The sequence below is a fragment of the Saimiri boliviensis genome, chromosome 2, assembly GCF_048565385.1.
Source record: "Saimiri boliviensis isolate mSaiBol1 chromosome 2, mSaiBol1.pri, whole genome shotgun sequence".
Classification (NCBI taxonomy): Eukaryota; Metazoa; Chordata; class Mammalia; order Primates; family Cebidae; genus Saimiri; species Saimiri boliviensis.
The window spans coordinates 63,138,078-63,381,464 of record NC_133450.1 but is presented as its reverse complement, the minus strand read 5'-3'; the positions used below and the strand labels follow the sequence as shown (position 1 = coordinate 63,381,464).

The window sequence follows — 243,387 nt, the reverse complement described above, 5'->3', positions numbered from 1 at the left end:
ACTGAGGCCCTCAGTCCAGCAGCCCTTAAGGAACCGAATCCTTCCAACAACCGTGTGAGTTTGGAAGCAGGTCATTCCCCAGCTGAGCATTTAGATGAGACCCCAGCCCTTGCCAGCAACTTGATTGCAGTCCTGTGAGACAGCCTGAAGCAGTGGCAAATGTCGACATTTGCCACGCCTCCTAACTTAACAGAGACTGTGAGAAATAAATGTGCGTTAAGGCTGGGTGCCATGGTTCACACCTGTAATCCCAGCACTTTTGGAGTCCAAGAGGATCACTCGAGATCAGGAGTTCAAGACCAGCCTGGCCAACATGGCGAAACCCCATCTCTACTTAGACAATACAAACATTAGCTGGGTGTGGTGGCACGTGCCTGTAGTTCTAGATACTTGGGAGGCTGAGGCAGGAGAATCTCTTGGACTCAGGAGGTGGAGGTTGCAGTGAGCCAAGATCACACCACTGCACTTCAGCCTAGGTAACAGAGTGAGATTCTGTCTCAAAAAAAAAAAAGTGTGAAGCTATGCTAGTTGGGGTTGATTTGTTACATAGCAATAGATAATGAATACACCGCCCTATCTCTAGGCTTTGAGTCAAATGAGGTAATCCATTTCCTATGTACTCAATCCAATTAGAGTTAGGGTTTTCTGTCACTTAACACCAAAGAGCATCTTGTTATGGCATATTTCATCCCACTAGCATCTAAACTGCTCAAGGACAGGACTTCATGACCTCCCAGTGCCTCAGTCGTGTCTGTAACTTTGTAGATTGTATGAATTAAGAACATTCTTGGCCCTGATTTTAGCTCCTCTTCTGACATCACAATCTGGCAACAATCAGAATCAGAGTGAAACGAAACTCAGAAATGGAGAAGCCTTTGTTCTTGGTTACAAGTCACTTTTATTTAGCAAAGCAAGAGTTTATTACTGTTTACAGAGCCCTCTACTTGATACTGGAGGGAAGTGAGAAAATGCTAAAAGGAAGATGTATTCCCTGCTCCCAAGGAGCTCGCACCCATGCTAAGGACAATTGAAGTATGAGAACCCTACAGGGTCTAGCAATGTGTAACACGTGCAGGTTAATAGGGCATTTCAGTCGGGAGCAGACAGGCTTCTCGGGCAGATCCTGGAGTCAGATGAGCAAATGCAGCTGGTTGTCTGGGCAGGGAGAGAAGTTCCCTGGGAAAGAACTTGGAAACCTCCAGTTTCTGTCCCCAGCGATGGGTGAGGCCAGCCAAGGAGAAATGGGATGCCAGGACACCAGGCAAGGAGCTTCCCCAGTAACACAGTTTGGGGCTGCTTAGAAAGCTTTTTGTCTCCTCAACAGCTTAGTACCCTCTCTCTCTGAGTTTGCTCACCCCTTACAGATAAGATGGGTCCATGAGATTACCCCTCCTGAGAATCGGGAATTGGGACTGTGACATGCTGGTTAGTTTCTATGTAGCTGTGATGGAGACATGTATTCTTGGGGGTTGCAGGATGGTCTCCCAGCAGAGGAGGGAAAGAGGACTGGGACCTGCAGAGGGGGGACAATGAGGCAGAATCTCAGACAGCCATGCTGAAGGCGGTCTGTATGGTCCCATGGGAGACACCCCCAGCATGGGCCACCTCCCTTCCAGACCTGGGGGAATCCTTGACCATCCATGTCGATCACGAGGCACACCTACACTTGTGTCAGATTCACCTTCCTGCCACACACAGTCTCAGAACAGGCAGAGGTAAGAGATCTGGGCAGATGCCAGATCAGCCCCCACTTTCTCAGAAGTGCTTCCTTAGCCAATACAATGTTTAGAAATTGGGGCCCGGCACAGTGGCGTGATGGCTCATGTCTGTAATCCCAGCACTTTGGGAGGCAGGGGTGGGTGGATCACCTGAGGTCAGGAAGTCGAGACCACCTGGCCAACATAATGTAACCCCGTCTCTACTAAAAATACAAAAATTAGCTGGGGATGGTGGCAGGTGCCTGTAATTCCAGCTACTCAGGAGGCTGAGGTAAGAGAATCACTTGAACCTGGGAGGCAGAGTTTGCAGTGAGCTGAGGTGGTGCCACTGTACTCCAGCCTGAGCAACAGAGTGAAACTCCATCTCAAAAAAAAAAAGTTTAGAAATCAGAAACTTTCCTATTAAAAAAATCCAGATTATCAGCATGTTTAAAATCGTAGGCCCTCATTCCTGTTGGACAGCTGTTGCTGAGAACAGAGAAGAGGCTGTCCCTTTTGCCAGAGCCTAGTTTCCAGCTGATCCCAACCCTACCCCGTTGGTGCAATTTTGTTCCCATCTGGCCTTGAAGACACGAATTGATTTTGCAATAACAGAGCTTGTCTCTGTCTGTCTCTCTTTTAAAGATGTCTCCAAATCTTTGAAATGGAGGGAATGGCCATGTGGAACCTCGTTGGGAGCTAGAAGAAGATGGAACCCCAGCACGGTGAGCTGCTTTCTGATAATCTACGTTTGCAAAACAAAATATCCCCAACAGCAACCATTGTATTGGTCAGAAATTCAGAGCACAAGGACTTGGGAACAAAAAGAGTACCCAGGAAGAGAGAGGAGGGCAAGCTTGGCCAAGGCGCACCATGGGCCACAGCCAAAAGGGGCTGTCCAGATTCCTGGAATCCTGCCGGTTTCCTCTGTGGTCAGCTGTCAGCCACAGGGTCACAGCGGGGCCCTTTCTGGTGTCCACCTGAGGAACTTTGGCTTCTCAGAGCAGGTGAGCCGTGGGGCTAGGCTCATGGAAGCCAGGCTTTGAGAGACTTGTCCTGTGTTTCTCAGCAATGGCCCAACAAGCTGAAAGAAACCTTTCAGATCAGCCTGGGAAGGGCTGAGGGACTGTTCTAGGTACAGTAGTTACATAAGACCGCTTCCCTGGGGCCCAGGGAGGCCTGGGAGTGACCCGCAGACTTGTTTTAGAAACAACTAAGGAATCGTAATGGGGTCCTGGAGGCAGGGGCCTTCTTGTCCATCTCATTTGTACTCACTGTGTTTAGAGATGAGCCTTTGGGGGAAGACTTGTTCAAGGCCACCCAGCCAGAAGGTGCTGGGGTTGGAGTTGAACATGGGTCTGTCCTCAAAGCCCAAGTTTTCAAACAGGGCTTTGAAACCCTTGGAAACGTGTTACAGCCCTGTTGAGGGAGACGGTGGAGAAGATGACTCACTCCCATCCAGGGAGGAAACAGCTTAGCCTTTCTGGAAGAGAGGAAAAATCAGTGGGGGGTGGTTATGACCTAACTAGGGGAACCTGTAGGAATCTGGGCAGAGGGGGAGGGGTGTGAGATGGAGCAGTCAGGGTGGCCTCCTGGAGGCTGTACTTTTTCCCCCCTTTAAAAAAACTTAACAGCTTTGTTGAGGTATAATTCATATACTGCACAATTCACCCACTTACAGCATACAGTTCAATGGTTTTTACCATAGCCGGAGTTGTGCAACCATCACTACAATCAAGTTTAGAACATTTTGATCACTCCAAAAAGAAACCCTGTAACTCCTAGCAGTCATTCCTCATTTTCTTCTCTTCCCCCAGCCTCTGACAACCACCAGTGTACTTTCTGTCTCTGGACTTGCCTATACTGGACATTTCGTATAAGTGGAATGTGCCTTGTGACTAGCTTCTTTCACTGAGCATAATGTTTTTGAGGTTTGTGAACAGTGTAGCATGTGTCAGTATTTCATTCCTTTTCATGGCCTAATAATATTCCACTGTATGGATATACCACATTGTGTTTATCCGTTTGTCAACTGACCACATTAGATTGTTTCCACCTTTTGGCTATTATGAACAATACTACTATGAACACTCATGTGTAAGTTTTTGAGTGAACATTGAACATATTTTCATTTCTCTTGGCTACATAACTAGGAATGCAGTTACTGGGTCATATGCTTAATTTGATGCTTAACTTTTTGAGGAACTGCCAGACTCTTTCCCCAAGTGGCTGCACCATTTTACATTCCATGGGGAAGGCTGAACTTTTCATGTATGCTTAGATGTGGATTCTTTTTCTAACTCCTGGCAGGCTGAATTGGTGGAAATCCAGGAAGGATGGGGAGGAGGGTGTGAGGAGAGAGCAGCAGGGAAGAGAGGTCTGGGGATCATTTCACCAGAGCCCTGGGCTCAGTCCTGGTTTGATCCCCACTCGCTGTGTGGCCTTGAGCAAATCACCTCCACTCCATAGCCCTCAGTTTCCTTGTCTCTAAAATGAAGGTATTGGACCTAGACGATTTTGCCCCTGGAGGACACCTGTGATGGATAAAGACTGGACTCAGGAGGTATTTTTGAGCACCCAGGCACTTCGAAGAGAAGCTTCCTGGCCCCACCTGCGGTTGCCTTTGCGTAAGCTGCCCTGCATTCTCCAGCTGCAGTAGTGGCACAGGTGAATTAGATGCCAGGCTTGATGGATGAACAGTCCGCCTTGTTGAGGAGTGAGCTCCTTGTTACAGGAAGCATCCAAGAGGGGGCGGCGTGGACATCTGTCAGGAATGTGGAGGAGGCGCCCTGGCTCTGGTCTGAGGCTGCCTTTGAACGATTTCGAGGCTCCCTGGGACAAGGCCTTTGCTCCGTGAGGGACGAACTCTGAACTTCCTGTCAGCTCTTGGCCTCCCCACCTGCCGGCCCGAGATCGGCGTCTTCCTTCCCCCGCGTCCCCACGCCAAGTGGAAGACTTTTCTCTAAGTTTCCCTCTCCGAAGGCCGGCTGGCCGCCCGCGCTCCAGCCCCAGCCCGCGGAGGCGGCACCCTGAGGTCGGGCGCCCGCGCGGCGCCTCGGCCCCGGCAACCCCCGCCCCCAGGCCCGGCCCCGGGGGCGCGGCCGTCCGGGCTTCCGTGTGCCCCAGGGGGCTCCGGGCCGCGAGCCTCTGCCGAATGGCTTTTGACAAAAAACCCTTGACCACCAAGGCCAGCCTCTTCCTGAAAGCCCCGCTCGCTCCGATACAGGAAGTAGGAGGGAGCGAGCGCCCCAGAGCGCGGCGGCCGCGGCCCGGGCCCTTCCCGAGGGCCAGCGCCAGGGACATGCGGGCGCCCGGGACTCCGCGTTCCGCGCCGCCGGGCGCCTGAGCCCCTCGGTTCTCCGTCCCGGATCTGCCGGCGGCATGATGCGACGCGCCGGGGCGCCCGCGCGCGGGGACCCCACGGGGTAAGTCCGGGCGGCTGCCCCCTCCTCCCTCTCGGTCCCCACGGCCCCGTCCTGGCTGTCCCATTAACTCCATTTCTTGTCCCCGAGAGTCCTCCGGGCGCGGGACCTCGGGGGTGTCGGACTGAGACGGGATCCCCACCCCGAGGCCAGACCCCGGTTCTGCGGGCCAGGGGGCGGCCCTGGTGACTCCGCTGGACCCGACGACTTGACTAAACTTCTGAGGCCAGGCGTTTCCCTGGGAACCCAGTGCACCCTTAAGCTGCTGGCGGGCGGGTTGCGAGGGAGTGCGCCTCTACCTGTCAGAGCTGGGGCTGTCCGCGTGGACGCGGCCCCCTCTCCGGCTCCTGCCCCGCCTGAACTTTGCAAACTAAACGCGCGGTCCCGACCCCGCCAGCCTGCTGCACCAGCCGCTCCGCGAGTCCCAGCGCGCGCCCTCAGGCTCTGGGGCCCCGCCGGACGTGGGATCCGAGACCCGGACCCCTGCAGCTTTGGGTGCCCGCGGCCCAACAGCTGACCGGCCCTCCTGGACCGAGTGTCCACTGGGACCTTTTCTCCCGCCCCTCTGTCTTGGCCGTAGACGGCGACCTTCGGACCGGCCCTGGCCAAGCTTGGTGCTTGGGTAGGATCCAGGGCGCACCGGCTGCGCGCGGGCTGTGGGATCCCGGGGGAGAAGGCACAGCGTGGAATGCGTGACGCCGAACGGTTTTGAAACTGACTTGGAGAGGAGTCCCTGGCAGCTAAGTCCCCGCTCCGCCTCCGCCGCCTGGTCGCCCCCGGCCCCATCCCGCTAGCTCGGGCATTGCTCGGGACTGGGCTCTGGGAGACGGTCTTCCCGCCCCCGCTGAGCTCAGAGGGCGCCCTGGGAAGCTTCAGGTGTTGTGGAGACGCCAGGTCAGAGGCAGATTCCCAGGGAAAGCCTATCAGAACCTTTCTGAGTGCCCAGGAGCGCATCTGGGGAGGCCATTCCCAGCTATTTGGTTTAAAAGTCCCGGGCCTACTTCCCTGACAGACGCCCTGCCGCTCCCTGGCCTGGGGTGTGATCTCATCTCCCAGGCCATCAGTTCTCTGCTCTGTGAAACGGGAGAGTTGAGCCGATCTTGTGCGGTCCTGAGCCAGCGGGCCGCTGGAGGTGACTGACTCCCACTCAGCTGGGAGGGGCTGGGAGGGGGCCTTAAGCTCATCTACTTCTGAACATCTCCGTTCTTCTCCTTCCCTCCTGCCAGCCGGAAAATTCTGCATGCTGGTTTCTTTCTCTTGAAAGCAAACTCTGCAAAGACAAATGCCGTGCGGTGGGAGGAACTAAGAATTCCTTGGGGAAGAGCCCCCCATCCCCACGCCCACTTGCAAGTATCTGCCACACCCAAGACTGCAGGGTGGAGCCGGAGAGGAGTTTCTCAGGGAGGAAGGGGAGGTGAGGGGCCGGGGCCCTGACCTTGCCAACTTCTCATTTTCCCCAGGGATGACCACTAGGCTGGCCACTTCCTCTTGCCTTTCTTGGTTCATTACTAGGTCAGTTATTTAAACTCTCTGTATCTCAGCTCACTTACCAATAAAATGATGATAAATAACAGTAACTACCCTTTAGAGTTGCTTTGAGGACTAAATGCATAGTAAGAGTTGAACACATTGACCTGCACAGTAAACCCTTAATCATAATTGTCACCATTATTATCATTTGTTGGGTATGATTTCTCCATTTGTCAACTTCGTAACCTTAGATAAGTGACCCAGCCCCTGCCTCCCCTGTAAACTGGGGGTACTAGCCATACATACCGCATAGAAAATTGTTTGGTGGATTGGCTGAGTTCAAAGCTAAGCAGTGGCCCCCAAGCAGCTTAGGGGAAATGCATCAGTTCAGGCCTGCTTAGAACTGTGCTCGGTACATTCTAGAGCTATATGAATATTGGATTGTTGCTAAAAACATGGCTTTGTTTTAGAGGACCTTTTGGGTTGGAAGGGCTCCAAAGGGTAGAGGATTTGCTGATGGATTGGAGGGAGTGAGGAGTGGAGGGAGACTTTGGTGGCGCTCTGTCTGCTCAGGGGTCAGTGCTTCAGGGACAGATGCCCAGCTGTATGGAGTCTGGGGAGAATGGGTTCTCAGAGTCCACTCAGGCCAGTAGCTTTCAGGGGGTGGGGAGAGACCTAGCGGGCACCCCCATGCGACCCCACCATGGCGAGTAGACCAGTTACCTTTTCACAGCTTTGCTCTGTTAAAGGTCTGTTTAAAATTTCATTTGAAAAAGGATTCCACTCTTGGAAAAATGTGGCCGTTACTGAGCTAATCGATCCCCTAATTTAACAAAGAGGAACCAGGGACCCAGAAAGGGGACTGCCTTCCCCAATATTGTGGGAGGTGAAGGTGGAACTCACGTCTCCTGAGTGTTGGGTCTGATCTAATACAAGGGTCCTGCTGGAGTCCTGGAGAGGAGCCCTTTAACCATTCCAGGGTGAGATAGGGGGCCTTTCTGGGTGGGGCCCACCCAGAGCAGGGCCAGTGATGGATTCAGGGTGTGAGCTCGAAGCTCCAGCTCTGCCCCTTGACCTGGGCTTCCTGGATTCAAGGAGCCGATGTTCCCTGGAGGTCCTGGCTGGCACTTAGCTAGGGGACCCAGCCCTTTACAGATCCTAACAGAGGCCCTGGTGCACAGGCAGCAAAGGATCACCTCACTAGCTCAAGCCTACACTCCTGGGCCCCCCAAGAGGCCCCAGTACATCCTCTGAGAAGCAGCTGGGAGTGCAAGGGGCTGGGGGCGCAGGGTCCTCTTAGGATGAAGGAGTCGCAGCACTTTTCCCCCGGGGCCTTTCTCATGTCCCCTGCCCCCTTGGTGCCTCTCTGTCCTAGTCCTGGGTCCCTGATCCATGATTTTCACTGAAGCAGCAAGTGTAAAAAGCTTAATATGCCACAGGGCACCCACATTTTAATCCAGTAGATCCAGAAATTAAAACTGGAAACCAGGAATTCATCTCAGCTGGAAGCAGAGAGAGGCATGATATTTGAAGGAGGACACCCAGACCCCTCACCATCCCCTTAGGCCTCCCTGGAGCTCCATTTTGAAGACAGGAGTCTGAGGTGGTCTGGGTACCTCCCAGCCCCTGGCCAGAGCAGAGACAGGGGAAGAACGGGTGACAGATGGCCACAAACTCTGCCTCTGTAGACTGCCCCTGCCCCCCGGAAGATTCCACATGTCATGGCAAGACGTGGCAAGCTGTGTCATCTAGGTGGTGATGAGTCAGCACAATTGGGTGGGCAGCAAGGAAGAAGGGAGGCCGCTCAGAGGAGGGGGGTGCCTGAGCAAAGGCTTGGGAGGTGAGAAAGTGTGGCGGAGGGGCTCGTGGGGCGGGGAGTGCACCCTTCTAAACCCAGAAGTACGTGACACACATTGCTTTACTATTGACTGTTATCAGATAACTGGTTCAGAAAATGGAAGACGAATTTCAGCTGGGGAGAGATTGACAGGAGGGGCAAAAGTACAAGGAGGGCTGCCCACAGAACCCCGTCCTTGGGGCCTGGGTCATCTAGGGGGCTGGGGGGAAATCTGTGTGTTCAGAAACAGCCTTACCATGGGGGAAATGACCCCCAAGAGCCCTTAACTTCCTGTTGACCCCCAGCGATCTGACCCCATTAGGGAGCAACCTTTAGAAAGGAGTTGGGGGCCATGAGTTATCTTGTTCCTGGGTAGTTGGTTGGTGCTGCTCCGATGGCCAACTCCAGAATGTCCTGTTGACACAACTATTGCCCTGACCCAGCGTTTATTCTGAGAACTAGGAAGTTGAACTTCTCCTGACCCCTGAAAGTGTCTGAAACATGGATATTTTCCACCAAGATTGGAGCTAAAGATGAAAATCACAACTTTAATGACTTTTCCAAACTATGGATCTCCCCAATGAGTCCTTCCGATGGTTTAGTTCTTGCTAATCGAGCTAGAGGGACCCTCAGGCTGGGCAGGGACAGTGATGTGTCCCCCACAGCCCCCTAATTGCCCTCAGGTGACATACTGTCCTATTGAAAAGGTCCTTCGAGAAAGCGCTGTCCTCCGTACCTCAGCCCAGCCCTGCTCGAAGCCATGCGCAGCTTCACTTTTTCTGTACTCCCCAACGTACAGAACTTGTCTGTGGTCTCGTGCCTTTGCCCATGAGGTTCCTTCTGCCCTTTTTATAGGGCTTGCCTCCTCCATGAAGCCTTCCATCTGTGCCAGCTCACAGGGATTCCTCCTTTTTGAATGTTCATAGCATGTTTTCACATGAACTGCTTGTTTGCCTAGCCATTTGAAAGATGCCAAAACCTCTTTAATATCATGTCTTCCTACTTCAATTACAAACTGCTGAAGAAAGGGGTCAGATTTTTTTAGTTCCATATCCCTGTGTCCTGCACACACTTGGCACTCAATAAGTGCTTAAGGCCAATGATACATGGATTGAAGGTCTACACAGTCTTTTCTGTTGTGTCCCTGGAGCCCCTGAATTTCTGGAGGTGTTTACAAGGTGGCCCAGAACACAGGGTGGGGCTTAGTAGGGGGAGGCCCAGGGCTTGGGGGCGAGGAGCCCACCTCCATTCTGCAGTAGCTGGTGACCCCCACCACAGGCTGCACACCCCTCTCTAAGTTTGGAAAGAGGAGGCCACCCAGGCAATTGAGTAGGGGCCCTGCTTGGCCCCGCCCCTAATTTTATCCTTCCCAGCTGTGCTCCTGATACTTGTCAGGGAGAAAGGGCGGCGGGAGGATAGGCCAGCTCTGGATCATGAACAGATACTGTGTCTCCGGCTGGGAGACTGAGAATAGCTGGGCGTACAGACTTGGGGGAGCCCTGGGGCGTCAGTGGGACCCAAATGCAGGTCTCTGGACCACTAAGAAAGTAGGAAATTAAGGGTGATGTGTGTGTGTGTGTGTATGTGTCTCTGTGTGTGTGTGTGTCTGTGTGTGTGTGTGCGCGTCAGCCAAGGCTGCCAATGTGTCTTTTCCCAGGCAGAAGTGTCCTTTGCTGATTTGGAAGCGGCACAGGGGCTTGCATGTTGAAGGTCATCATCAGAGAGTTTGGGGTCTGTCTCCTCTAGCATTTTAGGATTTTTTTCTAGGAAGCCACTCCCTTCTCACTGGACCTCATGTTCCCGTCTGAGATAAGAGCTCCATGTTCTCATGATCCCCACTCTCTCTGGCAGTCAGAGGCTCCCCGAGTTACCAGCTAGCAGGCAGCAGAAGCTGCCGTCCTAGAGTAATATCAGTGTTCCGGGGATCCAAGTGCCCACTGGAGCTGAAGCAGCCCATGGAACAGTCTCGAACATGCAGGCACTTTCACAAGAAACAAAGACTCACCGAGGAGACTTCTGGGTCATTATCCTGACCAAGCACCTGGAAGGAAATGGTTTTTATTTTTCTTTTTGTTACTGCTGTGGTTTTATTTCGAAAAGAACTAGTCTTGCAAAAAGTACATTTGGTTTGCGGCAGGGCCCATGGCTTCTTGCTAAGTGGACGGTGAGCTGGGCTGGTTTCTCAGGTGAGGAGCCCTGGCTGGCGGGAGTAGCCTCTGGAGGGAGGCTGGGCTGGTGGGGTGGAGCTGTGGGAGCTGTGGAGGTGCTGAGGAGATCGCAGGCAGTTGGGGCTTGGGGGTCTGGTGTTGAGAAGTCGTCTGTGAAGCCTGCCCCTGTCGGCGTTGGGGTCTGAGGGGCAGCCCTACCAAGGGAGGATGAGGCAGGTGCCCAGGCTGAGGGAGGGAGCTCTCTGCCAGGCCTCGGGTCCCTGCCCAGGGCTGCCTAGAGATCGCCAGCCTGTCCCTGTGCAGGTGGGGGCAGCAGCGACTCCCCCGCACAGTGCGGTACCATGAAGCCAGCCCCTCCCTCCTGCCAACACGGCCTTGGTGGAGAGGAGAGGAGTGAGGGGTACAGGGGAGGCCTGCCCTCAGCCTGGCGTCCGCAGGGCAGTGGCAGGGCCTTACTTTCTGTGTGTCGTCAGCCTTTATAGAAGAGTCTGGAAGCCACTGTGTCCTCCCCTCTCACTCTCCTGCCAGCACGGTGTCTGTGCGGCCTTGGCACGTCTCCTCTCCGTGGGGATAGGGGCTGAAGGGGCTGCCCCCAAAGCAGAAACAGGGCTGATGGTCAGAAGCTTTGAACGTGACCGCAGAACCCCCCGCCCCAACTTGACCTCAGTAATACCCAGGGGATGCCCCCACCTCAACAGGCACACGTTTGATGGAATGAACGAGCCTGCAGTGAAATGTCGGTTCCCTTCTTAGCAGAAACGGCCTTGGCCGTGGTTGTGGTCAGGCCTGTTATCTGTGTGTGAAGTGGCGGCACACATTCAGGCCACGTCCTGTGGGGTAATGGTGCCTGCACCCACCCTCTGGGACGGAGAGAGCCGCAGAGCCTGGCTCGACACACAGGCCTGGAGCCATGGGGAAGAGAAGATTCCAGTAGAGGGAGATGGGAGTGGGGCCTTTGAGCCCATCCTCGAGGGGCCGCCCTAGGGGGGTTCTTTGAGAGGATACTCCCCCATGACGGTCATTTTCCACTGACTCTGGGATCTTTATCAAAGCCGAGAACTTTTTATTCCCGTTAAGAGATGCCAAACACCATCTTACCTCCCAACTGACGTTCAACATGTGATGTCAGGGACTGATGGGAGAGCTGGAGAGGGGGTGGACAGAGGGCACCCCAACGGTAGCAGAGAAGCCTGCCCCTCCTCCAAGGTTTCCCAGAGCTAAATTGCTCTATGGGTCAAGATGTAAAGTGTGCGTCTTCACCCACCTCCATGGACCGAAGAAATAAAGGGCTTTGCATCTGAAATTCACAATCTCATGATCTCTGGCTAAGGGAACAAGCTGTCAAGAAAGAAGTCACCAGGGACCTTTTTCCCTAACCTCTGTGTTCCCAGCCTTTTTAATCTCAGTCAATGTCAGAGATTGATAATGTAAATTTCCCTAGGGATGTTGCAGTTCAAAGCAAGGACTTATCTCTCTACGCATGGCACTGATGACAGCATTTATTATCCTTGCTTTTCTCTGTTCTTGACATTTTTGACAGGGCATCCATCTAAAATATATTCAGGGATTCTTCTCACAAGGGATGTCTTCCTCATTTATCTTCACCCATCCTCCTAATCATCATCCATTCACTTATCCATTCTGTTCACCATCCATCCATCCATCTATTCATCCACTTATCCACCCATCCACCTCTCCACCCACCTACACTTCCGTCCACTCACCCACCCTTCCACCCACCCTTTCTTCCATCCACCCACCCACCAATCTACCCTTCATCCATCCACTTACCCACCCATTGACCTCCCCACCCACCCATCCATCCATCCATCCATCCATCCATCTATCTATCCATTTACTCACCCACTAACCCACCCTTCATCCACCCATCCATCCATCCAACTATCCACCTATTGACCTATCCACCCACCTACACTTCCATTCATCCACCCACCTACCCATCAACCCACCCTTCATTTATCCATCTATCCATCCACTTATCCACTCATTGGCCTATCCACCCACCCACCCTTCCATCCATCCATTCATCTATCCATCCATCCATCCATGCACCCATCCACCCACCCACCCTTCATCCATCCATTCATCTACTTATCCACCTATTGACCTATCCACCCACCCACCCTTCCATCCATCCATTCATCCATCCATCCATCCACCCATCCACCCACTCACCCACCCACCCTTCATCCATCCATTCATCTACTTATCCATCTATTGACCTGTCCACCCACCCACCCTTCTATTCATCCATTTATCTATCCATTCATCCACCCACTCACCCACCCTTTCGTCCTTCATCCATCAATCTATCCATTCACCAAACACTTGAACACCTAGGAGTTTCCAGTTTATCATAGTAAGGAAAATGATGTGATTTGGATGTTTATCTCTTCCAAATTTCATGTTGAAATGTGACCCCCAGTGTTGGAGGTAAGGCCTAGTGGGAGGTGTTAGGGTCCTGGGGCCAGATCCATCATGAATGACTTGGTGCCATCCTCACAGTTATGAGTGAGTTCTCAGTTCACAGGAGATCTGGTTGTTTAAAAGAGCCTCGCACCTCCCCAATCTTTCGCTCTTACTGCCTCTCTCACTATGTGACACACCTGCTACCCCTTCCCCTTCCACCATGATTGGAGGCTTCCTGCGGCCTCACCAGGAGTAGATGCTGGCACCATGCTTCTCATACAGCCTGCAGAACCATGAGCCAAAATAAACATCTTTTCTTTATGAATTACCCAGCCTCAGGTATTCCTTTATAGTGAGGCAAAATGGACTAACACAGAAAATAAGAGAAATATGTGCATATTTAAAGCACAGGGCACTACGTAAAAAGCTGCTGACATTCTGTTATAGTTTGGCTGTGGAGGCTGAGTAGGGGACTGGAGGTGAGTAGGGAGGACTCCCTGACAGAGGTGGCATTTGAATTGGATCTTGAAGGATGTGTTCGGTTTTAACCACTGAACTCAAGCACACGCAGAGAAGTGTATTGCAGATGGGAGAAGTGTACTGAGTGGGAAGGGACAAGTGGTGTGTGGGAGCCCTAAGAATCTGATGTGGAGGCAAGGAGAAGATTCTGTGCGTGGTGGGCCTGGAAAGGTGGTTGGGGCCCCCTTGGCTACAAGTGGACAAGTTTGACTTTTACTATGGTGGTGAGGACCACAGTTCTGTTCTTCCTCTTAGTAGCGGGGTAACCCAGGCAAGACACTGAAAGCGAACCTGCCAGAGCACCTTCTTCCTCCTGCTCTGTTAGGCAGAGTTGGCCCCTACTGCCTGCTGTTGTTGCCAGGGTTACCTGAGATGAGGATGTTCCTGTCTTTTTGGGTTGTGAGATGGGTGGGGAGGCTCTTACGTGTTTGTATGTGGTGTGAGTGTGTGTGTGTGTGTGTTGTGTGTGCTATTGATTTTCCAAAAAATACAGACTTAAAAGTTCACACACAGACACACCAAAAATAGGGACGTTTAAAGCATCAAACATTTTTTTTCTCTGAATCTGCACTTGGTCCAAGTACATGTTAACTTACGTTCTTTATTCGCTGAGTGTCATTGCTGATACACGTTCCTACGTGCTGTGTTGTGGACCTAGGTTGCCTACGTGCTGTCTTCGATGGTCTCATCATATTATGATCATCTTAATGGTCAGGGTTATTTCATGTGCCTATCTTAACTTCTTTCCAAGTCCCCTCGTTTTAAATGAAGCTCCTGAAAACTTCTGTGGGTTTAGGGTTTAGGGACCATTTTCTTGATTTCTGTCACCCTCCTGGAGCCTTTGAGTCTGGGAGTAAAGCAAAACTGCTTACTGGCCCCTGAATGTTTGCTGGGTGTAAGTTTTAGCTGAACATTTCCCAGATTTCTTGTAGCTAGTTGTGGCCACATGACTAAGTTCAGGTGAGTGAGATATAAGTGGGGAGTATAACTTGCTTGAAGGAGCCCTTAAAGTGAAAGCTTATGTCCTTCTCATCTTTCCTCTCTCCAGTTGCCTGAAATGCAGATGTGATGGCTGGAGTTGAAGCAGCCATCTTGGACTCTGAGGCGAACTTAAGCATAGAAGCTATGCAGGGCAGAAAAACAATATGTTATAGTAAGGGTCCCAAACATGTCAGACCGTCATCTCAGCTCCAGACTACTTTCCAGTTTTTTATGAGAGGAATAAATGCTATCTTGTTTATTTATTTATTTAATTTATTTTGAGATGTAGTTTTGCTCTCGTCTCCCAGGCTGGAGTGCAATGGCATGATCTCGGCTCACTGCAATCTCTGCCTCCTGGGTTCAAGCAATTCTCTTGTTCCAGCCTTCTGAGTAGCTAGGATTATAGGCGCCTGCCACCACACCCAGCTAATTTTTGTATTTTTAGTAGAGATGGGGCTTCACCATGTTGCCCAGGCTGGTCTTAAACCCCTGACCTCAGGTGATCTGCCCATCTCTGCCTCCCAAAGTGCTGGGATTACAGGTATGGGCCACTACTCCCAGCCATACTATCTTATTTTAATTTATTATTTTAGATTTTCTGTCACTTACAAGTTTAGTTCTAATGAACACAAAAGAGCTTTCTGTCTCTGTCATGTAGCACCAGAAAATATGCCTGAAATAGTCAGCTGCTTTGCAGGGCTACCTGCAATCCCATTTCCTAGTGGAGGCAAGAGAGGGAAATGGGGAGAGAGGAGAGGTAGCTGTGCTCTCGCTAAGGCTCTTGTTGCAAGGACTAGATTGCAAACATGTTTTTTTTTCATATTGAGTGTCTATGAGTTTTAGATGTCACCAGAAGCTTCAGACTGTTTATTCTGGTTTCTGTTTCTGACTCCAAATCCTTATGCTTCGACAGGGCTAGGTTTGGTGGTGAAGGCAGCCATGTGTCTTCCTTCAGCCTGAGTTCTGTGCTTTAGGTTGAGAACTCTGCTAGGTTAACGCCCCCCATGCCACTGTTGTCCAGCTACTCCTGGGAATTGGTGTCCCCACCACACCAGCACAAGAAAGGCCTGGAGACCAGGTGCGGTGGCTCATGCCTGTAATCCCAGTGCTTTGGGAGGCTGAGGTGGGAGGATTTCTTGAGGCCAGGAGTTCAAGACCAGACTGGGTAACATAGCAAGACCTCATCTCTACAAAAAAAAATTTTTTTTTTTTTTGAGACGGAGTTTCGCTCTTGTTACCCAGGCTGGAGTGCAATGGCGCGATCTCGGCTCACCGCAACCTCCGCCTCCTGGGTTCAGGCAATTCTCCTGCCTCAGCCTCCCGAGTAGCTGGGACTACAGGCACACACCACCATGCCCAGCTAATTTTTTTTTGTATTTTTAGTAGAGACGGGGTTTCACCATGTTGACCAGAATGGTCTCGATCTCTTGACCTCATGATCCACCCGCCTCGGCCTCCCAAAGTGCTGGGATTACAGGCGTGAGCCACCGCGCCCGGCCACAAAAATTTTTTAAATGAGCTGAGCATGGTGGTGTGCACTTGTAGTCACAGCTACTTGGGAGGCTGAGGCGGCGGGATCACTCGAGCCCTGGAGTTCAAGGTGATGGTGAGCTATGATCACGCCACTGCAGTTCAGCCTAGGTGACAGAGTAAGATCCTGTCTGTATCTAAAAAATGAAACCAAAAGGCCTGGGGCCCAGTCTCAACAATGCTCCATCCTTGAGATGGTGTCATTCATTCATTCACCGTCTCTTTGTTGAGATGGTCTCAGGTCTCATTGGCCATACCTTGGCACTTGACAGCTGAGTGTCAAGCTGGGTTTGTGCTGGCCACTGGGGGTCTTCAGTGGTCACTTCACGTCTTTGCTCAGTCTCGGGAAAGGTTTGTCCTGAAATGGCTGGGACTTGAACTCTGTTTTCCAGGGACGGTACAGGCCTGTTCTGAGCCTCTAAGAGCCTGCCCGGAGCTGCTCAGCAACAGCCAAAGAGCACTCCCGGGACATGAGAGGCCCCAGGAATGGCCTGGGATTTAGCTGGGTGGGCCGTCTGGAGAAGCTGTGCCAGATCCTATTGAGGTGGCCTGAAGGACAGTGAGGGTCTTGTTTCCGCCAGGCAAGGCCCCCCCAGCTCTAGCTCTGCAGCCCGCCTCAGCCTCCCAAAGTGCTGGGATCACAGGCATGAGCTACCTGCCTAGCCGGAGCGCCCTTTGCTAATTTATGCAGAGGCCCCCTGCAGGCTACTAAGGACCCACCCATAGAAGAGCCGGCAGCACACTGGGCACTCGCTCCTGATGCCTGTGGCAGCTCATTCTGTGTGTGGCCCCACTAGACTGTAAGCTCCCAGTAGCAGGGACAGGGACTCCTCCTGGCGGGGTGTGAGGGTGGCATCACCGGGTCAGCACCATGCAGGGCACAGAATGTTCCACCACGAACACTGGTGTGACGGAGAGTTGCAGGGGAAGGAAGGAGTATCTAGCGCAGGGCTTGGGAAGTGTTTGCTGAATGACTCTATGGGGGGTTCATGCCAAAGAGACAGGTAAAGAGGAATTGCCCAGGACAGAGGGCCTCTGGGAGAGGGAACGGGGCCCACTGGGAGGCCTGCCGGGGGTGGAGGGGGCTGCGAGCTGTGAACATCTGAGAAACAGGGTGGGCAGTCAAGGGAGAGGATCCAGCCACAAGAACAGGGAGGGGGGCAGCCACAGTGTGGGGCAGTTGCCAATGCCTCCAGATTCCCTTCAGCCATAGCCTCTCAGGCAGTGCCATGCCCCGGAGCCCCGCTCTGGTCTGCACGGCACTGCACCAGCCAGGATGTGATCACCTGTCTTTGTCCCAGGGACTTTCAGTCTTGTGAAGACGCAGGAGTGATATGCAGGGCTGTGGCCACAGGGTACAGGACGATCCAGTGGAGAGCGGGGGCCTCTCCGGCTGGCTGAGGGGCATCCTACTCAGACTGGGGTGGCGTCTGGGGGACCTTTTCTTGGGGTGTGAGAGCCTCACAAAGCCATGTCTGGGAGTTCTCAGGTAAACTCATGGTGGGAGTGGAGGGGCTGTTGCAGGCTCCACGTGCCTGTCATTGACAGTCTACTGGACGGACAGGAGAGGGGACCAGACAGCACAGGCTCTTGGGTCATATCCTGAGGGCAATGGAGACTATAGGCAGGAATTTTCCCCCATTTAAAAACCAGAGCTATTGGCCGGGCTCGGTGGCTCACGCCTGTAATCCCAGCACTTTGAGAGGCCGAGGCAGGTGGATCACTTGAGCTCAGGAGTTCGAGACAGCCTGGGCAACATGGTGAAACCCTGTCTCTACGAAAATTTTTTTAAAAATTAGCCAGGCCCTGGTGTGATTCTGTCTTGTGTGGCTGTTCTTTTGAGCAGTGGTTGCTTATCTCCGTCCACCTTCCCTCCCACCTAAGTGCGGCCGCCACCCAGTAGAAGATAAGATGGACATGGACATGCGCCCCCTGAGGCCCCAGAACTATCTTTTCGGTTGTGAACTAAAGACCGACAAGATTATCAGTTTAAGGTGGACAATGATGAAAACCAGCACCAGTGATCTTTAAGAACCATCAGTTTAGGAGCTGGTGCAAAGGATGAGTTGCACATTGTGAAGCAGAGGCAATGAATTACGAAGGCAGTCCAATGAAAGTAAAGTAACACTGGCAACTTTGAAAATGTCTGTACAGCCAGCGGTGTTCCTTGGGGGCTTTGAAATAACACCACCAGTGGTCTTATGATTGAAGTGTGGTTCAAGGCCCATTCATATCACAGCACTTAGTAGCTGTGGAGGAAGACGCCGAGTCAGAAGATGAAGAGGAGGAGGATGTGAAACTCTTAAGTATGTCTGGAAAGCGGTCTGCCCTTGGAGGTGGTAGCAGGGTTCCACAGAAAAAAGGACAACTTGCTCCTTCTGCTGATGATGAAGATCATGATGATGATGATTTTGGTGGTGAGGAAACTGAAGAAAAAGCACCAGTGAAGAAATGTATATGCGATACTCCAGCCAAAAATGCACAAAAGTCAAATCAGAATGGAAGACTCTAAACTAACATCAACACCAAGATCAAAAGGACAAGAATCCTTCAGAAAACAGGGGAAAACTCCGAAAACACCAAAAGGACCTAGTTCTGTAGAAGACATGAAAGCACAAAGGCAAGCAAGTATAGAAAAAGGTGGTTCTCTTCCCAAAGTGAAAGCCAAGTTCATCAGTTATGTGAAGAATTGCTTCCGGATGACTCACCAGGAAGCTGTTCAAGATTTCTGGCAGTGGAGGAAGTCTCCTTAAGAAAATAGTTCAAACAATTTTTTTTTTTTTTTTTGAGACAGAGTTCCACTGTTTTTACCCAGGCTGGAGTGCAATGGCGCGATCTCGGCTCACCGCAACCTCCGCCTCCTGGGTTCAGGCAATTCTCCTGCCTCAGCCTCCTGAGTAGCTGGGATTACAGGCACTCGCCACCATGCCCAGCTAATTTTTTTGTATTTTCAGTAGAGACGGGGTTTCACCATGTTGACCAGAATGGTCTCGATCTCTTGACCTCGTGATCCACCCGCCTCGACCTCCCAAAGTGCTGGGATTACAGGCTTGAGCCACCGCGCCCGGCCCAAACAATTTTTTTTAAATGTTCCGTCTTATTCCATTTCTGTAACAGTTGATATCTGGCTGTCCTTTTTTTAATGCAGAGTGAGAATTTTCCCTACCGTGTTTGATAAAGGTTGTCCAGGTTCCATTGCCAAGAATGGGTTGTCCAAAGTGCCTGTAGTTTTTAAAGATGGAACTCCACCCTTTGCTTGGTTTTAAGTATGTATGGAATGTTATGATAGGACATAGTAGGGGTGGTCAGACATGGAAATGGTGGGGAGACAAAAATATACATGTGAAATAAAACTCAGTATTTTAATAAAAAAAAAAATTAGCCGGGTGTGGTGGCGCAAGCGTGTAGTACCTGCTACTTGGGAGGCTGAGGCAGGAGGATCACTTGAGCCTGGGAGGCAGAGGTTGCAGTGAGTCAAGATGGCACCACTGCACTCCAGCCTGGGCAACAGAATGAGACCCTGTCTCAAAAAAATAAACAAACAGATTAATAAATAAACATGGAGCCATGTCTCCGAGTGCTGGGGCTACCGTAACAAAGTGCTACTGTAACAAACTAGGTGGCTTAAAACAATGGAAACTGATTTTCTCAGAGCCTTGGAGGCCAGAAGTCTAAAGTCAAGGCATGGCCATTCTCCCTCCAAAGGCCTTCGGGAAGGATCCTTCAAGCTTCCGGTGGCCCAGGCAATCCCTCGGGTCCCTTGGGTCATGCCTGTACCTCTCCACTCTCGGCCTCCATTGTAACCTGACTGTGTTCTCTCTGTGTCTGTCTGTATTTCTCCCTTTCTTTTCTTTTCTTTTCTTCTTCTTCTTTTTTTTTTTTTTTTTTGAGATGGAGTCTCACTCAGTCACCCAGGCTAGAGTCCAGTGGCGTGATCTCAGCTCACTGCAACCTCCTCCTCCTCCTGGGTTCAAGCAATCCTCCTGCCTCAGTCCCCTGAGTAGCTGGGACTACAGGTGCCCGCCACCATACCCAGCTAATTTTTGTATTTTTAGTTGAGACAGGGTTTCACCTTGTTGATTAGGCTGGTCTCGAACTCCTTACCTCAGGTGATCCACGCTCTTCGTCCTCCCAAAGTGCTGGGATTACAGGCATAAGCCACCGCGCCTAGCCCTCTCTTCCCTTCTTATAAGGACATCAGCCATTTCGGATTCAGGGCCCAGCTTACTCCAGTAGGACCTCATCTTAACATTACATCTGCAACAAACCTGTTTCCAAATAAAGTCACTTTCTGAGGTGCTATAGGACTGTATCTTTTGGGGGGATATGATGGAAGCTGTAACAAACTATAATTTACACGGAATGAAATTCACCCTCTTCAGTGTGCATTTCTGCACGTTTGGACAAACAGCCATGCAACTGCCACTGCAATCAAGACAGAGAATTCCGTCACCCTCCAACAGCCCTCGTACCCTTTTGTAGTCAGTGCCTCTTGTGCCCCAGACCCTGGCAGTCATCTGTTTCTGCTCCATCCCTGAGTTCTGCCATCTCGAGAATGTCCTCTGAATGAAGTCACAGCATGTCACCTCGTGCCTCCATTCAGCCGCCTGCATGTGTGGTCTGCTTGTGTTGTCGTGTGACTTGGGAGTCCGTTCCTCTTTGTCGCTGAGAATATTTCATCATGTGGATCTACCAGTGTGTTTATCCCTTCCCTGCTGAAGCCTATTTGGGTTGTTTCCAGTTTGGGGCGATGACAAATACAGGCACTAACAAATGTTTGCATAGAGATTCTTTCGTAGTGGGGCCGCGCGGGCAGGCTTGCGTGTGGGCTGCTGTGTGAGGAAGGATGTGGGGCAGCTCAGGGAGGGGCGGGGGAAAGGGGAGAGTGGGGGGATCCAGGGCAGGGCTGGTGCCTGGACTAGGGCCTCAGCGTCAGGGAGGGGAGAGGTGGCTCGAGGACAGGAGGGCTCACTGAAGTGTGTTGGGAGGCTGAGTGGCTGGAGCCTGGCGGGAGATGGGTGTGCGTTGTTGGGAACGAGAAGGCCGCTTTTCTTCCCTCCCACCGCCTCCCACCCAGGGCTGAGTGTAGCTATCTGGACATGTGGAGGTCAAGCAGTAGAACAGTACCGTGTGGTGGTCAGGGCTGTGAGCCCTGGAGCAAACCTCTGGGATTCACGTTCCACTCCCTGCCTCAGTTTCCTTATCTGTAAAATGACAACTCCTAATTCAGACTTGCTGTGTATTGTTACATGAGTGGATGTATGTAAGGACCTGAAACAGAGTCAGGAGCATAGTAGGTGCTGTTTCCATGGTCTTCTGAAGGGTCCTGATTCCACACTGTCTTGTCCACTCTGCTCACAGTTGGCAGTAGTGCCTCCTGTGGCTCCGTGGGGGTGTGGATGGCATTCTCATCTGGGAAGTGGGGGCAGGTCCCCTGACCCAGGTCTGCCCTGGCTGACTGTGGGACTTCTCGGATGATTGCTTGGTCCATTCACACAGTGTGGAAGTGCAGATCGTACTGTGCCAGGCGGCATGTGAGCAGTGTGTGGCACAGCAGCCCGCACACAGTAGGCACTTCGCAGAAGACACAAAGACATGATGGAGGGAGGCCTCGGTGACTGGTTCATGGGACACACTCCAGTTTGGGGTCTGGCAGATGCTCCCCATGGTACTGCCACACATAGCCCCTTTTCCTCCCAAATCTGTCCTCTGTCACTGATGGAAGCTGATGAAGGTGGTGGCCTGTCAGCCTCTGAGCTACATGGCCCATGGCTGGCACTGGCCTGGGCTCCAAGGGAAGAGGCATCGTGGGTCCCAGTTCAAATGCCACAGCAGCCCTCAGAATCCAGGCCAGCTGATAGAGACCCAACCCCCACCCCAGGTAGGGTTCATGTCCAGGTTGGTTATGATTGATACCAGCCTAACAAAGGGATGCTTACAGTCAATTCTCATTGTTCACAGATTCTGTATTTGCAAATCAGCCTACTTGCTACAATGCATTCATGAGCCCCAGATCAACCCTTTTGAAGCCCTTTGAGGACATAGGCGCAGAGCAATGAAATATTCAAGTTGTCCAACGGGCACATTCCCAGCTGAAGTTGAACAGGGTGATGCTCTGTTTTCTTTCAGCTCCCATGCTGCAAACAAGTGTCCTTGTTGAGGTCTATTTTGTGTAATGTTTTCGTGCTTTTTTAAGTGGTTTCACTTTTTAGGCCCCAAAGCATAGTGTTCAACAGCTGTCTTGTGTCCCTAAGTGTAAGGAGGCTGTGCTGTGTCTTACAGAGAAAATACATGTGTTCAATCAGCTTTACTCAGGCGTGAGTTAGTCCTGTTGCTATGAGTTCAATGTCAATGAATCAAGATTATATATTCAATATAGTGTCCTTCAACAGAGACACACATTAAAACAAGGTTATGTATTGAATGGCTGATGAAAATGTTGTAACCAGAGGCTTGCAGGAACCTAGCCTTCTATTTCCCCTAGGAGCAATGATTCAGTATTTGCTAACTCAATGTTCATGGTGACTTTATAGAACAAAACCACCATGAATAATGAAAATCAACTGTATCTACCTCATGTGGATAAATCTGCCCCTAATCTCTCCCCTGCACTGTGCACACTTCTACTATCAGCCGCTCATGCCTCTGGGTTAAGAAGTGCCCAGTTTTAGCTATGGTCTTTCTTGAAAATGCACAAGTCCTTGGGATATGCACTGTCCCTCCAGTCTTGGAGCCTTGGTCCCTTCTCATCTCCAGTGACATTCAAGTGTTGGAAAAGACAGTTTCCAAGGAAGGTAGTGGTCAATGCTAATATTTTATTTCCTGTGATTCTAACAGAAAGACTCTTGTAGGGAGTAGTATCAATCAAGGCAAATAAAAAGCAGGGATTTTTGAGTTTCACAGAGTTGACACTAATAATCACAGCGATTATGTCTTGAGCATTTACTCAGGGTCAAGATTTTTATCAGTTAATGGTCATAGCCCCCTGAGGCTGGAACTACAATGCCCAATTTACAGGTGAGGAAACTGAGGCACAGCAAGTGACTTGATCAAAGCTCTTAGTAATAGCAGAGCTGTGGCCACTTGCCAGTTGGTTCAGCCCCCTGAATCTGGGTTTCTCTGAGTCCATAATCTCTGCCCCAGCTCCTGAACTCCCTGCAGCTCTGTGCTTTAGCTGAGGTTCTCGGTCCCTTATTGCCTTTTCGACATCCAAGTGTGCCTGGAAGGGATACTGCTGGAACCACCACAGCCTTCCAAGCCCCACTGAGGGGATGACCTCCCCATCCTCTACCCAAGTTGGTCCTATGCAGACAACCCAGGTGAAGAACGTGGGAGGTGCAGAACGGTACACCTGGCCTCACCCACCGGTCTCTCTCTTGTCATCTGCTGGCAAAGTCCCACCCTGTAGTTGCTGTCCTCGGAGTCTTTGGGGGTCACTGTAACCTGGGCGGGATGGGGGTGCCTGTCGTGCCTCGGGACTCCCCCTTGTAGCATCTTACCTCCTCATTGCCTCCCTGTTGTCCCCAAAGTTAATTCACCAGTGTCTTCATCAGCTTGGGCTACAAACAGTGGGAATCGGGTGCGGTGCAAACCGTGGGAACTTATTTCTTGGGGTTCTGGAGGCTGGGAAGTCCAAGATGAAAGCAGCAGCAGATTCTGTGTGTGGCAAGGCCCAGACACCAAACCGCGTCATGTGTGTGTCCCCCCAAAATGTATATGGTGAAATCGTGTCCTCTCAGGAGACACCAACACTCTGTCTATGACAGCCAGTGTCCTCAGCTTCCTCTAACCTCCCACTCTTGAAAACTCACCCACAGTGACTTCATGCCTTCGCTCAAGGCACTTTACATGCTTTCTAATCCGATGGGGGCAGGTGGACATATATGTTAACAGGGAACAAAACCCTGGTGGTGCAATTTCCAGCCAGGGGTGCCAAGTCCATTTGGCTTTGCAAGGGCGCCTGGGCCTGGCAGACGGCCCCTGTCAAGAAGCGTCAGGACTGCAGTCGGCCTGGGGTAGGCACATGACACGTTTATTCCCCAGCAGAGGAAATGTGGTCACAGCAACTATTAGGTGGGTTGCAGGGTGACTCAGTGTCACCAGGGGGTGGAAGGAATGTGATGCTGATGTAGTTTCCTGCAAGGGGCGGGTCGGGGCTGCTCTCCTTGGCTGCACCCTCACGACACTGACAGTGCCCCTGGGAGGGCAGCTGTGGAGAACCAGCAGTGTGTTCTGACCTCCCCGCAGTGCAGAAATGCTAGTGCACTCTGCCAAAGCACATTTCCTGCCCTCCTAGTTATTTTAAACCCCTCCCCCTAGTAAGCCCTTGACGTAAGTGGAGGCAAGCCTCCCTTCTGTTATCTTTTTTTTTTTTTTGAAACTGAGTCTCACTCTGTCACCCAGGCTGTAGAGTATAGTGGCGCGATCTCGGCTCACTGCAATCTCCGCCTCCCAGATTCAAGTGATTCTCCTGCCTCAGCCTCCTGAGTAGCTGGGACTACAGGCGCATGCCACCATGCCTGGCTGATTTTTAGTAGAGATAGGGTTTCATCATGTTGGCCAGGCTGTTCTTGAACTCTTGCCCTCAAGTGATCCACCCGCCTTGGCCTCCCAAAGTGCTGGGATTACAGGCATGACTCTCTTCTTTTATCTTACTGCTAAGAGAATCTAGGCTCACTGAGGGAGAGAGACTTGCTTAAGGTCATACAGCAAGCGAACGGCAACAGGCCAGAATAGACCCCAGCTGCCTTTCCAGCATACAGTGGTTTCCGCACCACCCAGAGCTGCCCGGGATGAGTACTGTCCACAGCCACTGTTAACTGACCCACTGTTAAGCGCCAGAGGCCTTAGTTCTTCTGGTCTTCACAACTAATCCTATCGGGTCGTCTCATTTTAGACACTGGCCAGCCTCAGAGCGGAAGGCAGGCAGGGCACCCAGGCTCCTTGTCCTCCCTTCTGGGGGAGGTTGTGTCTACCATGGTGTAACTCTTCCCCACTCCCTCTCCCTCCTCAGCCTCAGCAGGGGAGGGGGAGGCTGCAATCTCCTCCTCATGTCCACCACTCAGCTCCAGATGTTGAGGAACCGCTGAGTAAGCAGCAGGCAGGACAGAGGCAGGGGTCACAGGGCCACGGTGGGATGTGTGGGCAGCCACGTGTTGCAGGTGCTCCCAGAGGAGGGGTGGTCTCCCCAGAGCTGTCTGAGCCTCCAGCCCTCTTGCTCATTTTCCCAGCCTGGTCCATTCCTGGGTGGGAGAAGGCAGCAGAAGGAAGGTGGGCATGGGAGCTGAGAGGCTCTTGAAGGCCAGGGAGCTTTGGAGGGGACGAGACCCAGGAGGCTCATCTCAGGCAAAGACCAGGCCCGGGAAGTGGCCTTGAAATGTACCAGCCTCCCGTGGCAGCTCCCTGGAGGAGGGGCTGGTAAACACTGCAAGAGATAGCATAGGACTGATTTGTGTTCCCGAAGAACTTTCCAAACAGGGTGGTGGCTAAAGGTAATAATACTTGAATGCGTCTAGTTCTTCTCTTTATTTCCTTTTTCCTTCTGTTTGAAGACAAATCCCACAAATAATACATGAATTCACGTATACACTGAAAAGATGTAAACTTTAGAAAAGTCTAGATCTGCGTTGTCCAGTGTGATAGCCCCTAGCCACATATAGCTATTTTACAGTTTAAATTCATTAAAATGCAGCAGTAGCCTAACTATTATGGAAAACAGTGTACGGATTCCTTAAAGAACTAAAAGCAGATCTACCACTTGATCCAGCAATCCCACTACTGGGTATGCACCCAGAGGGAAAGAAGTCGTATGAAAAAGATATTATAGCAACACAATTCACAATTGCAAAAGTATGGAGTCAGCCCACATGTCCATCAGTCAACAAGTGGATAAAGAAATTGTGGTCTATATGTACGATGGAATACTACTCAGCTCTAAAAAGGAGTGAATTAATAGCATTCGCAGCAACCTGGATGGGATTGGAGACTATGATTCTAAGTGAAGTAACATCGTATGTTCTCACTCCTAAGTGGGAGCTAAGCTATGAGGATGCAAAGGCATAAGAATAATACACTGGACTTTGATGACTTGGGGGAAAGGGTGAGAGGGGGTCAGGGGAAAAGACTACAAATTGGGTACAGTGTATACTGCTCAGCTGATGGGTGCACCAGAATCTCAGAAATCACCACTAAAGAACTTAGGTAACCAAATGCTACCTGTTCCCCAAAAAACCTATGGAAATCAACAAATGCTTTTTTAAATGTGGCAATAGCCTCATTTCAAGGGCTTAATAACCACATATGGCTTGTGGTGACCATACTGGATGGTACAGGCAAAGAAAATTTCCAGCAATGACAAAATTTTGTTGGACAGCACTGGCTAGACCAGAAACTAGGAAACACTACCAGCCAAAATATCGTGTTTGGAATCAGTTTGGTTCCTTTGGGCTTGTTTTCTATATGTTTACGTATGTGTGTGGCTATCCATAGAGATAGACTTCTTGAGTTTATAAAATCTCTCCACATAATGATTGTATCTGATCTGCCTAGCAGCTGGGTGCCCTGCCTGCCTTCCGCTCTGAGGCTGGCCAGTGTCTATGGGTAAGAGAATAATGTTCCCCATCATATCCTTTGAGTCATATGTCTTTTTTTTTTTTTTTTTTTTTTTTTTTACAGCTAAGGAAACATAGGCTCATAGAGTGGCTGAGTAACTGAGGCTGGATGTGGTGGCTCACACCTGTAATCCTAGCACTTTGGAAGGTTGAGGTGGGAGGATTACTTGAGGTCAGGAGTTCGAAAACAGCCTGGCCTTTATGGTGAAACCCCATCTCTACTAAAAATACAAAAATTGGCTGGATATGGTGGCAGATGCCTGTAATCCCAGCTGCTTGGGAGGCTGAGGCAGGAGAATCACTTGAACTGGGAGGCAGAAGTTGCAGTGAGCTGAGATTATGCCACTACACTCCAGCCTGGGCAACAGAGTGAAACTCCATCTCAAAAAAAAAAAAAAAAAAGTAAACGGACAAGTGAGGAGAGGTTGCAATGGGTTTGTTCCTTCGGGACAGAGAGATTCTTCCCCTGGGTTTGTCCAGAGCAGCCAAAGGGCAGCCAGGCAGCACGGCTCTTCCCAAATTCCTACACCTTCCACCATCTTGTATGTGAAAGAGAGGCTCTAACAAGCACATTGATCTGGGAAGGCTCATGCACCGGTGTCTATTCTCCCATTTTTATTGTTTCCCCTAAAGTCTTCACCTGTTATTTTCTGATTGTCATCATAATACACATTTACTGTAAAAATGTGGAGTGTCCAGAAAGTGCAAAGAAGGAGAAAGAAATCACTTTATCTCAGGATTAACCGCCACAGTTGGGCCAGTTTCCACTCCCACCTACAGAACAGGAGAGCTCCGGGACTGCCGCATCCTCCCCAGGCCTTGGAAGTGTCAGCCTCTGTTGTGACACCCATGGAGACGGGCCCTTGCTGTCCAGTTTATGATATCCTGATCCTCTTGCTGTTGAGAATCTTTTCATATGCTTGTGGCCATGTGGAAATCCTCCGTAAGAAGCGCCAGGTCAAGCCTCTTGCCCATTTCCCTATTTATTATCTTTTCCCTGTTGGTGTGGGCAGTGTGGTTATGAGCCCTTTGTTGGTTGTGTGTGTAAAAATATCTTCTCTCACTCAGGGCTTGTGCTTTCATTCTTGTTTTGTTTTTCTTTTTTCTTTGTTTTGAGACAGGGTCTTGCTCTGTTGCCCAGGCTGGAGTGCAGTGGCATGATCTTGGCTCACTGCAGCCTCTGCCTCCCGGGTGAGCTTTCGTTCTCCTTATGATGTCTTGATGAGCAGGAAGTCTTTGTTTTACTGCATTCAGTTTCATCAGTCCTTTCTTTTAAGATTGGCAGATGTGTGTGTGTGTGTGCAGGCATGTGCATGCTGTTTCAGAAGTCTCTCTATCATCAGATTATGAAGACATTCTTTACTTTCTTCTACAAGCTTTTTTGTTTTACCTTCCACCTTTAGGTTAGGACACAGTCTACCTGGAACTGATTTTTTTGTTTGTTTTTTGAGATGGAGTCTCGCTTTGTTGCCCAGGCTGGAGTGCAGTGGTGCAATCTCGGCTCACTGCAACCTCTGCCTCCCGGGTTCAAGCAATTCTCCTGCCTTCAGCCTCCTGAGTAGCTGGGATTACAAGTGTGCCCCACCACACCTGTCTAATGTTTTTTTTTTTTTTTTTTTTTTTTTTGTATTTTTAGTAGAGATGAGGTTTCACTATGTTGGTCAGGCCAGAACTGATTTTTCAGTTGTGAAGAAGGGATCAGGCATCATTGTTCCCTCAGATGGATACCCAGTTGTTCAACACCCTCAGTGTGCTACTATTTCGGCCGTGCATTAATCAAGTGACTGTATATGTGCAGCTCTATTTCTGGACTTTTCTGTTACAGTGATCTGTGTGTCTGTCCCTGTACTAATACACTATTTTAATCACTTCAGCTTTATCATAAGTCTTGATACCCTGCAGAACAACTTCTACCCCCTCTTCAAGTGTGGCCTGGATCTTCTCAGCCCCTTTCATCTCTCTCTGCCTTTTCCTTTCTTTTCTCTCTCTCTCTTTTTTTTTTGGAGATGGAGTCTGACTCTTGTCACCCAGGTTGGCATGCAGTGGCATGATCTCAGCTCACTGCAACCTCCATCTCCCAGGTTTAAGTGATTCTTTTTCTCAGCCTACCGAGTAGCTGGGATTACAGGCACACGCCACCATGCCCAGCCAATTTTTGTATTTTCAGTAGACACAGGGTTTTGCCATGTTGGCCAGGTCGGTCTCGAACTCCTAACCTCAGGTGATCTGCCCGCCTCGGCCTCCCACAGTGCCAGGATTAACAGGTGTGAGCCACCATGCCCAGCCTCTCTCTGCTTTTTTATAGAACACCTTTGGTATTACCATTGGGATCGCACTGATTCTGCACACCTGTTTGTGTAGAATTGATGCCTTCCCAATATTGTCTTCCACTCCATGGACAAAATCTGTCCTTCTGTCCCTCCTTCTCCTATTGTGTGTCTATGATGTTTAATGTTTATATCATAAGCAGGTATCAGTAGAAATTTGGCAGTGATTAGAAACATAGACTATTGACTCAAGAAACTGCCAGGGTTCATATCCCCACTCTGCCACTGGCTAATTCTGTAGCCTTAGTGAGTTACCTTCTTTATGTCTTGGTTTCTTCCTCTCTAAAATGGGAATGACAACCAGCGTAATCTTATAGCATTCTTTTAAAGAATTAACTTGGTTAATACATGTTAACCAGCCACAGCAATGCATGGTGCACAGTAAATAGGAAACCCTGGAAACGTAATTTATTTCTGTATAGGTAATATGCTTATAGAATTTAAAACAAAAATATATAAAGAAAAAGATGTACAGGGAAGACATCTTCCCGCCTTGGTCCCTTCATGTCCCTGTTTCTACCCCTTCCTGACTGTTAGTGTCCTGTATCTTCTTCCAGAGTTTCTTTATGCAAATACAAATAATTATTTTTTTTCCAGCAAGGGAGCACAGTATACATACTGTTCTATGTGTATGTAAGTGGGTAATATTTCCTTAACCATTTAGTGGTTGGGTTGTTTCATATGGTACTGATATCTCCTGTTACTTCCTACATTGCTTTTGTCCTTCAACCACACACCCACCCTAGGAATCTTTCCACATCAGTACACAGAAAGTACTCTTGTGATTCTTCTTACAGTTGTGGAGTATTCTATTAATTTCCCTGGTCCCTTATGGATGGATGCACATTTAGATTGTTTCCAGTCTTTTCTCCATGACAGACAACGCTCCCCTGAATCCAGTGAGTACTTTCGTCTATGTGTCCTTTTGCATGTGTGCAGCCATACATATGAGTTCCCACAATTGCTAGGTCAAGGGGCCCATGTGTTTGCAATTGTGATAGAAGTTACTGAACAGCCCTCAATGAAGACTGCACTAATTTGTGCTTCCACTAGCTATAAGTAAGTGCCTTAAGGGACTATTTTTGATGGCTATATATTATTCCAGTATTTATATGAGGTTGAACATCTCAAATTGCTTTCTTTCTAGGTCAAAAACAGTTGGATGTTGCCAGTTTCATATGGTACTAATATTCCTTAACCACTCCACTGTTGAACACTCTTTCTTGAGCCCTTATTCTGTGTTGGGCTTGGGCACACAGTGGTAGATAGGCCAGACACTGGAACAAAAGCTTGAGTCTAGGGGGAGACCAGCACGTTACAGGCAGTATCGTTTGACTGCTTCCGGTTTTCCACAACGGCAAGTCACGTGACAGTGAACATCTTTGTCCATTAAGCTTCATTTGCATTTTAAAAGTATCTCTTTGAGATCTAGAAGTGAAATGGCCCACACGGTGCAGTCTTAGCTAGAAAAAGAGCACAGAGTTCTCTAAATATGCCTGTACCCGTGTACCCAGCTCAGTACCACATATGAATACTCTTAAGGGAAACTTTATTTTTCAAAGTTTCAAGTTGTGTTAATTATTTTTTGAGTAGGTGATAGAGTCACATGGTTCAAATTCCAAGGGTACAAAAGGGTGTACACCCTGTCCCCCGGCCTCCCAGGCCATCTCCGGGGGCGCCACCTGATCACTTTCAGGTCTGTCCTTGCAGAGATGGCCTCAGCTTGTCCTAATATACGTGACAGGTGTGCTCAGGGCCTGCCTGTTGCCCTTGGTGACCTGGTTCTTGTGTATTTGCTGCCTCCAGCTTCATTCCCAGCCAGGTCATTGGCCCCTAAATCCTGTCTTCTCCAGTAACTATCTCCATGTTCAGTGAAGTTTCTGGGGATCTTGGGGTAGGGGGACGTCAGCTGCACTTTCATATGGCTATTATTGTAATTGTTATTACGTTATGCCCAGAATAGGGTCTGAGTCGATAGCAGGTGCTGAATAAATAACTTATTGGGAGAATGGATGGTTGTCGCTAACATCGCTGAATCTTTGCAGTACTCCAGGCACTGTCCTGAACTCTTTGTAGCAAACCCATAAGGTATTAATGCTTATATTTCCTATTTTAAATATAAGCAAATTGAGGCAAACAGAGGCTGAGTCACTTGTGAAGGCCACCAAGCTGGGATTCTAACCCCGGCTGCCTGGTTCTCAAGTCCATGCTTCCACTAGACCGCATAGCCCTGGTTGATGACTGAAGGCTGAATTGCATGCAGCACCAGGGACAGGATTGGTGCCGTCATCTGGGTCCTGGTGGGAGTGGACACACCTGCTCAGAACAGGTGGCGGGGTCAGCAGGACAGGCGGGCTGAGTCAGCTTAGGCCTTTCCCTATCTGGATGACCCAGACAGGGAAAGTGGCTAGGACCTTCGAGCCAGAGAAGATTCCAGAGGGAGGGAGGGTGGAGGAACTGGAAGTTCAGGTTCCTAGGAGGCTGCAGGTGTCCAGGGTTCGCAAAAGCAGAGCCCAAGAAGACAGAGCAGCTGGGAGGAGAGGCTCAGCAGAGCAAAGCCATGAGCCATCAACCACAGTGGCTGAGAAGGGGCCCCGAGTGGGCCTGGTGTGGCGGGAGCCACCATCAGAAGGGCCTCACGCTGAAGCTGGCTGCCTCCGCTGGCTCCACCAGGGCTCCACACGTTGGGGTCAGTGTAGGCAGGTGGAGCCCAGTGGAGACAGCAGGGCACCTGGCTGGAGTCAGGAAGGCAAGGCTGGTCGCGGGAGAGTGCTGGACACATACTGAGTGACAGAAAGCCTGCAGCGCACACAGATGTGGAAAGCTTGAAGGCCTTTGACCCGTCAGACCCCTTGATATGGGCTGTGACGTGTGAGCTGAGGCAATCTGGCCTGCTCTCAGCACTTCCAAGGTCCTGAAGACCTGCCTAAACTGACTTTCCCTGTTAGAGGCTGTGGGCAGGGGCCCACAGAACCCGTCCCCTGTTCCTGGGGCTGACCCACCGAGGGGCCTTAGGCTGCACTCTATTCCCCGCCTCCTAATGGAAGGTCTTTTGGTTTCCTGAGGGAGGAGAAACCCAGGGAACTTTCTCACAGGATTTTCCAGATACTGTTCTTGGAGCCACAAGCATCTATGGAAACCTGCCAGGGCCCTGTACGGTGATTTAGCCCCTGGAAGTAGGCTGAAGGCGTGTGTTGAGTGTTTGTGCTTTGTGCATGTCTGAGAGATCCTGGTTCTGAAACTGCTCCTTCTCTTCCATCCCCACGGGACCTCCATGGTCAGCCTGGAACTGTGTTTTTGTTTCTGTGTGCACCAAAGCCTGGGCCAGAGGTGGAATGAGGAAGCAGCTGTGGCTTAGCTTCACACACATCTAGGAAGAAGGATCTGGCAGACCCGAAGCCATGGAGAAGCTGGCCTGGCCACCTGCCTTCTCCTAGGCTGTCCACTGGGGTTGAGTTACAGAGTTGTGGAATTCATGATGCTGGAAGGAACCTTAGTCCTTGGTCTGATCCGTGCTCAAGAAATACATAGCACAGCTGCTGCTGCTCCCAGGCAGAGCCCATCACCAGTAGATCCCTGCATTCTCTCAGCTGAGCCCTCAGCATAACAGTCTAGGCAGCTGTTGTCAGTCAACTGGGGTTCACGTTGGGAGTTCAACCTACTTGGCATCCCAGATCTGGATCAACCTACTATTTGTATTGAAGAGGCTGCTGAACCTGGAGAAGGAAAGTGAATTGCCCAAAGTCACATAGTAAATAACAGAACCAGACGATGCCATTTCCTTTATATCACACCCATTCTTCTGATGGTTTTACAGCATTGCCATGTTACCAACCATCTCATAAACCCTTGTTATCTCCACTCATCTCCACAATGGGATTCCACCCTCCAAATTCAAATTAATTTCCCAAAAGCATTGTGGAGCTACAGAAAAACTGATGTTAGATCATGTTAATACAAGTAGAGTATCTAGACTGAGAGAGGTGATGGTCACACTCCTTTCTGTGCTGCTCAGGGCATACCTGAGTATTGTTTCTATTTGGGGACTCCACATTTCAGAGGTACAAAGAAAGAAGGATACTCGTTATACTCAAAAGGGTAAAAGCAGTATGATAAGGAGACACAGAACCACTCCATATTTTATGGTCATTAGATTTTTGACAAGGCTGCCAAAACAATTCAATGGAGAAAGAATCATCTTTCAACAAATTGTGCTGGAACAATGTGGGATATCCAGACGCAAAAAGTCAGACCCTACCTCACACCATGTATAAAAACTAACTCAAAATGGGGCAAAGATCTAAATCTAAGAGTTGAAATGATAGAACTTTTAGAAGAAAACAGAGATAAATTTTCATGATCTGAGACTAGGTCATGGTCTCTTGGGTATCACCAAAACCACAAACAACAAAAGAAAAACTAGACAAATTGGACTTCTTAGGTTAAATCCTTGGTGTTTCAAAGGACACTGTCAATAAAGTGGAAATGCAATCCATAGAATGGCAGGAAATATTTGCAAATCATATATCTGATAAGGGACTTATATCAAGAATATATTAAAAATTTACAACTCAGTAATAGAAGACCCAATTCAAAAATAGGTAAAGGATCTGAATAAACATTTCTCCAGAGAAGATATACAAATGGCCAATAATGGGCCAGGCATGGTAGCTCATGCCTGTAATCCCAATACTTTGGAAAGCTGAGGCAGGAGGATTGCTTGAGTCTAGGAGTTCGAGACCAGCCTGGGCAACATAGACCCTGTCTATACAAAAAATAAAAAATTAGCCAGGTGTGGTGACACACCTGTGGTCCCAGCTACTTGGGAGGCTGAGGTCGGTGTAGGTGGGAGGATCACTTGAGCCTAGAGATCAAGGTTGCAGTGAGCCATGATCACACCACTATACTTCAGCCTAGGTGACAGAGCGAGACCCCATCTCAAAAAAAAAAAAAAAAGCTAAAAATGAACAGACGCTCAACATCAGTAGCCACCATAGAATTGCAAATCAAAACACAATGAGACACATAGGTTGACCGTAGTCAAAAAGACAGTAACAAGTGTTGGAAAAGTGATGGAGAAATTAGAACCCTCATATGCTACTGATGGGAATGTAAAATGGCATCGCCACTTTGGAAGACAATCTGGTAGCTCCTCAAAATACTAAACACAGAATTACCGTATAATCCAGCAGTTCCACACCCAGATATATACCCAAGGGAACTGCAAACATACGTTCCATACAAAAATTTGCACATGAATATTAGCAGCATTAGTTGTGGTGTCCCCAAATTGGAAACTACTCACATGTTAGTCAGCCGAAGAATGGATAAGTCAAATGTGGTGTTTCCATAAAGTGGAATGTTACTTGGCAATAAAAAGAAATGAAACATTGATGTAGAAGTATCGATAAATTTCACTAGCTGCTGGTACATGGATGAACCTTGAAAACGTGATGCTAAGTGAAAGCCAGACACAAAAGGCCACATAGTGTATGATTCCATTTATAGGAAATGTCCAGAATAAGCAAGTCTACAAAGACTGAAAGATTAGTGGTTGCCTCAGGCTAGAGGGAAGGGGGCAGGGGTGAGGAGGAGTGACTGCTCATAAGGAAGGGATTTCATTGTGGAGTGATGAATGTGTACTAAAATTGATTGTGGTGGTGGTCGCACAACTCTGTGACTATGTTAAAAACCACTGAATTGGTTACTTTAAATGCTGTTAGAAAACAAAGCAGTCTATCTGGAAATTCTTGGAGACACCCAACTTAGTGTGAACCACAGCTGACAAACCTTCCCTCTAGGGTGGTAGATGCACAAGCCATCTTCCCGTAGTTTAGAGGCTTTACGGTGGAAAGGGGGAGTTGTCCTCATGGCCCAGTAACATGCAGAAAAAGCAGTAAGAGGAAACATTTCAGGGGAACAGATGAAATCTCAAATAGAATTTGAGAATTACTTCTCAGAATGGGTTGCCCGGTGAGGTAGCTAGCTCATGTGATTAAAGGTCTTCAAACAGATACAGCTGCAGCTTGCTAGGGATGGTAGAGAGGGAACTGAAGTGGTAGGAGTAGGCTCTCAGAAGCCTATTGTTAACTATCCAGAAATCTTGCTAGCTAGGTGTAAACCTTTGGAGAGCCTGACCTCAGCAATGATGGGAGTGTTTACACCCTGGAAACCGGCAATTGCTACACATCATCTGCTTTTGCTTTTTTTTTTTTTTTAAATCTTGGCTCACTGCAACCTTCTGGGTTCAAGTGATTTTCCTGCCTCAGCCTCTCAAGTAGCTGGGATTACAGGCGCCCACCACCATGCCTGTCTAATTTCTAAAATTTTAGTAGAGACGGGGTTTCACTATATTGGCCAGGCTGGAAGGATTTTGCTTTTTATTTACTTATTCATTGTCCTAGACAGGTGTTTTATTGGAACACCTCTGATTTATACTCCAATGGGTATCTCTGTGTGCTCACCTGCCTTCAGATATTCCCAGATCCACCTCCCAGCCCAATGGGAATTCCTTCCCTGCTGTGTTCCATGTCTAAATCAGTCCTAGCGTCCTCCATAAACTGTTCCTGAACCACCTCCCCTCCCCCTCCACCCCGTCTCATTTGGTAATTACCACTTGCTAAGAGTCAGCTGTGGGCTGCGTTCTTTAGTTACACTGTCCCATTCAGTTCTCATCCTTGAGGTGGATGGCAGAGTCTCCCTGCTTTACACAAGAGGCTCAAAGAGGTGAGGAGCTCACGAGGATCACAGGCCCTGCCCAGCCTGAAGCCCGTATCTGTTTATTACACCATGGAATGAGGAGTGAGGAGTTCTCCCAGCCCCAATTGCCTGAAGCCCACATTGTGTTCTTCCCTCTTACATCTCTCCCAGAACCGGGAAATTCAGGGTAAGGTGTCCTCTGGCATCAGCTGTTCTTTGGCCCCAGTGACTTTCTCTGGTTTCTGCTCTGGTGGCTTTGTGACAGCTGTGAGAGAGTGGGGTGGGGGGTCCCAAAAAGTCCCCTGGAGCTGATTCTTCGGATGCCCAATTGAATCTATTCCTGAGGCTAGACTCATCTTGATGACCTTCCAACATGGGGCTCTCAGGCTTCTGAACTAACTTTAAAATGACAAGAAAAAAGCAGCTGATGGTCATGGGGACGTGGCACTGGCAGAAGGAACAGGCCTAAGTGCCTTGGGCTCTGCTCCACTCCGCATTTCCTGGACTTGGGGCATGCTCTGGGACCCCGGGGTAAGTATGTGTGTATGCATGTGAGCTTTTTCTTTTGTTTTTGAATTAAATATCTCAGTGAAGTCTAGAGAAAAACTTTGCAATGCCCTAAGCACCCATAATTCAGCTTTGTTAATTCCTATCACTTTGCCATGTTTGTTTCAGATCTTTTGATTTGGTTTGATAAATAAATCGTTGCAGAACTAGTTGGAACCTCCTTTGTACCCCTCCCTGATCCTATCTTTTTCCTCAGCCCCAGGACAGCCATCTTCCTGAATTTGGTGTGTGCGTGTATCCACAAACAGGATATAAAACTGTGGTGCGTGTTTTAATGTACTTTATATAAATGTTTGCACTCCTTCTGTAATTTGCTTATTTCACTCAACATTAAGGTTGATTTTTTGGTTTGTTTTTCTTTGATTGCTTTTAAAACTTTTTCTTTTAACTTTTTGTTTTGACTTGATTTCAGACTTCCAGAAAAGTTACAGGAATAGTACAGTGAATTCCTGTTTGTAGACTCCTTTCACCAGATTCACCAATTGTTAACACTTGGTCACATTTTCTTGTGCGTTCTCTTTCTTTCACCCTCTCTAATTTTTTTCTTTTTTCTTTTTTTTTTTTTTTTTTGAGATGGGGTCTCACTCTGTCACCCAGGCTGGAGTGCAGTGGCATGATCACTGCTCGCTGCAGCCTTGATCTCTCTGGGCTCAGGTGGTCCTCCCACCTCAGCCTCCCGAGTAGCTGGGGCAACAAGCCCGCACCACCAAGCCTGGCTTCTAATTCTTTTCTAGATGATTTGAGAGTAAGTTGCAGACATTTTATCTCTTTACCCCACATACTTAAGTGGATATTTCTCAAAGACAAGGACCAAAATCAGGAAATTAACATTCATGCGATAAACAGAATTTTGAGATTTAACCATCTGTGTAGCCTTGATTCTGGCCCCCTCCCCTCCCTCCCCTTCTTCTTTTGAGACGTATTCTCACTCTGTCGCCCAAGCCAGAGTGCAGCGGCACACTCTCAGCTCACTGCAACCTCTGCTTCCCCAGTTCAAGCGATTCTCCTGCCTCAGCCTCCCAAGTAGCTGGGACTACAGGCCCACACCACCACACCTGGGTTCTAGTTTTTTTCTAAATGATTCGAAAGTAAGTTGCAGACATTTTATCTCTTTACTCCATATACCTCAGTGGGTATTTCTCAAAGACAAGAACCAAAATCAGGAAATTAACATTCATGCAATAAACAGAATTTTGAGATTTAACCATCTGTGTAGGATTGATTCCAGCCCTTTTCTCTTTCTATTTTTCTCTTTCTTTCTCTTTTCTTTGTTTCGTTTTGTTTTGTTTTTTGAGACATAGTCCCACTCTGTCGCCCAGGCTGGAGTGCAGTGGCACAATCTTGGCTCATTGCAACCTCCGCCTCCCAGGTTCAATCAATTCTTCTGCCTCAGCCTCCCGAGTAGGTTGGACTACAGGCACCCACCACCACACCCGGCTAAGTTTTGTATTTGTAGTAGACAAGTTTCACCAGGTTGGCCAGGCTGGTCTCAAACTCCTGACCTCAAATGATCCACCCATCTTGGCCTCCCAAAGTGCTGGGATTTCAGGCATGAGCCACCGCACCCGGCCCCTGGCCATTTCTTTTATTAATAACTAATAGATGTACATATTTTGGGGGTACATGTGATCTTCTGACATGTAATATAATGTGTTACAATCAAATCAAGAGAATTGAGATATCCGTCACCTTAAATATTTATCTTTTCTTTATGCTGGGAACATTTAAATTATTCTTGTTGTTTTGCAGTATACAATAGATTAATGTTGACTGTAGCCACTCCACTGATTTATTGAGTTTCCTGCCTTTTAACAGCTATGTGATTATCTGGGATGGACTAAGTCACGCGTTATTTATCCATTCTCTTATGGTGGCCACTGGCTTTCTCCACTTTCTCTTTGTTGTAAATGCAGCAGCAGCGGCTGTCTGTAAACACGGGTGTCCAGGGAGTGGGGCTGCTGGAATCTGGCCTCCGGCATTTCTTCTCTTTTAAATGTTGACAGATCATCATAGTTGGCACAACTGTTTTTATTTTCGGGGGAGCTTTGCTCCTCCCCAGCCTCAGACCATCCCTCCTGAGGAGCAAGTGAGGAGCAGTTGGGGTGAGCAGGGCCTGCTTTGGGGAATGAGATAGATGTGCCTGGTGGACTAGGTTGGCAGGGTCCCCAAAGCAGTGAGTGCCCCTGGGAGAGAGGGCATGACCCTATGTGTGGTTGCTACATCCAGAAAAATGTGACATATTAGAGGTGTTGTTATGGGCCAGGTATTATCAGCTCCATTGTACAGATAAGAAAACTGTTGACCAGGTGAGGAGATTCAAGTCTGTCATCCCAGCACTTTGGGAGGCTGAGGAGGGCAGATTACGCGGTCAAGAGACCGAGACCATCCTGGCCAACATGGTGAAACCCTGTCTCTACTAAAAATACAAAAATTAGCTGGGCATGGTGGCACGCGCCTGTAATCCCAGCTACTCAGGAGGCTGAGGCAGGAGAATTGCTTGAACCTGGGAGGTAGAGGTTGCAGTGATCCGAGATGGCACCACTGCACTCCAGCCTGGTGACAGAGCAAGACTCTGTCTCAAAAGAAAAAAAACTGTTCGTTTAAGATGATTTTTATTCATTTTATTATTATTACTATCGAGACAGGGTCCTGCTCTGTCACCCAGGCTGGAGTGCATTAGTGTAAACACAGCTTACTGCAACCTTGACCTCCTGCCTCAGCCTTCTGTGTAGCTGGGACCACAGGTACACACGTAGGTGCCCAGCTGATTATTTAAATTTTTTGTAGAGATAGTGTCTCACCACTTTGCCCAGGCTGGTTTCAAACTCCTCAACTGTACTAGTCCTCCCACCTCAGCCTCCCAAAGTGCTGGGATTATAGGCATGAGTCATGGTGCCTGGCCTATTTAAGATGCTTTTTTTTTTCTTTTTTGAGAGAGTCTCACTCTGTTGCCCAGGGTAGAGTGTAGTGGTGAGCTCTCAGCTCACTGCGGCCTCTGCCTCCCTGGTTCAAGTGATTCTCCTGCCTCATCCTTCCAAGTAGCTGGGATTACAGGCATGTGCTGCCATGCCCAGCCAATTTTTGTATTTTTAGTAGAGACGGGGTTTCACCATATTGGCCAGGCTGGTTTCAAACTCCCGACCTCAGGTGATCTGCCTGCCTCAGCTTTCCAAAGTGCTGGGATTACAGGCGTGAGCCACCGTGCCTGGCCTATTTCAGATGATTTTAAATCATGTTAGTGATGCATGATTATACAAATTTGAAACAAACCACCTTATTTCTCTAAAATAACTCGATATCTTACATAGGCTTCTGGAAATGATTTCTATGTCACTGTGTGTGTTTGTATGTATTCCCAAGTGGAATAATGAACATTATTGAACACCCTTTCTTTACCATGTACTGCAAGGATATGTAAACATGCATTTTTTTTTTTTTAACTTTCAAGAGCTGGAAGAATAGAGTGGTTTAGAAGCATAGACTCTGGAGCCAGATTGCCAGGGTTTGAATCCCAGTTCTGCCACGTATTGGCTGTGTGACCTTGGGGGAATTATTTAACCTCTCTGTGCCTCTGTGTCTTCATCTTTACATGACACCACTAGGTGTAGCATAGGTATATTTGGTTCCTAGGGTTGCAGTAGCAAGTTACCACTAACTTTGTAGCTTAAAGCAGCAGACATTTATTTTCTAATGGTTCTGAAGGCCAGAAATCCAAAACCAAGGTGTCAGCTGGGCAGGTTGCATCTGGAGGGTCTAAGGGAGAATCTGCCCCATACCTCTCTCCCGGCTCCTGCTGGTTGCCGTCCACCTCTGGCACTCCTTGGCTTGGGACATCATAACTCCAGTCTCTGCCTCTGCCTTTACACGGACCTCATCTGTTTCTCCCTGTGTCTTTCCTTCTTATAGGGATACTTCTCGTTGGATTTAGGACCCACTTTAAATTTAGGTTGATCTCATCTCAGTAGCCCTAAATTATATCTGCAAAGATCCTTTTTTTCCAAATAAGGTCACATGTACAAGAACTGGGGTTAGGATTTGGACATACCTTCTGGGGAGACACAAATCAACCTCCGAGGCTGAATCAGGCGGGTGTGAGGATGACTGAATTAACCGGCTCTGGGGGCCCACAGTGGGCACCGTGCGGTGTGGACTATGAATTCACGACACAGGCAGGTTGCTGTCCTGGCTGGCATCCCCAGGGCCCCTGCACTTCCTCTGTGTACTCATGATGCTTTGTCCTGCAGGACCAGGTCAGCCTGTCGCATTTATCACCAGAGCCACACTGGCTTCTACTGGCCCGAGAGCCCTCTAAGGCCAGGACCAGGCCTCTCCATTCCTGTAGACCCCTTTTGCCTGGCTGAAGCTGGAAGGTCACCCTGCCTTGAGTCAGGATGGTAGGTGGGGTAGGGATGGCCTTTTCCGGTCCTCCCCTTTTGTCACATACTCTCCCCAGCTCCCGGTGTGTTCTGGCCAAGTCTATATAAGAAGTGAGGCTGCGCTGAAACTCTCCGAGCTGCTTCCCTAGGGCTGACATAAGCTGGCACCCAGTGGAGCTGGGAGACTTCTGTGTCTTCCCCCCACTCCTAACAGGCAGCCTCCAGCCAGGGCCCCACACCCCAAGCTGCCATCCTCACCACTCTGTCCCCACACTTGGTCAGCCCCTTGGGCCAGCTCTTCACCCTGAAGCCGAGCTTCCCCCTTGTACCCCGCAGGCTGAATAGGCCCGAATGCAGGCACAGGCACTGTGCCCAGGAGCTGTGCATACCCCAGGCCAATTCCCACCCTCCTTTAGGGAGCTGATGAGAAAATCCTTGTAGAAGCTGAGAGGCTGTCCTGCAGCCGAGGGGCTGGGGTTTTCTGGGGTGTCTGCTGGCACATCAGGCAGGATGGTCTGGGTGGATGTCCGGTGGCAGCCGTAGGACCAGAAGCTTGTGGCCCTGCTGCTCTGAGCTCATTGCTCTATTCCCTATGAGTGGGAGAAAACCTGTCGTGGAGGAATTTCTGTGTCTGGTGGAGCTGCTCCAAAGCTTCCAAGGCTCTAACAGCAAGCGCCTTTCATTATCCAAGGTCCCGGTTCTGCCTTTACAGGGTCCTTGGCAGAGTTGGAGTTCAGCTGGTGAGAGGGAGGGTGTGGGTGTCGGAGAGGCTGGCTCTGCCAACAGATGGCTGATCGGATGCCGGGTGGGCTTAGCGACAGTTCCTGGCTGCTGGAGCTCCTGTGGCCAGGCCAGTTGATGAGAGTCATCACAGCTCTAAAACAAAGCCTGCGTGTTACCTGCTCTGGCACTTTCATCTTTGCCATCCTGCCCCAAGTGCCATGCTTGGCACAGACATTTTGCAATCGGAAATGGACACCCAGGAACTCGAAGGACCCATGGCAGCTGCCTGGCTCTGCCACCCTTTTTTGGCCTGGACAGAGAAGATGCCATGTTACTTTGTTCCTTAAGGGCCCTGTTGCTCCAGGGACACAGTTCAAGGTCCAGACTTCCCTAACTCCAGCTGTTCCCTCTCTAACTTCTAGACATTGCTCGAAGCCAAGGGGCTGCAGCCTTTGACCTCTTTCTTACAGATTCTTCTCCATCCTAAGATCCTTGCATCTGCCTATGAGCAGGTCTCTGGGAGGCCTGAGCAGGCATCCGGGAGGGCCATGGTTCCAGCCACATGGACCACCCAGAGTGAACGGAGAGCATTGTGAGGGTTGGGCGGTGGGTAGAAAGCAGAGGCTTAGGGGCCTGTGTCCTCTCTGGTGCTCGAGTCTGAGCCCCCAGGCTGCCCTTTCAGCACTCAGCGATCCTGGGCCTTAGTGTCTTTTCACAGGGTGGGAAGGGATCCTCCCAGTGGTTTGTTTCTGTGTCCGTGCCAAGCCACGCCACGTGGTTCCTAGGCACTTGAAATTGTGGGTTACCCTGGGGCCAGATGTTGGGCGCAAGACAAGCAACACACAGATGTGGGCTGCAGTCATGTCAGTCAAATGTGCTGAGTCCTAAAATCACTTTAGTGATTTCAGTCCTAAAAGGCTTTAAAGTGAGAGAACTGTAGTAGTAAGAGGAAGAGAAGCATTTATGACTAGGGGGTTGGAAGGATGGAAAAGTTGTACCACTTACTGAATGGTGTGTCAGGCACCATGCTAAGTAGTTGACAACTCATGATATTTTCCCAGTAACCCTCTTAAATAAAGACAGCTGTGATGTTTTTACTTCTTTTTATTTTTGTTTATTTATTTAGTTATTTATTTTTTGGAGACAGGGTCTTGTTTTGTTGCCCAGGCTGGAGTGCAGTGAGGCGATCTCGGCTCACTGCAGCTTCCACCTCCAGGCTCCAGCAATCTTCCTACCTTAGCCTCCTGAGTAGCTGGGACTACCTGCTCACACCACCATGCCTGGCTAATTTTTAAAAAAGTTTTGTAGAGATGAGGTCTCCCTGTATTTCCCAGGACTGACTTCAAGTTCCTGGGCTCAAATAACCTTCCCTGCCTTAGCCTTAATCCCAAAATGTTTGGATTGCAGGCATGAGCCACAGCGCCCAGCGAATTATGTTTTTACGATAGTTAAACCAAAGCCCAGAGAGGTAAAGTATTAATAACTGGCCAGAGGTCGCACAGCCTGCATTCAAACCCAAGGTGCAGCAGGCAGGCCTCATCTGAAGGGGCTGTAGGGATGGGAAGAACTGTTTTCCCAACAGTCCACCATTAAAAATATAAAGCATGCAGAAGACTTGAAAGAACTTTGCAGTAAACACCCACACACCCACCAGTAACCCTCAATGTTTTTCTCTATTTGTTTTGTTACATATCTCTACCCAACCGTGAATGCACCTGACTTTTTAATGTATTTCATAAAAAGTTGCAGACCACCCCTGAAGGCCAGCATGAATAACTAGAGTTAACCAGAGTTCAGTATTTAGTTATGATTATCTTTTATTGTTTTGGTGTAAACTTTGCATGTGACAAAAGTAAATGCACACATCTAAGTGTACTGTTTGAACTTCGTGTAAGTGGGTTCGTGCCATGTGTACTTCTCTGCATTTGGCTTCTTTGACTCAGCATAAGGCTTCTGAGATTCATTCGTGTGGTTGTACGTATGGGTAATTCCTTTTTATTGCTGACTACTGGCCTGTTGTGTGGACATGCCACCATTTGTTTATCTATTCTGCCACTGATGGACACTGGAACCAGGTGGTATTGAGCTATTAGGAGGAGAGCTGCTGTGATCATTTGTGTGCAAGTCCTTCTGGATGTAGTATACTTTCATTTATCTTGCGTATACATGTAGGAGCAGAATTACTGGGGCATAGGATAGGTATGTGTTTAGGTTTATTAAAAAGTGCCGTATCTTTGTCTAAAGTGGTTGTACCAATGGACGTTCTCCCCAAAAGTGCACTGGCATTCTGATCACTTCCCATCCTCACCACTACGCGATGTTGTCAGTCATTTTAATTTTAGCCATTCTAGTGGTTGTGCCGTGGTATCGCATTGTGGTTTTAATTTGCATTTCACCTAATGACTAATGACTTTGAGCACTTTTTCACCTGCTGGCTGTCCGTTTGTATGTCTTCTTCTTTGAAGTATCTGTTCAAATCTCTTGCCCATTTTAAACATTGATTTGCTTGCTCTCTGTTGGATATATGTTTTGTAATTTTTTCCCCCAGCCTGATGGGCAGAAGTCATAAATTGTGATGTGGTCTAACTTAATCTGTTTTTTCTTTTACGATCATTGCTTTCTGTGTCTGGGCTAATACGTTTGCCTACCAGGTGGAAATAGTCTTGGGAGAAGAAATAGACCCTGAAGGAGGAGGTGCAAGTAGACAGAGCAGCATGGGCACCAGCTCCGGGTGGAGAAATTCGGGTTCTGTTGGGTGATGAAGGGCAGCCCTTTGTAGGGGGTGTCTGGGGTTGAGGGGCAGAGGCCCAGAAAGGGAATGCCTTCAACATTAGGGGACTGACTGAATTCTTTAGCCAGTGGAATCCATTGAAAGTTTTAGAGCAGGAAGGGATGTGATCACAAGACAGTGAGATGTACAGGCCTCGTGATGCTGGAGCCCTGGGCAGTTTTCACTCGGTCACCCTGAGGGCAGCAGCCTCGAGCCTCAAGGTGCAGGTGGGACTGCCGGGCTGGGAACCAGGTTTATTTCTGGGAATTCTTGCAGCCCGTCCTGGGCCCTGAGACCACCCAGGTTGCCCCAGATCTTCATGGGCCCATTGACTCTTGCGAAGGAAGCCCGAGCGCTGGTCTAGGCGTGTAGCTAGCTGGCAGCCCAGCCTCTCCTCCCAGCCCTGGGGAATGCTTGTACATGTGGATTTAAGGCCACCTCTCCCCGTGGCTCCAGATGCTCATGGGGCCCTCCCCCATCCCCTCTGCCCTCACCTCCGCCCACTCTCACCCTTCTCTCTCTCTCTCCTTGCGCTTGTTCAGGGAGCAGGAACTGGAGGCTTGGGAGTCTGCTTTTCCTTCTGCCTGGAAATCTCTTGCCCAGATACCTACATCCAGGCGTTTCGTCCGCAGTCACTTTTTCCAGGCGTCTTCCCAGGCTGTGCAGTTTGGAACTGTCCCCATCCCCGGACCCTTTCCTCTTCCTCTGTGATGGTATTACCATCCGACATCCTCTAGGCACACATTTGCCTTGTTTATTGCCCGGCTCCTACCCTAGAATGTCAATACCATGAAAGGCTTATTTTTTTTTTACTCTTGTTCACTGCTCTAACCTGTGCCTGGAACAGCATCTGACATTGGCAGGCCCACAGAAACGGCACAGCCCAACTGAGTGAGAGGCCCACTCCCTCATTACTCCCAGAACCTTTGTGTTTGATGGCAGCTTTGGTTCTGCAGGTGAAAAAAAATGAGGATGAGCCCAGGGCACACCTAGGGCCACCAGCAAATGGGGGAATCTTCCCTCTCCCAGTCCCCATGGTACAGATGAGGAAACAGACCTTGAGAGGGAAAGGACTTGGCCAAGTGCTAAGCCGTATTCGCGGCAGAGAAGAAATGGAAGTCGATTGCCCTCACTCCCTGTTATTAAAAGTCCTAACTGGCCTGGGGGAGGCTGGGGGCCAAGCAGCGATGTTTAAGGATGATTATAATATCTTTTGGTGCCAGAAGATATATCTCTGTGTCTCCCAAGTGGGGTTGGAGGAACTGCAGCCCAAGTGTTTTCTTTTCTGGGAAATTCAGACCTCCATCATTTTAACTTTTCCCAAACGAGATACTGGGACCACACTCAGGGCCTGGGAAGTGGTTACATCGGTATCAGCCAGGCCACCCTGGCCTTGAGCTCCAATTGAGACTGTTCAGCCCCAGCTCCACAGCCATGGACTTCCACAGAGCCATCCGACTCTGGTCCCACCAGCCCCAGGATTGCTGCCATTTCCCAGGACACTCATGTTTTCCTGGTGACCTGGCTCCTTCTGCTGTGTAGGCTGCAGGCTGTGGACCGGGAGGGGAAATCCATAGGCAGCCGGGAGCACACATAATATTTGTGAGAGTCAGGGCTCCCCAGAGAATGTGGCAGGGAACTTTATCCCAGGGTGCAGACAACTTAACACTGACCTTCACACCCCCTTCTTCATGACAGGCAGTCCCAGTCAGTTCTCTCAGAAACCCACTGCTCCAAACACATAGCACTGCTGGCCTGACCCCTCTGCCACCCTGGGACCCCCGGTACCCCTCAGCCCTGCCCTCGGGCGGTTCCACTTTCCTGTGCCTTTTTACAGGGCTTACCTAGGCCTCGTCCACCTGCCCCAAGAGGCTCCTTATAGCACATGCCCTGGATGCTTCAGGAACCAACACCAGCCTTGATCCCTGGCATCCCTGGGCAACATCACAGAGACACAGGGCAAGATGGAAGGCACCACCCACAGCTTCATAGCTTCCTGAGTACCCTCCTCTGTCTGATGAAGGTTTTCACCCCTGCGGATACCATAAGAAACTTGATGCCTTAGTAGGAGGCAGGAAGACCTTACAGCCCACATGACTGAGGATGTGAGGCTCCGAGATGTTGTTCCTCCTTTTCAGGAATCAAAGCCAGCCTGTGTGTGTTGGGACGGGGAAGGCAAATGTGAGGGTCTTGGGGAGGGTCTGGGATCTCTTAAACCAGACAGAACTATGAACAGTAGGCAGTGCCGTTTCCCAGGGAACTCCTCAGCTTGATGCTGCTGTTTCCTGGGTCTGCGATCCTCCTCCCCACACCGTGCTGTGTTGACACATCCTCATCCTGGGGCTCAGACACTGTTGACTGGGAATGGGTAAGAAGGGACTTTTTAGAACTGTCCTATGCCAGCACCATCGAGTGGAAATCTAATGCAAGCCACATACGTCGTTTTAAATGTTGTAGCAGCCATAATAAAACAGGTAAAGTAATTTTAATAGTGTTTTATTTAACCTGACACATTTAAAACATTATCTTGCCGGGCGCGATGGCTCATGCCTATAATCCCAGCACTTTGGGAGGCTGAGGGAGATGGGTCACTTAAGGTCAGGAGTTTGAGATCATTCTGGCCAGCATGGTGAAACCCCATCTCTACTGAAAAAATATAAAAATTAGCCGAGTGTGGTGGTGCACACCTGTAATCCCAGCTACTTGGGAGGCTGAAGCAGGAGAATCGCTTGAGCCCAGAAGTCTTTGGAATGAAATCCTACGTATATTTTGTGCTTACAGCACGTATCAATTCAGACAAACCACTTCTAATAGCTCAATAACCACTTCTGGCTAGTGGCTACGGCAGTGCAGATCTTTCTGTCTTGACCTGGGTGGTAGTTACTCAGGTGTAGACATATGTAAAAACGTGGCTAGCTGTAGACTCAAGATGTGTGCATTTCACTGTGTGTGTTACTCTTTAAAAGTTTTTAAAAATCTTCTTCAAGGCTCTGCTCGAATGCCACCCATTTTCCTGAACCCACCCCGGGATGCAGCTAGCTGCTGCTTTTGCGCTATGCTTGTCATATTTCTACTTGTACTGTGGTTGTGTCTCGCCTGTTTTCCTATAAGCACCCTAAGATAAAGACCACATTTTGTTAATTTTTTTTTTAAATTACCCAAAGGGGCACTGACTACCTAATGCCGAATAAGTCAGCATGGCTGAATGGAATCCCTAGGTGTGGTTAACCCTCTCCGGGCCGGCTGCAAGATGGCTGATCATTTGATTCTGTTTTCCAGTCCCATTCCAGTTGTTGGCAAAGGAGAGGAAGAGGAAGAGGAGGATGGCATGGGGCTTTGTCTGCCGGCCACCCTGAAGAACTGCCTTCCTCACCGCCGGGGCATCAGCATCCTGGAGAAGCTCATCAAAACATGCCCGGTGTGGCTGCAGCTGAGTCTGGGCCAGGCAGAGGTGGCCAGGATCCTGTACCGGGAGGCGGCCGGGGTGAGTCGGAGAGCCTCCCCCTTGGTAGCACACCCACCGTGAGAGACTTAGGCATGCTCCACACCTACCCTGACTCCCACGTGGAAGCAGCTACCATGCAGACAGCTACCTGTGTGTTTCCCTTTCCTACATGTGTCAGTTTTTTGGCCACCATATTTTTCCAGAACACAGGCATGGGAGGCTACTGGGAGGCCTGTTTTCTGCACTGGGGAGCAGGTGTTCATGGCTGGAGAGGAGGGAGTGGGTGGCTTACAGGTTCTCTGGGCATTTGGGCATCTGAGAGGCAGGACTGATGCCGTCAGGAGGACCATGCTGGCCTGCTCTGACTTCGAGAGCTCGGCCAGGGTCTAGAGAGTGTCAAGCAGAGCCAGGGTAAAAATGGCTTTGTGCTCCCTGTTTTACATATGCAAATAAGGGCTGCATGATGGAGTCAAAAGATGATTTGGAGGTCAGGCTCTGTGAGTGGACATGTGGCTTAAATTTTCTAAGCCTAACTTTTGTTGCTTTGAAATAGAGGCATTCACACTGCCTCCGAGGCTCTTGTTCCTATTGCATGGGAAGATAGATGATGGATGGATGGATGGACAGATGGACGGGTGGACAGATGGACGGACGTCAGACAGATGGACAGATAGATGGATGGACATATGAACAGACAGACAGCAGATAAGCGGGTGATAGATGATGAAATATGAGTCAGAGCTCATCATATGTTCCTTTCACCACCCCCACACATTTTCTCCTATACACTGCTTCCTTTTAAAAACAACTTGAATTTATTTAATTGCCAAAGTGATACACATATGTGTTCATTATTTAGCAAAAAGCCAAGCTGGACAGAAGTGTAAAAAGTAAAGGTCTTTTCCACCTACTCTAACCACACTCAATCCCCAGAAGTTTTTTCTTTTTTTAATTGAGATGAAATTCACACAATATAAAATCACACAATATAAAAGGTCACAGTTCAGTGGCATATAGTACAGACACAGTGTGGTACAACCACCACCTCTATCTAGTTCCAAAGCATCTCATCGCTCAAAACAAAGCCCCACACTCCTTAAGCAGTCCCTCCCCCTGCTCCCCTCCTGCAGCCCTGTAACCCACCAATCTGCCTCCCAAGTCACGTTGCATGCGGTGCGTCTGTCTGCACATTTTCCGTGTAGACTCACGCCTCTATTGTGGCAAGCGTTCACTGAGTACTTGCTTTGCTCCAGGAAGTCTTGTAGCTTCTTCATGTGAATCTGCCCATGTAACCTCATAGCAGCCCTAGGAGGTAGGCATTGCCACTCTGCCCATTTTACAGATGAGGTAACCGTGATACAAACAAGTTGAGTGCCGTCCCCCAGGGGACATAGTGAATAAATGGCAAAGTGGGAATCCATCTGGACCCAGGCAGTCTGGGCACCCTGGGCTATGTTGAGCACAGAGATTTATTTGGCTCAGCGGGACTCGTGTCCTCCAGCCACCGTGCGCTTTCGATGGTCTCTGCCCTGCTGTGGTTGCAGGGCTTGTCTGCCTCCCGGGAAGAATCCAGATGTATAAGTACAGGGCTCAGATGGCGAGTGGACTCGTTCACCTCGGACTGGGTAAAATGCATCAAGTCTCCAGTTGTACCCGAAAGTTGGAGTTACTAGAACTTATGGGGCCTTCTGCAAAGTCCCAAACTCCTTTTGCTACACAGGCCTCTGTCACAGGGAGTGGGGACTGTGGTGGCTGAAAGCACAGCAGTGTCCCGCCAAGGCCAGGAGGACTGCTGGGCTGGAAAGGCCTGGGTAGAAAATTAAACCAGGGTCTCCTGCCAATGACTGTTCAGCCGGCACCCCATCCAGTCCCCAACTCCCCTGGTGGGTTCTCAGGAATGAGCTTACCACTGTTGCTGGGAGGAGGCAGCTCAAGACCAGCCCAAGGGGCAAGTTTCTGATGCTGAGGGATGGCCATGTTCCGGATTTTTTGGTCATCAAGAGGGGCGTGTCCAGATGGGGATTGGCCAGACAGTGGGGGATGGTCCCAGGAGAAGGTGCTGGCTCTCCAGAGCAAGCTGGGCAGGACATCGTCATGATTCCTATGTCAAAAGATTCAGTCCTCTCTTCAGAAGTTAGCCTGGGCACGGTGGCTCATGCCTGTAATCTCGGCACTTTGGGAGGCCACAGTTGGAGGATCCCTTGAGCCCAGGAGTTCAAGACCAGCCTGGGCCACATGGCGAGTTGCCATCTCTACAAAATATACAACAATTAGTCAAGCATGGTGGCACACACCTGTAATCCCAGCTACTCAGGAGACTGAGTTAGGAGAATCACTTGAACTGGGGAGGCGGAGGTTGCAGTGAGCCCAGATCACGTCACTGCACTCTAGCCCAATTGATAGAGTGAGAATCTGTCAAAAAAAAAAAAAAAATTTAAATAAGCACAATTAAAAATAACTGTAGTGGTTCTGTTTGGAGAATGCTGAGTTATTCCAGGCTTTGGAGATATCATTTTGTAGTCATCCTGTGAGGCCAATTCTGCCATCATACCCATTTCACAGATAATGAAACTGAGGCTAAGAGAAATGCTTTAGTTTGGATTTCCCCAGAATCAAATCCCTGAGACAAGAATTTGAGCGCAAGTGGCTTACTTGGGAAGCAACCCCAGGAATCACCAGTAGGGGAACCAAGCCAGGGGAAGGGACTGTAAAAGGTACATTGTCATGCGAGTTACCCCTAGGGGAAACTGGAGCTGAATCCTGCTGGAGAATTCTGGGAGCCAGTGTGGAACACACATTTTGGGGTTATCCCACCCAAGGGGCGAGGGAGCTGTGTATTATTCACCGACTCCTGATAGTCGTGGGTCAAACAAAGGCTGTGGGGTGTGAGGATGCATTTTCCAGCCCCTTCTCTCTTCCTTTTTTTGTCTTTCCTTCTTTTCTTCCTTTCCTTTCTTTTCTTTCTTTCTTTCTTGACAGAGTCTTGCTCTGTTGCCCAGGCTGGAGTGCAATGACAGAATCTCAGCTCACTGCAACCTTCACCTCCTGGGTTCCAGCAATTCTCCTGTCTTAGCCTCCTGAGTAGCTGGGACTACAAGTATGCACCACCACACCTGACTAATTTTTGTGTTTTTAGTAGAGACAGGGTTTCACCATGTGGACAAGGCTGGTCTCGAACTCCTGACCTCAGGTGATCTGTCCGCCTTGGCCTCTCAAAGTGCTGGCATTACAGGTGTGAGCCACCACACCCAGCCCCTTCTCTCTTCCTTAACTGTAAGATCTGACTCTTGCCAGAAATCCTTGGGTGAAAACATGCAGAGCTGGCCTGTGGAAGCAGGGCTGGAGTCCGCTAAAAAGATCAGGCCCCATGGGGATGCGTGGGTCACCAGCTGCACCTAGCTCTAGAGTCAGGTGACTTTCCCAAAGGTCACACAGCTAGTGAGGTACAGGGCTGAGGTTTGAACCCAGGCCTGGCGAGGCTCAAGCCCATCCCTCTAGAAGTGAGTAGCAGGAGAGACATAAAAGTAATTTTCTGAGGTCAACCAGTGCTGGATGGGGTTGGATATCAGCCATGTTTATAATGATGGGTAAGATGTAATCTTACCACTGTCCTCTCCGAGGGTCTGGTGGGGGCTCCATGCACAAATGTGAACCTAAAGGCACCGGGAGGGGAAAGCTAAGTGCTCTGTGAAAGGCAGGGCAGTGAGTTACCTGGAACAGGAAGAAAGCACATCCAGGTGGGGTGATCTGGGCAGACTTCCTGGAGGAGGTAGACACCAAGCTGAGCCTTGCAGGATGGATGGGCAAGATGGGATGGGGGAGCTGACAGTCTGCTGGGAAGTAGTGGATAATGGAACAGCACAGGCCAAGGCCCAGAGGTGGACGTGAGCCTGGCTGGAGCCCTTGGGGTTGAAAGAGAGTGGCGGGATTAGAGCCCACTGGGACCCTGGCAAGCAGGACCACCTTGCATTCATCTACCTGGGACGCCATTGCCTGATTCAGGTCTGGGAGCACAGAGTGAGCCTCGCTCTGATTGTTCACTGGAACAAATGAATCTGCTACTTCCAAACTGACCGAGCCAGGCTAGGTTGCTCAGGGCCTGTGGCAAGAGGCAAAGGCCACGGAGCTTAGTTCATTTTCTAGGTGAGCACAAGTTAAAGCAAGGCCTTAGGCCTTAATCCCAGCCTCAGTGGTGCAAGAGGCCTGGACACGCCTTCAGCCCTGGCAGGGGAGGCACCAATCAGCTGAGGCCCAGAGAACTCTTCTACCATCCAGGTGCTGAGTATGGAGAATGTTGAGACCGTAGGTGACTGCACTAAAGGAGTCAGCCATTCCCTTCCCACTGCCGCCCACTTGCCACCCGGTTCTGAGGCCACAGCAGCTGGGTCAGCCCTGAGAACAAGAGTGGAGGAGCCGTGCCCTCCGTTGCCCTCCCTGCTCTCTGCCTTTATACCCCACTTCTTCCTGTGCACCTCTATATTTTCGAGCGTAAGGAAAGTCCTGAGTGCACGTGCTGGGATGAAGATTGCCAGCTTTTACCCAGAGTTGCCGTATGCATGATCTTACTTGATCCCCAGCGATTTCTATCAGGTAGGCGTTAGTGTTCCCATTTTTAGATGAGGCAACAGAGGCACAGAGAAGTCAACTCACTTGCCTGAGGGCACACAGCTGGCAGGAGCAGAGTCTATCTGGTGTGATCTTCAGCGGGCAAGGCCCTTTGCTGCACAATAGCGCTCCCACAGAACTGGTATCCATGTAATGATGTCATTGTTTCTAAAGATACAGATACCATAGGTGGTCTCCAGGCTGTGGGAACTGAAAAGGTCCTCAGAAACCACCTGGGTCTAGCCCTTCTGGCACCAATGAGAGACCGTACTTCATTGTATCTGGTGGTGGTGCTCAGGAGGCTGGAGATACAGGCCCTTTGTTCTAAATATCTATATGACCTTGACCATATCCCACCCCTTCTCCACTACACACCTCCCTCCCTGCAGCCTGCTTCTCTGATAAGGTTTTGGGAACATGCTAGCCCATTTTTTGATCTGTGTGTGTCCAGAAGCAAGGCAACCAAACTTCTGTTTTAGAATAGTTTTAGATTTACAGCAAAGTTGCAAAGATGGCGCAGGGAGTGCCCCTATCCTCCACACCAGTTTCCTCATTGTTAACATCTAGCTCTAGGGTAGTACCTTCGCCACCATTAAGAAACTGATCTTGATACATTGCCATTAACTAAAGTCCATACTTTACTTTATTCAGATTTTCTGTTTTTTGTTTTGTTTTTGAGACAGGCCTTGCTCTATCAGCCAAGCTGGAGTGCAGTGGCACGATCACAGCTTACTGAAGCCTACCTCTCAGGCTCAAGCGATTCTCCTTCCTCAGCTTCCTGAGTAGCTGGGATTACAGGCACACACTACCATGCCCGGCTCATTTATTTTTTTAGTTTTTGTAGAGATGAGGTCTCCCTGGGTTGCCCAAGCTGGTCTTGAACTCCTGGGCTCAGGCACTCCTCCCATACTGCTGGGGTTCCAGATATGAGCCACCTGCCTGGCCAGCTTTTACCTAATGTCTCTTCTCTGCTCTGGGGTCCCATCCCACATTACATTTAGTTATCATATCCCCTTAGGCTTCTCTTGGCTGTGACATTTGCTCAGACTTCGTTTTTGATGACCTTGGCAGTTTTGAGGAACAGTGGTCAGGTCTTTTATAGAATGTTCCTTGACCAGGACCTGTCTGATGGTTAGACTGGGGTTAGGGGTTTGGGGGGAAAGACCACAGTGGTAAAATATTCTAATCACATCATATCAAGGCAACAGACTATCAGAATGACTTACCATTGGTGATGTTGACCTTGATCATCTGCTTGTATTGTGTTCGTAGAGTTTCTACACCTCAAGGTGACTCTTTCCCCACTCCCTCTCTAGACTGTCCTTTTTGGAAGGCAGTCAGTGTGCTCAGCCCACCTTTAAGGAATGGGGAATTAAGCTCCACCTCCTTGATTTGGTATCTAATATATTACTTGGAATTTGTCTTCACAAGAGATTTGCCTTTTCTCTTCCACCTATGTATTAAGCCATTTACTTATATCAATGTCGAACAGAGTACTTTTATACTTTGGACTATAATCCAATACTACTTTAATTATTTTGTTGCTCAAATTGTTCCAACTTTGGGCACTGGGAGTCTTTCAGTTGGTACCTGTATGCCTTTGACACACCGTCATCACTGTGCATGTGGGTGTTTGTTTTTTGGAACACTGTGTCATTTCCTGGCAATACAAGGTATTCCATGCTCATCTTGTATATTTCCTGCCCCAGTCGTAGAATCAGCCATTTCTCGAAGAAGCCCTGGTTTCTCCTATAGAGAATGATATTAGAAACCAAGATCTGGGCACCATGGGTGTTCGTTGCTACTGAAGTGTCAGTTGCTTCTAGGCCAAGGTGGTTTTTAATGAAGGAAACCTTCATTTTAAGGTTGCTTTTGGTGGTGAGGGAGGTGAAAGTTTGGCTCAAAAGTTGCAATAAACTGAGTTGTGATATGGACCAGCCACCTAGGTGGTTCAAGGCACCCTCCCTGGGTGTGAGCCCAAGGAGTACCAATTCCATTCAGTATTAGTTTCATAAAAACCTTCAGTGGCCCAGGCACAGTGGCTCATGCCTGTAATCCCAGCACTTTGAGAGGCTGAGGTAGGTGGATCACCTGAGGTCAGGAGTTCAAGACCAGCCTGGCCAACATGGCAAAACCCCATCTTTGCTAAAAATACAAAAAATTACCTGGGTGTGGAGGTGGGTCCCTATAATACCAGCTACGTGGGAGGCTGAGGCAAGAGAATTGCTTGAATCCAGGAGGCGGAGTTTGCAGTGAGCTGAGATTGCACCACTGCACTCCAGCCTGGGCAACAAGAGCAAAACTCCATCTCAGAAAAGAAACTTTCAGTGAAGCCCTTCTCTTGTGAGACCAGTGTAAAAGGCATAATCATCAGTTATTGCAGGATTACTTTGGCTAAGCACCATCTCTCATTTTTCCAACAACCCTGCAAAACAAGGGTATGATCTCTATTCTATAAGTGAGGAAACTCAGTTCTGTGATGATAAGATGCCTGCCTGAGTCATATGGCTACCAAATTACGGAACTTGACTTAAACCCAAAACTGACTGTCTCTAAAAGCTTTAAAAAAAAGTAGTGTCTCGACCTCACCCCCAGAAATGCTTCGCTCTTTGTTTTGGAGTGAGCCTCAGCCATCCACATGATTTTATTTTATTTTTTATTTATTTATTTATTTTTGAGACAGAATCTTGCTCTGTTGCCAGGCCGGAGTGCAGTGGTGCGATCTCAGTTCACTGCAACCTCTGCCTCCCTGGCTCAAGTGATTTTCCTGCCTCAGCCTCTCGAGTAGCTGGGATTACAGGCATGTGCCACCATGCCTGACTAATTTTTGTCTTTTTAGTAGCGGCGGGGTTTCACCATGTTGGCCAGGATGGTCTCAATCTCCTGACCTTGTGGTCTGCCTACTTCAGCCTCCCAAAGTGCTGGGATTACAGGCGTGAGCCACTGCACCCGGCCTCATCAGCATGTTTTAAAAGCTCCCTGGGTAATTCTGCTGTGCAGCCAGAGTTGCTAGATGGGCCTCAGTTTCTCCGTATGTAAAATAAAGGTATTGGGCAATATGTCCCTTAATTCCATTTCCAGTACTCAGTGGTTCTAAGGATTTGTGGCTTGACTTTCTTATAGCTTTGTATACGCACGCGCACGTGCGTGCGCACGCACACAGACACACACACACACACACACACACACACACACACACACACATGCATATCTCTAGGTGTGTCAGAGTCAGAACTGAGGATATGAGGACCTTTGTCTAGGATGGGCCCCAGCCACTGACTGCCAACCTCTGCAGGCACAACCCCTGTGGATGTGGCCTCTCAGAAGAGTCAGCTACTTCTATTTCTGCCCTAATGAGCATGATTGGAAATTTTCCCCAAGCAACTGGAAAATAATCCTAAAATAACTAAAGTGGAAAAGCAGATAGCTCTGAATTGTCCAGGCCAAAAAATGAATGGTAAAAACAAAACCACTTATGGTGCACTTAGCTTTGGATTTTTATGTATTTATTCGGAGAGGAAGTGGGGAGTGTGGTGGCTGCATAATTCTCTCCCTAAGCATATTCTGTCCCAGCTGTTAGTGAAATAAGTTGGTCTTTCCAAAACTCACCCTGGCTGAAGGTAGACAGGAAGAGGGTCTGAAGACTGGCGAGACCGTTTCCTGGTTTGCGTCAATTTACCATGAAACTCACCGTCTTGCAAGCCTCTTGGGGGCTGGGAAAGACCCCCAGGGCACTGATGCTAGAGGAGTATCTTCTGGAAGCAAGGTGTCCTGGAATTGTTCTGCCTACCTCCCTCACTATAGACTGGAAACAGCCAACTCAGAAAGAGGAAGTGGCTTGCTCAGGGACACAGAGCAAACCAGTGTCAGAACTAGGAAGGACACAGGTGTCTGACCCACAGCCCAGTGCTCCTACCACTGCCCACTGTTGTTTGGGCAGGGGGGTTCCATGGGGGAATACTAACTCTTCAAAGAAAATTGGACTCTCACAATGGCATGAGCCCAGTGGTTTGTACAACTGATGGAAGAGGACATTTCTGCTGAGAGTCCCTAATGCAGTAAGTACAGTGAGGGATGAAGAATGGAGGAAGCGCACACACACACACACACACACACATACACGCACACACACACACACACACACACACACACACACACACACAGCTGACTCAGCAAGGCATAGACCAGGCTTGTTCCCAGGGAGGAGAGAAGTAGAGTAAGGACACCGGGCCTAGGAAGCTTTGTTGGTGGCTAATCAGAGAAGGCTTTCAGGAGCAGTGGCAGATGGAAGGTCCAACCGTGGGCATCAGTGTGAACTGCTCCATTGTAGGAACCACACACAGCCCCCGCCATGAGTGTCCTGGAAGTGGACAGAGGTAGCCCTGGCACCGGCGCTTGCCTCCCCGTGTTCCCTCACTGCTCTCCACCTGGCTCATCCTCTCACCGAGGCTGAGCCCTGAAATCTGGAGCTGCTCATCAGGATGCCTTTCCTTGTCTCAGGATGCCCCATGTCCTGCCCTGTTGCCCTTCTGATTCATGGAGACATCTATGAACACGGACATCAGGAATGCTAGGGGCTTTGAGACATTCATCTTCAGGGCCAGGAGGCAGGTAGAGGGGGTCTGGGGAAGGAAGTGTTATCAGAAAGAGGTCCCAAGCCAGACCCTAAGAAAAGGGTTCTTGGACCTCAGGCAAGAATCAGGGGCAAGTCCGCAGAGTAAAGTGAAAGCAAGTGTATTCGGAAAAGTAGGGATAAAGAACAGCTACTCCACAGGGCAGCGGCATGGGCTGTTCCAATGAATACACTTACAGTTATTTCTTGATCATATACTAAACAAGGAGTTTTCTGGGAAAAAGGCAGGCAATTTCTGGAACTAAGGGTCCCCCACTTTTGAGACTATATAGGGTCACTTCTGGATGTGCCATGGCGTTTGTAAACTGTCATGGCGCTGGTGGGAGTGGCTTTTAGCCTGCTACCACATTATAATTATCACATAATGAGCAGTGAGGATGACCAGAGGTCACCTGCATTGCCATGGGTGGGTCTGGGCCGGCTTCTTTACCACGACCTGTTTTATCAGCGGGGTCTTTGTGACCTGTATCTTGTGCTGACCTGTCTCATCCTGTGACTGAGAATGCCTAACCTCCTGGGAATGCAGGCCAGCAGGTCTCAGCTGCCCCAGCCACTATTCAAGATGCAGTTGCTCTGGAGCTGTAAGGAAGTCAGGACGGGCCGCCTCTGATGGAAGTACTGCATACTGACTTCGTGCTGTATAGCAGGCACTCTGATACCACCTGTGCAGCCTTTTCAATGATCCTTTGAGGCACGGGGGTGGTAGTGAATGCTTTCAACTTCAAGTAACAGCAAGCCCGACTATGGTAGCCTCAGCCATAAGGATGCTATTGTTTATCTAGCGAGAAGTCTCGAGGTTGGGCTCCAGGGCTAGTTCAGCAGCTCTGTGATGCCTTCAGTTCCCACACTACTCCGCCTGGCTCCTCTCCACTCTTCTATTCCTCCATCTTCAAGGTGTTGACTTTTGGTCCTCAGTTTCTCACCTCATGGTTGCAAAATGGCAGCTGCAGCTCCAGACACCTCACCCATTCAAAGGCAGGAGGTCACAGGCAAATGGCTTTCTCCTCCTAGGCTCTGAATTATTGTTAGGGAACACATGTTGTTCTAAATGCTTCATTGGCCACCCCGATGTGATGAAAGCCAGGAAAGGGGGTTAATGGCCAAGGAGAGCAGTATGGTCATGATCGGCTCTGACCAAATATAATGCCTCTCCTGAGTCACGACACATTGCCACCAGGGCCAGAATCAGGGTCTGTTAGCAAGGAAAGGGAGAGGGGACTGGTTCTTGGGGAGCTAACTCAGTAACTATCACAGGCAGGAACTACTATGATCCCATTTCACAGAAAAAGAAGGTGCCCAGAGAGCTCACATAGCTTCAAGTGGCCAACTAAGGACTGAAGTTCATTTGGGAAGTTCAGCTCCAGAGCATATGGGTGGAAGGGTCCAAGAAAGGGTCCAAGGCCCAACACTCTAGACCTGCCCCTTTAATACCTATCCCCTTTCCTGTCTCCTTACCAACTTGCACCTCACAATATTTTCTCATCTGCACAGAGGTTGTGATATTCTGAGCCTCAGGGAAGGAGCTGTTGCAGGTATCTAAAATCCCTAGCCTTGTGCCTGGCATGGAGTACATGCTTATTTAACACCAGTGGTTTGGTTGGGCTAGAGGTTATGTATTGTAGTGGTCACAACATGGCCTGAAGTCGCATGGTTTGCATTCTTTTTCTGGCTCTGACATTAACAAGTGATGTGACCTCAGGAGGTCATTTTACTTCTCTGGGTCTTAGTTTCTTTGGCTGTAGAGTGAGGGGCTGGACCACATCACTGGCTTTGAAACTTTCCCACTGAGCTATGTGTATTCAGCAGTGCTTCATGGAAGAGAGTAGGGGGATACCCAAAGGTGGAGGCCTCATGTCCATATACCCCCTGGTATATATGTAACAAACCAACCCAACATCAGTGGTTTACCACAGTCACTATTTTATTTGCTTACAATTCTGTGGGTCAGCCATTTGGGCTGGGTTCAGCTGAGTGGTTCTTCTGCTGGTCTTTTCTGGGATCAGTCATGTGGCTGCAATCATCTGGCAGCTTGACTAGAGGTGGATGGTCTATGATAGCCTCACTGGTGTCTTGTGGTAGGTGCTGGCTGTTGGCTGAGCCACACACCTCCAGCAGGCTAGCTCAGGCTTCTTTACATGACAGCACAGTCCAAAGGTGACTTCAAGCTGCATGCCTTCACAGTCCAAAGGCATGACTTCAAGCTGCATGCCTCTTGAAGCCCAAGCTCGGAACTTCACAGTGTCTCTTCTTTTTTTTTTTTTGGTCAGTGCCACTCCCAAGGTCACCCTGTTTTCACCAGGAGGTGAAAATAGACTCCATCTCTCGATAGGGGAAGCAGCAAAGACTTTGTGGCTCTTTTTAATCTACTACGGAGGTGAAGGCTCTTTGAGTCCTTTTTCCTGTCTCTTTGGTCCAGCTGCAAGCATAATAATAATCCTATTAGTAGTTGTCATTTATTTGTCTAATGACATTATGCACTTAATATCATAGCATGTGATTCGGACCAGCAAATGAGAGCAATCTCTAATAATATTATAAATAATAATTAGGGTTATAAGTTATTAAGTACATTCTCTGTGCCAGCCATTTTATGTACATGATCAGCGATTCTCACAGTGACCCTGAATTATTGTCCTCATGTTCAGATGAGGAAATTGAGACCCCAAGAAGTAAAAGTAACTTGCCTACAGCTGGTGAGGGACAGAGGTAGTATTTATGGTTCACTGTCTCTAAACAGCTGGCTGCAGGGGGCAGAAAGGGGGAAGTAAGGTGGGCTTTGAGACTTTTCATATGAAACCCCCAAGGTGTTGGAGAAGGGGCTCTGGGTGGTCCCTCAGCTCTACACCCTGCCTTGTACTCACCTGCAACAGCCATCATGGACAACATCCCCTTGGAGTTTGACCTAAGGACACCTGATCAGGGAGTAGGCAGGTGGGTGACGTGGATATAAACAGCTCATGAAGATGGTCTGCTGCGTGATACTGACTTGGGCCAAACTCTGCCAGGTTTAAGCTGAGATAATTCATAATCTAAACTGTTCTTCAGGCGTCATGGTGGCACAGTGATGCCGTTATTGAGATGCTGTCTGTGAATACCTTCTAGAAGGGTCTCCATGACTAGCTCAGCAGCTAAACTTCCCCAGAGGGGAATAGAACAGACCCTCTTATTCCAGTTGGCCAAGGTAGACCACTGACCCGGGCTCTGCCCATAGCAGGTACCTGTCAGTGTCATCCTCATCCATGGTCACCTGGGCAGGAAGCATCAGAGGACTCCTGGAGCTAGGTCAAACTCAGAGTCCCTCCCTGCCCTACTGTCTGTTGTGAACTCAGAGCCTCCAGCCTGCTTTTCAGTCAGAAGGCAAGAGCCACATGAGAGCCCTGTGGCCATGCTGAAAGCGTGGGTGATGGGTTCAGAACTGGGGAGCTGCAGAGTCCAACCTCGGGGGCTTTCCATTCCTGTCGATACCCTGTCCCCAGCGAGTAGATAACACAGCACAACAGTGAGAGGGGAGAGATGCTGCACCATGTGGTGGGGATGCCTGGCCCTAGTCCTGCTCTGGCAGTTGCCATCTATGTGGCTCTGGGGGAGGACTGAGTGATACCACATGTAAGGCGCCTGGCCCAGTGTGCACACGCTAGCCACCATTTTAACTTCTGGCTCCGTACTGTGGACTTGAACTGCTCTCTCTTTAGTTTATCATCTTGTATTTGCCTCCTGTTGCCCTGGATCTGTAAGTTTCATCTCTTCTGGGGTCAGGTAATCCCTTCTGATTCTTTTTCACAATAAACACACATGGTGGACAGACCCCCAGGTCTAGGTGAAGCCTGAGACTGGGAGACAGAAGGGTAAAACCAGCTGCAGGGGGGGCGAGTGGAGCATGGTCCTCAGTGAGCGTCCTGTTGGGTGCCTTCCTCTGCAACTTTTCCATGCGTCTTCCAACCAGAGAGGCAGGGCCTTGGTTTCGTTTTTTCTTTCTGCTGGGTGGTGGCAGGTGTTGCCACTCCCATTTACGGATAAGAACCCAGAGGTTCAGGGAAACCGTACAATCACCCAGAGTCCCAGGGCTGATACCTGGCCGCTCATGGCCATCTGGGAGCCCAGGAAGAAATACAGTTTGTGGGCCTGCCCCCAGCTGGAGGAGCTGCCTCTGAGGGCTCCTGCCTTTTTTTCTTTCTCTTTTGGAATGTGAGAATGGAGAACAGGGTCCATGTCTGAACAAGGTGAGAAAACCTGGAAATAGCTATGGGCTGGGTGTGAAAGGGCCGATTCGGTGCGGAGCACCAGCGAAGGTCAGCCTCGTTGAAGCCAGCAACCAGAATTTGTCATGCCAGTCACCCTAGGGACAGATCAGTGGGGACTGGGGAGGAGGGGTCAAAAAAGCAAGGGGAGAAAGTAACTGTCAATAGAGTGAAAAATATGTGTCGTACTGTGACCCTGGGCTGTGGAAATCTGCACCCTCCAACAAGAAGTCCACCCTTGTTATAGGCAAAGGTCTTCTGTTTTATTTTCTTCTGTTTCATTCTGGAAAAAGAAATGTTGGGTGGCATTCACACTAATGAATCATGACCTGCGGTTTGAAAAACACCGGCCTTCCTTCCTGTGCCATTCCTGACACCTAAAGATGGGGCAGCCCTGCCATGTGCCTGTGCTTCTAACCAGTGACCTGGGTATGTGTCCCTAACAGGTGCACCACAAAGAGCACTTTTCCAGTGTGGACAGAAATCTGCAATTTGGTTGCAATTTAAGAGGCTCCAGCCTCAGCTCCTGCCCTGGCTTGGAGTCAGGGGTCAGAATTTGCCTTCCCAGGAGTACCACTGGCTTCTGCTCTGCCTTTGTTTCCATGTTCTGCTCAGCAGGGAGGCCCTGTGGGCACCCCAGAGTTCCCTTGCTGTAGATACGCACACACACACACACACACACACACACTCACTCACACACTGTCAACCTTAAATAATGACATTCAGGCCGGGCGCCGTGGTTCATGCCTGTAATCCCGACACTTTGGGAGGCCAAGGTGGGCGGGTCACTTGAGATCAGGAGTTAGAGACCAGCCTGGCCAATGTGGTGAATGGCCAACATGGTGAAGCCCCATCTCCACAAAAATACAACAATTAGCCAGGTGTGGTAGTGCATGCCTGTAATCCCAGCTACTCAGAATGCCGAGGCAGGAGAATCACTTGAACCCTGGAGGCAGAGGTTGCAGTGAACTGAGATCATGCTACTGCACTTCAGCCTCAGCGACAAAGTGAGACTCTTGTCTCAAAAAAAAAAAGAAAGAAAAGAAGAATGACATTCAGAAAATGTGATTAGGTATGGTGTTTATGCTAGCACAAAGCTGGAGGGTAGCCACCCAGGAGACACCGACTGTAAATGAACAAGGCCAGCGTTCAAGGTGAAGTTACAGTGTTACTTACACAGGCAGAGACAGAGAGTTTTAGGAGGATGACATTTTCCGTATGAGACCACTGCGTGCCCCAGTGATTTGATGGGTTACAGATTGCTACAACCTGGGAAAATTACTTACTACTCCAGTTAAATTAAGTTTAGCCTAACGCTGCCTCCTTACATATTTTAAGTTCTGCCTAAATGTTTCTCTAGGTGTAGTGAACTGTAACCTAACTGGAGGCGTAAACGGACTGTAAACTACGCTTGGAGCAATCACTGAGTCTTGGCCAGTCAGAGGTGGCCAACTGGTCAAATGGTGTTCAAATAAGGCAAATGTCGAGCTGTCACCAATCCAGCTGTTTCTGTATCTCACTTCCATTTTTGTGTCCATTACTTTCCTTCTTCTGTCTGTAAATCTTCCACTACATGGCTATGCTGGAGTCTCTCTGAACCTAATCTGGTTCAGGAGTTGCCTGATTTATGAATTAGTCTTTGCCCAGTTAAATTCTGTTAAATTTAATTGGTCTAAGGTTTTTCTTTTAATCCTCTGTAAGAAGGGGAGTGTTCTGAGGGAGTTTTATCTCTGCTGCTGTTTGGTCTTAAATATTGACAGGAAATCGGCTGCAGAAGTTCCAGTTGCCTGCAGCATGACTCGGGCAGCGTAGCCACATTCCTCCCAAGGCTCTGAATAATGTGAAGTCCCAACAGCTTTAAGTCCCAATTATTTTAAGTGTGAATGATTTAATTTCACAACACTCACCCACACTCACACACACACACACACGCACCCACTTACAGTGTTCTGATACCAGCTGGGTGTCCAACAATTTGGACACTACCCAGAGTCAGTGCAGACCCCGTGGGCTGCTCCTCCTTCAGATGCCAGCCACGAGTGGGCTTCCCAGGCTACCTGCACTCCTGTCCAATTTGGCTTCAAATTCAGGAGTTCCCGTGATCCTCATTCAAGTTTGATAATCCGATAGGACAACACAAAGACTCACAAAGTGTTGTACTTCCAATTACAGTTTTGTATAAAGGCTGCAACGCAGGACCCACCAAATGGAAAAGGCACATAGGATGAGGTCTGGGCGGCGCAGCTGCAGGGTCCTCATCACTTCTCCTCCTGTTAGCAAGGGGAGTCCACACAGGTCTGCAGCAGCCTCAATACTCTACTCCTCAGAAGAAAGAATTCAACCAAGGAGGCGTAAGGCAGAGTAAGAGACTGAGGCAAGTTTTTGAGCAGGAGTGAAAGTTTATTAAAACTTTCTAGCAGGAACAAAAGGAAGGAAAGTATACTTGGAAGAGGGCCAGGTGGGCGGCTTGAGAGCAAGTGCACGGTTTGACCTTTGCCTTAGGGTTTTCAGTGTTGGCATGCTTCCAGGGTCTTGCGTCCCTCTGCCCTGAGTCTTGGAGTGGGTTTCTTCCCTTGGGGTGGGCTGTCCGCATGCGCAGTGGTCTCCCAGCCCCTGGGAGGGGCCACATGCACAGTATTTTTGTTTTTGCTTTTGTTTTTTTTGAGATGGAGTTTCACTCTTGTTACCCAGGCTGGAGTGCAATGGCTCGATCTCGGCTCACCGCAACCTCCGCCTCCTGGGTTCAGGCAATTCTCCTGCCTCAGCCTCCTGAGTAGCTGGGATTACAGGCACGTGCCACCATGCCCAGCTAATTTTTGTATTTTTAGTAGAGACAGGGTTTCCCCATGTTGACCAGGATGGTCTCGAACTCTTGACCTCGTGATCCACCCGCCTCAGTCTCCCAAAGTGCTGGGATTACAGGCGTGAGCCACCACGCCCGGCCCACAGTGTTTTTACTGGAGTTGTGCGCATGCTCAATGGAGGCATTCTTCCCTTACCGGTCCAGGGTTTCTAGAATAAGGTCCTATACCAGTTACACTCTGCCCTTTTGCCTCTTAGTGCTCATGCTTGAGCCCATTGGCGCAGCTTGTGAGATGTTATCTAGAAGATGCTGATCACAGGTTTTCAGGTTTTTTCTATTGGGAGACCGTTTCCCTGGCGTGCCAGCTGCAACTAATTATTATTTTAGAGAGACATTTAATAACCACCTGCCCATCATCTGACGGTGGCCTGACATTCCTGGTAGGGGGAGGGGGACTCTCCTGCACTGCTCCTGTCTGACTACCTACTATAACATTTCCCCCTCAAGAGTCCAAGACCCCAGTTCCTTGGGGAAAATGGATGGTGAGTCTTCTGTAACTGCTTCCTGCAGTTAGAGAGAGGGACAGTGGGTGTGGTTCTGTGGGTCTTGACCTCTGCTAGCTGTCAGGACACGTGGCTTTGTGGGTTGGTGAAAGTGGTATCCAGCCAAGTCCAAGGGAGATGGGCAGGATTTTGCCTCTGTCTTGTCCTACTGATGGGAAGTCTATGGGTCTCCTGTGGAAGGATTACTTGTGTGTGTGTGTGTGTGTGTGTGTGTGTGTGTGTGTGAGTGAGAGAGAGAGAGAGAGAGAGAGAGAGAGAGAGAGAGAGAGGGGGGCTTGTTCTGTTGCCCAGGCTGGAGTGCAGTGGTGCAATCTTGGCTCACTGCAACCTCTGCCTCCCAGATTCAAGCTATTCTCCTGCCTCAGCCTCCTAAGTAGTTGGGATTCCAGGTGTGTACCACTATACCTGACTAATTTGTATATTTTTAATAGAAACAGGGTTTCACCCTGTTGGCCAGGCTGGTCTTGAACTCCTGACCTCAGGTGACCCACCCACCTCGACCTCCCAAAGTGCTGGGATTACAGGCATGAGCCACTGTGCCCTGCCAGAAGAGTGACCCTTGAATATTGAGGAGACAGCATCTCTCACTGAGGACCACCTGGAGATGAATCGGGTTACTAGATTTAGAAGAATGTCAAAACAAAATAAGGGGATGAGGGCAGCTCCAAAAAATTCCAAGGCTGGTAACACATCGAGGTAGCTAACACTCCTAGAAGCTGGGTGCATCTTCCTCCCAGCACATCTGTGTTCACCAGCCAGAACGTCTAGAGGTTTCATTGCAGAGGCGTGATTGATTAAATCTTTGGCCATGTGATTGTACCTGTCCCCCTTCTGGAGGTCACAGGTGGGGCCGAAGGTTCCAACCCTCTAGGCAGGTATTTAGTCTTGCTGTGGCCAGCCCCTCCCTTAAATCTAAGGTTCCACCAGGAGTTCCTGTTTAATAGCAGAAGCTCAGGTAAGGTCAAAAGGGGTTTATTATGAATAATAAAAGACACTCTAATCTCTCAGGAAATTCCAAGGGTTTTCGAAGCTCTGTGCCAGGATTGGGTAAAAAGACTGGCTATGTGTTTCTGTCTTACTATACCACACTTGCCCACACACACACTAAGATTCCCTCACACACTGCCCGTTCCCATGGGCCTACTGTGCAAGGAGTAGGCCCATGGGACCTTCAACCTCCAGAGGCAAAGCAACAGCATTTATTTGATAGACACCATGTCCTGGGGTCAGTTCAACTTCAGGTGAATGCACTAGTTCAGTGATGCTGCAGCTCCAGGTAGGGTGAGGATTTGGCAGGAGCTGAGGCTTGTCTCTGAGCCTCTGAGCGGAGCGCCAGGGCTGGCAGAGGCACCTAGAGGTAAGCTGATGTCCACCGGGACCACCTTCCATGCAGACAACACCCCCACCCCTGCCTGCCTCGCCTTTCCACCCCCAGTGAAACAGTGTCATTTGTCTGGGGTAATACCTGAGTTCGTTGTCTCACACCAAGGAAATAAAGGAGATGGACACACAAGGAATGAGGCTAAGAGCAGAGGCTTAATAGGCAAAAGAAAGAGGAAAGCTCGCTCCTGCAGAGAGAGGGGGTCCTGAACTGGTCTTCCAGTCCATGGTGAAGTGCAGGAGGTTTTATAGGTGAGCTTGAGGAGGTGGTATCTGATGTACATATGGCACCAGAGATTGGCTGGATAGGTGTGTCATTTGCATACACTCGAAAAAGCTGGCTGCCCACCCTAATCTTTTATTATGCAGATAGTGCTCTACCTGTCTGGGGCCATGTTGCCTGTTTTTCTACTGTAAGCATGGTGGCAGGATGGAAGTTGGAGCCTCTGTGTTGAACATACCTGGCTTCCAGGTAGCCCTTTTCCACTGGCACAGCTGCCAGCATTCACCCCTGCAGCTTCCAGCTTGCTTGTCTATGTTTGTAGCTTGATTTTTCAGGCTGCTCTTTACTAGAAACTCAATGATTTGGGGGCTGCTTTTTGTTAAAAGGGAAGCTCTGCAGAGGACTCTCTTACCCTCACTATCGGCCTGAAGAATTTCTTTTTAGCTCCTGTATCACCAGGAGTACCCCTTCCACCTCCCCCTGTTGCTCCTAGATCTAATTCTCTCTCCACCCTACTCTGCTGGAGGAGAGGGGCTGCTAAAAACTCATTTCTAACCTGAGTTCAGTGACTAATGATTCATCGTGCTGTATCGTGCTGCTGCTCTGGAAGAACCACACACTCTCACAGGGACCAGGATCTTAAGCCGCAGGGCCACGCTCTCTAAGCCAAATGGAGGCAAAATTGAGTGCTCAGGATCTAGGCCAGCAGGTGTCTGCCTTATTTAACCCAGCCCCTATTCCAGATGGGGTCACTCTGGTTCAAACACCTTTGACACAGATGTCCCAGTGTCCCTGCTCTCCAGCCTTTCTTCAGCAGCCTTGGCCAGACACCTAGTTTTCCAAACTTTCCCAGCAGCTTGGGGCTGGAGTGGGAGAGGCTTAAACTCCCGGGGTGGTCCTGAGCTTTCGGTCTCGGCTCCAACACTTACAGCCCTGTGATCATGAGCATTACTTGCCTCTCTGCCTCAGGTTCCTCATCTATAAAATGGGGATAACTATAGTGTCTCCCCCATAGGTTTAATAGGAGAATTAAGGAGATCGTAGAATCTAATGCACTGGTGTTTGGGTTTGGGGTAGACAAGGGAGGCTATTAGGAATAGCAACGTGGTTATAATATTTTGTTAACAATTATATATAACAACTCTAGAATAACTGATTGTGATGACACAGCAATATAGTAATATTAGTAATCAGTATAATGGCTGCAGAATTTGGGGTATCTTCTATGTTTGGGTCCTTGTCCTCGTGTTACCAGAAAGGGCTCCCAATCCAGACCCCAAGAGAAGGTTCTTGGATCTGACACAAGAAAGAATTTGGGGCAAGCCCTCAGAATAAAGTGAAAGCAAGTTTATTAGGGAAGTAAAGAAACAAAAGACTGGGTGCTGTATCCTGGTATACTCTCTCATATTCACACTCGACTGAGTATGCTTATGGTTATTTCTTGATTATTTGCTAAACAAGGGGTGGATTGTTCATGAGTGTTCCAGGAAAGGGGCCGGCAGCTCCCGGAACTAAGGGTTCCTCCCTTTTTAGGTGTAGGGTAACTTCCTGACGTTGCCATGGCATCTATAAACTGTCATGGCGCGGGTGGGAATGTCTTTTAGTATGCTGATGCATTATAATTAGCACATAATGAGCAGTGAGGACGATCAGCGGTCACTTTGGTCACCATCTTGATTTTGGTGGGTTTTGACCGGCTTCTTTACCACATCCTGCCTTATCAGCAGGGACTTTGTGACCTGTATCTTGTGCCGACCTCCTGTCTCATCCTGTGACTTAGAATGCCTGACCTCCTGGGAATGCAGGCCAGCAGGTCTCAGCCTCATTTTCCCCAGCCCCTATTCGAGATGAGGTCACTCTGGTTCATACATCTGTGACACAGATGTCCCAGTGTCCCTGCTCCCCAGCCTTTCTTCAGCAGCCTTGGCCAGACACCTAGTTTTCCAGACTCTAGCCCAGAAGTTTGGGGCTTGAGTGGGAGAGGCTTACGCTCCAGAGGTGGGATCAAGACAGGAGCCGGGAGGCGAAGACACTGACCAAGTCCTGCCCCTATCGAGAGATGCCCCCTCCCCCTTCCTGGGGAAGCTGTGCCACAGGAGGCTGGGGAGATTCCAGAAGGTGTCACCTGGACAGGAAGGATGAGCTTCCTGGGACCTGCCGAGACTCAAACGACATTTTAAAACAGCAGAGTTTGTAAAAAGCAGCAAAATCTCACTCCCCATGCTTGCCCTCAGGACCGTCACTGGAGCAGAACCATTGCTCAAAGCACGAGAAGTAGAAGTGAGTGTCCATGAACATGCTGGCTCTGGGTGAGACCTCAGCCAGTGTTTGGTTTCTTAGAGCACAGCTGCGTCCTCAGGGCCTAGAGGCGTGGTTTTATCAGAAGAGAGTAAACCCACAGCAGAAGCAAGTCTTCCTGCGCAGGATTTGGGGTCTGCTGCAGAGGCCTGGTAGCATGGAGGTCCCAACCATTGACACCAGTGTCCAGAGGCTGACTCTAGTTCTTCCCTTACAGCCGTGAGACCTTGGCCAGCATCACCTTCCAGAGTGTGTCCTGTGGGCCAAGCCCTTATGGGTATTAACTCAGTCAGTCGTCTGACCAGCTTGAGAAGGGGGCGTCCTGTTACACACAGAGAGTACCTCAGTTCCTTCATCTGTAAAATGGGGATAATAATAAAACTCACGTCATGGGGTGATGGAGAGGATGGAGCAAGTTACGATATATGGAGTGTCATAACAGCTCCTGTCACAGAGAGAGCTCTGTATTAAGTATGAGCTATTTTTATTTTTTCAGGGGGAAAAAAGGTGTGAATTGACTAATATCTGTGATTGTTTCCAACAGCCTCCCCCAGAGCGTATGCTGGGATGAGAGTTGAAATTCAGCCTGACTCCCGTGCATTAGAGCTTTCTCCAATGTGGACTCAGGACCACCCACATCATAGCCAGCCGATTGCAGCCCCCCTTAGAGAACCAGCATCTTGAGGCAGTGGGATAGGAATTTTAAGACCTTACCCCTGCCATGGACTCTGTGTCTCCAGTACCCTTAAAGAAACATTGATGTAATTGAACTCCTCAGTGGGCAGATGAGAATCTGAGGGTGCAGAAGCCTCAGTGTGGACATGCTCCAGGTGATACAAGGCTCTTGGGGCAGAATCCCCAGTCCCCCTGGGGTGTTCTTGACCTCCCTAGCCTGCCTCCTCATTCTAGGAACCTTCCAGATGACTTTGATCTCATTGCTGTCCTCCTCACCTTCACCCAAACCTTTGATTCACAGAGCTCTGTCCCCTTCTTTGGTTTCAGATGTTTCTGGTCCGCCGGGACAGCAGCTCAAAACACCTGGTACTCTGTGTCCACTTTCCTTCCCTGAACGAGAGCTCGGCCGAGGTGCTTGAATACACCATTAAGGAAGAAAAGTCGAGTAAGTACCCATCTTCTCAGTTTTCACTTTGACCACACGGCAGCAGCAGCAGCAGAGAGGCTGCACCTTCTAACCACAGGCTCCCCTCCATGCACTGATGGTGTTTAAAATTAGAAGGAGGAAAAGCTTTCAGCCGCTGAAGTTACTTGCCGGACTTGTTTTGAACTCGGTTTGTCAGTCCAATGTCAGTGTGAATTTCCGCTCACTCTCTTCGCAGCTAGTTGGCTTTGTGTTCTCATGGCCATGGTGAGGTTTCCTCTTGATAGCTCAGCGCAGGGACACTGGAGAAAGAGAAGAAAAGGAGATGACATGTCTGCACCCTTGGGTCCTAGTGTCAGCTCAGCACACACTCAATCAAGGATCCCAGACAAGTCACTGAATCTTTCTGAGCCTCAGTTTTGTGTCAAATGAACATAACAATCACAGAGCTTTTGTGAGGGTCAAATGGACAAACACTTTGGAAAACACAAATCTGGGCCAGACTTGATGGCTGGTGCCTGTAATCCCAACAGTTTGGAAGGCAGAGGCAGGAGGATCCCTTGAGCCCAGGAATTGGAGACTGGCCTGGGCAATGTAGAAAGACCCCATCTCTACAAAAAGTAAAATAAATAAGCCAGGCATGGTGGCATGCACCTGTGGTCCCAGCTACTTGGGAGGCTGAGGTGGGAGGATGGCTTCAGCCAGGGAGGGCAAGGCTGCAGTGAGCTATGATTGTGCCACTGCCCTCCATCCCGAGTGACAGAGGGAGATCTGTCTCAAAAAAAAAAAAACCAAAGAAGGACAAAAATCCTGTGTACACAGTGCTGCTGGAAGTAGGCACGGGCCTCCACGGGAAAATGTCTAGGGCGGGTTTGTTCTGATAATTCAGTGTCACCGGCTTTGGGGCCCTGTGGACTGCTGGGCTCCCATCTATGCCAGCTTCCTCCTCCTCGCATAGTGTAACCGCTCAGTGGGCGCTTCTTCCCCTCTGCCCAGATAGGCCTAATTTATCAAGACAGGAATTGCAACAGAGAAAGAGTTTGATGCACACAGAACCAACTAAACAGGAGACAGAGTTTTATTATTACTCACATCAGCCGCTCTGAGAATTTGGAGGCTAGAGTTTTTTTTAAGACAGTTTGGCAGGTAGCAGGGATATGGAGAGGGAATGCTGATTGTTTGGGTCAGGGATGGAATCGCAGGAAGTTGAATCTGTCTTCTTGCACTGAGTCAGTTCCTGGGTGGGGGCCACAAGACCAGATGAGCCAGTTTACTGGTTTGGGTGGCTGGCACGAGGTGATCCGTAAAAAAGAAAGCAGACCTCAGACACCAATCTCAGGTTTTATAATAGTAACATTAGCTACAGGAGCAATTAGGGACATTGGTGACCTTGTGGACTCTGGCTACATGACTCCTGAGCCATAATTTCTAATCTTTTCTCTTTTTTTGAGACAGTTTCACTCTTGTTGCCCAGGCTGGCATGCAATGGTGTAATCTCAGCTCACTGCAACCTCTGCCTCCCGGGTTCAAGTGAGTCTCCTGCCTCAACTTCCCAAGTAACCGGGACTACAGGTATGCACCACTATGCCCGGCCAAGTTTTTGTATTTAGTAGAGATGGGGTTTCACCATGTTGGTCAGGCTAGTCTCTCAAACTCCTGACCTCAGGTGGTCCACCTTCCTCAGCGTCCCAAAGTGCTGTGATTACAGATGTGAGCCACCACACCCGGCCCATAATTCCTAATCTTGTGGCTAATTTGTTAGTTTTATAAAGGTGGTCTGGTCCCCAGGCAAGGAGGTTTGTTTTGGGGACAGGCCATTACTATCTTTGTTTCAAAGTTAAACAGTAATCTGAATTTCTCCCAAAGTTAGTTCTGTAAGGTTTATGACCGAGTTAAATGAGGAAACAGAGACCGGAATAAGAAAAGTAAAAGCCAATTTATTCAGCTCCCGGTTGAGGTTCTGTGGTCAGGGAAAGGGGCCGGAGAAGTCGCGCGGGACTTCCCAGGGCGTGTGGGGTTTTATAGGGAGTGGAGACGATTGATTGGTTATTAGGGAAACAAAGCAAAGGCAATTTCGTTGGCTACAGGGAAACGGGATGTGGATGAAGCCGGCGGCTATAGGTAGGAGGGCGGGACTTCCGGTAGGCGGGCTGGTTGGGGACCTCCGGTAGGCGGGATTTCCGGAGTGCGGGCTACCCAGGGGAGTGGGGCATAATCCTATTGGGCAGGTTTTGGTGGGGCGTCTTTTAAATTTTGGCGGGGTTTTTCAATGGCGGGCTTGGTTCCCAGTGCGGAGTAGTAACGTAGTTTTCAGGCACAGAGAGGGATGGGCATGGCTGAGCTCCCGGCAAGGCAACCGGCCTTACAAGTTCGGCCTATGCCTAGGAGTGAACAAGGGCAGTTTGGAGGTTAAAAGCAAGATGGAATTGATTGGGTCAGATCTCTTTCATTCTCATAATTTCTTCTTCATAATTTTTGCAAAGGTGGTTTCAATGGCTGTGTGTATACATGCCAGGCATCCAGCTCCAGAAAGCCTGTTAGAAGAGTCTGTAGGATATTCCAGGCACTGGCTTACATTTTTTGTAAATGGATCCAGGGTGTTGAGGGAAGCTTTTTACCCCAGGTAGCAGCAGAGTGACAACAGTTAAGAAGACTCATTAAATATTCTCAAGTGTTTGTTTCTCAAGAAACATGTGTGTCTGACACTGGGAAGATGCAAAGATGAAGACAGAGTTCCTGGCCTCAAGGGCCTCCAAGTCTGGTTGGAAGGAGGGGACATGCTGGCGTGGGAGGCAGACATCACTTGCTGTGCAGTGTAGCAGGTGTTACTGCAAAGGGACCTCTGGCTGGGGGCACAGAGGATGCAGGTCACTGTGGGGAGGGTTTAGAAGTGTGTCTAAGAGGAGGAAGCACCCAGGCTGAGTCCTGAAGGTGAGTATAATAGTTCGGTTGAAGGTTAATCTTCTATCCCTTAAAGTGGACTAGGAAGGGAATCCAGAAGCAGGTTGCTTTTCCTGCTGTAAGGAGGTCTTTCTGCAGAGACCCAGAGCCCCGCAGAATGGATAAAACACAACTCATGCATTCATGTGTGTTCAGCAGAGACTTATGGAGTGCCCCCTCTGTGCCAGGCACTGTTTACTGCCTCTCAGAGCTCACTTCAGGTGGAGGGAGGGGATGATAAGTAACCATCCAGGGTGACTGGCAATGGAAAGGCATGCTACAGGGAACATGTGAGCATAGATAATTAGCTGCTGCAAGAACCAGCATAATGGCTTAAACCCAGAAGCTGGTTTCCCACTCACAGGCAAGAATCCTGGCCAGTGGGGAAGGAACAGGGACCCCAGTGGAAGAAGAGGCTCTGCCACCTTCAGCGTGCAGCCTCCAGTTTCCTGGGACTGACTCCAAGCCAGTAGGCTGGAAGGAGGAAAGAGCATAGAGAAGGCTTGTGGTCGGGTCTTCCTGCCAAGGCCTGGGAGTGGGTGTGTCACCTGTGCCCACATTCCATTGGCTAGAACTTGGCTACATGATCACACCTAACTGCAAGGGAAACTGGGTCCAACCATGTGCCCAGGAAAAGGAATGGCACCTGGGCTTTGAACTGCTAGAAGCCTGATCCATGGGTAGTAAGGATAGGGAGTATGGGGTTGGGGCAAAGATTGTTCATTTATACAGCAAATTTGAATGACCCCTCTGTCCTGTGAAGTCCAGCAGGGAAGAAAGTGTGGGGTTCTCAAGGAGGAGAATGACCGTTTTCCCAGAACATGTATACAGCACCATCTGATGACAGCAGAAGAGGTAGGGCTGTTTGGGGCATCCACTGCTCTCCAAGAACCCAGGTCCCTTCCCATTTGGCCAGGGCCAGGCCTTCTTAGCAGGTGCCTCTGGGGCCACATAGTCCCTGGGTGTGTTAATGGTCTCCAGGGAGATAGGACCATCACCTATTTATTAGCAGATGACAGAGGGCAGGAGGGTACAGACCTGTCTCTTAGTAAGACCAGCCAGGCTTTCAGGGACTCAGCTGCCACCTGCCAGTTACCTATAACTTTCAGAAACCCAAGAGCCAACTGTGCTCTTGAATTTCCACACCAACATTGGAAAAGTGGCTGACAGTGGAGGTTATGATGAGCTGAGCACGTTACCCATTAGGAGGCTGAGCAGGGAGTGCTGTTTACACGCAGCGTGGCCAGGAAGGCTTCTTGGAGGAAAGGCACATCAGGCCGGACCAGCAGCCTGTCTGGAAGTTCTGCTGTCGTCCTTTGCACCGCCCTCCTTCCCCACCTCCCCGCCCAGCCCCAGGGTCACCACTCCACTATCTCTCCAACCCAGCGACACCCCTGGAAACCAGGACATCGTATCTGGTTTCATGTCTTATTTCCCATGAGACACCAATGAAAAACCAGAGCTAGATGTTAGTTAAAGCAGTAAAAACAGGATTTGCTCAGAACTATCGCGATAACAACAAAGAGACCTGGGTGTAGAACTGGACTTAACTTCGAATACAGCATGGGCAAGTGGGGGTTAGAGCCAAGAAGCAGGGTCAGGGGCAGTGGATGGAAAATCTCTAAGGGAAAACATTAAGAGTAGGGAGGATTCTGACTGAACTGACCCAACAGGATTCTTGCTGAAGGCAGGCGGGGGGATCAGACAGCACCCCAGGGGATGGTGGAGGACTGGGAAACTGATCAGATAGCGATCGTGATCAGATATCAAAGATCAAAGGGGGGGTTCTAAACCAACAAAGCAGGATTCTTGCTAAAACTGGATTTTAGGAGGTACAGATGGGCGTCGGAGAAGTTTCAAGAGCCTGACTAAACTTTGGTCAAGCAAAGAATTTTTTTAAGCCTAAGGGACAAATCGGGGCACTCAGAGACAGAGACAGCCAGTCTACTTCTATGGGTTCTTTCTTCTTCCCAGGGCCATGCAACCAAATCTCACTTTCCATTTTTAAACTTTTAAAAATTCAGTGCTCAATTTGCTGAAAATATGATGAAAACCAAAAATCTTTCATGTAACTTTCCATCATCGTTCTTGTACATTTACTATAAATACACAGGTGTCATCCGTAAGTTTGTGTGTGTGATTTTGCGGTTTCTTTTCTTTCCTTTTCTTTTTTGAGATGGACTCTTGCTCTGTCACCTGGGTTGGAGTGCAGTGGTGTGATTGGTGTGATGGATGTGATCTTGGCTCACTGCAACCTCCACCTCCTGGGTTCAAGCAATTCTCCAGCCTCAGCCTCCTGAGTAGCTGGGACTATAGGTGTGCACACTGCATCCAGCTAAATTTTGTTTTTTAGTAGAAACCAGGTTTCACCATGTTGGCCAGGCTGGCCTCAAACCCCTGAGCTCCATTCATCTGCCCGCCTCAGCCTTCCAAGGTGTTGGGATCACAGGGATGAGCCACCACACCTGGCCTGCTGTTTCCTTGTATTATTCCATTGCTCCCCAAACCTCACTCCCCTGAGGTCAGCCACTAGGGTGCACCCAGGCAACATTTAGAAAGCAGCAGGTACCTTCTTTTTTTGCCGAGTGGATCTGCCGCTCCTGCCTCTTTGCTCTCTTCCTGTTCGATGCCCTCCTCCTTGACATAGCACTTGAGACAGACCATGGAAGCCACACAGCCTTTTGAATCCCAGCTCTATTTTCTCCTGACTGTGTGACCTTGTATAAGTTACATTACCTCTTCAGGCCTCAGTTTCCTTGCGTGTAAGATGGGGATAATGATGGTGCCCCCATCACAGGGCACTAGGAGGGGTTCATGTGTCTACACTGCTTAGGATTTTTAGATACTGTGGCCACGGTGACTGCGGGGAGGGTAATCTGAGGGGGAAGTGGGCAAGGGAAAAGCCCAGGCCTGAAACTGGGGCCTTTTGTTGGGGCTTCCCACACAAAGCTGAGGCAAGGGAAGGAGACACGGGGATGCCCCACAGGGGTAGCCAGCTTCATCTCTGACCCTGCTCTGTTTGAAGAAGAAACACTCACTCTGACCACTTCTGTTTCCATGTGCCTGGATCATCCTCTGGTTTCTTGTTAAGTGTTTCCTTGAAACTCCCTGAAGCAGTCAGATTGGACTAGTCTTGCTGTGGTAACACACAACCCTACCCAGTGCCTTGTGCACACACATGTGTGTACACAAAGTAAAATGAGTGTGCGGTTGGTCCCCCATACCTGTGGTCTCCGTATTCATGGATTTAACCAAACATAGATCAAAAATATTCAAAGAAAAAAACAATAAAAAAATAACACAACAATGCAAAATAATATAAATTAAAAATAGTGTAACAACTGCTTATATAGCATTTACATTGTATTAGGTGTTATAAATAACCTAGAGATGATTTAAAGCAGAGCTCCCAACCTTTTTGGCACCAGGTTCATCTATGTCCCTGCAAAGAACATGATCTCATTCCTTTTTATGGCTGTATAGTATTCCATGATGTATTTGCACCACATTTTTCCCTGGATGGCATGAGGGATGGTTTCTGGATGAAACAGTTCCACCTCAGATCATCAGGCATTAGATTCTCATAAGGAGCCTGCAGCCTAGATCCCGCACATGCGCAGTTCACAGAAGGGTTCCTGCTGCTACGAGAGTCAAATGCTGCCACTGATCTGACAGGAGGCAGAGATCCGGTGGTGAAGCTCACCCTCCCACTGCTCGCCCTGCTGTGCGCCCCAGTTCCTAACAGGCCATGGTCCAGTTCCCTGGTCTGGGAGTTGGGGACCCCTGATTTAAAGTATACAGGAGGACATATCTACGTTATAGGCAGATACTATGCCATTTCATATCCTCAGATTTTGATTTCTGAGGGGGAGTCTTAAAACCAACCCCCCACAGATACCAAGGGACAATTGTATTTCTCACTCCCTCTGAGGCTCTTTGCAACTTCTTGTGTGTACTGCAGTGCAGGCTGAAGGAGCAGCACCCATCTGGGGCATTTAGGCAGGAAGCAAAGGCTGAATTCCGTGAGGGTTCTCAAAGCTTCCGCTCAGAGAAGGCAGGTGTCACTTCTCTTCACATCTCATTGGCTGAAACCGGTCACATGGTCAGGCCAGCCTCCAATAGGATGGGAGGTCTAATCCTCCTGCAAGCATGTGACCCACAAGGCCAGGTAGCCACTATTTTGAACAAGCCTAACCCTCTCCTGCATCCCCAGTTCTCCTCTCTGCTGCATGAAGGTGACAAGAAGACTTTGAGATGTCTGAGTCTCCACTTGGCCTCACTGGGACCCCTCAGAGGCCCAATGTATGTGGAGAGAGAGGGGACCACCAGAAGAGGCATGGGGGCAGGGGATGTGTGGGATGAAGGGCCAAGCCCCAGGATGGAAGGAGGCCTGCTGAGCTGCAGCCTGCCCCTTAATGGCTGAAACGAGCCACCTAGCCCAGGAAGAGACCAGCTACTTTTTCATTCATGAGCTTTGAAGATGGTGACAATGACAGATTCAAGTGACGGCATTTTTCTGCTGGCTGCTTTAAAAAGGCCAGTTGGCCGCATCTCTAGAAGAGAAACCGTGACACAGTGACAGATGCTCATACAGGAAGTGAGCTGCCCAGCACTCACAATCTGAGCCATTTACCCCGTGTTTCCCAGGTAGCCCTGCTTCATTCCCTGCCTGTTCCCCTGGCTGGCTGGCCGGCTTGCTTGCTTGCTTGCTTGATTGACTGATTGAAACAGAGTCTTGTTCTGTTGCCCAGGCTACAGTGCAATGGCACAATCATAGCTCACTGCAGCTGCAGCCCTCTGGGCTCAAGCAATCCTCCCACCTTAGTCTTTCAAATAGCTGGGACAACAAGGGTGCCACTGTGTCTGGGTAATTTTTTTTATTTTTTGTAGAGATGGGATATCTCTTTGTTGTTCAGGCTGATCTCAAACTGGCCTCCTGAAGTGCTGGATTTACATTTTGATTTAAATCCAGGTCAAATCTCTTTCTAGGATAATGGGTCAGCTGGTGAAAGGGTCAAACCTAAGAACAGAACTCAAAGGCATTCTGGGTGATGCTAACATCCATGCACACAGATCTCCACGGCCCAGGAGGACTCATCTAGAATGTCTCCTTTCCTGAGTTTCAAAGGTCCCTACGGTCCAGTGGTGATAACCAGCAATGCCAATTAGCACGAGGGTTCACTGCGTTTGGCTGTGAGATGGCCTCCCTTCCCAGGGACAAATGTGTCAACTTCAACTACTTAGCCTAAGATCACATGCCTTAGAGTGGAAGATTTGTTCAGCAATCCTGCCCAAGCTAGTCCATGTTTTTTTTAAAAAAAAAAAAAAAAAAACAACAACATAAAAAAAAAACCATGGTCTCACTCTGTTACTCAGGCTCTGGAGTGCAGCAGTGTGATCACCGCTTACTACAGCCTTGATCTCCTGGGCTCAAGTGATCCTCCCGCCTTAGCCTCTTGAGTAGTTGGGCCTACAGGTACATACCGCTGCGCCTGGCTAATTTTTGTATTTTTTGTTTTTGAATTTTCAGCAGCAGGGTAATACTGATTGCATCATGGTGAGTCTTGTACTCTTGTTAATGCAAACCTCTTCTGAGAGCATGAGGTTTAGAAAGGCTGGCAGTTCTGGGTTTTAATTCTGTCTCTGTCGCCTTGTGACATTGGACTTGTTACTTAATTTCTCTGCTTCACTTTCCCCATCTGCAACATGGGAACATCTACAACACAGCTATTGGGAGGATTGATGAGCAAATCAATCAATGTGTATATATAGCAGCTTGGGAACATGTTGCCTGGCACATGGGACGCACTCCACAACTTTGTCTCCTGGATGAAATGGGGACATTTATGGAAAAAAGTCTGCGTGTAGTAAGTACACCATAAATACTAGCAGTTATAATTAGCTGTGGAATTTGAGCAGCATGCAGTTCATACCACAAAACCCATCATTTCCTGCAACACTTTGCTCTTGGAGAACTCCTGTAAGATGTTGATTCGTTCTTCTTATCTCACATTGGTTATTACTCATAGCGGTTTTGGCTAAAATAGCCACAGTTTCTTTCTTTCTGTTTTCAGCATTCCCCTTTTCAGCCTCCAACGCTGGAGTTGGGCCAGGAAAAAAATACATCATGAGATAATTTAACTCCAAGAACTTTATTGTAAAACTTTGGTGGTGAATTTCTTAAAAAAAAAAAAAAAAAAAGATCTTGAATCATAGTGGTGCGTTCTTAGCTTCTCTTTCTTTTCACTTAGACATTTTATTATGAGCTTTCTCTGTGTTATTGAACATGTCAAAGACTTTGCAACCAATTAAATACATGTTGAATGGCTTTTGAAGGAAGACAGTATGACAGGCTCGAAGACATAGTTCTTGGCATTGAACCAGTGGTAGAGATGGACTCATGCATACTTATAAGAAATACAGGCCAGACTGTCCTAAATGTTAGAATGCAGGCGTGTACTCTGGGTCATCAAAACCAGTGACGCTCAGGAAAATCCACCCAGGCCTCCTTTGGGCCTTGGAAGATGGAAAATACTTGTGACAAAGAGAAATTAGGGAACAGAGGTGTTAAGCTGAGACCACAACCTGCATCAGGGCTCAGATGCGGGAAAGAGAATCAGTAAAGGGCGGAACTCTTTTGGGGGACAGGTGATTGGAAGTAGAGTCAAAGTTGAGGCTAGAGGGTGGGATTCGGCCAGGTCATGAAAGACCTTGACAACCACCCACGGTGTTGGAGATTTGGCTTATAGTGTTGTCGGAAGTCCTGCAAAGGTTTTCAGCAGGAAGTAGCCCTCTGATATTGGTGCTTCAGAGTAGAGCTTGACTGTATGGGAGCTGAACAGGACAGTAACTGCCAGGACAGAGGAAGAGGAGGGAGGAGTTTGAGACACCCGTCTCAGGTAATGGCCTTCATGGCCACCTATGAACTGGGACTGGGGAGCTAAGATAAGGGGCAGGCCCGGGAGCAGCCATTACCCACTAGAAGGGAAGCCCTCTCAGTGGGTCGGGGCCTGTGAGGGTCTGTGGTGCCTCAGGGCCTCTCCAGGAAACGGGAACATAGAAACAGTGGAGGGGTTTGTTTTACATTGAAAGAATTGGACACAAGAAGAAGTTTTGACAGAGATAGAGAAAGATCTAGAACACATGGCCTCAGAGGCAAGAGAAAAGGGAGAGATGAGGGGAATGGGTTAGTACTGTGGGCGGCAGCCACAGCCTGTGCACGCGTGGACTGCCACCTTCAGCCTTGCAGCCGCAGAAAACACATCTAAGCTGGGAAAATAGGCCCATGCAACTGCTGTGAGGGGCCAGGAACCTCTGCGCAGACACCGCTCTTTCGGAAGTGACGACAGGAGGGGTCAGGGCCCAGGCCACCGTGCCTTCTGGGTTTCTGTCACAGGAGAGCACCGGGTGTGGGTAATCTAGACTCAGCATGTCTTCATCTATTTGCGCTGCTTTAACAAAATACCAAGACTGGGTAATTTATAAAGAATGGAAATTTATTTCTCACAGTTCAGGAGACTGGGAAGTCCAGGGTCAAGGCGCCAGCAGGTTCTCTTATCTGGTGAGGGCTGTTCTCTGATCCAAGATGGTGCCGTGAAGCTGCATTCTCTGGAAGGGAGGGATACTGTGTCCTCACTTGGTCAAAGGCAGAAGGGCCAGAGAGCTAAATGCTGCATGAAAGCTCTTTTATGACAGTCTTAATCCCATTGATGTGGGAGGAGCCCTCATGGCCTAATCACTTCTTAAAGGCCCCAACTCCTCATACCATCATGTTGGCCATTAAGTTTCAACACGTGAATTTTGAAGGGGACCCATTCAAGCCACAGCACACTTCTATAAGGGTACTAATTCCATTCATGAGGGTGGATCCCTCATGACTCCACCCTCATGACTTAATCAATACCCTAAAGGCCCTACCCCTTAATACTCATGCGTCAGGAGTTAGGTTTCATCACAGGAATTTAGGGGGACACCAATATTCAGACCATAGCAGCATGAAAGGAGGCAACATTTGCATCTGGGCACTCACCTTCCTTTCAGGTTGTGTCTGCCTCCCTCTCCCATCCTCCTTGAAAACCTCTCTGGAAATTCTCTACTCAGTAACCAAACCAGTACTAGCACGTGCAAGACTAATACCACCGTAAAGCAGTGCTCTCTGCCAGGGCAGTGTGAAGGAATAAAAGCTCTCATATTGATGTTATCGTGGAATGTCAGGCATTAGCCCAGGAAGTGTGGGAGTTAGTTTGTCCTGGCCATCCTGAAATAGCAGAGGAGGGGGCACCTGTTCTAGGTAAACCTCTTTCTGACTGATAGCATCCTCCCCATGCCCACATTCACCCTGACCCTCTGACTTCCCTGCAAGGCTACTTAGGTGCACAGTGAAATTTCATGGTTTCTTGCCTGTTCGTGCCTGTTCAGAGCAATTTCTCCAAGTTATTACAGTGCAAAGCCCCCTGGAAGAGGAACAGTCCCTGCAGCCCCCTCCAGAACTACCCTGCTTCATTTCTGCCCTCTCTTTTGCATGTATTATGTTCACTCCTCCCACCTCTGAGCCTTTGCTTGTGCTGTTTCCTCTGCTTGGGTTGGTCTCCGCTCCTCTCAGCTCATCAGGTGTTCCCCATCCTTCATTGTCTGTTTCATATTGTCACATCTTCTTTCCCCATCTGGGCTGAAGCTTTGTGTCTTATACATCTGTGATCCATTGTCCCCCAGAGGGTAGGGCATGCTGCAGGTGTTCAGCAAATACTGGGTCATTGGTCAATTGGCCAATAACAGCTCACACTTGTGCAAGGAGATAGCCTGCTCTGGATGGACTGGGAGGGTGGGCTTTGGAACCCAATGGATACAAATTAAAATCCCATCCCTTAGCTTTCATCAGTGGTGAGATCTTGGCAATGTTACTCAAGCCTCTACCTCACTAAGCCTTGGCTTTCTCAAGTGTGAAATGGGCTCATAATCACAGTGGTGATTAACTGAAACTTTGTGCAGTAGTGCCTGGCACACAGGAGGTGCTCATAAAAATGTTAGTTTTCTCGCCTCCATTCCCGATTGCCCCCCTTCCCACGGGACATGGGTATTTAGGGTTAGGAAACCTGTGTTCTGTCCAATCTAGCATGTTAGAAACTTGAAGTCACCGCTTGGTCTTAACAAGTAAAAACCTGACCAAACTGAAAAATGAACAACTCTTCTTGGATCTGTCTTAAAGGCAGGGTCGCAGGCCGGGTCACTGTTCCCAAAACTGGAGATACTAATAGGCAAATGCAGGGAACTGCAGCTTGCCGGAGCAGCAACTCACAAGCACAGACTCCCATGGGAACCAGTGCTGAGAGAGGGAAGCCCAGTGTGTAACCGATGAACTAGTGGAGGTTCAGCGTGGACAAGCCTGAGTGAAAACTCCAGCAAACCCAGTCCTCAAGGGGCCTCAACATTTTTGTGAGTTTTTACCACCAGTAGCTTGGCCAGGTTCCTGCAGTGAATATCAAAGATCTCCTCATTCTTCCTGCAGGGGAAAGAGAGGGGGAACAGCTTTGAAATATGCCAGAGCCCTCCTTCTTCTCAATAAGGTATGCTTTCAGGAGAAACTTTGTAACCAGAGCTGATATAATTTGGATCGGTGTCATGTTGAATTGTAATCCCCAGTGCTGGACATAGGGCCTGGTGGGGGTATTTGGGTCACGGGTGGATCCCTCATGGCTTAGTGCTGTCTTCCCAGTAACGAGTTCTGGTGAGATCTGGTTGTTTAAAAGTGGACGGCATCCTCTCGTTCTGCCTAACTTGCTCCTGCTTTTCATGTGACGTGCCTGCTCCCATGTCACCTTCCGCTATAATTGAAAGGGCCCCAAGGTTTCACCAGAAGCCGAGCTGACACCAGCACCATGCTTCCCGTAAAGCCTGCAGAACCGTGAGCCAATTAAACCTCTTTTCTTTATAGGTTACCAAGTCGCAGGTATTTCTTTACAGCAGCGCAAGAATAGCCTGATACAAGAGCCTAACCTGCCTGGGAAAGGGAAATACACAACTTCATCCCATTTTAGCCATCCTGCCCGACTTAGAGGGGGAGAAAACTGAGACAGAAACTACTGGAGATACTGATAGGCGAATGCAGAGAACGGCAGCTTCAGAACTTTAACTTTTGAAGTTAACAGTCCAGAGGCACAGGCTCAGTGAGACTGAGACTTACCTATAGGACTGTACACTCTCCACCTCCCCAGCACCTTCTCAGCATATCACTAAAGCCCTGTATATAGCAATTTTTTTTATTTTTTATTTTTTTTTTGAAACAGAGTCTCGCTATGTCACCAGGCACCAGGCTGGAGTGCAATGGCGCGATCTCGACTCATGGCAACATCTGCCTCCCGGATTCAAGCAATTCTCCTGCCTCAGCTTCCCGGGTAGCTGGGACTACAGGCGCATGCCACCACGCCCAGCTAATTTTTTTGTATTTATAGTAGAGATGGGGTTTTGCCATGTTGGCCAGGATGGTCTCGATCTCTTGACCTCATGATCCGCCCGCCTTGGCCTCCCAAAGTGCTGGGATTACAGGCTTGAGCGACTGCGCCCAGCCAGCAATTTTTTAATCTGGTACATTACAGTTGGCCATCAAGAGAAACTCACAAGACATATTAAAAGGCATTACACACTGTTTGAAGAGGTAGGGCAAGGATGAGAACCGACTCGCATATGGTAGAGAGGTTGGGATGGTCAGACTGAGAATTTAAAGCAAATATGATTAAGGTGCTGAGGGCTCTAATGGGTTAGGTAGATGACAGCACGCAAGAACAAATGGGGAATGTTAGCAGAGAAACAGAAGTTCCCAGAAAGAACCGAAAAGAAATGCTAGAAACCAAAAACACTGTAACAGAAATGCAGAATGCCTTAGATAGGCCTGTGAATAGACTGGACATGGCTGAGAAAAGTATCTCTGAGCATGATAATGTCTTGATAGAAAGCACCAAAATCAAAAAAGCAAAGAGAAAAAAAAAAAACTGGACAAAAACATAGAACCGAGTATTCAAGAACTGTGGGACAACTGCAAAAGGTGTAACAGGTATATAATGGGAATTCCAGAAGGAGAAAAAAGAAAGGCACAGAAAAAATATTTGAAAAAGTAATGACCGAGAACTTCCTCAAATTAACGTCAGACACCTAATCACAGGCTAGGAAGGTCAGTGAACACTGAGCGAGATCGATGCCAAAACAACTAACCTAGGCATACCATTTTCAAACTACAGAAAATCAAAGAAAAAGTCTTGAAGAAAAAAAAAAAAAAAAAAAAGCCAGAGCGGGGAAATCACCTTGCTTATAGAGGAACGAAGATAAGAATTACATCTGACTTCTCAGAAATCATGCAAGCAAGAAGATAATGGAATGAAATATTTAGTGTTGAAGGAAAAAAAAATAAAAAGATTTCTGTACCCTGTGAAATGGTCCTTCAAAAGAGAAGGAAAAATAAAGACTTTCTCAAACAAACAAAAAGTGATGGGATTTGTTGCTAGTAGACCTGCCTTTCGAATGTTAAAATTTCTTTAGAGAGAAAGAAAATGATAAAGGTCAGAAACTCAGGTCCATGTAAAAGAAGAGCATCAGAGAAGGATTAGGGAAAGCAAAAGAAAATTTTTTACTTTTCTTATTCTTAATTGATCTAACAGATAACAGTTGGCTGCAAATAATGGCAATAGTATATTCTATTACATGTGTCTGTGTGTGTGTGTGTGTGTATGTGTGTGTGTGTGTGTGTGTGTGTGTGTGTGTGTGTAAGCAAAATGATGGCCCAGCAATGACACAAGGAGTAGGAGGAAAAAATTAACATTGTTTTGTTATTAGAAGTTACAGTTGGCCGGGTGCAGTGGCTCACACCTGTAATTCCAGCACTTTGGGAACCAGAGGCAGGTGGATCACCTGAGGTCAGGAGTTCAGCCTGACCAACATGGCAAAACCCTATCTCTACTAAAAATACAAAAAATTAGCTGGGCATGGTGGCACACACCTATAACCCCAGCTACTCTGGAGACTGAGGCAAGAGAATTGCTTGAACCAAGAAGGTAGAGGTTGCAGTGAGCTGAGATTGTGCCATTGCACTCCAGCCTGGGCAACAGAATGAGACTCTGTCTCAAAAAAAAAGAAGGTACACTTGTTCCTGATATCCGTGGGGAATTGATTATTCCAAGTCCACCTTCACAATTCCAAAATCAATAGGTACTTGAGCCTCTGTAAAACATGGTGCAGTCTTAGCATATAACCTATGCACACCATCCTGTATACTTTAAATCACCTCCAGATTGCATGTAATACACAATACAATGTAAGTGCTATATAAACACTTGTTATACTGTATTGCTTTTAAAATTACTACTATTATTATTTTGAGATAGAGTCTCGCTCTGTCGCCCAGGCTGGAGTGCAGTGGTGTGATCTTGGCTCACTGCAACCTCTGCTGGATTCGAGATTCTCCTGCTTCAGCCTCCTGAGGAGCTGGGATAACAGGCCTGTGCCACCACGCTCAGCTAATTTTTTGTGTTTTTTAGTAGAGATGGGGTTTCACCATGTTGGCCAGGCTGGTCTCAAACTGCTGACCTCAGGTGATCCATCTGCCTCAGCCTCCCAAAGTGCTGGGATTACAGGCATGAGCCACCGTGCCCAGCCAAAATTTGTAATTTTTTTCCCCAAATATAGCCTGCCTGCCTGCCTTCCTTCCTGCCTTCCTTCCTTCCTTCCTTCCTTCCTTCCATCTTGCTGTTGCCTAGGGTGAAGTACAATGATGTGACCTCTTCACTGCAGCCTCCACCTCCCAGTTTCAAGTGATTCTCCTACCTCAGCCTCCAGGGTAACTGGGATTACAAGCATCCACCACCACGCCTGGCTAATTTTTGTGTTTTTAGTAGAGACGGTGTTTCACCATGTTGGCCAGGCTGGTCTCAAACTCCTGACCTCGTGACCCACTCGCCTTGGTCTCTCAAAGTGCTGGGATTACAGGCATGAGCCACTGCACCTGGCCTCTTTCTCAAATATTTTCAATCTGTGATTGGTTGAATCTATATGTGTGAAAACTGCAGATATGGAGGTCCAATTGTCCTCCCAGCCTGGGAAGCAGTACAGTGTTATTTGAAAATGGACTTGGATTTGTTGTAAATGTATATTGCAAACTCTAGGACAACCATTAAAAATTTTTAAAAAGAAGTATGGGCCGGGCGCGGTGGCTCAAGCCTGTAATCCCAGCACTTTGGGAGGCCGAGGCGGGTGGATCACGAGGTCGAGAGATCGAGACCATCCTGGTCAACATGGTGAAACCCCGTCTCTACTAAAAATACAAAAAACTAGCTGGGCGTGGTGGTGCGTGCCTGTAATCCCAGCTACTTAGGAGGCTGAGGCAGGAGAATTGCCTGAGCCCGGGAGGCGGAGGTTGCGGTGAGCCGAGATCATGCCATTGCACTCCAGCCCGGGTAACGAGAGCGAAACTCTGTCTCAAAAAAAAAAAAAAAAAAAAAAAAAGAAGTATGACTAATAAAGGACAAAATAGAATCATATAAAATGCCAATTAAAACTACAAAAGGCCGAGAAAGAGTGGAAGGCAAAAGGGGGACAAAATAACAAGTACAATGAATGGAAAGCGGTGACAGAAACAGTAGACGTCAATCCAGCAGTATCAGCATCACTTTGAATTTTAATGGTCCAAATGCACCAATTGAAAGAGAGAGGTTGTCAGAGTAGATCAAGAAATAAGACTCACTATATGCTGTCTACAAGAAACCCACTTTAAATATAAAGACACACATAGATTAACAGTAAATGGATGGAGAAAGGTATACCATGCTAACACTAATTTGAAAAAACAAAAAAAGCAGAGGTAGCTTTATTAATTTCAGACAGGGTAGACTTCAGACCAAGGAAAATGTTCAGGGGTAAACACTTTACATCATGGTAAATGGAACAGTACTCCATGAAGATCTAATAGCCCTTTAATGTGTGTGTGCCTAACAACAGAATATCAGAATACTCAAGGCAGAAGCTGATGGAACTACAGGGAGAAAGAGGTTAATCTGCTATCATAGTTGGAGACGTCAGCACCCCTGCCCATCAGACATGGGCAGACAAAGCAGGTGGAAAATCAGTAAGAACAGAGTTGAATTCAGCACCACCATCAATCAACTGGATATGGTGGGCATCTATCGACTGTTTTATCCAGCAATAGCAGAATGCACATTCTTCTCAAGCTCACCTGGAACAGTCACCAAGATAGACCACATTCTGGGCAGTAATACACACCCTAGCAAATTTAAAAGAACTGTAGTCATACAGTGTCTTCTCTCAAACAACAAGGGAATTGAACCAGAAACCAATAATGTAAACATAGCTGGAAAAATCCCCAAGTGCTTGGAAATTAAACCACACACTTCTAAGCGACATTCAATCAAAGACGGAATCTCAAAAGAAATTTTAAAATACTTTGACGTAATGAAAATGAAAACACTAAAAGAAAAAAAAGAAAATGAAAACAACTTACTGAACTTTGTAGGATGCAGTGAAAACAGTGCTTAGAGGGAATGTTTAGCATTGAATACATATATACAAAGAAGAAAACCTGGTTTTATATTCACTTCTCCCACTCAGCTAGCGCTGAACTAAAGCAAGTTATTTGACTTCTGATACTCATTTTCACCAACCACATCATGGGGTTAATGATACTTCCAGGGAAGTTGTTATAAGGAGCAGATAAGAAAATATATGTGAACATACCTAAAATCTGACAGAAATCCAAGAATGAGCTGAATACTGCTGCGTTCATTGATAACATATCCATGCATACAGGTAACTAGCATCTGTTGAACCCTGGATCATGATAAGATGGTGTCTCTCTCCTCAAGGAGCTCAAATCTAGCCAAAGAGACAGAGTTTTCAATTGCAGCATGGTATAATCAGGGCTTTTGTGATCAATATGAGCCAAAGGAGAAGGAAAAAAGAGAGGGTTGCAGGGATGGCATTATAGGCAAAGGGATGAAGGTGGACCAGCTTCTGCTCTCAAAAGGATCACTTGGATAGCTGAGTGGATTGGGGCAAGAGTGGAAGAAACAACACCAAGAGCCTTGGCAGGTGCTTTGTTGTTCTCACAGCGTCCTGTATGGATGCTCAGCTTGCCCTGAGCAGATCACACCATATAGAGGACTTCTAAGGAGATGTTTCTAAGGGAACGTGGCTTTGAGGCGGTTTTCGCAAAAGAGAAAGTTGATTATTACCTCCAAGCACCTCTGGACCCACCTCCCAAATTTGCTTTGCTCTGGGAGTTCCTAGGCAGCCTCATCTCTAGGAAATGTGAGCAGTGTTCAAGCCAAGGTGAGTTTGCGCAAAGCCATGGGTGTGTGTCAGTGAACTAGGTTCTAATCAGGCTTCCCCAGTAACTTGCTGAGTGGTCTGAAGCAAGTCACTCAACATCTCTGAGCCTCCTGGGAGAAAGGACCCCTGGCCTCACCCGGCAAGAGATAGATACAAAGCGCCTTGGAAAGAGAAAGCCCCATACAGGTAGAAGCCGCCATTCTTCTTTTGCCCGACCCCAGATGTCCCAAGCACCTGGATTATAAAGGAAAATACATGTTGTTCAGTGTTCAGGCAGCCCAGCTGACCCAGAGGAAGCCACATTCTTATGCCTGTCTCACCAACTTCTTTCTGCCTAAACTATTTAAGCAAGCAGTCAGACATGAGACCTTCTGGAAAGTTCCACAGAAATAAACTGATGTTTTCTGTGTCTCTTTATGTCCATCTCCCCTTATCTGCCCAGGATCAAGGAGTAGTTTGCACTGCTTTTGTCAGCAGTCCTGATCCTGTTACATGTTGTATTGTCTCAGTCTTAGTTTTCACATTGGAAACTTTTAGGGAACTTGCCCCAGAGGAATTTCCCCTGCTGGGATGTTCCTTTAATGTAGCTCCCAGTGCAAGGCTGCCCTTTGTACCTACAAAAGTAGGATCCCCCAGGTGAGACCCAGTTCCCCTATAACTAGGCTGTGAAATATTACTTTTCATCAGCCTTCAGCCCTAAGTATTGGGGAGTTGCTCTTTACCAGATACCATGTGGGTATTCATAGACATCAGCCCCTCCGTCTTCACAACACTATGAAACAGGTGGTTGGATCTCCAGTCGGCAGCTGAAGTGTGCCCCAGCATGTAACTGGGATTAAACCTGGGTCTGTGGATGCCACATGCAAACTCTTTCACCTGAGCCAGGTTGTTTCCTGTCTTATATCCCATATGCCTCATCCAACTGACTCTCCAAGACAGAGGAAGGTGGAGGACTCCAAAGAGGAAGTAGAAGAGCTAATAATCAAATCCCTGATACTCTTTGTATGGTTGTGGCCTATCCTTTCCTCTTTTAGCAGGGGATTTATTTAACAAAGAATATTGGAATTACCCTCCGAGTCTGAAGCTTAAGCTAAGAGTATACTAAAGTGCTTTATCTTCATTGCAAAGTACCAGAGTTGGCCAGAAAGCGGGCAGGCTGGGGCTAGATGGCTTCAACAAAGACAGCCATGGTGAGGAGGAGTTGCTCAACTTCCAGGCCTGGCTCTGCCTCATAACAACTGAGTGGAGGTGGGTTTGTGCCTGAGCTGTTTTTGGCAGCATGCTGGAGCCGACTCATATCAACTGGTGAGAGCTGATTGTGTGAGTATCTTCCTAACTTGGTAGTAAATGTCTTATGGAAACTGGCAAATGCTGTAAATCAGGGTTTTTTCCCGCCCGGAGAGCTGGATTTAAACACTTACCAGCTCACTACTGCTCAGTTTCCTCATCTAGAAAATGCAGATGGTAATACCCATCTCATAGAACCATGGGGAGGTGTCACATACATGAGCATTTTGCAAACTACAGCATGATGTGTTTGTGGATAGATAGGATGAAGTGTGTTTACATGTACTTTTTTATAATTCTTACATGAAAAACTTGTTTCTTTTAGCTGTGTCTTTGCAGAAATAGGAAATAAATGTCAGTCAGGGCATGACAGGACAAGTATAGCATAGATTCCCAGAGAAATCAGATGGATAATGTGAGACTATTAGCTGATCATGGGATGACCTTTGAAATCATCAAGTATTTTCTTGTGAACACCTGAGGGGCTTCTTCTCATCAGCTTCAGGGTCCTGAGAACCAAAGCCCTGTCATTCATTGAGAAGATATGGTCAAGCATTTTTCATGGTTTTCTTTGAAGAACGCCAGTGGCAGTGCCTGTGGTGGACGAAGCCAACAGGCAGGCAGACCTAGATTTGAAACCTGGCTTCTCACTTACTACCTGGTTGAACTTGGGCAAATTCCTGAGCCTCTTCAATCTCAGTTTCCTCATCTGTATAATATGGTACCTCCAAATAGAGTTTTGGGAGATCCTTGGAGTTGGGTAGACTCTGCTGGGTTTGTGTTAGTTCTCTTCTCTCTCCTGGGCTCCCTCAGAACTCTGTTCCGATATCACAGTCTTAGGACTCCAGTTGGATCCCTAGTTTGCAGAATGTGGCTCCAGATTGGTACATGAAATCCCCTTTATGTAGCCCAACCTAGAATGTTCTCTGTGTGCCTCTTCTCCTACGGAGTTATGACACACAATATTTATTGAGACTTTGCTGGGTGCTCAGGTCTTCACTAGGTACGGTGAGAGAGAGTAAGGAAGTAGAATCATAATGGCAGTCCCTTGTTAAGCCTTCTATATGCATTAATTTAATCTGCATATTAGCCCTAGGATATAAAAGTACAGCATGGCAGATTAAAGATGATCATGCATTCTTTTGACATTTCTTCCATCAAGAGGTCAAGTCTATTGCTTCTCTCCTTGGATCTGGGCTAGCCTGTTACTTCTCTGACCAATCAATCAAATAAAGCAGAAATAACACTACCCCAGTCACAGATGTTGCTTTTAAGAGAACTGACAGCTTCTGTCTGGACTCTGGGAGCTCTGAGTTGTCGTGTAAGAAATCTAATGATTGAGACCCCCATACTGGAGAGACGATGTTGAGAGGCCTGGACACTATATAAGGAGGGAGAGAGACCCAAAAGGAAGACAGGCCTGGGTGAATCCAACCTTTTAACTGTTCCTGCCAAGGCACCAGGCATAAGCAAAAGTGTCTTGGACCCTCCAAGCTAAATACCACTAAGTGCCCTAGTCGGTGCTGCAAAGAGCAGGAGAATCACCCAGCTGAGCCCTGCCAAATTCCTGATCTATGCATTGTGAGCTGCAATAAGATGGTGGTTGTTCAGAGCCACTAAATTTTGCAAGTGATTCATTACAAAGCAATAGATAACTGGAATCATAATCACCCTCCTTTTACAAATGAAGAAACTGAGGCACAGAGAGTTTAAATGGCTTACTTAAGATGACACATTAATAAGTAAGTGGTGGGGACAGGATGTAAACCCCAGAAACCTGGTGTCCAACGTGAATTGTAAACAGCATGTGGTGCTGCTCTTGAGTTGAAAACATGGCTCTGCTTGCAGGGAGACTTCTGTTCACTTTGGGATGCAAGAATCACCCATGCTACAGAAATAGAGAATTACAGAAGACATTCAGTTATTTAGTTTAAGGACAGTAGGCCCTAGGGATACGGAGATGATTATATTAAAACGATGTTAGGATTTTACTGCAGTCAGAGGAAGGACCCCCACCCCCCAACACTGACTGGTGAGTGAGGCCCCAGGGGAACAAGTCTGAGGGGTGAGGACACTTGAGTTGGGTCCTAAAGGATAAATAGAATTGTCCTGTTTGGAAGAGCACATGAGATGGCAAGGTAGCCCATGCAAGGGCACAGAGTGGCAGAATGGCGGGGTACATCCACGGAGAGTCCAGTGTGGCTGGAATACAGGGCGCAGAAGGGAGGGAAAGCAGAGAATAAGAGCATCAGCTGCAGCCACTCACAGGGCAGTGTGCGTCCGGGCCTTGACGCTCAGCCTCTGTCTAAATGGCTCTGGGGAACCCCAGTGAAGGACATTAAGTGTGGGGGCACAATCTGATGTGCCTGATAACAGAAGCCCCTCGCCCTTGGGAGTGTGAAGGCTGGAGTACAGGGGAGGCTGCCAAGGATGAAGACCAGAGGAAACTCCATGGCAGCCGTCTGGTGACAGCATGGTGGGGCCAGACCAGGCAGTTACGGCAAGCATGGAGGGGAGGGGACACGCCCCAGAGATATTTATGAGGAAGACTCTTGCGCCTCGTTGGCAGAAATGGCTGATGAAGGAAAAGGAGGCAGCGGTGCCTTGGGGATGATTATATTAAAATGACATTAGGATTTTACTGCAGTAAAATCTGGTGTCAGGGACTGTGGGACAGCATCATCCCAGGTCCAGGGAAGAGCAGTTAGAGAGTAACAGCAGGAGACGCAGTGAGTGTCGGTGCCTGGGAGAAAGAGAGCAGCTCCCAGTGCATGTGACAGAGTGGGTGCTCAGCAAGTCCTTGACAAGGAAGATCAAATGGACCCCTGGGTCTGGGTCTCCGGAGGGAAGGGAGAGTGCAAGGTAGAGATTTGAGTGTCGCCAGCACAAGGGCAGCTCAAGGGGTGAGATGCTAAACTACACCACATCCTTCCGTCGTGTTCTTGTCGTTTGGACTGAAGAGACCTGTTTTCACCTCTGTGCTTAGAGACAAGTCTGCTCTGTTCCTACGGGGCTATACAACCTCCCATCTTGTAGCTAAAATGGGATTTGAGTTAGATGGCCAGCTAGAGAAATTTGTGACTCTCTGGATATAACTGCCTGGGAGCTTTGAGCCCTGACCCCAGGCAGTTACAAGGAACGACCTCATCCCAACTGAGCTTCTCTTTGCAGCCACAGTGATGTCCCCATCCCTGACCTGGGATGTTTATAGTGATTCAGAGAGCTCTATGCCTGCAGTGGACTTAGGAGAAGGGACAGTACTCTAAATAACACCCCTTGCTTCACTGCCTGCACTCAGAACCAGTGAGGAAATAGACAAAGGTGAGGAAGATTCAGGTCAGTGTCAGCTTTCTCAGTAATGGGCTGAGCTGGAGGATGCAATTTCAATTCCAGCCACAATCAAGTGCCCTAACACTCACCCTCCTTGACTCTGCTCCCTGCAGCTGCAGGCCTCCCTGTCCCAAGGGCTGGGGCTGCCCCAGGAGGCCTAAGGGGACTGGGAAGAAAGCTGCACCCTGACTCCCGCAGGCGGGATATTTACAAGCTTGGTTCAGTAGCATCTGGAAGCAAGTGAAGTATCAGTTGCACTGAAACTGATCCCTTGTTCTTGATTTCACGACTCATTTCCCTGATCCTTGGTATCTCTGCACTGCAAGTGAAGAGGACGGAGTATGATTCCTCTGAGACTGGGCCATGGGCCTTGCTATCTTCCATTGAATTCAGTTCCAAGCACTGATTTCTGGCAGCCACTATGTGCCGGGCAGCACGCTAGGTGCTATCGTCCATGGCACTCCTGGGCTTCTGCCAGTTCACTCAAGGAGCACAGACTGGTTCTCTCTCTAGAGGAGGGTGTCTGAAACATGGCATTGTTGGCATTTGGAGCTGGGTCATTCTTTGTTGTGTGGACTGTCTTGGGCATTGGAGAATGTTAGTGGCACCCCTGGTATCTGTCCACTAGATGCCAGTAGCATCACCCTCCAAGTCGTGAAAACCAAAAGTATCTTTGCATATCACCAGATGTCCCTCTGGAGGATCAGTTTACTCCTGGTTGAGAACCATGACTCTAGGGCTGTGCCATCCAATATGGTAGCCAGGGCCCACATGTGGCTTGTGAGTACCTGAGGTGTAGCTCAAATATATTGCACTGAGCTGTGAGTGTAATATACACATTGGACTTTGAGCACTTAATATGAAAAAAATGTAAAATGTCCTATTAGTAATTTTTTATATATTTATAGTATCTTAAAATGATAATATTTTAGATATATTGGGTTAAATAACGTGTATTACTGGGATTAGTTTTACCTGTTTTGGTTTACTATTTCTAATGTGGCTATGAGAAAATTGATACTGCACACATGGCTCACATTCTGTTTCTCATGGGTCTAGAGCTGCACCAGCCACACGTGGTGGGTGAGGGCACAGACTGCAGAGTCAGACCTGCCCAAGGCCACGTCCTAGCCTCATTGCTTCCTAGCTCTGTGACCTTCAGTGAGCTACTGAGCTTCTCTGGGTCTCCCAGGGGCAGTCACTTTCTTCTAGACCTCAGGTCAAAGTTCCCAAACTTGCAGGGGGAGGTGGGGAACTTTGTAAGATCCTGATGTTGAAGCTGGTATTTTCTGGACATTCTTGGAGGGTCCTTCTCTGGCACTCAGGGCTGTTGTCACTATCAAGGTGGTACCCACCTCCCTTCCCTCCTGTCCCCTCTGCTCCCAGAGAGAACAAAGTGTTTTTTCTTGATGGGTGCAGCCAAAGACATCTCCCTGGCCCTGTGGCATGAGCAGGGAGCAGGTGGGATTGCTTTCCCTGACATGTACCTCTTTCCAGAGTGGCACCTTTGCCCAGCATCTCCCCCCACTCCCTCCACCTCCCCTTCTCCCAGAAATCTCCCCGGCCTGGTTTCTCTTTATTTAGCCTTCCCTGACACTTGGCAATTCGCAAATCTGTCCAATGTCTCCCCTTCTGTTTTGGCATCTGAACCTATAAATAGCTTCCAGACAAAGTCCTGGCGCATTGTGACAGTTTGTACACTTGCACTGTATTTCTTTTCTCAGAGTTTTAAAAAGCCTCATATACGCACTTGCTCAATATGGCAAAGCAGTTTCCAAAAAAAGAAATCTTTTATTACAGCATGAACAATGCAGTGGGGAGTCGCCTCAGTGGGACATGATGCTTGCAGCCGCGGCGAACCCCATGAAGCATGTGAGATGGTCCAGGCGAGGTCAGGGACCCAGGATGGTAGAAAGAAATGAGGTCTGCACTCTGCTCTCTGGAAGCTTCATCCTGGGCCAGAGCTGGGCCTGTAAATAAATCTTGATGTATTGTGATCAGCTGTAAAGTCAGCTGGGTGCCCAGTGCCCAGGCCAGTGGGGAGGGGGCGGCAGTTCTGCCCAAGAAGGTCACCAGATGGTCACCTGGGGTCTGCCCGATGACAGGGGAGATGGTGGCCCACAGGGAAGGCAGCACAGCCGACAGTGAGGCAGGGACACGCCAATTGCATTCCTGTAGGAGGCACCAGGACACCCTCCTTCCACCCTGCACCTCCTCTCTCAACAAAAGGCACCTGCTATACCGGCTGGCAGACCCTGGTCACAAGTTGGCCACAGCCTTGGGCCAGTCACTTGGCCTTCCTGTATCCCAGCTACCTTGGGAGGCTGCAACCTCAGTTTCCTCACCTATGAAAGGTAGAAAATGGAGTTGTCATGATGATTAGAAATACAGACCCTGGCATAGTGAGCACTTATTAAATAGCAGATGACATTATTATTATTATTCAAACTTTGAAAACTGTTGCCCTCCATGACTCCTCAGGAGGCTCCAATCTCTGCAAAGCCCAGTGCTGGGAATTTGGCAGAATGAGGCAAACAATGGCAGTTGCTTTTGAATCAGAATCTGAATTCCAGAGAGCACTAGAATCCAACTCTGGAAAGCACCCAGGCTGATCCCCTCTCTCAAGGTGATGATGCACCACCTCTGGACCTCAGTTTCCCCATCTGTGCCATGGGGAGGGTGCAGAGCCATCTATTAGAACCCTTCCCTTCTGGCTTTCAGTGGTTCCCTGTCCAGGGCTGTAATCTGGGTCATTTGGAAGTGGCTTTGCTTGACATGGCTGCTGGGGGCTCCCCATCCCCTTCCCAATGGCCTCCAGCCAAAGGCCAACTCAGGCAAACTCACTGTGCCCTTCTCTGCACTGCAAGCCTGCATTGTACTCACCTCAGGGCCCTGGTGGGTGGAAACTGGGGTTAGAGAGGGATGATCTTACGCTGAGAGCTGCTGACCAGACAGGTGTTAGGGCATTACAGAGGGAGGCTCAGCTGGAAACCCACAAGCTCCAGAGCCAGCTCCAGAGGCAAAGGTGCCACCCCAGATCATCAGTAACAGCCAGTGAGAGAGAAAGGATGCTTTTCTCAGCACATTTGCCCAATCAGCATCTTCTTCCAGCTCCCGGAACCCTAACTTACCCTTAACCCTCCCCACCCTTCCACCACCTGCCCATGTCTTGGAGATCTCTGTGCTGTCTTTTGTGGAGCGGCTGCTGTCTTGCATTCAGAGTCTCTGCTGGGTAAGGCTCCAGCCTTTGCACAGCAGCCCAGAGGGTGTAGGAGGGGCTCAGTTACTCTTCTCCTCAGCTGGCGCTTAGAGGAAGCAAGTCTCACAGTATGTGGTTGGTGGACCCAGGGGCCTGCGCCTGCTCAGTGCTATCCAGGTTCAGGCTCTGCCTGGATCAAAAACAAGAGCTTATGCATGCCATCTTCCTGTCCTTACATGGTAGCAAATCTCAGAGAACAGAGGAGCTGCTCAGGCTGGCATGGGGTGTCTGCTCTTCTCATTTTTGGCAGCTTCTGCTTTCTGCTGGGACCAGCAATGCTGGCAGTCCCGGTCTAGCAGCGCCCTTCCCTCAGGAAGGAGAGGGTAGTTCTTCAACATCATCTCAAAGCCAGTGGGTGCCAGGGCTGGGCCTGGAACCAGCGGGTCCCCGGGACTCCAGAAACATTGCTGTCCATCCCACTTCCACCCCTGGGAACAGAGAAAGCAATTTCCATCTGTTTCAGAAAATCGTGCCTTTGGATAGTAAGCCCTGTGATGGTAGCAAACATTCCTTTCTCCACCTCAGCCACAAACTGGCCAAGTGGTGGTTCCCATGGCAACTGCACTGTTGCTGGGCAGCCGTGGACCCTGGCCAAAATGCAACTGTGTCCTTCAAAATGAGGAAGGAGCCTGCCCCTTGCAGGGGCCTGCAGGATGGCCCACCGGCTGGCCAAGGTGGGTGGAGGTCCATGGAAGAGTGGCATGCACCTGAAGAGCCTGATCTCCCAACCCCTGCAGCCCATGGGGCTTTCTTCCTGCTCCCAGGCTGAGAGCCAATCCCCAGCCGCTTGTCACTTTGACTTTTCATCCTCAGGGGCTGCGTGCCTGGCCTTTCCTGTCAGGGACCCAGCTCAGTGTTCTAGTGCCCCTTTTAGGAAAGGGGATCAGAATCCATTAGGATTGAATCCTCCAACCCATCTGGGTGATAGGAGGATTCAGAGTAGATTGGCTCAGTAGTGTTATGTAAGGACCTGGGGCTAAAGCCACTTCCAGGGTCCCCGCCAAGGCCCCTTCCTAGACAGGTGTCAGGGCATTTTTTTTCTCCAAGCAGTGAGCCCTTGGAAAGGTCAGAAACTTCCCTCTCTGTGGGAGTGATGTCCAAGCCTTCCTTTCCTCCCCGGGGTGACAGTTTCCTCCTGGGACAATCCTAAACCATCCATTGTAATCTGTCCGTTGCTCATCCCATAAGCAGGCATACTGAGGCCTTGCTGCATGCAAGGTTTTCCCCTTAGATAAAATCAATCAACATCTCTCTTGCCCTATGAAATCAAATGTTCAATCATCAAAAGAGAATAAGCTGATTGTTTCTGAATCTCTGCCTGCCCCTCCCCACCAAAAAAGTATTACAGATAGGTCCCAGGGATACCACTGGAAGGTTCCCTGTTATGCTTCTAACTGTGAGGCTTCCTCTCAATTTCCTTATCCATTTTGCTTTTTTTTTTTTTTTCTTAATTTTTTGAGATGGAGTCTCCCTCTGCCACTCAGGCTGGAGTGCAGTGGCTTGATCTCAGCAACCTCTGCCTCCTACGCTCAAGCGATCCTCCTGTCTTAGCCTCCCAAGGTAGCTGGAACCACAAATATGCACCACTATACTAGCTAATTTTTGTATTTTTGGTAGAGATGGGGTTTCACCATATTGCCCAGGCTGGTCTCGAACTCCTGAGCTCAAGGAATCCGACCACCTTGGCCTCGCAAAGTACTAGGATTATAGACTTGAGCCATTGCCTGGCTAAGAGCACAATAAGTCCTTGGTGATGAGTAAATACATAAAGAAAAATGTCCTAGCCAAAGAGAAAACTCTGACCAAGTCCTTCAAGTGGGGATCAGAATTGGAAAATTTATTAACAACAACTCTTTTTGTCGATTGAAATGTGTTGGAAGTGGGATCTCTGGAGTTAACAAAGCTATCTGTTAATATGAAGATTGGGTTTTTGTTTCTCAAGTGTATGTACACTTCAAAAATAATAATCCTTGGCAAGGTTCATCCTTGTTCCATGTTTTCATATCGTGATCTGTTCCTTCTGAAAGCCCAGGGTCAGGCTTATATTAACAAACGCTCATCTTTCATTTGTTAGCGAAGATAAATGAGACTGTAATGAAGGCATGTGTCAATAGGCGTTCTTTCCTTAGAGTCAGTGTGATGAAGGACACATTTCCATTTGTTGAATACATTAGCCTCAATAACTGGGAACTTGTAGTAATTAAAACTGGGCATATCTGAAATTTACCTTTGCACTCTCTGTGAAGAAAGCATCTACAAATGGAAATAATAGTATCAATAAAATTACAGAGAGAACTTTGGCCTAGATAGGAATAATAACTGGTTAAAGGCCCACAATTCATTAATGATAGCAATAGAAGAGTTGACCATTAATTAAAGCAGATTGAGAATGGCCATATTGAATTATTTGTGCAACACCCATTGTGTGCATACTATTTTCCAGACAAGCTTGGACAGTATTTTTTTAATTCTTAAATATTGGAAATACCCTGTTAAGAGAGTGAAAAGACAAGGCCAGGTGCAGTGGCACACACCTGTACTGTCAGCTACTTAGGAGGCTGTGGTCAGAGCATCCCTGGAGCCCTAGAGTTCAGGACCAGCTCGGGTAGCAGAGCAAACCCCAGACCCAGTCTCAAAAAAAAAAAAAAGGAGGACAAACTACAGAATGGGAGAAAACATTTGCAAATCACATAGCTGACAAAAGATGTGTATCTAGAATATATAAAGATTGCTTGGCTGGGTACAGTTACTCATACCTGTAATCATAACACTTTGGGAAGCCAAGATGGAAAGATCGCTTGAGCCGAAGAGTTCAAGACTAGCCTGGGCAACATACTGAGACCCTGTATCTATAACAGCAACAACAACAAAATAGCTGGGCATGGTGTTGCCTGCCTATAGTCCCAGCTACTTGGGAGGCTTAGCTGAGAGGATTGCTTGGACCCAGGTTGTTCAAACTACAGTGAGCCATGATCACACCACTGTATTGTAGTCTGGGTGACAGAGCAAGACCCTGTCTCAAAAAAATAAATAAATAAATAAAGATAAGTAACCCAATCAAAAATAGACAAAGGATCTGAATACACATTTTTTTTGCCAAGCATATACAGAAATGACCAATAAACACATGAAAAGAAGCTCAACAGCACTAATCATCAGACATGCAAATCAAAAAACCACCATGAGATATACTTCATACCCATTAGGGTGACTATCATAAAAAAGATGGACAATGACAAGTGTTGACAAGGGCTTGGAGAAATTGAAATCGTCATGCATTGCTGGTGGGAATTTAAAATGGTTCTGTCATTTTGGAAAACAGTTTGACAGTTTCTTAAACGTATAGAATTACCATATGACTGAGCAATTCCACTTCTCGGTATATGCCAAAGAAAAATGAAAACATATCCACACAAAAGCTTGTACATAGATATTCACAGCAGCATTACTTATAGTAGCCAAAATGCGGAAACTACTCAAATGTTCATCAACTGCTGAGTTGAAAAATACAATGTGATATATCCACAGTAGAATATTATTCAGCCATAAAGAAAAATATCCAATTACACAATGGGCAAAAGACATGAACAGACATTTCACCAAACAGGATATACAGATGGCAAACAATCACATGATAGGATGTTCAGCATCATTAATTATTGGAGAAATGCAAATTAAAACCACAACAAGATATCACTTCACCGATTAGAATGGTTAAAATAAAAAGTGGAAATAACACTAAAGGCTGGTGAGGATGGAAAGAAAGTGCATCACCCCTGCATTGTTAGTGGAAATGTCATATGCTGTGGCCTCTCTGGAAAGTAGTTTGGCAGTTCCTTTGAAAACTAGAGCCTGGACACGGTAGCTCATGCCAGTAATTCCAATGTTTTGGGAGGCCACGTTGGGAGGATTGCTTAAGGCTAGGAGTTCCCTGTCTCTACAAAAAGTTTAAAATTAGCCGAGTGTGGTGGTGCATGCCTGTGGTCCAGATACTCAGGAGGCTGAGGATCACGAGCCTGGGAGGTTGAGGTTGTCGTGAGCCATGAAGGCACCACTGCATTCCAGCCTGGGCAACAGAGTGAGACCCCCATCTCCAAAAAAGGATAGGAAACTACAGATAGCCTTACCACATGACCCAGCAATTTCACTGTTGGGCATATATCCCAGAGAAATGAAAACACGTTTCACATGGAAACTTGTATGCAAATGTTTACAGCAGGTTCGTGCACAGTAACTAAAAACTGGAAACCATCCAAATGTCCTTCAGTGGATGAATGGCTAAACAAACCTATGGTACATCTGTTCTACAGAATATTACTCAGCAATAAAAGGCAATTAACTATTGATTCACTGAACAACTTGAATGAACCTCAAGGAAGTTACACTGAGAAAAGCCAGTCTCCAAAGGATATATACTTTGTGATTCAACTTATATGATGTTTGTGAAATCATACGGTCATACAGGCAGGAATAGATGAGTGGTTGACAGGGCTAGTGATGGGGAGGGGTAGATGTGGCGTGAAAGGATAGCACAAGGGAGCTCTATGGTGTTGGATGAACTAAATATCTTGATTGTAGTTGCATGAAGATACCTGTGTGATAAAATTGCCTAATACTATGCAAAGCCACTTAAATGAGTCCATCTAAAACTGCTGACATCTGAATAGGGTCTGGGGATTGCATTGAGGTCAGTTTCTGGGTTTTGAAATTGTTCTCTAATTATGACCACTGTTACCACTAGGGGGAACTGGATGAAGGGTACACAGGACTTCCCTATTCATTTATTTGCAACTTCTTGTGAATCTATAAGCATTCCAAAAATAAACTATTTTACAAATACAGTTGTTTATTTTATTAATGCAATTAAACAAATATTTGAGAACTGGCAATGTACCAACCACCATGGTATATGCTGAGGGTTCTGTGCAAAACAGAAAATGCACACTCAATCTTCTCTTAACAGTGCATTTGCATTACTAAGTGATGAAACTGAATTTCTCTCTGTCTTTTAGCATTTTTTTTTTTTGAGACAGTGTCTCAAAAAACTAATCGCTTTCAGTTCTTCATGGATGTTCCATTCTGATGTTGAGACTGTGAGTGCCAGGTGCTGGGCTGGCATTCGTGTACCCAGCATCTCTACCTGCCCTGACCCAGCCTTGAGGGTGAGTCACCAGTGAAAGGTTTCCTTTTTTCTGAGCCAGGGCAGAGTCAGATTGTTGTCACCTGCTGTCACCTTGGACTGCACTGCGTTCAGCTGCCTGGTGCCTGTTCCCGCACTTCACCTCACCTCTTGAGACGGTTTGGACAAGGTCTGGTATGTTTCCCCTGAGGCTTTTGCTGAGGGACGTGGGAGAATGTACTCAGTGTGATGAGTCTCCGGAACTGCTGGAGCTGGCAATTTTGTTGAGAGGAGCAGGCTGGCGGGATGCCTGCCCAGGGCAGAAGCGGGTGCTGGACAGCATGAGGCTCTATCAGAGCTGTCTTGGCAGGTTCATAGGTGATGTGGTCTCTTGGGCAGTAGGCTGAACAGAGGGCTTGTCATCTGTGTCAAGTAGGGCTTTGAGCTGCCACTGAAAGCGGCGTGAACTGAGAGGACACTGGAAACCAATGGCTTTAGAGAAAAATCTTGACTGTGTCTTCACTTTCAGAAGTCGTATATGCTCATTATAAAAATTGCAGGAAAACAGAATGCGGGAAGTGAAATTCAGTCCACTCTGCATGTGTGTGTGTGTTTCTGGTTATAATATCAGCTTTATTCAGATGTGTTTGTTTAATGTACCAATATCTTTTAAGTAGATAACAGCTTTATTCAGGTTTGTTTAATGTGTTCAATATCTTCCAAGATCAACGTGCTGGCAGAAAAAAATAGTTTAAAAAAAAGTACTAAATATCCCACAGTTCAGCGATTTAAAGTATACAATTCAATGGCTTTTAGTATATCACAGAGTAGTGCAACCATCATCACAGTCAATTAAGAACATTTTGGCTGGGTGCAGTGGCTCATGGCTGTAATCCCAGCACTTTGGGAAGCCAAGGTGGTCAGACCACGTGGTCAGGAGTTCTAGATCAGCCTGACCAACATGGTAAAACCCCATCTCTACTAAAAATACAAAAATTAGCTGGGCGTGGTGGCTCAGGCCTGTAATCCCAGCTACTCAGGAGACTGAGGTGGGAGAATTGCTTGAACCCAGGAGGCAGAGATTGCAGTGAGCTGAGATTGCACCACTGCACTCCAGCCTGGGTGACAGAGTGAGACTCCATCCCAAAAAAAAAAAAAAAAAAAAAAAAATTTATCACCTCAAAAAAGAAAAGAAATCTTGTGTTACGTAACAGTGTGAAGGTACTTAATGCCACTGAACTGTATACTTAAAATGGTTAAAATGCTAAATTGTGTGTTATTTATAGTTTACAATTGAAAGAAAGAGAGAAAGAAAGAAGCCCATACCGTTTAGCTAGCTTTCCCCTACTGCCCCCAGCCCTAAACAACCACTCCTCTCCTTTCTGTCTCTGTTTATTTGGCCCACTGTGGATCTCAACACCTGAAGGCCCCTTTCACCTGACTCTTCTTTACAGGTCTTCACTGTGTGGCAGGCATGGTGTTGGGCTCAGTGCAGGGGACAGGGAAAATTGAGACCTATTCCTGCCCCAGCTGTAGTCCAAGAGCCCCTGCCTCTCACTCACAGTGAAACACACGGGCAGCATTTCCCTGATGTACATTTTGGGCAGCGCACCCTGTGTGTGACTTTCCAATGGGAGAGGGTGGAATCCCTGGGAAACAAAGGCTTTGGGGTAGAAGGTGTATCTTGAGCTGGGCTCTGGAGGTGCAGCGATTCTCTGTGCAAGACAAACAGCATGAGCAAAGGCAAGGAGGTGGGAGTGAGGACTGTATGAAGAGGGGAGGGGGCAAAACGCCCAGCCAACAGGCGGGGTTTCTGTGGAAGAGCGATAGGAAATGAGACCCCGTGGTCTGCAAAACCCTTTCCCTGCACCCCTGCCTCACACCACATTGCCTTGCATGTGTAAAATAACAGTTTAGTAATATCCCCATTGACTGAACACGCATGCACCGTTCCAAGCCACTCCCATGGCATAGTTTATTTCATGCTCACAGTGATGTTTATGAAGTAGTGTAGTTGCTTCTTATGGCTGCCACTGCAAATTACACAAACTGGGAGCCTTAGAACAACGTAAACTCGTTCTCTTACAGTTCTGGAGGCCAGAAGTCGGAAATCAAGGTGTAGACAGGCTTGGTTCCTTCTGGAGACTCCGGGAGCATCTGTTCCATGCCTCACTCCTGGATTCCGGTGGTTGCTGCCAGTCTTTGGCATCCCTTGGCTGGCATTGCTTGCATCACTGCAGTCTCCATCTCCAGCTTCCATTGCATTCCCCTTCCCCTCATAGAAATACCTGAGACTGAGTAAGGTATTATGTTGTTCTCAGGCTCCCAGTTTGTGTAATTTGCAGTGGCAGCCATAAGAAGCAACTCGCATGGTCTTTTTTTTTGGAGACAGAGTCTCGCTCTATCCTCCAGGCCGGAGCGCAGTGGTGCAATCTCACCTCTGCCTCTTGAGTTCAAGCAATTCCTACACCTCAGCCTCCCAAGGCTCCTGCTACTATGCCTGGCTAATTTTTGTATTTTTAGTATAGAAAGGGTTTCACCATGTTGGCCAGGCAGATCTCAAACTCCTGACCTCAGGTGATCTACCTGTCTCAGCCTCCCAAAATGCTGGGATTACAGGCATGAGCCATCATGCCTGGCCCATCACGTGGCCTTCTTGTGAGCACACCAGCCATTGGATTTAGGTCCTTCCCTAATGCAGTATGACATCATCTTCCTTACATCTACAAATACACTCTTTACAAATAAAGTCACATTCACATGTTTTAGAGATTCACATATATCACATCCACATATCTTTTGCAGGAACACAAGCCAATCCTCAACAGGTGGGTACTTTACTACCTCTGTTGTATTTGTCTGTTCTCACATTGCTATAAAGAAATACCTGAGGAAATGGGGGAGGGGCGGGGGGTGGGGAAGTGGGAAGAGATAGCATGGGGAGAAATGACAGATACAGGTGAGGGGACGGAAGGCAGCAAACCACACTGCCATGTGTGTACCTATGCAACAATCTTGTATGTTCATCACATGTACCCCGAAACCTAAAATGCAATTAAAAAAAAAAAAAAAAAAAAAGAAATACCTGAGACTGGGCAATTATAAGAAAAGAAGTTTAGCTGGGCACCGTGGCTCACATCTGTAATCCCAGCACTTTAGGAGGCCAAGGTGGGCAGATCACTGAGTCAAGAGATCAAGACCATCCTGGCCAACATAGTGAAACCCTGTCTCTACTAAAAATAAAAAAATTAGCTGGGCATGATGGCATGTGCCTGTAGTCCCAGCTACTTGGGAGGCTGAGGTAGGAGAATCGCTTGAACCCGGGAGGCAGAGGTTGCAGTGAGCCAAGATCATGCCACTGCATTCCAGCCTAGGCAACAGAGCGAGACCCCATCTCAAAAAAAAGAAAGAAAAGTTTAATTGGCTCACAGTTCCACAGTTCTGCAGGCTATATAGGAAGCATGATGCTGGAATCTGCTCAGCTTCCGAGGAGGCCTCAGGAGACTTACAATCACAGCGGAAGGTGAAGGGGGAACAAGGTATCTCACATGGTGGGAGCAAGAGCAAGGTGGGGGCACAGGTGCCACACAGAAGGATCCGCTCTCATGAGCCAATCAGCTCCCACCAGGCCCCACCTCCAGCACTGGGGATTACAGCTGCACAGGAAACTTGGGCGGGGACATGGATCCAAACCACGTCACCTGTTGTATAGCTGAAGAAACTGAGGCACAGAGAAGAGAAGCAACAACCTCGGAACATGCTCAAGTGCAGATGGCAGGGCCTGGGAACCCACACGCCACCTGCAACATGGCCAGTGCAGTACAGGACAGCGGGCATTCTAGAAGCTAAGCCCCCCACCCATCAGAACAAAGGATTGTTTTGTCTTATGACAGTTTGCAGTCACCTGTGTTCTAGAAAGCTGTCAGGCTGGTGGAACTTCCTGAAGTCTGAGGTGTCCCTTTGGGGCCCTAGAGGGAAGGGCCATTAGCCACACGGTAGGAGGTCTAAGACCCTGGCCACAGTGCTCTCTGGCCTTTACCCCTCTGGGGTCTCTTTCTCAGACAGACAGACTTTTAGTAAATATTCACCAATCTCTCATGCCCTGTGCTGGGCGCTAGGGGAGACTAAAGATGGACCAAAGCCTGCCCAAGCATGCAGGGCCACCCCCTGTTTGGCCTCGGTGTGAGGGGATGCTGTTTGCATGGTCAGGAATGGAAAGGTGACAGAAGGGGCAGGGGCTGGGATCAGGGGAGAGGTTTATTGCAAAGAAACAAGCATGACCCTTAAGGCTTGCTTATGATTTTACAAATCTAGGATTTTAACAGTGAAACAGTCAGTGGGCCTCTGCGTCTGGCACTGTGCTGCCCTGGCTGCCAAAGCGAAAGAGCCTGGTCCCTTCACTGGCAGCTGACCCAGCAAGCCTACTAGATGACAAGCCTTGTGGGCACGCTGTCTCAGGAAAAAGAGTCCAGGGCTTGCGTAAAATGCCAGGGGGCATGGAAGGGGGACGTCACTGACTTTGTTTTCAAAGTTTATCTGTGTTCTACAAAGATGAGGGTGTGCCTCCATGGGAAGGAAGGCCGCTGGCTGTTGAGAATGCCCGGTGTGTAGGCTGGGCTTTCTGTGTACGTTACCACTAACCCGCTCCAGGCATTCCTGAGGAAGGCCCTTCCTTCCATTCCCGTTTACAGATAGAGCCTCTGTCTCGCCTTCCTGCTGCTGAAAGTCTTTTGGCCTGTGCCGTCCCTTGTGGAAGGAGTCGGCAGTGCACCAGATGCGGACACTAGGTGGCACTAGGGCGCCTGGGGCCACACCTACCTGTGAATTCCAATGCCCCTGGCCGGGGCCTCTCAGACTTAAGTCATTTGTAGGCATCCTCCAAATACCTCCTGTACCATCATCTAGTTAATATTTTTCTTTTCTTTATATTCTCTTTTAAAATTTTGTATCTATCCCAGTGGAGAACCATGATTTCCTTGCCATAAATAGACAAATAAATTTTTTTTTAATTACGTGAACTGTTGAGAACAGTGTGTGATATGCAGAAAGAAGGCAAATATAAAGATGAAGCTGATCGTACACAACACGTTGGTTCATGTATCCCTGTAAGCATCTCAGAGACCTCTAATGCTGCGGGGTACTGTTGTGAGCTTTGAAAACAGGACCAAAAAATGATGTCTCCTACGTGTGTGTGGCTTTAGGGAAGGGCTCCTTTCCCTTTACAGGTAGAAGGACAGAGGCACTGAGGGGGAAAGGGTGCACTTGAGGCCTCATTGTGCCAGGCTCAGAGCCGGACCTGGAAGCTGGGTCCTGCCTTCCCTCTCTATCACGTGGAAACTAGAACCTTTGGGAGACTGAGACCACAGTAGGACGTCCACATGTTTCTTGGCCCCTCTGGAACCAGAGAGCACTCATGTGGGGCTCCCACCTGCAGGGAGCATGACCGTTCAGTGTGGGGAGTGCGAGGATGAGTCAGGAGTTGTGGGAGCAGGTGCCTGCCGGGGAGCAATGAACAGTGGGACCTCCGACAACCCGCTGAGCCCCTCTGAGCCCCTCGCCCTGGCTCTCCCAAGCAGAGCACAGCATGGTGCTGTGTTCTCCACTGGTCAGTCTGGCCCCGGCTTTGGGCACTGACGGTCACATCCTGGCACCCTGCCCCTCCAAGCAGCTGCATCCACCCTAGCATGGATTTTGAACAAAAGCTTTGATCCCTCTTCCTTGCCAGAGCTATAAACATTAGGGTAGCCCTTACCCTTCGGTGAGCTGTGCAGCCAATCAGGTTACGTTCTAAGAGGCCCTGGAGATCTGGGTGAAAGGCCAGTGGCTCCACTGCTGTGTCCCAGACCTATGTTCCTCCTGGAGGCTGAGGCGGAACTGGGCAACACCCCTTCGGCTGGCCTCTCCTGGGCCTCAGAATTGCCAAGTTCTGAGACTGTTGCTTGGGATGACTGTGATCTATTAAAAATGTTTAATTTGGCTTTGTGGTCTAGAACCTTCTGCGTTATTTTGCCAAAAATGATGAGTGTATATTAACACCAGCTATTCTAATAGTGATGTGGTTTGGCTGTGACCCCACCCAAATCTCATCTTGAATTATAGCTCCCACAATTCCCATGTGTTGTGGGAGGGACCCAGTGGGAGATCATTGACTCGTGGGTGCAGTCTCCCGCATACTATTCTCATGGCAGTGAGTAAGTCTCACGAGATCTGATGGTTTTATAAGGGGGTCTTCCTTTCACTTGGCTCTCATTCTCTCTCTGCTATGTGCTTTTCACCTTCCACCATGATTGGAGGCCTCCCCAGCCACGTGGAACTGTGAGTCCATTAAACCTCTTTTTCTTTATAAATTACCCAGTCTCGGGTATGCCTTTATCAGCAGTCTGAAAACAGACTAATACAAATAGATAATCTCCTAAAATCTCAGTGCACTGACATGACGGAAGTCCGTTTCTCACTTACCTGAGGTCCAGCTGGCAGCTGATGTATATGGGGCCACATACAGCCCGGCATGGGACCCAGAATGAGCACGGCAGATGTGCCCCCTCTTCACCCCTTTTCCTTGGCAGAATACTCACCTCACCCAAGGCCCTTCTTGTCTCTCCCCAGTATTGTACCTGGAAGGCTCCGTTCTTGTGTTTGAGGACATCTTCAGACTGATTGCGTTCTACTGTGTCAGTAGGTGAGTAGACCCAGCCCTGCAGGAGGCCGTCTGGTTGCAGCAGACATCCTATGCAACCCTGGGCGGGGGCAGGGGACTTCACAGGGAAGCCCCAGAGGGAGGGGTGCAGCCCAGAGGATGCAGAGAGAGGGCACAGGCCCCTCTGCGAACCACAAGGGGTCTTGAGGCTCTGAGAGGCTTTCTCACATTAGCTGATAAGAGCCTCTCCCTCCATACCTGCATCTGTGGCTCGCTACCTGTCTCCCAGCTTCCTGTGTTATCAGCTTCAAGGACAGCCTGGAGTCCTGCGTGGACCAGACCCCCATTGCAGGGGTTCTAAAAGGATCTTCCTGTAGGGGTAGTAACAGGAGCTGATCCCCCTTCTTGGGAGGTAGCTTGTGATTACTAAGCAGCTGCTGCGTGAAGTGGGTGTCTGCTAACCACCCTGAGAATTGCCTGTTTATTCAGAACTGGTTTGGGGTCAGTAAGAATTTAAAAATAAATTTTGGTGCCGTAAGCCAATGACTTAAGCTACAGGACCTTAACAAGGGCTGGTGAGAGACTGGGTGGGGTGTGTGGGGGTCCAGCAGTGGGCTCCAGACCCACAACTCCCTGCTGCCTCTGGTGAAAACCATGCTCAGCCTTGACCACCCCTCCCCAGCTGCCAGAACCCTCCTGAATCCACATGGGCAGGAAAGGTGAGGCCGATAATGTCACCGGTGGAGGGTGTCCAGGTTCTTGGCTTCTTGAACAAAGAATTGGACAAAACACACAAAGCAAGAAAGGAACGAAGGGATGTATTGAAAATGAAAGTAGACTCCACAGCGTGGGAGTGGGTCCGAGCATAGGGGCTTAAGGGCCCTCTTACAGAATTTTGGGGAGTTTAAATACCCTCTAGAGGATTCCATTGGTTACTTGGGGTACACCTTATGTAAATGAAAAGGATGAAGTAAAGTCACAAAGACATTTACTTGGCCTGTGCCCTATGGAGAGGTTATTTCCTGTCATAGCTGAAGGATGAGTCGACCTTGTGTTCCCTGCCGCCAGACCCTATTTTCCTGCCTCATCTCTTTCCTGAGAGATGTGATCCCCAACAATCTTTATGGGAGGCAGAGGGACCAATGGTCTCTTTCTTTTCTGTAACTGCTTCATGCTGGCTTGGGGCATAGTCCCTACCTATTGGGGATCAAGGAACTCTCACCTGCTCTGTCTCGTGGAGGCAGGGTAGCTTCTTGATGGCCGGGGTGGTGTCTTCACCTGGAACTGACTGGAGGCTTTGTTGCATGATCATCTGAAGCTTGATGTCTCTAGGTGAGAGGAAATGAATTTGGTTAAAAGATGTAATGGGAACGTCAGGGGGTGGCTACCTATGCTGTCAGGAATGTTTGTTATAGAGATTTACAAGAGAAAAGAGCAAAACCTGGTCTGTTCTAGGATCTATGTGTTTCCTTAAAGTCTTAGCACAAGTGATTGCATTTTGGTTTGGTTTGGTTTGGTTTGCTGGGGCCTAGTGCATGAGCTTAGTCTAAAACAATGGCCTCCTTGAATTTTGTTTAAAAGATTCCCCTTTTTTGGTTAAGTTCTCACTTAGGTGAGAGTATGACCAAAACTACGGGTCTTAGCACCACTCTGTTACCATCATTTTGGGCTTCCTGTCTCAGCATGTCATTCGTAGGAGACGGTGTCTTCCTGGTTGCACACTTCTCTCAGCTCCTGTTATTGCAGTTGAAGAGAGACCATGTGACATTCTAGAGATGGCTGCATGCAAGCATTCAAAACCTTTGAGAGAATCCAGCTCACCAGGGAGACCCGTTATTGTGACTATTGGGAGGATAATAGCGAGAAATTGGAGTATGCTCCTTACCCAAAGTCGCCATAAGCCAAACCTCCTGAAATCAAATAGATCAAAGAATGACTTAACTAAGCAGTTTCTCTGTTAATCCCGTACCACTGCATTTCTGTAATCTTCATTTGATGTATTTCTCCGTATGCCATAAGTGCCAGCAGCTGCACAGATACTTCTTTGTTCAGCCAAGTCTATCGTAACTTTCACAGGAGAATTTGAAGTCTGTTGTGTAACTGTAGCCTTTAGAGTAGACTCTGCTATAGAGCCTATCATGAGGAATACATTTCCTTTCACTTTAAACCATGGGAAAAGGGCCAAACAAATGATGCCCTTCTAGAAGCGTGAAGGACTCCTGGCAGTGTTCTCTTTAACCCATGATGTGGGTTAGGAAGAATGAGCCAATGTTTTGTTTCTGACTGATTATGAGGCAACCATAATGAGGTACCATTAAAGTTTTTTTTAACCTACATTGGGCCTTTATCCTTTATCCATCAAAGTATAAGGTTATCCATGTATAAGGCTGGCTGCAAACTCCTTAGCAAATAAAAGTGCATACCCCATAAGTGCACATAACAGATTCCTTTTCCATGTCTATTGTTCATAGAGGCATAAGCAAGGGAAAATATTCAAAGATAAGAGTTTCATAATAGTAGAAGCCTTACCCTGTGAACTTGGGAAGAGCCGTTCGCTTCAAGGATGCCATCATCTTCTGGGGAGAAACCTCCCTGTTAGCCTTACCCCAAGGGTTCCAATGGCTGCACAGCTCCAAGAGCGTGGAGGGACCCTTCTCAGTTGTGAGGTTGTGAACCCCAAGTTTAAGGTCCCAGAGTTTTGTTGCAGCGTGGATGGCAAGACAGTCTTTCTCTGATGTTCTCAGAAGATCCAAACTATAAAAAGCTTTTTTACCTGGTGAAAATACACTATAGCATAATAATCTACTGTTATAACATCAACCCTCTTGCATGGGAAAGCTTTTATACAACCAGAACACGTGCACTGAAAATAACAATGGAATGAAATCCCTTTATAGAATGTTTAAATGGTGTATCAGGTGACCAAATGTACCTGAAGCTTTCATTGTTTTCCCAGGAAGATGCGATCAAGCATTGATTATAAACTATTATAGTAATTTGTAAGTCACTACATAAGTGTATTCAATTTGCATCATTTTATCTTTTCCATGATGAGTCATGGAATGCAGAATTTTTAATAGTTAAAGCTGCATCCAAAACCTAAAATGCAAAAAAAAAAAAAAAAAAAAATCTGGAGACAACAGATGCTGGAGAGGATGTCAAGAAATAGGAACACTTTTACATTCTTGATGGGAGTGTAAATTAGTTCAACCATTGTGGAAGACAGTGTAGATTCTTCAAGGACCTAGAAATAGAAATTCCATTTGACCCAGCAATATCATTACTGGGCATATATCCAAAGGGTAATAAATCATTCTGTCTTAAAGACATATGCACACGTATGTTCACTGCAGCACTGTTTACAATAGCAAAGACTTGGAACCAACCCAAATGTCCATCGATGATAGACTGGACAGGGAAAATGTGGCACATATACACCATGGAATACTATGCAGCCATCAAAAACGATGAGTTCGTGTCCTTTGCAGGGACATGAATGAACCTGGAAACCATCATTCTCAGCAAACTGACACAAGAGCAGAAAATCAAACACCGCATGTTCTCACTCCTTGGTGAGTGTTGAACAATGAGAACACATGGACACGAGGAGGGGAGCATCACACACTGAGATCTGTGTGTGGGGGGGAACTAGAGAAGTGACAGTGGGGGGTAGGGAGTTGAGGAGGGATAACATGGGGAGAAATGCCAGATATAGGTGATGGGGAGGAAGGCAGCAAACCACACTGCCATGTATGTACCTATGCAACAATCCTGCATGTTCTTCACATGTACCCCAGAATCTAAATTCGATTAATAAAAAAAAATATATGAAAAAAAAAAAAAAGCTGCAAGGACTCAGGAAGGACAAGATGGCCATGCTGGTTCTCCACGAGGCCATGCTTTATTAACATTAGACTTACATCCTTTGGATACCAGTTGTTTTTCCTAATTAGGTACATAGCACTGACAAGAAAATTTGGTTATTTTTGTGGTTTATAGTGGCTTAACATAATAACCGTAATTATCATTGATAGCATATACTTAGACATTAAAATGTTAGAAATCCCGTATAATTTTGGAACATATATTACTATTATTCACAAAAATATAACCTAAAAAAATTGAACATCATTTTGGCAATCCCATGTACCTAAACATGTCAAATAACCCTGTTTACCTCCTTTCTGGATGTTTTCATGGGCCCTCTGATCCATCCAAAAAGCCAGGCCTTAGGAAAGACAATTTTGAAACTCAAGTTTGATTTTGGAATTCTAGAATACTATAAATTATTTATTTTGCCAAAATGACTCAGAAATTTTCAAGCAGTAAAAACTTTTTATAACATTTTACAAAAAAAAAAAAAAACCCACACACATTCTACTGTTCTTACTTTGCATATAAAACTGTTGCTAGTAGTCTTAATTGCATGTTATAATGGCAAATCTTAACATAAAACCTGTTAAGTTATATTCTGACAAGGTTTGACTATTCTCGGCATAGCTAGAGCCAACCCCACCTGTCCGCAGGCCTTTACCTACCTGGAAAGCAGGCAAGTTAAACAATTTTTAAAAGCCAAAGAAGTGGCTATTCGGAATTGGAGAGGATAGGCCTGGAAGGAAAAGGTCTAGCCGTGTTAATAGGGATTATTTACAGATGTGAATTTTCCCCGACAAAGGACGTCTTTCAGGGCCATTTCAAAATGTGACCAAAAAACGTGTTTTTGGGGAAAAATATTTTTATTTTCTTCTTTGTCCTGTAATGTTATGCCAAAGTCAGGTTGGAAAATAAGTCACACTATATAGAGTTAAATAAAACCCATCTGATGAGAATTTTATGGTTTGTAGGGCATGACTCCTCAGACCCCTTAGGTAGGCATTTGGACACTATTTCAAAAATCAGAGTTTAGTCCTCATTATTTTAATCAAGACTAACAGCTTTAACTATAAAGATGTTAATTAACCAAATGTCTCCAATTCTTTTATCAGGTTTTAAAGAATGTTTTATTATTTAAACTTTGTCCACATCTTTCTCCCCTATTTAATGGTTCCTTGCTATATTGTTTCATAAATAACCTTTTCAGATCTGTAATTTGAACTAACTTTTAGATAATTTCTGAAATAGACAAAATTATTCTTTTTTTCACTAATAACATAAACCTGGCACATTTTGTACATGAAATTACATGTTGACTAGAATTTTTATCATTAGTAATCTAAAATCTTACTGAAACTCTAAAAAGCAAGAAATCCTGAACTATTAGATATGGGCATTTATAGACAAGAGCAATTCCACAATTTTTTTTTTTTTTTTTTTTGAGACAGAGTTTCGCTCTTGTTACCCCGGCTGGAGTGCAATGGCACGATCTCGGCTTACCGCAACCTCTGCCTCCTGGGTTAAAGCAATTCTCCTGCCTCAGCCTCCTGAGTAGCTGGGATTACAGGCACGTGCCAACATGCCCAGCTAACGTTTTGTATTTTTAGTAGAGACGGGGTTTCACCATGTTGACCAGGATGGTCTCCATCTCTTGACCTCGTGATCCACCTGCCTCGGCCTCCCAAAGTGCTGGGATTACAGGCTTGAGCCACCCCGCCCGGCCTAATTCCACAATTTTAGAAACATATTTCCCCATATCACAACCTTTTTTAACTGGAAATGACTCAGATAGTAAATAAGCTTCAAAAATAACTTTAAGATTTTTATTTACACAAAAAGTTTACCTAAAATATTTATCGCATTCACTGTACTTATTTTTTACTTTTTTTTTTTGAGACGGAGTTTCGCTCTTTTTACCCAGGCTGGAGTGCAATGGCACGATCTCGGCTCACCACAGCCTCCGCCTCCTGGGTTCAGGCAATTCTCCTGCCTCAACCTCCTGAGTAGCTGGGATTACAGGCACGCACCACCATGCCCAGCTGATTTTTTGTATTTTTAGTAGAGACGGGGTTTCACCATGTTGACCAGGATGGTCTCGATCTCTCGACCTCGTGATCCACCCGCCTCGGCCTCCCAAAGTGCTGGGATTACAGGCTTGAGCCACCGCGCCCGGCCAATTTTTTTTATTTTTAGTAGAGACAGAGTTTCACCATGTTGACCAGGGTGGTCTCGATCTCCTGACCTCATGATCCACCTGCCTTGGCCTCCCAAAGTGCTGGGATTACAAGCGTGAGCCACAGCACCCAGCCCTATTTTTTACTTTTAACAAGGGGGACAGGAGACATCAATCAACATACGTAAAATGAACACTGGTTGGGTCAGGAAAGACGGGACAACTTAAGGCAGGGAGGGGACTTGGGGGCTTTCAGATCACAGGTAGGTGGGAGACAAATGGTTTCTCATTACCCTTTCCAAATGGGACAATCAGGTATGCACTTTACTCAGTGAGACTTCGAGTAGAATGGGAAGCAGGCTTGCTCCAAGCAGCTCCCAGCTTGAATTAACACTGACATTTTAAAATATCTAGCAAAGGTAAACATAAAATTCAGACAAAATGTATGCTGACAATTCTGAAGCCATTTGTTTTTATTCCACCAATAATTTTTAAGCTAACTTGTTTAGTAAAGTTATTCTTAAGACACGTGAACCTGAAAATTGCTCAGACTTACTTACTAGCCCTCTTCTACCTACAAGTCAATTTTGGTTGACATGACATATAACAATAAGTGTATACACACATACACACAACCAGACATGTATACACACACACACAAACGCAGATGCAATAGCTTGGAACTTTAGCCATGAGGTAGCAATACAAGCTCGCTGGTTTTACTTTGCCCCAATAGATAATCCAATGAAAGCTGTGAACCAAAATTTTGGGGAAAGCAGTCTTCATGGCAGTTTGATTTTTAAACTCCCCAGACTCCAAAGAGGACTGGGGCCAAACAAAAGGAGGGAATCACACATTAACCAGGCCCCCTGCATAGAACAGCAGTGTTAGAAACAAATTGTCGGTGCCGTAAAGTGAAAGCAGCACTCAGGCAAAAGTTTTCTCAGCAAGGCAATTTATTTTTATAGAAGGGCGCTTCTGCATGCGAAGCGGGGTTAAGGGAGAGGAGAGCAGGAGTTTTTATCCCTGACGCAGACCCTGTTCTGTGTCCTCCCCCTGTGGCTGGGGTCAGACCGCACAGTCTAGGCTAATTCCGATTGGCTACTGTTGACATCATCAGAGGAGGTTAAGGGTGGGTGATGGACGGGGAAGACGAATTCGGTACATCTGGGGCATATTTAGGCACAGCAGAGATAGGGAGGGCTAACAGATGAATGGGCAAGATTATCTTTTAGAATAGAACAAAGAACCAGGAACTGAAACCCTTTGAAGAGGAACTGTTTGTTCTTAACAACAATTTCACCCTCTTGGATTTATACGTTTTCCTCTTTAAACTTATCGAACATAGTAACTCGTCTCTGTAGTTCTTTCATGTGTCTCTGTAGTTCTTTCATGTGGAAGGACTTACCAGTATAGGATTTGGAAGAACTAGGGAAGCTTTTGCTAACAGCTGTTTCTACAAGTCTTTGGATTAGTCCACGAATGCAGGGAATAATGCAGCATCCAACAAGAATGAGCACAGCTATTACCACTGCAAGAGAGCTAAGAAGAGAGGCAAAGAATCCTTTCCATTTACCAAACCATTTCTCTAACCATCCTGTGATAGGGTCATTTATCCCAGAATTTGTGGCTAATTCATTTGATAAGGCGGTAAGAGCTTGTAAAGCTTTTGTAATTGTTCCATCAGGAGCTGTGTTGTTGGGAATGAAGGTGCAGCATTGGGTTCCTATCATAACACAAACTCCACCTTTTTCTGCTAATATCATATCTAGGGCCATTCTGTTTTCCCACGCCATCTGGCTAGTAGGTGCTAATTGTTCAGCGATTCCTTTGATAGCATCCGTAGTGTAATTAATAAATCGCTGTTGGTTATAATAGATGTAATTTATCCAGTCTACATTTTTATTAATAGATACCATTGGAAATAGGGATTCAAATCCTGCAGCTATTTGGTTTCGGGCTTTGAATCTATCAGGCACCCCCCGTGGGACGCCAATCGCATCTATATAGACTTCAGAGTCAAAAGATCCGAGAGGGGTCTCTCTCCTTTTACGGTGTTGTCCTTTCTCTTCTTCGGTTTCATGAAATGCCAGGGTGAAAGGGATGACCAACTGAACTAGGGCACACGTGCCACCCCAGTTACTTGGCAGAGTGTCCAGTAGGGGTCCACCACAGTACCACCAGACATCAGCTCGGGCATGAACAAGGGCAGACTGATTGGTTAGCTCTTGGAAAGGCTTCACCTCACTGCATCCCTTTAGGTCTCCCATGAACGCCAAATTTTCTCCGTGTCGTGAGAGGCACGAAGTAAAATTGGTATTTGGAGATGGAAGCTGGATGGCCCTCGGCAGCTCACTCACAGAGGATTGAATTTCAGGGAACAGCAGAGAGAGAGCTTGACATAATGTATTACCCCAGGCTGTGGGGTCTTGGAAAAGAGCTACCATACAGCTCATGCCCGCTTGGTCAGAAGACCATCCAAGTGGAAAGGGGACAATTTGGGCCTCTGGCCTACCGCGCGCACAAACGTAGCAGTTGCTTTTGTTTAGAGTGCGAACGGAATATTCAATCCATTCCATCCAGGCATTTACATCCTGATATCCTCTCTCAATTGCCAATGTTTGTTGTAAAGTTTTAACCTCTACGATATCCACTTTGGTTCTGTCATTATGTGGAGATGAGATGACAATCTGGTTAGCAAGTCGAGAAGAGGCTAGAGGTGGGGACATGGCGGGTGGGGGTGCACCGAAGTCCAACCTGAAGATTCCTATGGGGTCTTTTCCTGTTACATCTATTCCCATACTATATAAACGGTTTAGGCTTGGGGAGGAATCCTGGAGAGTTGGGATGGTGATGGAAATTTGCACCGGGTTACATTGGTTATATTCACAATTGGGAGGGGCACTTCCTTTAGTAAAATGGATATGGGGCTTTAGAGCTGCTAGCGGGAAATCCTTTGAGGGGACCCAGTCTTGACTTTGAGTGGTCCAAACGACACATTCCCAACTATGACATAATGAGTACCCAAACAACCTAGAAGCATCTGCTCTGGAGGGGCAGAGATATTTCTCTGCTGCTGCAAGCTCTCTCTGGCTTTCGAGATCCCCACAAGGCACAACTAAACAAGCATCAAAGGTAATGATCTGGGGTGAGTCTGATCTAGTTACATTAATAACGAGGTAGCCAGTAACAGAACAAGGAAAGAAGAAGGAGTAATAGAATAGAAAAAAGAGAGTTAAACTTTTCTTAGCTTTAGTTTGGTAGGATTTTCTCCTGGGACTATGGCCCATGACCCCGGAGAGGCCGGTGCTTTCTTGACTTGGGTATGGTGGGTCCATCCTTTCTCAGCAGTTCGAACTGCAGTTTCAGTTGTTCCAAGCACTAGATACGGTCCCTCCCAGGATGGTTCGAGTTTCTCTTCTTTCCAGCTCTTAACGAGGACGTAGTCTCCAGGCTGGTGCTGATGGACTGGAAACTCAAGAGGTGGGTTTTGCATCAAAAGACCTTTAATCCTAAGGGAAGACAGACCAAGAATATAGTTCCTGAGGAATTGATCTTTAGTCTCAAAAGTGGGAATATCACTAGCGGAACTTAAATATGGTAACCCATAGTTCCAGTGGCAGTTTGGATCCTGAGTAGAGGAATGAGGAGACACTTAGTCCAGGGTAGTCAAGTTTCTAAAATTAACTTAGTTAGAGGATTCTTTAAAGTCTGCTTCATCCTTTCTATTCTTCCTGATGCGGTCAGATGCCAGGGGTTATGATACTCCCATTTGATTCCTAAAGCATGAGTAAGCCCTTTAATGTTATTTGCAGTAAAAAAAAAAAAAAAAAAAAAAAAGGGTCCCATTGTCTGAGTCAGTGTCTTCTACTAGCCTGAATGGAGGAATTATGTTCTCTAGTAATAATTTTTATGTTCTCTAGTAATAATTCGACCACAGTATTAGCTGTTGAGCTGAGGAGGGGAATGGTTTCAATCCAATGAGTGAGGTGGTCTACTATTACTAATAGGTATTTAAGGTGACCTAGTGGGGGCATTTCAGCATAGTCAACTTGAACGCTTTGAAATGGCCTTAATCCTGGGCTTCTGCCCCTAAAACGTTGTTTTATTCGCGTCTACTTAGTTTTCTTACTCTGGGACGGATATCTGCCCTAAGACTTGTTCAAGAATTTGGCCAAACAGGTTAGGGGAGTCTGTAAATCCTTGGGGCAAGACCATCCAGCAGCATTGTTGCTTTTGCCCTGAGTGAGGATCTTCCCATTCAAAAGCATGTATGTCTCCGCTGTCTTTGGGCGTCCTTTAACTCTATTACTGTAAAACCACTGACGGTCATGTGGAATCTTGCTGAGGATAGTGTAAGGATTGGGGACAACAGAGTGAGTAGCTTGAACTATTTGATTAATGGCCCAGAGGTCTCGTAGTAGCCCATGTGACCCATCTGATTTCTTTAGAGGTAATATAGAGATATTATCTGGAGACATACAGGGCTCAATAACTTACCCTGTATTAAGACCTTCAATTACAGTTTTGAAGCCTATCCTGCCTTCTAGAGGAATGGAACATTTCCTTCTCCTTACTATTTCCCTAGGGGTTTTGTACTTTATATGAATTGGGGCAATTCATAGTTTCCCTTGGTTCCCACCTTTTGACCACACACTGGGGTGAATGTAACTTTCTCCGGGGGTGGTGAGCAGGTTCAATGAAGTGAAACATCCTTCAGGCCAGGCATGCAGGCCTATTCCTACTTTTAACATCAGGTCTCTTCCTAACAGGTTTGTCCTGCCTCGGGGATTAGCAGGGATTTAATACTAGCTGATCGATTTTTGTATTTAACTTCTATTTCTTCTACAACTTTGGCTTTAAATCCTTCCCCTTTCACCCCTGAGGCAAAGAAGTTCCTCTAATGAGTTTATACAAGAGGGCGGATAGCAGACAGAGGAGTGAGCAGCCCCAGAATCTATTAAAAAGGTGGTAAGCTCATGTGTGGGCCCCATCTCTAAGTCTGTCAAGGGCTCTTGGTGGGTCTTTAGAGAAAAGACAGAGCCCTTGACTCCCGTTCCTCCTCGAATGCCATGGGCAGAGCGGTGTCTTTGTCCCTCCCTCACTGGAGGCGTTCTCGTTTGAAGTGGCCTGCTCTTCCACATGGGAAGCCCTTACCCCTCCCTTCCTCTCCCTCAGTTCCAGGATTCTTTGACCTTGCTCCCCCATATGCTTTAGAGGGCCCGGGTCCCTTAGTTGGAGGCCTGGGCCCTCCAAACAGAGGTTTGGACCCTTTATAATTCCTGGCCCCCTGGAGTCTCTGTTGAGACGGGTATGGGCTTGAAGCCCTCTGTTGGGAGGTGGCTAGCCTCAGTTCCCTTTTTTTGTGTTTCCTTCTCTTCATCCCTCCTCACATAGATTTTTGGGGCTTCCCCTAGGAGTTCCTCTATGGACCGGTTTTTCTTTGCTATGTCTGGCCAGCTATGCGTAACAAAATGTAGCTTTAGCATTCCTTGCTCAAGAAGGTCTTCTGGATCTAAATCTGCATATTTCCTCATTTGTTCCTTTAGTCGTTCTAGAAATTTCATGGGGCCATCATCTTTTTCCTGTTGTATGTCAAATGCTCTGTAAAGATTCTGAGTGCAGGGCACTGATTCCCGAATTCCTTTAATTATCATTTCCCTAAGATCTTTCACATTTTGCCGGTGGACTGCGTTATTATCCCATTGAGGATCTAGGGCCAGGAATGCTGGTTTGCCGTGGGAACATTTTGGCCGGGAGGGTATTCACGTTCCCAAACTGTCATAGCGGTCCTGTAAATTATTCCCCTTTATTCCCCTGAGAAGAGGATAGCCAGGATGGACATTAATTCAGCCCAAGCATATATAACTGGGGGCCTAGGAATTGATGAGTTTGGTCTGCTTCCCCTTATGGGTCATCTAGCAGTGGCTTAAGCTCTTTCTTTAAACCTCAAACCTCTGAACTAGCCAAAGGAGCATCTTACAAAGCCAACAGCTCCTTCTCCCTCAAACCTCTGAACTAGCCAAAGGAGCACTTTACAAAGCCAACAGCTCCTTCTCCCTGGGGCACTTCTCTCAAAGAGAAGAGCGTTGGAGCTGATTCCTGAGAGGCAGAGGGGAAAGGAAGATTTTGAAAGTCTTCTTTACATTGCTCTACTTCTCGGTGTAGTCCCTTGAGGGAAGGATACTTAGGCTGACAAGGAGCAGACTCATGGGGTGGCAGTAATTCCCAAGAGTCAGGTTATAAAGGAGAGGATTAACAGGAGTAGGAGAAGGATCTAGGACTGGGTCCAGGGTAGCAGCAGCTGCCTGGGGAGGGGGCAGGTCAATTGGGGGGCAAATTAAATGGAGGAAGGTGGTTTAGAGGGTCCCAGGCATGGGATCCTTCTGCCTAGGGGTTGGTTTTACTACGCCTACTTTGGGGAGTATGACGTCTAATCCTTTGCCTGCATTCTTTAGGGGAAGGAGGGGAACAGGTCCTTTTCTCCAGCAGAGAGCATTGTCGATTTCTTCCTGCGAGACCAAACTTTTGACATTCACATACTAAATTAAAAGTTGACAGACCCAATCCTCATCTGATCCAAATTTTGGCCAGAAGACGTCAGGTTTGAGGATGGGTTCCTTGGTTCCTTGGTCCAAATGCAACAACAGTATTTTATCATCTTGCTTTTCCTTGCACCTAGTCCTCTCATTTTCTTTCCAATATTTTAGCATGAGACCTAAAGGACTGTCAGAGGGGATCCGACTATCCCCATACTTTCCTGTCTTACTGGGAGTGTTTCCCATCCTGGAGTTTTTGGATGCTCCCTCGAGTGTATGTGTGGCTCAGCCTCTCTCATGAGAGATCTCTTGGCTTCCCTTTTCTCTAGAGATTCAGCCTCCCTCCACCCAACTTGAAGTTCCTTAACCTTATTTCCGTTTGCTTCGTCCTATCTGGCTGCTTCCCTCATGGGAAATTAAGTCCTTCTTAGCGTTGGTGTGCCAGTATAGCCCCATGGATGCACATGAGGCGACCATGGAACCGCAGATAGGACCCACTCATTCCACACAGCAGTAGCGCTTATCACCAATCACACAAGCAGCACTGCAAGCAATAGTGCTGGTGCCCATTCACACACACCTTCCATCTGGGGAGGGGGCAGGTCAACCAAGGAAATACTTTGCCACCCCCGTGGCTTTTCTTACCTTGGTCTGTGCACAGAGTTTTCTGGTCACCGCGGTGTTCATAGGCAAGCCTTTGCTTCTCACGTTGCTAAGAGTCCAGGTTTATTCGTCACAGCAAGTGGGGTCTTGATCTCTAACCCCTGAGGCCACCACAACGAGGCAGTGGGAGACGTCTACGCCGGGAGATGACCAGAGACCCTGTCCCCGGAGGCGAATGGGAATCCCAGGCAAGCCCCCAAATTGTTGGGAACAAACCGTCAGTGCCACAACGTGAAATTAGCACTCAGGCAAAAGTTTTCCCAGGCAGGCAATTTACTTCTACAGAAGGGCGCTTCCTGCATTCGAAGCAGAGGCAAGGGAGAGCGAGCCAGAACAGAGAACAGCTGCCAAAACAACGAGAGCAGTGGGGTTTTTATCCCCACACGGCTGTTCCCGGGTCCTCCCCCGTGGGCTGGGGTCGGACCGCACAATCTAGGCTAATTCCTATTGGCTGCTGTTGACATCGTCCAAGGAGGAGGACAGGACGGTACATCTTGGGTGTGTTTAGGCACAGCAGAGATAGGGAGGGCTAATAGATGAATGGATAAGATGACCTCTTAGAATGGAACAAAGAACCAAGAACCAAAACCCTTTGAAGAGGAGCTATTTGTTAACAACAGCAGCACAAGTGGGATCCATGCAACGCTATCCCTTTGGCAGTAGACAGTAAACTCCAGATTCTAAACAATTTGGGGGCCAAGCAGCATTGCAACTGCAAGAGAAGATTCTAAGGAGAGCTTAGTACTAGACCTCAGAACCTCTGCTAGGAGCATCCCTTTGGGGAAGCTGAGGTCTATAGCATTCCCCAGGGCATCCTCCTGTGGGGTCTACTCTTCAAGTGTCAGATGTCTCTGACCTTGGGTGGGCACTGGCGCCACTTCGAGAGCCTGCTGTGAGCTTTCCTTTGGTACCTGGGGGTAATCCCAACTTTTAGCATCCTTCTAATTTGAGTAGGACACGCTTTCCCAGGCTTCCTGTTCCATGAACTTTAATGATAGGAACTGGAGGCTGGGTGGGTTTCTTTTGCCCTTAGCCAGTAGAACAGGAGAAGACAATAATTTAGCATAAGAAAAGATGGTTTAAGTTCTGAAATATGCAAATTTGCTCTGAGCTGCCACCCATAGGGATCTGGGATCAGGGACCACACTCGGAAAAGATTAAAAAAAAAAAAAAAAAAAGAATCCTTCCCCCTTCTGGACAAGGCAGTTATTCCATTCATTCCTGGGCCTTCAGGCAATTCTGGTGAGTGACCCCAGTGAATTGCCCTCAATTACTAAGGAGCTACTGGGAAACAGCCACTGAAAGGCTGAAAAAGAGAGGGGGAGAAAAATGAAAAAGACCCTGGTCCCTTGAGTGAACTGGGCGGTGGCAGTTAGGCTTCTCCGCTGGAAACCCCTTAGTTTCACTGGCCTTCGCCAGAAACCTGCAGTTGCTTCTGTGTTTAGGGGCCGCCCACCAAGGGTCCCGGATTGGAAAGGAAAAAAAAGAGCGAGCGAGCGAGCAAGCAAGAGAGAGAGAGAGAGAGAGAGAGAGAGAGAGAGAGAGAGAGATTGAGATTGATTCTCCTATATGGAGCAGAAAGGAAAAGGAGAAAAGTGAAAAAGAAATCCCAAACTTTGGGCTTACGTCTTGCCCCTGGCTGGCTTGCCAACATACGTCACCGGTGGAGGTGTCCAGGTTTTTGGCATCTTGAGCAAAGAACTGGACAAAACACACAAAACAAGGAAGAAATGAAGGGTTTTATTGAAAATGAAAGTACATCCACAGTGTGGGAGCAGGCCCAAGCTTAGGGGCTCAAGGGCACTGTTACAGAATTTGGGGGAGCTCGAATACCCTCTAGAGGATTCCGCTGGTTACTTGGGATACCCTTTATGTAAATGAAGAGGATGAAGTAAAGTTACGAAGTCATTTACTTGACCTACACCCTGTGGAGAGGATATTTCCTGTCATAGCTGAAGTGCGAACTGGCCTTATGTCCCCTGCCCCCAGACCCTATTTTCCTGTCTCAGTAATAGTTGCTGCTAACAACTGCCGCCTCTAAGGGCACACCAGGTACCTGGTGCTGTGCAGAGGGCTTTTATGGCCATTCTCTTTTGAAATCTTGCAAACAGTTTCAGGAGGTAAATGCTCTCATTATCCCCATGTTATGGATGAGGAAACTGAGACTGAAAGAAGTCACTTGCCCAGCTGGTAAATGGCGGCAGGGCAGGGTTTCAAAGCAGATATAGCTCCAGAGTGCACACTCTGTGCTACAGAGGCCTCACTGTGTGCATCCTGCAATCATTCTGATGAGCTGACAGGTCCCTGTAGGCACACAAGGCAAAACATCAGAAGCCTCCTGGCCCTTGGCATGTTATATATGACACATTTGGCTCTCAGAGAGGCCGGTTCCAAGTTCTTAACCATAGTGGAAGAAACCTAGCAGTGTTTGGCACATGCTGTGTGCTGTGAGTGAATGAATGATGATATAATGGCAAAGCCCAAAACTTGAGCTTGTTATTCAATCTCTCTGAGCCTCAACCTCCTCTTCTGTCAAATTGGAATTATAATATTGTAATATTGGTGCTGGAGGAGGGAATAAGGTAACACAGGTAAAGAGACAGCACTTACCCAGTGCAGAGGCTCACACCTGTAATCCCAGCACTTTGGGGGCCGAGGAGGGAGGATCATTTGAGGTCAGGAGTTCTCAAGACCAGCCTAGCCAACATGGTGAAACGCCATCTCTATTAAAAATAGAAAAATTAGCCAGGTGTGGTGGCACATGCCTGTAATCCCAGCTACTCAGGAGGCTAAGGCAGGAGAATGGCTTGAACCCAGGAGGCAAAGGTTGCAGTGAGTTGAGATTGTGCCACTGCACTCCAGCCTGAGCGACAAAGCAGGACCCTGTTTCAAAAAGAAACAGCACCCTGCCCCACACCCAGTCAGTGCCCTTGTTCTACTTCCATGAACTAGACCATAGGGGTTTTCTGGAGCAGAGACTTCGTCTGTGTCCAGGGAGCTCTGGAGCCACAGTCACCAAGCTTACTGCTGTCACCTCTCACCTTTCCTCCATGTTCCAGAAAAGCGGGTGCCCCTGGCCTACCCTCAAACTCCCAGGGTACTCTCAAGGAGGCCACAGGGCACAGAGCCTGGCATTACCATATTTTGGGGGTGTCAGCTCCAAGGCCTGAGTTTGTGAGCAGCTCAGAAGTGAGATACTGTGCGAGGGAGAGCCCCGGGCTGGGAGTCGGAGAGCCATCACCTAGTAGCCTCTGACCCTGTGTAAGTCACCTGACCCCTCCTGGCCCCAGTTGCCTCCCGCATCAAGGTGATGTTAGCTAAGATGGAACACTCAAGTTCTAGAGCTCTGTGGTTGTGCAATTCTAAGTCCTGCCTTGCAGACTCCTCCAGAGCCAAACTCCTGGAGGCACGGTGGGTGACATCCCAGAGGCATGTCATGTGCCTTGTGTCACCTCCAGAACATGACACAGAGGAGCATTTCAGAGGATGCTTGTCAGTCCTGGTGTTTAGTTAGACTATGCCGAACCACCGGCCTGGCCCTGAGCAAGCCCACCCAGGCCCCTTTCCCTTCCCAGAGCCTCTGGTCAGTGAGCACTGGGGGCCTGTCGCTGGTCTGGGAGCCTGTTCCTGAAGCTCATTCCCCGGGACACCATGGTAGGCCCCAGAGGGCCAAGCTGCACGGTGAAAATTCTCCAGAGCAGGACGCCCCCGTCCCTCCCAGTCCAGCACTCAGGAAGCACAGCTATGCTCTGTCGGCAGCCTCTGTCCCCCAGAAGCAAAAAAGGGGACAGGCTCTGCTTTGAGATGCTCACCCCAAACCTAATGCAAAGCCTATGTGGACTGGCATGAGGACTCTAGAGAGGGTTTCCAGATGGGGCTGGCTCCCACAGTCACCAAAGAACTGGTTAAAAATATGGATTCCTGGGGTCTACCTAGGAGATCCTGACTTAGTGGCTCTGGGGTGGGACACAGGAATCTACATATTTTTTTGAGTTGGAGTCTCACTCTGTTGCCCATGCTAGAGTGCAGTGGCGTGATCTTGGCTCACTGCAACCTCTGCCTCCCAAGTTCAGGTGATTCTCCTGCCTCAGTCTCCCAAGTAGCTGAGACTATAGGCACGCACCACCACCCCCAGCTAATTTCTTTTCTTTTTTTTCTTTTTTCTTTTTTTTTTTTTTTGTATTTTTAATAGAGACATGGTTTCACCATATTGGTCAGGCTGATCTTGAACTCTTGACTTCAAATGATCCACCCACCTCAGCCTCCTAAAAGTAGGAATCTGCATTTATAATGAGCCTGTCTCAGACCAGGGTTTGAGAACTGCTTCCAGGTGAATGATACCAGTTGCTTAGCTAGGGGTCTCTAGGGGCAGACTTTGGGACAGGATTCATATCCAAGGGACGATTCAGGACTTGCCCTCGAGGAGAAAGCAGGAGGGAGTAGGGGAGCAGGACGGGGAGTGGGAGAAGTCCAGTGAGGGTGCGACTGCAGGGTGAGCCCAACCTCGGCCTGGTCCTGTGGGCAGCTCTAGAGCATGAAGTAAATCTGGGGCCACTCCTAGGCATGTGTGAGGCTCCAGCACCAGAACAAGCCCTGATGGTCCTAAGGGCCAGCACTTAGGGCAAACCGCACTGAGGCTAGTGTGTGGGTGTGTAGAGCTGGTAAAGCCATCAGGGTGGGTGGGGTGTCAGCAGTGGCTTGGTGACTGACTCCTGCTGATGGGGCATCTGTGCTGGGTGAGGCTTTGTGCTGCAACTGCCCAGGGCTGCCTCTAACCCCTACGGCAATAACACCTTTAGGGAAGGGATTACAATCTGCAGACCAGCCTCTGCGATGTCAGCCCCCAGCACTGTGCTGAGGGTCAGACCCAATGATCCTTGGAAGGGGTTTAGCAGAGTGCCTGGGATGAAGTAAGGGCTCAAAAAACCATCAAGCATGTTCTTATTGCTGTTATAGGTAAAGAAACTGAGGCAGCCTGGCATGGTGGCTCACCCCTGTAATCGGAGGCCGAGGCACACAGATCACAAGATCAGGAGTTCAAGACCATCCTGGCCAACATGGTGAAACCCCATCTCTGCTAAAAATACAAAAATTAGCTAGGCATGGTGGCACGTGCCTGTAATCCCAGGTACTTGAGAGGCTGAGGCAGGAGAATTGCTTGAACCAGGACCTGGGAGGTGAAAGTTGCAGTGAGCTGAGATCGCGCCACTGCACTCCAGCCTGGATTATAGAGTGAGAAGAAACAAAAGAGAGAGAAACTGAGGCTGGGGATGTGACCTACCCCAGTGTCACAGCCAAATTCTGAGCTGATTTGAACCCAGGTATGTCTGAGCTTTGAGCCCCAGCTGCTTCTGCCCAGGAGGCTGACTGCCGGGCCTGTGGCTGGGAGGATGCCTGTGCTGCCCCACGCCAGCTGCTCCCTCCACATGTGGGAGACCTGAGGTCCTCTTTATGGAAAAGTGATGCTGGGAGCCAGCCAAAGAAGGGCGGGAAGGGAATTTAAGGCAGAGAAGACAGCATGGGCAAAGGCCTCGCAGTGGGAAAGCTATGGGCAGCCTCAGGAGTGGCTTCATGGCAGAACTGCGTAATAGGTGGGAGGTAAGATGCTTGGAAAGCCTCGACCACCTTGACTGGAGGTTGCAGGGACTTCTTACTGCAGGTGCTGCGAGCCTGTTGCTGAAATCATACTGCTCTTCAGCGAGCAACCCGGCCATGGCAGGTGGTGGGATTGGAGGAAGGGGAGAGCAGAGATCAGCAAGGGGCTGCTGCAGCCATGCTGGCCCTATTCCCCAGACAATACTATGGGAACCAGAGGGGTGAGCGCAGCCACTGAGGGAGGCGGCAGCAGGGGGAGACGGGAGATGCTAGGGTTTCCATCTTTGACGACAGGAGAATGAACATGCTTGATGGTTTCTTGAGTATTTACTTGGTGCCGGGTGCTCTGCTCAGCACCTTGCAAGGATCATGGAGCCTGATCCGCAGCACAGCCCTGGGCGCTGGAGTCATTGGCCTCAAGATGTGGGCACCATTACCCAGAATGAGGAAGGAAGAGAGGAGCCTCTCAGGCCTGCCCCACCCTAGGATGTGCCCAGCATTGTGACTAAGCCACCACCCTCCTGTCCCAGAGGAGGGGATGGCTGGCTGGGCATCCTGGCCCTAGAAGAAATCTCATCGCTGTGCCTGGGAAGCTCTGATCTGTAGCTGGCCGGTCAGAAGCACTGGTGGCCTGAGACTTGCACCTGCCTCTGAAGAGGGGGCAGTCTTGGGGGACTGAAGCCCTAAGTCTGCAGAGTCTAACTCTCCATCCAGGTAATTAGTGTCAGAATTGAGCTGAATTGTCGTACACCCAGTTAGCATCTGGAGAATTGAAGAATTGGTTGCTGGTGTTGGAAAACATTTCAGAGAGGGTTATAAAATCAGTTTAGTGGATCGTGACTGGCTTTTTTTGTTTTTAAATGAAAAAGTAAACTGGACTAGAAACTACCAGAATCTCATGTAGTTGGAATAAGTCTCGGTTTGTTAAACTTTTGTTTCAGTGGTGTGTGTGTGCACATATGCCTTGTCATGATGTCAAAGATATTTCTGTCTGATTACAAACATTTGGAGAGCACCAGCTAGAACCGAGACCTCCAGAAAGGGCCACTGGCTCCCTGGGAAGTACACAAGCTGACCCTCCCAGGGAGGAAGTGTGGAGGAAATGTCAGAATATTTATTCTGAAAATCCCATTTTCAAAATTCCTATTGTTGTGAATGCTTTTTAGTGGATTTTTTAGTTTATAAACACACACACACTTCCGGAAGGTTGCTTAATTTTAATATTTTTTAATAGCCCTGACCTTGGCGGCATGCATCAGGATCCCCCCCCCCAGAAGCTGTTTAAAAATGTGGATTCTCAGCTGGGCACGGTGGCGCACGCCTGTAATCCCAGCACTTTGGGAGGCTGAGGAGGACGAATCACTGAAGGTCAGGAGTTCAAGACCAGCCTGGCCAACATGGTGAAACCCCAGTCTCTACTAAAAATACAAACATTGTGGGGAGGGGCAGTTGCAGGCACCTGTAATCCCAGCTACTTGGGAGGTTGAGGCAGGAGAATTGCTTGAACCCAGGAGGCGGAGGTTGCAGTGAGCCAAGATTGCATCACTGCACTCCAGTCAGGGTGCCAGAAGGAGACTCTATCTCAGAAAAAAAAAAAAAAAAAAAAAAAAAAAAAAAAAAAGTGGATTCTCAGCCTACCCCCAGACCTGATGCTAGGCACCCTTGGATGGGAACCTAGCAATCTGCATTTCTAGCAGATCCCCTAGAGGATTCTAATCCAGGCAGCCTGCAGAGTATGCATCGGTATGGCAGCCCCAGTGGAGTCCCTCCCAAGTGCCTAGTTCCCTTTCAGTTTTTCGCTGTCAGTAAGTGTTCAGGCGGAGGCTCCACCACCCCAGCACCCTATCTGAGATTTTTCTTGGTATTTTCCAAGACCTAACGACTCAGCAGTTGGGGATGAATAAGCTGCGTGTAGCAGCACCAGTTTGAGACTCCTGCCTTCCTCATCTTCACACCTGCTAATGTTTACAGAGGCACGAAACTGACTTGCCCTCCAGACCCCAAACTGGGCACTTTGCCTGGGTTCCACCTTTGTCATGGAGCAAGAGGGCACCATGAGGACACACTGAAACTGAGGTTGGAGGACCCGGGTGTTTAGTGACAGTCTTTTATTATAGAATTAGGAGGAGCAAGCATTGGCTGTTCCGTGAGCTTGGGACCATTCACTTCTGAGCGCATCAGAGGCATTGTGGGAGTGTAAACGGGAGCAAGCTTGAGGAAGGGAGATCAGTTTGATAAATTCTATCATTTCTCCAAATATATCTACCTTGTGGCCTAGCAGACTTATTCAATAGAAACATGAGCTTGAGGCCAGGCATGGTGACCCACACCTGTCATCACAGCACTTCGGGAGGCTGAGGCAGGCAGATCACTTGAGGTTAGGAGTTTGAGACCAGCCTGACCAAATGGAAAAAACCCATCTCTACTTACAAATATAAAAATTAGCCGGGCGTGGTGGTGCCTGCCCATAGTCCCAGCTACTCAGGAGACTGAGGCAGGAGAATCACTTGAACCCAGGAGGTAGAGGTTGCAGTGAGCAAAGATCATGCCACTGCACTCCAGGCTGGGCAAGAGTGAGAGTCCATCTCAAAAAAGAAAAAAGAAATTTTAGCTTGAGGGCAGAAAGATGATGCGCTGAAGTCATTCTTTTCAGCACAATTGGGTCCAGTGGCAATTAGGAAATAACTCTTGGCTAAAAACAAGTAGTCTAGGGGTTACAAGCCCAAACCCTGCATTCAGATGCAGGCATTGTCACTTACAAGCTGTGGGATGGGACAAGCCATTGAGTCTCTATGTGCCTCAGTCTTCACAGCTGCAAGATGAGCATAAGGAAAGCGCCTGCTTCGTGAAGTTGATAAGAGGATTTAAAAAGCCAATACATGTAAAGTGCTTAAAAGCACTCCTGGACACTTACTAAGCTCTGTAATGGTTAGCATTAATGAAAGAAAGAGAGAAAGAGGCTGGGGGAGGGAAGACAGGAAGAGAGAGGGAGGGAGGAAGAGAGAGAGAGAGAGAGAGAAAGCAAGCTTGGATGATCATTAAAAGAAGAAAAACAGCGGTTGGGCTCTGTGGTTCACACCTGTAATCCCAGCACTTCAGGAGACCACGGTGGGTGGATCACCTGAGGTCAGGAGCTTAAGACTGGCCTGGCCAACATGGTGAAAACCCATCTCTACTAAAAATACAAAAATTAACCAGGCGTGGTGGCACATGCCTGTAATCCCAGCTACCTGGGAGGCAAAGGTTGCAGTGAGTGGCGATCACACCATTGCACTCCAGCCTGGGCAACAGAGTGAGACTCCATCTCAGAAAACTAAATCAAATAAATGACGATCATCCCATGGGTTGCTCTGCAGCACAGAAAAAGAAGCCAATATACACGTGTGGACTTGCTTACCATATATATAACTTTACTGTTCAATGATGGAAGCATGCTGCAGAGCAATAAATGGAACATAGTGCCATTTTCATTTTTAAAATACATGATGGGGGCTGGGCAGGGTTGCTCATGCCTGTCATCCCAGCACTTCGGGAAGCGGAGACAGGAGGATCACTTAAGGCCAGGAGTTCAAGACCAGCCTGGACAATATAGGGTGACCCTGTCTCTACAAAAAAAATTTAAAAATATATACATAAATGTTTTAAATGGTGTGTGTGCATTTATGCTTGGCCACACACACATGTGTGTGCATTAAAGAAGGACCAGGAAGCTCACTCTCCAGAGCGTAGACCAGCAGTCCCCAACCCTGGCACCAGAGACCACTTTCGTGGAAGACCATTTTTCCACGAACCAGGGGTGGGGTGGGGATGGTTTGGGGGTGCTTCAAGCACATTACATTTATTGTGTACCTCATTTCAGTTGCTAGTGCATTCTAATATGTAATGAAATAATTATGCAAGTCACCATAATGTAGAACCAGTGGGAGCCCTGAGCTTGTTTTCCAGCAACTAGACAGTCCCATCTGGGGGCGATGGGAGACAGTGACAGATCATCAGGCATTAGATTCTCAGAAGGAGCACAAAACCTAGATCCCTGACTCACACAATTCACAATAGGGTCCATGCTCCTTCGAGAATCTAATGCTGCCACTGATGTGACAGGAGGTGGAGCTCAGGCGGTGATGCGAGCAATGGGAGTGACTGTCAGTACAGATGAAGCTATTTTTTTTAATTTAATTTTATTTTATTGCATTTTAGGTTTTGGGGTACATGTGAAGAACATGCAAGATTGTTGCATAGGTACACACGTGGCAGTGTGATTTGCTGCCTTCCTCCCCATCACCTATATCTGGCATTTCTCCCCATGCTCTCTCTCCCCAACTCCCCACTCCCCACTGTCCCTCCCCTATTTCCCCCCGACAGACCCCAATGTGTGATGCTCCCCTCCCTGTGTCCATGTGTTCTCATTGTGCAACACCCGCCTATGAGTGAGAACATGCGGTGTTTGATTTTCTGCTCTTGTATCAGTTTGCTGAGAATGATGGTTTCCAGGTTCATCCATGTCCCTACAAAGGACACAAACTCATCGTTTTTGATGGCTGCATAGTATTCCATGGTGTATATGTGCCACATTTTCCCTGTCCAGTCTATCATTGATGGGCATTTGGGTAGGTTCCAGGTCTTTGCTATTGTAAACAGTGCTGCAGTGAACATTCATGTGCATGTGTCCTTATAATAGAATGATTTATAATCCTTTGGATATATACCCAGTAATGGGATTGCTGGGTCAAATGGAATTTCTATTTCTAGGTCCTTGAGGAATTGCCACACTGTCTTCCACAATGGTTGAACTAATTTACACTCCCACCAACAGTGTAAAAGTGTTCCTATTTTTCCACATCCTCTCCAGCATCTGTTGTCTCCAGATTTTTTTTTTTTTTTTTTTTGAGACGGAGTTTCGCTCTTGTTACCCAGGCTGGAGTGCAATGGCGCGATCTCGGCTCACCGCAACCTCCGCCTCCTGGGTTCAGGCAATTCTCCTGCCTCAGCCTCCTGAGTAGCTGGGATTACAGGCACGCACCACCATGCCCAGCTATTTTTTTTGTATTTTTAGTAGAGACGGGGTTTCACCATGTTGACTAAGATGGTCTCGATCTCTTGACCTTGTGATCCACCCACCTCGGCCTCCCAAAGTGCTGGGATTACAGGCTTGAGCCACCGCGCCCGGCCAGTCTCCAGATTTTTTAATGATCGCATTCTAACTGGCGTGAGATGGTATCTCAATGTAGTTTTGATTTGCATTTCTCTGATGACCAGTGATGATGAGCATTTTTTCATATGTTTGTTGGCCTCATGTATGTCTTCTTTTGTAAAGTATCTGTTCATATCCTTTGCCCACTTTTGAATGGGCTTGTTTTTTTCTTGTAAACCCGTTTTAGTTCTTTGTAAATTCTGGATATCAGCCCTTTGTCAGATGGATAAACTGCAAAATTTTTTTCCCATGAAGCTTTGCTCACTCCCCGCATGCAATTGGTGGGAGCGGCTGTCAGTACAGATGCAGCTTTGCTCACTTCCCCGCCACTCACCTCCTACTGTGCAGCTCAGATCCCAACAGGCCAGGGCCTGATACCTGTCTGTGGCCGGAGGATGGGGGACCCTGGGGTAGACAGCAGGACCCTCTGGAGAAAGGAGGACCTGTGCATTTTAAGCACTTTTGTACTGTATGACTTTGGCTACAGTAAATATGTGATTCTTTTTTAATTAAAAAAGAAATCCAACATTAACCAGTGGAGACGATAGCACTTCCGTCTCAGGATTGCTTCAAGGGTTAAGTGGGAAAGCGGGGAAAGCTCTTGGTGAGTGATTGATAAAGCTTAACAAGTGATAGTTCCCTTTCCTTAAAAAAAAAAAAAAAAAAAAAAATGTAGTAAGTGGTTTGTGATACTGATTGAGAGTTTTGCCTTGTAGAGAATCAAATTTGTGTGTGTGTGTGTGTGTGTGTGTGTGTGTGTGTGTTTGATGGTTTTATTGTTTGTGGGGAGAACTGGTTTTATTGTTCAGGGAAAGTAGAATTATCTAAATAAGGTATCCCACTGTATATCATAGAAGAATCAAGTGTAAAAGTATGAATAAAGTTTCTATAATTCAAGCCTACTGCAATGAAAAATAGTATTGACAATGGTATTGCCTAATTTAAATGTTTATTACAGATTGATAGAAGTTAAAACATAGACATAACTTTTGCTTTTTCAGTAATAAAAATTATATCCTACGTATTTCAAGAAGCTAGTCATGTGTGCTATCAAAAATATTAGAGAGAATTAAATTTTATATTGGTATAGTTTTTAAATGTTTCAGTGTTTCTGTCAGAAACTTACTACTGGCTGGGGGGTCCTGGGTGAATCCCTTCGCCTCTCTGAGCCTCTGTGTCCACTGTAAAACAGAGGTACTAATGCCTGCCCTCAGGGCGCCTGTGATACAGTGAGAATATCATTTAAAGCCTCCAAAACATGTAGCCCCATGCCTGACACATAGTAGATGCTTAACAAACACCCACATTCTCTGTGTGCTTTATTTTGGATGGGAAGAAGCTTCCCCTGGGTGAAGTGGTGAATTGGGCGGGATATGGAGAAGCAGAGATGCATGAGACTCTTGAACCCCAGGTCGTGAAAGAAGAGGTCCATGGTGTGGCCTTGAAGGGTATATAGAATGTGAGTGGACATAGATGGTGAGGATGAGGGGCTGTTCCCTCTATGCATAAGCTCAGAGATGGGAAGGGGTGGGCACAGATGGACTGAGGGCCTCTGCTGGTCACCGTGATACACACAGAGATAGAGGGACCATCAGAAACCCCGCTGACAAGCCACCAGGTAACTGAAGTAAACTGAGGCAACTTGGGATGAATATTGCCCCCCTTCAAAATTAGAGCTGGGGTTAGTGGTGGCGGTGCAGGGCCTGAGAGGAGAGTGGAGCACAGAGAGCCCATCCAGTCTGGCTATCAGAAGACCTCAGGTTCCAGCAGACTCACACAATGACAGAAGATGCCAACAGCAGCTGGCTGGCTCCCAGCCCATTTGACATTGGAGAAGCACAAGGCCACCCCCAGGACCTCAGAAAAGGACGCAGAACCTGTGCCGCAGCCTGTCCCATCCTACTTTTCCGTTAACACAAATGTCCCAGCTCCATCAAAGCACTTCCCAAGAGACCATGGAGGCACCCGGGAGGTCACAGAAGCTGAGTTCGCTGGGCAGAGGTGCCCCAGACGGGGCCTGCCCATCCCAGGTGGTCTCTCTGTTGCTGTGCCTCCAGTTCAGCTCCTGAGTTTGGGTCCATTCAGCAAAGAGCCTTGGAGCCTCGTGGTGAGTGCTAAGCACAGCGGGGCTTTAGAGACCCAGAAGGCAGCATCTACCTGTTCCAGGAGCTCCCAGGGCTCACAGCCTCATGTCACCAGGAAGATGAGGTGCAGAAAGTAAAGCCACGAAGACCCCAGGGAGGAGGTGGCTCTGGCTGAAGCCATGGTGGGAGGCTCAGCAGATGATGGACGATGGAACTTCAGTGACTGGCATCAGGATCTGGGGAGAATGTGGACAATGTGAGTGAGGGAGGGTGGAACAGGTCGGGAAGAAAACAGTGGTGCCTGCCAGGTCTTCATAACCACTGCTCACCGCCCTCTCATCCGTTCCTGTCTTCACAGAGGAGGAAATGGGCTCAGAGAACAGGGTAGGTGGGATGATGAGGAAAGAGCAGGAGACATGGCTGGAAAGGGGGTCCCCAGGCCTTAAACACTAGGTTGAAACATAGAATCAGGACTACCCACCTGATTCTGGGCCCTGGGCCGGAATTCAGAAGCCGTGGACTCAGTATGCAGCGCCTTCAGCTACCATGTGGCCTGGCCATCCCTTTTCCCCTCCAGGCCCTCCGTTTCCCCATCGGTCTGAACTCCTTCTGCAAGATGTCTGGAGGGAAGCCTGAACAGTTCCCCACTGTGACCAAAGCCATCAGATGGAGCTGCCTGACTGTGCATTTATTTGCTGGGAGATGCTTGACTGTGCACTCATCAGGGGCTGCCTGACTGTGCGTTTGCTGGGAGATGCCTGACTGTGTGTTTGTCGGGGGCTGCCTGACTGTGTGTTTGTCGGGGGCTGCCTGACTGTGCGTTTGCTGGGAGATGCCTGACTGTTTGTTTGTCGGGGGCCGCCTGACTATGCGTTTGCTGGGAGATGCCTGACGGTGTGTTTGTCGGGGGCTGCCTGACCGTGCGTTTGCTGGGAGATGCCTGACGGTGTGTTTGTCGGGGGCTGCCTGACCATGCGTTTGCTGGGAGATGCCTGACTGTGTGTTTGTCGGGGGCTGCCTGACCGTGCGTTTGCTGGGAGATGCCTGACGGTGTGTTTGTCGGGGGCTGCCTGACCGTGCGTTTGCTGGGAGATGCCTGACTGTGTGTTTGTCGGGGGCTGTCTGACTGTGCATTTGCTGGGCAATGCTGACTATGAGCTCACTGCACATTCTCAGTGTGCAGCAGCAAGGGTCAGAGGGCGGGAAGGTGTGGGCCACTCACTCTACCCTAAGAATGCCTTTAGAGGAACTGGCCCGGGCTCAGCAGGCCAGGATAACCAAGGAGAAGCAGTGACCCTGCTCCCCACTCCTGAGGCGGGTCTCCACCTCTCTGGGTCTCTGGTGCTGGCTTAGGACCTAGAGTTGACTGGATGCTCTCTCTGCCTCAGTATCTGCACCTCAGCTCCAGGGAAGCTTCTAGGCTGTATGTAGACCCCGGCAGCCATCGGGGATGCCAGGCTCTTCCTTTATGGAGGCCGGGAATGGATGCAGTGGCCCCAGACTTGACCTCTGCCCCTCGTGTCTTCACAGAGACTTACTGCCCTTCACGCTGCGGCTGCCCCAGGCCATCCTTGAGGCCAGCAGCTACATGGACCTTGAGACCATCGCCAACCTGGGTCTGGGTGAGTCCTCTCCAAGGGGCCAGGGAGGCTGGTGGGGCCTTAGGACCTGAGGCCCTAGGACCACCCCAGGGGCTGCTTGTGCAGAAGGACAGCCTGAGTCACAGCTCCCATGGGACACCCACAACCCTGCCTCAGGCTCCCAAGCCACATGGTAGGGAGATTGTTCAGTTTCCAAAACACTGCCTCTATCAGCTACCCGGGACACCCTGAGGCACAGCCATGTTTGATCTGAGGGAGCAGGGCCTGGTCAGGACCAAAGAGATTGGTGTGGTCCTGGGAGAAAGCGAAGCTCAACTCCAGGGCCCTTCTGGGTGGGGGACAAAGAGCTGGGGCCGGCAGCCATCCCTTGCACCTCATCAAATGAAAAAGCAGCACCGATATGTGACCATGAACTTGAGTGTGGCCCTCGCCGGGGCCTGTCCCGTGCCCAGACAACCGACCCTAAGTACACCCCACCCTACCATTCTGAGCTCCTGAGGGGTGAAGAGGAGAGAGGAAAAGAAGAAGGGGAGGTAGGGCCCGGTGTGTCTGACCCCAGCCCTTTCACAGAATTCTAAGAAGGACTCACTTCAGTGGGCTCCTCCATGTACGGGCTATGCTGAGCGTCCTGCAAGGATGCCATCTGCAGGTGCCCCCCTAGAACTACAGCCTCACCTCACTGGTCCTCAGGAAGCCCAAGCATGCCATGTTTGGAACTGCCGAGAGACCGGACCCCTGCCTCTCTCAGCGTGTGTTGGGAGCAGAGAATTTTTCTTTTCTTTTCTTTTCTTTTCTTTTTTTTTTTTTTTTTTGAAACAGGTTATCACCCAGCTTGGAGTACAGTGGCATGATCACGGCTCCCCCCAGCCCCAGCTTCCCAGGCTCAGGTGATCCTCCCACCTCTGCCTCCTGAGTAACTGGGACTATAGGCACACACCACCATGCCTGGTTAATTTCTTATATTTTATAGAGACACAGTCTCTCTGTGTTGTCCAGGCTGATCTCAAACCCCTGGCCTCAAGCGATCCACCTTGGCCTCCCAAAGTGCCAGAATTATAGGCATGAGCCACTGTGCCCAGCCCTGAGAATTTTCTAGGGAAAGAGAGAGCGTGTTTCACACAGCTGCTCAGAGCCGCTGCAGTCCCCAGAACCTCATAACCTGGGGCCGCCAGGTCACATTTAAGAGCAAAGCAGTTCATCAGCAAGTCTTTAGCAAAACTCAGCCATACATAGGACACTATGCTCCATGGGGCTGAGCACAGTGCCCAGAACATGGGTGCCCTGTTCACCAGTATTGGTGGAATGGAAGAAACAGTGACCTAGAGGGCAGAACCAGGTCACAGAGGAAGTGAGGGGCAGACCTGGGATGAAAGACTACACCCCTGCCGGGTGCGGTGGCTCAAGCCTGTAATCCCAGCACTTTGGGAGGCCAAGGCGGGTGGATCACGAGGTCAAGAGATCGAGACCATCCTGGCCAACATGGTGAAACCCCGTCTCTAACTAAAAATACAAAAAATTAGCTGGGCATGGTGGCGCGTGCCTGTAATCCCAGCTACTCAGGAGGCTGAGGCAGGAGAATTGCCTGAACCCAGGAGGCAGAGGTTGCGGTGAGCCGAGATCGTGCCATTGCACTCCAGCCTGGGTAACAAGAGCGAAACTCCGTCTCAAAAAAAAAGACTACACCCCTTGGTTCCCAAGCCAGGCCACTGTTCACCACTCAGAGGGTAGCAATGCAAGAGACACCACAAGGCAGCCGTGGTCAGGGCCAGGAAGTAGGAGGGTTCCGGTCCTTGGATGTTACTGTTTCGTGAGCATGGACTGCATTCTAACCTCTTTAGGTGCCTTGGCTTATTGCAGATTCAAACAATCCTATAAAGCAAGTACTATTATTATAATTCCCCTTCTATGGTAGAGGAAACTGAGGCACAAGAGGTTAAGTCATGTCCAGTGTTGCACGGCACATGGCAGGGTTGGGATGAACCCAGGCCGCTTAGCTCCCACACCTGCCCCCGTTCCATCGTGCCCCTTAATTCTTTCTCCAAATTCTTCTCGGTCTCATTTGCCCAGTTGTAAAACCAAGGGTCAGTTTTCAGTTGCTATTGGAATAAACTACTAAACTTTGCATCCCAGAATTATAGTTTTTGAGCTCTTACCCTCCCGGGACCTCGGATATGGGACAGGTGACAGTTTGTAATTTGCATTTTTGTAAGGTGCAAATGACCTCCCCTGGGGTTGGATGACATCGACTGTTGCAGAGTGCTTGGCATTGTCTTATGTCATTTTTGTGCATTTTAAAGATAGAACACTGGCCGGGCATGGTGGCTCACGCCTATAATCCCAGCACTTTGGGAGGCCGAGGTGGGTGGATCACCTGAAGTCAGGAGTTCGAGACCAGCCTGACTAGTATGGTGAAACCCTGTCTCTACTAAAAATACAAAAATTACCTGGGCATGGTGGCCTCTGTGCCTATACTCCTAGCTTCTCCAGAGGCTGAGGCAGGAGAATTGCTTGAACCTGGGAGGTGGAGGTTGCAGTAAGATGAGATTGCCCCACTGTACTCTAGCCTCGGCGACAGACTGAGACTCTGCCTCAAAAAAAAAAAAAAAAAAAAAAAAGAACACAAGTTTTAGCCCAGCTGGGAACCTTGTGCAAAGTGCCCCAGATAAGAATTGCACCAAAGGCTTTCTGTCCTCAGAGGCTCCTGAGCAACTGCATGAAACAGGCTCTCCTTTTCCCTGTAAGGAATCCTCAGGGCCGGGCGCGGTGGCTCACACCAGTAAAGCACCCCAGACAGGACTTGCACTGAGGGCTGCCTCTGAGCACAGCCTTTCCACTGCTCCTCGGCTGTGCCTCCTCACCTTCGCTGTTGTTTTTGCAGCGAGCAGTCAGTGGCCAGTTCACAGGCCACATTGGTAGAACAAGTGAGATGCGTGGCCTCAGTCTATGTCACGTTGCTGTACCTCTTGACCCCACTATGGGGCTTAGGCTGGCCTCCCTAGGACTGACTGCCGAGGACTCCCTGCTGGTTCCTCTCACCTGCAAGAGTGCAGCTTCTCCTAAGACCTAGGAACATGCTTTTTTTGAAGGGAGATGTTCATCCTGGGAGAACTGCCTTCCTTTCTGGAATAGACAAGGCCTTCTCTCCTGGGAGAATTTGATCTCAGCACAAGGAGGAAGTGGAGGAGGGAGGTTTCCATTTGGGAAGCCAACAGCAGTTCACTTTCATCCGTCAGCACCTACCTCCTTGAGAACAGGATTTAAGTGTAAGCTGAGTATGTTGCAGCTTAGGAGCTGAAGGGTTCTGTGCAGACCTGGTGTCCCAGAGACATAAAACCAGGCTCACCACAGTCATTTTTCCAGCCAAGCAAAATTTCACTTTTCAGTCATCTCAACGACTGGAGACCCAGAGCAGGAGCACATCCTATCAAGGCCAGAGACTTTGGCCCTGGCATGGGCAGGCTTGGGCCCTGCCAACCTTCATGTAAAATAGTGATAATAAATACACAAAGAGCGGCATTTGTCAAGGGCCCTGACACACCAGGCATTGTGCCTGGCATGTCACACATTGTTCTAGAGGGACTTTGGTGGCAAAGAAGTGAAACCCACTCAAACTAGCATAAAAAAGAGACTTAGAGAAAGTACACCAGAGACCCTCTGAGAAATGGAGATGGAGGGTTAGCCAGGCCTTGTAGGTGACTGCAGCTGCTCTGTGCACACGCCAGCCCCTTGCTCCCTACACAGGGCTTCCTTGCTGACTCAGGTTCCTGCTCTTCTGCTCCCCTGACCAGCTGAGCTCTGACTCAGCTCACAGCCCCACCTGACCACTGTTCTTCATTCAGATTCTCCAAGGAGAATCCAGATGATCCCTGGCCAGCCTAGTGATGAGGCCCTGTGAGTCAGGGGTTACCTTGTATAGTCAGCATTTCAGGGAAGACCAAAAGGACAATGGGGGGCAAATTCATTGCCCCATGCCCCCGCATACATTATCTCATTTATTCACCCAAAAAAGCCCATTTTGCAGATAAGGAAATGGAAAGTTAAGGAGTCTAAAGGGTTTCTTCAGCTATAACAAGGAATGAAGTGAAGGTACTGACACATGATGCAGCGTGGAATAACCTGGAAAACACGCTCGGTGAAGGAAGCCGACACAAAAGACCACATATGCTACAGTTCCATTTGAAGAAAATGTCTAGAGTAGGCAAATCCATAGAGACAGAAAGCAGATTAGCAATTGCCAGGGGCTGGATGGGAAGGGGGATGGAGAGGGAGTGCTTCACATGCATGGGGTTTCTTTTAGGGGGTGATAAAAATGCTCTAAAATCGATTGTGGTGAGAGTCACACAACTCAGTGAATATATTGAAAACCACGGGTGCGTTTTTCAAACGAGTGAACTGTGTGGTAGGTGAGTGGTATCTCTGTTATCCAGAGAGAGAAAGAGAGGTCAGCTAAAGGGCTTTCCTCACTGGAAGGTAAACAAAAGCTGAATTCACACTCAGGGCTTGCCGAGTGTGAACTCCATGCTCTGCCTGCGCTGCGCCCGATTCTCAGCCAGCCCTCCTCACCGCGGTCCGCCCCTCGGCCCTTCCCCTCCACTTGCTGTGCCTCCAGTGGAAAACAGCATGGCACCCTTTTGCCAAGGAAGCCTGGATTTGGCATTGAGATAGGCAGGGCGGTGGTCCTCACCTCTGCACCATGCCCTCCATATGCCCCCTGCCATGTGCTGCTTTTTCTTCTTATTACATCTTCTTCTTTTTCTTTTCTTTTTTTTTTTTTGGACAGAGTCTCGCTGTGTCCACCTCCCTCGGGTTCAAGCAATTCTCCTGCCTCAGCCTTCTGAGTAGCTGGGACTACAAGCGCGCGCCACCACGCCCAGCTAATTTTTGTATTGTTAGTAGAGATGGGGTTTCACCATGTTGACCAGGCTGGTCTCAATCTCTTGACCTTGTGATCCACTGACCTCGGTCTCCCAAAGTGCTGGGATTACAGGCATGAGCTACCGTGCCCAGCCTACATCTTTTTTTCTTATGATAAAAGTCAAGCATGTTGTGTGTGCTTGTTTTTAACTGACAAGACCAGAAAAGGCTCAGGATGAAAACCATGCATGGTCTCACCATGGCTGCAGGTTTGGAATGTGTGTCCTTCCAGTTTCTTCTCCTTAATACACCTATACACAACTGAAAATACAGTTTGGGTTTCCTGCCTTCTGGTTTTGTTTGAATGTATTTGTGACTTTCAGCTTTTTCCCTAGAGCCCAGAGCCAAGGAGTTGCTAGTTAAGGCTAAAGATTTACTGGTTTTCAGTCCGCTGGATGATCTTGTAGTTGCAGAAAGTTCATGGGGTGTATGTATTTCTTACCATTAGTGTCATCAACTTTATTGTTTTGGCATGCTACTCATTTTTCTATGAGAAGAATGTAACAAATATCCAGAGAGTTGCACCAGGCCTGCACAGCTGTGATCTGGGTGAGCAGTCATGGGGTGTCCCAGCACCAACGGGCAATTCTGTAATCTACCTCATGACACCACCTTCGCCCCCAGGAAGTCTGGAGGTGGGCACCGGGGGTCTCAGCTCACATGTGGGCTGATATGCAGTTACTATGAGGTCAGCCTGGCTCCCTGCTTCTCCTTGCTCAGAAAACTCCCCAGGAGCTGTTGAGATAGGGATGATATAGCTGAAACCCAGCTACTGACCCGCAGGTTCAGCGCTATGCAGTGGCTCCCAGTGTGCATTCATGAGCCAAGGTCATAAAGTCCAGTTAGGACTTGGAAAAGCCAGCGTTTGAACGTGCAGGCTGTACAAGGTATAATCTTGTACTTTAAGAGCTTCCGTTGAGTCAAGGCCAAAAACCTAACATAGGGAGCAGCAATTCAGCATGAACTATATTCAGCAGTTGAGTAAAAGTCTAAAAGGAATTTGGAGAATAGGGGAAAGCCACTTGCCGTGGTTTTCAAACATGTTTCCAGTGTATGTGTGTTTCAGACTTTAAAAATATGTTGAGAAAAGGCATATGTTCTGTGGCTCTTCCAAGTTTGCTTGTAACTTGCCTTTTCCTTTACATCAGATGATGAGCATTTTCCTACTTATTAAAACTTCATTGAAAACTTGGCTTTGAATGACTGTGCAACAGCCTGTCTTTGGGATGCCACATGAATATTTATTCACTGACCTCGCTGGATATTTTAGTGTGTCCATAGCATCTGGAACACTTTGCTGCCTTTACTCATCTCCTTCCTGTCCTGCCGCTAGCCCCGGGCTCCCCAGGGATAGAACCTTAGTTTCCCCTTAGGACCTACAGCCTAGCTGTGATGTGACCCCGGTTCTCTAATGATTGAAAGAGTGGACATCTGGCAAGAGGTGTCCCCAACCAACGCTCAAGAGGTCTCGGGGCCAGCAAAATCATGGCCTTGGTCTGAGGCCAGGGCAAGGCTGGGCCCTTCCTTAGGAGAACTCCTGCAGCAGAGCCAAGGCTTGGTACGGTTCCTTTGGGCATCGGACCCCACAGCTTTGCCAACCAAACCACCAGGATTGCAAGACACAGGGTTCCGCTTCTCCTCTGGCCTTGGCGTTTGGCAGGCTGCAGAGAAAGTTACCCACTTCCCTTTTTCTGGAGCATAAAGCCCTGCAATGCCACTGTGGTTCCCAAACAGGCTCCAAGACCCTGGACACAGCCCTTTAGCTCCTGGCTTCCCCCACTCCTCGGAGTGGCATTGGCTTTGAGACCTTTGTCCTGCCAGGGTGCAAACCCCAGGCCTGTCTTAAGGCAGGGAAGCTGTTCTTAGTTACCCAGGCCTGGGGCCTACTTCCCTGAACCTATGTCTGTTCTGTTCCTACCAAAATCCACACCTGAGCAATGGGAAATGTGCCCTTGGGTTCTGTGCCTCATGGACCCATCCTGTCCCGTGGCAGGCTGCCCAGCTGGTGCTCCATCCGCCTACGGCTCCTCTGCCCTCCTTCCTGACCCCTCCTCTCACTGTCTTGTCTTTATACATCCTCCCATGGTTCAGGTTGTCCCATCTTGCCTTTAAAACTAAACTTGACTGTGTCCCCTTCCTCAGAGGCCTGACTCTCCGCCCGGCTAAGCTGATCTACTCATGGGTGCCAAGAGGCTGACCCAGGGCCCCTGCTCTGGGCCAAGCAGGCTTAGGTGCTGGGGATACTCAGATAGCTGAAGCATTTGACTGCCTTCTGGAAGCTCTGAGTCTGGTGGGAAAGTCAGGCAAAACCGGAGAATTTGAGTCCCAGTGATGCTCACTGCCGTCATAGACACACCAGACTACAGGAACACAGGCGCGGTGGGCGAGGCCCGAGCACATCAGGGAGGCGCCGCCAGACAGGTTGCATTCGGCCTGAGCCTTGAAAGTTGAGTAAGCATTTGCCAGGTGGAGAGGGAGGGAAAATAATTCCATACAGAGGTTAGCATCGGCCAAGACCCAGTGGTGGGGCCACATGTGGCACGTTGAGGAAGAAGTGAACGGCAGATGGTATGGGGTGAAGACTCGGCAGATGGTGCCAGAAAAGATGTGCGGGGACCAGGTCCTGCAGCCTTGAATGCCAGGCTAAGGGACTGAAAGTGATTCTCAACAGAGAGCCACCTAGGGCCTGCCGTGCGCCCAGCCTAGGACCGCAGGAGGAGAATGGAGCAGAGGGGACCACTATAGCCCTGATCTGGGGCGGGGGGGCAGTTGTGGGGTATCCTGGCACCAATGGGCAGTTCTGTATGTTATCTACCCCATGACAACATCTTTGCCCACAGAAAGAGTCTGGAGGTGGGCACCAGGGGTCTCAGCTCACACATAGGGCTGCTGCTCCATTACCATGGGGTCAGCCCAGCTGCTTGCTTCTCCTTGCCAGGAAAACTCCCAAGGGGCCAACTTTGTTGGGCCTGTGTAGACATGGGCACAGTGCTTCAAACACTCCAGAGGCTAAAACATGTATGTACTCAAGGCAAGGTGCCTGGGAGAGTGAGACATTCATGGAGAAGCCAGGAGCTGCCCAAGAAAGTCATGAAGAGCAGCTCGTCCAGGCCCTGGGAGAGGCCGCTGTGGGTACTGTGACCTCGGTGATGGTGATGGGCACAGAGCTTTGCACATTGGAAAGAGTCACAGGAAAGGTTGTCATGCTTGTTAACGTGATGACAGCAGGCATCTCTCCACTGGCCATGATATTCAGGTGGCCAGGCAGAGGGTATCTGCCCAGGACAGGGCTGGGGGTTGCACCTCAGAGAGACGCACACAGCTGGTGGGCCGCAGCTCACTTCCATTCTGTTTCTTCAGTCCCTTTGTCCTGGGAAGGCACTTGCTTGCCCTGATTGCATTGGTGACCCCTGGCCAGCAAGATGGCAAATGCCTATATCCTTGATAGTGCCCGCCTCTTAGAGCGAGCACGTGCTCGGCTGCTCCAGGCCTTGTGAGGTCTCCTTGCAACATCAAGAGCCTGTTGTGTTGTTGCCACATCCTCAGTTCTGCGCTGCAAGCCTCCCTGCTCCTCACCGATGCCGGGAGAGCAACCGACATGGGAAGTGGCGCAAGTTCCTGTGAAGGAAGTCTGCCTAACATGCAGGCTCAACGCACAGGGCGCAGGCGCAGAACCAGCCCGACCTGGCCAGATCCCCGCACCTCACTCCCCAACCCAGTGACCGGGGGCGAGTGCTTTCATGTTTCTGAGCCTCTTACCCTCATCCGTGAACTGGGGGTAAGGCCTGTGATCGGGCGGGTGAGATAACCCAGGTAAAGCAAGTTAGCCTGCCGGCTCACCCATGGCAAGAACGTCATGAACGTTTGCTCCTCTGATTATCCTCCATGTCAGTTTTCATAGTTTTCTTAAGGGTGCATTCCTCCCGGGAGTAAAGAGCCCTGGGTGAAAGGCTGGCCCACCAATTCACAAGGAACACTGCACCTGCCTGGGTAATCCCCTGTCCAGCTCCCAACCTAGCAGGCTGAACAAGGCCTGGGACCCACGTTCCTCTCAGGAGGAAGCTCGAGTGAGCGCAGGGTGGGCTGTGTGCCGACAGCAATTGTTCCCGAAATGTGGCATCCCTGTGCCCTTTTTGGAGGGTCCTGAGCCTCCGTCAGATGCTTGGCAGGGTGTGGTCCTCACCGATCAAAAATACCTGTCCCTAGCCTGCTTTGGTGGCCACAGCCATGGCTGAGCCCCAGGGACTGGGTTGGTAGAGAGGCACGCACTGCAATGCAGCTCCGTGATGCAGGAGCCTTGGCTTCCCCTGATTGGGGCAGAGGACCAGCTTCTTCTTTTAATCTAGAGATTGGCTGGAGTCAGAATCACTTTGTGGTGGGTGGGTGCTCCCTACTTGGACAGCCAGGTCTGATCTCGCTGGCCACAATCCATAGGCTCGTTCTTCCCGCATGTAATGACCATGGAGGCCAAAAAAGGACGAAAGTTCCTTCCTCCTCGCACGCCTGGGATGTGCGTACTGTTGTGACCCCATTTTAGGGATGGCTAGACTGAGGCCTGGGAGGATCAGGCCACCCGCCCCAGAGCACCCAGCTGGTTGGCTGAGGAACTCCAGGCCCTCTGTCCTGTGTCCTCAGCATGCCTTCCCCACGGCTCCAGAGCACAGTGTTGTCACCCCCACCCTGTGTCATCAGTGCCCTCTGAGGTGGGCTCTCAGACCAAGGAAGAGAACTGAAGCTGAGCCTGTCACACCACCCCCAGCCCAGCCCTGCCCCACACTGCTGGGGAGGACCCAGCGGGGCTTCCCCTCTCGAGGCAGGAAGTGGTGGGAGAGGTTTAAAAGCGTCCAAGAGGGGAAAACAACCCTCCGAGTAGTGAAGCAAATACCTTGAACAGCCCTCTCACGGCCTTGCCCCACCCCACCCGTAGACACTGCCCACCGCAGCAACCCTGGTGCCTGGTCTACACTGACCACCTGCCCCTTTCTTGCTTCCACAGGCTTCTGGGACTCCTCGCTGAATCCTCCACGAGAAAGAGGGAAGTCGGGAGAGCCCCCAAGAGACCGCGCACCCGGATCGCCCCCAGTCTCCAGCCTCAGGCCCACAGCCCATGATGCAAACTGTGCCTGTGAAATCGAGCTGGCCGTAGGAAATGACCGCCTGTGGTTTGTGAATCCTATTTTCATCGAGGACTACAGCGGTGCCCTGCCCACTGACCAGCCACCTCTTGGAAACTGCCCTGCACACCCCTTGCCACTCACGTCTGATGCTACCTCGCCCACCTCCAGGTGGGCCCCACGCCGCCCACCGCCCCCTCCCCCAGCGCTGCCCCTGCAGCCCTCCAGCCCAGCCCAGCCCCCTCTGCTTCCTGCTCCTGCCCCCACCCCTGCCTCTCCTTTGCCCAGCTCTCTCCCCGTGCCTGCCCCCCACGTCACACCCCATGCCCCAGGTCCCCCAGATCATCCAAGCCAGCCACCCATGACAGCCTGCGAGAGACTCCCACGCCCCACCGCAGGCCTGTGCCATGTCAGGGAGGAAGCCATGAAGCCAGGGGCAGCCTCCAGCCCCTTGCAGCAAGCCCCTGCCCCACCACTGCCAGCGAAGAAGAACCTTCCCACTGCCCCTCCCAGACGACGCATTTCCGAGAGGGTGTCCTCAGAAGACCAAAGTGCAGGGATGGCGGCAGAGGGGGTCCAGCTCAGCCTGCCTCCCCAAGGGACCTCAGACAGCCGGGAGGACACGCCCCAGGGGAGCACAGAGCAAGGCCAGGAAACAGAGGTGAAAGCCAGCGATCCCGACAGCATGCCGGAGCTACCCAGGAAGGCCAAACAACCCCCAGTCCCACCGCCCAGGAAAAAACGGATCTCTCGACAACTGGCCTCAGCCCTCCCAGCTCCCTTAGAGAGCGCCGAGCTCTGCACACAGGAGATCGCCTTGGAGACAACCATGCCGGGTCCACCCAGAGATGGCCAAAGCCCTGCCCCCCAGGCTGGGACTCAGCACCCCCAGGCCCCGGCTGCCACCCATGCCCAGAGCTCTCCAGAGTTCAAGGGCTCCCTGGCCTCCCTCTCAGACAGCTTGGGGTTGCCTACCACGGCCGCTGACCAGGACTCCTACTCGACCAGCAGCACAGAGGAGGAGCTGGAGCAGTTCAGCAGCCCCAGCGTGAAGAAGAAGCCCTCCATGATCCTGGGAAAGGCGCGGCACCGGCTGAGCTTCGCCAGTTTCAGCAGCATGTTCCACGCTTTCCTCTCCAACAACCGCAAGCTGTACAAGAAGGTGGTAGAGCTGGCGCAGGACAAGGCCTCGTACTTTGGCAGCCTGGTGCAGGACTACAAGGTGTACAGCCTGGAGATGATGGCACGCCAGACCTCCAGCACGGAGATGCTGCAGGAGATCCGCACCATGATGACCCAGCTCAAGAGCTACCTGCTGCAGAGCACCGAGCTCAAGGTCCTGGTGGACCCTGCCCTGCACTCCGAGGAGGAGCTCGGTCAGTGCCCTGGGAGGAGGTGGCAGGGAGGAGAGGGCGGTGGGGCTCATAGACTCAGGAACCCTTAGGACAAGAAAGGCCTATGCAGCAGACACTGTTGGTGCCCAACCCCCATCCCCTTTCCTGGGCACCAGCACCTTTCTCCGGCTGCTGCAAAGTAGGCTGGTAATGGTGCACGGCTCCCCCCTTTCCTAGAGAATTGACCTTGGCCGAATAGGATCTATATTATCTGCACCCTGTCTTCCACCCCCAGGGGCCCACTGCCCATTACTGCCTGCCATGGGGGAACAGAGACTGGCCCCTTTGCCTCAAGCAGGACCACTGTGTGATGCAGTTTATGCCCCAGGGCCCGGTGAGATCCGGCTGAGGCGGACAGTTCCTCCTTACTCAGGCTTGCTCTGCAGCTCCCCACTGCTCTCACGCCCTGTCTTCTGAGTACCTCCGCCGTGAAATCGCATGCACCCAGATCCCACTTTCAGGCTCTGCTTTCAGGGAACCAGCCCAAAAGAGCCCATTCCTCTGACCACTCCTTCTAAAGTAACCCCAGCCTTCCCCACCCTCACCAGCCTCGAGTCCAATAATGATCAAAGCTTTTTATGATGGTGGTTCCCTGTGAGAAGTAGTTGTGATCAACCACACACCTATATATATTAAAAATATTCAAACCAGGCGCAGTGGCTCAAGCCTATAGTCAGAGCACTCTGGGAGGCCAAGGCAGGAGGATCGCCTGAGCCCAGGAGTTCAAGACCAACCTGGGCAACATGGCAAAATCCTGTCTTTACAAAAGATACAACATTTAGCCAGGCGAGGAGGCACTCGCCTGTCGTCCCATCTATTTGGGAGTCTGAGGCAGGAGGACTGCTTGAGCCAGGAGGCCGAGACTGCAAAGAGCCAGCATCCCACCACTGCACTCCAGTCTGGGTGACAAAGCGAAACCCTGTCTCAAAACGGAAAAAAAAAAAAAAATACATTTTGTCAGCTCGAACTGCTTGGCCAAGGTGGTTGCTAAACACTTAGCTGCTTCTGAGCTAGTTGGTAAATAATCCCCTGGCATCCCTAAACCTCTCCTTCCCCACCCGGTCATGAAAGTCTGTGCCGGGCACAGTAGGGGACACGTGGGGCTCTGAGCACAGCAGATTCATAGTGAATGTTTCTTAGAAAAGGAGCTTTGCGTGTTCCTTTCTGGGGCTTCTGGATTTTGCTAGCAGACTCCTGAAAACTGATAGGTTTGCCAGGCCACAAGATTAATGGTGGCATTTCAGGCATGGCGAAGGGTGGTGGGATTTGAGACCCGAGGCCAGTGCTGTGTGTGTGTCTGCCCAGGCCCCTGTAAGCAGATAGTCGACAAAGAGTTATTGGGTACCCAACTGCATCAGGTGCTGGCTCAGATCTAGAGACAGAGGTGAGCAGCTCACTCAAAGGTTCCTGCCTGCGGGGAGCTTACAGTCTAGCAGGGGTGACAGGCAGGCAGCAAGAAGCATGAGTAGGGCTGGGTGCAGTGGCTCACACCTGTAATCCCAGCACTTTGGGAGGCCGAGGCAGACAAATCACCTGAGGTCAGGAGTTTGAAACCAGCATGGCCAACATGGTGAAACCGTGTATCTACTAAAAATACAAAAATTGCCAGGCGCGGTGGCTCAAGCCTGTAATCCCAGCACTTTGGGAGGCTAAGGCAGGCGGATCACAAGGTCAAGAGATCAAGACCATCCTGGTTAACATGGTGAAACCCCATCTCTACTAAAAATACAAAAAATTAGCTGGGCATGGTGGTGCGTGCCTGTAATCCCAGCTACTCAGGAGGCTGAGGCAGGAGAATTGCCTGAACCCAGGAGGTGGAGGTTGCAGTGAGCCGAGATCGCGCCATTGCACTCCAGCCTGGGTAACACTCAGGAGGCTGAGGCAGGAGAATTGCCTGAACCCAGGAGGCGGAGGTTGCGGTGAGCCGAGATCGTGCCATTGCACTCCAGCCTGGGCAACAAGAGCGAAACTCTGTCTCAAAAAAAAAAAAAAAAAAATACAAAAATACAAAAATTAGCTGGGTGTGGTGGCACACACCTGTAATCCCAGCTACTTAGGAGGCTAAGGCTGTAGAATCGCTGGAACCTGGGAGGCGAACGTTCCAGTGAGCCCAGATTGTGCCTCTGAACTCCAGCCTGGGCGACAGAACGCGACTTTGCCTCAAAAAAAATAAAAATTAAATTAAAAAAACACAAATACAAAAATCAGCTGGGTATGGTGGCGTGCACTTGTAGTCCCAGCTACTCAGGTGGCTGAGACAGGAGAACTGCTTGAACCCTGGAGGCAGAGGTTGCAGTGAGCCAAGATTGTGCCACTGCACTCCAACCTGGGCAACAGAGCAAGACTCCATTGAAAGAAAGAAAGAGAAGGGAGAAAAAGAGGGAAGGAAAGAGGGAGGGCAAGAAGGAGGAAGGGAAGGAGAGAGAGAAGGAGGGAGGAAGGGAGGGCAGGAGGAAAGAAGAAGGAAGGAAGGAAGGAAGGAAGGCAGAACTATGACGTGTAATAAGTGAGGGCATGTGGATGGGAGTGAGGTCAGGAGGCTGTTGGGAGCAGGACCCCCTAGGACCTTGTGAGCCTCTCCGTAGACCTGGCTTTCCCTGTACGTGAGATGGAGTCATGCAGGGTTCACGTCTGAGGGTGCGTGATCTCACTCCCATGTGAACAGCATCACTCTGGCCATGATGCCAAGTGGGAGCAGAGAGACTCAGACTCAGCGTGAGGCCACTGCTGTCACAGCTGAAGTGCGCAGTGAAGGTGGCTGGGACCAGGCCGGAGGCAGCACAGACGGGGAGACGTGGTTGGGTTCTGGGTCTGTGGTGATGCTGGAGCCGCAGGACTGGCTGGAGCCTGGATGTGGGAGTGGGAGAGGGGAGGTAAGATGTGTCCAATCAGTGTTGTTCCTGGGAGGACAGCGTCCGTTCTGGGGCAGGCACTGGGGACGAGTTGAGGAGCTTGGTTTGGGACATGTGACAGTGGAGATGCTTATTAGACACAAGGTGGGGAGGTTGCGCGGGCCATGGAGGGCTGAGTCTGCAGTTCTGGGGCTAAAGAGAGCTAGGTCTGGGAAGGGTTAGCACAAAAGGAGCCATGAGACTGGATGAGATCATCTGGGTCTGAGGACTGAGCCCCAGGCACCATGTAGACCAGGAGGGCATGGAAGGACATGGGAGGACATGGAAGGACATGGAAAACTCAAAGTGGCCCAGAGGAGGCTGTGGTCAGCCCTGCCTTCCAGTGTTGGGGGAGTGTAAGAGCTGAGGCCCGAGGGAGGAGTCAGGGGTGCTGAGCCATGGAAAGGGTGGTGGAAGGACTTTTCTTCTGGAAAGGGATGACAAACAACATGGACAAAGGCAGAGAGGTGGGGAATGAGGCTGGAGGGTCACAGGCCATTCACACAGGCAGTGAAAGTCAGCCTGAGAATTTGGCCCAGAGATGATGGAGCCCCCACAGGGTGTGTGTGGAGGGCAGAGCAGAGGGATTGAAATGGGGACTGCTCAGGAGGCTGGGGTGGAGCAAAGCTAGCACCCCGTGGCCTTCAGCAGAGCAAAGGAGGTAGAGCCAAGCTGGACCTCTGCTGGAAACAGCAGGAGTGACTCCAGCCTCAGGGCAGCCGGCTGGCAGGATGGAGATACACCATGGGTCCTGTTAAGGCCAATTCTGCCTTGGGCGTCAGATGCCAAGAGGTGCTAGACTTGGAGTCTGTCCTGGCAGGTGATGTGGCAGAGTGTCACCAGTGTCTGTCGTGGCACTAATGTGTGGGCCAGAGAGGTTTCCAGGCAGCGGGAGGTGGCAGCTGAGCTGAGCCACCAAGGACAGGGAGGGCTGGAGCTGCAGAGATTTTTTGGGCCCTCCAGAGGGTGGGAACAAGGTCAGCTCCACAGCAACAGTGTCATTCCAGACACTGCACGTGCCAGCCTTATGACTGAAAACCAGACCCGATGGGCTTAGCTACTATTGCGTCTAAGAAGCCACAGCTCAGAGAGGTTTGGTGACCTAGCCATGAGGACAGAGCTGGTAGCAGCACTGGGCTTCAGACCCACGCAGCCCAGCCTTTTCCATGAGCTGAGTGCTCTGCCTCTGCCTCTTCCTTCTGAGCTCTGCCCAGGTGACCAGTCAGATGGTGGAGGAACTTAAACCACATGAAAGGCCGGACAGGGCTGGGTATGGTGGCTCACGCCTGTAATCCCAACACTTTGGGATGCTGAGGAGGGCGGATCACTTGCGGTCAGGAGTTCGAGACCAGCCTGGCCAACATGGCAAAACCCCATCTCTACAAAAAAATACCAAAAGGAACTGGGCATGGTGGTGGGTGCCTGTAATCCCAGCTACTCAGGAAACTGAGGCACGAGAATCACTTGAACCGGGGAGGTAGAGGTTGCAGTGAGCCAAGATCACACCATCGCACTCCAGCCTGGGCAACAGAACAAGACTCTATCTTAAAAAAAAAAAAAAAAAAAGAAAGAAAGAGAGAGAGAGAGAGAAAAAAAAAAGGGCTGACAGAACTCCATGCTTAGGATGCTTCTGGTTTTATTAGGGAGACATGTCACAAGAAACAGTTGGAGCAAAACAGTCCTAGCATGTGGCTGCTCAGGGCCTGGTCCCATCACCTGAGGGATAGGCGGTGCCAGGAAGAGAACCTGCAGCTCTGAGATGTGAAGGGCCCAGGAGGGCATGGGCACAGCCCTCTCATTTTGCAGTTCAGGAAACAGGCCCTGGGAGGGGAAGGGACTTGGCCAAGGTCATGCAGAAGCCCAGGACAGTGGGGAAGTGCAAGGCCCTGCTCCCAGGTCAACTCCGTCTGCTCCCATCTCTACATGTGGAGGCTCCAAGGACAATGAGGTCGGGAAGTGAGTGTGGAAGGAGGGTCAGGAGCGGGCTGAGGGAGGTGAGGGCAGCCCTGTGTTCTGCTGAAGGGGAAGAGGGAGGCAGCAGCAAGGGACCAGGATGGCCATGGGTTAGCCACGGGGAATCAGTGGTCTGTTGAGACCCAACCCTGGGGAACATGAGTCCCTCCCTCTCCCAGGTCTGGGGCAGCCCAGGTGTCTCCCTCCAGGAACAGGACTTGGGACCTCCCCTTACTGGGCCCATAGCCAAGACCCATCCCCTGGAGACAGAGCAGAGCCAAAACAACTTCCTAAGAATATGTTCCTACAGTCACCCAAAGCAGCTGAGCGTGCCTTGGTGTCAGGTAGACATGAGTTCAAGTCCTCGTTCAGCCCCCACCCACCCCATGAGACCCTAAGTTGGTCCATCTTCAGAGTGGGGATCAGAGCACATACGCCTCAGAGCAGCTACGAGAGCGGAGCACCAACTCCTGCTCCAAGAGCGATCTGACTGCCTGTGAGATAGGACGGCATTCAAACAGTGAAGGAACCAGCCGTGTGGACAGCTGCGAGGCCACTGTGCCACGCAAAGCGAACTGCAGGAGCAAAGGCCCTGGGGCAGGAGCAGGCCTGGCAGTTGGTGGAACAGGCTGAGTACGGGGAGCAAGCAAAGCAATGAGTGCGCCGCCACAGGGCTGGATCACAGCAGGGCCTCGCAGGCCATGGCGAGGCTTTGGCTTTGATCTGCTTGCATGGGAGATGGGGGCCTCTGGAGGTTTCCAAACAGAAGAGTGTCGTGATCAAAGATGTCGTAACAGGACAACACCCACTGCTGTGTTGAGAAGGGACCCTAAGGGCCAGGGCAAAAGCCGACTGACATAACCCAGGCAAGAGATGATGGCGTTAGCCTGACCAACCCAGGTCAAGGTAGTACCCATGAAAGTGATAAAAAGTCAGGTTCCGGGCCTGGCACGGTGGCTCACGCCTGTAATCCCGGCACTTTGGGAGGCTGAGGCGGGTGGATCACAAGGTCAAGAAATCAAGATCATCCTGGCCAACATGGGGAAACCCTATCTCTACTAAAAATACAAAAATTAGCTCTGCTTAGTGGCACGTGCCTGTAGTCCCAGCTACTGTGGAGGCTGAGGCAGGAGAATCGCTTGAACCAGGGAGGCAGAGGCTGCAGTGAGCTGAGATTGCGCCACTGCCCTCTAGCCTGGAGAAAGATGGAGACTCTGTCTCAAAAAAAAAAAAAAAAAAAAAAAAAAAAAAAAAGGGCCGGGCGCGGTGGCTCAAGCCTGTAATCCCAGCACTTTGGGAGGCCAAGGCGGGTAGATCACAAGGTCAAGAGATCGAGACCATCCTAGTCAACATGGTGAAACCCCGTCTCTACTAAAAATACAAAAAATTAGCTGGGCATGGTGGCGCGTGCCTGTAATTCCAGCTGCTGAGGCAGGAGAATTGCCTGAACCCAGGAGGCAGAGGTTGCAGTGAGCCGAGGTCGCGCCATTGGACTCCAACCTGGGAAACCAGAGTGAAACTCTGTCTCACAGAAAAAAAAAAAAAAAAAAAAAAAAAAAAGATCGAGACCATCCTGGTCAACATGGTGAAACTCCGTCTCTACTAAAAATACAAAAAAATTATCTGGGCATGGTGGCACGTGCCTGTAGTCCCAGCTACTCAGGAGGCTGAGGCAGGAGAATTGCCTGAACCCAGGAGACGGAGGTTGCGGTGAGCCGAGATCGCGCCATTGCACTCCAGCCTGGGTAACAAGAGCAAAACTCCGTCTCAAAAAAAAAAAAAAAAAAAAAGAAGTCAGGTTATGGATATACTGTATTTTTGAGACTAGCGTCAAGTGGGTTTGGGAATTGGAAGGGAGATATCAAGAATAATTCCACCAGTCATTTATCGGGCATTCAGGCCATGAGCTCACAGCTGCCCAGGTTGTGTACTGCGCAACTCCAGTATAAATAGCACCCTCTGAAGTTATGTACTCATAGGCATCCCTGTGAGAGTTTGCTCTCTGCTACGCCCTGTGAAAAGCATCAGGATACAATGAGCAGTTAGCATTAGTCCCCAGGGGCTCCTGTGCCAGTGCCTCTGCAGTGTGGCTTTCTGTTGAATATACTACGCTCTCTCGTGTGTCGGAACCACAGGGTGTAACTGCTGGGGCTGTGAATGTCCTTCCAGGGACCAGGGGATGGGGATGCTGTGCTTCTAGGCAGCAGAACCAGGTGGCAGGATCCCTGCTTCTGGTTTCCTCACCCTTGCTCTCTTGTTCACCTGCAGAAGCAATTGTAGAGTCCGCCTTGTACAAATGTGTCCTGAAGCCCCTGAAGGAAGCCATCAACTCACGCCTGCATGAGCTCCACAGCAAGGACGGCTCGCTGCAGCAGCTCAAGGAGAACCAGCTCGTGATCCTGGCCACCACCACCACCGACCTCGGTGTGACCACCAGCGTGCCAGAGGTGCCCGTCATGGAGAAGATCCTGCAGAAGTTCGCCAGCATGCACAAGGCCTACTCGCCCGAGAAGAAGATCTCCATCCTGCTCAAGACCTGCAAACTCATCTACGACTCCATGGCCCTCGGCAACCCAGGTCAGTGGGCAGCCTGGAGGGGTCTGGACGAGGAGCTCTCTTTGTATGGGTCCATGACCCCTCCCTGACAGGGACTCCAGAGCTCTTGGAAAGCCGCAGACTCCCCAGATTCAGATCAACCTTGGGGAGGAACTAGGGGTGGGTGGGGGTGCAGTTCCTGGGCCCTCTTAGAGTTACTTGGGGACTGGGAGGAGAGCCATGATCGGCAGCTGCCCTGGAGGCAAGTGAGGAAGCCAGCCCATACCTTAACTTTGTGTGAATTAGGAAAAGCAGGGTGTTAGTTTCCTAGGGCTTCTGAAACAATACCACAAGCTGAGTGGCTTAACCAGTAGAAGTGTATTGTCTCAGTTTTGGAGGCTGGAAGGTTCAAGATCAAGGTGCAGGCAAGGCTGGGCTCCTTCTGAAGATGCTAGGGAAGGTTCTGTTCCCTCCGAGCTTCTGGTAGCTCCTTGGCTTGTGGCCGCAGAACTCTGATCTTCATGTGGTGTGCTTCCTGTGTGTGCCTCTGTGTTCCAATTTCCTCTTTCCGTAAGAATGCCAGTCACTTTGGATTAGGGGCTCACCCTTCTCCAGTATGACTTCATCTCAGCTCATTACAGCCACAATGACTCCATTTCCAAATAAGGTCACAGTCTTAGGTACTGAGGGTTAAGACTTAAACATATAAATTTTGAGGGGACAAAATTCAACCCCTAACAGGTGCCCTAAACAATTAGCATTGACTTGACTCCTAAGTCCACGGGGCATGGACCACTATCTGATCTTGATCAGCTGTGCCTGAGCTTGAGGGAGCTTACTTATGGGTCTGTGGTCAGAGGTGGGTCAGTTGGAGGCCAGCTAGTCTGGGATGGCCTTGCTCACATGCTGGGTGGGTGGTTGGCTCTTGGCTGGTCTGGGATGGCCTTGCCTACATGCTGGGTCATTGGTTGGCTGTTGGCTGGTCCGGGATGGCCTTGCCTGCATGCTGGGTGGTTGATTAGCTGTTGGCTGTTCTAGGATGGGGATGACTGAGCCACAAGTTTCTCATCCTCCAGCAGATTAGCACAGGCATGTGCCCATGGCAGTAGCTGGACCCAAGAGAACAAACAAAGCCTGCAAGGCCCATTGAGGCTGGGCCCTGAACTTGTGTGAAGTCACTCTCACACTTTTCATTGACTTGTTTAGGCACAAGACCATCCCAGACTCCAGGAGTGAGGAACATTTCCCCTCTTGATGGACAGAATACAAAGGCACATTGTAAAGGGTGTGGATGTGGGGAGGGGAATCCGTGGGACCATTTGCAATCATTTGACTTTTGTCTGCAGTCCCCCAGGCAAACAAGAGCAGGCATCACTGGGCGCTGGGGCACAGCTCAATGAAGAGAATGCTGGCAGGATTCATCCCTTCAGCTGATGCCCTTGTGCAGTGAGCAAACCGTGTACCTGGACACGGCTGCCATGGTAACAGAGAGTGGATGGATAGCCACCTCTGTAGACTCACAGACGTGGGTTCAAATTCCTGATCCGTCACTTACTACCTGTTTCACCTCGAATGATTTACTTAACTCCTTAGAGCCCAATTTCCTCACCTGAGGAAGCTGCTTTACAGAGAGGGTCCCTAAGACCCCTAATGGTTCGGAAGCCATACTCAGTCACCTGTGAGTATTAGAAGCAATGCATGTAAAATGATGGCCTCCATGCACAGCACCCGGCAGGCTCAACACACGCGGCTGTGTTAGGGGACGAGTCTCTTCATCTCCCCTAGAGAAGGGCAGGCCAGTTTGGCCATTGACCAACGGAAAGCAATTGTGGGGTGTGATGGGGGTATGGTGCCAGACCCCTCACCCGAGAAACCTTTCCTCTTCAATCTGGTACGGTTCACAATTCCAAATTGGAGTCCATTTTTGTGTCAAACTGATTTGTGTCCCGCAACCATGTGTTAGAATTGTGCGCCCTGAAAGCAGACACCATACCCATACCGAGGCGAATTCCATATTAACCCTTCAGTCAGCCCGATGTTGGAGATTGATGGGAAGAGAGAGAGTTGTAGTACAACCAGAATGTAATGATGTGTTTGTTTTCACAGAGTGGACATGAGGCTCAGAGGTCGGGTGTCTTGTGGAGCCTGGAGCTCAGAGAACAGGGCCAGGATGTGAACTCCTCAACTGAGTAACCTCCAGGAAAATCCCCAAAGAAGTAGGTGGGGGCCAGCAGGCAGCCTGCAGAGCCAGAGCTCTTGGCAAATTTGACCTGGTCAGCCCCAGAGGGCTGGGACCCAGGGAAAGAGTCAAGTATGCCCTGCCAGGCAACATGAGATGGAGGGTTAAGACCCTCTTGTGGCATGGCAAAGGGTGTCCGAGAACAAGCAGGGCCTTCTCGAGCCTTCTCAGAGAGAGGCAGTCCTGGATCTCTCTGCAGCAGCAGGGGCCGGGGAAGGAAGCAGGCTGAGACGTGTCCTACGAGGCAAGCAGGGGAGCAGCCGTCAGATTGGATCTAGGCAGAAAGGAGACAGAGCCCTGGGGGACTCTCTGCTGGGAACAGCCCCTGGGAGAGCAGGCAGGCTGGCCCTGGGACCCTGCGGGGACATGGAAGAGCAAGGTCCAGGCTTCTTTGCGGTTCTGCCGCTTCTCAGCTTGTGGCTGTGTTCAGATGACTTAGGTGCTCAGCCTCAGTTTCCTCTTGTATTCAGTAGGCACAGCCACAACCGCCTTGCAGACCTGCCTTGAGGTTTAGACGAGTCTGAAGTTTGCATGTTGCCCAGCTGCTGGCCCTTAGTCACAATAGCTATTGACTGGTTTCAATGCTGAGTTTCTAATCAGGGAAACTGTTTCCCCTGGGACTTGCTGGGCTTGGTGGTAAAAGTCAGGGCTAAGGGTTTTATAGACCCTGAGACATGATCAGGAAGACAGCTTTGGGCTGGAAAGGGCAGGCAGTTCCATTCTTGAGGAGTCCCAGTTTATCCAGAAACCCCGGCTTCCTGGAATTCTTTTTAAAACCCCACAAGGGAGCAGCAACGTTAAAACACCGTGATTTTTTTTTTTTTTTTTTTAGACAGAATCTCATTCTGCCACTCAGGCTTAAGGACAGTGGCACAACCCCCCAGGCTCAAGCAATCATCTCACCTTAGCTTCCTGAGTAGCTGGGACTACAGGCATGTGCCACCACACCTGGCTAATTTTTGTATTTTTTTTGTAGAGATGGGGGTTTCACCGTGTTGCTGAGGCTCGTCTCGAACTCCTGAGCTCAAACAGTTTGCTTGCCTCAGCCTCCCAAAGTGCTGAGATTACAGGTGTGCGCCACTACACCCAGCCTGACTTTTTTAAACTGACATAAAATTGTATGTATTTACTGTTCCAACATGATGCTTTCAAGTATGTATATATTGTGGAATGACCGAATCTGTCTTTGTGTTGAGAATCAAACACCGTGATTTTTGCTAACGATGAATTCGCTTACTATTAGCTTACCAGAGGGCAGGGACTCGAGGAAGGAATGGCTAATTTTGAGGAGGGGGAGGAGAAAGAAAGGAGCTGCTGGAGGGGTCGTGGCCGGTGCAGCCTGCGGACGAGTGGAGTAGAAGCAGGTGCTTGTCGCTTTCCATCCTGACCAGGTGAGAAGCGGGGAGGCTGGAACCTGTGGATCCAGAAGCCAGGCCCAGGCAGGGAGACTCTGAGCCATGAAGGTCAGCCCAGGTTCTCCCCGAGAAACCAGTGGGTTTCTTATCAAGGAACAGAAAGAGTATTTCTCTCCTACCACTGGGTGAGCACTGGACTGGAAGCACCATGACTCCCAATTTCAGCTCTGCCCCTCCCCACTGGCGAGGGCTGCTCCATTCGGAGCCTTAGCATCTTCACCTGGGTGGAACTGGTCAAATGGGTTTGGGATTTGCCAGCTTTAAATCCAAAAAGCAGAGGATCTGGGGTTCATCCACCGTCCTGGGTTTGAACCCTAGCTTCCATGCTGTAGCCTTGGACATTAATCTCCCTGGACCTTTCCCTGTGTGTAAAATGAGGCTGAAATGCTTGTCATGTTGCTATGCAGGGGCTGGGACAGCCTAGGTGCTCAAGAAGATAGTTTCTGAGCCTCGGTTTTCTCATTCTTAAAATGGAGCTAGGAATGCCTCTCTCTGGGCTATTGTGAGGAGCAGAATTTATGAATGAGTGTTTAGATGTTAGGATGCAGGAACAGCTGCCGCCCAGCCACGTTCCCAAAAATAGAGAAGTTGAACTCAGTGGTTTCCAAGATGGGTTCCACAAGGCACGCCAGGGGCCACCAAAGTTTTGAAAGACAAGCTGGGTCCCAAGCCAGCTCCGCCCCAGACAACGCTGTTTGTATCTATTTTACACATGAGGTTCTTCATGGAATTTTGTTTCAAGAGTTCTATTTTTTTAACGTTTCATTTGAAAATAATTTCAAACTTCAAAAACTCTTAAGAATAGAAATAGTACATAGAAACTGAAACACCTACAGACTCTGTGAATTGTTGACATCCTACCTCCTCCGCTTCATCATTTTCTTTCTCTCTCTGCATACATATTTTTTTTTTTCTGAATTGGGTAAGGTAAGTTTCATACATCTGGGTCCTTTACCCCTAAACACTTTCCTAGGTATTTTGTGGCATGTATGTATGTAACATTACATAACTCTTACATAACCAGAGTAGAATTGTCCATTGCATAAATTTACATTAATACAATGATCTTTATCTAAAATTCCAGGTTGTAACGTGACTTAATAAGGTCCTCTTTAGAACTTCCCCTCACGTTCAGGATCTACGGAAGGGTTAGATGTTGCATATGCTTGTCATGTGTCTTTAACCTCCTTTAATTTGGAATGTCTCAGATCTGTTGCAGAATGATGGAAATGCAGTCTGAGAAATGTGTCATTTATTTGGCAGTTTGATTGTTGAGCAAACATCTTAGAGCTACTCACTCAAACCTAGATGGCACAGCCTACTATCCCCTGGGCTATATGGTCTCGCCCGTTGGCCCCAGGCTACCACCCTGTATAGCATGTGACTGTATTGAAAACTGCAGGCAAGTGTAGCTCAGTGGTTTTGTGTATCTGAACATATCTAAATGTAGAAAAGGTACAGGAAAAATCTGCGTTATGATCTTATGGAACCGCCGTCATATATGTGGTCCATCGTTAACCAAAACTTCGTTATGCATCGCGTGACTGTATTTCCACAGCCTTTGTCTTGAATGATAATAGATGTTTTTTAATGATAATTGAGGGATACTGTTTTTTTTCTCCGCCCCCACCTTTTCTTAATGAAAGTTCCTCATTTGGTGTTTGTCAGATGTTTCCTGATGATTAGACTGAGGTGAGGCATTCTCAGCCAGATCCCAACTGACTTCAGTTCTGACTTTGGCATTCAGCAATTTTAGAATGAGGTCCCAGGCATTCAGCTCAGGCCTTCCCCACTGGCGGTTGATCGGGCAGCTGTGTAGTCTATGGCCTTGCTACCCGAGGTATGGTCTGCAGCCCAGCAGGCCCTTCGTTGAGCCCTGGGAGCTGTGAGTGACCCCACAGAGAGGCAGACGACAGCCCAAGTCCTGCCTACCCTGCCTCTGACCTACTTCCTCCACCACTGACTGCTTTAAGCAGAAAACAGCCCTCCCTGGCCACTACTCCTGACTTCTGCCCTGCCCTAGCCCTGCCTCTAGTCTTCCCAGCGCCATCACCTCCAGGGAAGATGCCTCACCCACCTGCCTCGCTGCAGCGATGCAGGCAACCGTAGCTTGATGTGGTACCTTTATGGTCCACCTGCAACAGGAATAAAATAGGGTGGACCACTGGCAAGACCTGTTGAAACAGTGAGGAAAGGGGTAAACATGGAGACACAAGACCTGAGTTAACCGGCCATGCTGCCTTCTCCAGAAAGATAAGGCCAGGATTAAACCTAGAATTCCCTCACTCCAAAGCCTGTGCTTCCATCACCATGCCAGTGGCCGGCCTGGGAATAGACCCCAAGTTTCAGAATCCTGGTCAAGTGTGTTTTCTCCTATCACAACTTTAGAGTCCTGGGTTAGGCAAATTGGAGAGTTCACAGAAGCAAATGGCTTTGGATAAACTGGCCCTCCCTCCTGGAGTCAGGAGCAGACTGGATTCTTCATGGACTTCGTGAGGCTTGGTGAGAGCAGCTAGAACTTCTAGCTGCTGGATTCATCCCTTTTATTACTTTGACAAAGAAGTCATTCCCACCTCTTTGATATCTAAGACCAGTCATTCAGAGCTGGTCCTGCTGCTGAGGAGAAATAGATTCAAGCCCAGAGAACCCTCCTTAAGATGGGAGGGGGAAAAAGACGGTAGGGGTGCAGTTCGGGAACCTTCTAAGGTGAATCCCAAGCAGGAGGCATCCCAGAGGGTACTGATAGCCAGCGGCTGCCTTTTCAGCTGCTTGGAGTAATGATAGAGTCCCAAGTCCCTTGCCATCCACTTCCCTGGCAGGGACCATAAAATCAAGAGTCCACCGCTGGTTCAGGCAGGGGCAGCGGCAGAGGATTGGATGGGAGGAGGGCTTTCGATGGGGACCTCAGGGGCATGGAATAATGGGCCTTGTGACATTTACTGGGGGTAGAGAGGACAGGGAGGTAGGTCAAGCTGTTGGTTTTTTAAAATCTGTGTTTAAAAAAATTAAACTGGGCTGGGCACAGTGGCTCACACCTGTAATCCCAGCACTTTGGGAGACTGAGGCAGGCGGATCACAAGGTCAGGAGATTGAGACCATCCTGGCTAACATGGTGAAACCCTGTCTGTACTAAAAATATAAAAATTGGCTGGGCCTGGTGGTGGGCACCCTAGCTACTCAGGAGGCTGAGGCAGGAGAATCGCTTGAACCAGGAGGTGGGAGTTGCAGTGAGTCAAGATTGCACCAATGCACTTTAGCCTGGGCAACAGAGCAAGAGTTGTCTCAAAAGCAAAAAAAAAAAAAAAAACTAAACTGATTTTTGATGATCAAAGTCATTCATGTTTATTGTTGCAAATTGATCAATAGTATGTTGGCGAATTTCTTTGTAGTCTTTTTGTGATAACTACAGATAGATAGGTTGCTACTTAATTGGTTAAGAAAACATTTGCTGCTGTAACAGATAAACCCTCCTATTTCTTTTTTTTTTTTTTTTTGAGACGGAGTTTCGCTCTTGTTGCCCAGGCTGGAGTGCAATGGCGCGATCTCGGCTCACCGCAACCTCCGCCTCCCGGGCTCAGGCACTTCTCCTGCCTCAGCCTCTTGAGTAGCTGGGATTACAGGCACGTGCCACCATGCCCAGCTGATTTTTTGTATTTTTAGTAGAGACGGGGTTTCACCATGTTGACCAGGATGGTCTCGATCTCTCGACCTCGTGATCCACCCGCCTCGGCCTCCCAAAGTGCTGGGATTACAGGCTTGAGCCACCGCGCCCGGCTAAACCCTCCTATTTCTAACTCAACAGAAGTGTATTTCTCACTCATATAAGTCCAATTGCATGGAGGAGGGTTGGGGGTGGAGGGTCATGCTCCATATGGTCATTCAGGGATCCATGCATAGGAAGGCTTCCTAGGTCGCTCTAGGGATTGACATCCAGATACAGGAAGCGGGGTCGTGGACATCTGAAAGAGAGCTTTTTCACCCCATAACACAAATGGAGTGCAGGCCTCCTAAGATGTCATGTTCTAAGGCTTATAGGACACATTCCCCTCCTGTCTTCCATAATAATTGTGTCTAGCATTTACTACTCCATGCTAATCACCTTCCATCTGTCTTGTCATCCTCACAGACACTCCAGGGGATGTGGCCACTGTGATTACCCCCATTTTACAGCTGAGAAAACTAAGGCTCAATGAGGTTAAGTAGCATGCTTAGGGTCATACCTGAGTAGGTGAGTGGTTGACCTGAGACTTGAACCCGGGTCCTTTGCTGAAACCCAGGACCCCCCGGCCTGTCCAGCCTGCCTCCCCAGGGCATCCTGAGGTCAGAGATGACCTCAGAACAGACAGACACAAGTCATGGCTGCGTTTTGCAGTGCCTGCAGTCTCATCCCTTCTCAAGCCAGAGTGGGACTTCGTGGCTTCAGGCCTCAGAACCCACAGCCTGCGTAGCTGACTGGCTTGTGGGATGAACTCTCTGAAGAGGAACCCAGGGAACTGGAGTGATTTCCTCAGGGATACGTTGTTGCTCAGAGCAGAACTGAGACTTACCCAACCTCTGTGCAAAGTGCAAGCAACCAAACAGGGTGGCTTCAAGGGGCTCAGTGGGAGAAAGGAGGCTGGCTTCTAATCTCATGACAGCCACAGACTTTACAAGTGACCTCCAACCATTTCTCCTGCCCAGGCTTCAGTTCTGTCATCTGGTAGCTGAGAGTTCTGACTAGATCAGTGTAGTTTCCTATTTCCAGGAAACTCTCTAGGGGCCATAGACAGCTGGGGGCCACCTTGGGGACAGTAGAGGGTCATGGCTGAAAGGACATGAGCAGGCCAGCCCTGTTGCTCCACCTTGAGTCAGCCAGAGAAGCTCAACTCTGTATAGGGTTCCCATTACCAAAGCCTTCCTCTGCAAACACAGATTTGAAGTCCACTGTTCTAAATGGTCTCTAATTCTTGGTATCGTACGTTTTTATCAAGTGAATTCATTCATTCGGTGGTTCAGCAAAATTTTTTTGACAGTGAGCGAAACCTAGGAACACCCAGTCCATGTTTTTAGGATGTTCACAATTCAAGTGAAAAACAAGCATTAAACAAGCAAGCATCTTGCAGTGTGATAAATGATATTCATTCATGCATTTAGCAAATATGTTTATTAAACACCTGCTATAGGCCAGGCACCACTGAGATGTCAGATACGAAGACTGAGCAAGAGAAGGTCCCTGCCCGAGTAAAACTTACATTCGAGTGGGGGAGATAAACAATAACAAGTAAACAGAAATGCAAAATATATCCCCCAAGGTGAAACGTGCAACTGGGGTAGATAAAGCAGGGTTGGGAGGTCTAGGGAGTGTTGGAAGAATTTGCTGTCCTGGGGCTGGGTGGTCAGGGAAGGCCTCTCTGAATTAATGTGTGATATTGATTTTCCCATTCTGCAATGCCAGAACTGGGGAGAACCATTACAAAGACATTGGGCCTAGTCAAGGAGGTCTTCAAGGAAGACTTCCAGGAGGAAGAAAGTGACTTTAAGTGGGAATTGTGATGGAGAGCGAGGGCCAGGGCAAGGCAGTGTGATGAGCCTCGTGCTGCCCCAGGGTTGCAGCACCAGCCACTGGCTTTCAATAAGAGCCCAGTCAACAAATGGGGGCCCGGGTGGGGCAGGGGGAGTAGTTTTGATAAGATGCTCCTTTCCTCTCCATCAGCGTCTGCAAACTGTGACCCTCCCAGCCATCTCTGGTGCACCACCTGATTTTGCAAAACAAGTTTTATTGGAACACAATCCATACCTATACTCAGCATCTAGGGCTGCTTATGTTCTAAGGACTGAGTTGACTATTTAGGACAGAGACCGTGTGGCCCATGAAACCAAACATATTTACTTTCTGGCCTTTTACAGAAGAAAATCCGCTAGCCCCTCTTTTAGACAATGCTTCTTCACTGTCACCCTGGCTGGAGTACAGTGGCACAATCATAATTCACTGCGGCCTCCACCTCCCGAGCTCAGTCTGTCCTCCTACCTCAGCCTCCAGAGTAGCAGGCATTATGGGTGCATTCCACCACACCCAGCTGATTTTTTTTTTTTTTCCAGTAGAGACAAAGTCTCACTATGTTGCCCAGGCTAGAGTTAGGACCTTTCTAATCCTGTGTGACCCAGCCGAGCACCCTTCAGCTCATTTTGATCTTAAAGAGAGCTTTCCTTCTCCAAAATCTCCCAGCCAAAGAAACATGCATAAAGCCCCACCCAGGGTTTTGAATTGTGATCGGCTACCCCCATAACTACAGATGGCAACCACATGTGACTTGGCAAAAAAGAAAGTAGAAATTGCTTAGGAAGCGGAGGCTGCAGCCAGCAGGGCTTTTGGATGCACAGCCAAATGGACGTGATCTCTGGTCCACCCAAGACAGATGTTCAGCTCACAGGAGAAATACTTTGCAGCTAGCATCCCAGTGGTGCTTCCTGAGGCCCTGATGTGGTCAGGGCTGAGCCCTGAGCCTGGGGTTCCAGGCTTCTCAGGAAGGAGAGTGCAGTCCTAACTGCCAAAATGATGGGCTGGGGCCCTGTGCGTTTAAACAATGCTTGAAGCTTGTGTTGGTCCATGAGGAGCTATCATGCCTGTATGGATATTTTCTCACGAATGTCAACAGCCAGAGACCCAGATTCTAGTCCCAGCTCTGCTGCTGATCAGCTGTAGGGCCCTGAGCAGCAGTGTCCTCACAGTGTGGTTGGACTAAGGCCGATGGTGTGCTCGAGTCGGCCCGTAGCAGCTCGTGGGAGCTCACTGTGTGCATCTCTGCCCAGCTGTGTTCATGTCAGCAGCTTGAAGTTGGAAGTTGTGGAAATATTTAGATCATGGAAATTGGCAGATGCTACAAATCAAGGATGATTTATATCAACTATGCAGGGGGCTGGAAAGACAGTGATGCAAGAGAGGCTCAGAGAGGGTTAGTGACTCACCTTGGCTCACACAGCCTCCATCCCTGCCATCCCAGGCAGGGGGAAACTATGTGTGCAAAGTCCTGGAGAAGGGAGTGTGTACTCAGAGGTCAGGGAATGGGCTGTGGTGCAGCCCAGTGAGATGTTATGTGGGAGGATGATGGAGGCAGCATATCATCTCAAGTTGGAAGATGGAAAGTAGAGGAAGCACCAGGAACCCTGGGGCAGCCCAGAAAGGCTTCTTAGAGGAGGTAGATCTTGAAGGAAGACAGTCAAAATAATAGGAACATGGGATTGTCAGCCAAGATTCCTCAAGGAAAACATGGGGAGAAGAGCAAAGGACCTTCCATAGCCAGGGGGTACAAAGCCGCAGTCCTGGGCTCCCTCGCTTCCTATTCCCCTCATACCCACATGGCCCGCCCTGAAGTCCCCAGACGTAGGGCCCTAGCTGGGCTATCCTTTGGCTGAAAGTCATTATTCCCTCAAGCAGGGTTTCTCACCTGTGGCCCTGTGGACATCTGGGGTGTCCTCTGCATCACATGATGTCATCAGCACCGGGGTTGCTGGCCCATTTTGCAGATGTAGAAACTGAGTGTGGCCAGAAAGGTGGGTCATTAGGCACAGCATTGTCTAAAAAATTAAACAAGTGCAGGCCATGAGCAAACCCGCATTCACTGGACAAAAATGACCAGAGGCCTCCAGGGTGCCAGTGGTATACTGCAGGAGGCCACCTAGGCTGCAAGGGAAGATGGGAAATGGAGTCTTTATTGGCTAAAAGTCCTGTCCTGGCTAAAAGGAGTTTATTTAGAATAGAGTTTGAAAATTGAGACTTGGGCGGGGCATACAGTGGCTCACACCTGTAATCCCAGCACTTTGGGAGGCTGAGGCGGATGGATCACTTAAGGTCAGGAGTTTAAGACCAGCCTGGTCAACATCACAAAAGCCCGAATCTACTAAAAAAAAGAAATACAAAAATTAGCTGGGTGTGGTGGCCAGCGCCTGTAATCCCAGCTACTCAGCAGGCTGAGGCAGGAGAATCCCTCAAACCTGGGAGGCAAAGGTTGCAGTGAGCTGAGATCGCACAACTGCATTCCAGCCTGGGAGACAAAGTGAGACTCCATCTACAAAAAAGAAAAAGGAAATAGACACTGGGCAGCGCAGGAGGAAGGGAAGCAACTGCGAGTCACACCAGGCTAGAACAGACTGTGCAGGCAAGAAACACAAGCCCCCTGGGTCGGCTGAATGTGACCCCAAAATCACAGCCCCTGGCAGGGCCGTGAACTTCAGCCTGGGAGGGTCCTAGGGACAGGAACCGCCTCTGACTCACGTCCTCTGTCTCCCTGTCTGCAGGCCCAGCCCTGGTGATCCTTGACCAAGTGCTGGTTTTGCCAGCCTCGGCTCCAAGAACAAGGCCAGGGTTTGGGGGAGGCGAGGGAGACACTCAGCTTAGGGGCAGAATGCAGGGGAATGCCCCAGAAACTCAGCCACAAAGATAAATTGTGTGTGTGTGTATGTGTATGTATGTGTGTGTATATATATACATACACACACACACATACACACACACATAATTTTTAAAACAATTTAGTGGTTTTCGGTATATGTGCAAGGTTATGTGACTAAAACTACTCCAATTCCAAAACTCTGTACCCATTAGCAATCACTCCCCATTCTCTTTTCTGCCCAGCTCCGGGCAACCACATGCTTTCTCTCTGTAGGTTTGCTTATTCCAGACATTGCATACAAATGGAATCATATCATATGTACAATATGTTGTCTTCCGTGGCTGGCTTCTTTCACTTAGCATAGCATCTTCACAGTCTATCAGTATCACAGCGGCCAGGCACGTTGGCTCACACCTGTCATCCAGCACTTTGGGAGGCTGAGGCGGGCAGATCATTGAGCCTAGGACTTTGAGAATAGCCTGGGCAACATGGCAAAACCCCGTCTCTACCAAAAAAAAAAAAAAAAAACTAGCCAGTCTCATAACCTGGTCTCAAAAAAATGGATAAATATCAGTATCACAGGATGTATGAGTAGTTTGTTCCTTTTCATTCCCAAAGGCTATTCCATGGTCTGCATGCACCACATTTTGCCTGTGTATCCACAAGTAATGGACACATGGAGCTGTCTCCACTTCTTGGCTATTGTGACCCATACTGCCATGAACATTTGTGTGCAGGTCTTTGTGTAGAAATATCTTTTTGTTTCCCTCGGGTGTATATATAACTAAGAGTGGAACTTTGGGCTCATGTGACAAGATAAGTACTATTTTAATGCAAAAGTCATGATGAATAAAATATTCACTTTTTTTTTTTTTTTTTTTTGAGATGGAGTCTCACTTTGTTGCCCAGGCTGGAGTGCAGTGGTTTGAGTGATTCTTGTGCCTCAACCTCCGGAGTAGCTGGAATTACAGGTGCAAACCAATTTTTGTATTTTTAATAGAGACAGGGTTTCCCCATGTTGGCGAGGTTGGTCTTGAACTCCTGACCTCAGGTGATCTACCCACCTCAGCCTCTGAGAGTGCTGAGATTACAGGCATGAGCCACCATGCCTGGCCTTCACATTTTTGGCTGTTTGTTTGTTTGTTTGTTTGTTTTTTGAGATGAAGTCTCACTCTGTCGCCCAGGCTGGAGTTCAGTGGCACACTACAACCTGTACCTCCTGGGTTCAAGCAACTCTCCTGCCTCAGCCTCCCGAGTAGCTGGGACTACAGGCGTGCACCACCACGCCCAGCTAGTTTTTGTATTTTTAGTAGAGACAGGGTTTTACCATGTTGACCAGGATGATCTCAATCTCTTGGCCTCATGATCCACCCACCTCAGCCTCCCAGAGTTCTGGGATTACAGGCATGAGTCACTGCGCCTGGCCTTCAGATTTTCAATGAAGTCAGGCTGTCTGTTTTAGGATCCTGTGCTACTGCCACAGGAGTGGTCTTTTCCAATCAGCCTGCAGTTCCCAGCCCACATACGTTTGTGACAGCTGACAATAGATAGCAAACAGATTGGCAGCCAGATTTTAGATATAGTCATTGTTTCTTTTTTTTTTTTTTTGAGATGGAGTTTCCCTCTTGTTACCCAGGCTGGAGTGCAATGGCGCAATCTCGGCTCACCGCAACCTCCGCCTCCTGGGTTCAGGCAATTCTCCTGCCTCAGCCTCCTGAGTAGCTGGGATTACAGGCACGTGCCACCATGCCCAGCTAATTTTTTGTATTTTTAGTAGAGACGGGGTTTCACCATGTTGACCAGGATGGTCTCGATCTCTTGACCTCGTGATCCACCTGCCTCAGCCTCCCAAAGTGCTGGGATTACAGGCGTGAGCCACCGCGCCCGGCCCTAGTCATTGTTTCTTGAGTGTAGCACATTCATTAACTTTTTCCACCTGGTTCAAAATATGAGAGGCTGTTTTGATAAACACGTCTGGGGCACAGAGTTTTCCTTTGGCCTCAGGCCTCGCTGTGGCTTTGACCACCTGCCCCATTTCAGTTAATCCTCGAACATCCTCAGGCACCTCATTCTCCAAACTCCCTGCCGAGGAGAGAGGAAGGAAGGAGCTGGGATTTGAACCTAGGTCTAGGATTGGAGACCCTGCCTTCACACTGCGCCTTTCAGCAGTGTAGCCTGTAGTTGCCCAGAAGGGTCAATTTAGGTCTCTGAAGTCTTCTCTTCAGGGAGGTGGCAGACTCACTGTTACCAGGACAGATGTGAAGGTGCAGAGTTCACTATGAAATTTGGCAACCTGGGCAACATGGCGAAACCTCATCTCTCCAAAAAATATATATACATAGAAAAATTAGCCAAGCGTGGTGGTGTGTGCCTGTAGTCCCAGCTACTCAGGAGGCTGAGGTGGGAAGATTGCTTGAGCCCAGGAAGTGGAAGTTGCAGGTGAGCTAAGATCAAGCCACCGCACTCCAGCCTGGATGACAGAGTGAAACTCTGTTTCACAGGCGGGTCACTGTGGCTCACATCTGTAATCCCAGCACTTTAGGAGGCTGAGGCGGGCCAACATAGTGAAACCTCGTCTCTACCAAAAATACAAAAATTAGCCAGGAGTGGCGGCGCATGTCTATAGTCCCAGCTACTCGGCAGGCTGAGGCAGGAGAATCGCTTTAACCCTGGAGGTGGAGGTTGCAGTGAGCCAAGATCACGCCACTGCACTCCAGCCTGGGTAACAGAGCGTGACTCTGTCTCAAAAAAAAAAAAAAAAAAAAAAAAGAAATTTGCTTCCTCTCCTGGAAGTGCTTGCCATGAGCTACGCTGAGGCAATGGGAGGACCATCGCTGAGTGAAACACCCCCATGGGCTGCAGGAACTTGCCACTCAGACCTCTCCATGTCCCCAAATGAAGCCATCTGTGAAAAATTTACTTTAAAGCTAAGACTTAGAAAAATAATTTGGTTCCCCCAAGAAATAGGTATATTTTTTCTTCATGGACAGTGAGAATGTAACTGATTGTGCTTTCCTCTTTGCTTTGGCCAGCAGGAAATTCAAAGCCAAATTTGCTGCCGTAAAGAGTAGTTGTGTAGCTTCTTGCTTATTTGTTGTTGCTTTTTTTTTTTTTCTTTTTTGAGAAGGAGTCTCACTCTGTCACCCAAGCTAGAGTGCAGTGGAAAGATCTCAGCTCACTGCAACCTCCGCCTCCTGGGTTCAAGTGATTCTCCTGCCTCAGGCTTTCAAGTAGCTGGAACTACAGGTGCCAGCCACTATGCCCGGCTAATTTTTCTTTTGTATTTTTAATAGAGACGGAGTTTCACTATACCGGCCAGGCTGGTCTCGAACTCCCGACCTTGTGATCTGCCTGCCTTGGCCTCCCAAAGTGCTGGGATTATAGGCGTGAGCCACTGCCCCCAGCTGACTGTTTATTTGTATTTTTATGTTTCCTATGGTATCATCCCTCTGGTAATTTATATTTGTCCTGATGGTTTTCAAATTTTTACTTAGATGTTACTGTTTTATCAGGTATATTTCCTGATGGTCCCTAAAATCTTTGCGAACCTGTCAAGAAATACACTTTTTGCAGGAGCTATAAATTGCTTGGCCTGTGCTTGGATGATTCATCTCACCCAAAACAAAGGTGGCAGCACTAGCATGGGTTATTCTGGGGCCACATCCAGAACTGGTAACCCCCAACTGAGTCTGGAGACCTTTGCCTGAGCCTGGGCTCCCTTTGCTTAGAGGAACTGAGAAGTGGGCTGGGTACCAGGCGCGGCCATTCCCACACGCAGAACTGCTCGCCCAAGCCTCATTTCTCCAGTGCACTTGCAGAGGCTGGCCACAAGGCCAGCTAAGCGCCTGCAGGAAGATTCTGTTCTGCTCGGAATTCTCCACGCACAGTTCTAGCCTTGGGCTTTGCGTTGCCAAACGGGCTGTCTTCAGAGCCAGCCAAGAGCACACTGGGAAGGCATCTTTCGGACCCCACTTCCACCCTCCTTTCTGCCATCGTTCCTTTATGGAGTGCCCTCCACCTGCCATGCCAGGCGTCTGTTGCTGTCTGGATGCTCTGAGCCCTGTGAACATCACCCTCAAAGGCAGCAGTAATGAGTTGATACTTCCGGGGATCTTTACATTTTAAAAGAAGGCCTTAGGATAGGGCACTGTTTAACCCCAAAATAGGAAGAAGACTGAATGGTGACATTTCAGCTCTCAGAGTATCCGGGTGAGGGAAGAGGTTTCTGTTTTGCAGGTGGGTGGAAGATGTATGCTTAATGGGGACAGAGAACCTTCCCAGAACCCATGAATGCTTCTGGGTGGGTCTGCAAATAAATGTGATGTGAATCTGACTGTCAAGCAAGCAGCAAGGAGCAGTTCATGGGGAGGGAGGATTAGGAAAGGGGAAGGGGTCAGGGTTTTGCTCATCCCAGCTGAGGGCACTTTCTCAGTTCCTTCTTCATAAGCCTGGACTGTTTCTCAGACCTTCCGAGGAGGCTGCTACGTGGGTCTTCTCTGTCCTGAGAGTGAGTCATGAGAGAAGGAACATTCCTCTTCCAGGGATCGCCACCCACACTCAGCAAACCACTGTCCCCTACCCTGGGCAGAGAGCATCTCACAAGGAGAGCCTGGAACTCATCTCCCTCTGCCTCCTTCTTCTTCCCAGGGAAGCCCTATGGGGCGGATGACTTCCTGCCTGTGCTCATGTATGTGCTGGCCCGCAGCAACCTCACGGAGATGCTTCTCAATGTGGAGTACATGATGGAACTCATGGACCCCGCCCTGCAGCTGGGGGAGGGTGAGTCACCACCCCCAACCCATCGGGTGCATTGCACATCACCAACTCAGCCATACCACGGCCACTCCAGGTGGCCCAGTAGCACCTCCAGGATACCAGACTCATTGAGCTCTGGAGCTATGAATGTGAATGTGAATCCTACACAGGTCCTATCTGGCAGGAGCTCACAGATTAGGAGAAAAGATGAGCCAGTCGAGACTGTGCCACCTCCATGTAACAAGTGCTGGAATAGTTGGAAGCCCAGAAGGCATGGGAGCATGTTACCCAGACTGTGTGGTCAGGGAATGCTTCTTGGAGGAGGTGACTTCTGAGCTGAGCAATGAAGGACAGATAGGAGCCAGCTGATAAAAAAGGGAAAAGGTTTTTAGTGGGAACAGCAGGAGCTGGTAATGTAAAAGATGGGGTGAAGTGGCATGTAGTGCTCACAGTAAGTCTGACAAGAGAGTGATGATTAGTTCTTAGATAGGGGTGGTCCCAGGCCCCTTACTCATAAGCCCTGGGTCAGGACCTCTCATCAGGGGGAGGTTAATGATCTGGGTAAGAAGCCCTGCACTCCCCAATAGGATGGAGGCAGAGGTGTGGTTTGGTCCACCCCACGTTCAGTTTCCCTTCCCCTTTTCTCCTTCCCACCACATCCTCCCACCCACTTAGCCTCAGCAGCCTGTCTACCAAGAATTTTCTGAGGGGCAGCCACCCAGATACCAGCTCTAATGGAGCCCTGACTTCTCCTCTGAGACATCGGCCTCAAAGGATGGAACCACCCTTCCAGGCCCTGAGGGTCCCCCTCGGGCTTTGTGGTTCTTGAGATGAGCAGACTTTGTCTGCATCTGTTCGCATTTTTTTGCATGTTCCAGTCTCTGGGGTGATAGTTTGATAAGATAGTTCTGTGAGTTGTTGACAGCTCAGGGGAGCGTGTTAAAGCCATGACATTTGCTGTCATATATAACTTTGACTTGTGTCACTGGGACCTCTGTATCTACCTTTTTCTTCTCTTTAGTTAAAAATGTCCTGCGGCCGGGCGCGGTGGCTCAAGCCTGTAATCCCAGCACTTTGGGAGGCTGAGGCGGGTGGATCACGAGGTCGAGAGATCGAGACCATCCCGGTCAACATGGTGAAACCCCGTCTCTACTAAAAATACAAAAAATTAGCTGGGCATGGTGGCATGTGCATGTAATCCCAGCTACTCAGGAGGCTGAGGCAGGAGAATTGCCTGAACCCGGGAGGCGGAGGTTGCGGTGAGCCGAGATCACGCCATTGCACTCCAGCCTGGGTAACAAGAGTGAAACTCCGTCTCAAAAAAAAAAAAAAAAAGTCCTGTGATTGGAACAAGTAGTCTCCCAGGCGGTCCAGGTATTCAAGAGAAGCCAAGGTTTCCTTAGCCCAGTGCAGCCATATACTCATGCATCTATTCCTCTATCTATCCATATAGCCATCTATCCACCCACCCGTTCACTTTCCCATCCATCCATGCATCCAATCCTCCATCCAACCATCCAGCCATCTACCCGTCCCCCCACCCATCCATCCATCTGGTCATCCACCCACCCATCATGAATCCATCCAGCTATCCACTCATCCACCCACCTACCCACCCATCCACATATTCACTCATCCATCCACATATTCATCCACTCATCCACATATCCATCTACCCATCCACCATTCATACATCCACCCACCCATCTGTCATTTATTCATCTATTCACCCATCCACCTACCCATCCATCCATCCATCCATCCACCCACCCACCCACCCATCCACATATTCACCCAGCCATCCATATAACCATCTACCCATCCACCATTTATACATCCACCCACCTACCCGTCATTTATTCATCTATTCACCCATCCACCTACCCATCCATCCATCCATCCATCCACTCATCCACCCACTCCCCTACCCATCCACCCACCCATTCACATATTCACCCAGCCATCCACATAGCCATCTACCTATCCACCTACCTACCTATCCATGCATCCACTCATCCACCTAACCACCTATCCATCTATCCATCCATCCACCCACCCATCCAAATATTCACCCAGCCATTCACATAACCATCTACCCATCCACTCACCCACCCATCCATGCATCCACTCATCCACCTAACCTACCCATCCATCCATCCATCCATCCATTCACTTATCCATCCACCCACCCACTCATCTACCCATCCACCCACCCATCCACATATTCACCCAGCCATCCACATAACCATTTACCCATCCACTCACCCACCCATCCATCCATCCACTCATCCACCTAACCACCTACCCATCCATCCATCCATCCATCCATTCACTCATCCATCCATCCACCCACCCATTCATCTACCCATCTACCCACCCATCCACATATTCACCCAGCCATCCACATAGCCATTTACCCATCCACTCATCCACCTAACCACCTACCCATCCATCCATCCATCCATCCACCCACCCACCCATCCATCCATTTATCCATCCATCCACCCACCCACCCATCTACCCACTTATTCACCCATCCACCCACCCATCCACATATTCACCCAGCCATCCACATAACCATCTACCTATCCACCCACCCATCCATCCATCCATGCATCTACTCATCCACCTAACCACCTACCCATCCATCCATCCATCCATCCATCCATCCATTCATCCACTCATCTATCCACCCATCTGCCCATCCACATATTCGCCCATCCACCCACTTATTCATCCACCCATCCACATATCTATATACCCATCCATTCATCCAGATATTCACCCACCCATCTACACATTCATCTACCCATCCACATATTCATACACCCATCCACATATTCATCTACCCATCCACTTCCTTACCCAGTCACCCACCCATTCGTCCACTGTCCCATCTATTCACTCATCCGCCCGCCTACCCATCCACATATTCACCCACCCACTCATCTACATATTCTCTCAACCATCCACATATTCATCCACCTATCCACATATCCACCTATTTACCCATCCATCTGTCCAGCCACCCATCCATCCATTCACCCATCCACTTACTTATCCATCCATTTATCCATCCATCCATCCACCCACTTATCCACCCATCCACCCACTCAATCACATATTTACCCAACCATCCACATAACCATCTACCCATCCACTCACCCACCCATCCATCCATCCACCTACCCATTCACTCACCCATCCATCCATGCATCCACTCATCCACCTAACTATCCACCCGTCCATCTACCTAATCATCCATCCATCTACTCATCTATCCACCCACCTGCCCATCCACACATTCACCCACCAACACATCCACATTCACACATCCACCCATATACCTATCCACCCACCCTTCCACATATTCACTCACCCACCCATCCACATAATCATCTACCCATCCACTTACCCATCTACCCCTCCACTCATCCACCCACCTATTCATCCATGCCAGACACGTGGGCTGTGGTGTAGGACAAGACAAAGCTGATAGCCTTGTGCGAATGAATGAATGAATGCCTTATTCTACACCCCACATTTTGGGACTTCTACCTCCTCAGGCTTTCATGGGCCTTCTTCCTTGGTTTCCCCAAGGAAGAGAAGCTCTCAGCATGCACACAGAAGAACCACAGGCATAGTGGCTGAGCAGGAAAAGGGCAGGGACATGCTTGGGCCAGCAGCCCTCTCCTATGGATTTGCCACCCTCCACCCCAATCCTGCCATGGCCTCCTGGGATCCTTCTTCCTGTTCCCAGCCGAAGGGATTTGGGTGAGAAAGATAGAAGTTCTTGAGACCAGAGAGCATGTCAATTCTGGGCTACTTTAAGTATTTGGGGGACAAGCCAAAGTACAAAAAAAAGTTCATAAAGGTCTTAAACAGTTCCTAGATCCCGACCAAGGCTGCCTGAATGCCCTGCATCCAGCCCTTTTTATCAGACTTGAGGCAGAGCCCCCCACCCCACCTCTGGCACCATAGGGAGGGCAGAGGGCACACTGTCCCTCCTGGCAGCCCTGTCTGACCACAGCAGTATCAGACCTTGCCCATGGCAGCTCGAAGGGCTGGAGGACAAACCCACACCACACTGTGCACACCAGCAGGTGGGGTGAGTGGCCCGGGTTCCTCCCTGCACCTCTCTCTGCCCTACTTCAATAGCCAGGGTACGGAGGTCACAGCACCTAGGACAGCCTGCCTCGCAGGTGTTCACCTCTGGCACCAAGATGATCTTAAGGCTCTCCAGCTAGCACAGGGGCTTCCACCTTTCAACAGCTTGGAACCTTCATCTTCGTAGATCTGGGCCCCAGGGCAGAGGGGCAGGGGGGAGGTGGTGTCTCTGAGTTCCCCAGCTTAACCCTTCTGGCTTAGTGGGGTGGTGGTGCAGAGGTACCTGATCGCCTCAACCTCTGCAGTACAGGTGAGGAGGGGGACTGAGGCCCCACAGAGCTCAGAGATGCTTAGGGTGGGAGGTGGGGGATTCCCAGAATCCCCAGAATCCTGGGAACTTAAGTTGCTAGAACCTAAGAGAACTAACACAAAGTCGAGTGAAAAGAGCAGTTTGGAGGCTGGATTTGGGACCCTGCTCTGCCTCTGACTGGCTGCACACCCTGGGCAAGGCACCTACCCTCTCTGTCTTGGAAAAGTGAAGACACTGGGCTAGACTGGCAGTTTTCACACTGTCTGGGCACTCTAGTATTCTACAGAGGTGGCTGGGTGTTAGTTTGTTTGGGATGCTTAACAAAATACTATAAACTGGATGGTTTTAGAATCATAGGAATTATTTCTCACAGTTCTGGAGACTGGGAAGTCCAAGATCAGGGCACCAGCAGACTCCGTGTCTGATGAGAACCCCACATTCTGGTTCACAGATGGTGGCTTCTTGTTGTATCTTCACATGGTGGAAGGGACAGCTCTCCGGTACTTTTTTTTTTTTTTTTTTTTTTTTTTTTTTTTTTTTTTTTTTGAGATAGTGTCCCGGTCTGTCACCCAGGCTAGAGTGCAATGATGTGATCTTGGCTCACTGCAACCTCTGCCTCCTAGGTTCAAGCAATTCTTGGCCTTCCAAGTAGCTGGATTACAAGCCTGTGCCACCACACCTGGCTAATTTTTGTATTTTTAGTAGAGATGGGGTTTCACCATGTTGCCCAGGCTGGTCTTGAACTCCTGACCTCAAGTGATCTGCCTGCCTCAGCCTCCCAAAGTGCTTGGATTACAGATGCTGGTACTTCTTTTATAAGGGCACTAATCCCATTTATGAGGGCTCCACTCTCATAACCTAATGACCTCCCAAAGGCCCCACCTCCTAACACCATCACATTGGAGATTAGGATTTCAAAATAGGATTTAGGGGTAGGGGGACCTAAACATTCAGACCTTAGCACATGAGGCAGGATGAGGGATGGAGCTGGGCCCTGCCTTTCTGTGTTTCATAGTTCAGGTGAGCAAGCCATTCTCTGTTCAACAGAAAGCCTTCCAGTCGGATTCTGTGCAGCTGGGGACCTTCAGATTCTCTCAGCCTGTTCCACATGCTGCAGTTTAGCACAGGATAAGCCATGGGGTCCCACTTTCCTTGCAGTAGGCATGTGAGGCAGGAGAGATCAGGGACTTGTGCAAGGGAAGGCCTGAGTGCCAGCTTGCTGGGGCCCCCACCCCCTTCCTAGCCTCTCTCTTGTGCCCCCACCACCACCCCTTAGTCTGCCTGACAGCTGGCCATGCCCAGCTGGTATCTTTCTAGGGGCAGGGGGGTTTTCCATTCGCTCCAGCAAGAACACCCTGCTCCAAAACTCACGGTGGGGCCGCCTGCCACCTAGTGGTCCTGGCAGACATTTCATGACCGCAAGTCCAAGAGGGAAGTTGGCAGAGAGGGAGGCCCCAGAAGAAGCTGGGCTGAAGCAGGCAGGAGTGCAGCTGCAGGGCTGTGAGCCGCCCCCAGAGCCCCTCCAAGGCCTCATAGCCACCATGCGTTATTCACATACTCCGAAGCCCTCGACTTTACACATACTCCTTCCCTTCTCACAGCCTTATGGCATTTGCAGATGAGGAAACTGAGGCATAGAGAGGACATTAGCTCACCCGAGATTACAGGGCTGGCTGCTACAGGGCAGAGACCTAGACTCTGCTCTCTGACTCCAAAACTGAAGGTTGACAGACAGCACACTGCACTCACCTCTTCCGCTGCCAGCCAGGGAGACATAAGCCAGACAGGAAACAGGACGACCAAGCCATGCCAGGTAGAGGATGTAGAGTCGGGGCAGCAAGGGCGGGGGCGCCGGAGCCAGCTTTCTGGCCTGGTGGGGATTTAAACAACTCAGAAGGGAGACACATAAGTGGTTCAGTGGTTCTTCTCTCATTAGGGACACAAGCCAAGCTCCATGGTGGCTTTACATTTAGTTTTTTCCAAAAAGTCTCATTTATTTTTCATTATCTTATTTATGTATTTATTGATTTATTTTGAGATGATATCACTCCAGGCTGGAGTACAGTAGTGCAATCTCGGCTCACGGCAACCTCCACCTCCCAGGTTCAAGCAATTATCCTGTCTTAGCCTCCAGAGTAGCTGGGATTACAGGCACACCACCTCGCCCAGCTAACTTTTGTATTTTTGGTAGAGATGGGGTTTCATTGTGTAGGCAGTGATCTGCCCACCTCAGCCTCCCAAAGTGCTGAGATTACAGGCATGAGCCACCACACCTGGCCATCTCTTTCCTACCCTGCTATGAAACGGTGGGTGATCCTGTGGCCATAAACCCTTTTATCTTACCCCCACCCCCTTGTCCCCACCCTGCCACCTACTGGACTGGGGTGTGAACTTGACCTGTATTGGTTGTAGAACTGGTAGAGATGTGTGGGCCAGCTTTACCCAGTACAACAGTCAGGAATGCTTTGGGCTCCATGTAACTCAGAAAAGTAACTAATAGTGATTTAAATCAAAGCAAGGAAGTTGCCTCTTGCATCGAGAAGTCCAGGCTAAGCACCTGGTAAGGATGGCCGTTTGTATCCAGGGAACCATGGACCCAGCTCTTTCTCTTTTTCCTTAGCTTGTGGGCTTTGGCTTTGTGCCTGTCACCTCTGATCAGAAGACAGCTGCAGTGTCCCCAGTAATGCCTCTGAGTTCCAGGCAGAAGGAAGGGGGACAGGCAAAAACCCAAAGGGATACATCCACTAAGTCTGCCTCTTTCAAAGGCTTTCCTGGAAGCTCCACCCAGTCTTCCACTTACATCTAAGGGGCCACAGTACAGTCTCCTGCCTCTACAAGCTGCAAGGGAGTCTGGGAAGTGAGCATTTCAGTTATGTTCCTTCCCCAAATAAAAGCACAGTTCAGTTAGGTAGAAGGGGTGGACATGATTTGAGTGGGGCACTAGCAGAATCTGCCTCACGTCAAAAAATCATCATACTAGCCAGGCACGGTGGCTCACACCTGTAATCCCAGCACTTTGGGAGGCCAAGGCGGGTGGATCACTTGAGATTAGGAGTTCAAGACCAACCTGGCCAACATGATGAAACCCCATTTCTACTAAAAATACAAAAAGTTAGCCAAGCATGGTGGTACACGCCTGTAATCCCAGCTACTCAGGAGGCTGAGGCAGGAGAATCGCTTGATCCAGGGAGGCGAAGGTTGCAGTGAGACAGGATCGTGCCATTGCACTCCACCCTGGGCAACAAGAGCAAAACTCCATCTAAAAGAAAAAAATAATCATCCTGGCCCTGGAAAGACTGGGCAGAAAGGGCTGTCCAGTGGGGGAAAGCCCAGGAAGCACCATGGAGGGTGGGCGGCCGTGGAGACCAGATTGAGCAGGATGTCCAGGGTCCCCTCCCCCTCCTCGGGGCCCTTGATCTCTCTATGACCTTGGTCAAGTCACCTTCCCTCTCTGGGATTCGGTTTTCTCTCTCTAAAATGAAGGAGCTTAACAAAGTTAGTATTTCTCAAACCTTTAACCAAAGTCCCAAACAAGCTCAAAAGAATGAACTGGTAAGCATCGTGTAAAATTGTGCCTTTTATCTTAAAACTTTATGAAAATTTTGCAGTCTGAAGAATCTCAAAGCTTAAATTACTTTAGGAAACACTATGTATTAAGAATATGTGTGAGGCCAACGCAGGAGGATCACCTGAGGCCAGAAGTTCAAAACCAGCCTGGGCAACATAGCAAGACCCCTTCTCTACAGAAAATCTAAAAATTACCCTGCAATCACTTGAGCTCAGGAGTTGGAGGCTGCAGTGAGCTGTGTGTGAATTAACTTAAGAAATGAATAAATGAATGATTCAAATTTTATACTTATTTAAAATCTTTAAAAATTGTCTGTAATAGTATAACCATAATTAAAATTTCCTCTCCATGTTTTTAAAAATTATTTTTAGAATAGATAATACATTCACATGGCTCAAAATTCTAAAGCAGGTGGCCCCAAACTACGGCCCGCGGGCCACATGCGGCCCCCTGAGGCCATTTATCCGGCCCCCCGCCGCACTTCAGGAAGGGGCACCTCTTTCATTGGTGGTCAGTGAGAGGAGCACAGTATGTGGCGGCTCTCCAACAGTCTGACGGACAGTGAACTGGCCCCCTGTGTAAAAAGTTTGGGGACGCCTGTTATAAAGCATGTCAAAGTTCCTTAATTTATAATGAGTTTATATCCTAATAAAGCCATCATAAATTGAAAATATCTTAAGTTGAAATGTACTGAATTTACCTAACCTACTGAACATCATAGCTTAGCCTAGCCTAGCCTACCTTAAACGTTCTCAGAACAGTTACATTAGCCTACAGTTGGGCAAAATCATCAAAAAGCCTATTGTGTGTGTATCAAAAATCATTCACACGGGTGGAGCATGGTGGCTCATGCCTGTAATCCCAGCACTTCGGGAGGCCGAGGCAGGCAGATCACCTGAGGTCAGGCATTCAAGACCAGCCTGGCCATCATGATGAAACCTGTCTCTACTAAAAATACAAAAATTAGCTGGGTATGGTGGCATGTGCCTGTAATCCCAGGCACTCGGGATGCTGAGGCAGGAGAATCACTTGAACCTGGGAGGCAGAGGTTGCAGTGAGCTATCTCACCATGGCACTCAAGCCCAGGAAATAGAGCAACAAAGCCAGACCTAGTCTCAAAAAAAAAAAAAAAAAAAAAAAATCCTGCAAAGCTTATTTTATAATAAAATGTTGACTATCTTATGTAATTTATTGAATACTGTACTGAAAGTAAAAAACAGGATGGTTGTGTGGGTCCTGGAAGTATGGTTTCTACTGGATGCGTATCGCTTTCACACCATCGTGAAGCTGAAAAGCGTTAAGTGGAACAAATCGTTGTAACTGAGAGCCCATCTATATGTGACACACAGTGAGACGTCTCCTGCCCACTCTGTCTCCCGCCCACCCCTTTCCCCACACTGAAGGTATTCCCATTTCTGTTTCTTCTGTATCCTTTAAATTTGTAAATGTTTTGAAAATCTTTTTTTTTTTTTTTTTTGAGACGGAGTTTCACTCTTGTTACCCAGGCTGGAGTGCAATGGCGCGATCTCGGCTCACCGCAACCTCTGCCTCCTGGGTTCGGGCAATTCTCCTGCCTCAGCCTCCTGAGTAGCTGGGATTACAGGCATGCGCCACCACGCCCAGCTAATTTTTTGTATTTTTAGTAGAGACGGGGTTTCACCATGTTGACCAGGATGGTCTCGATCCCTTGACCTCGTGATCCACCCGCCTCGGCCTCCCAAAGTGCTGGGATTACAGGCTTGAGCCACCGCGCCCGGCCGAAAATCATTTTAAAACAAGTAAGAGTTCCATCACCAAGAGGAACCAATGAAAAGTTTTGAGCAGGGCCCAGGCAGCTCAGGGCTGGAGTCTAGGAAACTTGCGGAGGCTGGATGGTGGCGTGATTGGAGCTCAGCTGTCGAAGCAGGTGACACATTGCAGGTGTGCCGCTGGCAGCGGTGGTGGGCGGGGCTTGGAGGAGGTGAGTGGGGCAGGCCAAGCTCCTTGTCTCTGGTGGGCGGAGGCGGTCCTAGCTCGGGTTCCACACCCTTGTCCACGCAGGTTCCTACTACCTGACCACCACCTACGGGGCCCTAGAGCACATCAAGAACTACGACAAGATCACAGTGACCCGGCAGCTGAGCATGGAGGTGCAGGACTCCATCCACCGCTGGGAGCGCCGGCGCACGCTCAACAAGGCCCGGGCTTCCCGCTCCTCCGTGCAGGTGACAGCTGGGACCGAGAGTGGGAGGGGCCCAGTGGGACCTTGTCCCAGACACCATCCCTGCTGCCCACTGGCTCAGGAGCCGTGACATCGCCTGGCTACTCCAGCCGCCTAGCCCTGCCTTAGGGAGCAGTGCGGCTCCCCACACCAAAGGAAGGGCCCCCAACCCCTGCTGCCACTGTGTGTCCAGGACTTGGGTGCGCCTAGAAACATATCAGCAGGCATTGATGTTCTCGCTGGGCAGGCAGGAAGGCTGTGGGAGGAATGAGACACGTGTACTCATCATTCCTTAGCGCCTGCTACGGCCCAGCACCCTGCCAGGGCTGGAGATGTGGACTTTTCGTCCCAGTCCCTGCCTTTAAGGAGTCCACAGGCTCATCTGCAGCCCTATCCCTTAGTCCCTGGACAAATGCAGCAGCTGCCAAGGGTCTCTGTACTCCCCAGCGGCCCAGCGGCCCAGCGGCCCACCCCTCCCCACACCTCTCGCTATACGGACTCAGTATTCAAACCAGTCCTGCCCCTCCCCAACTTCATTGCCCCACCCAGCCCCAGGCTGCATCAAATCCGGCTGCCCCCAGGTCCCCAAACATGCCCAGCCCGGTTCACTGGCTTCTTGGCCTCTGCCCTCACTGGCCAATCTCCCCTTCTTCACTGGCCGTCACTGCCCATCCTTTTAAGACAACTCAGTTTCCCCAACAGCCCCTCCTCTGAGACGCCTTCCCTGATACACACACACACACACACACACACACACACACACACACACGCACACACACACACTCTCTCTCACATACTTCCCACTGGCTTGGTGGGGTGCCCTCCTCTGGGCTTCCAACAGCCTCCCCCTTTACAGCACATATCACGTCCTATGATCCTCTGAATATGAAGCTGCCATCTCTGGGAAGGCACAGCCCATGGTTCACATGGCTCAGGGACCCCAAGTCCAGGGCCTGGGACAGAGTGTGACTGGGTGTGTGAAAATGAAAAAAGGAAGGAGTTGGACCACTGAGCTGGGCACACCCACAGCTGCAAGCAGCTATGCAGACTCACTCCCCTGACACCCAGAGCACACCAGTCCTGAGCCCCACTCCTGGCTTTCAAGATGGTGCATCTGTAATAAGCAGAGCACAGGCCTGGGAGACAGGAGGCTTGAGCTCTGGACCTGGCCCTGTACGAGCTTGCTGTGTGACCCTCAGCAATCCCTGCCCCACTGTGGGACTCAGTTTTCCTGTCCACACAGGCTGACTACGGCTAATCAATTTAACAACTGACTCTCGGGGGGAAAAAAACAAAAGCTCTGATTTTAGCATCCGTTCCATTTCCATGGTGTGAATACTCCATGGCCAATTTCAACTTGGCATCACTGAATGTGGAACTGGAACGAAGTGTGTGTAGTAAGCTCTCCCCGGCCAGCGTGAGCCACCAGCTCCAGCACACCTTCCTTTCCATCCCCTCCCAACACACCGGCCCCCCCATGGACTGTGGGGACATGGACACTCTTGGTCCAAGCCTGGCCTAGGCCCGTACTTCCTGACTCCACGGTAGGGGTTCCTGATGCTGAGCCAGGCAGAGCATGGGTGAAATTGACCACCCGCTGTTGGGGAGATGGAAGCTTGGGAGGGCTCCCCCTCAGCACATCTGGGATCTGGGAAGGGCACCACCCTCTGTCCCCTCCCAGTGCCTCCTCTGCACCCCATGCCTTGAGGGGTGGGCATCTTTCCCTGGGGAGGAAAGCCCAGACCAGGCAGTCACCAGCAGGTGGATAGGACCCTGGGAGGCCTAATGGAGGAAAGGGAGCCCTAAGGCAGCCACTAAGAGGAAGTGGGCCGGGCGTTTCCCCTCCTGAAAGAAATGGGTGGTGCCCATGAAGCTCTTGATAGGATCCCTGCCCCTCCTAAGCCATCGCCAGCAGTGGCCATCATGTTCTCCACCAAGCCGGGATCTTCAGCCGCTCCCGGCGCAGCCCTGCTGTTTCCAAGCGAGCCACAAGGGGGCAGCCCCGCACGCAGCGTCATTCCCTCCTGGGAGGCGGTCGCTGTCCCCACTTCACAGCCAAGGCTCGAGGAACCGAGGCCACACAGGCAGTGGGAGTGGATTCAAAGCCCGCAGGTGTGGGGCGGGGGCCCTAAGGGTGGAGGACGGCGGGAGAGCCCAGCCCCAGCCGCAGGCGTCGCCTCGCCCTGCCCCCTCGCCTCGCCCTGCCCCCTGCCCGCCCAGCTCAGGGTGGGCCCTACCCACCCGATTGCGCCCAGCCTGCTTCACCCGGTCGGCTCCCGCTTTACCAAGCCCTGCCCCGCGCAGCTCCTCAGAGCCCCGGGGCCCTTGCAGCCCTAAGGAGCTGGACTGTGCCGCCCGCCCGCACTGTGGGATGCCCGGGCCGGCTCACACCTCCCTTATCTGTGCTGCCCTCCGTGCCCAGCGTTGCGCCGGGGTTGCCAGGGAATTACCTGGTGGGAGGGAGAGTGGGAATGAATGAATGGTGGGGAGCCTGCGGACCGGCAGCAAGGGGGCGCTCCTCGTTGCAAGGTCTCCGAGACGCCCCTTAATTCATCCCCCAGAACTGTCGGCCCAGCTGGGAGGCGAGGCAGGGAAGGGGGACGGGTCCCCCGCAGGCTCACGGCACAGCCAGGTATGGCGCAGGTGCCGGACTCCCCGCCCGCTGGGTGCCCGCCAACCGCTGTCCATCCAGGGAGGGGCCTGGGCCAGGAGAGAGTAGGGGGCCCGGCCGAGGCCGCCTGGGGAGACAGGGCCCCGCCGTGACCGCAGGCCCCGCGTGTCTCCGCAGGACTTCATCTGCGTGTCGTACCTGGAGCCCGAGCAGCAGGCGCGAACGCTGGCGTCGCGGGCGGACACCCCGGCCCAGGCGCTGTGCGCGCAGTGCGCGGAGAAGTTCGCGGTGGCACGGCCGCAGGCGCACCGGCTGTTCGTGCTGGTGGACGGGCGCTGCTTCCAGCTGGCGGACGACGCGCTGCCGCACCGCATCAAGGGCTACCTGCTGCGCTGCGAGCCCAAGCGCGACTTCCACTTCGTCTACCGGCCCCTGGATGGCGGCGGCGGCGGCAGCCCGCCCTGCCTGGTGGTGCGGGAGCCCAACTTCCTGTGAGGGCGACGCAGGCGGGGCCGGGGGCTGGGGGCTGCGGGGCGCTCCCCCGTCACCCCTAGACGCACCTCTGACCCCGCCTCTGGCCGTGCACCCCCGACAGCGACGCCCACGCAGTACAAGGACACGGGCTTTCCACGACGCGCCCAGGCCAACGTCGCAGGACAGTTGTGAAAATATCAGGACGCGTGGCCAAGGCCATTCCTGAGGGCAAGTCATAGCACTGAGAGGCCGTGTTCTTCACTAGACGGAAAGGGAAACCGAGGCTCAGAGAGGAGGGAGGCGCCCCGGGCCGCGGCCACCCACAAACCCGCCCTCTTCACACGCAGCCCTTCCGGCCATTTCCCCTGAGTCCCCCGACGCCCACTCCATCCTCGGTCTTTACAAGGAAGGGCCGAGCTTAGTTTCCCAGGACTGGCTGAGGAAGGGGCGCCGGCCACAGCTGCTCCCCGTGCCCTCAGGGCGCACCCAGCATCTCAGGAGTACCGCAGGGTGCGTGTTGAGACCCTCAGCCCTGCCCCAGAGCCTGTCCTTAGCTCCCAGCGCCCCCAGACCCCGTCGCTCTGCGCCCCGTCGGAAGCCACCAGACACCGGCGGGAGCGCCAAGCAAGACCAGCTCCAGGGACCCTCGGACAATCCCAGCCCCGCCTCAGGGAAAACTGACAGGGCCTTTCCCTGCAGCACGCCCCGGAGCCGTGGCCGATTGCAGGAGCCATAGTGTTGGGAACATTTAATAAAAGCCCTTTTGAAAATGGCATCTCCTTTCCTGAAGGCGCTGGAGCTCTGCACAGCCCGCCCCCCGTTCACAGCCTCACCTCCTTCCCAAGTGGCTTCAGAAGACCCCTCTTTGCCATGGGGATCCTATCCTCTGCCAGAGCCTGTGGCATACTCTGAGCACCCTCAGCCCTCGGGACCCTGGCCCCTGTCTGCCCCTAGGCCTGGTGGTCTGCCTCCGACCATCCTTGGTTCCCGTCATCCCCAGCCCAGGATCAGAACCTTCTGTCACCCCTCCCAGGGATTCCACTCCCTGTAGTCTTTGCCTCGACATCTTCTATCTCCTATACATCCTCCTCCAGGAAGCCTTGTTTTTTGTTTTTTGTTTTTTCTTGAGACGGGGTCTCCTCTCATTCTGCTGCCCTGGCGGGAGTACAGTGGTGCGATCAGGGCTCACTGCAGCCTCAACCACCCAGGCTCAGAAGGTCCTCCCACCTCAGCCTCCCAAGTAGCTGGGACTACAGCCATGTGCCACCACACCTGGTGAATTTTTTGGTATTTTGTGTAAGAGACAGAGTTTCACTGTGTTGCCCAGGCTAGTAGGAAGCCTTTCCTAATTCCCCAGGTAGGGCCAGAGACTGTCTGACAGACCATCAAATGCTAACTATCAACTGATGCCTCTGCTTTTTTTTTTTTTGTTAATTTGAGACAGAGTCTTGCTCTTTTGCCCAGGCTGAAGTGCAGTGCCTCAATCTCGGCTCACTGCAACCTCTGCCTCTGAGGTTCAAGCAGTTCTAATGCCTTAGTTTCTCGAGTAGCTGGGATTACAGGCGTGCCACCACACCCGGCTAATTTTTGTATTTTTAGTAGAGATGGGGTTTCACCATGTTGGCCAGGCTGGTCTCGAACTCCTGACCTCAAGTGATCCGCCCACCTTGGCCTCCCAAAATGTTGGGACTACAGGCATGAGCCACCGCACCCAGGTGAGGCCTTGTTTTCTCCACCAGATTTGCACCATGTGTGTCTGCGTCCTCAGTGTTGATTGGAAATAGGTGCTCGTGGGCGCCTCCCACGTGTCAATGCTCCTCTAGGCCCTGGGAAGCAGCACAAAGCTCATGCAGAACCCAGCATGAATGGCCCTGAGCGGGGCATCCAGGGAACGACAACTGGACTGGGCTGAATTAAATTCCTGGGCACCCACCAGCTCACTCAGCCAGTCAACAAACACCTGTTAGACTGGGCCCAGGCCAGCATGGTGTGAGCGGCAGCGGGTGCTCTTAGATGCAGCCTGGTCCTGAAGGTCAGCGTCACCAATGTGGAAAAAAGGCAAATACCCAGACGGTGAGGATGCCGTCGTGATCTCAGATTGCCCCCAACACCCCCACCCCAGTCCCCACCAATGCAGACACCACCCTCTTCCTCTGCTTCGAAGCTCCTGTCAGCCCTGGGCTGGGCGACACAGCCCCCTGCCCCAGCTCTGGGACCAGCAGCACCCTGCCTTCCACCAGGCCCGTGCAGTCTCGCACGTGCTGGCAGACGCCCATACATTCTTCAAAGCCCATCTTCAGGCTTATGCCTGGTGGGAAAGGTTGGGGGATTCTGTTTCCCCAACCACCCTGTTGCCCAGGTGTGGCCCAGGCTTGGGGTGGAGCTAGGGTTCAGAGGGTGCATGAGGTAACTGCCTTGCTCTGGGTTCTGATGCCTGGTTTCCAGGAAGGAGATGGAGCTTGCCAGTGGGTTGCATTGAGAGAGCCGCTGTAAGAACGTGTGTATGTGTGGATGCTTGTGTGTGTGTGTGTGTGTGTGTGTGTGTGTGTGTGTATTTGCTTATGTGTGCCAGGCCCGCCCTCCATCCTGAGGCCAATGCTGGAATCCACCTGTCAGGAGAAGCCAGTGAGCCCTCGTGGGCCCCCAGAGAGCAGGAGAGGGGTTATCTGGAGCACCTGCCATCTGGACGAGTCTGCCCCCAGGGAGCTGTAATCGGGAAAGCTGGGGGGCCTGACGCAGGGCCAGGAGCAAACATAATGTGAGCTTCAGGAGTACAGATATTCCCACTGCTCCCAGTGAGCTGTGACTGTGAAAATGGGAAGGTGATTGCATTTGAAGATAGAGCTTTTGAAGAGATGATTAAAGTTAGGCGGGGCATGGTGGCTCATGTCTGTAATCCCTTTGGGAGGCCGAGGCAATGGACCACTTGAGGTCGGGAGTTTGAGACCAGCCTGGCCAACATGGCTTTCTCTACTAACATGGACTCTCTACTAAAAACACAAAAATTAGCTGGGCGTGGTGGCGGGAGCCTCTAATTTCCAGCTACTCAGGAATATGAGGCAGGAGAATCACCTGAACCCTGGAGGCGGAGGTTGCAGTGAGCCGAGATCACTCCACTGCACTCTCGCAGGAGACAAGCAAGACTCCGTCTCAAATAAATAAATAATAAATAAATAAATAAAATAAGGTCATTCAGATGGGCCCTAATTCAGTACAACCAATGTCCTTATAAGAAGAGAGACACCGGCTGGGCGAGGTGGCTCAAGCCTGTAATCCCAGCACTTTGGGAGGCCGAGGCAGGTGGATCACGAGGTCAACAGATCGAGACCATCCTGGTCAACATGGTGAAACCCCGTCTCTACTAAAAATACAAAAAATTAGCTGGGCATAGTGGCACGTGCCTGTAATCCCAGCTACTCTGGAGGCTGAGGCAGGAGAATTGCCTGAGCCCAGGAGGCGGAGGTTGCGGTGAGCCGAGATCGCGCCATTGCACTCCAGCCTGGGTAACAGGAGCGAAACTCCATCTCAAAAAAAAAAAAAGGAGAGACACCAGGGACCTGTGAACAGGAGAAGGCTGCGTGAGGACCCTGGGAGAAGGTGGCCCTCTGCCAGCCCAGGAGAGAGGTCTCAAGAAAAAGTAACCCTACCAACACCTTGATCTTGAACCTCCAGCCTTCAGAACTGTGAGGAAATAAGTTTTCACAGAATGGGCAGTGACAAATATTCCAGGTAACCCCACTGGGGGCTCATAAGGGCTCCCCAGCCTCTCCTGACAGGTGGACTCCAGCATTAGCCTCAGGGTGGAGGGCTGGGCACACACGTGTGCATGCACACACGTGCATAAATGCACACCCTAGGGTGCAGGGGGTCAGGCCTTAAGCATACATTTTTGGAGGGACACAACTTAGTCCGTAACGGGGTGACTTGTCCCACCCAGTTCAAGCTAACAAAATGAGTTTGAACTCAGGGCTGACTGACCCTAAACCCACGGCTCTCTCCTGCCCCCATGCAGCACCCCAAGTCACGGATCTTAGAAAACCAAAGTCAGATAAGCCTTGGCTGTTGAACCCCAGCGCTTGGGGACCCTGCCTGAGGCAGTGGCTGTTGTGACCTGGCTCACGGGCCCAGGATGCAACTGATGAGTCCTGGCGTCTCCACTACCCCGAGCGAGGGCTGAGGAGTCCAGTGCTGGGCATGTGTGTGTCCAAGGGTGACCAGGCCACTGGCCTGATGCATGGCAGGGTCTGTCTGTGTCTTCTCCCTGGCATTTGTCCCTCTCCCCATGGCCTCTGGCTCCCTCATTCCTGCACTTTTACCCTGCACAGCCTGTGGGTGGGACTAGGCCAGCAGTCCTGGGAGACGCCACCAGGGTTTCCCCAGAAAGACCAGGCGTGCCTGGCCTTGTGCCTCCCCATCCCCATGGCCCTCCCATGACGGCTGGGCACAGTGTCCTACCTGCCATGAGATGTCCCAGACCAACAGTGAGGAGGTCTGGCCAGGATGGGCCTACAACCCCTGAATGGGGTGTATTGCCTTCACCCCAGAAATAAGCAAGTTTCTTCTGGCAGGGACAGACCCACAGGTGAGGTGAGTAGAGAAAAATGGAAGCCCAGGGGCAGGGAGCAGCCAGAGAAGCGGAGTGGGGGTGTACCCTGGGTGCATTGTAGACACCCCTTCCCTGCCCCACATACACTCACAGATGAGCCTGCCCTCCCCTCTCAGCAGGCCCAAGGCCATGTCTGCAAGGCTAGGCACACATTTGCGGGTGCGGTTGCCAGGTACCTGCTCAGCTGGCCGGGATCCAGGATTCAGATGCCTCCTGCTCAGTGGGATCACCGGGTGGAGGAGGAGGAGCAGCTGTGGCTGGAGCGGGTCCTGCCTTCACAGGAAGGTCCCATAGAGCAGGGCTTCGGAGAGAAAAGTGCCATCTCCCAGTGGTGGCTTTTCTCCTACCAGTTTGCTGGGACACACTGGCTTCCAGGAAAGCTGTCCAGAAACTGCCCCTTGCAGCCCACGCAGCCCTAAACCAGCAGGAAATCCTGAAATGTTTGGCTTCCGGGTCAGAAAACCTTCTCAGCTGTTCAGTGGGAAGAACTGAACTGAAGCCGGAAGACCTGGGCTCCAGGCCAGCTGCAAGCCCTGTGCACGTCCTTAACAACGTTGAGCCTCAGTTTCCCCATTCTTAAAATGAAAATGCGGCCGGGCGCGGTGGCTCAAGCCTGTAATCCCAGCACTTTGGGAGGCCGAGGCGGGTGGATCACGAGGTCAAGAGATCGAGACCATCCTGGTCAACATGGTGAAACCCCGTCTCTACTAAAAGTACAAAAAATTAGCTGGGCGTGGTGGTGCATGCCTGTTGTCCAGCTACTTGGGAGGCTGAGGCGGGAGAATTGCTTGAACCCAGGAGGCGGAGGTTGTGGTGAGCCGAGATCGCGCCATTGCACTCCAGCCTGGGTAACAAGAGTGAAACTCCGCCTCAAAAAAAAAAAAAAAAAAATGAAAATGCATATTATATACTGACTTCCCAGGCTCGTTGCAGGGATTCTCCAAGTTCCTGGGTGGGGGCAGGCAGGGGACATCTCGGATCTTCTTGAAAAGGTAAATCAGGGCCGGGCGCGGTGGCTCAAGCCTGTAATCCCAGCACTTTGGGATGCCGAGGCGGGTGGATCACAAGGTCAAGAGATGGAGACCATCCTGGTCAACATGGTGAAACCCCGTCTCTACTAAAAATACAAAAAATTAGCTGGGCATGGTGGCGCGTGCCTGTAATCCCAGCTACTCAGGAGGCTGAGGCAGGAGAATTGCCTGAACCCTGGAGGCAGAGATTGTGGTGAGCCGAGATCGCGCCATTGCACTCCAGCCTGGGTAACAAGAGTGAAACTCCGCCTCAAAAAAAAAAAAAAAAAAGTAAATCAACTCAAGGCTAGCACGTACAGGCACGAAAGGTGTTCACTGCCAAAGCTGCATGGCTGAGGGGATGAGCGGAGCTGAAATCCAGTCTGTGTGCCACTTATCAGGGCCAATACCCTGTCTTGGGCCTGTGTCCACTCAGAAGAAGGGACATCTTTCCCAAATCTGTACGAAGGAATTCTGTGGTCTAGTGAGTACAGGACTCAAATCTGGGGCTTGCTGAGCCATGGGGCTAGCTGCAATTCAATGTGAGCAGCAGAAGGCACCACACTTTATGGTCCTGCAGAATGGAGGGCATGTAACCAGCGCGGAGCAAGGAAAGAGGGCTTCCTGGAGACAGGGGTGCCTGCACTAGGTCTTGAAGGATAAGAGACGGGCCAGAGCAGAAGGGAACAGAAGAACTCCTTCTAGGCTATTTGAACACAATTCTCCATGGGTTGCTTGCATTTCTGCACGTATAGTGAAAAGTCATTGACAGCTTTTATTCCAGACTATCTTTTCTTTTCTTTTTTTTTTTTTTTGAGACAGAGTTTCGCTCTCGTTACCCAGGCTGGAGTGCAATGGCGCGATCTCGGCTCACCGCAACCTCCGCCTCCTGGGTTCAGGCAATTCTCCTGCCTCAGCCTCCTGAGTAGCTGGGACTATAGGCACGCGCCACCATGCCCAGCTAATTTTTTGTATTTTTAGTAGAGACGGGGTTTCACCATGTTGACCAGGATGGTCTCCATCTGTTGACCTCGTGATCCACCCGCCTCAGCCTCCCAAAGTGCTGGGATTACAGGCTTGAGCCACCACGCCTGGCTCAGACTATCTTTTTATGAGTACTTGAGTATCGGCTGGCCACAGTGGCTCACGACTGTAATCCCAGCACTTTAGGAGTCTGAGGTGGGTGGATCACAAGATCGGGAGTTCGAGACCAGCCTGGCTCACATAGTGAAACTTGTCTCTACTAAAAACACAAAAAATTAGCCAGGCGTGGTGGTGGGTACCTGTAATTTCGGCTACTCAGGAGGCTGAGGCAGGAGAATTGCTTGAACCCAGGAGGCAAAAGTTGCAGTGAGCCAAGATCAGGCCACTGCACTCCAGCCCAGGTGACAGTGCAAGAATCCATCTCCAAAAAAAAAAAAAAAAAAAAAACTTGAGTATCTCAGAAAATCCAGATAGTTTCTCCCTCCTGGGAAGAGAGCAGATTTTTTTCTCCTGACCAGGATGATAAAATCATACCTCTCACTTTGGAGAACAATGTCTCCCTCCAGGGCAAAATGTGGGCAGGATCTAGCCGCCTCCTCTAAATGATTGTTTCCCAGGCTTTAAATTCTTGAGAATTGCTCACTGCATTTCACCAAGGACAAGTCATTAAGTCAGCTGGGGTGGCTGCAGCACACCCACCGTGTATGCAGTGTCCACCCGGGCCCACCTCTGTAGAACACTCAGGGGACCTGACAGGTAGGAATCGTCAAAGCAAACAAGAAGCTTGTGCATCTTGCTGTGCCCTGGGTCATAGGGTCCTTTGTCCTTGACACAGGAGTCTGGTATCTGCAGCACCTGTGACCTTGCTAGCCAGGCGTGAGTAAAACCCGAGACTCCTGACAGTTCTTGACAATGAAGATGGAAGACAGTGAAAAATCATGAAAAACTTAGTGAGACTATGCAGTTTGCAGGGGAACCAGCCATTTCAAGATGGCTTGAACATAAAGCCGGAGACAAGAAGTGGAAGAGGGGCCTGAGTAAGCAGTCCGGACCGGGCCCTGAGTGGTCTTGACTGGCAGCAGATGGAGTCTGGAAATGGTCCACCCGCATAGAACGGGATTGGAGGGGCTGGGCTGAGGCAGGGGAGGCTCTCCTGAATCCTGCCCTGGCACTCTGGCCGGGAGGGGAGGTCTGAACAGGGAAAGGAGTGCGGATGGGGGACAGAGCTAAGTTTGGGAAATGTTGGACATGGAAAATCAGCAGGAGGTGGTGGCCAAATGGAACGTGTGAAGGAGAGAAAGATATTAGGAAAACCTTCCAGATTTCCGGGTTGGATTCTGTGATGAGGGGTGGTGCCATCAGCTAAGCCAGCGGGGAATGATGATGAGTGAGTGCGGAATGCAGCCTTGAGAGCAAACGGAGTGCATCAGCTTTGGGTATGTGGAGTGTGAGGGGCACGTGGGACACCAAGTAGATGTGGGGTCAACAGGCCTGGCCTCTTGTTCCTGTTAAGGGCCAACTATTCTGCAGAGGGGAGGGCGCTCCTGCCCCCAGGAAGTCCTCGCCTGTCTCAGGCAAGCACCCAGGCCCCACTTCAGTCCTCCTGATGACCATCTCCCATGAGAGGCTGCAGCCACCTCAGCTGACTTAATGACTTGTCCTGGGTGAAAGGCAGTGACCAGTTCTCCTGGGGACAATGAAAACATACTACAAAGATGTGGCCCTTAAACAGCTAAAAAATGCAATCTGCAGCTGGGCACAGTGGCTCACGCCTGTAATCCCAGCACTTTGGGAGTCTGAGGCAGGCAGATCATGAGGTCAAGAGATTGAGACCATCCTGGCTAACATGGTGAAACCCCATGTTAGCTGAAAATACTAAAAATACAAAAATCAGCTGAGCGTGATGGCGCATGCCTGTAATCCCAGCTACTCAGGAGTCTGAGGCAGGAGAATTGCTTGAACCTGGGAGGCAGAGGTTGCGGTGAGCCATTGCACCACTGCATTCCAGCCTGGCAACAGAGTAAGACTCATCTTTAAAAAAAATTCAATCTGCTATGTCAAAAAAAGCTAAGCTAAGAAACATGAAGGAAAAAAAAGATATAAAATATAGGGTGCAGTGGTACACGTACGTCTGTAATCCCAGCTACTTGGGAGGCTGAGGCAGGAGAATGTCTTAAACCTGGGAGACAGAGGTTGCAATGAGCCAAGATTGTGCCACTGCATTCCAGCCTGGTGACAGAGCAAGACTCGTCTTAAAAAAAAAATGCAATCTGCTATGTCAAAAAGAGCTAAGAAACATGGGGAAAAAAATACAAAATGTGGGGTGCCGTAGTACATGTCTGTAATCCCAGCTACTTGGGAAGCTGAGGCAGGAGGATCGCTTGAGCCCGAAGTTCAAGACCGGCCTGGGCAACATAACGAGACCCCATCTCAAAAATAAATAATTAAATAAAAAATGTTAAACACATAAAAGAATAACTTAAATTGGAATAGGGAAACTTAGAATTTAGATAGAACTGAGAAAAAAATTAGAACAAAAAGAATCATTTGAGAAATAAAAACTGAGAAGGAAAACAAGACCATAGAAACATGACTTAAAATGCATGATTGGGAAAAGGAAATGGAAAAGAGAATTTTTTTTTTTCTTATTTTTTTAGAGACAGGATCTTGTTCTGTTGCCCACTGCAGCCTCCAACTCCTGGGCTCAAATGGTCCTCTCTCTCCCTCTTTCTTTCTTTTTTTTTGAGACAGAGTTTTGCTCTTGTTGCCCAGGCTGAAGTGCAAGGGCACAGATCTCCACTCACTAAAACCTCTGCCTCCCAGGTTCAAGCGATTCTCCTGCCTCAGCCTCCTGAGTAGCTGGGATTACAGGAGCCCGCCACCATATCCAGCTAATTTTTGTATTTTTAGTAGCAACGGGGTTTTGCCATGTTGGCCAGGCTGGTCTCGAACTCATGACCTCGTGATCTGCCTGCCTCAGTCTCCCAAAGTGCTGGGATTACAGGCGTGAGCCACTGTACTCAGCTCAGTTTTCTTGTGTTTGCTTAAACAACTGTGTAAATCATATAGGACTTCTTTGGTATCTGCTGCAAATTTGAAAACTATTTCCAAAACTATTTAGCTATGGCATAATTATACTTTTTTGTAAAGTAAAAGATTATTATGAAAAAAATTAAGATTTAAAAGTATTTAACTCACCAATAATAAACACATTTTGCGTTAATATATTTTCTATGACAAATAACCATTTCGCCACATTGGCCAGGCTGGTCTCAAACTCCTGACCTTGTGATCCGCCTGCCTCAGCCTCCCAAAGTGATGTGATGGAATTACAGGAGTGAGTCACCACATCTGGCCCCTCCCTCCCTTTCTTCCTTCTTTCCTTCCTTTCTCTCTCTCTCTCTCTCTCCCTCTCTTTCTCTTTCTTTCTTCTCTCTCTTCTTTTTTTTCTTTCTTTGACAGGTCTCACTATGTTGCCCAAACAGGTTCTGAACTCCTGGCCTCAAGTAACACTCCTGCCTAATAGGAAGTGTGTAGCTGGGATCATAGATGTGAGTCCCTAAGATGGCTGATAAAAATATTTTTCAGTAAAAAAGAAATGGAGTCAGGCACCGTGGCTCACACCTGTAATTGCTGCACTTTGGGAGGCTGAGGTGGGCGGGCAAATCACCTGAGGTCAAGAGTTCAAGACCAGCCTGGCCAACATGGCAAAACCCCATCTCTACTAAAAATACAAAAATTAGCCGGGCATGGTGGTGCATGCCTGTAATCCCAGCTCCTCAGGAGGCTGAGGCAGTAAAATCATTTGAAACTGGGCGATGAAGGTTGCAGTGAGCTGAGATTGCACCACTATACTCCAACCTGAGTGACAGAGTAAGACTCTGTCTCAAAAAAGAAGAAGAAGAAATGGAAGCCAAGTGTGATGGCGTTTGTCTGTAACTCTAACTACTAGAAAGGCTGAGGCAGGAGGATCCCTTGAGCCCAGGAGTTCGAGGTTGCAGTAAGCTGTGATGGTGCCACTACAACCTACGCCTGGGCAACAGAACGAGACCCTCTTTAATAAACACAGAAGAAAAGAAAAAAGAGAGAAGAGAGAAAAAGAAAGGCAAGGAAAGAAGGAAGGGAGGGAGGGAGGGAAGGAGGGGGGAGCAAGGGGAAAGAAAGAAAAAAAGAAAAGGAAGGAAGGAGGGAAGGAAGGAGAGAAGGAGGGAAGAAAAGGAAAGAGAGAGAGAAGAGAAGGAAAAGAAGGAAGGGGCTGGATGTGGTGGTTCATGCCTGTGATCCCAGCAGTTTGGGAGGCCGAGGTAGGCGGATCACCTGAGGTCAGGAGTTCAAGACCAGCCTGGCCAACATGGTGAAAAGCCATCTCCACTAAAAATACAAAAATTAGCTGGACGTGATGGCACACATCTGTAATCACAGCTACTCAGGGAGGCTAAGGCAGGAGAATCACTTGAACCCAGGAGGCAGAGGCTGCAGTGAGCCAAGATCATGCCACTGCACTCTAGCCTGGGCAACAGAGGAAGACCCTGTCTCAAGAAAAAAGGGGAAGGAAGGAGGGAAGGAAAGAGGGGGGGAGGGAGGGAAGGAAGAAAGGAGGGAGGAAGGAGGAGAGAGGGAGGGAGGGAGGAGGAGGGAGCGAGGGAGGGATCCAAAATACCAAAAACATCCATGGAGGAAAAGGTAAATTGACCTTTACTAAAATTAAAAACTTCTGATCTTTTGGGCTTTATTAAAATTTAAAACTTCTGATCTGAAAAAGATACAGTTAAGGAAACCAAGGGACAAGTCACAAATTGAAAGAACACATTTGCAAAACACAGATCTGATAAAGGACTTGCATCCAAAGAATACAAAGAACTCTTAAACCTCAACGGTAAGAAAACAAACAACCCAACTAAAAAATGAGCAAATTAATCTGGAATTAGACACCAGGAAAAAAACTGACAAAAGATCACCAAAGGAAATGCACAGAGGGCAGATAAGTATCTGAAAAGATATCAATGTGACTTGTCACTAAGGAATTGCATATTAAAATGAGCTATTACTACACACCCGTTAGAATGGCCAAAATCCAAAAACCTGACAAGTGCTGCTGGTGAGGAGCAGGCACGAGGAACTCTCATTCATTGCTGCTGGGAATACAGAGCCGTGTACCTGCTTTGGAAGGCACTTCAGTGATTTCTCACGGCACTCAACAGTCTCACCATACGATCCAGACAACTAAATTGAAAACCTAAGTCCACACAATGGTTGATTGAAACACAGGAGATTTTTAGGGCAGTGAAACTGTGACGACATAATGGATATCTGACATTATGCATTTGCCAAAATAGAACTTTATAGTTCAAAGAATAAATCTTGATGTATGCAGATTTTCAAAATATCACTTAGGAAATTAGGGGATCGCAAGATGGAACGTAGACTACGACAAAATACTCCAACTATATCATAAATGTATGAGACATCCCCACTGAAGGGAATGGGGAAAAGACATTGCCCAAGTAATTTTGGGAATGAGGCTGTGAGAATAAAAGCAAACAGAACTGCATATAAGCATTGTACTCTAACTGATAAGGTTGTTCCCCAGTGGGCAACAGTTCTGATGTTGCCTCGCATTCGTGCTAGAATCAAACAGTTAAATAGATGGTGGATGGTTCGTGTCATATTTATCTCGAATGGAGTGGGAGTTCACAGATACGCAAGAGCAGGAGGCTAGAATGATCCATGAAGTAATGACTTAGAGTTGGAGACCTTAGGATGAACTCACGTATGGTTACAAATAGAAGTATTTATAGGTATGTGTCTGTATACACATGGGTTAGCAAACACATACGTATCTCCTTGCTCTGTCAGCTGAGAGGGCCTAGAAGCAACAACAACCCAGGACCAACAAAGACATCTAGTATGTAGGTCTTGGTTTCTAATATAAATGTTTTAATAAAAGGAACTAGGGCTCCTTGGAGAAACGGCTGATGCTATGACTGGGCAGGAAATCTATGATAAGCCTGAAGCATCTTGTAGTGCAGACAGTTAAGGAAGTCCTCAAACAAGAACAAGAATGCCTGTCTCGAAGTGGGGTGCAGGGGAAATGTCAAATAGACACAGCAGCCAATTGAAAGAGCTCCCATTAGCCAAGGATGGAATAATTTGAGCACTAAAGTATTAGATTACAACACAAAGTATAAAATATCCATGAGTCCATACAGAGCAGTGGCTTAATTTTGGACTTCTCAGCCTCCAGAACTGTGAAATGTAAAATTCCGTTGTTTATAGGTTACCTGGCCTAAAGGAATTTTGTTGTAACAGCCTGAGCAGACCAATAAAGAAATTGTTTTTATTTGTCTTTGAGACAGAGTCTGGCTCTGTTACCCAGGCTGGAGTGCAGTGGCACAATCTCGGCTAACTGCAACATCTTCCTCCTAGGTTTAAGTGATTCTCATGCCTCAGCCTCCCAAGTATCTGGGACCACAGATGTGCACCACCACATCCAGCTAATTTTTGTATTTTTAGTAGAGACAGAGTTTCCCCATGTTGGCCAGGCTGGTCTTGAACTCCTGACCTCAGGTGATCTACCCACCTCGGCCTCCCAAAGTACTGGGATCACAGGCATGAGCCAGCACACCCAGCCAGAAATCTTATAGAAAATGGCTTAATACAGGGGCTGGAGGGCCCATTTCTACTGGGGGCCTATGAACCATATGAGGAGGGAAAAGGTCAAGGCATTGTGACTTAAGAAACCATCATTTATTTGAGAAATGCAACATAGCTGCTTTCAACTTTTAGAACCATGAATATTCAAGTTTCCATATTTATTAAATAAGTACACTCTCATTCTATGGGGAGGGGGGCACAAAAAGAGAGAAGCAGGGTGACTATGTTAGTTAACAGTTCTAGAAGATAGAGGAACACATTTTTTACCACCTGTATCTTAAGGCCTTTTAAGATTCTCCCTTTAGGAAATGCAAATCAAAACCACAATGCAAATCAAAACCATATAAAAAAATTTAAAAATTAAAAAATAATGGATGTTGGTGTGGTTGTGCTGAAAAGGGAACCCTTCTACACTGCTGGTGTGAATGCAGCAAATACAACCACTATGGAGAACAGTGTGGAGACTGCTTAAAGAACTAAAAGTGATCTATCGTTTGATCCAGCAATCCCACTCTGAGTATCTACCAGAAGGAAAAAAAGTCATTATATGAAAAAGATACATGCACATGCATGTTTATAGCACCACAACTCGCAATTGAAAAAATATGGGGCTGGGCACGGTGGCTCAAGCCTGTAATCCCAGCACTTTGGGAGGCTGAGGCGGGTGGATCATGAGGTGAAGAGATTGAGACCATCCTGGTCAACATGGTGAAACCCCATCTCTACTAAAGATACAAAAAATCAGCTGGGCATAGTGGTGCGTGCCTGTAATCCCAGCTACTCAGGAGGCTGAGGCAGGAGAATTGCCTGAACCCAGGAGGCGGAGGTTGCAGTGAGCCGAGATCGCGCCATTGCACTCCAGCCTGGGTAACAAGAGCGAAACTCCGTCTCAAAAAAAAAAAAAGGAATAGAAAACCAAACGTCATATGTTCTCACTTATACGTGGGAGCTAAGCTATGAGGTTGCAAACGCATAAGAATGATAGACTGAGCCAGGTGTGGTGGCTCACGCCCACAATCCCAACACTTTGGGAGGCCGAGGCAGGCAGATAACCTGAGGTCAGGAGTTTGAGACCAGCCTGGCCAACATGGTGAAACCTCGTCTCTACTAAAAATACAAAATTAGCCAGGCCTTGTGGCACCTGCCTGTAATCCCAGCTACTCAGAAGGCTGAGGCAGGAGAATTGCTTAAACCTGGGAGGCAGAGGTTGTGGTGAGCCAAGATAGCGCCACTGCACTCCAGCATGGGCAACAAGAGCGAAACTCCATCTAAGAAAAAAAAAGAAAGAAATACACTGGACTTTGAGGACTCAAAGGAAAGTGTGGGAGGGTAGCGAGGGATAAAAGACTACACACTGATTGGGACAGTATACACTGCTGTGGGCACCAAACACCACCTGTTCCCCAAAAACCTATTCAAATTAAAAATAAAATGCTGTGCATAATAAATACATAGAATTTTTGTCAATTTAAAAATGAAATAAAATATCTTTAAAAAAAATTCTCCCTTTAAAACTCCAGTTTTCAGTATTGCTCTCCGGTTGGCCCCCTGCTGAGCACTGGCACAGCCAATTCAGTGTTTCTTGTACTTGTTACCTAAAGCCTTACAGCTTCCCAGATGTGGAGGGCGTTCAAAATTCTTTATCCCAAAGTCATCTGATCAGCGATGAGGACCTCACTGAGAAAAGATAATCTGTACTGATAAGAAATGGGCCAATTAGAAACAAGAGTTTCACCTTTGAATTTGTCACAGACATAACCCTCTATGTCAGTATCTCAACTTCCAGGCCATAACTCCAAACACTAAGGAGTCAATCATTGCTAAACAAGATACGTTTGCCTAAAGACAGGTGGTCAAAGTGTCAGCCTTTGTTAGTGTTATTTTTTTCTTTGTTTTTTCCCTATCTACCGAAACAGCCATCTAGCTAACATGGCTTTTTAAAAAACAGCTTCAATTAAAAAAAAATAAACAAAAAACAAAAAACAAAAAAAACAGCTTCATACCACATAATTCCTCCATTCAAAGTGTGCAATCACTCCTGTGATCCCAGCACTTTGGGAAGCCAAGGTGGGAGGCTCATTTGAGGCTAGGAGTTCAAGGTTTCAGTGAGCCATGATCGCGCCAGTACACTCCAGCCTGGGCCACAGAATGAGACGCTGTCTCAAAAGAAAAAGAAGTGTACGACATGATAGTATTTAGTGTGGCCAGAGTTGCCTGACCATCACCACCATCAGGTTTTTGGCATTTTTTTTATTTGAGACGGAGTTTCGCTCTTGTTGCCCAGGCTGGAGTGCAATGGCACAATCTTGGCTCACCACAACCTGTGCCTCCAGGGTTCAAGTGATTTTTCTGCCTCACGCTCCTGAGTAGCTGGGATTTCAGGCATGCACCACTATGCCTGTCTAATTTTGTATTTTTGGTAGAGACGGGGTTTCTCCAAGTTGGTCAGGCTGGTCACAAACTGCTGACCTCGGGTGATCTGCCTGCCTTGGCCTCCCAAAGTGTTGGGACTACAAGCGTGAGCCACCGCGGCCAGCTTTTCTTGTTTTAGACGCTCTGTTGCCCAGCCTGGAGTACAGTGGCACAATCTCAGCTCACTGAAACCTCCAACTCCCAGGTCCAAGCAATTTCTAGCTAATTTTTGTATTTTTAGTATAGATGGGGTTTCACCGTGTTGGCCAGGCTGGTTTTGAACTCCTGACCTCAAGTGTTCTGCCCGCCTCGGCCCCCACAAAGTGCTGGGATTACAGGCGTAAGCCACCGTGCCCGGCCCCACCATCAGTTTTATAACATTTTCATCACCTCAAAAAGAAACCTCGTACCCATTAGCAGCTACTACTCATTTCCCTTCTCCCTCACTCCTGGAACTAAGGATTCCAGGGACTTTCTATTTCTAAGGATTTGCCTGTGGCTAGCTGCTTCTTTCAGGTGGCTTAATGTTCTGTCACACCCATGCACTTCAGTCCTCTTTATTGCTACACAATACTCCATTGCATGGATATCCTAGTCCCCTATATCTATTCAGTTTTACTTTCTGAAGCTCCAGTTACCTGAGGTCAACTGCGACCTGAAAATATTAAATATGTGTGTGCGTGTGGCCTCCAGATGTGCTGCATATACCCAGCTCCTGTAAGTCATAAAATCTTTATTTCTATAATGTATCTCTTCTAACCATGGAAGAGGTACTCTTCACTTTAAAGATCCTAAATAAAAACAACTTTTTTTGAGACAGAGTCTCATTCTGTCACTCAGCCTGGAGTGCAATGAAGTGATCTCGGCTCACTGCAACCTCCCCCTCCCGGGTTCAAGTGATTCTCCTGCCTCAGCCTCCCAAGTAGCGGGGGTTACAGGCATGCCACCACATCTGGCTAATTTTTGTATGTTTAGTAGAGACAGGGTTTCAACATATTGCCCAGGCTGGTCTCGAACTCCTGACCTCAGGTGATCCACCTGCCTCTGCCTCCCAAAGTGCTGGGATTACAGGTGTGAGCCACCGCACCTGGCCAAAAACAACTTTTGATCAGTGGGGAAGAGAAGGTGAGGAAGGTTGGAGGAAAGAAGGGTACTTTAAACTGCACCTGGAGGGTCCGGGGAGGAGATGGTAAAGGCATTACAGGGCAGGAGGAACCGAAAGTAGCAAAGCACAGAGCCCTTTTCTCTGTGGATGCTGCAGAGCCCAAGGAATGCAGAGGGGTGGAAAACAGCAGGGCAGTGGGAGGAGAGACGTGGGCGATGAGGCTGGAAAAGACGATGATGGAGGAGGCCCCTGCTAGCAGGGACAAGAGCATTAGCCACAGAGTCAGGGTCAGATGTGAATATTTGGGTTCTGTTACAAATCTTTATTTTTTAAGACTTGAACACTTGCAGAATTAAGTACAAAAGCAATCGAAAATCGTAATTATTTTCTAAAAACAGTTTTCCATTTGGGGCTTGCGACCCTCTTCAATAAAATCATTCTGAAGATTTAGAGGTTTCAACTTCAGATTTCTCAGAATAAAGACTCCTTTTGAGAGGGGCTACAGAAGCCCCCATGAACTTCCTGCTCCTTAAAACTAATGAACAAAACAAAACAAAAAACCTCCTAGAAGGCAAATATGACCCTTCTCAATACACAGCTTTCTCCACCCAAATTTGTAGGTTTCAGAGAAGACTGGGGAAGTAGGTACTGGGGAGCAAGTCATCTTGTGAAGAAGGCCCTGAAGCGAGGGCCTGGAGCAGCAGGGACTTCCCACTCCACCTCTCCAGCTCTGATCAGCACACATTTGGGGGAGCACTCACACTTGGAAAAGCTTCCAGGAAGTGGCTCTTCAGGAGTGACCAAGGCACACGTGGTCCATGGACAATTTTATCCTGTGAGAGGCAGGAAGAAACTTGGTGAACTATGTCGACTCTGAAGAAACGCAAACACAAAGCCACACGTGGCAGGCAGGACAGACCCCCCCAGCAGCTGCACTAAGAGCGCGGCCTCTGGACCCCCTTGATAAATGGCTCTAGAGCAAAGCGGCAGGGAGCCCCCAGTGGAAGTGAAACTGCCCAGTTGCAGAAGAGGATGGCAGCCCCTTCTGCTTTCAGAATGACACCGACTTTTCAAATGCCATTGCTGCATTACCTGTGAAGCGGATACGGTTTCTCGCAAAGGTTGACCAGCACGTACAGATGTCTCAACGCATACTCGTACTTTAAAAAAACCAACAAGATGGAATCAAACATCCTCATCTCACCACACAATCTGCTTTTGCAATTACAGAGGGAAAGCATCTTGGCCAGTGGCTCTTGCCACTTGGTGGTGGATCCTTTCCCAACCTTTAGATAATCTGGTGATATTTATGGACCATCCCCCAGGAAAGATCAGCCACATCAGGGTTCGCACGCAGTGCAGAGGCTGGTGGGGCTTCGTGCTCCCAATCTGAGGGCATGACTCCTGACATGGAACTCCCAGTGGCTCTGCTCCCCACCCTGGCCTGGGATCTCCCCTGGAAGTCTGCCTTTTTGTTCTGGGAACCTCATTCTGGGAGGCAAACACCAGCAAGGGAGATGGACAGTGCATGAAGGCCACAGTGGCTCACACTAGGGAACAGTGAAGCCATGAGGATGTTTAAAAAAACTTCAGGGGAACCCAAGAACTCTATGAGAACAAAGGAAGAGATTCACTGTGCATGACTCCAAAGGTCAAAAGACCAAGACTGGGCTGGGCGCAGCGGCTCACGCTTGTAATCCGAGCACTTTGGGAGGCTGAGGCGGGTGGATCACCTGAGGTCAGAAGTTTGAGACCAGCCTGGCCAATATGGGAAACCCTGTCTCTACTAAAAATATAAAAATTAGCTGGGTGTGATGGTGGGTGCCTGTAATCCCTGCTACTCGGGAGGCTGAGGCAGGAGAATCACCTGAACCTGGGAGGCAGAGGTTGCAGTGAGCCGAGACCGCGCCACTGCACTCTGGCCTGGGGGACAAGAGCGAACAAGGGCAACAAGATGATTGCGGGTATGAGCCACCATGCCCAGCCCCAATACAACTTTATTTACAAAAACTAGTTATGGGGGAGAAACAGGCCTGTAGGCCAGTTTGCCAACCTTTCTCTAGAAGGATCAAAGCACCAAATGCTACTGACCTCTTCAGGTGCCTTCCAATTCTACATCTGCAGAAACTCAGTACCTTTCCTCCATGGGCACACCTGACTTCAACTGTCTTGGGAAGAGGTCAGAACAGACTCAGAGGGAGAAGATGTGCATGGCTGGTGTGAGGGGTAGAGGTGAGGGCGGGGTTTGGCAGGGATAGCAGAAATGTGAAGAGAAGTAACTGCTCATCACAGTACAAGCGAGAACTGTCAACCACGGCTCTGGCAAACTCTCCCACCCACTGGGACAAGAGGAGTGATCTGGGGCCAAGATGTGAGGTGAGTGAATTTAGACAACCTTCTTCCTCTCTGAAGTGAGCCCATGTTCCTTAGCCTGGATGGACCCTTCTATAAGGCAGTAGACCCACTGCGGCTGCAGAGGGGGTAGGGGGCAGTATAATTCAGCTTTTGGATTGCAGGTGCAGGACAGCCCGCTGGCCGCTTACCATGGAAGAGTGCCAGTTGAAGCAGTGTGCCCGGAAGTGCAGCAGGGCCTCTGGGTAGCAGCTGTGCCCCGTGAGCGGGGCTCTCTCAGTCAGGAGCTGCTCCACCTCGGCCTCGGACGCTGCCAGCAAGGAGACGATCTTTCGCACTGACTTCTCAATGAGGTGCCTGGCCTGGGGAGAAACATGGCCTGTCAGAAGGAGCCTCCCTGAACTCAGTCTCTCCGGGCCCCAGGACGGGGAGAAGAGTGAGCCAAGGCCTCTCTCCATGCAGCCCTCAGCCTCCCACAGGTTAGAGCAGAGAACAACCAATGCCCGCTGAGAAAGGCAAAAGAGGTATGTGCCCACTCCTGCCACAGCTTGAAAGACCTGCCTCTCGGGGATCTTCTGGCAAACATTTGTATCTAAAACAACCTTTGCTGTGCAGAGAGGAGGCTGCAGAACCTGTGCCCCAAAGCAGACGACTGTGCCATGAGGGTGCCGTGTGTTCACGGGCACCTCTGCCCATTCAGGAAACCATCCAATCGTCACACAGTGGGGCACAGAGGGGCTTTGTTTTCTTTCCAAATGATGAAAAACAGCATCATGAAGAGGAAAGCACTTCTGTACTACCCTCACTCTGGCCAGGCACAGTGGCTCACACCTGTACTCCCAGCACTTTGGGAGGCTGAGGCAGGAGGTTCACTTGAGGCCAGGAGTTCCAGACCAGCCTGGGCAACACATCGAGACCCCGCCTCTATTAAAAGTCAAAATAATAATAATAATAACAACAACAATAATAATAATAAAACCCTCAGCCAGGCACGGTGGCTCACGCCTGCCATCCCAGCACTTTGGGAGGCCGAGGCGGTCATATCACCTGAGGTCAGGAGTTCAAGACCAGCCACAGCCAACATGGTGAAACTCCGTCTCTACTAAAAATACAAAAATTAGCTGGATGTGGTGGTAGGTGCCTGTAATCCCAGCTATTTGGGAGGTTGTGGCAGGAGAATTGCTTGAACCTGGGAGGCAGAGGTTGCGGTGAGCTGAAATCACGCCACTGCACTCCAGCCTGGGTGACAGTTAGGTCTCTAAATAAATAAATAAATAAATAAATCCCTCACTCTACAAGCAAGGTCTGTCCTACCCGCTCTCCAGCCAGGGTTTGTTTGCTTCATGTCTGAATTCCACAAAGACCCTCTGCCCACTGTGTGTTAGAGCAGCAGTTCTCTAAGCGTGGTCCAGAACCACAGACTCCGGAGAGCTCTCAGGCTCCGGATGGTCTTCCCTTCCTCAACTCTCTATCTTTGCAGGCTGGATTTTCTTCTTATACTTCAGCCTAAAGAACAAAGCAGTGAAAGCAGACACCAGTACAAGGGTGTGGCTGTCTTCTTGTATGCTGGACACAAGAGATCTGCACAGATGTAAAGCAATGCCACACTTCTCACCAAAGTGGTTTTTGTTTTGGAAAATAATTATTTGTCTTAGCATATATATTAAAGCAAAATGTGTTTAATATTGTTATTTGTAAATGAGTTAAATGTCAAAATCTTAGTTTTAATTTTTTTCATAATAATGTTTTACTTTACATAAAAGTATAATTGTACAATAGTTACATAGTCTTGGAAATAGTTTTCAAATTTGCAACAGATACCAAAGAAGTCCTATATGATTTACACAGTGTTTAAGCAGACACAAGAAAACTCTGGGCTGAGTGCAGTGGCTCACGCCTGTAATCCCAACACATTGGGAGGCTGAGGCAGGTGGATCACCTAAGGTCAGGAGTTCAAGACGAGCCTGGCCAACATGGTGAAACCCTGTCTCTACTGAAAATACAAAAATTAACTGGGCGTGGTGGCATGCACCTCTAATTCCAGCTACTTGAGAGGCTGAGGCAGGAGAATCGCCTGAACCCAGGAGGTGGAGTTTGCAGTGAGCTTAGATCGTGCCATTGCATTCCAGCCTGGGCAACAAGAGTAAAACTCCATCTCAAAACAAAAAACAAAAAGCAAAAAAAAACAAACTCTGGTTCAGTTTCTGTGAACTATGAAAAATGTCCTTTTATCTCATCTTAATGTATTGCAATAAATTTCAATAGATATAACCCACCGTGAACAAAAGCTCTTTGGGATCGATAATTTAAAGAGTATAAAGAGGTCTGGCTGGTGCAGTGGCCTACTCCTATAATCCCAGCACTTTGGGGGGCCCAGGTGGGAGGATCACTTGAGCTCGGGAGCTTGAGACCAGCCTGGGCAACATAGCAAGACCCCAGCTCTATAAAAAATAAATAAATAAATAAAGACGCTCAAGACTAAACAGTTTAACACTGCTGTGCTATCTACTGTGTCCGACACCAACTAAAAATACATCCTGGTTAATAGGGTTGTCACACACAGGGTACAAATTTTGGGGATAACTAGATATATGCATTTAAAACAAACCTTACTGATTTTTTTTTTTTTTTTTTTTTTTTTTTTTTTTGGAGACAGAGTTTCGCTCTTGTTACCCAGGCTGGAGTGCAATGGCACGATCTCGGCTCACCGCAACCTCTGCCTCCTGGGTTCAAGCAATTCTCCTGCCTCAGCCTCCCTAGTAGCTGGGACTACAGGCGTGCGCCACCATGCCCAGCTAATTTTTGTACTTTTTAGTAGAGACGGGGTTTCACCATGTTGACCAGGATGGTCTCAATCTCTTGACCTCGTGATCCACCTGCCTCGGCCTCCCAAAGTGCTGGGATTACAGGCATGAGCCACCGCGCCCGGCCCTGATTTTTTAAAAAATTTTGCCTAGATGGGTGGATCACCTGAGGTCAGGAGTTCAAGACTAGCCTGATCAACATGTCAAAACCCCATCTCTACTGAAAATACAAAAATTAGCCAGGCGTGGTGGTGCACACCTATAATCCCAGCTACTTGGGAGGCTGAGGCAGAAGAATTGCTTGAACCTGGGAGGCAGCAGTTACAGTGAGCCAAGATGGCGCCACTGCACTCCAGCCAGGACGACAAAGCAAGATTCCATCTCAAGAAAAGGAAAAAAAAAATCTTGCCTAGAAACCTCAGGCCGTATTTCAGCATATCCATCACTGTGCTGTGCTGACAATGGGGACAAGGGTTAGCACAGAGTCAGCTTTGTGGGACAGGACAGGCAACCCTCTGCCCAGCATTCCAGCAAGCACACAGCTGTAATCTACATAGCAATTCTGCCAGCTCCAAACACACTGATGAGCTACTGAAAACAGACTCAGTGATTGCAAAGGATGGCATAAGCATTTTAAAAAGAATTTTAGGCATGACTATGTTTTTCTGAGAACAGCAGACATTTTTGTGGGTTTTTTTTTTTTTTTTAAGAGAAGGGGTTTTACTAGGTTGCCAAAGCTGACCTCAGAATCCTGGACTCAAAGAATCCTCCGGCCTCAGCCCCTTAACTAGCTGGGACTAGAGATACATGCCAGTGTACCTGGCTCTGGATTTTTAAAATAAATATGATTAGCTAATAACTCAATAAGCAACAAAATTAAAATGTCCTCTAAGCAACAAGGTATAAATGAGGGAAACACACATGTACATGGCTTCTTGGCAGGATACAGGGGAGACAGGCCCCCATTCCACTGCTCCCTACTCCCAAGAGGTCAAGGTTAGTTTACTCATGAAGATGGGAGGTAACCACGACTCCGCCCACCCGCTTCCTTTACACAGAGGACAAAGGCTAGCTTCCGTTCCCACACACTTCCGTTCCCACAAAAAGCATGGCAGGGAGAACTGTCAGAAGGCCGGGCCGTGCTCACCCATGCTGCCTGCCTAGGCTGGGGACAGCACCTGGGCACAGCTCCCTTCACCACTACTTACATCCAGATGCCGCTGGATCTCCTCCGTGAGCTGCCTGGACACCTCCAGATCATTGGTGCTCATCAGCTTCCTTTTCATGATTGTAAGGGGCACGTCAGGGCTGGGGGTGAGGTCAAGGTGTGTGACTGGAGGCAGGGAGATAGGAGAACTGGCTTTGTGTTTCATACCCTGAAACTGCATCACTTTCATGGTGGAGATCGTCTGGGGAGAGAGAGAGCAAGAGAGAGGAGAGAGCAAGCTGGTTTGAGTGGGAAGCGCAGATGTGTCCAACATACCCCAAGTCCAGCCTCTCCATTCACTCCTCATGCTTTCAGGACCACAGGCCACAATCACAGCCCGAAAAGGCGTGGTCACCCCAGCAGTATGCCAGCAGTGCATGTTAGCCCCTGAAATCTACCAATGAGTGACTCAAAATGCCTGGCATCCTTTGCAGCGTAACTGCTATTCCTTCATCAGACAGCTCTGGTCCAAGCTCTGCCTGGCTGGATCAGCAGTGCCTTTCATATGTGAAAGAACAGCAGTTCTGCTGCAAAGGATTCCAGGCAAAGAGTGTCACCTGCAAAGGATGCCACCTGTCTAGGCGGGCGACCTGTATGTGCTCACCCACCTGCACTCACCTGCAAGTCCCTAAGGACCAGGAGTGGGAAGGTACAAAGCATCTGCCCAGGTTAGAGCTGAAATCTGGGTCCACTGGGAAGGGCAGAGCTAAGGCCACAGAGAGGCCAGGCTAATGACTGGCATCAAGATCTAGCAAATGGGCACAGCTGCCAGGCTCTATTTGGCTGCAGCGGCCACTACAGACTGGCTTCCAATCAGAAGGGGAAATGCTGCAAGCGTTCTGTTCCTAAAGCAAGCAACAATAATCTAAAAACAGTTCTAAAATAAACAGTAACACACACACAAATATATATAACAACACAGAGTCTGGAGAAGATCCACCACACCTCCTCAACCAAGATCAGCAATGGCCAGTGCTGAGGATACTGTGAAGAGAGTGGAAAGCACACGGTAGAGCCTCCCACGTGGCCAGGGCTATGCCGCCACGGACCCTGCCTTCTCCGAGTCACCTTTCCCTGGCCTTCCCTCCGTGCCAACTCTCTCCTATGCCCACGCCAAAGCCTGACCAGGTCACGGTGCCCTGGGTGCGGGTCTCCTGCCCCCCAGCCCACACTCTGATGAAGGGCTCAGGATGGCTGGCTTTCCTGACTCCAAGTTCTTCTAGAAGGCCAATGCCTGAGCCCAAGGAACAGATCTCAGCTGGCGAGCTCTCCATGGGGGTGAGCTCCTTGGGGAATGGTGTTTGGGTATATGAACAACTGGGAAGCCCTGCGCATTTATTACGGTATCTGCACATACCCACAGCTAGCCCTAGCAGCTTCACGTAGGGCCCAAGCTTTTAGCAGTTACCTGTTGCAACACCATTTAACCACATAGGTCCCTTCTGGAGGAGGATGAAATGCCTCCAATCTATAGTGAAAGGGCAAAGGTAGCAACCTGCAGCTTGCAAAGGGGCAGGATCCCCAAGAATCCAAGGTGCAGAGTGCTGTGGGACAATCCACAGACCGTAAAGCAGCAGCTTTCAAGTCAGTAACCTCTCACTGCATCCTAGGCCTGTGCTTTGCATCCGTAACACACAGCCCTCTTTCATGCTCCTAGCTACCTTGTACACGTGGGTCCTGACCAATGAGGAAACAAATTCAGAGACGTGAAATCCTTGCTTCACAACTCTGTAAGTCTGAACCTAGCAAGGTCCGATTCCAAAGCCCGCAGGTCCCCAGGATGGAGTGGCAATGGGAGGCAGAGGCCTCCTTGCCTCAACCATTCCTCACCCAGATCCCGTCTCTCTTTAGCAAGAGATCAATATTCCAGGCAAGTCCACCTAGGACGCAAGCACAGAGGACAAGCACGCGGGGCTCCCCGACTCACTTTGTTTCCGTACTGCATGACGTGGCTGGTGTTAGTGTGCGATTTTACCAGGTGGTACTGCTTGTGCAGGGTCTCTTTCGTCAGATCTTCCTGCAAAAATGAAACCATTAAAGGCCTTAGAAAATCAAAGTCTGATGGTTAAAACCCAGCTGAACAGCCAGCCCCCGAAGGGCTCACCACGTCAGAGTCCTCCATCCAGTTGACGCTATACCAGTCCCCCAGGTATGTGGACCTCTTCTCATCGTAGTAACAGGCGTAGGACGACTCTCTGGGGTTGGCAGCAGTAGTTGCATAAACTATGAGGAATTAAAGATGATCTTTTAGTCGCATTTTATTCCCCCCTTGGATTACCCTTGAAGCTTGAATCCTTCTTTCTCCCCTGGTAAAATTGAAGCATGCTACCTGCGATCAGTACAGGAGGGTAACCGTACTCAGCCCTGTGCATTTGGTTACAATAACTCATCTAAAATAAAATGTGGAAGAGAAAGGAGCCAGCTGATAGATGCTTTTTTGCAGCAATTGGCAAACAGGCATGCTTAGGACATCACATGCTATTCTGGAAGAACACTGACATTTCCACAACACAGGAAACTTGAAGAATACGGGCTTAATTTGGTTTCCAGAGAGATCTGACATTTATTGAAGAAACATCTAGATTAACACAACGTACACAAAAGCTACCACTTACTATCTCTCTATCATGGGCTCAGAACTGTGCTGGGCAAATGCTAGTGTTTAAAATATAAGTCTCCCAACAGACACGCACTATCTTTACCCGCATTTTACAGATGGGGATAACTGAGGGTCAAAGAGGGCCAGTCACCTGCTTGAGATCAGAGAGCAACCACCACATTGCAAAGGATAGAGACTGGTCCAAAGCCCATGTGGTTTTAGCTTCAGTAGTTTTACTGGAAGAGAACTATGAGGCTCCATACAGATTCTTTATTTCCTGACTACCAATCCTTCAGGAGCAGAGGAAGCCCAGAGCTACCTGCAAGTATCTCCCCACTTCTATGGCCCAGGCTGCCCTCAGCAGCCCCTGCTTGTGGAGAATGCTCATGTCGGCAGTATCTGAGCAACCTGCTCACCAGCCCAGCACAAGACCAGCACCCCAATCACCTACCATTGATGTTATCAGGCAAGTGGTTCATCATGGATCCAGACTCACAGGCTTCAATGTAGAACACCATCTGTGAGGCACACGGGGCAGGTGAGCTCCTCCCAGCCAGGTACAGGCCTCCAGCCCTGATCCTGGAGCTCTGCCCACTCTCTCTACCCATTCCTAACGGTCCCCCAGGCTTGCTTCTGGGAGACATTACTGCTGTAAAGAGGCTGCTGCCAGAAGCTATGGAAGCTGCTGCCACACAAATTTATTCATTGCTCATGGAATAAAATCATCTATTAGCTGAAATAATGCAAAGAAAATGGAGCCATGTGATGCTAAGGAAAACGGTTTCACTACCTAATGCAGGGAGGAGTTTCAAAGACCAAAACGGCGTGGCAGGCCATCTTTCTGCGTCACTGTCGCATATCACCTAACCTATGTAGGGTTTTGGGGGGTTTTCTTGGTTGAAACATAGTCTCACTATGTTGCCCAGGTTGGTCTTGAACTCCTGGCCTCAAGTGATCTTCCCGCCTCAGCCTCCAAAAGTGCTGGGACTATAGGCGTGAGACAACACACCCGGCCAAAAACTCTGGCCCTACACAGTTTCCGTAAAGGGTGCTATGGGGTGAGAAAGGCTCAAAGTGAGAATAAGATAGTGGTATTTTCCTCCCCAACTGCCCAAAACTGAGGACAGTCCTAGGAATAGTCTGCAGAGTGTGGGCCAAAGGCCAGCAGCAGCAGGATCACACGGAAACTCAGGAAGGCAAATTCTCAGGCCCTTCACCAGACCTACTGGGCCAAACTCTGGGGGCGAGGCCAACACTCTGTTTTAACAATCTCTCCAGTGATTCCGATCTAATAGCTAAAGCTGAAAGGCTCGTCCTGGAAAACCAGTGACTGAAAGGATCCCCTTTCCGGAAAACACAGCACCCACAGTTGGAAGACAGTCACGAGACTCTGGACTCTGCACCCACAGCTTTCCTCACACCCCTCCCCCAAGGGCAGAATTACCTTCCGGTACATTTTGTGTTTGTACATGTAATGGATGGTCTCATTCAGGTCCTTTACCTGAAGCTGAAAGGTAAGAATATTGATTCAGACCAACATATCAAGAGAAACTATTTGCTGGATGGCCCACTACTAAAGTTCTGATAATGCTTCATAAATTCTTTTCTACCAATCTCTGGAAGCAATCATGGTGAAGAACACAATCCCAGAATGTCACCTCAAGTGTCTTATGCACACACTTAAAAAGGGGAAGAGATGTACTTCTTCACCCACTACCTTGTCCAGAGCTTTAGCTCTATTCTCAGGTCTAGTGCGAGACACCCAAGTCCGGAGACAGCTACTGATGCTGCGATATGAACAGAAATGCAGGGAAAATCATCTGGAAGAGATGTCCCTGGATAGATTTCAAGCTGCTAAACCTATCCCCACACCCACCGCCACACACACAAACCAACCCTGGCAGGACATCGGCAAATACACGCTATGGATTTAATCTCGACCCCAGGCTTGTTTTTCTGTTCGTCCAGCTAGTTTGTCCTTAAAATGCTAAGAAAACTCACATCTTCATTGGGAAAAACCAGTATTCCAGTAGATCCATGGTCGGTGAAGTAAACGAACACATGATCCTGGGGGCCACTGCCAAGAAAGAATCAGAGGTCAATCATTTCCTTTTTCTATTTTTACTTCTGTTTCTCTGAAAAGCTGTCTGAATCAAAAAATTAAGAAGAAGTTTGGGGAGTAGAGTTGCCCAACCAGGTTTGAAGATGAGCACAAGGGCCTGGTGTCTGGCCTGTCCCCTCCGCTCCCCTCGGTGAGATTCTGAACCACAGTGTATATGCTAGAGCCTCCAAATTCTCAAGTATGGCTAGAAAGGAGGAGGGGCCTTTCCTGGGCAACAAACAGACAGTCGTGGTGTGAGGTAGAGAGTGGGGTCCTTTGGCAATTGGGCCTCATCCCAGACAGCCACACTCTCCAACCAGATCTCCCCAAAATGAGCTCAATATGGATCTGCAGCCTCCCCTTCTGGCCCACACTGTGTGGATGCCCACCTGCCTCCCTCACCAGGGCTTCCACCAGACAGTGCTGCTTCGAGGTGGCAGGGATGTAATAACACATGAAGCCCATTTGCTTTATCCTACACAGATGTCCATTTCTGCACTAATATTTGTTGTTGTTGTTGTGAGACAGAGTCTCGCTTTGTCGCCTAGGCTGGAGTGCAGTGGCATGATCTTGGCTCACTGCAACCTCCACCTCCCAGGTTCAAGCAATTCTCCTGCCTCAGCCTCCTGAGTAGCTGGGATTATAGGCGCACGCCACCACACCTGGCTAATTTTTTGTATCTTTAGTAGAGACAGTGTTTCACCATGTTGGCCAGACTGGTCTTGAACTCCCGACCTCATGATCTACCTCCCTCAGCCTCCCAAAAGGTTTTGTTTTTTTTGAGACAGAGTCTCACTCTGTCGCCCAGGGTGGAGTGCAGTGGCACAGTCTTGGCTCACTGCAACCTCCATGTCCCGAATTTAGGCAATTCTCCTGCCTCAGCCACCAGAGTAGCTGGGACTACAGGCACGCACCACCATGCCTGGCTAATTTTTGTAATTTTAGAAGAGACAGGGTTTCACCATATTGGCCAGGCTGGTCTCCAACTCCTGACCTCAAGTGATCCACACGCCCTCCCAAAGTGCAGGGATTACAGCAGCGAGCCACCATGCCCAGCCTCTGCACCAATTCACACAAGCTTACTTGTGCCCAGGTTTCCCTATCAGCTTAAAAGAAATACGCCACTAGAGTCTTTGGTATCACATAAAAATTCCACATAAAGAATTACTAAAAACAAGACATATTTAGCCCACAGCCAGCGGGGTAAGCCCTGGGGTTCATGCTCCCCAACAGGAAGGTCAGCTCTGCGCTTACGAATGTGCCTCCCCTGCTGGGCTGATCTGTGATCAGAGCACAGGGCTGGTGGCCCTGCAATCTGACCACAGGATTCATCTGCCTCAGGGGCTCCGCTGGTAGTGGGACATACCTGCACTAAGGTCCACAGACAACAAGGAACAAGGGGTTGAAACGATAGGAACATTTTTTTTTATTGCATTTTAGGTTTGGGGGTACCTGTGAAGAAAATGCAAGATTGTTGCATAGGTACACACATGGTAGTGTGATTTGCTGCAGGAACATTTTATTAATAATGAGGGGCCCTGGATCATAAGGTGACTTCTGTGCAGAAATGGCCTGCCAAGAAAAGCCACTGAACAACAGCCCTAAGCACCTGCCCAAGTCAGAACCAAACTCTCCACTTGGTACCTTCTCACAGGTAAACAGGCTGAGCACAGAGCACCAGCTGTTTAAATTCTCTATACAGGGTCCCACGCCATTGAGAGAAGTGTAGTATCCGTAAACAGACATTACCTCTTCAGGACTTTCCCAGATCCTATTCCCTTCACTGCTTCTGCATCGCCTCTCAACACGGCAAGGAAATTTTGTGGGGTGACATCCTACAAGGAATTAGGAGCCACGATCAGATGTAGCTGTCACTCCAACCCAGAGAGCTGGCTGAGTCTGCAGCCGACCCTCGCCACCAGCCCACACGTTCCAAGGCTCACAGCTTAAGAGCAAAAACTTTCAGCCAGGTGTGGTGGCTCATACCTATAATCCCAGCACTTTGGGAAGCCGACGTGGGAGGATCACTTGAGGTCAGGAGTTGGAGACCAGCCTGGCCAACATGGTGAAACCCTGTCTCTACTAAAAATATAAAAAATTAGCCAGGCTTGCTGTCACATGCCTGTAACCCCAGCTGCTTCGGAGGCTAAGGCAGAAAAATCGTTTGAACCCAGGAGGCGGAGGTTGCACTGAGCCAAGACGGCACCACTGCACTCCAGCCTGGGCGACAAAGCAAGACTCTGTCTCAAAAAAAACCAAAAACTATATAGAAACAATTTCATTAAATAGGATCTTTTTTTTTCTACCTGTATGATATGTTAAATTTAATTATATTTGACTTTAAGAGAAAAACAAAATAAAATGAAACTGAAAGAATTGTTAAACATTCGATACATGTTTCTTTATCAAAAGGATAACTAATTCCTGAAAGATCCGACATTTAAAACAGACTATGAAAAGCAGGAGAATGAAGTCATTACAGTGATTTTTAAAATGTGTCAATTTAGACAGTCTCAACTAGGAAGAAGAAAAAAGTTTTTGGAAGTAATATACTATTATATCTATAATATACTATATAATAAACTATATAATAATAATAATGAAGGAAAACTATCTCAGCAAAAATCCTGAGATACTTTGCACCAAGCCTGGTACTGAGAAAACTGATTTCTATAAAAGAGCACAGATAATCTATAATCAGATTAATGGTGATAGCTCAAGAAAGGTTAATACGGAAGAAACTACATGGTCAGGCCTAAAGAATGAGAATACTGGGAACTATCAGTAGATTGCAACTTATTCTAAACATTTTCTTTTCCTCCGCTTTCTTTCAAAACTCTCTTAATTTATTCCTCAGGCAAAATTCCTAATACAAATGTGAAACTCTGGCCAGAAACCAGTCTCAGGAGGTTCTGATTCCAGAAACAGAAGAAGGAAAAATCATCACTAAAATGAAAACCAAGCCTGCCAGCTCCAGCCCCAGAAGCCACTCACCTCTCCGGTGTAGTCCTTCGGGACCCCCTTATAGACGTCGGTGCCGTTGGGCCTGTTGATCACGATTCCTGGAGTGGGATTGCTGAAAATGGAAGGACACAATTGAAACACAAATGTGGCGTGCCTGCGAAATCTCTCTCTTCAAAAACATGCATGTTATGTGAAAAAATAGGAGACATCTAGGTTTGTTGCAGATACAACTTACGGCCTGCATAATGGCCAAAATGTACATGGTTCGAACAGCTTGGGCATCTCAGCAGTCCCACAGCCCAAGAGCTCTTGGCAGGGGCAGTGAGGAGCTGAGCTCGAAAAGCTTCGGGCAGGGACCAAAGCTGAGGTGCTCCTGGCTGACTGCTGGAAACCAGATAGCATCATGGGGGCAAGACCTCTTTAAAAGCTTTCTCAGAGCAAAATTCCTTCAGAAAGAGACTGGACAGAGGACAAGACTTTGATACAAGAGCTTAAGCATTAAAGCCTCAGAAGGGGTGACGTATGAGCCGAGAATGTGACCACAGTAAGGGTAGCGCCCTTCATTGCGGCTGCAGCGGGGTAACCAAGGAGCTGGGAGGTTAGAACTCGATGAGTTTATGCCCATACTTGCTGCCTCTGATCAGATAAGTGGCATAAGGGAACTATTTGTGAAATTAAACTCAGCAAGTAATAAACTAAGAATATTAAGAAGGTAGTGGGAGGATCTGACCTACAAACGAAAACATTCGACATGCAGGTCTCCTGTGCTGCAGCATGCTCGGAGGTTAGGAACGAGCACCCTAGAACCCAATGGGTCCTCCAAGATGAGGGGGAACTCGGCTTCAAACGCTTTCAAAGCACCCATCAGCACCCACTTCCTGTCTTTGCCATTCCCAGGGCATACCCAAGTTATGGTCAGAGATCAACATGAGGGCCAGGCACGGTGGGTCACATCTGTAATTTCAGCATTTTGGGAGGACGAAGCAGGCGGATCACTTGAGGTCAGGAGTTCAAGACCAGCCTGGCCAACATGGTGAAACCCTGTCTCCACTAAAATACAAAAGTTAGCTGGGCCTGGCGGTGCATGCTTGCAGTCCTAGCTATTCAGGAGTCTGAGGTGTGAGGATCACTTGAACCTAGGGGCAGAGGTTGCAGTGAGCTGAGATCGCACCACTGCACTCCAGCAAGGGAGACAGAGCGAGACTCTGTCTCAAATAAAAAAAGAAAAAAAAAGGCTCAACGTGAGGCATCCCTATGGTCTTTTGTCTGGCCTAACATTAGGCCACTAGGATTCCTGTGAATCTATGCAACCTTTTTTTAAACACCCTGAAATCCTTCGCCACCAAGTTCCAAGTGTTCCCTACTTACTCTTCAGCATAAGCAATGTCATCATACATCATCACAATGATCTGCTCGTCGGGAATCCCATTCCGGTGAATGATCTGGTAGGCATGGCACGCATCTGCCTGGGAGAAATGATTTAGTTAACTTTTAGATTTTGCCAGGAAGGCCAATTTTGGAGTTATAAGGAGTGATATGTTCCATCTCACAGAAGACTTGCTGTGAATCATCCCCTATCAGTCAGGCATTTAAATTATTATTGTAAAACACACACATTGATATTTTTATCTCAATGACCTCTCATCTATCCAAATTATTATTCACCAGAAAACTAGTGCACAGGTGAGCTACATACACAGGCAGAGGTAAGCACACATGCACATATACCCCACCACCACCACCACCACCACTACCACCGGCACCACCAACACAACCATCGCCACACCACCACCACCAGCACCAGCATTACAACTATCACCACCAGCAACACCACCACCACCACCACCATCACCTCCACCAACACCAACACCAACACCACCACTACCACCAGCAGCACCAGCACCACCAGCACCACCACAACCATCGCCACCAGCACAACTACCACCACAAGCACCACCATCACCACCACCACAACCATGACCTTCACCACCACCACCACCACAACCACATCACCTCCACCAACACCAACACCACCACTACCACCACAACCATCACCTCCTCCAACACCAACACTGCTACCAACACCACGACCATCACTACCAACACCAACACCATGACTATCACCACCACCACCAACACAACCATCACCTCCACCACCACCAGTACCACAACTATCACCACCAGCAACACCACCACCACCACAACCATCAGCTCCACCAATACCAACATCACAACCATCACCTCCACCAATACCAACACCAACATGACTATCACCTCCACCACCGCCACCACCACCACCACCAACACAACCAACACCAACACCACACCACCACATACCACACCACCACCACAACACCACTACATACCACCACTACCACACCACCACCACAACACCCCCACCACACCACCACCACCAAGTCTACAGGTAAGAAGGGGCTCTGCAAGTCCAAAGTAACTTATTTTTCTTGTTCAGACTATACAACAGTCTCTGGAAAGCATGGATTTTAGCCTCCTCAAAATCAGAATGAGAAACCAACAGAGCTAGTTCTGTTTCCCACAGGATTCTTCTGATCTAAGTACTCTGTCTGCCAAAGTCACTGTTTAGAGAACTGACTGAAAACTCAAAAGTCCAACTCAGAAATTCAGAAATTGCTCTTAAGTTTTTAAAAATAACAAGAATACAAAGGAAGACAATATTAAGAATAAGAAAAAAATGTTCCCAATGCAACTCCCTGTCCATGCAAGGGGGAAGACAGTCTTGCTTCCTTATCTCAGATGAAACATTCTACCACTTCACGCCATGGACATCATCTGAAGACAGAAAGGAAAAATGTTGCCTGTCTGCTTACATTTAATCCTCTCGTTCTTAGAACAAAGACATAGGTAAGTGTAAAGAGAGGCGTGTACCCAGCAATTTGCCTCCCCAAGGAAGACAGCCTGAACAACTGGGTCTGCACCCTAAACAACACTGAGCACAGTGATAAAACTAAAGCTCATCAAACATTCAGACCAGCACTTTGCCTGTGTATGTCCCAAGCAAATGGACTTATTTTAGGACAAAGACGGGTGCTTGGTATACAGCTGTTGAATGCTGAATGGGTGAGTCCAGGGCCTGGCACTCAGGAGTGATGAGATGAATGGATGACTGAACAAATAGGAAAACAAATTCTTTTTTTTTTTCTTTTGAGACGGAGTTTTGCTCTTGTTACCCAGGCTGGGATGCAATGGCGCGATCTCGGCTCACCGCAACCTCCACCTCCTGGGTTCAGGTAATTTTCCTGCCTCAGCCTCCTGAGTAGCTGGGATTACAGGCACGCACCACCATGCCCAGCTGATTTTTTTGTATTTTTAGTAGAGACGGGGCTTCACCATGTTGACCAGGATGGTCTCGATCTCTTGACCTCATGATCCACCCGCCTCGGCCTCCCAAAGTGCTGGGATTACAGGCTTGAGCCACCGCGCCCGGCCAAAAACGAATTCATTTTTATTGACTTGCTTCTATTTGTCCATCACTGTGCTAAGGGAAGGGAAGGGGAGTCTATCCAACAGGGACAAGATACTAGTATAATCTTATTTTTTTTTTTAGCAAGGTGCAAGGTATACAGGTATTCATTTTATTGTACGCATGGTATATAGACATTATCTGTCTGCTATTTAGTTTTTAAAAAATCAAATCAAGCCAGGCACTGTGGCTTACACTTGTAATTCCAGCACTTCGGGAGGCCAATGATCCTAGCACTTTGAGATCACTTGAGGTAAGGAGTTCGAGATCAGCCTGGCCAACATGGTAAAACTCCGTTTCTACTAAAAATAGAAAGAAATTAGCCAAGCATGGTGGTGCATGCCTGTAATCCCAGCTACTCAGGAGGCTAAGGCAGGAGAAATCACTTGAACCTGGGAGGCAGAGGTTGCAGTGAACCAAGATTATGCCACTGCACTCCAGCCTGGGTAACAGAGCAAGACTGCGTCTCCAAAAAAAAAAAAAAAAAAAAAAGCCTTGATAAATTGAACTCAGCAAAATTAAAACCTTTAGCACTTCCAAAGACATTATTAAGAAAATGAAAAGACAAGCAACAGACTATAAGGAAATATTTGCAAAACACATATCTGATAAAGGGCTTATATTAAAACATGCAAAGAACCCCTGTACCTTAATAAGACAAAATGACTGAGCCAAAAATATACAAAACACTTCAATAAACGTTTCACTTAAGGAGATACACAAATGGTTAATCAGCACATGAAAAGATGTTCAACATCACAAGTCATTAGGAAATACAAATCAAACCACACTGAGACTTCAGCCACTTCACGGCCAGACAGACGATAACAAGTGTTGCCAAGGACTGAGGAACCAAGAGCCTCCATACGTACACTGCAGTGGCAACTTAAAGTGGGGCCGCCATTTTGGAAATGAGCTTTATAGTTTCTCAGAGTCAAAAACATCAATTTACCCTGTGACCCAACAGTTTCAACTCTTAAGTACCTACCCAAGAGAAACGAAAAAATTCATTCGTACAAAGATTTGCACACAAATGTTCTCAACAGCATTGTTCATAATAGACAAAAATGGGAACCAATCCAGATGTCCATCAACTGATAAATGGGCAGGCAAAATGTGATCTATCCATTTTTTTTTTTTTTTTTAATGTACTGACTTCCTTTAAGTGTTATCTAATAAAAGTTCCACACAGTATTTAACTGTCTTAATTCACCTAGGATAGCGGGGGTCAACAGAACTGCTGGGTTCCACAGGAAGTTGAGGGGCCAGAGACCCTCAACACTAAATATCTTCATTTCTTTAGCAGGGAGAAAGCTGGAAATTACAAGATGACTCAAAGGAGAAATGGGCTTCAGTGGTTAACTTTCAGAAAACTATAAACCCGTATTTGGGAATAAAAAGAAGTGAAGCACTGATGCATGTTACAACATGAACAAGCTGCAAAAACATGACACTAAGAGGAGCCAGACACAAAAGACCACACACCGTTTAGCTCCATTGATAGGAAGTGCCCAGAATACACAAACCTATAGAGAGAGAAAGCAGATGATTAGTAGCTGCCTGGGGCTAGAGGTGGGATCTGCAAATATGCCATATATATATATATATATATATATATATATATATTTTTTTTTTTTTTGAGTCAGAATCCTGGTCTGTTGCCCAGGCTGGAGTGCAGTGGCATGATCACGGCTCACTGCAGCCTCTGCCTCTGGGGCTCACTCGAGCAATTCTCGAGCCTCAGTCTTCTAAGCAGCTGAGATTACAGGCATGTGCCATCACATCCAGCTAATTTTTGTATTTTAGTAGAAACCCGGTTTCACCATGTTGGCCAGGCTGGTCCTCGAACTCCTGGCCTCAAGTGATCCACCTGCCTTAGCCTCCCAAATTGCTGGGATTAAAGGTGTGAGCCCCCTGTGCCCAGCCTGCCCAAAGGATCTTACTGGGATGACGGAAATATCCTCAAACTGATTTATAGTGATGTTTGCACAACTTGGTAAATTTACTAAAACATTGAGTTAAATAATTAAAATGGGTAAATTAAGATAATAGGTCTTAAACTAGGCCTCAATAAAGTTACATATTTTCTGCAGGGGCAGGTTTAGGGTACCTTGTGTTGTTACTCCTGTACTGTCTGGAACCCCCAGCATCCTTGAGAGGTAGGTGCTTTCATCCTCATCTTACAGACAGGGGCAAGCTCAGGAAGGGCCATGGCTGACCCCAACCATGCCTTGTGCCCCTTCTTCCACACTGATTGACCCCCCCGTCAGGCTGTGACTCTCTTCTGGGCCTTGGACGTACTTGGTTGCCTCTACCTTTGTTAACACAGTGGGGTTCTTCGTTTAAGTCAAATATTTACTGGCACTCAAAAGAGATACAAGTGGGATTCAATCAATTCAAACAACTGGAAAATGGTGTTACTGACTACTTGCTTGACTTCCCTTAAACTCATGTGACCTATATTCTATTTTCCCCACTTAAGCCCAGAAAAGCCATATGAGGTAATATTCAAGAGGAGGGTATTGAGCAAGACTTCTAGGAAACGCACGCAGAGCCCTCTGGAATGATGAACAGAGACTGTGACTTGGCTGGTTTCATAGCTTGTGCTGGGAGTTCCACTGGTCTTCCTAACGACTCCTGTGATTTACCAATAGGGCCACTGTCCCCACGCTGTCTGCTTGCGCTGCCTCCAGCTTAGCCAGCTGTCAGCTAAATAAAGACAAGCCGAACAAGGTCTAAAAACAATTGGCATGCCCCATGCGTGTCACGGTTGCCATGAAGGGTCCACTCTCTAGCCAGCGCTGCTCAGCTGCCAGGTACACATGTACAATCACTTACTGACACACAGCTGAGCAGCTAGGCTGTGGTTTTGCACGGTGCCTTGCTGAGCCCACCGCCAACCCCAGAGAAAGAATCTGACAATGTAAGTTGTTCAAACTTATCCAGCACATAATTGAAGGGCAGGAATTACACCCAGGTCTATGCACATCTACAGCCACACTCTTTCCAAGCTCCTGTGCTGCCTCTGGCACTTACAAGCATGGCCCTGCGGCACAAATCAGCCCAAGCCCACATGCCATACACTCGGGATTCCCCTGCAGAGTCCCCTCTGTCCTCCTGCCTAATCCCTTCCCACCATGCCCTCTTTAAAAGCAGATTTCAGGCCAGAGAGGGGTCTGTAATCTCAGCACTTTGGGAGGCTGAGGAAAGAGGATCGCTTGAGCCCAGGAGTTCCAGACCAGCCTGGGAAACAGCAAGACTTCATCTCTATAAAAAAAACTTTTTAACTAGCTGGGCATGGTGCCTGTAGTCCCAGCTATTTGGAGGTTGAGGCAGGAGAATCCCTTGAGCTCAGGAGTTCGACGCTGCAGTAAGCTATGATCACACCACTGTGTTTCAGCCTGAGTGACAGAGTAAGACCCTGTTGCTAAAAGAAATAACAATAAAAGCAGATTTCTTTGTTTTATTTCTTTTTGGAGACAAGAGTCTTGCTCTGTCGCCCAGGCTGGAGTGCAGTGGCACAAACTTGGCTCATTGCAACCTCCACCTCCCAGGTTCAAGCAATTCTCCCGCCTCAGCCTCCTGAATAGCTGGGATTACAGGCACCCACCACTATGCCCAGCTAGTTTCTGTATTTTTAGTAGAGATGGGGTTTCTCCATGTTGGCCAGGCTGGTCTCAAACTCCTGACCTCAGGTAATCCGCCCACCTTGGCCTCCCAAAGTAATGGGATTACAGGCACGAGCTACCATGCTCAGCCACAGATTTCTTTTTTTAAATATAAAAGTGACACTGTGCAATCACATGGATTAACCTCAAAACACCATAAATTAAGAGCTTGTTTGTCCGGGCATGGTAGCTCACACCTGTAATTCCAGCACTTTGGAAGGCCAAGGCGGGTAGATCCTGACCTCAGGAGTTCAAGACCAGCCTGGCCAACACGGTGAAACCCCGTCTCCACTAAAAATTAAAAAATTAGCCGGGCATGGTGGTGGGCACCTGTAAGCCCAGCTATTCAGGAGGCTGAGGCAGGAGAATCATTTGAACCCAGGAGGTGGAGATTACAGTGAGTCGAGATCATATCACTGCACTCCACGATGGGCAACAAGAGTGAGACTCTCTCAAACAAAAAAATTTTTTTTAAATAAATAAATAAAGAGCTTGTCAGAAGAGCAGACTGTGAGTCACCACCACCTCCTGCCTGCACCGCCTGGCCACTCCCTCTCGCCTGCATTGCTGCGGTCTGCTCAGGTGGCCTTGCCTTCAGCCCCACCAGTCTTGATTTTGCCCCTTGGCCCACAAAATCTCAAATATTTACTATCTGGCCCTTTATAGGAGAAAAAGATTGCAGGCTCCAGTCTTGAGCTAGACAGCAATGGGAGGCTCTGAGTGTGGGGATAGAAAAGGGGCTTGCCAGGAGTACGCAGAGTGAGAAGCTCCCTGCTCTTGTCATGTGACATAGGGCCTGTCCAACCCTTTATCTAGTTCTAAGGGAAAGGTTCTGTGAAAGGGAAAAAAATGGGGAGTTCCTGACTGGTCCTTCTCCTAACACGCCTCACCATGCCCTCACCCCAGCTTGCCGGTCTCTTTCTTCCTTGCTTTCTCGTCCCTCTCTACCTGGGCCATGTGCTGTCCTTGCATGCCCTGTGGCCACTTTCCTTTCCACCCAGGCCCTGCCTTTGCTCAGATGACCTACCAAGTGGTCAAGAGTGTCCCTGAGTGAGAACTGGAAATCTCTTTCCCCTCACCAGGGACTGACTGACTTGAACATGACCATGTGATACAATTCTGGCCAGGCAGACATGGGACAAAGTCCACCCACAGCTCCAGGAAAAGACGTGCATTCTGATAAAGAGCAAGCCAAACACAGATAGCCTCTTTTTCTTCTTCAAGGTTTTGTTTGAATGTGACAACTGGAGCTGCTGCAGCCATTTCATGACTATGAGGAGAGTGTATTTGAGGACAGTTCATCAAAACCATGATGACAGAGTAGAAAGATGAAAAGGGACCAGGCGAGGTGGCTCATGCCTATAATCCCAGCACTTTGGGAGCGGAGGTTGCAGCAGGAGCAGCTGCAGGAAACGGATCTCGCGGACAGGAGGAAGGAGTTTATTCTGCTGGGAGCAAGGTGGCATAGTTGCCTAACAGCCAAGCTCCCCTAACAAAGGAAGGTTCCATCTTTATGTAGGTTTAGACTTTAGATGTTACATGTGGAAGAATCTTAGGTTTATAACTTAACATATGAAAAGGGTCTCAGTTTACAGTCTCAGGAATTATATATGAAAAGGGTTTCAGTTTACAGTCTTAGGAATTACATATGAAAAGGATCTCAGTTTACAGTTTTAGGAATTACATATGAAAAGGATTTCAGTTTACAATCTTAGGAATTACATATGAAAAGGGTTCTGTTAACAAGTCTTAGGGAGGAAAAGGGGAAGTTTACAGTCTTAGGAATGAAAAAGGGAAGTTGATTTGAGATGCCTGGGTCTCCCTCTTCAAGGTGAGTGGATTGCTTGAGGCCAGAAGTTCAAGACCAGCCTGCGCAACATGGCAAAACGCTGTCTCTACTAAAAATACAAAAATTAGCTGGGCATGGTGGTGAGCTACTGTAAGCCCAGCTACTCAAGGGGCAGACACATGAAAATTGATTGAACCTGGGAGGCAGAGGTTGCAATGAGCCGAGATCACACCACCGCACTTCAGCCTGAGTAACAGAGTGAGATTCTGCCTCAAAAAAAAAAAAAAAAAAAGATGAAAGGGACCTGGGTTTGAGGTAACAAGGCTAAACTGCTTAATAAGCCACATCTAGAGTCTCCACACTCCCTCAGATTCAAACTACCAGGGAGGGCTCTGGTGTGTGCACTTGAAGGCACCCGATGTGCTGGCCATGCCCCTCACTGTGATTTTTGTATTCCCAGCTGATGCTCTTCCCTCCATACAGAAAGAGCTTCTGCAGAGATACCATCACCTTTCAAACTCACCCCAAGCCTCTCCTCCAGGAAGCTGCATTCCCATCCCTCTCCTGATGGAGCTCACCTACTCCTGGACCCAAACCCAGCACCTGGAGCTCCTGTAAGAACTGCTCATTCTAAGCCTCCAGTTCAGGTATCTGTGCACCTGCCCTAAAAGGCTGGGGGGCTCCTGACTGGAGGGCCCTGACTCTCCATTCTCCACAATCCTCCCCTATGCCCCTTGCAAACCATGGGCCTCAAGTGAAAAATGTTAAACTAAATGAACCAATGTGCCAAGTCTGTTTTACTGTGTTTGCCATTTTCAGAATTTGCGTGGGTGATGAGGAGAAGGGAGCAGCCAAGCATGAGTGCCAGAAAGGTGACAGAGGCAGACCTGGGGGAGGGGCCGGCAAGATGGCCCAGGATAGGCAAATTCTGCTGTGTTTGCCATTTTCAGAATGCAATGCCAGCAACATTGATTCTGAGTAGCAGTCATGACTGCTCAAAGACAAGGATGCATTCTGAGAGATGCTTCATGAGATGAGACTGTCATTCTGTGAACATCATACAGTGTATTTACACAACCCTAGATGGCCTCGCCCAGCGGTCCCCAACCTTTTTGGCACCAGGGACTGGTTTCGTGGAAGACAATTTTTCCATACACGGGGGTGAGGGGTGATGGTTTCAGGGTGAAACTGCTCCACTGTGGATAATTAGGCATTAGTTAGATTCTCACAAGGAGTGCGCAACCTAGATTCCTCATACGTGCAGTTCACAATAGGGTTCACGCTCCTGTTAGAATCTAAAGCCACTGATGACTGACAGGAGGCGGGGCTCAGGTGGTAATGCTCGCTGTGATGCTCAGGTGGTCATCCTAGGCCATAAACCTCTGCTGCATGTTACCCTCATGAATACTGTAGACAACTGGAACACAACAGCAAGTATTTGTGTATCTAGACATAGGAAAAGTACAGAAAAAATGTGCTACTATAATCTATGGGATCACTGTCGTGTGTGCGGACTGTCACTGGACGAACCTGCCATATGGCGCATGACTGATTACAAATGACCTGCTTCCTTTGGCTGTGTAAGTTTTCTGTGATAAACTTTAAATATGCGTTAAATTTTTAATACAAGAAAGGAAACTATTTTAAAAGATAAAATAATGCCAAGATACCCAAGCCACATGACTAGAGTAGTGACTATGAGCATGGGCTGTGGAGCACAGACTGCCTGGGTTCAAATCTCACCTCTACTCCTTACTAGCTGTGTGACCTTAGATAAGTTATCCAGCCTTTCTGGGCTTCAGCCCCACCTCCAAATCTAACAATGGAGATCGAATAGGACCTATCCTCTTGGGTTGTCTGAGGATTGAGATAATACACGTCCAGTGCTTGGACCTGAGCCCTGCACATAGGAAGCACTTAGTCAAGGGCAGCCTTCTTCCACCAGAATGTCAGCACTGCAGAGCCAGGGGCGAGACTTGCATCGCCAGCACCCTGAACAGCACCTGACTCACATGTGCTCAGCAGCAATGAGTCAGGTACCATTTCCAGTCACATCTGCTCCTGGGCCACTTCCATCTGCCCAGCTTTTTTATTTTTTTGGCTCATTCTGGGATCGTACCACACTTTCCAGGTACCTGCACCCCTCTGCCTATCCTGGGCCATCTTGCCAGCCCCTCCCCTAGGTCTGCCTCTGTCACCTCTCTGGCACACATGCTTGGCTGCTCCCTTCTTCTCGTCACCCACGCAATCCTGCCCCTGCCCTCCATCCCACTCTTCCAGCTCTCCCTGATCACCCCAGATTCCGCTCTGATTCCATGACTTCCAAAGGGGCCCTCCTTGCTCACCCCACGCTCAGCACACAGGATGCAGAATGTCTTGCCCACATCACCTCTGACCCCCACCCCCCAAATCACACTTAATCCCAGCCCAAAATGGAAGACTGAGAAATCAATTTGGTCAAGACAAAATAAGGCTTAATCAACAAGCATAACGCATAGGAAAGCACTTGACAATGTTTAATTTGTACCTGGTGAGCCACTCTTCCCTAAACAGAGACTTGTGGTAAATGAATGCTGTGTTAATCCAAGGAAAATGTAAACCTCTAGGAAAATGTTAAGTTTAAAAATCTGCCTAGGGGGCCAGGCGCGGTGGCTCACACCTGTAATCCCAGCACTTTGGGAGGCCGATGGGGGCAAGACCAGGCCGGGCGCGGTGGCTCACGCCTGTAATCCCAGCACTTTGGGAGGCCGAGGCGGGTGGATCACGAGGTCAAGAGATCGAGACCATCCTGGTCAACATGGTGAAACCCCGTCTCTACTAAAAATACAAAAAATTAGCTGGGCATGGTGGCGCGTGCCTGTCATCCCAGCTACTCGGGAGGCTGAGGCAGGAGAATTGCCTGAACCCAGGAGGTGGAGGTTGCGGTGAGCCGGGATCGCGCCATTGCACTCCAGCCTGGGTAACAAGAGCGAGACTCCGTCTCAAAAAAAAAAAAAAAAAAAAAAAAAAGAGATCAAGACCATTCTGGCTAATGTGGTGAAATCCCGTCTCTACTAAAAATACAAAAAATTAGCTGGGCATAGTGACACAAACCTATAGTCCCAGCTACTCAGGAGGCTGGGGCAGGAGAATTACTTGAACGCAGGGGGCAGAGATTGCAGTGAGCCGAGATGGCATCACTGTACTCCAGCCTGGATGGCAGAGCAAACCTCCATCTCAAAAAAAAAAAAAAAAAAATCTGCCTAGGTTCTATGGAGACCGTTCTTTCAAATGCTCTTTTAATGACGAGCCTCCAAAGCCAAGAAGGTGAATGGCAGCTGGCTGGGGACAGAAGCAGCCTCTCAGGGAGGCAGGCTGAGGTGAGGCTGGATCGGCACAAATCTCATCTCCACCAGCCTCAATGCCATCATCCTCTCCTACTCCGGGAGGAATATATCAGTCTGGGCCACTTCTTTGGCCTTGATTCCCTTCACTCTATTTTGATATTTAGTATTTTACTCAGGGAAACTAGCAATCCTAAAGAAACAAAAAGGTTTCTGGGAGCAGGGTAACTGGATAACCCATACTCAACAATGTTTAACAAATACATTGTTTTGGCTGGGCGCGGTGGCTCATGCCTGTAATCCCAGCACTTTGGGAGGCCGAGGCGGGTGGATCACAAGGTCAAGAGATCGAGACCATTCTGGTCAACATGGTGAAACCTCCATCTCTACTAAAAATACAAAAAAAAAATTAGCTGGGCATGGTGGTGCGTGCCTGTAGTCCCAGCTACTCGGGAGGCTGAGGCAGGAGAATTGCTTGAACCCAGGAGACGGAGGTTGTGGTGAGCCGAGATCACGCCATTGCACTCCAGCCTGGGTAACAAGAGCGAAAATCTGTCTCAAAAAAAAAAAAAAAAAGCTGCTTGTAAAAAAAATCCGGGTGGCTGACGGGTCATCCTGTTAACTCTGATCTGTATATAACAACTAAGCTTTCCAAACTTGTGGTTAGAGGGGAAGAAGAAAACAGAGCTGAACATCTGTGTGCACAGGCTGCCCCTCTTTACGTGAGTCAGGTCCGTGGTTCAGTATTAAAAGGAGGAGTGATCATTTTGCCATGATAACCACTTTTTAATCAAGCCAAATTTCCTATATGGCTAACATGCAAAAGTGACTGGAGAAATGAGTTATTCATTCATTCATCCATTCATTCAGTGACTATAAACACACACTGGATTTCAGTGACTTAGTACAAAAAAAAATGTATGGTATCTCATTATTATCTTTTTTTTTTAAAACAAGGTCTCGCTCTGCTAACCAAGACGGAGTGCATTGGCTATGCACAGGTGCGATAATAGCTCCCAGCAGCCTTAAACTTCTGGGCTCCAACAATCCTCCCACTTCAGCCTCCAGAGTAGCTGGGACTACAAGCATGCTGGCTGGTATCTCATTATTGATTTTTTATATTGATTACATGTTGAAAATGATAGTGATTTGGAAACACTGGTTTAAAGAAGTTATTAAGGCCAGGCATGGTGGCTCATACCTGTAATCCTGGCACTTTGGGAAGCCACAGCGGGCAGATCACCTGAGGTCAGGAATTCGAGACCAGCCTGGCCAACATGGTGAAACCCCGTCTCTGCTAAAAATACAAAAATTAGCTGGATGTGGTGGTGGCTGCCTGTAATCCCAGCTACTCGGGAGCTGAGGCAGGAGAAATCACCTGAACCAGGGAGGAGGAAGTTGCAGTGAGTCCAGATCATGCCAGGCCTCGGTGACAGAGTGAGACTCCGTCTCAAAAAAAAAAAAAAAAGAAAGAAATTATTAAAATATTAAAGTTAATTTCACTTTCTAAATGTGGCTAAATGTGACTTGAAAATTTACGATGGCTCTCCTACCAGACACGGCTGCTCCAGAGCCAGTTGGCCTGGGTTTGAAAACTGGCCCCACCACTTGTGAACTGTACTGCGTGGGCAAACTGCTGACCTCGCCCATGCCTCGGTCCAGTCGTTCATAAAGAAGGAGTAAGAAATGGACCAGCTGCACATCACCCCACTGCAGGGGTCAAAGGACTTTGTATAAAGTGCTCTTAGAAGAGAGCCCAGCATTTAGATACTGCAAGTCTAAGCATTCATTTCAGAGACTGACAAGATTAAATAACTTTTTTAAAAAGTCACAGCTTTACTGAGATACAGTTCATACACCATAAAAGCCAGTCTTCTGGGCCAGGCGCAGTAGCTCATGCCTGTGATCCCAGCACTTTGGGAGGCCAAGGCAGGCAGGTCACCTGAGGTTAGGAGTTCGAGACCAGCCTGACCAACATAGAGAAACCCTATCTCTACTAAAAATTAGCTGGGTATGGTGGTGCATGCCTGTATTCCCAGCTACTTGGGAGGCTGAGGCTGGAGAATCTTTTGATCACGGGAGGTGGAGGTTGTAGTGAGCTGAGATCGCACCATTACACTCCAGCCTGGGCAACAAGAGCTAAACTTGGTCTCAAAAAAGAAAAAAAAAAAAAAAAAGACCAGTTTTCTAAAACACACAATTCAGTGGTTTCTAGTATGTTCACCAAGTTGTATACTCATCACCACTACTTCTAGAGCATTCTCATTCCTGCAAAAAGAGACTCCATATCCATCAGCAGTCACTCCCCAGTCTCTCCTTCACTCAGCCCTTGGCAACTACTAACCTACTTTCTATCTCTATAGATTTCCCCAATTTGGACTTTCGTTTAAAGGAATCATAAAATATGCAGTCTTTGTGACTAGCTTCTTAACATGTTTGTAAGGTTCACCCATGTTGAAGCATGTGTGAGTCCTTCTTTCTTATGGTCAAATAATATCTTCTTCTACAAATAGACCACATTGTGTAATCCACTCAGCCTCTGATGGACATCTGGGCTGCTTCTACCTTTTGGCTACTGTGAACAATACAGCAGGGCAGAGAGGCCTGGGATCCTTTCATCAGAGCCCTGAGCTGAGTCCTGTCTGGTCCCTACTTGCCATGTGGCCTTGAGCAGTCATCTCCACTTTCTAGGCCTCAGTTTTCCTATCTCTAAAAGGAAGATGTTGAACTAAGTGGGTCTCAGCCTGAGTGATCTGGCTGCCTGGGAACACTGGGCAATGTCTGGAGACATTCTGGGTTATTACAGTGGAGCAGGAGATGCCACTATCACCCAATGCATAGGTGTCATGGACGTTGCTAAACCTCAAATGCACAAGACAGCCCCCAACAACCAAGAATGACCTGGTTCCCAACTCTCAATAGTGCAAGGTTCAGAAAGCTTGCATCAGGCTAAAGATGCAATAGAAACTTCTGAGGAACTGCCAAACTGTTTTCCAAAATGGCTATACCACCTTATAATCCTCCTAGCAATATATGAGGGTGCTAATTTCTCCACATCCTCACCCATACACCTATGTTATAGCCAGCCTAACAGGTCCATCAGTGGCTTTTCAAGTCTTTTCTATTTAATATTAACAATGTCTGGAGTTGTTTTCAGAATGCCAGTGTCATAAAGAAAGAGATTAGTCATTTTCTTACCTGGTGCCTATAATTATACCAGCCATTTGAACCGGCCACAATCACCACCCAGTGCTTGCCTCCATCTTCAGGATCATCTATGGGAATAGCACCAATGCCCAGGGTCACGCTGAGGAATACAGCTACTTTCCAAACCATTCTGCAAGGTGGAGTTCAACTGCAGAAACCTGAGAAGGGAAAGGGATAGTCAAGTAAAAAGAAACAAAAGCAGATAAACATTGTCAGCCCCTAGGAAAAGATCACAGTAAATGGGTCAAAAAGATAAGGCCATTTAACCACCAGACACAGTATGCTGAGGATAACAATCAAGATAGAGAGGAATTCTATTTTGAGCTCTATTGCTCCATCCTCCAGGTGGAGAAGGGGCTGTCCATACCTGCAGATCTTCATTACAAGTCCAAGTCATGAATATAAAACCAAAGAATATCCAGAAAGGTCTTTGGATAAACTTTTTTAAAAGTTTTTGACACAACTCAAAATACAGCAGATAAAATTCATCAACAAAATTCACTGTTGGAAAAATAACTACCACATACTATGAACTATTTATAAGAAAAGAATATACATGTGAAATAAACTGCAGGCCAGGCACGGTGGCTTACGTCTGTAATCTCAGTACTTTGGGAGGCTGAGGCAGGTGGATTACCTGAGGTCAGGAGCTTAAGATCAGATTGGCCAACATAGCAAAACCCTGTCTCTACTAAAAATTCAAAATTAGCTGGGCGTGGTGGCACACATCTATAGTTCCAGCTACTATGGTGGCTGAGATAGGATAATCACCTGAACCCAGGAGGCGGAGGTTGCAGTGGGCCGAGATCATGCCACTGCACTCCAGCCTGGGCAACAGAGTGAGACTCTGTCTCAAAAAAAAAAAAAAAAAAAAAGTGTATATGTGTATATATATATATATATATATACACACACACACACACATAAAATAAATTTTGTATATATATATATATACACACACACATACACATAAAATAAAATGTGTGTATATATATATATATATACACACATACACATAAAATAAATTTAAATTTTAAAAATAAAAGTAAATATAATAAACTGCACAGAAAAATATGGAAGACAGACATAAAATTTTAACAGTAGTTATTGCTGGGTGGTAGGCAGGATCAAGGGTGATTTTATTCCTCATTTTTGTCTCTTTTTTAATACAATTAATGTGTGATACTTAACAATTAAGTTTCTAAAAATTCAGTACAGTTTAATAAAAACATTGATGGGCAATTTATAAGGTGAACTATGTGGATAAGCTATGGTCAAACATTAATTCATGTTGTCTTTGTATCACACATGAACATACGCTCTGTGCAACATGCAGGATAAACACTTTCATCCTTGTTTTACATACAGGAGAGGTTGAGGTCTGAGAGCAATGACCTGCCTAATATCCATGGACTGTCAGCTTTGGCCAGAGCTGGGCCCATGCCTTCTGAACGGCTGGTCCAGCACTTTATTATTATTGAGCCTGGGCACGGTGGCTCACACCCGTAATCTCAGCACTTTGGGAAGCTGAGGTGAACAGATCTTTTGAGGTCAGGAGTTTGAGACCAGCCTGGCCAACACCGCAAAACCCTGTCTCTATTAAAAATACAAAAATAGGCCGGGCACGGTGGCTCAAGCCTGTAATCCCAGCACTTTGGGAGGCCGAGGCGGGTGGATCACGAGGTCGGGAGATCAAGACCATCCTGGTCAACATGGTGAAACCCCGTCTCTACTAAAAATATAAAAAATTAGCTGGGCATGGTGGCGCGTGCCTGTAATCCCAGCTACTCAGGAGGCTGAGGCAGGAGAATTGCTTGTACCCAGGAGGCAGAGGTTGCGGTGAGCCGAGATCGCGCCATTGCACTCCAGCCTGGGTAACAAGAGCGAAACTCTGTCTCAAAAAAAAAAAAAAAAAAAAGAAAAGAAAAAAAACAAAAACAAAAACAGGCATGGTGGCAGGAGCCTGTAATCCTGGCTACATGGGAGGCTGAGGCAGGAGAATCGCTTGAGTTCGGGAGGCGGAGGTTGCAGTGTTGCAGTGAGCTGAGATCGTGCCACTACATTCCAGTCTAGGCAACAGAGCGAGACTTCAACTCAAAAAAAAAAAAAAAGACTTTATTATTATTTAAGTACATGCCCTATTTTATGCTTCAATGCCAAAACCTTAAATACATTGTTAAAGTGCAAACGGAAAACAGCACTAAGCCTGTGGCTCTATGATAAGAAAAATACAGTTACTGAGATGTGGGGACTCAGAGCAGGAGGTGTATGAGGCTGACTTCTGTCCCAATGCCACCAGCAGGGCTAGTGGTGCTCATTCATTCATTCACTCGCCGCTCAGCCAGAGTCTCTGCAACACCTGCTTTGCCAGACAAGGTCCTGGGTGCTGGGAACTCAACAGGGACAGGGACAAAGCCTTGTGTCCTCGTGGAGGAGGCACCCAGAAGAGGGGTGATACACCTGTAAGCTGAAGAAACCACGCTCGACATTCTGAGTCTAGCCCTCAAAGCGATGGAGTTTCTCCAGTAAGTAAATAGGATGCCCTGAGTCTCTTGAAAAGTGTCTTAGGCCAGTAATTCTCCACCTTGAACATTCACCTAGGTCACCTGGGGATCTAGGAGGCAGATTCTGATTCAGTAAGCCTGGGCCAGGGCCTGAGACTGCATTTCTTTTTTTGTGTGAGGGGGTGAGGGCAGAATATTGCTCTGTTGCCAGGCTGGAGTGCATTGGGGCAATCTCCACTCACCACAACCCCTGCCTCCCAGGTTCAAGTGATTCTCCTGCCTCAGCCTCCCGAGTAGTTGGCCTGGCTAATTTTTGTATTTTTAGTAGAGAGGCATTTCACCATGTTACCTAGGCTGGTCACAAACTCCTGACCTCGTGATCCACCTGCCTCAGCCTCCCAAAGTGCTGGGATAACAGGCGTGAGCCGCTGAGCCTGGTCATGAGACTGTATTTCTAATAAGTGTCAGGTGACACTATGCTGCTAGCCTCAGACTACCTTTGATGTGGCAGAACTGCATGAAACTTCCCAGGCTCTGGTCCACCAGTCCTCAGCCTAGCACCCTGCTCAGCAGACTGCACTGTTCCATCCCCAAGGGCTGTCTCCTAACAAGAACTTAATTCTTAACCTGAAAGCCTGAAACTTCAGGTTTCTTTAACTCCACTGCAAGGCTCATGGACTGGCAGCTGGTAACCATTGTAAGATGCCCATAGATTTGTTTTTTCAGGTTTTTTTTTCCTTGAAGTTCGGGCTAGTATGGCACATAACAGACAGGTCAGTGGAGTGCTGAGGGCCCCCAGGGCTAGAACCACGGGTCTGTTAATGTGACCTGAGGAGGCTCCCCACACGTCCACTCGACCTGACAAGGGCTCACTGCGGGGCTGTGTTTCCAGAAAGGGGTCCTGGTCCAGACCTCAACAGAGGGATCTTAGACCTCATGCAAGAAAGAATCTGGGGCAGGTCTACAGAATAACGTGCAAGCAAGCTTACTAAGAAAGTGAAGGAATGAAAAAACAGGTTACTCCACAGACAGAATAGGGTGTCCCCAGAAGCAAGAGCAGAACCGTGTCCACCTCAGGTGCAATGTGTGTTTAGACATAAGACAACAAAGCAAAACAAAATCACAGGGAGATGTGCCTACTGCAAGGGCTTGTGACAGAGGATGGTTAATCTTTGTACAACTGCTGCCTTTCACAAGAATCTAGGTTATTATCTTTAAGGTGAAACTTACACCCAGGCGCGGTGACTCACACCTGTAATCTCAACACTTTGGGAGGCAGAGGAAGGAAGATCACTTGAGGTCAGGAGTTTGAAACCACTTTGGGCAACATGATGAAACCCAAACTCTACTAAAAATGCAAAATTTAGCTGGGCACCGTGGCATAGGCCTGTAATCCCAGGTACTTGGGAGGCTGAGGCACGAGAATCACTTGAACCTGACAGGCAGAGGCTGCAGTGAGCCAAGATCGTGCCAGAGGAAAGAAAAGAAAAGAAGAAAGAAAGCTTATTATTAAACTAAAAATGCTTTTTTTTTTTTTTTTTTTTTTAATAGACGGGGTTTCATCATGTTGGTCAGGCTGTTCTTGAACTCCCGACCTCCGGTGATTCTCCCGCCTTGGTCTCCAAAGTGCTTGGATTATAGGCGTGAGCCACCATGTCCGGCCTATGCTGTTGTTCTTAAGAGAAAAGAAAGAAGAAAGGAAAGAAAGAAAGAAAAGAAGAAAGAAAGAAAGAAAGAGAGAGAGAGAAAAGAAAGAAAGAAAGAGGAAAGAAAGCTTATTATTAAACTAAAAATGCTTTGTTCTTAAGATATTGGGACACCAGAACCTTTCCTGGGTCTGTTTGGTAAACATTAACCTGTTCCCTTAAATATCTTGTGACTAAGAATGCCTGACCTCCTGGGAATGCAGCCCAGCAGGTTTTAGCCAAATTTTCCCCAGCCTTTGTTCAAGATGGAGACACTCTGGTTCAAGCACCCCTGGTCGCTGGAAGGTAAGGAACCAATACAAGGTACGATTATACAAAGGTGCAAAGAAGCAACAGTGAGGACAAGCAAGAGAGGGTCAAGGAGCAAAAACAGCCATGTCCCCCAAGCTCTTCCATGACCCCACAAGAGAGCTATGACAGTGACTACCAAGGTGTTCCAACCAACAACTCTCACCTTCCCAGAGCTCACCCAGCAGCCTCCCTGGGAAGCTTTCCCCTAGGGTAGAGGTCGGCTAACTTTTTCTGTAAACAACCAGAAAGTAAGTATTTTTGGTTTCCCAAGCCAGGCCATCTATCTCACAACTTGCAACTCTGCCACTGCATCCTGAGTTACAAGTAACCAAGTACTCACATTTTTCTAAGAGAATTTTTGTCTCTCCTCTGATCATTCCCCTGGTTCCCCACTTCCTACTCAGCCCTAGAAACACAAATACAGCCTTTTACCCACCCTTTCTTCACCAGACACTCCCTACAGGGAAAGTTCATCTAACTCCTTAAGAGTTCACAGTTGGTTTACAGACTGAAGCATGCCCAATACAGAACTCTCACCGGCCAGGAGGATGCCTCGAGAGGTAATAGTCAAAAAGCACACCTGCTAGGCCCTCCCACCTGGGGAGTTTTTGGCCTAGTTCTGCCCACAAAGATGCCAGCAGTCATCAGCTCAACTGACAGACAGCGCAGTAGATAACACCCCAAGCTAACATATGGACCCCCACCTTGCTTACTTCTTCCCCTACCTTTTAAAAGTGCCTGCTTTCGGCCGGGCGCCGTGGCTCAAGCCTGTAATCCCAGCACTTTGGGAGGCCGAGACGGGTGGATCACAAGGTCGAGAGATCGAGACCAACCTGGTCAACATGGTGAAACCCTGTCTCTACTAAAAATACAAAAAATTAGCTGGGCATGGTGGCGCGTGCCTATAATCCCAGCTACTCAGGAGGCTGAGGCAGGAGAATTGCCTGAACCCAGGAGGCGGAGGTTGCGGTGAGCTGAGATCACGCCATTGCACTCCAGCCTGGGTAACAAGAGCGAAACTCCGTCTCAAAAAAAAAAAAGTGCCTGCTTTCTGCTCCAAAGGAAAGCAGGACATTTAAAGGTGGGCTGCCTGTGCTTCTTCCCCTAAGCTCTTTGGAAATAAATCACTTTCTTTGTACCAGATCTCACTCCTGTTAATTGGACTCTGCAAGTGATGAATTACTAACCCATGAGCTGGTTACAGCCAGAGACGATAGATAAACAAATGAACATGGTTATGTTCTAATAAAACTTTATCTATAAAATAGGTGGTTTGTTTGGCCATAGGTTGCTGACCCCAACCGAAGGAGTAAGAATATACTCCCAGACCCCATGGCAGGAATAGCCTGGCTGTTACTGTCATCTTTCATCAGCAATAAATGGGATCCCTAGTTTACACACCTGTTTATTCTGAGTTTTGTTCATATGACATAGTCCCAAAGAGGCTCATTCCTCTGGGGGCACTGGTATGTGACTTTTACCCCCTCATATTTAGGGGAAAAATGAATAAATAAAATGCCAGAAACAAATGGTTGACCTGACTGTGAACAACAGCACAAACACCACCTGCTTATCCACCTAAATCAGCAAACACACGGCAGGCACCAGAAAAGCACCACCTGGTGATTTTTACAAAACTGAGTTAATCCTGTGTTCTTCTAATCCACTAACGAGTTACTCTTCAGCGTGGAAAACTGCCCTACTGACACAGAAAATGACATTTTCATAGTCACTACCTGGCGATGCTCCACTCCATCATTCTTTTTTCTTATAAACACAGTCGTAATTCCCCAATGTTATAGTGAACCCCAAGTTTCTCTTCAAAGAATCAGTATGTCAGTATGTTCCACAATCTTATTCTTTAAATCTCTATTTTTTTTTTTTTTTAAAGATGGGGTTTCACCCTGATGGCGAAGCTGGTCTTGAACTCCTGACTTCAGGTGATCCAGCCACCTCAGCCTCCCAAAGTGCTAGGATTACAGGCGTGAGCCACCTTGCCCGGCCTAAATCTATTTTAAAGTTTAACTTCCTTGTAATTCCACCAGTTCACAGTAGTTCACATCTGCTTCCCTCCCCGCATCCTGACTCATCCCGGTCACCTGACAAGCCTGTAACCACCCTTCCTGCTAAAACACCCACCCTGCCACTCCAGCTCAGACCCCTGCTCTTTTTAAAGTAGCTAACTGCGATAAGTTGTTTGTGCCGTATAACCCTAGCCAACAGGGGATACACCGGCAGGGATGACCCCTATTAGGCATAAGTACCCCTTCCCCTTTGTCCCAGTGTGTGGTGGCCATCATTGCTGTCTGTGAGCCCTGCACCCTTCTATAGAAGTAAACTGCCGCAGGGCGCAGTGGCTCACGCCTATAATCCCAGCACTTTGGGAGGCCGAGGCGGGCGGATCACGAGGTCAGGAGATTGAGACCATCCTGGCCAACATGGTAAAACTCCATCTCCCCCATCAAAAAAAAAAAAAGCTGGGCGTGATGGCATGCACCTGTAGTCTCAGGAAGGCTGAAGCAGGAGAATCGCTTGAACCCAGGAGGCAGAGGTTACAGTGAACCCAGATCACGCCACTGCACACTGCACTCCAGCCTGGCCACAGAGTGAGACTCCCGAAAAAAAAAGAAGTAAACTGCCTTGCTGAGAGGACATATTTTCTTTCTTTTTTTTTTTAATTGGGGTTTCACCATGATGGCCAGGCTGGTCTTGAACTCCTGACCTCAGGTGATCCACCCTCCTCGGCCTCCCAGAGTGCTAGGATTACAGGCGTGAGCCACTGCGCCCGGCCAGAGAGGACATATTTTCAAGTGCTATTTCATTTGTGGCATCGAAATTTTACTTAAAATTTACCAACTATGATGTTATCTTAAAAGCCTCAGAGTATATGGCTAAACAGAAAATGCTTCTTTAAAAAACCACATACACTAACACTATTTTGGTAAACATGTAAAGACCTGGGGTGAAGATGAGAAATGAGGGTAAAATAATCATTCCATTACCCTTGGCAATGAATGTGCCTCAAGGCAGCTACCTTACATGCTAATTTCCTATGGGCATTTATTGCATGATTTTTGACAAAGTCAAAGCATCAAAACAAAGTCACAAATAATCTGGCAGCATCCCTATGATTCCTGGCTTATCAAAGTGAAAACCGGTGAAAAAGTGAACAATCCCTGCTAAACTTCTAGCTCTTTGTGACTTTGCTATTTTGGGCTGTGGCTCTCCATGGTCCCCATTACACAGGCCCCATCTCACAGAGGCATCATCATCATCATCATCATCATCATCATCATCATCATCATCATCATCTACCTCCTCTCCTTTAACCTGCCCTCTTCTCATCTACTCTCTCCTTCATCCACCCACATCCGGAATCCATCCAACAAACGTGGACCGAGCACCTACTGGCTGCTCCCAGGCACTGAACAGTGAACCAAACAGACAAAACTCTTCGTGGAGGCGGCATTCTAGAGAGAAGAGACAGACCATTTAAACACATAGGTTGTCAGATAATGAAGAGAGTGATGGAGAAAAAATAAGGCAGGAGCGGGTGGGAGTCCCAGTAGGAATGGGAGGTGTCATTTGTAAAAGGGGAAAAAATTATGGAGGTGAGGGCACCAGCCCATCCATTAGGGCAAGCACTGGAAGCAACGTAAATGTCTACCTGGATCAGCTACAGTACAGCCTCATGGTGGGATACTGTGAAGCCTTTAAAAAGAACCTAAGGCAGATCCTCATGCGCCAAGAGTGAAAAGATCTCCCAGGGGCACTGTTAGAGCATGTGTGTTGTCTGCTAACCACGTGCAGGAAGAAGATAACACAGAAGGTCATTGCTCTAACCGGGGGAGATGAGAGACTCCAGGCAAGGCACAGTGACTCACACCTGTAATCCCAGCACTTTGGAAGGCCAAGGTAGGTGGACACCTGAAGTCAGGAGTTCGAGACCAGCCTGACCATTATGGAGAAACCCTGTCTCTACTAAAAACACAAAATTATTGACTAATGCTGGGTATGGTATATTCTACCTCCTCAGAGCTCTCAAATAATTTCTCCTCCTCAGCCCCTCCAACCACTGCAACTATCTTTAATTTAAAACCCTTGTAATTCTCCCGGGGATTATTGCAATAACCTCCCTATCCTTTGTGGCCTCTCTCCAACACTATTCCACACTACAGAGTATCTGAGATACAGATCTACAGTAAATGTGGCTTCCTGGACATTCAGCATAACATCCAAATCTCTCACAGCAGCACAGGAGGCCCTGCAAGACGTCCCTCTCTATTCTCACACTCATAAAATCCACTGCCCACATGAAATCCCTTACTGCACCAGACTCCAAGACTCCAGTGCAAAAGTATTGCTCGCTCTTTCTCTGCCCTCATCATGCTGTTTTCCCAGATGAAACACTCTTCTCTTTCTTCATCTCACTAGCTCCTGCCCACCCCTCAAACTCCAAGGCCAGGTGAGGTGGGTCATGTCTGTAATCCCAGCACTTTGGGAGGCTTAGGCAGGTGGATCACCTGAGATCAAGAGATCGAGACCATCCTGGCCAACATAGTGAAAACTCTTCTCTACTAAAAATACAAAAATTACCCGGGCATGGTGGCAGGTGCCTATAATCCCACAACTCAGGAGGCTGAGACAGGGGAATCGCTTGAACTGGGGAGGTGGAGGATGCAGTAAGCCAAGCTGGCACCACCACACTCCAGCCTGGGAGACACAACAAGATTCCCTCTCAAAAACAAAATAAACAAAACTACCACTCAAGCCTCCCATCTCTGAGAAGTCCCAAACTCTCTCACAAGTCAGGGTTAGATGCTGCCCCTGTACACACCTGTATACGCCAGCCCTTTAACACCGGAACTGTTCGCTAGAGATTGCCTCCCCCCTTTATGAAGTAGTCTCTGTTCAAAAAGCTTAGTAAGGCTCAATGAATGTTTGCTATGCAGTCCCAGAGTAAGGAAAGCTGAGCTACTCCCTTCACCACATACCACAGGGCTAGTCACCTACCCTGGGCACTCCTTTTCATCTATAAAACAAGGCACGTGACACAAAGTTTCTTCTTCCAGCTCTCAGATACTACAATGCTTGGCATAGAACACTACACGTAGGTATAACCTCAAATCTAATAGGGACGGGAGAAGAAACCGGTTAACTTTCACTTCCAAGGTTGATGTGGGTGGTCCTGAAACTCTCACCAGCTCAAACCTCCCAGAACCAGAGCTTCCCTGACTTCTCTAAATAGATGTCTTCATGAGCCTGGGTGTTTTTGCTGTCGTCGTTAATAGCCCTTTCCCACGGGTGCACATTAAAAGCATCAAAGGTCTGAACTGTTCCTAGGTACCAAAGTCTGGAGCCAAGCCCCAGTCCCTGTTGGGGTCCTTGGCTACGGGATTTAGCAAATTCTGTCTCCTCCCACCCCTCAGTTTCCCCCTCCAGAGCACTGCATCCTTCCAGCCACAACATGCATGAGAAAAGAAAGCCCTCCACCCCTATTGGCCCCACCAGGCAGAAAGGCCGCAGGGTTTCCCTTCCCTCGGGATCCACCGTTTCCCGAAATTCCCCCTCGCAGGGTGAGAAACTGATTACTCAGAATAGGATGAGAAAAATGAAAATCCCAGCCCTGAGGTCCAGAGCCGCAGAGAGCAGTCGGGAGGCCCTGGCCTCGGACGTGGGGACCGGCCCGGTCCTGTGCGGGGGCTCACGGTTACCTGTGGCAGGCGACCGTGGTGGCAGTGGCGGCGGCGGAGGCGGCGAGGGACCCGCGGTGGTGGCGGCGGCGGGACCGTGAGAACTCGCGGCGGCGCGCAGGCTCACACCAGCCTCCGCGACGTCCGCGCTGCTGTGATTGCTGCTGGCGCCGCCGCTCCTGGTTTAGACCGTCACGGCGCCGCGGTGACTGGTGGAGCTACAGGGCGTGGCGTCTGCCTAAACCAAAGGGAAAAGAGGACGAGACCGGAGAGTCAAAGGGACTACAAATCCCAGCGTGCACGGGCAGGGGCTTCTGGGCTGGGCGCGGGGGTGGAGGGGCAGCGGTTGCGCAATGAGCGGAGGTCTGGAATCCGAGGTGCTTGAGGTCTGGGGGCGCAGTGATCCCAGAAGCATCGACGGAAAGATCCTATCAGCTCTTGGAGCACTTTAATCCGTTGGTCTGGAAACTTGTCTGCACGTTGAACCCATCTAGGGACGCCTCAAAATTCCTGATGCCCCTGTGAAAATAAAATTGAAAAGCTGTTGGAACCCGCCCCCAATAAAACACTTTTAGCCTTGAAAGAGATGTGACTGTAATCTCAGTCACGTATGCTTATTTCTATTCTCACCTTATAATTAAATCGCTTCCTTATTTTTATTTTTTTGTTGTTGTTGTTGTTTTGTTTTGTTTTGTTTTGAGACGGAGTTTCGCTCTTTTCACCCAGGCTGGAGTGCAATGGCGCGATCTCGGCTCACCACAACCTCCGCCTCCTGGGTTCAGGCAATTCTCCTGCCTCAGCCTCCTGAGTAGCTGGGATTACAGGCACGCGCCACCATGCCCAGCTAATTTTTTTTATTTTTAGTAGAGACGGGGTTTCACCATATTGACCAGGATGGTCTCGATCTCTTGACCTCATGATCCACCCGCCTCGGCCTCCCAAAGTGCTGGGATTACAGGCTTGAGCCACCGCGCCCGGCTCTTATTTTTATTGAATGATGTCTAGGGAGCATTAAACAGCTTCAGGGACAAATGTTCCCGCCTTGTTAAGTAATGAGCCTTGTTATAGATTATAACTTCTTCCCTTTGTTACCCTGTTTTGCTTAGACCGGAAGCATAACACCCATGACTATTACACTCTCTGTAAACAATGTTCAATGTACCCTTCCCATAAAGAGGCCAATAACCAATCAAATTCGTGTACCTCTGTGCCAACGTTGTAGGAATACTGTTATCCTGCTCAAAACTCCTGTCTCAGCCGGGCGCGGTGGCTCAAGCCTGTAATCCCAGCACTTTGGGAGGCCGAGGCGGGTGGATCACGAGGTCGAGAGATCGAGACCATCCTGGTCAACGTGGTGAAACCCCGTCTCTACTAAAAATACAAAAAATTAGCTGGGCATGGTGGCGCGTGCCTGTAGTCCCAGCTACTCAGGAGGCTGAGGCAGGAGAATTGCTTGAACCCAGGAGGCGGAGGTTGCGGTGAGCCGAGATCGCGCCATTGCACTCCAGCCTGGGTAACAAGAGCAACACTCTGTCTCCAAAAAAAAAAAAAAAAAAAAAAAAAAAAAAAAAAACTCCTGTCTCTGCCTGTGTAAATGAAACCTTAACATCCCTACTTTAGAATGCCAAATCCATTCCTTCGGAGTTGGTGTATCTGGGTGGTCCACCCTCACACCTTATGCTTAAATAAACTCTATTTTAGGTTGACACCTCTGCCTTACCCCCAGGAGTGAGTTTTTGTCGGTTTGCATGTGGTCTGGGTTTTGGAAGCCTTAGAAAGCCTCAGATGATTTGGACCCATTTAGTCCCCATAACAACCCTTTGAGAGAAAAAGACAGTTATTGTCACCCCCGCTTTACTGATAGGGCAACTGAGGGAGGGTAAGTCAGGGAGTTAAGTTAATTTTGCAAAGGTTACATGTTAGATGTAGTGAACCCCAGTTTCTCTTCAAAGAAACAGAATGTCAATTGTTCATCTCTCTTATTCTTTGTCTATTTTAAAGTTTAACTTCCTTGCGGTTTCAGCAAACAACCTTTTCCACCAGTTCTAATCAGGAATTCACATCTGTTCCCCCAGGCAGCTGCTCTGTTATGACTCATCCCAGTCACCTGCTCCAGTCACCTGCTCTGGTCACCTGCTTTGACCCCTGATTATCTGCTCTGACCTGCCCGTAACGGTCCTTTCCACCAAACTACCCACCCAACACACCCGCTGGTACCCCTACTCCCTTTAAAACAGCCAATGAAAATTCAACTAGACTGTGCGGTCTAACCCTAGCCTACAGGGGAATGACACAGCAGTAGGGGGACGTCCGTCAGCCATAAGTACCCCTTCCCCTCCTTGTCCAGGTGTGTGCGTGTCATTGTTCTATCTGTGAGCCACATGCCTCTATAGAAGGAAATTGCCTTTCTGAGGAAATTTATATTTGAGTGCTATTTCTTTTGCAGCATCGAAATTCTGCTTATAACATACATATACTTTTTTGTTGTTGTTTTTGTTTTTTGTTTTAAAGACGGGGTTTCACCATGTTGGTCAGGCTGGTCTTGAACTCCCGACCTCAGGTGATCCGCCCTCCTTGGCCTCCAAAGTGCTTGGATTACAGGCGTGAGCCACCACGCCCGGCTTGTTTTTTGTTTTTTTAGACAGACTTTCACTCTTGTTGCCCAGGCTGCAGTGCAATGTTGCGATCTCGGCTTACCACAACCTCCACCTCCTGGATTTAAGCGAGTCTCCTGCCTCAGCTTCCTGAGTAGCTGGGATTACAGGCATGCGTCACCATGCCTGGCTAATTTTTGTATTTTTCGTAGAGACTAGGTTTCTCCATGCTGGTCAGGCTGATCTTGAACTCCCGACTGAAAGGCTGGTTGCCTCGCTGGGAGTTTGGACACGCCCATCTCCCGCCGCGCTTGAAAATTAGAATATGCCAATCATCTAGCTCCGCCTTGGAAATCCCCTCTGCACTCAGCACTTAGCCCACTCACAGGAGGTCCCACCTCCCTACCAATACAGCTCCCGCTGTCCACATTC

The 243,387-nt window shown here is 49.0% G+C and overlaps 2 protein-coding genes and 1 pseudogene across 3 annotated transcripts; 2 read left to right on the top strand and 1 right to left on the bottom strand.

Moving 5' to 3' along the window:
* The first annotated feature begins 4,875 nt into the window (after positions 1–4,875).
* Positions 4,876–189,213, top strand: RIN3 (Ras and Rab interactor 3). 2 transcript variants are annotated; one of them, XM_074393455.1, is made up of 11 exons: positions 4,876–5,122; positions 47,406–47,610; positions 69,317–69,434; positions 70,869–70,985; positions 107,282–107,354; positions 134,961–135,052; positions 144,942–146,435; positions 153,566–153,874; positions 170,503–170,634; positions 180,636–180,799; positions 183,584–189,213. In XM_074393455.1, the coding sequence occupies exons 1-11, from the start codon at positions 5,079–5,081 to the stop codon at positions 183,899–183,901; spliced, it is 3,066 nt and encodes a 1,021-aa protein (XP_074249556.1). In that variant the 5' UTR covers positions 4,876–5,078; the 3' UTR covers positions 183,902–189,213. The 2 variants fall into 2 exon arrangements, with proteins under 2 accessions (XP_074249556.1, XP_003939894.1); XM_003939845.4 differs by lacking the exon at positions 70,869–70,985 and having other exon boundaries at positions 5,015–5,122.
* LOC141583580 (nucleophosmin pseudogene) lies at positions 12,888–20,893 on the top strand (annotated as a pseudogene).
* An 11,739-nt stretch (positions 189,214–200,952) lies between the features above and the next one.
* LGMN (legumain) lies at positions 200,953–240,546 on the bottom strand. The gene is made up of 14 exons (XM_003939844.4): positions 240,383–240,546; positions 230,159–230,325; positions 216,047–216,144; positions 214,709–214,790; positions 213,464–213,549; positions 211,615–211,690; positions 211,058–211,120; positions 210,065–210,131; positions 209,119–209,237; positions 208,942–209,031; positions 207,016–207,216; positions 203,195–203,365; positions 201,744–201,811; positions 200,953–201,484 (listed from the first exon to the last, which is right to left on the bottom strand). The coding sequence occupies exons 2-14, from the start codon at positions 230,294–230,296 to the stop codon at positions 201,442–201,444; spliced, it is 1,302 nt and encodes a 433-aa protein (XP_003939893.1). The 5' UTR covers positions 230,297–230,325; positions 240,383–240,546; the 3' UTR covers positions 200,953–201,441.
* Positions 240,547–243,387: the final 2,841 nt, after the last annotated feature.

What these genes read in the sequence shown, in the direction of transcription:
- RIN3 (XM_074393455.1), top strand. Translation starts at nt 5,079, where the DNA reads ATGATGCGACGCGCCGGGGCGCCCGCGCGCGGGGACCCCACGGG. An exon ending in GCGCGCGGGGACCCCACGGG is followed by an intron (nt 5,123 to 47,405) that starts GTAAGTCCGGGC and finishes TCTGTTTTCCAG; the next exon opens with TCCCATTCCAGTTGTTGGCA. An exon ending in GCACTCCGAGGAGGAGCTCG is followed by an intron (nt 146,436 to 153,565) that starts GTCAGTGCCCTG and finishes GTTCACCTGCAG; the next exon opens with AAGCAATTGTAGAGTCCGCC.
- LGMN (XM_003939844.4), bottom strand. Translation starts at nt 230,296, where the DNA reads ATGGTTTGGAAAGTAGCTGTATTCCTCAGCGTGACCCTGGGCATTGGT. An exon ending in CGAAGGACTACACCGGAGAG is followed by an intron (nt 213,550 to 214,708) that starts GTGAGTGGCTTC and finishes AATTCCTTGTAG; the next exon opens with GATGTCACCCCACAAAATTT. An exon ending in GGATGGAGGACTCTGACGTG is followed by an intron (nt 209,032 to 209,118) that starts GTGAGCCCTTCG and finishes TCATTTTTGCAG; the next exon opens with GAAGATCTGACGAAAGAGAC.